At 40.7% G+C, this 287,062-nt stretch overlaps 17 protein-coding genes and 1 long non-coding RNA gene across 25 annotated transcripts in view; 13 read left to right on the top strand and 5 right to left on the bottom strand.

Moving 5' to 3' along the window:
* lsr (lipolysis stimulated lipoprotein receptor) overlaps positions 1–12,401 on the top strand; it is a 15,050-nt gene extending 2,649 nt beyond the window's left edge. The window contains exons 3-11 of one of the 2 annotated variants that reach the window (XM_069655430.1): positions 3,436–3,555; positions 3,822–3,878; positions 6,454–6,600; positions 6,855–7,058; positions 7,193–7,249; positions 7,749–7,865; positions 8,525–8,822; positions 9,101–9,563; positions 11,687–12,401. In XM_069655430.1, coding sequence (XP_069511531.1) covers positions 3,436–3,555; positions 3,822–3,878; positions 6,454–6,600; positions 6,855–7,058; positions 7,193–7,249; positions 7,749–7,865; positions 8,525–8,822; positions 9,101–9,563; positions 11,687–11,722 — 1,499 coding nt within the window. In that variant the 3' untranslated portion in view covers positions 11,723–12,401. The remainder of the gene's footprint in view (positions 1–3,435; positions 3,556–3,821; positions 3,879–6,453; positions 6,601–6,854; positions 7,059–7,192; positions 7,250–7,748; positions 7,866–8,524; positions 8,823–9,100; positions 9,564–11,686) is intronic. The other variant, XM_069655431.1, reaches the window with a different exon arrangement.
* A 24,712-nt stretch (positions 12,402–37,113) lies between these two features.
* mag (myelin associated glycoprotein) lies at positions 37,114–46,099 on the top strand. 2 transcript variants are annotated; one of them, XM_069656716.1, is made up of 10 exons: positions 37,114–37,167; positions 37,292–37,660; positions 37,844–38,140; positions 39,028–39,285; positions 39,971–40,231; positions 40,345–40,650; positions 40,773–40,872; positions 41,499–41,595; positions 41,868–41,921; positions 42,223–46,099. In XM_069656716.1, exons 1-10 carry the CDS (start codon positions 37,122–37,124, stop codon positions 42,379–42,381), a joined length of 1,947 nt encoding a protein of 648 aa, XP_069512817.1. In that variant the 5' UTR covers positions 37,114–37,121; the 3' UTR covers positions 42,382–46,099. The 2 variants fall into 2 exon arrangements, with proteins under 2 accessions (XP_069512817.1, XP_069512818.1); XM_069656717.1 differs by lacking the exon at positions 41,868–41,921.
* Positions 46,100–48,462: 2,363 nt separating this feature from the next.
* Positions 48,463–53,904, top strand: LOC138584222 (sialic acid-binding Ig-like lectin 10). The gene is made up of 6 exons (XM_069656399.1): positions 48,463–48,541; positions 49,052–49,225; positions 51,839–52,162; positions 52,329–52,610; positions 53,072–53,168; positions 53,260–53,904. The coding sequence occupies exons 1-6, from the start codon at positions 48,463–48,465 to the stop codon at positions 53,366–53,368; spliced, it is 1,065 nt and encodes a 354-aa protein (XP_069512500.1). The 3' UTR covers positions 53,369–53,904.
* Positions 53,905–57,914: 4,010 nt separating this feature from the next.
* LOC138583656 (vascular cell adhesion protein 1-like) lies at positions 57,915–68,430 on the top strand. Its single transcript, XM_069655602.1, has 12 exons — positions 57,915–57,981; positions 58,462–58,557; positions 58,927–59,313; positions 59,589–59,903; positions 60,029–60,355; positions 60,891–61,217; positions 61,753–62,079; positions 62,809–63,066; positions 63,179–63,463; positions 63,637–63,745; positions 63,840–63,909; positions 65,423–68,430. Exons 2-12 carry the CDS (start codon positions 58,497–58,499, stop codon positions 65,816–65,818), a joined length of 2,862 nt encoding a protein of 953 aa, XP_069511703.1. The 5' UTR covers positions 57,915–57,981; positions 58,462–58,496; the 3' UTR covers positions 65,819–68,430.
* A 1,341-nt stretch (positions 68,431–69,771) lies between these two features.
* On the top strand, positions 69,772–76,866 carry LOC138584221 (myelin-associated glycoprotein-like; the record flags this gene model as incomplete). The annotated part of the gene is made up of 9 exons (XM_069656397.1): positions 69,772–70,144; positions 70,319–70,636; positions 70,762–71,088; positions 71,623–71,949; positions 72,679–72,936; positions 73,049–73,333; positions 73,507–73,615; positions 73,718–73,787; positions 75,058–76,866. Coding segments are annotated over 9 exons (2,463 nt in total), but the record flags the coding sequence as incomplete, so codon positions are not given.
* Positions 76,867–77,196: 330 nt separating this feature from the next.
* LOC138584220 (uncharacterized) lies at positions 77,197–97,447 on the top strand. Its single transcript, XM_069656396.1, has 24 exons — positions 77,197–77,281; positions 77,667–77,782; positions 78,117–78,518; positions 78,672–78,971; positions 79,235–79,486; positions 79,563–79,847; positions 81,484–81,580; positions 81,672–81,778; positions 82,880–82,891; positions 83,613–83,693; positions 84,166–84,261; positions 84,631–85,029; positions 85,305–85,619; positions 85,741–85,872; positions 91,025–91,105; positions 91,586–91,681; positions 92,050–92,448; positions 92,724–93,038; positions 93,164–93,490; positions 94,231–94,488; positions 94,601–94,885; positions 95,065–95,167; positions 95,262–95,331; positions 96,853–97,447. Exons 2-24 carry the CDS (start codon positions 77,716–77,718, stop codon positions 97,246–97,248), a joined length of 4,875 nt encoding a protein of 1,624 aa, XP_069512497.1. The 5' UTR covers positions 77,197–77,281; positions 77,667–77,715; the 3' UTR covers positions 97,249–97,447.
* Positions 97,448–100,359: 2,912 nt separating this feature from the next.
* LOC138583556 (uncharacterized) lies at positions 100,360–101,594 on the top strand. The gene is made up of 3 exons (XR_011305424.1): positions 100,360–100,404; positions 100,723–100,835; positions 101,191–101,594. It is a non-coding gene; the product is annotated as an uncharacterized lncRNA (long non-coding RNA).
* A 42-nt stretch (positions 101,595–101,636) lies between these two features.
* Positions 101,637–107,342, top strand: LOC138584219 (sialic acid-binding Ig-like lectin 11). The gene is made up of 9 exons (XM_069656395.1): positions 101,637–101,655; positions 101,779–102,096; positions 102,222–102,548; positions 103,083–103,409; positions 104,150–104,407; positions 104,520–104,804; positions 104,984–105,086; positions 105,181–105,250; positions 106,760–107,342. The coding sequence occupies exons 1-9, from the start codon at positions 101,637–101,639 to the stop codon at positions 107,153–107,155; spliced, it is 2,103 nt and encodes a 700-aa protein (XP_069512496.1). The 3' UTR covers positions 107,156–107,342.
* A 4,738-nt stretch (positions 107,343–112,080) lies between these two features.
* On the top strand, positions 112,081–116,985 carry LOC138584218 (sialic acid-binding Ig-like lectin 11). The gene is made up of 8 exons (XM_069656394.1): positions 112,081–112,090; positions 112,531–112,845; positions 112,971–113,297; positions 114,038–114,295; positions 114,408–114,692; positions 114,872–114,974; positions 115,077–115,146; positions 116,417–116,985. Exons 1-8 carry the CDS (start codon positions 112,081–112,083, stop codon positions 116,807–116,809), a joined length of 1,761 nt encoding a protein of 586 aa, XP_069512495.1. The 3' UTR covers positions 116,810–116,985.
* Positions 116,986–118,551: 1,566 nt separating this feature from the next.
* On the top strand, positions 118,552–126,289 carry LOC138583554 (sialic acid-binding Ig-like lectin 5). 3 transcript variants are annotated; one of them, XM_069655414.1, is made up of 9 exons: positions 118,552–118,636; positions 119,022–119,137; positions 119,703–119,873; positions 120,027–120,326; positions 120,590–120,841; positions 120,918–121,202; positions 121,332–121,449; positions 123,924–123,972; positions 124,486–126,289. In XM_069655414.1, exons 2-9 carry the CDS (start codon positions 119,071–119,073, stop codon positions 124,837–124,839), a joined length of 1,596 nt encoding a protein of 531 aa, XP_069511515.1. In that variant the 5' UTR covers positions 118,552–118,636; positions 119,022–119,070; the 3' UTR covers positions 124,840–126,289. The 3 variants fall into 3 exon arrangements, with proteins under 3 accessions (XP_069511515.1, XP_069511514.1, XP_069511513.1); XM_069655413.1 differs by having other exon boundaries at positions 119,472–119,873; positions 121,338–121,449; XM_069655412.1 differs by having other exon boundaries at positions 119,472–119,873.
* Positions 126,290–129,274: 2,985 nt separating this feature from the next.
* On the top strand, positions 129,275–136,895 carry LOC138583555 (sialic acid-binding Ig-like lectin 5). Its single transcript, XM_069655415.1, has 9 exons — positions 129,275–129,330; positions 130,136–130,250; positions 130,828–131,175; positions 132,394–132,687; positions 133,509–133,763; positions 133,908–134,210; positions 134,831–134,942; positions 135,216–135,285; positions 135,487–136,895. The coding sequence occupies exons 2-9, from the start codon at positions 130,190–130,192 to the stop codon at positions 135,850–135,852; spliced, it is 1,809 nt and encodes a 602-aa protein (XP_069511516.1). The 5' UTR covers positions 129,275–129,330; positions 130,136–130,189; the 3' UTR covers positions 135,853–136,895.
* Positions 136,896–138,535: 1,640 nt separating this feature from the next.
* irgq2 (immunity-related GTPase family, q2) lies at positions 138,536–139,675 on the top strand. The gene has a single exon (XM_069656393.1). The coding sequence runs from the start codon at positions 138,536–138,538 to the stop codon at positions 139,673–139,675; it is 1,140 nt and encodes a 379-aa protein (XP_069512494.1).
* A 331-nt stretch (positions 139,676–140,006) lies between these two features.
* On the top strand, positions 140,007–151,992 carry LOC138583552 (B-cell receptor CD22). The gene is made up of 17 exons (XM_069655409.1): positions 140,007–140,136; positions 140,959–141,033; positions 142,029–142,418; positions 142,832–143,098; positions 144,818–145,075; positions 145,210–145,467; positions 145,569–145,859; positions 146,464–146,748; positions 147,655–147,924; positions 148,221–148,493; positions 148,571–148,646; positions 148,739–148,799; positions 148,906–149,054; positions 149,271–149,328; positions 150,768–150,862; positions 150,945–151,011; positions 151,308–151,992. The coding sequence occupies exons 2-17, from the start codon at positions 140,985–140,987 to the stop codon at positions 151,524–151,526; spliced, it is 3,066 nt and encodes a 1,021-aa protein (XP_069511510.1). The 5' UTR covers positions 140,007–140,136; positions 140,959–140,984; the 3' UTR covers positions 151,527–151,992.
* LOC138583553 (myelin-associated glycoprotein-like) lies at positions 151,805–158,528 on the bottom strand. Its single transcript, XM_069655411.1, has 10 exons — positions 158,483–158,528; positions 157,896–158,264; positions 157,514–157,810; positions 157,129–157,386; positions 156,784–157,044; positions 155,661–155,927; positions 155,274–155,568; positions 155,081–155,182; positions 154,767–154,836; positions 151,805–152,788 (listed from the first exon to the last, which is right to left on the bottom strand). The coding sequence occupies exons 1-10, from the start codon at positions 158,526–158,528 to the stop codon at positions 152,495–152,497; spliced, it is 2,259 nt and encodes a 752-aa protein (XP_069511512.1). The 3' UTR covers positions 151,805–152,494.
* A 2,673-nt stretch (positions 158,529–161,201) lies between these two features.
* On the bottom strand, positions 161,202–197,052 carry phldb3 (pleckstrin homology-like domain, family B, member 3). 4 transcript variants are annotated; one of them, XM_069655440.1, is made up of 15 exons: positions 196,754–197,052; positions 186,718–186,869; positions 186,423–186,533; positions 185,100–185,237; positions 184,614–184,745; positions 180,546–180,731; positions 175,884–175,994; positions 173,502–173,603; positions 172,397–172,484; positions 171,719–171,878; positions 169,677–169,758; positions 169,122–169,271; positions 167,154–167,364; positions 165,940–166,025; positions 161,202–164,281 (listed from the first exon to the last, which is right to left on the bottom strand). In XM_069655440.1, the coding sequence occupies exons 2-15, from the start codon at positions 186,865–186,867 to the stop codon at positions 164,147–164,149; spliced, it is 1,842 nt and encodes a 613-aa protein (XP_069511541.1). In that variant the 5' UTR covers positions 186,868–186,869; positions 196,754–197,052; the 3' UTR covers positions 161,202–164,146. The 4 variants fall into 4 exon arrangements, with proteins under 4 accessions (XP_069511541.1, XP_069511544.1, XP_069511542.1 ...); XM_069655443.1 differs by having other exon boundaries at positions 167,154–167,361; XM_069655441.1 differs by having other exon boundaries at positions 184,614–184,742.
* Positions 197,053–200,925: 3,873 nt separating this feature from the next.
* On the bottom strand, positions 200,926–206,150 carry ethe1 (ETHE1 persulfide dioxygenase). The gene is made up of 7 exons (XM_069656222.1): positions 205,530–206,150; positions 204,369–204,513; positions 203,756–203,904; positions 203,406–203,535; positions 203,160–203,249; positions 202,568–202,684; positions 200,926–202,455 (listed from the first exon to the last, which is right to left on the bottom strand). The coding sequence occupies exons 1-7, from the start codon at positions 205,743–205,745 to the stop codon at positions 202,409–202,411; spliced, it is 894 nt and encodes a 297-aa protein (XP_069512323.1). The 5' UTR covers positions 205,746–206,150; the 3' UTR covers positions 200,926–202,408.
* A 16,519-nt stretch (positions 206,151–222,669) lies between these two features.
* Positions 222,670–237,646, bottom strand: drd2l (dopamine receptor D2 like). The gene is made up of 7 exons (XM_069655993.1): positions 237,284–237,646; positions 234,008–234,117; positions 231,170–231,306; positions 226,039–226,256; positions 225,600–225,683; positions 225,010–225,367; positions 222,670–222,866 (listed from the first exon to the last, which is right to left on the bottom strand). The coding sequence occupies exons 1-7, from the start codon at positions 237,644–237,646 to the stop codon at positions 222,670–222,672; spliced, it is 1,467 nt and encodes a 488-aa protein (XP_069512094.1).
* Positions 237,647–258,126: 20,480 nt separating this feature from the next.
* The window catches only part of xrcc1 (X-ray repair complementing defective repair in Chinese hamster cells 1), a 29,086-nt gene continuing 150 nt past the window's right edge, over positions 258,127–287,062 (bottom strand). The window contains exons 1-17 of the mRNA XM_069656092.1: positions 286,754–287,062; positions 286,510–286,602; positions 284,481–284,588; positions 284,227–284,385; positions 283,863–283,937; positions 282,824–282,947; positions 282,526–282,632; positions 281,906–282,068; positions 281,582–281,825; positions 280,117–280,233; positions 266,468–266,549; positions 266,267–266,366; positions 263,848–263,896; positions 261,644–261,777; positions 261,266–261,356; positions 261,069–261,144; positions 258,127–259,121 (exon numbers count right to left, since the gene is read on the bottom strand). The exon at positions 286,754–287,062 is cut by the window's right edge and continues 150 nt beyond it. Of these exons, the coding sequence (XP_069512193.1) occupies positions 259,014–259,121; positions 261,069–261,144; positions 261,266–261,356; positions 261,644–261,777; positions 263,848–263,896; positions 266,267–266,366; positions 266,468–266,549; positions 280,117–280,233; positions 281,582–281,825; positions 281,906–282,068; positions 282,526–282,632; positions 282,824–282,947; positions 283,863–283,937; positions 284,227–284,385; positions 284,481–284,588; positions 286,510–286,602; positions 286,754–286,804 (1,881 nt within the window). The 5' untranslated portion in view covers positions 286,805–287,062 and the 3' untranslated portion in view covers positions 258,127–259,013. The remainder of the gene's footprint in view (positions 259,122–261,068; positions 261,145–261,265; positions 261,357–261,643; positions 261,778–263,847; positions 263,897–266,266; positions 266,367–266,467; positions 266,550–280,116; positions 280,234–281,581; positions 281,826–281,905; positions 282,069–282,525; positions 282,633–282,823; positions 282,948–283,862; positions 283,938–284,226; positions 284,386–284,480; positions 284,589–286,509; positions 286,603–286,753) is intronic.

Here is a 287,062-nt window from a genome sequence, read left to right as displayed (position 1 = left end):
TGGTTTCAGGTATAACCACAAAGCCACCCTAAAAGAGAAACTAGTTTCAGGTACATTTTTGTGTCCCAATAACAAAAACAGTGTGGTGCTAGCAGAGAGTGTAATGTTTGTCAAAGCTTAAAAAATCATCAGTGTTTTTCTACCAATATTATCTCTGTATTTCTATTTTTATATCATTTTCTTATCACACTAGTATAGGAGTGGTACTTGGTATCGGCAAGAAAAAATGTTATCAGAAAAACTCTAAGTTTTATTGAAAACATGTTATTGTGATCTGATACATTATATATTATCAGTTAAAGTGATAATCTCAAAAATCTCTGTTTCGTTCTATTTGGCGGCACCTGTGGTGATAAGCACAGCACACTTCCCAGATATCCAGACAGTGTCGCATGTGTGACGTCCACGGTTGGCTCCGGTTGTAACTCTTGATTTTCCTCGCTGACGGTCACTTTCCTTTTCAGACTGTTTGCTTCATCTGAGCGTCGGGTTTGTTTCTTTTTCTTTGGATTTTCCCTTTTTTTTGAAGTTGTATCTGTAGTCATCGATCTTTTCTTTGTTTGTTCAGCCATAGTAGATTACTGTTTACTCGCAACACTTGCAGAGACCGGAAAAGCAGCCGCTTAGCTCCGCCTACCCTCTCTGGCAGACCAACCACTGCTGGCTGATGGAAAACGCGTCACTAACTGGGCTCCGGTTGAGATTTTTTCCGCGAATGTCGCCACAGACACCCAGTCTGTAATACTGCAAATGCAAAGGCTTTCATCAGTGGGCCATAGGCTCAATCACTGTTGTGTTACCTCATTCGGCGATAGATAGTGACTCAACAGACATTTATTTCAATGACAATCTTTGAAGATAATCACTTTAAAGTAATTTCATGAAAAAGCTTCTTTTCCTTGTCATAAAGTTATATCATATTGAAAATCTTTGAGCTTTTGGGCTGCACGGTGGTGCAGTGGTTAGTGCTGTTGCCTCGCAGCTAGAAGGTTCCTAGTTTCCAGTGACATTTGAGGAAATGATCAAGATAATAGGCTACATAAAGTTTGTTAAAGCTCCTGTGAGGAGTTTCTAGCTGGTTATGAAACAGACTGAAACATACTGATGTCTCTGTACGACCTACAAACATGACCATCAGCAAGAAGATTAATCATTTCTATACAGTGATTTTAAATACCTGTTACTGCTGCCACCAGCACTAAGACTGGAAGTGTCTTTATTCACGTTTTCCATGAAAAGATTCACAGCTGGTGGTACTTTTGAGAGTTTAGAGCAAGCTGGGGAATACCACCCCAATGACACGAGTGGAAACAAAGTCATAAGCAACAAGTGAATCAGACTGAAAGTGTAATTAAGGTTCCAATTAGTTAAATGCTCACATTTTCGATTAAATGGGGGGCTGTATTCTAAGGACTACCAAGAAAAGAGCAAACATCCTGAAACGAATGGGTTCATGACGGGGCTTTTAGTCATAGTGAAAATGTTAACCCGTCTTCTTTTCCTGTAAGCTTCTCTGAAACTGACCCTGAAGGCAGAATACAGAGAAAAACTGCGCAGAAGGCTTTGTGGCATTTCTTTCTCAGAGTTTGTCACGTAGGTAGTGTTGAGAAAGAACAGTCTGCAAACTCTTTTACTGGAAGCATTGTTAAAACTATTTCAGTATTAGTGAAACATAATAAAAGTATATAATTAATACTGTCATAACATAGTTAAGGTCCAGGCAGAAGGAAAGCATCAATGTACTCTTTATTTATTGTTGATCAAACTGATCATTGCAGACACAAAGAACATCAGCGTTCAGTGATGCGAAACACAAACAGAAGACGAGTCAGAGGAGGTGAGCAGCAAAAAGGAAGAGCAGGGGATGAAACCAAAACAATCCAAAACATCTTTCTGCATCCTCATTTTTATTCACTGACTTACTGCAAAAAAAGAAATAGAAACCTATCTGTCTACTACCTGTTCAAAAAATACACACAAGCAGCCTTGTTAATCTAGTGTGCCATCGCCCTGTTATTTTCCCATCCAGAGCACATTAGACCAGGTCTTTTTTTCAGTTTCCACAAATAGAATAAAGGTTTCACAAATCTGAAACTGTGTTTTGATGAATCTTTGGAGTCTCCTTGTTAATCTAGTCCAGATTTGACAAGTCAAAGTATCGTGGTTTTTAATCTGGACCTGGTCTAATGTGGGAAAAAACAGCGAAATTGCCCTTTTTTCAGTTTTCACAAACAAAATAAAGGTTTTGATGTTAATATGAAATAAAATCACCAAAATTAAAGTGATCAAAATTAAGCATTGTATCAGATAATGACCATTTCTATTAGGGATAGACCGATTATCGACAGCGATATTTGGCATTTTGACGCATATCAGCATCGGCCTTTTTTTTTTTCTTTTATCCGACGGCCGATAAGAGTGCAGAGCGCTCACACACACGGCGGAGAGGAGAAAAAGTTCATTTCTCTGCTAATTTTATTTAACCATGTTTTATTTACTTAATAAAACTTCTGGAAGTTATTTATTTATTTATTTATTTAAATTTTCAGTTAACTTTATAAGACATGCTGCTGACCCTGGGAACTCCCTGCGCTTTTTGTTTGTTTGTTTAATAAACATATGCTTAAAGGCATTTAAACAAAGTTAAGTGTTGGAGTTTGTATTATTCAAAATTTTGACGCCAATATTTTCACTTTTACTGCAAATGAATATCGGCTCCAAATATCAGTTATCGGCCTCCTTGACTACTAATAATCGGTATCGGTATCGGCCCTGAAAAAACCATATCGGTCTATCTCTAATTTCTATTTACTCTCTTTCCTATATTTGTTATTATATATATTTATGAGTTTGAATGACTGAACCACGCCATCTACAGGTGTTATGTCGCTTTTAAGGTGGACTGGGAAATTCCAATCGAAAGCTGTGAATCGAAAGCGAACTTCAGCCTCATAAATATAGCAGCTGTGGATGAAAGTTGACTGCTGGAAGTTAAAGACTTGTTATTTTAGTTTACGTTCTGCTTGTCTAACAGTTGTTTGATAGAGCCTTTTGCAGAGACGATTTGATTAGATTTTTTCTTGTGACTTAGCCGCTGGCTTAAACCTCTCTGGGGGGTGCCTCAGTGCAGGAAAAACCCTGACATACAGTCGAATTATGGTGACACAGCAATGTGGTTGGCAGTTTCCACACGGAGGATATAGTGCTCAAAGCTTTTCATATTTTTATTTGTAAATCATTTTAAATACCATGTAATACCCCCTCCTTTAACCCCCCAAAAACATTTTAAATTGCAGTTGTAACACGACAGCATATAGAAAAGGGGGTGAATACTCGTGTACTTATGTTACACTCTTTGTCTGCTCCATGCAAACACCCATTCTTCTATCTGTTAATCATCGGCTGCTTTTGACCAGACTCTGTTGTCCTCCACAGATGCAGACCTGAACATCGCACAGACGGCATGGGGCGACAGCGGCGTCTACGTGTGTTCTGTGATCTCCTCCCAGGACCTTTCGGGAAACGGAGAAGACTACACAGAGCTAATTGTTCTCGGTAAGTAACCTGCGTAAGCACTGAAGAAGCACATTAACCTGCTTCTTCTTTCTCTCTCTATACTTCCCCCTTTGTCACTTTCATCCTTCCATTGACGCACATCCAAGTTACACATACAGTTTTGAAATTTTACTTGGCAGACTTAGGGAAGCTGGTGTGTGGGGCAGACGTACATTAAGCAAAGAAAATACTTGCCACCTTTGCCTTTACAAGCAAACTAATTAACACCACTTTAAAGTAATTGTGGCTTTATCTTTCTTTCACAGAGAGAAAGTCAAATACTACTGACCTCCTGCCTGGCATTGACTTACTGGTTATGGAAGGTAGTACAAGCCCCTTAATATAGTTCAGCTTTGTTTTAGATCCATGTTAGAGGTGTAAGACTTGCATAACAACCCCAGCTGCACTGCTTCAGGTCATTCATGTCTGATTTTATAAGATTCAGAAATGTACTTTTTGCTCTGTTAAACTGTTAGAATAGTTCAAGCATTCAAGATCTCCACCCAAGAAAATGTAACATGCAAACAAGACACAAAACCCCCCCCACTCATTTTCATACCGTGCCCCTGCAAACAAACTGTTTTTTCATTTTTAACCTTTTCTTCCCGCTGCTTTTCTAACAGTTTCTCTTTTGGTTCCATTTTTTGCAGCTGCAAATAAAAAAAACAGTGAGCCCCTTTTATGTGTCACACTGTGCTCTGCAGATCCAGCATCCATTTTAGCTCTCTGAATGAAGAGTGTCTCCCCTGTCTGTGCTGTTGTTGTTTCTTTGCTTTGTGGCATGTGCTGCCTGAGCTGACTTGCAGAGTGAAATAATGCCCCAGGCACAAGGACAAACTGGATGTACCGGTTTGACAAAAACCTTAGAAATACTCAAATCACCGCTGTAACACAACATGTTTCCTTGATGTTAACGCTCAAAAACATAAAGGAAATCTGAGAGTTACACACTGATTTGAGTGTTTGCATTGATAAAAGCAACAATCACTTGACTGTCTTGTGACAAGACTCTGAACCAAGTCTCAAGCCACAAACCGCTTATCAACCACTTCCTGTTTGGCTGCTCTTCAGTGTTTGCAAATTTCAACTCAGAGGTTTCCTGTTAAAAATATATCAAACCAAAACAGACGTTTTTATCGTCCTGGTACAGATATATCTTTTTAAAAGAATCCCCTATCTGCCTAATCTGTAGATCAGCTATTCCTAACCTGTGGGCTGCGAGGGTATTGTAAGGGCCCGATCAGACAGAACGCGCTTTGCAGGCTGTAAAACGCGAGGCGCACCGCACTGCCTTTTTTGTGGAAGTAAACACCCGATCAGACAGAGCGCGTATTAGCAGCTGGGGGCGGCTTTTTTTTCCTACTGTTGTTAAGGCAACCACCGTATCATTAGCTGTCATTAACCTTACCGTTACATTGTAAACTGACAGAAGGCTCGCCACTCCTTTCATCCGATTGGACAGTGAGAAAAAACGCCCATGACGTCGGGCGCTTTTCTGCTTTGAGTTGAAGTTTTTTCAACTCGAGGCGCTCGGAGCATTTCCTCAAAAACACGAGGCGCACAGAGCGGGAAAAAAGCGAGGCACTCCACAAAGCAAAAGCAGCGCGCAAAAAGCCTCTCATTGAAAACAATGACAAAAAAGCCGCCCCCAGCCGCGTCCTGTCTGATCGGGCCCTAAGCGGGCCACCAAGTCATTTGCAAAAAATGTAGTTATTTGAAAATAAATAAATATATTTTTTTTTAAAAACATGTTTTTTTTTTACATTTTCAATATTTATATTTAAAACATTTGAAAACTCCTTTCATTGTTTTTGAAATCATATTACGCCCATCGCTGTGATAAGCCGAGTTCTGAATACTTAGCACTGGGATTTTTTTGGACAGGCGATGAAGCCAAACAGTTACGGTTGTGTCTGTTGTGTTCTGCGACGTTGTCAAATGAAGCGTTGAAGCCATGTAAACTGCGCCACCACCTCGAGACAAAGCATGGACAGCACGTGACCACGCCAGTTGTATTTTTTGAGAACAAGCGCGGGTAATATCAGAGCAAGGAGGAAGTAATCAAATCGTCTGGTTAGGCTTACGTGCTGAATTTACAGAGGATTTCCTGTTTGCGTCACCAGCTGTCCCTGGCCTTACCCTGTCACCTAGCAACAGGTAGCTAGCCGGCTAACTAGCTAGCTAACTAACGTCACATAACATAACCCATTATTTTAAAGATCATTTAAAACGGCCCTTTCAGGTTATTTTTTATATGTGCAACACGAGTTGTCCAATTGAGTTGAAACCAAAAACTTTTATATGAAAGTATAATCCTCGGCTGGGTAAGTCCGGATGAGTCCGCCATCACGTTTGAATTGGCGTGCAATGAATCTTGGGATATATCGGGCTGCGAAGGATGCACCCGATGGATCCTTCGTGGCCCAGGAAAAGGAGGACGCATTTGTCGGGCACATCTAAAGGAGCCTTCGAAATGCGACAGCGTTCAACGCGCCGCTGTGACACGATCAGCCTTCAAATACGTCCTTTGAAGGATGCAGCCCTTGGATTGGGACACAGCTTATTCATGTATGCGGACTTAGAATTTGTGCCACAATATTTATAACTGTTAGATTTAAGAAAGTCTGACTTACAGACACACAAATTCCTTATGTGCATGTGTGAACCCTGAAGTTACACGCTACAAGTTTTGACCTTTATTTGCCTCCGTACCCTGGTAGCTTGAAGTAAGAGATTTGGAGACTTTTTCAAAACACATAGCAGCAAAAATACCTTCTGAGTTTGATGTTTAAATCTCTGTATTGTGTGTATAATAGAAAAAGAAGCTAAATGCTGTCGTGTCCATTAATAATGTTGGATATAAATGAGCTTAATAAGTCTCCTGTTGTCCACACACAGACTGGCTCCTGGTCGTCCTGGTGGTTTTTGGCTTCCTGCTGCTGCTGCTCCTGATCGGGATCTGCTGGTGTCAGTGCTGCCCGCACACCTGCTGCTGCTACATCAGCTGCCCCTGCTGCCCTGACCGCTGCTGCTGCCCGCGAGCATGTAAGTACTGCATAAAAAACAAATGATATTGCACTATTATTCTTCGTGTTACCTTGTAGTATTAAGCTGTATACTTTTTTTTACTTGCATGTTTCTATGGCACAGAGTGTTGAAAACTGTACCAACAGTTGGCGCTTAATGTCTGGTTAAAAAGTTTGCTCTTGGGCAGAGTCTTGGATGAGTACGAGGTGTTTCTACTGTTCATGTTTTTGTAATCTCTCCACTTTAACCAACTGTCTCTCATTATTTCTCAGTGTACGAGGCAGGAAAAGCAGTGAAGAAAGGGTTGCCCAGTCATTATGCTCCCACACTCTATGCTCCCAGTATGTATGCTCAGCCGGCATACGGCGGCCCGCTTTTGAACCAGCCGGGTATACCCCTTCTTCCTCTACCCAACGGAGCTGGCCCTCAACCTCCACAGAGCGGTTATGGGCGTGAATACGATGGCGCCAGCTCAGGTAAGCTACACCTTTTGTTTCAGTCCTGTTTGGAAAGTTTTCCAAGTCATTTCAATACTTAACAGTTTCGAACAGAAAATGTGAGTTTCATAATTTAATGCCATGGTAAAATGTGCTTTGTTGTGTCTGTGCAGTTGGGCAGGGCTCCCAGGTGCCTCTGCTGCATGACCCTGACAGTGGCGGAGACCACAGTGAGTAAATGAGGGGAAAAAACTGATCGAGTATTTGTATTTCTGTTTTCTAACAATTCACCGCAAGCAGCTCAGAGAGTTTCCCCACTTCGCACAAGAGATTAACTTGTGGTTTTATTTTAGCAACAGTCACACAACTGTAAGATCTGTGAAGTCTGTACATATATTTGAGGAGTAATGCTCTAATGACTCATGCTGCCTAGTGTCAGTATTGTTAGTATTGATTAAAAGAAATGAGTGTTAATAATAATTAATTGTATCCTTTGTGACCCACTGATAAAAAGGCAGATAAAGGTCTCTTATGTAATTTCAATAACAAACGCTAAAAAATTGTTGGATCAAGTCACTCATGACAGATGATGTGATCTGGTGGCGATTTCTAACTATATTTCTAAAGTATTAAAGGACTCTTATAAGTTGTGCTCAGAACACATGTATTCACTGTATTTGCATGAAGCTGAAGGAGCTGAAACCTGACTTCCTGTCTTCTTCTCGCAAGCTCGCAGTGGATACCGTATCCAGGTGGACCCTGACGGGAACGCCACGCGTGCCATTTACTACATGGAGAAGGAGCTGTCCAAACTGGACCCGTCCAGACCTGCCAATTACAACCGCTGTGAGTGACTGGATTCATCTCTTTAAGGGGAGGAGGAGGGGATTTTAACATAACCTACGCCCTCCGTGCAAAATACCCAGTGGCAATCTGGGGACCCCCCTACCTAGCGCTGCAGCGTTATGCTGAAGTCTTACACAGACTCAAAACGCAAGATTTCATGCCAAAACAGCAACTGTTATGAGAGCAGCAAGCTCTGTGGTTTCCTACACACTAAACACCTTAACTTTCCAGCCTTGATGTCGAGCCAAGTGTTGTGGTATCTCCATTCGCCCACCTGCTTAGTTGTCCAACCAGCCGGTAGGTCTCAGATGCTATCAGCCTCCACATCACCTCTGTTTCCCGGAGAAGAGCTCTAAACCTCAACCTGACCTGGTTCTGGGCAGGACAGGTGGAGCCCCCAACTCCCTTGTGCATGTAGTAGCTGCAGATGCACCAGTGTTAGCTACGGTCTCCACTACATTGTAATTCTGGTTTCCAGATTTTAAAACACTCTCCAAAATGACGAATTAAATCACACATTCGATCTTTCCTTTGCACCTCCCCCTTTAATTGTAAATCTCGCCCAAATGAGAATTCACTTTTCTTATTTTTCACACAGATACCATTTAATTTCCTCTGTTCTTATAACCAGCTCTTCTTCTCTGTTTTTCCTCCCTCAGTGGATAATATGAGTGAAGTCAGTTCTCTACATGATGGCCTGGACCCTCGAGGTCGCGGGGGCCGATCCCAGCCGCCCCCTCTGGCTACTGTATATGACCGGGATGAAGCCATGAGCACCATCAGCAGCGTTTCCCAGCAGGGAAACCGTCGTGACGACTACCCTCGCCGTGGGGGAGGGTATATGGGGGATCGCGTACGTGCCCGCTCCATGGACAACCTGGACGACGTCGGTCGGCGCAACGGCCGAGATGACTACCCACCACACCGACGCCCAGATGAGCCCAGAGGCAGGAGAGGGTGAGTCTTATTTCTACAGAGCAAAACTTCATTAAAACCATTTTCACCTCTGGTAGCAGTGACGGCTGTCGATTAGCTGGTTGGAGCTTAAGGCCTGAGCTTGTTATGTAGTTTGGTGCACTTAGCTATCACAGCATGTAGTGTAAACTTTGGATGTGGTCCTGTGAGGAAAATATATAAGAACTAGGTGTTTGCTAAACCTCAAATGAAGTTAAAATTTAGCTTGAACTTCTCTTAAACTCCTTTCAGCTGCTCATTTCATTTTCTGCTCTCTTCAGCTCGGATGATGGATGGAGCAGTAGTGCCCGCAGCGGCCACGACTTTGACGACCGCAGGCGGCGCGACTACTCCCCCGATGATCGCCGTCGTGAAGACAGAGGGGGCTACGGCGGCCTCCCGGGGAGACGCAGCCGCAGCCGTGATGATCTGATGGACCTGGAGAGGGATCGACGGCCCGGCGGCGGTGCAAGGGGCCGGCGAGATGATTATGACGACAGCTTCCTGCGAGAAGCGATGGAGAGGAAGAAGCTGGGCGAGCAGCAGAGGGCACGCAGCCGGGATCGACTCGACAGCGAGAGCGACCGCTCGGATCGGGGGAGGGCGCCCCGCGGGCCCCCACCGCTTCCCCATAACCCACCGGCTGGATTCCCCGGCCGTCGTGATGATTACCCGCCTCCTCCACCTCCACCATACAGTGATGATGAAAGTATGACATCTTCTAAGAAAAGCAACCTCCGCAAGGTGAGCTTCACGTACAACCTGTGGCTTTCTAGTATTTTTCAAGTCAAACAGAAACCGAACCAAACCAGTTTCAGTATGTGGTCATGAACTTTTGTTTTAAGACGGAACTCAATAATTGTGAAACTTTCCTTTTATAAGCAGGAGTTTTCTAGTCTTTGAGAAGCACATTCTTAAGAAAAAAGTTATTAGTTGCAAGGAATTACGAGGAAGACACTTTTTTTCTTGAGCTGTAATTTTAAAGGATAACTGGTGATATTCTGTACTTTCCTTTTATGGTCAACAATCCCATGAACAAGAATAAAACAAAGTGGACTCATGCTACAACGAACTAGTGCCTGTGCAGCTACAACTCTTCTTCCTTCATAAAAAATTGAATTCATCAACGTTAACTTCATTAACATCAACAAAGGCACTATAGTGTATTTAGAGTGAATACTTAACAGCTTTTTTTATAACTGCATTACTGTGAGGCTTAAAGGAGAAATTCAGCCCTGGAAAAAGCCACGGTCAGTCAAAGCTGGTGTTCTCTGTAATCAATAGAAGAAGAAAAAAAAACACGCCATAGCTGTGGAGAGAGTTGTACAAACAGCTTGTGGTTTCGCTCATTCTGAATTCCTACAACACCCAGTGTGCATTGCGCCCCTCCCTCTGAAAGGAACGGCCCAGCGAGGGCGTGGTAACATAGGGAAGTGTTAGGTCCGCGCAAAAAGTCTTCCTGTTTGTCATGCTGTTCTTTTGACCAGAACAGTTGGTAAACACAGGGGGTAATTCACTCGTCTCAAGTTCCGTTTCACAAAGCACATTGTCCTGATGATATTGAAGCGCAAACACGCCATAAAGTTTCCTATCCGTGCAGTTTGCTCTTGTTTTGTGTCTGATTGTGGAGAGCAGCTGTCTGCAGCTCCACTCTCTGCTGTGCGGTGCTGCGCTCTCAGCTGCACGCGCAGATCGATGAGGTGACGGGAAAGGAGGGGGCAGATCTTTGAACAGCTTACTGTAGAGTCCAGACTCGACAGGTGTTTGCTAGTATTACTCTCTGTGATGCAGCTTTATGTTTTTCAAACGAGCGCGCAGCAACAGCTCGTCCATATAATAATCCTCGTTCTGCGGACATGTGGACAAAGTGTGCCCGTGTGTCAGGGTTGAGCCTCGCACAGCCCCGGACTGACTGGTCTCCCGATTATTATAATAATAATGACAATATATTATCAACAGATTGTTTTTACAGATACATACATTTGTCAATCACACAAAAGGTGGAATTGTCATCATGATCACTGGAAACTCAGAGCCTGACAGCCCTTATAATACTGCACCGCAGCTCCCACCAACTGCCGGTGCTGTTAGCGCCAGCGTTAGTGAGTTAGGTGCTGTTTGCCACGAGGCTCATTTGCATAGAAAGTGGACAAACGACAACAACAAGTAACATGACTCACTGAAATACTCGCAAACACCTCCAGAGCACAGAGACGCTGTTTAGTGAATTCCCTCTTAAGAGTCCTATCAAATATATCTACAAAAAAAACAAAAACAGAGCATCATGGTGCTCACCTGTGTTGTACCGGAGTGTAAGGAGAGCACGAGGTAAAGAGACGTTCCAGTGAAGTACTCCCCGCTGCAGGTGATCAAAGGAGACGGGCGTCCGCCGAAGGCACAGAGCGAAATTGCATTTTTGTCCTACCATAATGGCATTAGCCCCTCGCATGATAACTGAGGTTGAAAATCGGCGAAGTTGCCCTGTAAAGGAGTCGTCAAAAAAGGCACTTAAGCATTTTTTAAAATTAAAATATATACTTTCTACCTGTTTAAGTTGACAATAGGAAAGCTATAGAAACACTTTATTAGTATATCATCTTCCGTTACTACTCTACAACTACAAATGAAATGAACATGTATAACCCAGTCTAAGTTTTAAAGTCGTGCACGGTGAAATTTGCTTAGTGTAAGACAGAATCACAATCCATCTCACTTGTCAAATCTAACGCCATTAACTTTTATGCTAAACCAGGTGTACCAGGTGCTTTCCTTTAATTTAACAGGTATACTTTAATTTTAAAGTAGGCAGGCGAATGTGATCACATTTTAACTTATGTAAAGTTGTCATGATGTTTGTTGTCTTGCAGAATGGAGCTGTGAGTCGGGAGAGCCTGGTGGTGTAAAACCGTCCTGTCCAACACTGCAGCTTTTTATTGATCCCAAAAAGAACCAGACTGTAAATATAACACACACTGCTAATTTGCTGAGCTGATTTGCATGTCGCATAATTTACACTGAACTCGTAATTGATGCTGAATGCGTGTGAATGCTTTTGAAACAGGGAGGAGGTGCACAGATGAAATGTTGCCTTCCTTTTCATGTAAAAAACATTGTGGCTGCCACAAGTGCCTTAAATCTGTACAGACTTTTAGATGTGAAAGTCAAGCTGTTAAATAATTGTCTGTAAAGTTTTTAAATCTTGACGAGTAAACGTAAATGTTCCGATTGGTTTCAATTTCATGTTTTTTATAACTTTTATGTAGTTTTTAGTCTGCTGATGTAGAATCGTCTGGGTCTTTAGATTTTCTGGCTTTTTATTTGTGAAAAACTTTGTTTTTATAAGAAAAGTGTACGTTTAAAGGTCTGATTTTATCTGTGCTTTTAGTTCTGTCTCAATGTGTTTAGAAACCTGGTGAACAAAATCTTCTTTGTGTTTGACTTCTTGCATTTTATTTTGTCTTTTTATTTTTTACACATTGTCAGTTTTAACCAGCATTATATTGTACAGCCAACCAGTAATACACTCAAATGTTTATGATGATGCGATGAAACGTAATTTTACAATAAAGGTCTCTATCGTCAGGCCATTTGTTTGACGGAGTGGAGTGTGGAGTTTTACCACTAGATGGCGCCACCATGTAATTTAATAGCGCAGGAGGTTGTAGCAGTGGTGCTGTTATGGATCAAAGTCTGCTTTTCTCTGGATATTTTAACTTTTATTAATCATAAAAGCTGATAATTGCTGGTGGTTCAGTATTCAAGAGAAAAACCAAACATTTTTCAGACACTGAAGAAGTTTTGATTCTTTATCGGGAGTTTTAGTTTCTGTTCCTCTGTTCTTGTTTGTGTTCAGACTTCGGGGTCAAAAAATCCTACTTTATTAAGAGTTAGCCAGAAAAAGTCGCCTTCACTCTGCTGTCAGTGTTGGCATTAAAGTTTCAGACACCAGAAAGAAGAACAGTGGTACCGTCCAACAGCTTCCGTCATGATAAATCTGCGAGAATACTTAGTTTGTGAAGCGTAAAATATAAAAGTGAAGTTCATTCAAAGCTGAGCTCTGTGCAGGACTATTAAATCCAAACAACAGGACAAATTAAAGTTTCAAAATGTTCTTTAATAGAAGGTAGCTCAGTCTGTAGAGACTTGAGTTGGGAGCCGGAGGGTGGCCGGTTTAAGTCCAGGTACGGACCAAGCGTGGAATTGGGGCTGGTAGCTGGAGAGGTGCCAGTTCATCTCCTGGACACTGTCGAGGTGAGCAAGGCACTGAATCCCCCGACTGCTCGGCAGGGATGTCCACGTGCAGCCCCCTCACTCTGACATCTCTCCAGTAATGCATGTCAATAAAGTCTTGTATGTGTGTTTATTTCGGGCCTATGTTTGTACCAGGCCTGGACGATATGGCCAAAATCCTATCACGATATAGGAACTATTATATCGCGATGACGATATATATCATGATTTTGCATGTTTTCTGGTAATTTAACAAATAATTAGTCTAACCTATGTTTGGATAATCCTGTGTGAATTAAATACTTGACAAATAATGGTGTACGGTTTGCTTCAGGTTCACTCCCACGTGCAAAGATTTGAACGTGAAGCTGTCAAAATGATGCAAAAATAGCCGTAAAGCAGTTCAGCCTCTGGTTCTGTCACGATAGAGAAGACATAAAATAATGCATACGATAGACATTTTCATTTTGTTTTAACAATATATATATATATTGTCATATTGCCCAGCCCTAGTTTGTACTAAGAGAGTGACAAAATTGAATTTCCACTTGGGAATTAATAAAGTTTGTCTTCTTCTCTTTCTGAACTCCTCCTAAACTTTGCAAAGTTCTGATTTATTTCTAAGGTTTTAAATAACTACAAACTCCTTCTTGTGCTTTATGTTTATGGTCTGTCCACGCAGATTGAATTACTGTATAACAGAATGCCTAATTTTAGTTTGTGTAAAATATTACAGCTGTAGTGTTTTAGATCGTAATATATAATTACTGCAGTGCTGCTGCGGCTGTGTAACAAAAAGCAGAGGGTCGGATTGAAGTGTTGGAAACTGCTGTCCTGTGTCGCGTCTCCGCCTGACAAAAGAATTCACTGTAAGTTAAGGTAAGAAAAAATGTACACATCTAACAGTGAAAGTGTAACTGTATGAAATAGGATTGTCTTGTTTCATCTTTCCTCTGCTTCACCTGATCTCAGTTTGTGTCCTCCACAGCGTCAGACCGTCCCCTCCTCACGCTCCTCCTCCTGTCAATCAACACCCTGAGGCTTCTAAATGTGACCGAGGTTTGTTCTCACCATCTCCACATTACCACACAGCGTCGGCGCTGATGGTGGTTACATGCTTGCGGCACAAGGCTGTTGCGTCAACATGGAAACTTTTGGCTCGCTCTGTAAGACGCTTTTGACTGTGTCAATAATGCGAGTGTCTGAAGACGTGATGAATGTCCATGAGAGAAAAGAGCTTCTGCTTTTTACGTGTGTAATTCTGCTTTTTTCTCTCTACAGGAAGTAGCTAACAATACCTAACTTTCTGAGATTGCATGACCACCAACGTTATGTAATAACTTCACAAGCCGACAAATGAAACAACAGCCGGCTTCACTAAATCACAACTGTAGCTTAATTAGGGAATCCTGTAATCAACAAACTACACGAGCATTGATTTAAAATCAAATATAATGTGGCTTTTCTTGTAACATATTAAAAGTGTAGCACACTGAATGCTTATGGAACCAAATCAAAGCGTACGTGTCTTTAAACAAGCAGAACAGAGGCTCATATCACTTAGAGGCTAACATCACCAAAACTGCCTTCTTCCACCTCACAAACATTGCCCGTCTTCACCCCTCCCTCACCTTCTCAGCTGCCGAAACACTCATTCACACCTTCATCACCTCACGACTGGACTATTGCAATAGCATTCTTTACGGCACATCCTCCACAATCCTTAATAAACTCCAGTACATCCAAAACTCTTCTGCCCGTCTGCTCACCCACTGTCGCTCCAGAGACCACATCACCCCTGTCCTACAAAACCTCCACTGGCTTCCCATCAAATTTCGTATTCAATTCAAAATCCTACTAATCACCTACAAGGCCCTTCACAATCTTGCCCCCTCCTACCTCACTGACCTCCTTCTCCAATACACCCCCACCCGCAACCTAAGATCGACTGATGCCAACCTCCTCACCCCTCTCACCCGAACCAAATACCGGACCTGGGGGGACAGTGCCTTTTCCATTGCTGCCCCCTCCCTCTGGAACTCTCTCCCCCAACACCTCAGGTCCTCTCCCTCTCTTCCATCCTTTAAAACTGCACTCAAAACCCACCTATTTAAATCTGCTTTTAACCAATGACCTGTTATTTGTGCATTGTATATGTTCTTAATGTTTTTAATGTATTTGCTATTGTTGCTTCTGTTCTTTCTTTTATGTAAAGTGCCTTTGAGTACCTTTTAAAGCGCTATATAAATAAAATGTATTATTATTATTATTATTATATCGTATCGTATAGTTTCATATCTTATGAACTGCTCCTACTGTTAGATCGATGCTGCTCGGGGTCGCTCGATCAGATAAATTCAAGGTGTGAATGTGTAAGAACAGATCATATTGTGCAATACTTCTTATCTTATTAGTTCTGTTCATATTTTTTTAGGATACACTTATTTACTTACTTATTTTTATATGCCCTTCATTGTAATGTTGCGCTATCCACTTTGGGGCGGCTGTGGCTCAGTGGTAGAGTCCACATGTTGAAGTGTCCTTGGGCAAGACACTGAACCCCAAATTGCTCCTAGTGGCATAGCCATCAGTGTGTGAATGTGACATGTAGTGTAAAAGCAGCTTTGAGTGGTCGCACGACTAGAATAGCACTACATAAGTGCAGTTTGTTTACCATTTGCTGCTGTAACACTGTCAATTTCCCCGTTGTGGGACGAAGAAAGGATCATCTTATCTTGGATTGGATTGGATTAGATTTGAACATGTACAAAAGAAGGTCATACAGAAAACAATAATTACACAAATAGAAAGCATAACGCAGTAACAGATTATGGAATATTTGATGACTCTGTATACACATCTGAAAGGGAGTGGGAAGAAGTACAAACTTATTTAATCCCACCCCCTCTCCATGAGTCATTTTTCAATTATTTTCCAGCTTCCTTATATATAAATCTCAATTATTATTTACCTAAACTTACCTATATATATAGTTTTAATACAAATATATTACTAATATGTTCATATATCAAATATATAACGTCATTATTTACATAATTATTTATTGTAACCAAAAATATGAATTCACTATCGATATAAATGTATATCAATAACAAACCAATGAATAAGACAAGATTGCTTTGTGAAGTGTTTCTTAATTGCAAGTCCAGTACTCCGGCTTCCTCCCACAGTGCAAACACATGCTCGTTAGGTTCATTGGTGACTCTACATTGCCCGTAGGTGTGGGTGTGAAAGGTTGTCTGTCTCTATGTGTCAGCTCTGTGATCGACTGGTGGTCAGTCCCGGGTGTACTTCGCCTCCTGCCCAATGACAGCTGGGATAGGCTCCAGCCCCCCTGCAACCCTGAACAGGATAAGCGGTATAGATAATGGACGGATGGATGGAACGAAAATAAGGAGCACAGTCACACAATATGCTGTTTAAAAATAAAGAGATTGCCTTAACTGTGACAAAGATGGCCTGAAAACACATTGTTTCCTAAACAGCACCTGTTACACCTAAAACAAGTTGGTTAGGGTCCCCTACAGGACAAAGTATGTAAAGAAGACATTGTTTCTACACAACCTCTGTACCAAAACTTATCATTACCATTTGGACAACGTTTAAGCAGCTACCAATGTATCTGTAAGAAGCTAATATGATGTGACAGCCTTTGCTAGCTGTGACTGGACAAGAGGCGGGGTACTGATCACCTGTCAGTCACATGGCTGACAAACGGAGACAGACAACCTTTCACGCTCACATCCACACCTACGGGCAATTTAGAGTCACCAATGAACCTATCAAGCATGTCTTAGACGGTGGGAGGAGGCCGGAGTACCTGGAAGGAACCCACACATGCACAGGGTCAACATGCAAACTCCACACAGAAAGTTCCCCTACGTCCGAACCAGGAACGTTTTAGCTGTGAGGCGACAGCACTAACCACTGCACTACCGTGAGGCCCTATAATTGCGACATTCTCGTGCAAAAATGGTTAAAAAGAAGTGCAAAAGAACAATGAGATTGTTTTTAATTTGCCTTGAAAAGAACAAAAGTAAACAACAAAATTATTGCTCAAAAATATCTGCACACAGACACAAACAAACACTTTGGGTGTTTTAATTTTCAGTTTTACCTCCAAATTCAGTGGTTCAGATAATCTAGGTAAACTGTTTGCTTGTTTACGGAAGCCCTAAGTGGACATGCATCCATACATTTTATTTACTCTTTAGTTATTTCTGGTCGTTTTCTGGAGATCTCAACTTATTTATGACATTATCACAAGATAACATCGCTGCACCTCCGTAACGTCAGATGATCATAACTCGCACAAAACAGCTCACCTCATTAGTGTGGGCAATGGCAGCAAGGTGCTCTGTAACGTCACAGTGACCAGACTGTTGTTTTGTTTTCTAGATCGCTGGAAATTATCCCATTATCACAAGAAAACCAGCTCTGTTATCTCGAGATAATGGGAGAGATAAGTCGAGATCTCCAGAAAACGACCAAAAACAACTCACGGGGTAACGGAGTAAATAAAACGTAGGGATGCATGTCCGCTGAGGGCTTCCGTACTTGTTTACAACATGTCTGACTTTATTTTCTTGATATTGTATTTATCTTTTGCTGAATTTTTTTAAACAGGACAGTGAAGATAGACGGGATATATGGGGAGGAGAGAGAACAGACATGTGTCGAGGTCTTTGCCTCTGAACACGGGGCGCCTGCTTTACCAACTGAGCTACATGACCGCTCATGTTTTTTGCCCTCTTGGCCTTTTTTGCAGCGATGCTGCTGCGTTCTCAGATCCCAGCAGTTACTTTGGTGAGCACAGTGTTATCAAAACTCTAGAAATGATGGCTGAAACTGTAAAAAACAAATTTATCCTTTAATGTCATAAAAAAATATGTGTGAATATAAAACCTGAAAGCTGCCCCCCCCCCCCCCCCCCCCTCCTCTCCCCATCACAGGTTCTGTTTGCCAAAGACCCGATCTGCTGACAGAGAGAGCGAGAGGAGGGAGGAGGGAGAGACAGCAAACGCCGGAGGAGAGAAGGCGACTCTGAGCTCCTCACTGGCTTCAGATCAGCTGATAAGGTAAGAGCTCCTCTTCTTCTCTCATATCTACAGTTATTATTTATTCCTGAATGTGCTGCTGCGATTGGATTCACTCTGAGTCATGACTCTCTGCCTCTTCTGCGCCGTGTTTGTTGCTTTATTTCCTTTGCAGGAAGCATTGACTTTAATGTCATGCTGTAAAGTTGTCTACAGTAAAGATGCAGATATCTCACAGTAGTGTGATGGGGTAAACTGCTCTTTTACATTTTAATTGTTATTCTAATATATCTATATTTAATGCTATGACATATGCTGTGAGATAACAGCTGAGAATGATGCACAGGAAAACAACACATTAGCTTTTACTTATGTTTGAATCAGGCGTTTGTATTTACCTGAGTGTTTGTTTGGAGACTCAACAAGCACTTGAATTTATTTTATTTATATTTAATTTAATTTATTTAAATTTGACCAAGTGAAAAAGAAAACAAACATTATTTTTCTCACTGATAGATGATCATAATTATTGTGTTTAATATTCCTCGTCTTCACAGCCGTTGTTTTGCTCATATTGTGCAAACTTGTGGCAGTCGCTGCTCTCATCGGTCGTTGGATAAATATGGCTGTAACGTTAAAAGTTATAACACAAATATAGAAAAAAGGTTTCAAGATTCAGTGTTCAATATCTACAAAAAGATCATCAGTAATCTGACAGTCTGTAGCAGAAAGAGCCGGACTAAATGACCTGCATATCAAACGCACTCCTAATCCGAGATGCACAGTGACAGTTGGAGCACAGTATGGGAGGCCAAGTAGGACAAATTAGAGATTAGTTGCACCTTTGGGAATAAAAATGCGACATAACACGTAGCATGTCGGGGCTGTCAAGTCCTGAATGAGGTCAATAATTCCTCACTGAGATATTTAATTGATTTTAAATGTTAACCAAATACTTTTAGGCAAATTATAACATGATTCCTCATGACTCGGTGGATGTCATTAGCGCCAAATTTGAAATCAATTAAGCACAATAATAAAGGACAACATCACCTTTAGTCTGATCTAATCCAGAGGGAAGTTAAAGGTTTCATTGAGTGATAAAAACTAGAAAAACCTTCAGATTTAAGAAACTTTGTCTTTTAAACCAACATAATAATAACCTGCTGGTGTCTGTTTAATCCCTCTATTTCTGCATGTCCAATAAAGAGCCGATTATATAAAATGATTTTTGGTAAATAACGTCCAGCTGGAGCAGTAAAAACACTAAAAGCATCCATCTCTTTCCGTTTTACAAATGGCAGCCGTGCACTGCCTCTGTCCAGTGAAGTGGATGGGGGGGGGGGGACAATGGATCCATTCTCAGTGCGCTGTTCTGTCAGCTGTCTCCGTCCAGCACAATCCCAACAACACCGTCACCCACCCACATGCAGCAGCCTCCATGTCTACAACATAACACTGTCAAAGCATGTCTGAGTCTGTGTGTTTATCATGTGTGTGTGTTTTAGTCTCAAGAAATGGGCCAACTGTTGCAAAAGTAAAGAGAGAGTATTTTTGTCTTTTTGAAAGTCCCGTAGGAACGCTGCCCTCCCAGTGTCCACAAAGAGTCGGTATCTTCTCAGTTGTTTGTATTTTGAGGTTTTTCTTCAGCAGCCTGGTGTTTGAAACAGTATTTGATTCAGATAAGAGAAGCAAACAAATGCGTCTCAAACTAAACAGCACTTTCTTTAGCTTGTAATTTTATAGTATTTTGTCGTTTAAAGGCCGCGCAACCACACATTTTTAAGCCGCTACATTCTGCTAAAGGTGGGCGGAGCTATGCTGGAAGTGTAATGATGCTCAGTTTCAACAATCCAGGGAGCTGTCAATCATGCACAAACCGTACCTGCCGAGCCCCGAGACGAGATCGGATCAGCAAAAGCAACGAAAATCAGCTGTGTTCGCGACCAGAGCCTTTAAAGGGATAATCTCAAAGATTTTCATGTCAATAAATGTCTGTTAAGTCACTATCGATCGCCAAATGAGGTAACACAACAGTGATTGAGCCTATGGCCCACTGATGAAAGCCTTTGCATTTGCAGTATTACAGACTGGGTGTCTGGTGCGACTTTCGTGGAAAAAATCACAAGCGGCGCCCAGTTAGTGACGCGTTTTCCATCAGCCAGCAGTGGTTGGTCTGCCAGAGAGGGTAGGCGGAGCTAAGCGGCTGCTTTTCCGGTCTCTGCAAGTGTACACGTCACGGAAGTGAGTAAACAGTAATCTACTATGGCTGAACAAATAAGGAAAGTTGGATGACAGATACAACTTCAACAATAAGTGAAAATCCAAAGAAAAAGAAACAAACTCGACGCTCAGATGAAGCAAACAGTCTGAAAAGGAAAGCGGCTGTCAGCCAGGAAAATCAAGAGTTACAACCGGAGCCAACCGTGGACGTCACACATGCAGCACTGTCTGGATATCTGGGAAGTGTGCTCCTGCAATTACTGTTTATCACCATAGGTGCCGCCAAAGAGAATGAAACTGAGATCTTCAAGATTAGCACTTTAAAATGTTGCATTAGCTTTAATAGTAGGATCATTGGTTAAAGGTATAATAAGTAGGATTTTAGGAACATATTCAAACTGGGCCCCTCCTCCTGGGCTCTTCGTCACCAGAAGCTCACTCTCACTCTCTCGTGCTAACCGCCAGTTAGCTTGTCCTACCCGGTTTGAGGCACCTACCTGTCCAACAGAAAGAAGGCCAACTCTGCATCGCTCTTTCGCCATGTTCGCCGGTCTGAATGGGGCCCAGCTGCTAATTTGAACCACTCCCACACTCACCTATACGCTGTGATTGGCTCAGGGAACCACAACAGCGCCCCTCCTGAAAACGTCCCGTGCAAAGCAAAACAACAGAATAGATGCAGAGGGAAGGGTCTCACAAGGGTTTGCACACACACTCACCAACACACATGTATAGAAGCCCATAAGTGAAGATTTATATTATATTATATTTGTAAAAGCCCATATTTTATTTTTCTAAGAAAATCCTACTTTATTGTACCTTTAAGACTAAAATGCCTGTTATGTCAGAGAGGATGATGATGAGGCTATGATTGAAATATATTACTTTACAACATGTTTTCTGGAGGTTGAAATGCCGGTGATCAGCATGACGGTACTCGCTTTCTGACAGTCCTTACTTAAAGGTGTTCAAAGTGTTGCACAAAAAAGGGATGAAAACATGAACGTAAAGAATACCTGGGGCAGCTGTGGCTCAGTGGTAGCACCGGTCATCTCTCCATCGTAAGGTTGGGGGTTCAATCCCTGACTGCTATAGTCACAAGTGTCCTTGGAGAAGACACTAAAGACACTAAACCCCAAATTGGGTGTTAAATTACACCCTCTTGGGATGCGAACAGACCATTAATTGGCCTGGTTTAAGTTGCTATCACTGTTATTAGAATGCTTTAGATGAGGCAACCTCGCGCAAGCTAGGATGTAGATGTGTGTCCTGCCAGCTCGTCATGATTACTATGGCCAATTCCGCCTCACCTATAGATCATGAACAGCCAACTCGGCACCTGAGGAGAGGCCTACAACCTAATGTCTATCGGGGCGGATACGCAGAGTAACTCGCGATACGATATGCAATACGTATCCCACGGTAACGATAATATCATGATGCAGGGATTCTGTGATAATTGATATTTTGCAATACAGTCATATAATGATGCATCACGATATCTGATTAACTGGTAAAGACAAAATGCCCCTAAAAAGGTGACGTGCAGGCACTGCAATTTAATGACTGAAAAACAATGTACATGTTTTCAGTCTGTAAATTAAATCTGTGGAAACAAATAAGGCGTTTGGGTTTGAAAGTGGCTGGTGCATTTCCAGCTCCAGTCATGTTCTAAGACATATAAAATGCTCTGCTTGAAATAATACATTGTGATATTTTTTTTCCTGCAAAATATGTTTAATTACCTTGTAAAAATCCTCCCAAGGCATCTCCTCCTTCTGCCTCATTAAACATTTCTAAATCTGCATAGTCCCCCCCCACTATGTGCTATATTTCTCATTTAGTAAAATTACAGCCAAAAACAAATCACGTCTCTGCCATCGTTTAGCGGCAACTTGTTGACACTTAGCTAGCTTGAAATGTAGTAATTAGTAGCAGTAACGTTAACGTGAGTTTGCAAAAATTATGATGACGGTTACAGTTGGCTCGCGCATCGCCAAAGTGGTTGCCATAGGTTACACATAATGATATGCATAGCGTCACCCCGTCCATTAACGGGACTGGCTCCTTAGGTTTGTGACGTCTCAAACCTGCCAATCTGAAAACGTGTTGTTCAGCCTGTCCTTGCAGTTTAAAAGCAGACAGGCCCAGCCATGGAGATGACTGCTTATCCCTGATATGTCTTGTAGCACATGAGAAACACCACATGGAGATGTTTACAAGGTTAAACACTTGATTTTCACTGGAGGGGGAATTTAACTCATTTTCGCCGCTGTCTTCTCCTTTTGTCCTGCTGTCAACTTCTTTGTCGGCCAATTAATTAATTAATAATTATAGTCTGTTCACGTTAACCTCATTCATGTCATAAGCACCACTGGGAGAAGTCATGAAGTACTGAAGCGGTGAGTCAAAATTGCAGGGAAATCTGTTTAGAGCGCCGGATATTAGTAAATTCATGTATAATTATCGATAATCGATAAACGAGTTGCGGCGACGGTATATTGCTGCATCAATATTTTGTCCCACCCCTAATATCGATGCTCCTGGTGACAGCTTAACAGCCATTTAATAGGCTGTTAACACCTGAATTGGTTGTTAAACATTATCAATAGGTACAATAACTGTCACAGCTGACCCCTAAAATAATGATATCAAAGAACTATAACGAAGAGGTTTCAAATACTGACTTATTATGAAAAGCACTTGGAGGCATTTCAAGTGCAAATGTTTCGTGTCTGAGAGCGATCATTTGCACAGTTATAAGATGTCACATGCTTGTTATCAAAAGTCAGATATAGAGTCATGTTTGAGTTGTATGCAAAGATTTGAGTTGTATGATCCATTATTCATAGTTTAACTCCTCCTTCAATTTCTAAAGCTTTAGCACACGAGCTCGATGTGTCTGCTTAAATTTGCTAAAAGCCCCAAGAGTTCCAACCCAGCGAGAAAGGTCGAACAGGAGCCAGAAACAATCGAGCGAGGGCAGAGAAAAGGGGATTGTTGTGATTAAAAGACAATTATCTGTGCACATCGACTTCCCAGTGTTGTGCGGTGTCAGGCTCGAGCTGAGCTGTTCTGCCCCAGAAGGCCTCGGGAGACAAAGGCCGCTGTGTGAGGAGGGAGGGAGGGGGTGCGTTCACAAGTGTTGGGGTTTCATGACACGGTCACAGCACCATGTAACTGTGTGAACGCTCTTAATGCCACATGTAAGCTTAACAATGTGCTGTGTTTTTATTAACGGTAGCAGCAGGAAGGACAAGATAGCAGGTTGATACGGGAATACTTCCAAGTTTGATGTGACCTTAAAACAACCAAAGAAACGTGGTGAAGTTAGCAGACCTTTAAAACAGACTTCACGCAAACCCCACTAGAAGAAAAATCCCACTTTCACAAGTGAAACTGAGCCTCCCAGATTACTTTCATATCACTGTAGCTTGGTGGTTTGTTTAAAAGCAGCTTCAGAGTGACCTCAGTTCACTGTGCGGATCGAGGACACCAAGGAGGAGTTCATTGTGTGTTTGATCAGAGGCAGCGGAGTCTTTTGTGCCAGCCCAAGATTTCTAGCAAGATGTCATGAAGCCCAGTTTTATGAGTTCAATATTCAGAAGTAACATTAAGATACGACTACTTTAGTCTGGTTTAGTAGATTTGTATCTGTCTATAGTAAATATGACTTTTGATCTAATTGGAACAAAGAGAATCAGAGTTTCGTTTCTCATCTTTACAGGACTGAAGTTCATCACTAGACTAAAGAATCAAAGATGTTTGCATCATCATACGTAAATTGTTACTGTGACACTTTTGATTGATTAAAAACAACATGTGTATTCAGTATTGAAACTGTCCTAACGCTGAAGGCCAGTTCAGATCAATGATTCGCAACGAGACTCGATGCAACTGCCATAAGAATCCTCTGACATCTGACGTTCTAAAACTGGGCCGTTCACATTAAAGCAATGCAACGCACACAGACGCAGCTGACCGTCTCCATAGCAACGACACACTAACATACCCCAGTACTGCTGCGTTCATACTATAACGTTAGTATTAGGCCTAGGTTGTATTAACTAGCTGGATTTTTGTTATCGTTATAAAAACGAATGGATGACAGTGACATGCTCACAATGTTAGCTGTAACTGTGCGTTCAATGCAATGACGCGAGTAGATGCGAATTTGCATCGGCTGACGTGATTGACGTGACGCTAATGACGCTAATTATCGTGACGCGAATTTGTGTGAGTCAAAAAATTTGAAGTTCCTCAGCAAATTCACGTCACGCGGTGTAGCGAAAGCCTATCAACATCGAGATTCTCCTGACGACGTTGGTAACCATGGAGATAAGCCCCGCTTCCTTTCCTCTATTCTGGAAGCGAAGGGCGGTCAAACTTGCGCGAGTAATGCGAGGCGAATATTCGCTCTGCGTTCGGTGTGAACACACAGTTACATTGATTAATAAACGTCAGACGGAGAGTTTGGAAAGAGAGGATCAGGAGCCGTCTTTGGCTACTGCAGCGCCAGAGACAGGGGTGCCTATGCCAATTTATGCTGTTTCCGGATTGGCTGAAGTGAAATAGCTACATCATTCAGTTCTAAAACTGCATTTGGAGATTTGACAAGTCAAATCTTCTGCAACTCCACGCAAAGGCTTCAGACGCTCTGCAACTAACCAGTTCACACCGCTGCAATTTTCTCTGCAACATCCTAAAACAGTTTTGTTGTGTTGCGAATCAGTGATCTGAACTGGGCTTTACATTATCACTGCTGCTGCCTGGACCTAATTTTACATGTATATAATTATGAGTTCACAGCTTGTAAACAACTTGCAAACTTTATTAATTTCTCAAACCAGCTTTATAACCAGTAATACAGATGTGTCAAACAAACATGGCTGCCTCTCATTAGCTTAAAGTCTGACCATCAGTGTTATTAAACCTAAACTCAATAGATAGTGTGGCATATTATCGATGCATTGTATTTCATAGTCTTACAACCAACTCTTTCCCATATCTATCATCTTTACCATGTGACACAACACAAGCGCTCTTTCAGCAGGCGATGTTATAGTTAACTTACTGTACGTGAGTAATGAGCAATGCTGTGCTGAGGTGTAAACAAAGACAGTGAAGCCATGTTGTAAGTGCTTTTATCCTGCTTTATTTCTTGTAGCCAGCAGGGGGCGACTCCACTGGTCACTTTGTATAGACATGTTACGATAACCCTACTTTTACGTTGATTTAATACCACACTAAATATTTTCTTGATGACTTTATGTTCACTTTGTATATGATGGTCCCATTTTATTGTAAAATCTAAAACGATAATGCAGGGCGTGCTTAAAGGTGTGGCAACCTCGTGAGTGTCATGTTGCAGCGACAATGACCTGCATCAGGATAGAGATCTTGTCTTAAAGGGGCGGCTGTGGCTCAGTGGTAGAGTTTATCAGCTCTCAATCGGAAGGTTGGTGGTTTGATCCCTGACTGCTACAGCCACATGTAGACGTGTCCTTGGGCAAGAAACTCCCGGTAGCACAGCCATCGGGTATGAATGTGCAGAGATTGGCACCTTTGCCATCAGTGTGTGAATGAGTGAATGTGACATGTAGTGTGAAAGCAGCTTTGTGTGGTCGCAAGACTAGAAAAGCGCTTTATACGTACAGGCCATTTAGCATTTTACTATCTTGTCCAAATATGCTCGACTGAAGAAGAGACACAAGACGGTGGTCGACAAAATAAATGCTTGACGTCATTGCGGCTACACCCACTGCTTTCATACTGACTGTGGGTGTGAATTCAATTGAATTCTGCAGCCACTTGTTGGGACTGACAAGTGTGACTTTGTGTGAAGAATCATGTAAAAGATTTAAAATATGTTGTCATTTACTGCAAATGAAGGACACATGACATAGCAGATTGTCGCAAGCTGATTCTACGTGCCTCCAGTCTTTCACTTGTTTCCGTTTGTTTCCATCAGTTCTACTTTTTATGTCACACTTACATTACTGCTTTGGAAAGTAGACCATATATACCAATGTACCATATGGAAACTATGTGACTTTTATACAGCAGTTAAAGCAGATAGGCCTCACCTTTCTCAAGACGCATAAAGCAAGTTGATTTTTGTTTGGTGTTGAAATGCAACACTTAGCTGCTAAACGTTAGCCACAATATCAGAGAAGCAGATTTGTTGTCAGCGGGGTGAAACATGCAAAAACTGTTTTCACTTGTTCCTGAAGCCTTGTCTCTTTAGATTGAATTTAAAGACATAATAAGTAGGATTTTCCTAGAAAAATAAAATTTACACTTTTACAAATATAATATAATATAAATCATCACTTATGGGCCTCTATCAGTGACTGTAGATGGACGACGCATCTCCATCTGCTCTCATTGTACAAAAGTGATGCTAAACTAGCCCCGTGATGGGCGCAGCCATCTTACGATGGTGACGTCATTTGGAGCCAGAGTCTGCGCAGTAGAGGTCAGCAGGTGGAACATCCGTAGCCACTTCCGCTAACAAAAACACACATTTAACTTACCGATGATCAATTGTGTTGGTCTGAAGCAGACGTTCACATATGTAAACTTCAATGACTGTAGTGATTGTTTTAGTTACGTCTCCTCTCACCAATCGTCCTCCACTCTGCTAATCCTGAACTGATCGGCTGCAGGAGCCGTATTGGTCAGAGCTGTCAATCATCCTTTTTACAGCATCAAATAACTAATTAAAAATAAACTCAGAAAAATGAACACTTGGACGTAAATCAGCATGATAAGAACTAACTATAATGACAGAAACCATGTTTGAGAAAAATGTATTTGATGTGTATTTTGATTTTATAGTTTGACTCATGTCCCATCTGATAACATGGAGGAGGCGGGCTTTATGACCTATACTGCAGTCAGTCAACAGGGGGCGATTTGGCTTCACTGTTACTGTTTATTCAGTCTATGGCCTCTGTACATGTGTGTTGGTGAGTGTGTGTGCAGACCCTTGTGAGACCCTTCCCTCTGCAACTATTCTGTTGTTTTGCTTTGCACGGGATGTTTTCAGGAGGGGCGCTGTTGTGGCTCCCTGAGCCAATCACAGCGTATAGGTGAGTGTGGGAGTGGTTCAAATTAGCAACTGGGCCCCATTCAGACCGGCGAACATGGCGAAAGAGCGATGCAGAGTTGGCCTTCTTTCTGTTGGACAGGTAGGCGCCTCAAACCGGGTAGGACAAGCAAACCGGCGGTTAGCATGCTAGTGCGAAGGTAACCGTGATGCTATCGGTGTTAGCTCGGCGGAGTGGGCGTGTTCTCGCGCGAGAGAGTGAGAGTGAGCTTCTGGTGATGAAGAGCCCAGGAGGAGGGGCCCAGTTTGAATGTGTTGTTGACGAAATGCAAGAAAAAATCCTACTTATTAAACCTTTAAAGACATATATCCAGTCGTGGCAGATGGCTGTTCACCATGAGTCTGGTTCTGCACGAGGCTCCTGCCTGTTAAAAGGACGTTTTTCCTGCCACTGTTACCAAGTGTTGCCGAGTACTTGCTCATGGTGGGTTCATGTTGGGGCTCTGTAAATAATATAACAAAGAGTACGGTCTAGACCTGCAGATGACCGGAACTGAAATTGATATACAAGACATTGGGTTTCCTTGCTACTGCCTCTCATAAACTGTAGGTCCGGCCCCTCCTCATCATCTGCTTCACCCCCGTCTGCTCTCATTTCCTGCCTTCTGTTACACTGACCTCAAAAACAAAAAAATGTGGATGTTCTCCAGCAATCCAAAATGATTGAATATGCTCCGCTCCTTCCAGCGTTACCATACAAGCCTGCTTGTACAGAAAGGCCTTGGAGCTCAAAGCCTTACCCGTATTTGTTGGCTCGAGGGGGAACAGTGTGGCCCTTTGTGGCGCCGTGTGTATTTATGAATGGCTGAGCCTTGGGGCGAAGCCTCAGAACAATGCTGCTACACTGAGGGACTCATTTTCATAAGGGAGGGGTGATGGTGGTGGTGGTGGTGATGATGGTGGCGGCAGTGGTGGAGGCGGTGGGGAGGGCGGTTTATTCTCCACCGTTGGGGCTTGGTACAGAGAGTGGCGAGAGGTCTTGCTGGCGACGGGCTGGAGTGACGCTTTGCATGTGAGTGTCAGAGGGAAAGCTGCTGGTTGGAGTCATACAGGAGCTGCTGAACGCTTGGAGGCCGGCCACGGTCACCTACACAGGTGAGCAGCAGCACCTATTATCTTTTACACCCTTGGGAGCTTTTGGAATTGGAGATTTTTTTTGCGAGAAAGAAGCAAGTGGATGTAGATTTGTGCAGATAGAGGAGTTTGAGATCTATCTATCTATCTATCTATCTATCTATCTTTCTATCTTATTTAGTTATTTTTGTTCTGTAAGGTCAAACACCTACAGTCTGGATGAGTGTGTGCATGTTTGCGTGAGCGTTCATAGATGAAGTGACGAGTGAGCGAGTGAAAAGATTGAGAGTTGGATGAGTCACAAGTTAGACTCAGTTAGGTAATGAATAAGTGTGTGTGTGTGTGTGTGTGTGTGCCATAATGAATGCATGCATGAGTGAAGGTGTTTGTGATAATGTGTAACCGTGCACACATGGGTGGTTTAGTGTGTTTTCTGTGTGTGTGTGTGTGTGCGTGTGTTGATGGGTGTTAGCGGGGGCCGCTAAAAGCTCAGCCAATTATTACTGGACTGATTTCTCTGCCTGAGCCATTAGCACTGAGCCGTTCCTGTAATTGCCAGAGCGTATTAGCACATCCAAACAGGCTTCAGGTAGAAGAGCCTCCGATTACACTGCCAACCAAAACCGTTTTACAAGTAATTTAACATCAGTCTGCTTTGCTCAAACGAGCGAGAGATATATTTTCTGTAATGAATTTGTCAGAAACGCCACAGAAACTCACCGTATCTACAAATAGAGCGTCAGCAGAGGAATAAAACCTTTGGTAATAGATTTTCCTTCAGTCCAATGTATGTTGTAAGAATCGGCCGACGTTTGTAGAAAGTTTCTGCATCCTTTGTGTAACATTAAGAGCATTTCTTAAAGCTTTTCATCGAGAGGTTTTGTAATGTACGAGAGGATAAATCTCAGCTTACATTCTTCCTTTAAGAAAAACAATGTCTCCCGTCGCGGCAACATTATTTCCTACAGTGCAAAGAAGTGCCATCGTTTCACCTAGATCAGACCAGTGGTGATGGAAGGACGCAGGCTGCTCGATTTATACTCACTCTTCCGAGTCAAGTGGCACTTTTAGGCTCTATTGGGACGGGGCCCTCCGTTATTTGTGGCTGAACAGGTGACCACTCTGTTTGTCGCCCCCTATTGTTCGGAGCGGAAGGGAGAGCTCTGTAATGAGAGAGGCGGCCTGCGGCTCACCATCTGCCCACCGGGCCGGGGATTGCCAGAGTCACTGGGTTTTGCCAGGTAGAAAAAAAAAATGGATCTGCCGACTGAAGCTTTCTCTAGAGTCATGCTTAGTGCATGTGATACTTGTAAGAGAAATGGTAAGATATGATCAATTTCTGATGTTTGAATCAAAAGGAAAAAGCAGATTGTTCAATGAAAAATGCATAAAAAGTATTTTTATTTTCCTTTGAATAAAAGTGGGGAAAAACAGATGCAAATCAAAGATAAAATGTTCCTTACAACACTAAAATATCACCCAGATGTTGGTTTAGAAAAGCAAAAATGTATGCACCTTCCGTTCTCTTTGTAGTATCTGATTTAAGAGGCATGCAGCAACGGTTTTATTTTCTTTGACTACCTCAAAGTCGGGTCTGAATCTGTCTCCGTGCCAGCACTCTCTGCAGAACCTTGGACAGACTGTGTGACTGGGTTCTGGCACATCTCCGTGTTTATGTTTGTATCTCGTGTGCATGAGTGTGTACGCTGTGCGCTGTGCTCATCGCAGCTCAGCGCTCCATGTGTGGGAGGGGGAGCAGTCATGTTTTAAGACCATCTGCTCCTCTGAGTATTTTTCGCTTGTGAAGGACCAAAACGCGCGTCACAGGCAAAGCAGCAAAGCGCAAGCTGTGAGCGGGCCTGTTCCGGAAAAATTCCTCCAGTTTCTCCCTCGCACAATGGGCAGTGTTCTGCATACAAGGTTCCCATTCTTTTTATGCAAGAGCCACGGTGAAGCTCTTGTACACGGGCGGCCGCAGACGATATTCACAATGAAAATGTTCTTCTTGGCACAGTCGCCTGTTTGTGTGAGCAATTTCAATAATGTAAAATGACTCATAAAAGGTGTCGTGGCCCGATTTAGCAGAGATGATTGTTCAGATAGGACGTGTTTCCCTGAAGCGTGATGGGGAATAAACGGTTATATTGAAGTTTGATTACCTCAGATATTAGAGGGGAAGGTTCGGCACACAGCAGCTAAAAGATCAGACGCTCTGATGTGCTTTTAGATTACATCTCTCCACACAAACAGAACAAGGCTCTGTCTATTTGTCTTCTTGCACATGCTATTTCTTGCCTGAGTGTTTGTGATAAACACAACAGAATCAAACCTGACGTTTGTCTCTTCCTCTGTCTGCGTTTGCACATTTAAAGCACGCATACAAACACCGGAGTCCCAGCAGGACAATGAAGCAGGCCGAGCTCACAAACGGCACAGAGGGGATGCAGAGGAGGGTCACATAGCTGCACACCCCACACTGAGGAGTGTGTTGGCATGACTTCTGCTGCATGTGTGTGTGTAGGGGGGGGGGTTTGGCATGCCACATTTGTACACGTCTCCAGCTCATCAATGCAGCTTTATCTTCCTCAGCTCTTCTCCGCACCGTCTACGGAGGGATTCCCTTGAGGTTATCCACGTCTGGGCGATGCCATCACTTGGCTGGTGGCCTAAAGGCTTTTGGACGCAGTGACTCACGCTACATGTAACAATGAGAGTGGGGGAAAAGTGCCACAGGGATAGACAAGTTGTCTTTGTTACTTTTTATATGCAGACTCGGTGGACCTTTGAGTGGATCCATGCTTGTGCTCCTCGCCTACAAACATTCCTCTGCAAGGAAATATAAGATCTGCATACGGCTGAGAGATCAGTGATCACGCCCTGAAGGCTGTTTTTATAGTCTAAAATTCAAATTCTTCCACAATTTTAAGAGTTTAATTGTGTGTTTGAAACCCTTTTAGGCAAACAAATGAACATTTCCAAGTTCAAAATCTGCATCAAACTAATGTAAATCTGTAATTTACATAACCATATTCATCTCACAACTTCTATATTCCTCCCACTCTCCGTATGTTGCTCTCACACAGACTTACTCAAAGTGTTATTGAGTCATCCTTGCTTCCCCGTCGACGTTAGTCCGTGTGTCTTCAGCATCACTAGCATGAAAGAGTTCAGCTCGTGTCAACATGTTTTGCTTTGACCTCAGCCGGTAGCTCGATCAAGGGCCCGCGTTCAAGGCGCAGAGACACACGGGACGGCTCAGGGAGACGGTGCACCAGTGGAAAGGAATTCTGAGTGGGCCAAAAGAACAGCTCCAGAAATGCCTGGACGCATATTCAGAGCTGCCCACGACGCATGTAAACCAGAGCTCACACAGACTCCCTCTTTTCCCCTTGTCTCCTCTCACATCTCTCTTTATCTGCCTTTTCTATAATTTCACATAGATTCTGACATCCAGGGTTCAGAGCGAGACGACCAACTCAGGGAGGACAGGAACAACAGGAAGAAGAAGAAGAAGAAGAAGTCAGGACTGAGAGGGAGCAGGAGCCTGGTGCTGAGGCTGGTATGAGGCAAGTGTTTTGTGTGCGTGCGTGGCGTGTAAGTGTGCACACGTATGCTGTGTGCTCGGTGCCAGCCGTTTGTCTGCTCCGTCAATGAGCACGTTGTTGTTGGGCTTGGTGGTGGTGTCAGTGCTCCCGCCTGGCTGCTCCGCTCTATTCTCTCCTGCCGGTGCTGATGTGCGGCCTCTCTCCGCGTGGACGCACTCGCTCAGCTCCTGGCCTTTTGTTGGCGTGCAGATGGTGGAGCTTGACGCAACGTTGGAGAAAAGTTAGGATTGTCAAAGCCAGGCACAGACAGTGAGGCATTATGGGCCACGAGGTCTTGAATTGGAACCGCTTTTTAATTTAAAATGTTTTGTTTTAGTTTTTTGTTTCAAACTAAAATACCAGCAAGTAGTAAATAAAAGTGCATGTGTGTGGCTGTGGTGTAAAAAACACACCTAAAAGACATTTAGAAGTTGTTAAAAACATACGAAATCACAAATGCACATCAAAATAGCAGCGTTCACAAACTCAACCTTTGAGAAGCACAACATTTTAGTTAAACAAATGGATAGAATCGAGACAAAACACCGCACCCTACTGTCAATTTTAAAGGTGGCTGAAAGACATCTCTCAGAGCTTTATAGCAGGTTGGATCTCACTGTTTAACTTTTGCTGCTTTGTCTCCTCTCTCACTGCGAGTAGTCGAAGTCCAAGCTAGCCGAGTCCTGTAAACTTCCTTTGGTGCTCAAAATTCTACAAATTCTTCCCCGTGTCCGTTTGCCAGCACGACGGGCAGCATGACAAATCCGCAGCCCCTTTGCAACACCGAACCAGCATTATTTCCCACATTTCTCTTTCATGCGCTAGGTTATTTTATTGGTCATGGATTCTCCGGGGGGACGTGAGGACGTGTTAATCACGAAGCTCTGCAACACAATCCACTCTTAGGCCTGCCATCTGCACACGCCGGCTGCTGCAGCATGAGGCTAAGCCCTCTGCTCGTACGTCTGCATGCGTTAAATGTACATGCAAGGACGTGTCAGCAGGAAAATGTTATATTTTTGTATTTAATTTGAACAAATTCCTTTAAAACGGGGACGGTTTTAGTACGTTGGAAATGTAAATAAAAACTGAACGCTCAAAAATAATGGATATTGCAGTGCTGTTATATTAAACTGAGTACATAAATAAATTACAATATTTTCAGGCGTTTATTTTTTTATTATGCCTTCCTCAGACTGCAAGCTTGTTAAAAGCCTGCACACTAAAACTTACTGCAAAAACTGTACAGTAAATGTTGCAGTTTGAGCAGCCGATGCTAAGTGCTTAACGCTCATCAGTTGGAGAGAGTGATGATGTTTTCTGTTCTGGTAGAATAAATTGTAATGCTGGCTGTTTTTAAGTTTGAATTCTCATATGTTTATGGATTGGTGGAGATTGATCTCATTGTTTTTATTACCTGCTTTAAATAATCTGAAAACTGATAAACGTCTCACCTGTAACGTATCTATAAAGAGACTTTATTCTGCATTTAAAGGGAGGCAAACACGGCACAAAGAGAGTTTTTCTTTTCTTTGTGACTGGATGAGCAGTGCTGTATGTTTTCTCTAGTTAGCTGACATTATGTAATGTTTGTATGTAACTGAGGATCATCATGTAGAGCCACTTGAGGCAGCATCATACACACAGCAACTATAACTACTGACCTTTTTATTATTATTATTATTACTTTCATCACAGACACATAAACAAGATTGACGTACTTGTAGGTAAAAGTTCACCACCAAGTTCTTTACGACATAACGATGAAGCGCGCCTTCATCCACTTTACATAAACAGGTTGGGTTTTCTAAGTTTGTTTTAATGATTCAAAGACCCAGTAAGAAAGAAAACAAGAGTAAATAAGTAAAAAAAAAAGTAATAGACATCCACACATATGAAATTTGAAAGTGAGTTAGAGAGAGATTATTGTGCCTCAATATAAAATGACTCATTCTGATTTACATACGTCATAAAAGTGTTGTTAAACTCTGGCCATTAGTGGTATCTACGCTAAAGTTTAACGGCAGCTGAAAGTAAGTTATACTCGCTTAATGGTAAAATAATCATCACTATATTTGTATTCAAAACTAAGAGCTAAGTTTTGTCTAACTTGATGAATAGATGACGTGAGCACAGTTAAAAGCAAATTAGCCTACTCTAGTCCCGTTCTTACTTCCCTGAATCAGTGCGGCGGCATGCTGTCATCACTGAGCATTGTTGCACTGATGTATTTCTTGCACAGTAAACACATAGTGTCAGTGCTGGTGACATGATGTGTGGTGACTAGAGTTTGGCGTTGTGTCACAGCTCAGCCAACAGTGAGTGTCATTCACTGGGCCGGCTTACGTACGGCCACCGTAATGAGCGACTCTACTGAGGGGGCAGCAGACAGGTGCTGACTGACGCTGGGCTTACTACGCCTCGTGTGTGAGCGAGGGGACTGTGAGTGATGTCATCGCCTGGTGATGCTGATGTCAGTTTTTTTTTGTTACAGAGAAGAAGGCTGCCGAGCTGTCCGGGTGTGAGTGAACACCCTCTAGTGGAGCTGCCGACGAGCTGTCCTGCAGAGCTTCGGTCTGTTTTCAACCATCAGCGATTTCAAGGTAAAACCAAAGTTCTGAGTCACAGCTTTTTATAATAAAACTTTTTTTTAAAGAAGCCTACTATACAACTGTTACTTAAAATACAAAACACATTTAGAGAACAGTTTTTAAAGTTTGATGGAGAATGAAGGCAGTGCGGTTTTAATCAGTAGACCCATTTTGAAAGTGGATATTAGCTGATGCAGAATAATACGACTAATTTAAGGAACACAGTTTTACACTGGCACACCTGGTCTACAATAAAAGTTAGATTGTGTCAAGTTTAGTAGAAGAGTAGTGCATGGACTGTATTTATATGGCACTTTTCTAGTCTTTCAATCACTCAAATCACTTTTACACTACGTGTCACATTCACCCATTCACATTCACACACTGTTGGCAAAGGCCTAAGTGCCAATCTCCAATCAGCATCTATGCACATTCATACCCAATGGCGTTACCACCGAGTACAGGGCACTTCGACGTGTGACTGTAGCAGTCAGGGATCGAACCGCCAACCTTCCGACCAACTCTACCACTAAGCCACAGGCTGTTATCCATTCAAATTCTGTTTTCAACTTAAGCTCAGTATAACATTCAAATAGCTGGACTAATAACAAAGAATATAAGTACGTTAGAGTTTAGAGTGCTTGGCCTGATTTGGGCCTGTCACAGATGTATCAGCATCGATATACGTTTTCTAATACGTGCTGATATAAAAGCATCTTTTTACAGAACCTACAGCTCCGAAAATATTTTAGAAACGAAGGCAAAGATATGTTTTTCTCTGGTTTTGTTGTAAACATGATTTCTCCCTTCTTCCAAATAAAACATTCTCATTCATGTCTTTTATTTGCAGAAAATGACGACTGGTTAAGAAAACCAAAAGATGTTTTTCACACCCTGAGTAAAGCAAAGAAAACAAGCTCATGTTCGTGTTTAAACAACAGAATACTAATGTTGTAACTTCAGAGTTCACAAATCAACATTTGGTGAATGACCTGTTTTTTTAATCACAGCGTTCATACATCTTGGCTGCTCTCCACCAGTCCGTCACAGTGCTCGGTGACTCTTTGTTCGATGGCTTGTGACCATCCATCTTCCTCTTGATCACATTCAGGAGGTTTTCAACGGTTCAGATCTGGATTGTGCTGGCCGTGACATGTAGAGAGAGATGCTGACTTAAGGAACATGTGGAGTGGTCTCTTAATTTTTCCAGAGCTGTTTAATGTAGAAAACAATGCTTGTGGCGATTCAGAAATGGCGCCATGATGTAGTTTGTCCAGAAAAGTTTTATGAGATATTTCAATACTTATGCAAAGGTTGTCTGGCACCTCAGGGATGCAATCCTAGTGTTTCTGTGTTTGGTTGATGTATTTGCTTCCTAAGATGGGGATCGGCCCGTTTAAACAATGATATCAACATTTAAAGATCTATCATGTAAAGAGCAACAAAGCTGAGTTGTTGGTGGTCCGCACTGGATTTGGTTATCAATGCATAATAATGTTAACTAGTGTTTAAAAATCCTCTTTATCGGTCTCAAATCCCATATTGGTCTGACTCTATTACACTGTACTGACGCAGCAAGCGGACATAGATTGAAACAGTAATACCAGCCGCCCGTTCAAATCTGATTCTGAATTTAATGCCAGGAGCTTATTCAAATATGCACTGGGATACTTTAATATCACTCAAATCCCTTCACATATTTCACAATTGGCATGGGTTCAAATTTCAGCTGTTAACAGGAAAATTATGTCATTCCCAATTCAGTGAAGAGCACCGGGATTTTAAAGGAATTTCAGCTTCTTCACCTTTCGTTGTATTTTATATTTTACAAACTGACAAATAACTAATTTAATTCAGTTCAGTTCTTATTGATTTTTTTTCAATCAGTTGTTTGGATTTTGATGAGAGAAAGTTAGTGCATCACTGTAGATAAATGTGTCTGTATGACTGGTATGTATGACTCATGTCTGCAGTGTTATATCAGCATTGTTTCATCTGGGGGAGGAAATGAGCACGATGAAAATATGAAATTGGAATAGCTTGTTGGTAGTTGGCAAAAAGAAACATAATGTTGTTGTCATGAACAACTCCGGTTTTAGTCACCAGTGAACCTGTAAAAACATTCGATTTTTGTCAGTAAGCTGCTATTTTTACAAAATTCTTCTCAAAAATTTCTCTCTGTAGTTTTGTTTTAACGTTTGGGTACCGTGCTTTATTTATACCCAGAAAGTAAACTATGAAATCTCAGAAACATCGGAGTGTATTTTTAGGATTCTTGGAGATAGACTCAGTGTGTGAGTCACACAACAGCATCAGTGCTGTCAACAAGACATTTAAAAGACATTTTATTTTTGCTCTTGATGATGCATGCGCTGTAACTGACAGGATGTCATGTGTTCCAGAGGTCTATGGTCCAGCGTTGAGCAGAGACCATGTGGTGTTTGGAGCTGCTCTTACCACTGCTGTTGATCATCAATGGTAATAAATTCATGTACCTCCACGTTGTTTGATATTAGCATCTTCTTCCAACAATGCATTCAGTGATGTTACACCTCTGGAGAGGATACCTGTAATTATTTTTCTGTCTCTGATCTTCTCTCAGATGCCAGCTGCCAGTGGAACGTTTGGGTACCTCGGGACATTTCCACCATGACAAACTCCTGCGTGGTCATCCCGTGCACCTTCATGTATCCGTCTGGCATCAGGCCGTACAGAGGCATCCACGGTATCTGGTACTTCGGCCAGCCGTACCCCCAACTCTTCCCTCCCGTTGTCTTCAAATCGCGCACGGACGTCGTGCACGAGAGCTACAAGGGCCGCACGAAGCTGCTGGGTGACCTGCACCAGAGGAACTGCACTCTGCTCATCAACAACATCGGCACAGAGCACTCAGGGAGATACTATTTTCGTGCTGACCTCGGCGGAGCAAACATGTACACGTTCCCAGACTTCGCTGAGCTCAAAGTTCTCGGTAAGTGGAGTGTGTCTCTTAGTCAGAGTGGAATATAAACAGGAAACAATTAAATCAGAGGTGTGATCAATTGTTGAATTATTCCATCAAAAAACAAACATCTTTGCATGAAGATTAATAAAGTTCCTGTTATTATTATTCCTTAAAGAAATCCAGCAATGTCTTTGTATTCCCGTCCACCAGATCAGCCCAACATTGACGTCCCAGAGGAAATCGTCAGCGATGAGAGTCTGGAGCTGACATGCTACGCTCCCGACAACTGCCCTGACATGACTCCTGAGATCCAGTGGATGTACACCGACTACTTGCCCGACCCGGAGTTCAGCTCTGACTACCTGGAGGAGAGCAACACAGCCGTACTCTCAAGCACCCTCACCTTCACACCCAGACCCATGCACAACGGGCAGCTCCTGGGCTGCAGGGTCTACTACCCCAACACCACGCTCGTCTATGAGAGGCTCGTCACTCTAGACATCAAGTGTGAGTGAAAAAGCACCTCACTCTGTAAGGCCAATAAAGAAGTGATGCTTCTCCAGCTGAGTCTGACATGTCATACCAGAGTCCCAACAGCAATTATGACTTCCTGTCAAACAAATCTTGTCCAGTCTATCTTGAGTGACCTCCAGGCAATGATTGTGAGGTGGCTCAAGATTAATAACGTCCTCCTTAGTGGCATGCTGCTTCATCAATTCAGTTCCAAAAAAGCCAAAAGGTTTCCCAAAATTAAGTAGCTTGAAGCTAACGCTAAACCTAGCTTTAAGTTAGTAAAAGGGCAGAAAGAACTGTGTCAGCTTTCAGAATAATTTTCATTTGCATCCAAATGAACATCTTCGGAAGAAACTTCTGGATTAAACAAAACTAAGAGTCTAAAGCTAGCAGCTCTGTGAGGCTAACTTAGGCATTGTGTTGCTTTGAGCTGCATGATGAGCTGGCTCCACTCAAGTCTACCGGCTTTCAACCGGCAATAACACATTATCTGCTTATAAGCATGAACACAACATACAAATCGGGCTTTTGAGGGTTTCACCAAATTATTTATAAGTATTTGGTCTTGTATTAGAACTTTGAACAAAAAATGTCGACCTGATGATTGCATGATCCACATCAACAATCTATCCAATCGTTGCTGAGATTCTTCAGAGTAGACCAAAGTGGTAGACCAACCAACGTGAATCGCCTCCTGCTCATTTTAATTCATACATTTTATAACCATGTTCCGTTTCCCTTTTCCAAACCCTTCCCCATACTGCTGTTCTTCATTTTATGGACGGAACTGTATGTTTCCAAATCCATTCATCATTCGGTGTTGTCTCTAGATATTTGAGTCCTGGGATATCAAATTTTCCATCTTACTTTTCCTCCTGTAGACGCTCCTCGCTCTGTGTGGGTGAATGTGTCCTCAGAGGTGATGGAGGGCAGCTCTGTGATGCTGCACTGCGAGGTGGACAGTAACCCTCCTTCCAGGATCTCTTGGATGTTTGGAGACCAGGAGCTCCTGTGGGACACGGCATCCAACATCTCCCTCTCCTTGGACGATTTGACGCCTGCACAGGAGGGAATCTACACCTGCATCGGGGACAACGGCTACGGCATCATGAACACTTCAATGTACCTGTCGATCAAGTGTAAGTCTCACAGATTGTAGGTGTGACCCAATTCCACAATGCATATTGTACTAACTGTATTCATTGAGTATGTGGTGGGGATAAGGGGCACGGCAAGTTACATGGGATTTCAAATGAGATTCGATTGTACAATTAGCTTAACCTCTCCTATCAGTAGGCTACAGAAAATGGTCTCGAAACATCCATCGAAACCTCAGCCTTTCTTACATACAAGCAGGGGGGGCTCCAAGGAAAAAAGGATAGGAACTACTGCTCTAGAGAATCTGCAGCTCCTTTGCAGAGCTTTACAGAGCTCAATAGCAAGTTTTAAGTGTTAAGTTTTTAAGCCTCTCTCAAGTGACTCTCGACGGTCCCATGGCGTTGCTTTTGGCTGCAATAGGGAGCTGTTTTCATAACAGCTCTAAAAATGTACTGCATACTTCCTGCTCTGCACTAAACAGCAGATTGACACCATTTGCAACCAGCTGGTAAACATAGTTGAGCATTTAGCAGAAGAGGAATATGTGCCTTAGGAGTTGGCAGGAAAGAAAAGAAAGGGAAGATAGGACTTACATCAGGTTGACAGAAACATGACGCCAACGAATGAGCGAATGATGAAGGTACTCTGTAACAGCTGAATGTGACAATAAGCTACGTGTTATTGTTAGACAAAGACAAATGTGAATGCCTCGATGTTTTGTTGCAGACCCTCCCCGCGAGCCCCAGGTGAATGACTCTTTCACGGTACAAGAGGGCACCACACTGGCCCTGCACTGTAGCACCCAGGGTAGCCCGGCTCCAACCCTCACCTGGCTGAAGGACGGGGAGCTAGTGGGCACCATCACTGCCGACGAGCTGTCTGTGCTGGATATCGTAGAGATCACACCCCAGGGAGACGGACAGTACCGCTGCCTGGCCGAGAACGAGCATGGAAGAGCCAGCAGCTCCCTCAACATCACTGTTGAGTGTAAGTGCTTCACTCCTGCATTACCAAATAGAAGTGTAAAAATGTAGGACATGGAATAATAATAAGTAATTTGGTTTAGATTCATATTCCCTCCATGTTGCCTCCTTCAATAGATGCACCGGTCCTTCTGGAGGAGTCAAAGTGCACGGTGGTCAGGGAGGGTGTCCAGTGTGTCTGCATGGCCACAGGAAACCCTGAACCCACCATTGAGTTCTACCTGCCCGACCTAAACATCACAATCAATGAAACAGACGGCCGGTACAACTTCTACACGCACACAGACGGACACACCTCCACGGGCATGATCAAGCTGCGTGAGAAAGGCGAGCGGGTGGACAACGGCCCTGCCGTCAATGTCCACTGCAGCATCTACAACATGTACGGAAGAGAGAGCGTACACCTGGAGCTACAGCAGGAGAGTAAGTAGAGACGGTGAACAAAACTTCTGATGCCTGTAAGGATGTTTGATAGAATCATATAATAATTTACCACCTCTGTCTCTTGTATGTATTCGTTCTAACAGCACTCTCGTGTGTTTCAGAAAAGTACATGATGGCCGTTATAGTTGGCACCATTGGAGGAGTGGCGGTTATAGCCTTCATCATTGCGGCAGTCAGATATGTTGGCCACAACAACAAGAAGTGAGTATAAATGACTAATGGAGAGGCCGATGCGAGGCAGAAGTAGTAATTTTTCCTCACTAAGCATTTTCTGATATCCAAGGAAACACTTAAGCCTTGTCATCCATTCTAAAACACTTTGATGCACATTGTATATGAGTGAATGTGGGATCGATGTGGACGTGAGAATCACTTCTCAAAAGCAATTTCAGTTTATTTGCCAGGACAAGTCCCTGTTGAGATCCTTGGAGATCCACATTGGCTTCATGTGGAGTGGGTTAGCAAGCTGGACTAACCTTATATTTTGCAGGCTCAATTCCCTGCTCTGACACTGCTTCTGTATCCTGTATCCTTGACCTGCTACGCTAAATAAAACCTGAGTAGCCTTCTTAACCAAGGTGCTTTATTTTAGCATTGAGGCATATTTGGACCCCCAAATTTGCAAGCTTACTCTGACAAATCACCCCTGAAGTGGGTGTGAGCTCAGCGACTAAACCCATTGAATAACCACGTCACTCACAGCCATAGTTGGCCACCAGCATAACCTTACAGAGCTTGTTGTTTTAAAATGGATGCCCAGGCTTGGCGTGTCACCCTGCGTTAGTGGCAGTCGCGACCGAGTCTGATTATGTGACTCCGTCCCCCAGAGAGAATGGCAACCCTAGGCAGGACGTGGTCCTGGAGAACCCAGCTTTGTACTACAGCGCAGTCAAGAAGGACAAACAAAATCTGAGGAAGAAAGTGGTGAGACATGCTGATGTCAATAATTATGATTATAATGGAGATTGGGTTGGACGACCATTCTCAGATTGTTTGGGGTTATAGTTCTGGGTAATGCAATAACTTGTAAAATTTCAGACCCCATTTTGACCTCTGAAAATGAGGTTATAGAAGGAACCTCTCCCACTAGCATTCCAGTAGCTCCAACCATGACCTTTCAAAACACTGTTTTCTCTTGCTTTCATCGCTTCTCTGCGTTTTTCTGTCTGTTTTTCTCTCCCCTAACTCTTGCACAGCTTAAGACAGAGCTGTTGGGCTCAAAGTTTAACTCCATTCTAGAGGAGACTACGGTAAGGTTCAAAATCAAATCCCCATAAAAAACACAAGCTCAATGACGGATGCATCTCCTCGCATATCAGCTTCTATGTTCCGTACATTGCTGTTTGTTTCCGAACCTGCCCTCTGCATGGCTGCCTCATTACTAACACAAAAGGCCAGACTAACAGGAAACATCTCAATCTCCTTGTCACTTGTCGACCAGTAACCACTAACGTCTTTTCTTTATGGTGTCTGTCGCACTCTACCGTCATATGAGGTGTTACCGGCACCTGGCCAGTGATTTGTGCCACTGATGGGTCCTTCTGTCTGCAGGGAGAAGACGGGGATTATCAACCTGTGGGCTCTATGGCAGGACTGGAGAGGCAAGAGCTGAATTATGCTGCTCTGGAGTTTATCGGGGCCAGGCCCAGGGAGGGGGCCTCAGGGAGGGGGGATGACGGCAGCAACTACACGGAAATCAAAGCCAAATGAATCGCGATCCTTCCCTGATCCCTCGGCTATGCGAGACGCAGTGGCAGCCCCAACACATTCTCTGCCCCATAACCCACCATCCTCTACTGAATTTCCCCTGCATAAGATGACTCCTTGTTTCTCATTTCTTCAGATTTATCACATATTACGCACCACGCCAGTACTCCCCCCTCATGCTGCCCCTCCTCCACGGGACGCCCCTTCAAACGCCATCATTTGGACAAACTGGTACTTTTTTGGGTCGGAGCATGACCCACTGGACAATGTTACAGAAATGGTTAAAATTTCTAGCCTCAGTTGTAGTTCATGAGCTCTAAAACATGAAGTGTTAACCAGCGGCCATGTTGTTTTTCCTGTGTCCATGTTCTTCATAATGATTGTTGATGTCAAACAATAGAGTGCTCTCGTCCATATTACCATTTGCTCTACATCTGTCTCTGATAACTGTCACTGTGTCTGCTGCCAGTCGAAGCGTCAGGGCAAGGAGTAACTGCGCTTTTTGTTCTCTTATATTTCGTGCGTCTATCAGCTGAGAGCAAACCTCTCGACTCTTTCTTTTGGTTTGTCACATCCAGAGAAAATAACCGGCTGAGGTGAGAGATGGAAACACGTCTCAGCATCTTGTTTCCGCATAATTGTGTTAAATGTGTGCTGTGACTCGGTAGCCTCTCAAAATAAATGAAAAAAAGAATGTCACCATCACTTTTTGATAGTAATTGAAGAGGTTTTGTAAGTTCAGTTCTGAAAGAACGTTGAAGCTTCTTTCCAGCTTTTTCCTTTTAACTTCAGAATGAGTTGAGATTTGTTTTTCGGGGGGGATTTTTCTGCACTGTGGCCAAAAGCAAAAAAGTCGGTCTCATCTTCGTCTCCCTAAAGTGTGGGTTCTAGCTCTGTGAATGATCTAGAAAGTACAGACCTAAAGCACAACATATTTGCGAGCGAGCGAGCGGCCAAAGTGTTATCTCTTTTAGACAATGCGTGTGTGTGTATGCGTGTGTGTTGAAATCGTGCTGAAAGGTTCAAAGGCCTCGATCACTGGGGTCTTTGGGAAGCTCGAGCAGCACTTCACTTGAGACTGCATCAGATGTTTGAATGACAAAAAGTGATGCTGACTAGCCAAGTTGGTTGGGCTACTCAATGACATTTGATGAACCTGAGATGTTATATCTAAGAGCGCTAATAGTCTAACTTGATTATAATGGTGTTAATAATATATATTAATAAGATGTATACTGATAGGGAAGGGGTTGCCATTATGTACAGTGAATACCCTGCATGACTGTTTTGCCAGCAGGCATCAATGTAAGTATTAAATTAAGGATGAAAGCCGACGTCTTTTTACACGTTATTCAAATACTTTGACAGAACTCTGTCTTTAAATGAGCAAAGTAAAATAGTACCAACCTCAAAATGGTGTGCACAACAGTCAAAGCCAGTTCAGAGGCTTTGTTTACATGCAGGGAGTATAATAACTGCTGTGCTCGTCTAGTTTTTATTTGTACCATTGAAAGGGAACTCCAGCAATAGTGTTACTGTTGCACTTCCATTAAATTTGATGACTCGGGAGAGACAGAATTTACAAAGAGAGGTCAAAATCAAAGAGACAGTAGGCGAACTATGGTTCAAGTTCCAAACCAACTGGAGCCTACGTTACCCACAATGCAACCATCAGCATCCTTTACAAACTCCATGCACTGTTCTCTTATTAGTCTCCGATCTCTGGCTGAGATACGCCCGATGACTTCACCAGGATTTTTTTACTCAGCCTTTACGAAGTTCCTCCAAAATAAACAATTAGACGAAAATACTGCAACTGTTTTCACTGACTGTAATCCATCTGCACATGGACAATACCTAAAATGTATATCGCTACGTCAGTGCAGTTTCCCTTTAACCATCACCCTGCCAACATCTCTAACATGCACGGATACTGATTAGATGCCCTGAGAATAAACTACTGTAAGAAACAACCATAACAACAAACTTATTTCTTCTCAAAACATTGATGTAATAAAAAATAACAGAACAAAGAACAGATTATTTTCTAAAAAGTATTAGTTAATTTGCATATTGTGAACAACTCAACCCTTGGATGCATTTAGAATTCTATTTCTGCAACATCTGAGACTGTTTTCTTCTCACTGACCCTAAAAAAACAGAAACAGTACAATAAAATGAAGCCATTGGGAACCAATTGATTGACAAAGCCTTGAAAGATTGAAATGATTAAATAAAGAATCTTTGAGATTTGACAACAAGTTAACCTCTAGGGTCTGCAAGTATCCTGGTGTGTAGGATCAAGATAAATGTATGAAGCCACTGCTGTCTCTGTTTCTCTTTGCCTTAACTGACTAACATGGTGTCATATTTTAAATAGGAGGTAATGACTGATTATTTGAATGGGTCCATCTTTGCTTTTATTAAATTACATGACAGCAAAAGCCTCCGACTGCAGTAACTCCATGAGGCTACACTGTTCGTAGGCAGAATTGGCATTTAAGTGTTTTACATGAACCCAAATAAATTCTGATCCATGATGATGATCGTCTCATACGGCCTCTGACGCAGACGTGAGAAAGATAATAAGGTGTAAAAGATCGTTTTCTGACACCAAAAGGTACCCATAAGGCTTTGCTGTGCAGGTGTAAGACTGTAAATTATACCTGAGACACGAGGGGCTCACCTGTGATGGTGGTGATGTATTACAAAGTCATGCACTGTTATAATTTGTCTTACCTGCAGCTGAGTGAAACATTACTGTCACTGTTTTAGTCACATAACAGTTACTGTAACAAATCATTTGCTGCATGTCTTTCATTCTTAAACTTCTTTCACCTCTTTTATAACATCTTTATCCTTAAGTCAGGTTTGAAGTATTTAGTGAGCCAAGTCCGAAATGAATACTGTGGGTTTTTGTTGGCAAAACCTACGCAGGTCTTCAAAGTGTTCTGGAAGTAATACAAAGAACAAGGTACCAGGGTTTCTGAGCATTATAATGAAGTTCTCTGTGCATGTAAACAAAGCCGGTGTCAGCCAGTCATTCTGACTCACATTATCCTTTTTGTTGAGACATTGTTCTGTTGACGTAAAGATGGATATACTTGTTAGCATTCCCACATTTTCTGTATGCATAAAGTCAATAACCAGTTCCTGTCTTTGAACGCCTCACGGTGGGGTTTGTTTTCTATTTAATTTATTTTTAAGTAGAAATATCAATTATGTCTTACCTAATATTTTGTCACAGTGTGTGTAAAGCAAATCTGTATGTCCTATACTTTGTGGTGATCATAATTATCATTATAGACATGTTTTTTTTTTCTACATAAATGATTGACACAATAATTCAGATCAGGGTTTTGCAATCTCTCTGCGAATAAGCACTGTTACTTAATGAGATTAGGATTTCTGCGATGATGTCGTTTGCTCGCTTTTTTATTTTAAACAAGTCTTTCACGCCTCAAGCAAATTCATCTGTCTTCAGTTCCATGCAAACATAAATAAAACAAAAACAACATGTTAAGGAAACAGTTGATTATTGATAGAAAACAAACTGGTCTGTCTCCATGCTTTCTCTTTTGTTTTGGTGGTTACAGTAGTGTGTGTCCTGCTCATTTTGCTTCCTGGTTTCACTTAGTATAGTAAAAAACACATGAAAACATAAATTCCCACAATGAAGACTTTGTTTTTTTGGAATAAAATACCAAATTGTGTATGTAAATTTATTTGTAATCGATGTCTTTTAGGTGAAAAGAGGAAGAGGAGATTATAGAAAAGAGGAAATGATATCAAAAACACACTCACAAACAGTGCACGACTTCTGTTTAAAGTGTCACACGTACTCTGGTCGTATTCACGTCACGTCCACCTTTACTATATATATTGTGTATCATCATCTGACATACAGCAGGATCAGGGACTGTTGCTATTAAACCTACAACCTCAATTAGCTTTTAAGTAACGCAATGTCAGTCGGTCCGTCGTAGGTCCACCACTAAAACATGTCAACAGCCGTATAGATTTAAAGCTCCTGTGAGGAACTTTCAGTTTGTGTTGAGTTTGGCGCCCCCTGTGGACAAAGCCGTTCCTCTAATCTCTGCTGATTTTGTCCTGTACATGCTTAAGTGGTGGTTTTTAACAAAAAGCTCATCTTGCTTTCTTTAACAGACATATGTATCACTCACTTCTGCCATGGAAAATGTAAACAAAGGCAGCGTGCAGTTAATTGCTTCATCTGACACCTACCCCCCCGCCAGCAGTTTCAGGCATTAAAAATAACTGTATAGAAATCAATCTTGTTGTGGATGATCTGGTTTGCTTTGGTAGCTCATATAGAGTAATCATAATTAATTTCAGTCTGTTTCATAACCAGTGAAAAACTCCTCACAGGAGCTTTAAGTCTGAAGCATGTATTTATGGTACCAAGAGAATGAACCCTACTGGCGTTAATCGTGAACATGCTCGACACGGTTTTCTAATAGCTAAAATATTACCAAATTAGTGTTGTTAGCCTCACAGAGCTGCTTAATTATGTGGAGCATGACTTAAAGAAATGTTACACTGTGGTTTGGAGGGGAAAATATCGATATGGCAATATATCGTCGTCCCGTCTCGTGCAGTACAATTATTGATGGTCTGTTGGTAAATATTTCAAATATAAGGTGCTCTAAACATATTTTCCTGCAAGTTTGACTCACCGCCTCGCTACTTCATGACTGCTGGCAGTGGCTCTTGTGACATGAATGATTGCGACATGAAGGGAAACCAAGTAAGATATCGTGATGTATCATTATATCATTTTCTTGCAATATATAAATTATCCCTTTATTGTGATATTATCGTTACCATGGGCCACATATCGCGTCTCGTATCGTGAGTACCCTGATTTAAAGATCCCCACCCCTAATGGTGGTGCTTGTTACCTTTAACCAGATGCAGCCTGATTGAGGATAACCTGCAGCTTAAAACGTGAACAGGAAGTCACCCAATGAGAACACACCAGATGCTATATAACGTCAACCGAATAGTCATTAAAGTAACTTTAAAGGAAAAGTTAAACTACACGGCACTACAGACACATCAACTGCAAATTATAATTTTGTTTTTTTGTCTTATTTCTTTAACGCGCGTTCGGCACATCTGCTGTTTCAGGGAAGCAAGAATTCTGGTTTTAAATACACACTAGCCTTTCCTGATGATTTACCATCACAGGTGTTCAGGGTTATTTATGGAGACAACTTTAAATAGAAAGAGCTTCCTTTTCATTTATTGTTCAGTAGTGAAAGTTCTAGTCGTGTGTAAGTCTAGATAAACTCTTACTAATGTAAGCCTTATAAATGCACGCAGAGCTTCTTGTTAACACCAACTGAATCTCTCTTTTCTTGAATGTGCAGATATTTACTTCACTTCATCTCTGACAGAAATCTCTCTTTGACCACCACCGCCTGTCTGAATATTAGCAAATAATGCAGTATTTATAATATAGGCTGGAGTGTGTATTAGAGACACTAACATAACCTAGGTTATTTAATTTCTACAAACAAACTAAAGTGATTAAAACTTTTTAATACCTCACCTGGTTAGGTTGTTGATATACAATGATTAAAAACATATTTACAGTACTTTCTGTTTCCTGCTGATGATGTCTAGAAACCTCGAAACATTCTTTGTTATTCATTGAAACAAAATGCAAACAGAGGAGAAGCAGAAAAGGAGAAGGAAGAGAGGAGAAGTCCGTTAAGAACAGTCTTACTCAGCGGAGATCACAGCGGAGATAGGAGAGCGAGGCACAGAGAGGTAAAACTTTTTTATGATCATTCTCCCCTAACAGTTTCATAACTACATATCAGTGCTGGTGTAAAGTCTTTGTTCAGGTCATTATGGTAACGTTTACTCATAAATCCACTTTCTAGAACAGATGTCAACAAGTGTTTTGCATTAAAAGTATGTCAGGGTAAACACATGTCCGGTTATGTGGAAGCAACGTTTCACCACAGCTTCGGAGCCGTTCCTCAAACAGCTTCTTTTGTGTCCTTTGTCGTTTTTGTACAATGTGTTTGTAAATGTGAAAAGCAGATTTTTGTCATGTGGACGGAGAGACATCAAATTCAGATGTTTGTTCTCATCTGGCTGTTCTCTGTGAGAGGCGGCAATGCTGACAAAGGTATGCTTCCCTGTTGTTACCCTGTTATTGCGCCGACGTATTCTTATTTTTCAAATCACATTCAGAACAATAAGTCGTCTGAAATTATTTGTTGTAAAGAATGCCCCTTTAAGTTTCCTGAAATGCTGCAGTATTAGGAGAGATATGTTCTTATTTAAATAATCATTTTCTGCTTATATAATGGATAAAATATATGTGAAATAACATTAAGTAACTTTCTCAACTGCTGTCATCTGTTTGCAGCATTTGTTAAATATGTTGCCATATTTTAAAGATCCTGTTTTTTGTGTCTCACAGTCTGTCAAAGTGAATACTGTATCACTCTCAGTGAAGGAGTAATAACAGCAGAGGCTGGACTCTGTGCTGTGATACCGTGTTCTTTCACTATTCACTCCTTCTTCAAACCCCAGAGTTTAGTTTGGTTCAAATGTGAACCATCTAAACAAGCATGCGATGCTTCAGACAGTATATTCAGTAAAAACAGCAAATCAGTTCAATCTGGGTTCAAAGGTAGAGTGTCACAGTTGGAGCCTGATGTGAGTCGGAGGAACTGCGGCATCATCATCAATGACATCACCGCGTCAGACTCTGGAGAGTATCGGCTCAGAGTTGAAAGCACAAGCCCGTTTGGAGGGAAAGAACATGGATATACATTTCCCTCAAGAGCAACCGTCTCTGTTAAAGGTACGACGAGCTACAGCAAGTCTGTAAAGTGAAGCTGTTCATTGATTCGCCTGAAGGTGGCTGCACACTGCCCAGACAACGCCCAACTCACCCCAGCTCTTACTTAAGTTTTTGTTTTATTTTACACGGACAAGGTTTTGTCCGTACTGATGGGCCAGTTGTCAAGGGAACGCACTCTTTAGAGTGTTGCGGTTTGTTGGGAAAAGGCGCACATCGGTCCGACTTTCCACGACTCCGCCAAACCCGACTGGACATGTCAAACTCGAACAGCTCAATCCAACCAACTCCGACCAACACCAGCTGTCGGCGCACACTGACCCAGCAGCTGGTGTTGGTTGGAGTTGGTTGGGGTTTGTCTGGGCAGTGTGCAGCCACCTTTAGAATTGAACAGCATATTGAGTGTATTTATAGTCTTAATAGAGCATGAGGTAATGTGTGGCAGAAGTCAACCTCTTTTGGAATTAGCCAAAAACATGCAGCTGCTCCTGATATAACTCCTCCTTTTGACCCCATTACATTTTTTTAATTACTGGAAACCAAAATCCGTAATAAGTCTCTTATTGTGAAATATACAAATCGAAATATTGACATTTAAGTGTCTGTAAACATTCCTGACATTGGGTTTAAATTCGACGTGGTTTTGCGTAATCAATTATTAAGTAAATAATTACATCATCAAATCAGGAAGTGTCACACTGCAGCTATTAGGCTGTTTTCACCCAACGTTAGCATCGTTCAGGCAAGGCCGGTTTAGGGCAAAGGCGATATAGGTAGTTGTCTAACCTTCCTCTCTGCTTTGCTCACATTAACCGTCGCTCTGCGGTCGCCCTCTTTCACTCATTCAACCATACAATTGCAGCACACTGCCCGGCACAAAGTTACAGCAGGAAATTGGACAAATGTCAGGTGTTAATGTCCAGATGAAATAACCACAACTAAGTCTGTTCTGATTCTACCAGAAGAGACGGAAGGGTAAGGAGTTGGGCTAACTTCTCAGTAGTTGATAGTAGGTACTGTATATTACAGACAGACAGACAGCATATGATGAAGAGAAAGCAGCAGAGGATGAGAGGTGAACAGTGCAGCACCACACTACATGAGCTGCATCTGAAAATGTGCTTCTTAGAAGAGAAAAACACTTTTATTATTACATTGAACTAACGGTAATATAAATGCATTTATCTTCTGAAGTAAAGTTGAGGTACACTATTCAAATGTTCAATGATTAAGATCTACTTTGAATGTAAATAAGGTGCTCAAAGTGCAAAAAATAGCATCAATATACAGCTTGTTTATCAAAAACATCCTGGGGGAGTTTGAGCTTCCTAAATCCTAAATTGTAAGCTGGTTCGCTGTTGAATTATCAAATAAAACTGGACAACAAATATGGTTATCGCAGTTAATGTCTCATGTGTATGCTAACTGCTGACCATGATATGGATAGACTTAGACTTAGACTTAGACTCAACTTTATTGATCCCTTTGGGATGACTCCCTCTGGGAAATTCAGTCTCCAGCAGCTTATACAGTACAATACAATAGGAAAGAATCAGCACACAGAGGGTAAAAAATAAAGATCAAAATATATATATCTATCAATATATATATATATATATATATAAAAAAGTACAAAATTAGATAACAAAATATATAAAATATGCACTCTTAGAAAATGTACAAGTAAACAGTGGGTAATAGTTCAATTAAACTAAATTAGGTTATTGCACTGTGGTTGAGAGATTATTGCACATTGACAGATTTTTATTGCACATATGACCCTTTGAGAAATAAATAAATATTACTATTGAATAAAAGAAGTTAACTACTATTAACAACTATTAATAGCTAAACATTTTGTGATCCCTCATTCAGTGACCAATTGAAATAAATAATTTTCAGATGGCTTCTGCTTCTGACTGAGACGATTTAAACATCCTTTTTAAGGCGGCACTACGCTGATTGTCACATGCGTTATTGCTGTGTGCCGGTCTGTGCAGATTAGGGGTGGGACAAAATATCGATATCGCAATATATCGTCGTCCCGACTGGTGTGACACCAAATATTAATGTTTTAATTTTAAAAAATCCAGCACTCTAAACAGATCTCCCTGCCAATTTGAGTCAACACATCATTGTTTATCTCAATTTATGTAAAAATCTGTGAAACTGACACCCAATTGCAGTGAATAATAGGTAGATGAGATATCATGATGTACCATTATATGATTGTCTTGCAATATATAAATTATTGCAGAATCGCTGTATCGTGATATTAGCGTTATCGTGGGCCACATATCGCGTCTCGTATCGTGAGTTACCCTGCGATTCCCACCCTTACTGCAGATGTCAATCAACACATGATCTGCCATGCCAACACTGTCCTGAAAAATGGTCCAAATATCTGCTGTTATTGTTTAACGAGGCTTTACAATCATCCTGGATGTTAATTATGTTTAATGAGACTCTTAACTTTAATATTACATTTTCATCTTTTACTATTTCGAGCCAAAATTCCAGAGACTTAAAGAAATACTCTGATTATTTGATCACAAATTTAAGTGAATTTGATCATCAGGCTGCTCACCTGGTTCTAATGAACTGCTCTCCCTTTAGATCTGACCCAGAAGCCCACAGTGACGATTCCTCCTCTGATAGAGGGACAGCAGACCTCACTGAGCTGCACTGCTCCTGGTCTCTGCTCTGGATCTGCTCCTGAGATCACCTGGACTTTTAGAGGACCGGGAGAGAATGACTCGAACATCACAGGAAACATCATAGATTACAAGACCGAAATTTTGAATGCTGTATCACAAAGACAGAGCTCAACTTTGACCTTTAACCCTTCATACATCCAACACCACAACACTGAGGTCACCTGTAAGGTCAGCTTCCTTAACAACATCACTACAGAGGAGACAGTGATCCTCAGCGTGACCTGTGAGTATACAACATACTAAACATGGAGGCATTCATTACTTGCATCACCTACAGACAAAGTAACACAGTGTTCTGTTTACTTACTCAACCGGTCACTGAAAGTAAACATATTAATGAAGTACCTATCCTGTGAACCAGTCTTACAGTTCTGCTTGTGTTTCCACAGTGTATCCAAAGATCCTAAATAGCTCTAAATGCGAGGTTCAGTCAGAGGTCCTCACCTGTGTGTGTATCAGTGAGGGGTTTCCTCTACCCACCATTGAATGGTTGCAATTGGAAAACCACACTGAGTACTCTGTCATGACCACCATCTCAAAGCACAGAGTCAACAGCACCCTCGTCCTAACTGTAAGGGACCACAGCAACACTGTGGTTAATTGTGTCAGCAGCAATGACGTTGGAAAGGTGAAACACAGCTTCACCATCACAACTGCTGAGAGGAGAGAAGGTGAGCAACACTGTCATTATAAATACCACATCACATCACTGAACTGAATAAGAATGTATTAATACATCTACGTTTGCTAATGACGTCAGTAAGAACATAACGTCATGCAAAAGCAGTCTCCTGAGGACTTGAAGAAGTACTCAGTGCCTGGGATGAGAAGGGATTGCAAGTTGTCATTGTGTGTCCATCAACAGCTGGTTAAGTAGGCGTCTACTTAAAGCATGAAAAGAAAAATATCTGACTGAAGGAACTATTAGGTTTATTTAACTGTAGCTCAATAAAAATAACCACAAAGAAGAAGTAAAGAAGTGTTGTAAAGTTTTCCTTGTTCCACCTAAGCCTAGAAAGGTGTTATATCTAGCATTTACAGGAAACACTTTGCAGACAACAAAGTAGCCACTGAGTGATAATCATAAATAAAACACATTGTACAGTCTTTATTGTCTCATTTCTAATAACAGATCAAAATGGACCGAGTGCAGTGATTCCCTTGGCCATCGTTGCTGCTGTATCTCTCATTGGGAACGTCGTCTGTATAATCTGCCTGATGTTCCTTTGGTATGTAACTACACCATCATTTCATGCTATGAACGCTCGGTCAATGCAGCGGAGACTTTTCATCAAGTCTCACTTTTTCTTCTCTCCGCAGGAACAAAAGAAAAACGGTGAAACCAAACCAGGAGGACAGAACTTACGCGTCGCTGCACAAAACAGGCCCGTCAGCAGAGTATGATGTTATTGGCCAACCTCTGAACTAACTGGTGCCCGCTTTAACTGAGTGTAGAGGGAGAGGGTATTTATAAAGTATGATCTGTTCAAACATGTCACTGAATTTACTGAAGATTTTATGAATACATTTTTACGTACATTTAAATGTAAGTGCAATATATTTTACATTATACAGTATTATCCTCTTTACGGTTAGCACCTTTAATGAAACTATATAGAAGCAGGAGAAGTCCACTGTGCAGGCTGTATTTCCAGGTGACTTGTTGACATTCCCACACCTTCAGTCCTGAGATATTTAAGCATAATCACAGTCATCTGTTGTAGCTGGCATTGAAGTGCTTTGTGGGTATCTGAACGAGATTTTAGACATTAGAAATTTTAAATTATAAAGTCAAATTAATTTATATATTTGAAAATTGATTGCATTAGATGTAGTTGTGGTTACCAATTTATTTAACAATGTCTGTATTCAATTGTTTTCCACAATAAAGGTAACTTTTTTATTTGCAGATTTGTTGTAGTTTCCTCATGAATTGATTTCCTTTGCTGAAAATCTCAAACAATGACCATTATTGCTCCTCAAAACTAAGAATACTTTACAAGATATTTAACATAACCTGATAATAACACTTAGTGGGACATTTGTTGTCACTCCAGATAAATTGTATAGGGAAACCGTTTTTTGTTGTAAATGTATCCATAGTAAATAAATGTTAGACATTACTTTCAAAGTGTGTGATAAATATGTACTCTTTGGTGTGAATTAAGGCTTAATGAATGGTGTCAATTATAAGGCATCATCATTACATTTTTACAAATGTCCAACTCTCACTGCAGATATCCAATTAAAGTGTCTATAAACTTCTTTCAGATTAGGAGCGCACACATTGGGCAAAGTGGCCAAATGTAAAAACTTTGGAATAACCAAACAGGCAACATCCTGTTTTAACATCAGTGATGCAACTGTGGAGTTTCCATTGTTTCATCAACTGAACTTCAACTGCGCAGTATGTTGTTATTGCAAACATTAAAGATGCAAAAACCAAAACACCCAACACAAATGTGCACTGCCTCCTCACTACTGGTGCATAAAAAGTCAACAAGACAGCTTTTAAGGACACAAGCACAGCACATATTTGTCAATGCTAACCGTATCAAACAATCCTTTAATTGACATTTTTCTAGAGACCAGCTAGCTAGCTTTAGCTTGTTGAAGACTCTGGTCATTAGTAATGAAAACAAGGGTAGAGTGCATCCAGGTAGACTGGCAGGTAGGTCATCCAATCAAATAAATTAGTCCAAGTGAAACAATTGGATGGACCTAATAACGGCCAAAACAGCAACTGATAATTGATTATTTTGTCTTTTTTTTTAAAGGGCATTTGATTATTTTTTAAATTTCTCTCAGAATAATAAGCAAATTTGTGTGCCCACCCTGGTTTTAATTTAACACTCACATCCAAACATTGTCTGGTGAAATATAAACGCTGCTTCTTCTTTCTACGTGCTGTTAATTGCCTTTTTTTCTGATTGCCCAGGGAATCAGACCTGATAACAGACATCAAAACTATAGAGATGTAGCCAATCTTCTTCCTGATGGTCTTGTTGGCTTATGTAGGCCAAATAGGCATCAGATTAGAATTGAGACATGTTTCATAAACAGGTAGTAGGTTTAATAAAATACTCACATTAAGAAGGTTGATTCGTAGCGGCTGTAGAATTGTTGCTCACGGGCTGACGATCACCACTTAAACCAGGAATTAAGATCTGCAGGTTTATTCTATAAAAGTAGCACAGAGCAAAAGTTAATTCAATATCCAACAGTTTTTGTGTCTCAAAATATGTGTACAGACAAAATACAGCTATATGGAAAAGAAACATGCACTTACAGTCGTTACACATCAGTATTTGTTGTTACCTTAAAGTACACTAAAAAATAATGGAGAAAGATACATTATATTTTGAGAAACAAAATGTAGTATTTCACCGTATGTCTCAAGAATTTACATGTGATTAGCATCTCTCCAGAAAAAAAAAATCTAGTACAAATTAGGATCTCATTTTCATGTTGCTAGTCCACTTATTCAATTAAGTTCATCTTTAAAATTACGAACAAACATACCCAATAACAATTGAACACCACAATGCAGTCATAAAAGTAGCTCTAGGCACAGTCATTACACACACAATGGCAACAGGCTCGCTTTCAGTTCCGTAATGGGTCCGAAAAATAAGTAAATGAGAGATGATCTCTGAGGGATCTAACGGCAGTAACAGCTAAATTTGCCGACCAAATGCATTGGTAAAACTCAGCAACATGTTAATAATAATGTTCCTTTACACTTAAATGCAGTTTATTACAGAATAAATTACTTTTAAACGTGCTCGCATTTAAACATCTATTGCATTTGCTATCCGACTTTTGCCGGGAATTTACAACTTTGTCGCTGGTGTGCCATTAATATAATCCCCCACGGCTGCAACAGTCAACCCGGAACTATATGTTAAAAATAAATTATTTATTTATTCAATAGTTGAAGATGCAAAGAAACATCCCATCACACTGATGTTGTAGCAGATAATATTAAAGGTTTTGAGAATGTTCACTAAAATAAAAAAACATCAAAACATAATATTGATTTAGCTACACATTGTGAGAACGTCTGTTGAAGACTTCATGTTTTCTTTTCATCGTTTCTTCAAATTAGTGAAACAGCGCCCCCCTGGATTGCATTGAAAGTGTCATATTGTGTGGTGAAAAAGGGTATTGCGCTATCATAGAAGCAATCTTGACTTGACGCAGCAGGTGGAGTTGGTGACAGTGATTGATTAGCTCATGCGACAGTTGGGGATGTCCAGGTAAACTTTGGACTGACGCCATTATAAAATCTTTGAAACCATTAATGACAGAAACATCCCGCGAATTTTTAATTTTGGAGAGTTACTAAAATTGTACAATTTACTAATTTTATCAGCATTTTTGTGGTACGAACGTAGCTACTCTTGCTAGGTTAGCAAACAGCGATAGCGTTTGATGCTAACGTGGAGTGAGAGGAGATAGACACTGGGAAAACTTTGCCAAAATATCAATGGACCTTCTGATTTGAAGACAACAATTCAACTGGAACTAACTTTCACAATATTGATGCTTATTTTGCCCAAATGACAGATAGGTTTGAGTTCTTCAATCCCAGGTAAGTAACATTAGGTTTAACCAGAGATCCCTCAATGGATCCACTCTTTTCTTTGCCTGGCTTGAGGCTTTCTTGATTGGTAAAAAAACGAGCACCTTATCTTTGTAACATAACATTGTTGCTGATGCTGTTTTGTAAGAGGTATTTTAACAATTTTCTTAACTTAAAGTAGCAATAAACCACTGTAAAAAAAATAAAAAAAAATACTGAAAGTCTGCATTCAAGAGTTACTTAGTGTCTATTGAAACATTGCATTGCTGTAGTATTTATAATAGGAGCTAATGTGACAGTGATGTGAGATAGATTGATAGATACTTTATTTGTATATTAGATTGAATAAATGGATGGATAGATAGATAATACTATATTTATATATTAGAATGTAGTTGAGCTGACATAATGGAATTATAGAGCTGTATTGCAGTACTTCACTATAGGCTCCATTACTTCTCAGTTTTAGAGTCACATCTTAAGTCAAGTGAGATTTCTGTAGCCAGTTGGGGTTACACTTTATTGAATGTATTTAACACTATTGGCCAAAATCAGGAAAATTCACAACCCTGCCAGGGTCATGTAGTAATTGATATGTGCTGGACTGTTCCGGGTCAAACTCCAGTGAGCTTTGATGGTTCCAGGTCATCTCTGTTCACACCTGAGTGACTTACCGTAGAAATGCAGCCATTTCTGTTGGGCAGTGAACAGCTGGACCGGCAATAAGACTGGAGATGTGATTTTTATGAAGATTTTTTAAAATTTGTTATGTCTTAGGAACTTATAAGAGATATTGAAAACACAGCTGTACTGCATAAGGCAGTTTTTAAATGAAGAAACTGCTAAAACTGTGAACTTTGCTGTGAACCGTATTCAGCTATTGCACAATATGAGCCATCAAAACACACAATATGCAGAAGTGCTGTTTAAGATGCTGCATGCATTTAGAATGAGGAAACACTGCCAGCAAATACTTTCAATTTTAACCTTTTGGCTCTTAATACACTTAATCTGTTACATGATATGTTTCTTATTAATCATTGATCATTTAATGAGATGAATTTTCAATGCAACTGTCATTTTACACATTTGCAAGTTACAGCAAGCACAAATGTGTGTTAAAAAATGTGATTTAAGATGATTGGTTAATCCATCATTTACAATTTATCCTTTCTTTATTAAGAAGATAAAACAGTGAACAGAAACAATGTTCTCTTAATTCTTTAATGTTAAAAGTGCATATTTGTAACTAAATATATGATACACATATAGGGCTTTTCTAAGATTATAAGTGTGTAAAAGCCTGTCAGTCTCAGGAAGGAAGAAATATTGCACAGTGGTGTCTTAGGAAACTTCCTGAAATCTGGCACAAAAAGGAAGAAATAGAAAAGTGAAGAACGGTCGGTTCAGAGTCAAAACTTGTGGAGAAGCGAGAGGAAGGAAGGAGGCTGAAAGAGGTAAGAGACATCATTTAAATGTTTATAAAAAATATGGGATTGTAAATGATCTCTTAAAGTGATTTATTCTTACTCAAACCTATTTTTTAAAATATGCTTTTTTGATATTCTGTGAATTTCTAGTAAAGTGAGAGTCGCCTGTGCTGGAGAAGGTTTGCTTAGGGACGGGAGGATTAAAGATAGACTGTACCTTTAACAGTCTGTCAATTCAGTAGATGTTTCAACAGCCCAAATCTAATGTTGTAAAAATGATTGTAGTATGTAAGTTATAACCAATATAAAGGACCAAAGGGGAACAGTGCGTGATCATAAAAATCTCAGGGTAGTCACACCCCTGGGTAGAGGGTGTTAAACTTGCAACTACGAAATAACTAAACATTCAACATCCTGTATTTAGGACTCTGATGTCATCTGGGGAGCTACCCTTTTGTTCAGTTCCTGCATGTTTAATGAGCTTCCACTGTAAAATCTGTCCTGCAGAGGGAGAGACTGACGGTCACCAGAAACAAATCAGGATGTTTGTTCTCATGTGGGTGACTCTGCTTTTCTCTGTGAGCAGCAGCAATGCAGACACGGGTACGTATCTTTATGATGCCAACAACAGAAACATGAAGAAACAGCAATAATTTTACAAATTACATTTTTTTTTTTTAAACCTTAAATTTACCAGCTCATTAACAGTATTCCTAAAAGCACTTTATTGATTTTGGCTGCGATATGTTATTTAAATAATTCTTCTGTTTACCAAAGAAATTAGGGCTTAAGGCTAAAATGTCTGTTCTGATGTTTCCCAATGTTCTGGCAACAGCAGTTATATAAAACAAAAACTTGCTGCACTATTTGTCAGTAAACGCAGCCTTTTTTTCATCATTTATTGAATATGATATATGACAGTCTCTTGCCATAAGTTAAATATCCTGTTTTTATGTCTCAATGTTTTACCAGGTGCATCATTGGAAACATTCTGTCAAGGTGACTTCTGTATCACTCTAAGTAAAGGAGTAATAACAGCAGAGGCTGGACTCTGTGTTGTGATACCGTGTTCTTTCACTACTAATTATTGGTTTAGGCCCACAAGTATAGTTTGGTTCAAATGTGACCAATCTATACAAAAATGTGGTGATTCAGACAGGATATTCAGTAGAAACAGCCGAAGAGTTCAGTCTGGGTTCTCAGGTAGAGTGTCACTGTTGGAGCCTGATGTGAGTCGGAGGAACTGCAGCATCTTCATCAACGACCTCACTGTGTCAGACTCTGGAGCGTATCAGCTCAGAGTTAATGGATATTCAGATGGCTTTTCATATTCTTCAAGATCAATTGTCCATGTTAAAGGTATGTAGAGCTACACAAACATTCAGTGAACATGTGTATTGTTGTGCCCATAAATGACAACAACGCATTTTTGCTATTTTCTATTCTCAATTGAGCATCAATTAATGTTTGGCATTTGTCGACCTCTGTTGGCCACTTGCAGAAACTGTAGCAGTTCCTGATATTACTGCTACTTTATGAAAATAATTTGAAAGCATCCTTCAGTAAACTTGAGCCCAAATTTGATTCACATTGGAATTCACTCACCTGGTTCTAATGAACTGCTCTCCCTTTAGATCTGACCCAGAAGCCCACAGTGACGATTCCTCCTCTGACAGAGGGACAGCAGACCACACTGAGCTGCACTGCTCCTGGTCTCTGCTCTGGATCTGCTCCTGAGATCACCTGGACTTTCAGAAGACCTGGAGAGAATGACTCGAACATCATAGAAAACATCCCAAACACGAAGACTGAGAATTTGAATGCCGCACAGAGACACAGCTCAACTTTGACATTTACGCCCTCTGCCAAGCACCATGGCAACAGTGTCACTTGTAAGGTCAGCTTTGGCGAAATGAGCACTGAGAAGATGGTGACTCTGAATGTGACCTGTGAGTAGAACATTTTGAACATTATACTCAACTTTTTCAGTCTAAAACAATTTTAATGAGGGAAGTTGTGAATGAAGTACCACTTTAACATTGTACATGACACTGTGTTTAACTGTGTCTTACAGATGTGAAGGAAGTTAAAATCACCGGAAATACAAATGTGACGGAGGGTGAGACTCTGAATCTGACCTGCAGTGTTGAAAGCTTCCCTCCATCTCTCATCACATGGACAAAAGTTTCAGACAAAAACCTGCAGAATGGAAAAGAAATGAATCCGCAGAACAACTCTTTTACTAACCTGGAGAAGAAAACTGAAACCTACCTGCAGAAAGGAAGTGGAGAGGCCACTTTTTCCATCTCTAATGTGACAGCAAAAGATTCTGGACAGTACATCTGCACAGCAAAACATCTGAACATCACGCTGATGGGAAAAGTTGATGTTGACGTGATATGTGAGTGTATTGTAACAAATGTGTTATTTTTCTCTTTCCTGTCATTAGATAACTGACAGCATGGGTTTATAGCAACTTTTAAAAAGCCTGAATAATTTCCACAGCACCTTTAAACATATGTGAAGCCATGTCGATGTGAATTTTCAATTTACATTATAACTACAGGTCTGCAGCATAGCTGCAGTGTCAGGTCTGCAGAATAAGAAAAAGTCCCTGTGGAGGATTTGTGAAGACTTTTTTTGAGCCTCACTGGAGCCACATGTTTAAAAGAGTAACGTGTGGTCTGTTGTCAATGTTTACACTTTGGTTCCATCAAGTGGTCGTATTTAGGCAATGCATGCAAAAACGTTTAGACATAGTCTGGTTTATATTATATTGTGTGAATATTAAGTACATTCACACATTGATTGAAAATACAGATATTACAGTGTTTTTGGGGGTTTTTTATATACATATTTTTCACTATATCATATATGTTATTTAGAAGCTACCTTCTGTATGCATACATGACACTGTGTTTAACTGTGTCTTACAGATGTGAAGGAAGTTAAAATCACTGGAAATACAAATGTGACCGAGGGTGAGACTCTGAATCTGACCTGCAATGTTGAAAGCTTCCCTCCATCTCTCATCACATGGACAAAAGTTTCCGACAAAAACCTGCAGAATGGAAAAGAAATGAATCCGCAGAACGACACTTTTACTAACCTGGAGAAGAAAACTGAAACCTACCTGCAGAAAGGAAGTGGAGAGGCCACTTTTTCCATCTCTAACGTGACAGCAAAAGATTCTGGACAGTACATCTGCACAGCAAAACATCTGAACATCACGCTGATGGGAAAAATTGATGTTGACGTGATATGTGAGTGTATTGTAACAAATGTGTTATTTTTCTCTTTCCTGTCATTAGATAACTGACAGCATGAGTTTATAGCAACTTTTAAAAAGCCTGAATAATTTCCACAGCACCTTTAAACATATGTGAAGCCATGTCGATGTGAATTCTCAATTTACATTATAACTACAGGTCTGCAGCATAGCTGCAGTGTCAGGTCTGCAGAATAAGAAAAAGTCCCTGTGGAGGATTTGTGAAGACTTTTTTTGAGCCTCACTGGAGCCACATGTTTAAAAGAGTAACGTGTGGTCTGTTGTCAATGTTTACACTTTGGTTCCATCAAGTGGTCGTATTTAGGCAATGCATGCAAAAACGTTTAGACATAGTCTGGTTTATATTATATTGTGTGAATATTAAGTACATTCACACATTGATTGAAAATACAGATATTACAGTGTTTTTGGGGTTTTTTTATATACATATTTTTCACTATATCATATATGTTATTTAGAAGCTACCTTCTGTATGCATACATGACACTGTGTTTAACTGTGTCTTACAGATGTGAAGGAAGTTAAAATCACCGGAAATACAAATGTGACCGAGGGTGAGACTCTGAATCTGACCTGCAGTGTTGAAAGCTTCCCTCCATCTCTCATCACATGGACAAAAGTTTCCGACAAAAACCTGCAGAATGGAAAAGAAATGAATCCGCAGAACGACACTTTTACTAACCTGGAGAAGAAAACTGAAACCTACCTGCAGAAAGGAAGTGGAGAGGCCACTTTTTCCATCTCTAATGTGACAGCAAAAGATTCTGGACAGTACATCTGCACAGCAAAACATCTGAACATCACGCTGATGGGAAAAGTTGATGTTGACGTGATATGTGAGTGTATTGTAACAAATGTGTTATTTTTCTCTTTCCTGTCATTAGATAACTGACAGCATGAGTTTATAGCAACTTTTAAAAAGCCTGAATAATTTCCACAGCACCTTTAAACATATGTGAAGCCATGTCGATGTGAATTCTCAATTTACATTATAACTACAGGTCTGCAGCATAGCTGCAGTGTCAGGTCTGCAGAATAAGAAAAAGTCCCTGTGGAGGATTTGTGAAGACTTTTTTTGAGCCTCACTGGAGCCACATGTTTAAAAGAGTAACGTGTGGTCTGTTGTCAATGTTTACACTTTGGTTCCATCAAGTGGTCGTATTTAGGCAATGCATGCAAAAACGTTTAGACATAGTCTGGTTTATATTATATTGTGTGAATATTAAGAACATCACACATTGATTGAAAATACAGATATTACAGTGTTTTATTTTTCTTTATATACATATTTTTCACTATATCATATTTGTTATTTAGAAGCTACCTTCTGTATGCAACTGTACTTTTAGTTTTACAGATACCAAATACAATATAGTTTCCATTTCTTATATCAGTCAACTCTTAAAAGTCACAATTACTCAAGAAGTCCTTTTATACAACTTTATTTGTATGTTTAATATTTGCTTTTATAAACTACATATATAATAACTTTTGTCTTTTAACTGGTATTTCTTATGTCATTATATAAACATATATATTATTATTCTTTAAAACTTGCTTCACAGATATGAAGAAACCCGTCATCACTGGGAACACAACTCTTGGGAAAGCTGACACTCTGAATCTGACCTGCAGTGTTGAAAGTTTTCCTCCGTCTTATATTACATGGACTTTACATGGTTCAAACACTGACCTGCAGAACGACACTGGATCAGCCACACTCGTCATCAGTAACGTGAAGGCAGATCACTCTGGAAGGTACATCTGTACAGCAAAACACCTGGACAGGACTGTGACTGTATTCGCTGACGTTGCTGTGACTTGTAAGTAGACGGTACTAATCTTCTAAGAAGAAGTTCATGTTCACATTTTACACTTGAATCAGTGAATCAGAATTTGTTTTGTGATGTTGTGATTCTGCTTGTGTGTTTACAGGGTTCCCAAGCATCTTTAATAACTCTGGATGTGAGATTCAGTCGGAGGTCCTGACATGTGGGTGTATCAGTGAGGGTTTCCCTTTACCCACCATCAAATGGCCGCTGTTAAAGAACCAGAAGAAATACTCTGTCATTACCACTGTCACAAACCACACTGTCAACAGCACCATCACTGTAACTGTGAAAGACCACAGCAACATTTCTGCTGAGTGTCTCAGCAGCAACCAAAATGGGGAAGCAAAAGAAAACCTCTCCATCCGATTAAACGTGTCCGGAGAAGAGGGTACATGCTCTCAACTAAACCTCTTCTGCTTTGCAGTCTACTGCTTTTATGACATCTCCTTTCTAGTGTGACCTTTAAAGAACAGTTATGCATGCTGTTAAAATGCAGTTGCATGTGTTCTGTTGTGCAGAACAACATGGACATTAACATATATTTGTTCATCTTGACTGCAGATAAAGACGGCAAAGGGAAAATATTTTCATGGCTGGAGGTCATCATTGCCTTTTTCATTGGCGTTCTTCTTACAGCCGTCCTTTGCCTTTTGCCTAGAGAGTGCCACAGGTACACTATTAATTCCAATAAACAATTCCTGGTTTTGTATGTGGAATATTGTCATACATACATTAAGATGTGTTGATGTTTGTTTTTTTTCTAGAAAAAGACAGAAGAGTTCTGGAAATCTGAATGAGACTGTGGAGATGGTTACCAGTCAAGAGGATCCCCTGGTATTTATATTCATTTAGCTCTTATATTTGTAGTTAAATGAAAATCTTTGAGATTATTACTTAAAATAAATGTTTGTTAAGTCACTATCGCTGAATGAGTTAACACAGTGGTGATTGAGCCTATGGCCCACTGATGAAAGCCTCTGCATTTGCAGGATATAGTATTAGAATAAATAATAGTATTATGGTCTGTGGCGACACAGAAAAAATTCACATGCAGCGCCCAAACAGGGATGCGTTTTCCACCCAGCAGTGGAGTGGCTAAGCGGCTGCTTTTCTGGCCTCTGCAAGTGTTGCGAGTAAACAGTAATCTACTATGGCTGAACAAACAAAGAAAAGATGGATGACTACAGATACAACTTCAAAAATAAGTGAAAATCCAAAGAAAAAGAAACAAATTAGACGCTCAGATGAAGCAAACAGTCTAAAAAGGAAAGCGACCGTCAGAGAGGAAAAGCAAGAGCTACAACCGGAGCCGACCGTGGACGTCCGGGACGTACGTGCCCGCAATTGCCTTTCATCGCCATAAGGTGCAGCCAAATAGAAAGAAACTGAGAACTTTGAGGTTAACAGTTTAAGATTGAATGTGGCTTTAATTGTTCAACATATCAATTATATGCACCTTTCTCAAAAAATGGACCATTAATAATAAGAGCTTAAACGGCTAGGTGTGAAAGAAAAGAACCACCTTGTTAACAAATGAATATTTGAAAATGGGTTTGGGCAAATCAGCAATGATAAAAAAAGGAAATTAGGAAGGGTTGGGTTGGCTGAAGGAGAATCACTGTTGGCTGACAGTCCTCAAAAACAGAGCCCTCTACTGTCTAAACATGTTGGTTTAGAAGCCCACCCTCCACCCCCTGCCGGGCCCTGCTATTGTTTCTTTTCTAAGTCAGTTTAGCGCCAGCCCCTAATATAGGTCTACATGAGCATGTTTTACATGTGACTCACTTTCCTCCTCATCTGTGTTGTGAAACATTAGATTTCCAAACACTCAGAGAAAATACAATTTCTGGTCCCACTACAGTTTTAAAATCCAGGTGCCCCACAGCATCTCTGTTGTTATGTAACAGTCACCACCTGAGCAGAGAGCATTGGAGCAGCCAAAAGACTGTAGTAGTGCTGTCCTCCATCTAATCTCCCTGCCCTGCCTTAATCAGCCTGAATGAACTCTCTGCCACATTCATTACTGAAATCATCTTGTGGAAAGTTGACAGTGCCTCACTTTCAAACTTGAGTTACTGTTTTGCTGAATTGAATGAAACACCATGACTGCTTTATTATCCAGCTCTTTAAGGTTACTTTGCAGTCCAGCTCTATCCATCGACTGATCGAAAAGGCTTCCACATGCATGTTACAGTAATCTTTGTAAAACAAAAGCAGAAACACATTGTGATGGTTAATAGTGTCTCAAAAAAAGGGGCTTCCTTTACACACACACACACACACTCACACAATATTTGTGCTTGTAGCATCTGCTAATAAGTTGTGTAATTTACGTTGTACCTAACAGATAGATGCTGATCATGTAGTGGAAGACGATCAGACCTACGACCAGGAGGTGGCAGAAGGAGGAGAAGCTGTGGCAGCAGAGAAAGCAGCCCTCAATCTCAATGGTGGACCTAAAGACTTGGAGTACGCCAGCATCGATTTCTCTAAGTTGAAAAGGAAGAGTACCGGGGGGGCAGCAAAGAAGCGAGATACAGAGACAGAGTACGCTGAAATCAAGAAAAAAGTAACAGAGCAAAGAGAAGGTAACGGTGAAGAAGAAGATGAAGTGTCGGAGGACAAAGAGGAGGAGGTGATGATCGGGGAGGATGAGGAGACAAAAGATTGTGTCCCAGAAGAGGAAGAAGGGGAGGACATGGCAGTGTACTCCAATGTAAAGGAAATAATGAATGAGATTTGAAGACTGTGATGCTTTGTTGAGTTGCTTCAGGTAAGTTTTCTTGGATGTGATTGGAAGTGATGGATCGATGTAATGGACGGATAATGGATTGTTACTCTGTTGAGTGAGTGATGGTCCTCTGAGCTTGAATACAACTAAGCTGTTATCTTCTAATGCCAGGTTCAGCCCGTGAAGAACTAAAGTAACTGAGAAACTTTACACCTCCACATTTAAGGGACTGTGAAAATCCATTTACCCAACTCAGGGTGGACTACAAGAATGTTCTTGTTCAAGTGTTTTAAGCCTCTGTGTGTTCACTTTTATATAAACCTTTAGGTTAAGTTTAACATCACCCATGAAAGAGCTGACACTGCCATTGTTGAGTGCAACAGGACAGTGACTGAGAGCTGTAGTGTAGTTTTGCTTAGCACTTGTTTATTTAACTAGGATAATAATGTGACCCAAGAGTCCCATTAGTTAGCCAAAAGCTTTTCTCAAAGGCCCATATTCCGTTTCCTGTAGAGAAAGGACCCTCCTTTTCACCCTGTGAAGCCAAGAGGTGTCAGTGTTTCAGCGTGTCTTCAGGCATGGCAACATTGATCTGTTTGTTGATTGGTTTGTTCGACCAATTAGACCAATAGACCCAGACTGATACACTTTTACACACAAGCATGACTTTGTTCATTCTGGGGACTTTTCTTGTCGCTTCATGGTGAGGTTGGCGTGTGGTTCTGTCTGAAATGCCTGAAGCGATTGCAATGAATTTAGAATGTGGCTAACATAACACCTGCTAAATATCACCATGTTAGCACTGTCACTGTGAATGTTAACATGCTGATTTTAGCATTAAGCAGTAGTCTTGTTACATTTTTTAAGGGTGTCTGCAGCAAAGAAACTCAAAGGACAGTTTCACATTTTTTACATTCTTTCCCCGATACAAAACTAAGGTTGCAAAATACACACTGAAAGAGTTGGAGGCCTTCCTAAAGCAATGCCGAAGGATGGGGGACATAATTTACAGTCAGAAACACGTATCAAAGGTCAACCAAAACTTAAGTAAGGCTTTAGCAGATCTGAGAACTGAAATGTACATTTTGTCTCCCATCTCTTTACATTTGAATAGCGTTGTTAGTTCTGTCTGAAGTTGGAACAAACACACAAAAATCGATTCATGTAAAAATCGGGATTCTTATCTTCTAAGATTCTAAATCCATTCATAACTTCCAAAAATCGATTTTTCCAAACTTTTTCCCGTCTCACCGTGCACACCTCGCGACTTCCGTGGATCATAAGGTACAGGTCTCGACATAAGCACTTGCCTGGTTGCCTGAAGGTATGTTTGTATGCTGAGTCTTTGTGTCACCTGCCTGTAAACTGTTAACATGCTCGCAGTGCTGCTTCTGTCACAAATGTGTCTGCGGCATGATCGAGTTAAACAGGCAGTTACACGAGGTCGCTATAAGTGTGAGTATTCCTGTTATCAGCGGCACCTCGTCCAGGTGCACGTAAACGCTGTGGCCACATAAACGGACTGTTCAGGTAGCGGATGTGCCGAAGACTGTTTACTTTCGACTTTTACACCTTATAGCGCACACACATCGTAAGGTTGTGTGTGTACCGACAAAAAGGAGAAGACCATAAGCTATTAATAAACCTATTTATTTATACCCATATGTTTGTTTTGGTCTACTTTAGTTTATAATTGTTCCACAATTGAACACATATTCAGTAAGAAGAACCCCTACAAAAGGAGAAACAAAGTTTGACATTAAAATAATACCAAAAACAAATTATTTCAGGGCCAGTGGTTTTAATGGCAGGGCCAGTGAATTTGGAAAGTTACTGGCCCAGAGTGCCAGTGGAAAATTGTGCTCATTGTCAACCCCTGAGGTAAATGTTAGCTTTGGTCTTAGATTTGCATTTGTGTGTATTTTTCTAATCAGTTGATAACTTTTTCAAAAAATGAAAATGATATCTAACGCTTTCATGCCATTATTTGCGCACAGCCTTTATTGGCTCACAGAGGACTGGAGTCGATCCTGAAGCAGGGACTAATTCAAAAATCGATTTTTAATCGAAATGTGACCCCAAGAATCGGAATCAAATCAAATCGTGAGACACCCAAAGATTCCCACCCCTAACACACATATACATTAATTATTATTCTAGCTTCTAACATTATTGTTTTACAAACTGGTGAAGTGTTTGGCCTTATTTTTCTGAACCTGTGTCAGAGTGCATTTTGTATAACAAGTCATAGATTACTTCCCTTTTTAATGTGTTGCAGCAATCAACCTAACTTACAGTACATAGAGCAGTATTTGGCACTTCTTTTTCTTAAACAGAAATCACACTGTTTATTCATTTAACCATGGAGTCGTCAGTCACAACGTAGCCCTTATTACTTCTGGCCCTGCAGTGTTGGTAATTTCAAAGGACAAAACTGAGGCATGTTTGTTGCTAAAAAACAATCTTGCAGCTCAAAGGCTGACCAGGAAGTTATGAGAGAGAAAACAGTGATGCCATTTAAGGCGATGTTTATTTCTGATCACCTCAAGGTCTTTGCTCAGATATAACTGAAAGATTTTGCATGTTTGAATTTAAGCAGTAGAATGAATACAATTACTTTCTTGCAGTCGTCTCTTTTTCATACATGAATAAACTTTTTAAACTAAAGACCGTCTTTGAAAAGTGACGTTATTATACTCTGAACTTTTAACTAGCACTGCAAATATTAACCTGTGAAACGGACCGTTCATATTCAGGCACATTCCATAATGCACATGAGAGACAGTTGACAGAAAAAATAGTTAGACTGAGGATTTTTTTTAAATGCATCATCACGTACAGCACTTCCCCTTTCTCAAACTTCTCAGTCATGAATGTGACCTCACAATAGAAATTTGGCTTGTTTCATTTGATTTTTCAATGTTAAAGTCGCACATTACATGTACTGATACACATACGATATTAGAAGATTTTAGCTCAATATGTGGTGTTTTAAAAAGAGTCAATTGTGTGAAGCGACACTTCCTGCAAACTTCTTGCGGTGCAAAGAGGGAAGAAGTACGAGACAAGGAAAGAGGAAGAATCATTTTGAAGCAGAGATTACTGAGGACAGACGAGAGCAGGAGAACGAGAAAAAAGAAAGGTAACGCCAAACATTTACTGTTATTTTAAAATGTATTTTTAATTCTTTCCTGACTAATGGCATTTGTTTTACGCATTGTAAATTATGTTTGAGCATTTAGATCATCAACTTTAGTAGAACAGATATCACAGAGTGCTTTTAAATGAAACATTTCAAGGGACTCAGCTCTGAAGAAGCCAGAATTTAACAATATAAGCACATGGGTTGATCATGCAACAGCCATGTATTTAAATGTGTCATGTCAAACATGGAGCACTTTCTGGTCTAGTTTCACTAACTGAAATATTTTAATGTTTCAAATGCTTTTGCCTCTAAAAGAGTGGTTCCTCTTGTGAATGGAGAGATTGTCTCAGTCGTTGAATAAGGATGTTCCCTTTCCTCTTGGCTTGTGTGCTTTTCTCTGTGAGAGACGGCAGTGCAGATGGAGGTATGTTTTTTTAATTGAAAGTCCTTTTTATTACACCATTTTTTAAGATATGAACACAATTATTTGCCATAATAAATATGCCAAACAAGAGTATAGTTTTCATTTATCACTGCATCTATTGGCTTATTTGAAATCTCTGGGATTTTTAGTCATCTAAATAACCCTTTGGTTTACCAATAGTTTTAAGGATGAAGAAATATAATTATTGAGATGTGGTGTCTGCTGAGAGCTGCCGACAACAACTGTTTAAAAGAAAGTAAAGATGATGTACTACCTTTATAAATATTACATAAACCTGTGTTGTCAAACTCAATATCTTCTGTCCCTGCATTTCTATCACTTTTTTCATTAACAGGGGCATCATTGGGAGAAGAAGCATGCCCTGTAGCTGGCTACTGTATCAGTCTGGGTAATCAACAAATAACAGGGCGGGCTGGACTCTGTGTTGTGATTCCGTGTTCTTTCACGACTAGTTCCAGCTTTACACCCAAAAATGTTGTTTGGTACAAATGTAAAAAAGAAAAAGAAAAATGTGATAACTCAGAAGTGATATTCAACACTACCAAACCCAGCAACAAAGTTCAGTCTGGGTTCTCAGGTAGAGTGTCACTGTTGGAGCCTGATGTGAGTCAGAGGAATTGCAGCATCATCATCAAAGACCTCATTAAGTCAGACACTGGATCGTATCAGCTCAGAGTTACTGGTCTAAAGTCTGATGGGAGCCCAGATGGATTAACATTTACTCAAAAAGCAAAGGTCTCTGTCAAAGGTATGAAAACAAACACAGTACATGCATAGAAGATGTTTCACACCAACAAATGTGTATTTAAAGTCTGAATGACGCATGAAATAATGTTTGACATTTATTGACCTCTGTTGGCAACAAGTAGCGATTCCAGCAGTATCTGATATAACCTCCACTTGTGAACTGCTGTCCCTTTAGATCTGAACCAGAAGCCCACAGTGACGATTCCTCCTCTGACAGAGGGACAGCAGACCACACTGAGATGCACTGCTCCTGGTCTCTGCTCTGGATCTGCTCCTGAGATCACCTGGACTTTCAGAAGACCTGGAGAGAATGACTCGAACATCATAGAAAACATCCCCAACACGAAGACTGAGAATTTGAATGCCGCACAGAGACACAGCTCAACTTTGACCTTTACGCCCTCTGCCAAGCACCATGGTAACAGTGTCACTTGTAAGGTCAACTTCACAGGCGGGACGACTACTGAGGAGATGGTGACTCTGAATGTGACCTGTGAGTAGAACATTTTGAACATTATACTCAACTTTTTCAGTCTAAAACAATTTTAATGAGGGAAGTTGTGAATGAAGTACCACTTTAACATTGTACATGACACTGTGTTTAACTGTGTCTTACAGATGTGAAGGAAGTTAAAATCACCGGAAATACAAATGTGACCGAGGGTGAGACTCTGAATCTGACCTGCAGTGTTGAAAGCTTCCCTCCATCTCTCATCACATGGACAAAAGTTTCAGACAAAAACCTGCAGAATGGAAAAGAAATGAATCCGCAGAACAACTCTTTTACTAACCTGGAGAAGAAAACTGAAACCTACCTGCAGAAAGGAAGTGGAGAGGCCACTTTTTCCATCTCTAACGTGACAGCAAAAGATTCTGGACAGTACATCTGCACAGCAAAACATCTGAACATCACGCTGATGGGAAAAGTTGATGTTGACGTGATATGTGAGTGTATTGTTACAAACGTGTTATTTTTCTCTTTCCTGTCATTAGATAACTGACAGCATGGGTTTATAGCAACTTTTAAAAAGCCTGAATAATTTCCACAGCACCTTTAAACATATGTGAAGCCATGTCGATGTGAATTCTCAATTTACATTATAACTACAGGTCTGCAGCATAGCTGCAGTGTCAGGTCTGCAGAATAAGAAAAAGTCCCTGTGGAGGATTTGTGAAGACTTTTTTTGAGCCTCACTGGAGCCACATGTTTAAAAGAGTAACGTGTGGTCTGTTGTCAATGTTTACACTTTGGTTCCATCAAGTGGTCGTATTTAGGCAATGCATGCAAAAACATTTAGACATAGTCTGATTTATATTATATTGTGTGAATATTAAGTACATCACACATTGATTGAAAATACAGATATTACAGTGTTTTTGGGGTTTTTTTATATACATATTTTTCACTATATCATATATGTTATTTAGAAGCTACCTTCTGTATGCATACATGACACTGTGTTTAACTGTGTCTTACAGATGTGAAGGAAGTTAAAATCACTGGAAATACAAATGTGACCGAGGGTGAGACTCTGAATCTGACCTGCAGTGTTGAAAGCTTCCCTCCATCTCTCATCACATGGACAAAAGTTTCAGACAAAAACCTGCAGAATGGAAAAGAAATGAATCCGCAGAACAACTCTTTTACTAACCTGGAGAAGAAAACTGAAACCTACCTGCAGAAAGGAAGTGGAGAGGCCACTTTTTCCATCTCTAACGTGACAGCAAAAGATTCTGGACAGTACATCTGCACAGCAAAACATCTGAACATCACACTGATGGGAAAAATTGATGTTGACGTGATATGTGAGTGTATTGTAACAAACGTGTTATTTTTCTCTTTCCTGTCATTAGATAACTGACAGCATGAGTTTATAGCAACTTTTAAAAAGCCTGAATAATTTCCACAGCACCTTTAAACATATGTGAAGCCATGTCGATGTGAATTCTCAATTTACATTATAACTACAGGTCTGCAGCATAGCTGCAGTGTCAGGTCTGCAGAATAAGAAAAAGTCCCTGTGGAGGATTTGTGAAGACTTTTTTTGAGCCTCACTGGAGCCACATGTTTAAAAGAGTAACGTGTGGTCTGTTGTCAATGTTTACACTTTGGTTCCATCAAGTGGTCGTATTTAGGCAATGCATGCAAAAACATTTAGACATAGTCTGATTTATATTATATTGTGTGAATATTAAGAACATCACACATTGATTGAAAATACAGATATTACAGTGTTTTATTTTTCTTTATATACATATTTTTCACTATATCATATATGTTATTTAGAAGCTACCTTCTGTATGCAACTGTACTTTTAGTTTTACAGATACCAAATACAATATAGTTTCCATTTCTTATTTCAGTCAACTCTTAAAAGTCACAATTACTCAAGAAGTCCTTTTATACAACTTTATTTGTATGTTTAATATTTGCTTTTATAAACTACATATATAATAACTTTTGTCTTTTAACTGGTATTTCTTATGTCATTATATAAACATATATATTATTATTCTTTAAAACTTGCTTCACAGATATGAAGAAACCCGTCATCACTGGGAACACAACTCTTGGGAAAGCTGACACTCTGAATCTGACCTGCAGTGTTGAAAGTTTTCCTCCGTCTTATATTACGTGGACTTCACATGGTTCAAACACTGACCTGCAGAACAACACTGGATCAGCCACACTCGTCATCAGTAACGTGAAGGCAGATCACTCTGGAAGGTACATCTGTACAGCAAAACACCTGGACAGGACTGTGACTGCATTCGCTGACGTTGCTGTGACTTGTAAGTAGACGGTACTAATCTTCTAAGAAGAAGTTCATGTTCACATTTTACACTTGAATCAGTGAATCAGAATTTGTTTTGTGATGTTGTGATTCTGCTTGTGTGTTTACAGGGTTCCCAAGCATCTTTAATAACTCTGGATGTGAGATTCAGTCGGAGGTCCTGACATGTGGGTGTATCAGTGAGGGTTTCCCTTTACCCACCATCAAATGGCCGCTGTTAAAGAACCAGAAGAAATACTCTGTCATTACCACTGTCACAAACCACACTGTCAACAGCACCATCACTATAACTGTGAAAGACCACAGCAACATTTCTGCTGAGTGTCTCAGCAGCAACCAAAATGGGGAAGCAAAAGAAAACCTCTCCATCAGAATAAACATGTCCGGAGAAGAGGGTACATGCTCTCAACTAAACCTCTTCTGCTTTGCAGTCTACTGCTTTTATGACATCTCCTTTCTACTGTGACCTTTAAAGAACAGTTATGCATGCTGTTAAAATGCAGTTGCAAGTGTTCTGTTGTGCAGAACAACATGGACATTAACATATTTTTGTTCCTCTTGACTGCAGATAAAGACGGCAAAGGGAAAATATTTTCATGGCTAGAGGTCATCATTGCCTTTTTCATTGGCGTTCTTCTTACAGCTGTCCTTTTCCTTTTGCCTAGAGAGTGCCACAGGTACACTATTAATTCCAATAAACAATTCCTGGTTTTGTATGTGGAATATTGTCATACATACATTGAAATATGTTGCGTTTTGATGTTTGTTTTTTTTTCTAGACAAAGACAGAAGAGTTCTGGAAATCCGAATGAGACTGTGGAGATGGTTACCGGTCAAGAGGATCCCCTGGTATTTATATTCATTTAGCTCTTATATTTACAAGTTAAAACTGAATGCGGCTTTCCATTTTAAACATATACACCTTACTCAAAGAATAGACCATAAATTCATGCACAGACATTTTTGGGGGTAGGGGCTCAAGCAAAAAGAAGGGCACTTATCCCACCAACATGTGCTTTCTGACCCTGATGTTGTCACCCCGCCGCTGTATCTCTCTTCACCACACACAGACACAAGTCGGTTCTTTGAAACAGGCGTTTATTTCTTGGGCATTTTTACTTTGATGAATCCACTTTTGTAATATCATCACGCCTTCCTCACGCCGTGAGAACTACAACTGAATAAACATGATACAAACGCATCACCAACTTATACAGCGCATGAGCTAGCATGAAACAAATCATGGACACAATGACATTTGGCATAAAAATGAAAATAAAACAAAGACAAAAATAGTGAAACAAAAATACCTCATTGGCTGCTTGTAGTTAAGAGGTTGCAGAATCCTTAATAATCCTTAAAAAAGGTCCTTTTGACCACCTGCTTTGGCTTCAGACGCAGATAAATGTGACCTCGATTTCAGTTGATTGTTATTTTTTAAAGACAGTTCAGCGCCAACCTCCAATATCGGCCTACATGAGCATAATGCGACTATGAAGGATGGCTATGCCACCAGGAGCGATTTGGGGTTCATTGTCTCGCCCAAGGACGCTTCGACATGTGACTGTCGCAGTCAGGGAACGAACCCCCAACCTTCCGATTGAGACAACCGACTCTACCACTGAGCCACAGCCACCACCAGGGGCCTCAAGCAAGCGAAACTTCTTAACCGGCCTGAATGAACTCTTTGCCCCATGCATTAATGAAACCATCTTGTGGAAAGTTGACACTTCCTCGCTTTCAAACTTGAGATTCTGTTTATTGAATTAAATGCAACTCCATGACTGCTTTATTATCCAGCTCTTTAAGGTTACTTGGCAGTCCAGCTCTATCCATCGACTGATCGAAAAGGCTTCCCCATGCACGTTACAGTAATTGTAAAACAAAAGCTGAAACACATTGTGATGGATAATAGTGTTCAAAAAAAGGGGCTGTCTTTAAGGGGATTCTTAACAAAGTAGAAATAAATTCATTAAAAAATGAAAATGATTATAGTTTAACCTTAAAAATGGTTGCGAGTAATCTAAATACACCAGATAGAGATTTCCTGCTTATGCACAAAATATTTGTGCTTCTAGCAGCTGCTAATAAGTTGTGTAATTTACGTTGTACCTAACAGATAGATGCTGATCATGTAGTGGAAGACGATCAGACCTACGACCAAGAGGTGGCAGAAGGAGGAGAAGCTGTGGCAGCAGAGAAAGCAGCCCTCAATCTCAATGGTGGACCTAAAGACGTGGAGTACGCCAGCATCGATTTCTCTAAGTTGAAAAGGAAGAGTACCGGGGGGGCAGCAAAGAAGCGAGATACAGAGACAGAGTACGCTGAAATCAAGAAAAAAGTAAAAGAGCAAAGAGAAGGTAACGGTGAAGAAGAAGATGAAGTGTTGGAGGACAAAGAGGAGGAGGTGATGATCGGGGAGGATGGGGAGGCAAAACATTGTGTCCCAGAAGAGGAAGAAGGGGAGGACATGGCAGTGTACTCCAATGTAAAGGAAATAATGAATGAGATTTGAAGACTGTGATGCTTTGTTGAGTTGCTTCAGGTAAGTTTTCTTGTGAATTGATGGACCGATGACAGATTGTTACTCTGTTGAGTGAATGATGGTCCATGGTGAAGTTGGCGTGTGGCTCTGTCTGAAATGCCTGAAGCGATTGCAATGAAATGAAAATATGGCTAACGTAACACCTGCTAAACATCAGCATGTTAGCATTGTCACTGTCAACATGCTGATGATGGGCTTAAGCAGTAGTCTTGTTTCATTTTTAAGGGTGTCTGCAGCAAAGAAACTCAAAGGATAGTTTCACATTTCGCCCCAATTCTTTCCTGATACAAAACTTACGTGGACAAATGTACACTGAAAGAGATGGAGGCCTTCCTAAAGCAATGCCGATGTGAAGGATAGAGGACATAATTTACAGCCAGAAACACAGATCAACCAAAACTTATGTGAGGCTTTAGCAGAACTCCATCCAAGTCTTCCATCTCTTTACATTTGAATAGTGTTGTAAGTTCTGTCTAAAGTTGGAACAAACACATAAGCTACTTCAAACAGGTGTGAAGTAATGCAATCCCCAAGAGATAATGTACAGTGATCATTTGGTGCATGTCATCCCCCACTCTCTACTCCCCACATTTCCTGTCTCTCTTCAGCTGTCCTATCTAATGAAGGCAAAAAGCCAAAAAATAATCTCTAAAAAAAGAATATACACATCATAATTATTCTAGCTTCTAACATTATTGTTTCACAAGCTGATTAAGTGTGTGGCCTTTTTTTCTGAAGCCCTGTTAGTGTGCATCTTGTATAACAAGTCATAGATTACTTCCCTTTTTTAATGTGTAGTGGGAACCAACTTGACTTGCAGTACATAGAGCAGTATTTGGCACTTCTTTTTTTAAACACTAAACAAACTGTTCTTTTAGATAACCATGGCTTCGTCAGTCACAACAAAGCCGTTGTTACTTCTGGTACACCCTGCAGCGTTAACATGTTGGGAAGTATTGAATTTGCATTAACTTAGGAACTTATATGGACAAACCGTGGCATGTTCGTTGCTAAAAACAATCTTGCACCTCAGTCTGAAGAGGAAGTTATTAGAGAGGACAACATGATGCCATTTGAGGCCATGTTTATTTTTAGTTTGAATTTAAGCTATAGAATGCAGAATGCATACTTGCTTGCAGTCGTCTTGCAGTCATCTTTTTGTACACATTAATAATTAAAGAAATTGTTTAACTTTGTTATGCATGAGTATTATGTATGTATGGGTGTATATACTTATGTGTGTATGTATGTATTTGTATATGTATATTGTTGCGTGTTATATTCATAATCTGTTATGTCTTGTACACTGTTTTATCTGCCACTGTCTGTAAAGCACTGTGGTCAGCTTACGTTGTTTCAAATGTGCTATACAAATAAAGTTGACTTGACTCGAACTTATATTGTACCTGTGTTGTGGATTTCAAAGCAGTTGACAGTTGACAGATAAAATAGTTACACTGACATGATTATTTTAAACAAATAATCATGTTTAGCACTTCCCCTTTCTCAGATGTCTCAGTAATGAATGTGACCTCACAATAGAAATTGTCTCATTTTATTTTTCAGTGTTAAAGTTGCACATTATATGTATTGGTATACATACAATATTAGGAGATTTTTAGCTCAATGTGTGGTGTGTGTAAAGAGAGTCAGTTGTGTGAAGAGACACTTCCTGGAAACTTCTTGTTGTGCAAAGAGCGGTGAATAACAACAAGAGGAGGAAAGAGGAAGAATCATTTTGAAGCAGAGATCACTGGGGACAGACGAGAGCAGGAGAACGAGAAAAAGAAAAAGAAAGGTAACGGCAAACATTTACTGGAATTTAAAGAAAAGATTTTAATGGGAAACTTACATGTTTTTTTCCGAACTAATGGCATACGTCTAAGAAAGTTCACTCCACCTTGATGCATTTAATACAGAAAGTCTGAGGTTTCAGAAATTGTAAAGATTATTTGTGAGCAGTTTCGCTGTTACATCAACTTCTATCACAAAGTGCATTAAAGCAAAACTTTTCAAGGGACTCGCAACCCACAGGAGAATTTAACCACATTTTTGAATTTGACTTTAAGGTTGAACATGCACCATCCTGTATTTAAATCTGTGATGCCAAACGTGGAGCGCTTTCTGGTCCAGTTTCATTAGCTGAATCTTATTCACGTTTCACATGTTTGTGCCTCTCAAAGGAGAATATCTTTCTGAGGATGGGTGGAGACTGATCGTCTCAATCATCGAATGAGGATGTTTGCTCTCATTTGGGCTACTCTGCTTTTCTCTGTAAGAGGCAGTGATGCAAACACAGGTATGCATTTTATCTTCTTTTGAAGCCGTACTTAAAGATGTAAACCAAATAGATATTAATAATTTGCCATGATGAATGTCCTTATAATGTACTTTTCCCAACATGCTTCCATATTAGATGTATAGTTATCTTACCCTGAATTAACCCGCTCATTATTTGCATAGTAATAAGTAGCATTATTCAGCCATATATTGACGTATTTGGAAACTCTGGGATGAATAGTTATCTTAATTACTCTTGTTTACTGATAGTATTACAGATAAAGAAATGTGGTGATTGCATCACTGTCTTTGTGTTCTCTGCTCATTTTTTCTGTCCCTATTTGCATCACCAGGTGCACCTGTGGAAAATTGTCAAACAAAGGACTTTTGTATCACTCTGAGGGAAGGAGAAATAACAGCAGAGGCTGGACTCTGTGTTGTGATACCGTGTTCCTTCAGAACTGCTTCCAGCTTTACAGCCCAAAATATTGTTTGGTTCAAATGTGAAAATTCCAACATGTGTGAAGTTTCAGAAGCGATATTCAACACTACCAAACCCAACAAAGTTCTGTCTGGGTTCAAAGGTAGAGTGTCACTGTTGGAGCCTGATGTGAGTCAGAAGAACTGCAGCATCATCATCAACGACCTCACTGTGTCAGACTCTGGATCGTATCAGTTCAGAGTTGAGGAGTTCAAGTCTGATGGGAAGACAAGTGGATTTACGTTCATTCAAAAAGCAAAGGTCTCTGTTAAAGGTATGAAAACAAACACAGTACATACATACAAGATGCTTTGCACCAACATATTTGTATTTAAAGTCATGAATGACTTATATTGACTTCTGTTGGAAACAAGTAACTCCAGCGGTATCTGATATAACTTCCACTCATGAACTGCTCTCCCTTTAGATCTGACCCAGAAGCCCACAGTGACGATTCCTCCTCTGACAGAGGGACAGCGGACCACACTGAGCTGCACTGCTCCTGGTCTCTGCTCTGGATCTGCTCCTGAGATCACCTGGACTTTTAGAGGACCGGGAGAGAACATCACCAATGTCAAGACTGATACTCTGACTGCTGTAGCAAAGAGAGACAGCTTAACTTTGACCTTTACACCCTCTGCCAAGCACCATGGCACCAAATTCACCTGTAAGGTCAGCTTCCTGAACACAATCACTACAGAGGAGACAGTGACTCTGAATGTGACCTGTGAGTATAGAGCATACTGTTCATTATTCTCTAACGTTATTTTTACTTAAGAATCTGCTACAGAATGCTTTATTAACTCAACTAATATTGTAAAACAGAGACGATAGTATAGCTCGTCCTTAAATATTTAACCTAAAGGGAACAGCTTATCTCGAGTGTTTTTCATGCTTCCTGTTAAATATCTTGTCTCGATGGAGGTCCAAAGCCCCAACTGGTTTTACACTGTCAAATTCTAATTTGATTCTTAAACTTTTGTCTCAAAGATGTGCGGAAACCTGTCATCACTGGAAAGACTATCGTTAAAGAGGGTGATGCTCTAAATCTGAACTGCAGTGTTGACAGTTTCCCTCCCTCTGTTATCACATGGACTAAACTTGGCTCAAACAAGACTCTGGAAAGTAACACTGGAACGGCTACACTCCTCGTCCGTAACATGACAGCAGAAAACTCTGGAAAATACATCTGCACAGCAACACGCCCGAAATATACTACACATGCTGAAGTAAAGCTGGGACGTAAGTCGTCTCCTTTGTACAAAACATATGTTCATATCAGCTTCCTGTTTGTTAAGACTCTTCTTTTGTATTGCAGTTCCTCTGAGGATCTTAAACAGCTCTGCATGCAAGGTTCAGTCAGAGGTCCTGACCTGTGTGTGTATCAGTGAGGGGCTTCCTTTACCCACCATTGAATGGCTGCTGTTGAAGAACCACACTGAGTACTCTGTCACTAACAGCGTGTCAAAGAACACTGTCAACACCAGCATTACTGTACCTGTAAAAGATCGCAACTACACAACCGTTGTGTGTGTCAGCAGAAATGACTTTGGAGACGTAAAGAACCTCATTATAACCATCGCTCATGAGTCTAAACAGGAGGGTAAGTGCTAACAACTATATAACTCACTGTAAATCAATACTTAATGACATTTTCAATACTTATTTAAAGTTTGTTTTTATTAGTAGCACCAGTGATTACAGTTTGATATCTTTTTAAAATGTGTTTCAGTCACAGATCCCTTCAAGAAGATGTCAATAAGTATTGAACTGCCTCAGGTCATCATTGCATTTTTGATTGGCACGCTTCTTTCGGCAACATCTACGTTTGCTAATGACGTCAGTAAGAACATAACGTCATGCAAAAGCAGTCTCCTGAGGACTTGAAGAAGTACTCAGTGCCTGGGATGAGAAGGGATTGCAAGTTGTCATTGTGTGTCCATCAACAGCTGGTTAAGTAGGCGTCTACTTAAAGCATGAAAAGAAAAATATCTGAAACATCTTTGTTCGAATGGCTTGTGTCTTATTTAATCTCTCTTTCACCGGGCCCAACCACAACCAACTTTCCCTCAGCACTCCCATCAGTTGATCCCATTAAGTGCCATGCCAAAGCTCTGCATGGAGTTAGAGTGGTTAAGAAAACATCCCGCACGTCAGCGTGTTTAACAACAGAACAGCTCCTCGTGTTGGTCTGAAGCAGACGTTCACAGATATGGAAACTTCAATGGCTGAAGTGATTGTTTTAGTTTCCTCTCGCCGTTCCTCCTCTCCTCTGCTCATCCGGAACTGATCGGCTGCAGGAGCCGTATTTGTCAACAGAGCTGTCAATCATCATTTTGACAGCATCAAATAATAAAAACTAAACTTGTCAGATGACACTATAATGACAGAAACCATGTTTGAGAAACATTTATTTGATGTGTATTATGATTTTATAGTTTGACTCATGTCCAATCTGTTAACATGGAGGAGGAGGGCTTTATGATCGATACTGCAGCCAGTCAGCAGGGGGCGCTCGTCCCTCTTCTTATACAGTCTATGACACATACAGACCACAAGTGGAGCTTCAGTTGGGCTGATTTATTCAGCTGAAGGAGACGTACAGACCTCTTTGCTCTTCAAACACAATAGCGTTTAAATAGTCTGTCGACAAACATCTAGAAGATGACCTTTGAACCTTTCAGCTTTTGATGCTCCTTTTACTGTACTTTTATGAACCTAATCAAAGAGATTCCTACGTCACTCATAAATCTCTTGACCATCTCAAATCTTACAACCAGGTGTAGCTCCTCTTCAGATAGAGAGGTAAGGTCAAACATAGCTTTACCTAAGGTCAGAAACATGCAGAAGTTCAGGATCGACCGGCGATATAATTTCTCACCCTCACAGCAGCTTACCATTACAAATACCACATTGGTAAAAGGAAAAAAAACGTCTTTATTAAAATACTGAAAACCTCACTGTTCCTTATGTAGCCTATTGTTAGTGGTATGATATGAAACCATGGTGACAAAAGTTCCTGTTTCCAGTACAGGGAAGTTGGTATATCCATGTTTATATGCTGTTGCTTGATGTTTATATACACTGGATTATTGTGAACCTGCTGTAAGAACTTTCTGTAGTTTTGGTGCAAAACTAACTTCCCCGCTCTGACAGGCTTTTATATTGAAACTCTGCAGGAACTATTAGGTTTATAAAAACACATTGTACAGTCTTTATTGTCTCATTTCTAATAACAGATCAAAATGGACCGAGTGCAGTGATTCTCTTGGCCATCGTTGCTGCTGTATCTCTCATTGGGAACGTCGTCTGTATAATCTGCCTGATGTTCCTTTGGTATGTAACTACACCATCATTTCATGCTATGAACGCTCGGTCAATGCAGCGGAGACTTTTCAACAAGTCTCACTCTTTCTTCTCTCCGCAGGAACAAAAGAAAAACGGTGAAACCAAACCAGGAGGACAGAACTTACGCGTCGCTGCACAAAACAGGCCCGTCAGCAGAGTATGATGTTATCGGCCAACCTCTGAACTAACTGGTGCCCGCTTTAACTGAGTGTAGAGGGAGAGGGTATTTATAAAGTATGATCTGTTCAAACATGTCACTGAATTTACTGAAGATTTTATGAATACATTTTTAAGTACATTTAAATGTAAGTGCAATATATTTTACATTATACAGTATTATCCTCTTTACGGTTAGCACCTTTAATGAAACTATATAGAAGCAGGAGAAGTCCACTGTGCAGGCTTTATTTCCAGGTGACTTGTTGACATTCCCACACCTTCAGTCCTGAGATATTTAAGCATAATCACAGTCATCTGTTGTAGCTGGCATTGAAGTGCTTTGTGGGTATCTGAACGAGATTTTAGACATTAGAAATTTTAAATTATAAAGTCAAATTAATTTATATATTTGAAAATTGATTGCATTAGATGTAGTTGTGGTTACCAATTTATTTAACAATGTCTGTATTCAATTGTTTTCCACAATAAAGGTAATTTTTTATTTGCAGATTTGTTGTAGTTTCCTCATGAATTGTTTTCCTTTGCTGAAAATCTCAAACAATGACCATTATTGCTCCTCAAAACTGAGAATACTTAGAATGTAGTTGAGCTGACATAATGGAATTATAGAGCTGTATTGCAGTACTTCACTATAGGCTCCATTACTTCTCAGTTTTAGAGTCACATCTTAAGTCAAGTGAGATTTCTGTGGCCAGTTGATATTTGTTGGGAATTTTTCCCTCTTTTTTTATGCGAATGACCTAGCCAATACTATGTATTAAGTGTTGGCTATTTTGATTAACAATAGATGTGAAGGTTTTGTAAGTTATGAATTTGCTATACTGTGCATTTGGAGGCACACAGAAATCTTGTTTACATTTTATCTTTAGTTTAACGATGGTCTAATTTTGAATATATGCCTTTTACCCCTTTTATTGTTTTCATTTGGTGTGTTTGCTCATCTTTTTAATGTGCCTTAAAGTTGGAACCCAGTTTGCATGTGTTTTTGTTGGGGTTACACTTTATTGAATGTATTTAACACTATTGGCCAAAATCAGGAAAATTCACAACCTTGCCAGGGTCATGTAGTAATTGATATGTGTTGGACTGTTCTGGGTCCCACTCCAGTGAGCTTTGATGGTTCCAGGTCATCTCTGTTCACACCTGAGTGACTTACCGTAGAAATGCAGCCATTTCTGTTGGGCAGTGAACAGCTGGACCGGCAATAAGACTGGAGATGTGATTTTTATGAAGATTTTTTAAAATTTGTTATGTCTTAGGAACTTATAAGAGATATTGAAAACACAGCTGTACTGCATAAGGCAGTTTTTAAATGAAGAAACTGCTAAAACTGTGAACTTTGCTGTGAACCGTATTCAGCTATTGCACAATATGAGCCATCAAAACACACAATATGCAGAAGTGCTGCTTAAGATGCTGCATGCATTTAGAATGAGGAAACACTGCCAGCAAATACTTTCAATTTTAACCTTTTGGCTCTTAATACACTTAATCTGTTACATGATATGTTTCTTATTAATCATTGATCATTTAATGAGATGAATTTTATACATTTGCAAGTTACAGCAAGCACAAATGTGTGTTAAAAAATGTGATTTAAGATGATTGGTTAATCCATCATTTACAATTTATCCTTTCTTTATTAAGAAGATAAAACAGTGAACAGAAACAATGTTCTCTTAATTCTTTAATGTTAAAAGTGCATATTTGTAACTAAATATATGATACACATATAGGGCTTTTCTAAGATTATAAGTGTGTAAAAGCCTGTCAGTCTCAGGAAGGGGGAAGTATTGCACAGTGGTGTCTTAGGAAACTTCCTGAAATCTGGCACAAAAAGGAAGAAATAGAAAAGTGAAGAACGGTCGGTTCAGAGTCAAAACTTGTGGAGAAGCGAGAGGAAGGAAGGAGGCTGAAAGAGGTAAGAGACATCATTTAAATGTTTATAAAAAATATGGGATTGTAAATGATCTCTTAAAGTGATTTATTCTTACTCAAACCTTTTTTTTTTAAAGATGCTTTTTTGATATTCTGTGAAGAGTGAGAGTCGCCTGTGCTGGAGAAGGTTTGCTTAGGGACGGGAGGATTAAAGATAGACTGTACCTTTAACAGTCTGTCAATTCAGTAGATGTTTCAACAGCCCAAATCTAATGTTGTAAAAATGATTGTAGTATGTAAGTTATAACCAATATAAAGGACCTAAGGGGAACAGTGCTTGATCATAAAAATCTCAGGGTAGTCACACCCCTGGGTAGAGGGTGTTAAACTTGCAACTACGGAATAACTGAACGTTCAACATCCCGTATTTAGGACTCTGATGTCATCTGGGGAGCTACCCTTTTGTTCAGTTCCTGCATGTTTAATGAGCTTCCACTGTAAAATCTGTCCTGCAGAGGGAGAGACTGACGGTCACCAGAAACAAATCAGGATGTTTGTTCTCATGTGGGTGACTCTGCTTTTCTCTGTGAGCAGCAGCAATGCAGACACGGGTACGTATCTTTATGATGCCAACAACAGAAACATGAAGAAACAGCAATAATTTTACAAATTACATTTTTTTTTTTTTAAACCTTAAATTTACCAGCTCATTAACAGTATTCCTAAAAGCACTTTATTGATTTTGGCTGCGATATGTTATTTAAATAATTCTTCTGTTTACCAAAGAAATTAGGGCTTAAGGCTAAAATGTCTGTTCTGATGTTTCCCAATGTTCTGGCAACAGCAGTTATATAAAACAAAAACTTGCTGCACTATTTGTCAGTAAACGCAGCCTTTTTTCATCATCTATTGAATATGATATATGACAGTCTCTTGCCATAAGTTAAATATCCTGTTTTTATGTCTCACTGTTTTACCAGGTGCATCATTGGAAACATTCTGTCAAGGTGACTTCTGTATCACTCTAAGTAAAGGAGTAATAACAGCAGAGGCTGGACTCTGTGTTGTGATACCGTGTTCTTTCACTACTAATTATTGGTTTAGGCCCACAAGTATAGTTTGGTTCAAATGTGACCAATCTATACAAAAATGTGGCGATTCAGACAGGATATTCAGTAGAAACAGAAGAGTTCAGTCTGGGTTCTCTGGTAGAGTGTCACTGTTGGAGCCTGATGTGAGTCGGAGGAACTGCAGCATCTTCATCAACGACCTCACTGTGTCAGACTCTGGAGCGTATCGGCTCAGAGTTAATGGCATCAACTATAACGGATATTCAGATGGCTTTTTATATTCTTCAAGATCAGTTGTCCATGTTAAAGGTATGTAGAGCTACACAAACATTCAGTGAACATGTGTATTGTTGTGCCCATAAACTACAACAACGCATTTTTGCTATTTTCTATTCTCAATCGAGCATCAATTAATGTTTGGCATTTGTCGACCTCTGTTGGCCACTTGCAGAAACTGTAGCAGTTCCTGATATTACTGCTACTTTATGAAAATAATTTGAAAGCATCCTTCAGTAAACTTGAGCCCAAATTTGATTCACATTGGAATTCACTCACCTGGTTCTAATGAACTGCTCTCCCTTTAGATCTGACCCAGAAGCCCACAGTGACGATTCCTCCTCTGACAGAGGGACAGCAGACCACACTGAGCTGCACTGCTCCTGGTCTCTGCTCTGGATCTGCTCCTGAGATCACCTGGACTTTTAGAGGACCAGGAGAGAATGACTCGAACATCACCGAAAATATCACCAACACGAAGACTGAGAATTTGAATGCCGCACAGAGACACAGCTCAACTTTGACCTTTACGCCCTCTGCCAAACACCATGGCAACAGTGTCACTTGTAAGGTCAGCTTTGGCGAAATGAGCACTGAGAAGATGGTGACTCTGAATGTGACCTGTGAGTAGAACATTTTGAACATTATACTCAACTTTTTCTAAAATGCTTTTAATGAGGGAAGTTGTGAATGAAGTACCACTTTAACATTGTACATGACACTGTGTTTAACTGTGTCTTACAGATGTGAAGGAAGTTAAAATCACCGGAAATACAAATGTGACCGAGGGTGAGACTCTGAATCTGACCTGCAGTGTTGAAAGCTTCCCTCCATCTCTCATCACATGGACAAAAGTTTCAACCTGCAGAATGGAAATGAAATGAATCCGCAGAACGACACTTTTTTTTTGGTGCAAAACTAACTTCCCCGCTCTGACAGGCTTTTATATTGAAACTCTGCAGGAACTATTAGGTTTATTTAACTGTAGCTCAATAAAAGTAACCACAAAGAAGAAGTAAAGAAGTGTTGTAAAGTTTTCCTTTTTCCACCTTAGCCTTCAAATCTTTTATAAACATTTTAGTAAGGTGTAATATCTAGCATTTACAGGAAACACTTTGCAGACAACAAAGTAGCCACTGAGTGATAATCATAAATAAAACACATTGTACAGTCTTTATTGTCTCATTTCTAATAACAGATCAAAATGGACCGAGTGCAGTGATTCCCTTGGCCATCGTTGCTGCTGTATCTCTCATTGGGAACGTCGTCTGTATAATCTGCCTGATGTTCCTTTGGTATGTAACCACACCATCATTTCATGCTATGAAGGCTCGGTCAATGCAGCGGAGACTTTTCATCAAGTCTCACTTTTTCTTCTCTCCGCAGGAACAAAAGAAAAATGGTGAAACCAAACCAGGAGGACAGAACTTACGCGTCGCTGCACAAAACAGGCCCGTCAGCAGAGTATGATGTTATCGGCCAACCTCTGAACTAACTGGTGCCCGCTTTAACTGAGTGTAGAGGGAGAGGGTATTTATAAAGTATGATCTGTTCAAACATGTCACTGAATTTACTGAAGATTTTATGAATACATTTTTACGTACATTTAAATGTAAGTGCAATATATTTTACATTATACGGTATTATCCTCTTTACGGTTAGCACCTTTAATGAAACTATATAGAAGCAGGAGAAGTCCACTGTGCAGGCTTTATTTCCAGGTGACTTGTTGACATTCCCACACCTTCAGTCCTGAGATATTTAAGCATAATCACAGTCATCTGTTGTAGCTGGCATTGAAGTGCTTTGTGGGTATCTGAATGAGATTTTAGACAATTAGAAATTTTAAATTATAAAGTCAAATTAATTTATATATTTGAAAATTGATTGCATTAGATGTAGTTGTGGTTACCAATTTATTTAACAATGTCTGTATTCAATTGTTTTCCACAATAAAGGTAACTTTTTTATTTGCAGATTTGTTGTAGTTTCCTCATGAATTGATTTCCTTTGCTGAAAATCTCAAACAATGACCATTATTGCTCCTCAAAACTAAGAATACTTTACAAGATATTTAACATAACCTGATAATAACACTTAGTGGGACATTTGTTGTCACTCCAGATAAATTGTATAGGGAAACCGTTTTTTGTTGTAAATGTATCCATAGTAAATAAATGTTAGACATTACTTTCAAAGTGTGTGATAAATATGTACTCTTTGGTGTGAATTAAGGCTTAATGAATGGTGTCAATTATAAGGCATCATCATTACATTTTTACAAATGTCCAACTCTCACTGCAGATATCCAATTAAAGTGTCTATAAACTTCTTTCAGATTAGGAGCGCACACATTGGGCAAAGTGGCCAAATGTAAAAACTTTGGAATAACCAAACAGGCAACATCCTGTTTTAACATCAGTGATGCAACTGTGGAGTTTCCATTGTTTCATCAACTGAACTTCAACTGCGCAGTATGTTGTTATTGCAAACATTAAAGATGCAAAAACCAAAACACCCAACACAAATGTGCACTGCCTCCTCACTACTGGTGCATAAAAAGTCAACAAGACAGCTTTTAAGGACACAAGCACAGCACATATTTGTCAATGCTAACCGTATCAAACAATCCTTTAATTGACATTTTTCTAGAGACCAGCTAGCTAGCTTTAGCTTGTTGAAGACTCTGGTCATTAGTAATGAAAACAAGGGTAGAGTGCATCCAGGTAGACTGGCAGGTAGGTCATCCAATCAAATAAATTAGTCCAAGTGAAACAATTGGATGGACCTAATAACGGCCAAAACAGCAACTGATAATTGATTATTTTGTCTTTTTTTTTAAAGGGCATTTGATTATTTTTTAAATTTCTCTCAGAATAATAAGCAAATTTGTGTGCCCACCCTGGTTTTAATTTAACACTCACATCCAAACATTGTCTGGTGAAATATAAACGCTGCTTCTTCTTTCTACGTGCTGTTAATTGCCTTTTTTTCTGATTGCCCAGGGAATCAGACCTGATAACAGACATCAAAACTATAGAGATGTAGCCAATCTTCTTCCTGATGGTCTTGTTGGCTTATGTAGGCCAAATAGGCATCAGATTAGAATTGAGACATGTTTCATAAACAGGTAGTAGGTTTAATAAAATACTCACATTAAGAAGGTTGATTCGTAGCGGCTGTAGAATTGTTGCTCACGGGCTGACGATCACCACTTAAACCAGGAATTAAGATCTGCAGGTTTATTCTATAAAAGTAGCACAGAGCAAAAGTTAATTCAATATCCAACAGTTTTTGTGTCTCAAAATATGTGTACAGACAAAATACAGCTATATGGAAAAGAAACATGCACTTACAGTCGTTACACATCAGTATTTGTTGTTACCTTAAAGTACACTAAAAAATAATGGAGAAAGATACATTATATTTTGAGAAACAAAATGTAGTATTTCACCGTATGTCTCAAGAATTTACATGTGATTAGCATCTCTCCAGAAAAAAAAAATCTAGTACAAATTAGGATCTCATTTTCATGTTGCTAGTCCACTTATTCAATTAAGTTCATCTTTAAAATTACGAACAAACATACCCAATAACAATTGAACACCACAATGCAGTCATAAAAGTAGCTCTAGGCACAGTCATTACACACACAATGGCAACAGGCTCGCTTTCAGTTCCGTAATGGGTCCGAAAAATAAGTAAATGAGAGATGATCTCTGAGGGATCTAACGGCAGTAACAGCTAAATTTGCCGACCAAATGCATTGGTAAAACTCAGCAACATGTTAATAATAATGTTCCTTTACACTTAAATGCAGTTTATTACAGAATAAATTACTTTTAAACGTGCTCGCATTTAAACATCTATTGCATTTGCTATCCGACTTTTGCCGGGAATTTACAACTTTGTCGCTGGTGTGCCATTAATATAATCCCCCACGGCTGCAACAGTCAACCCGGAACTATATGTTAAAAATAAATTATTTATTTATTCAATAGTTGAAGATGCAAAGAAACATCCCATCACACTGATGTTGTAGCAGATAATATTAAAGGTTTTGAGAATGTTCACTAAAATAAAAAAACATCAAAACATAATATTGATTTAGCTACACATTGTGAGAACGTCTGTTGAAGACTTCATGTTTTCTTTTCATCGTTTCTTCAAATTAGTGAAACAGCGCCCCCCTGGATTGCATTGAAAGTGTCATATTGTGTGGTGAAAAAGGGTATTGCGCTATCATAGAAGCAATCTTGACTTGACGCAGCAGGTGGAGTTGGTGACAGTGATTGATTAGCTCATGCGACAGTTGGGGATGTCCAGGTAAACTTTGGACTGACGCCATTATAAAATCTTTGAAACCATTAATGACAGAAACATCCCGCGAATTTTTAATTTTGGAGAGTTACTAAAATTGTACAATTTACTAATTTTATCAGCATTTTTGTGGTACGAACGTAGCTACTCTTGCTAGGTTAGCAAACAGCGATAGCGTTTGATGCTAACGTGGAGTGAGAGGAGATAGACACTGGGAAAACTTTGCCAAAATATCAATGGACCTTCTGATTTGAAGACAACAATTCAACTGGAACTAACTTTCACAATATTGATGCTTATTTTGCCCAAATGACAGATAGGTTTGAGTTCTTCAATCCCAGGTAAGTAACATTAGGTTTAACCAGAGATCCCTCAATGGATCCACTCTTTTCTTTGCCTGGCTTGAGGCTTTCTTGATTGGTAAAAAAACGAGCACCTTATCTTTGTAACATAACATTGTTGCTGATGCTGTTTTGTAAGAGGTATTTTAACAATTTTCTTAACTTAAAGTAGCAATAAACCACTGTAAAAAAAATAAAAAAAAATACTGAAAGTCTGCATTCAAGAGTTACTTAGTGTCTATTGAAACATTGCATTGCTGTAGTATTTATAATAGGAGCTAATGTGACAGTGATGTGAGATAGATTGATAGATACTTTATTTGTATATTAGATTGAATAAATGGATGGATAGATAGATAATACTATATTTATATATTAGAATGTAGTTGAGCTGACATAATGGAATTATAGAGCTGTATTGCAGTACTTCACTATAGGCTCCATTACTTCTCAGTTTTAGAGTCACATCTTAAGTCAAGTGAGATTTCTGTAGCCAGTTGGGGTTACACTTTATTGAATGTATTTAACACTATTGGCCAAAATCAGGAAAATTCACAACCCTGCCAGGGTCATGTAGTAATTGATATGTGCTGGACTGTTCCGGGTCAAACTCCAGTGAGCTTTGATGGTTCCAGGTCATCTCTGTTCACACCTGAGTGACTTACCGTAGAAATGCAGCCATTTCTGTTGGGCAGTGAACAGCTGGACCGGCAATAAGACTGGAGATGTGATTTTTATGAAGATTTTTTAAAATTTGTTATGTCTTAGGAACTTATAAGAGATATTGAAAACACAGCTGTACTGCATAAGGCAGTTTTTAAATGAAGAAACTGCTAAAACTGTGAACTTTGCTGTGAACCGTATTCAGCTATTGCACAATATGAGCCATCAAAACACACAATATGCAGAAGTGCTGTTTAAGATGCTGCATGCATTTAGAATGAGGAAACACTGCCAGCAAATACTTTCAATTTTAACCTTTTGGCTCTTAATACACTTAATCTGTTACATGATATGTTTCTTATTAATCATTGATCATTTAATGAGATGAATTTTCAATGCAACTGTCATTTTACACATTTGCAAGTTACAGCAAGCACAAATGTGTGTTAAAAAATGTGATTTAAGATGATTGGTTAATCCATCATTTACAATTTATCCTTTCTTTATTAAGAAGATAAAACAGTGAACAGAAACAATGTTCTCTTAATTCTTTAATGTTAAAAGTGCATATTTGTAACTAAATATATGATACACATATAGGGCTTTTCTAAGATTATAAGTGTGTAAAAGCCTGTCAGTCTCAGGAAGGAAGAAATATTGCACAGTGGTGTCTTAGGAAACTTCCTGAAATCTGGCACAAAAAGGAAGAAATAGAAAAGTGAAGAACGGTCGGTTCAGAGTCAAAACTTGTGGAGAAGCGAGAGGAAGGAAGGAGGCTGAAAGAGGTAAGAGACATCATTTAAATGTTTATAAAAAATATGGGATTGTAAATGATCTCTTAAAGTGATTTATTCTTACTCAAACCTATTTTTTAAAATATGCTTTTTTGATATTCTGTGAATTTCTAGTAAAGTGAGAGTCGCCTGTGCTGGAGAAGGTTTGCTTAGGGACGGGAGGATTAAAGATAGACTGTACCTTTAACAGTCTGTCAATTCAGTAGATGTTTCAACAGCCCAAATCTAATGTTGTAAAAATGATTGTAGTATGTAAGTTATAACCAATATAAAGGACCAAAGGGGAACAGTGCGTGATCATAAAAATCTCAGGGTAGTCACACCCCTGGGTAGAGGGTGTTAAACTTGCAACTACGAAATAACTAAACATTCAACATCCTGTATTTAGGACTCTGATGTCATCTGGGGAGCTACCCTTTTGTTCAGTTCCTGCATGTTTAATGAGCTTCCACTGTAAAATCTGTCCTGCAGAGGGAGAGACTGACGGTCACCAGAAACAAATCAGGATGTTTGTTCTCATGTGGGTGACTCTGCTTTTCTCTGTGAGCAGCAGCAATGCAGACACGGGTACGTATCTTTATGATGCCAACAACAGAAACATGAAGAAACAGCAATAATTTTACAAATTACATTTTTTTTTTTTAAACCTTAAATTTACCAGCTCATTAACAGTATTCCTAAAAGCACTTTATTGATTTTGGCTGCGATATGTTATTTAAATAATTCTTCTGTTTACCAAAGAAATTAGGGCTTAAGGCTAAAATGTCTGTTCTGATGTTTCCCAATGTTCTGGCAACAGCAGTTATATAAAACAAAAACTTGCTGCACTATTTGTCAGTAAACGCAGCCTTTTTTCATCATTTATTGAATATGATATATAACAGTCTCTTGCCATAAGTTAAATATCCTGTTTTTATGTCTCACTGTTTTACCAGGTGCATCATTGGAAAAATTCTGTCAAGGTGACTTCTGTATCACTCTAAGTAAAGGAGTAATAACAGCAGAGGCTGGACTCTGTGTTGTGATACCGTGTTCTTTCACTACTAATTATTGGTTTAGGCCCACAAGTATAGTTTGGTTCAAATGTGACCAATCTATACAAAAATGTGGTGATTCAGACAGGATATTCAGTAGAAACAGAAGAGTTCAGTCTGGGTTCTCTGGTAGAGTGTCACTGTTGGAGCCTGATGTGAGTCGGAGGAACTGCAGCATCTTCATCAACGACCTCACTGTGTCAGACTCTGGAGCGTATCGGCTCAGAGTTAATGGCATCAACTATAACGGATATTCAGATGGCTTTTTATATTCTTCAAGATCAATTGTCCATGTTAAAGGTATGTAGAGCTACACAAACATTCAGTGAACATGTGTATTGTTGTGCCCATAAATGACAACAACGCATTTTTGCTATTTTCTATTCTCAATTGAGCATCAATTAATGTTTGGCATTTGTCGACCTCTGTTGGCCACTTGCAGAAACTGTAGCAGTTCCTGATATTACTGCTACTTTATGAAAATAATTTGAAAGCATCCTTCAGTAAACTTGAGCCCAAATTTGATTCACATTGGAATTCACTCACCTGGTTCTAATGAACTGCTCTCCCTTTAGATCTGACCCAGAAGCCCACAGTGACGATTCCTCCTCTGACAGAGAGACAGCAGACCACACTGAGCTGCACTGCTCCTGGTCTCTGCTCTGGATCTGCTCCTGAGATCACCTGGACTTTCAGAAGACCTGGAGAGAATGACTCGAACATCATAGAAAACATCCCAAACACGAAGACTGAGAATTTGAATGCCGCACAGAGACACAGCTCAACTTTGACATTTACGCCCTCTGCCAAGCACCATGGCAACAGTGTCACTTGTAAGGTCAGCTTTGGCGAAATGAGCACTGAGAAGATGGTGACTCTGAATGTGACCTGTGAGTAGAACATTTTGAACATTATACTCAACTTTTTCAGTCTAAAACAATTTTAATGAGGGAAGTTGTGAATGAAGTACCACTTTAACATTGTACATGACTCTGTGTTTAACTGTGTCTTACAGATGTGAAGGAAGTTAAAATCACTGGAAATACAAATGTGACCGAGGGTGAGACTCTGAATCTGACCTGCAATGTTGAAAGCTTCCCTCCATCTCTCATCACATGGACAAAAGTTTCCGACAAAAACCTGCAGAATGGAAAAGAAATGAATCCGCAGAACAACTCTTTTACTAACCTGGAGAAGAAAACTGAAACCTACCTGCAGAAAGGAAGTGGAGAGGCCACTTTTTCCATCTCTAACGTGACAGCAAAAGATTCTGGACAGTACATCTGCACAGCAAAACATCTGAACATCACGCTGATGGGAAAAATTGATGTTGACGTGATATGTGAGTGTATTGTAACAAATGTGTTATTTTTCTCTTTCCTGTCATTAGATAACTGACAGCATGGGTTTATAGCAACTTTTAAAAAGCCTGAATAATTTCCACAGCACCTTTAAACATATGTGAAGCCATGTCGATGTGAATTCTCAATTTACATTATAACTACAGGTCTGCAGCATAGCTGCAGTGTCAGGTCTGCAGAATAAGAAAAAGTCCCTGTGGAGGATTTGTGAAGACTTTTTTTGAGCCTCACTGGAGCCACATGTTTAAAAGAGTAACGTGTGGTCTGTTGTCAATGTTTACACTTTGGTTCCATCAAGTGGTCGTATTTAGGCAATGCATGCAAAAACATTTAGACATAGTCTGGTTTATATTATATTGTGTGAATATTAAGAACATCACACATTGATTGAAAATACAGATATTACAGTGTTTTATTTTTTTTTATATACATATTTTTCACTATATCATATATGTTATTTAGAAGCTACCTTCTGTATGCAACTGTACTTTTAGTTTTACAGATACCAAATACAATATAGTTTCCATTTCTTATATCAGTCAACTCTTAAAAGTCACAATTACTCAAGAAGTCCTTTTATACAACTTTATTTGTATGTTTAACATTTGCTTTTATAAACTACATATATAATAACTTTTGTCTTTTAACTGGTATTTCTTATGGACTTATTTAGTTAAGTCATTATATAAACATCTGATATTCTTTAAAACTTGCTTCACAGATATGAAGAAACCCGTCATCACTGGGAACACAACTCTTGGGAAAGCTGACACTCTGAATCTGACCTGCAGTGTTGAAAGTTTTCCTCCGTCTTATATTACATGGACTTTACATGGTTCAAACACTGACCTGCAGAACGACACTGGATCAGCCACACTCGTCATCAGTAACGTGAAGGCAGATCACTCTGGAAGGTACATCTGTACAGCAAAACACCTGGACAGGACTGTGACTGCATTCGCTGACGTTGCTGTGACTTGTAAGTAGACGGTACTAATCTTCTAAGAAGAAGTTCATGTTCACATTTTACACTTGAATCAGTGAATCCGAATTTGTTTTGTGATGTTGTGATTCTGCTTGTGTGTTTACAGGGTTCCCAAGCATCTTTAATAACTCTGGATGTGAGATTCAGTCGGAGGTCCTGACATGTGGGTGTATCAGTGAGGGTTTCCCTTTACCCACCATCAAATGGCCGCTGTTAAAGAACCAGAAGAAATACTCTGTCATTACCACTGTCACAAACCACACTGTCAACAGCACCATCACTGTAACTGTGAAAGACCACAGCAACATTTCTGCTGAGTGTCTCAGCAGCAACCAAAATGGGGAAGCAAAAGAAAACCTCACCATCCGATTAAACGTGTCCGGAGAAGAGGGTACATGTTCTCAACTAAACCTCTTCTGCTTTGCAGTCTACTGCTTTTATGACATCTCCTTTCTACTGTGACCTTTAAAGAACAGTTATGCATGCTGTTAAAATGCAGTTGCATGTGTTCTGTTGTGCAGAACAACATGGACATTAACATATATTTGTTCCTCTTGACTGCAGATAAAGACGGCAAAGGGAAAATATTTTCATGGCTAGAGGTCATCATTGCCTTTTTCATTGGCGTTCTTCTTACAGCCGTCCTTTGCCTTTTGCCTAGAGAGTGCCACAGGTACACTATTAATTCCAATAAACAATTCCTGGTTTTGTCTGTGGAATATTGTCATACATACATTAAGATGTGTTGATGTTTGTTTTTTTTCTAGAAAAAGACAGAAGAGTTCTGGAAATCTGAATGAGACTGTGGAGATGGTTACCAGTCAAGAGGATCCCCTGGTATTTATATTCATTTAGCTCTTATATTTGTAGTTAAATGAAAATCTTTGAGATTATTACTTAAAATAAATGTTTGTTAAGTCACTATCGCTGAATGAGTTAACACAGTGGTGATTGAGCCTATGGCCCACTGATGGAAGCCTCTGCATTTGCAGGATATAGTATCATAATAAATAATAGTATTATGGTCCGTGGCGACACAGAAAAAATTCACATGCAGCGCCCAAACAGGGATGCGTTTTCCACCCAGCAGTGGAGTGGCTAAGCGGCTGCTTTTCCGCTCTCTGCAAGTGTTGCGAGTAAACAGTAATCTACTATGGCTGAACAAACAAAGAAAAGATGGATGACTACAGATACAACTTCAAAAATAAGTGAAAATCCAAAGAAAAAGAAACAAATTTGACGCTCAGATGAAGCAAACAGTCTAAAAAGGAAAGCGACCGTCAGAGAGGAAAAGCAAGAGTTACAACCGGAGCCGACCGTGGACGTCCGGGACGTACGTGCCCGCAATTGCCTTTCATCGCCATAAGGTGCAGCCAAATAGAAAGAAACTGAGAACTTTGAGATTATCAGTTTAAGATTGAATGTGGCTTTAATTGTTCAACATATCAATTATATGCACCTTTCTCAAAAAATGGACCATTAATAATAAGAGCTTAAACGGCTAGGTGTGAAAGAAAAGAACCACCTTGTTAACAAATGAATATTTGAAAATGGGTTTGGGCAAATCAGCAATGATAAAAAAAAAGGAAATTAGGAAGGGTTGGGTTGGCTGAAGGAGAATCACTGTTGGCTGACAGTCCTCAAAAACAGAGCCCTCTACTGTCTTAACATGTTGGTTTAGAAGCCCACCCTCCACCCCCTGCCGGGCCCTGCTATTGTTTCTTTTCTAAGTCAGTTTAGCGCCAGCCCCTAATATAGGTCTACATGAGCATGTTTTACATGTGACTCACTTTCCTCCTCATCTGTGTTGTGAAACATTAGATTTCCAAACACTCAGAGAAAAAACAATTTCTGGTCCCACTACAGTTTTAAAATCCAGGTGCCCCACAGCATCTCTGTTGTTATGTAACAGTCACCACCTGAGCAGAGAGCATTGGAGCAGCCAAAAGACTTTAGTAGTGCTGTCCTCCATCTAATCTCCCTGCCCTGCCTTAATCAGCCTGAATGAACTCTCTGCCACATTCATTACTGAAATCATCTTGTGGAAAGTTGACAATGCCTCACTTTCAAACTTGAGTTACTGTTTTGCTGAATTGAATGAAACACCATGACTGCTTTATTATCCAGCTCTTTAAGGTTACTTTGCAGTCCAGCTCTATCCATCGACTGATCGAAAAGGCTTCCACATGCATGTTACAGTAATCTTTGTAAAACAAAAGCAGAAACACATTGTGATGGTTAATAGTGTCTCAAAAAAAGGGGCTTCCTTTACACACACACACACACACACACACACACACAATATTTGTGCTTGTAGCATCTGCTAATAAGTTGTGTAATTTACGTTGTACCTAACAGATAGATGCTGATCATGTAGTGGAAGACGATCAGACCTACGACCAGGAGGTGGCAGAAGGAGGAGAAGCTGTGGCAGCAGAGAAAGCAGCCCTCAATCTCAATGGTGGACCTAAAGACTTGGAGTACGCCAGCATCGATTTCTCTAAGTTGAAAAGGAAGAGTACCGGGGGGGCAGCAAAGAAGCGAGATACAGAGACAGAGTACGCTGAAATCAAGAAAAAAGTAAAAGAGCAAAGAGAAGGTAACGGTGAAGAAGAAGATGAAGTGTTGGAGGACAAAGAGGAGGAGGTGATGATCGGGGAGGATGAGGAGGCAAAAGATTGTGTCCCAGAAGAGGAAGAAGGGGAGGACATGGCAGTGTACTCCAATGTAAAGGAAATAATGAATGAGATTTGAAGACTGTGATGCTTTGTTGAGTTGCTTCAGGTAAGTTTTCTTGGATGTGATTGGAAGTGATGGATCGATGTAATGGACGGATAATGGATTGTTACTCTGTTGAGTGAGTGATGGTCCTCTGAGCTTGAATACAACTAAGCTGTTATCTTCTAATGCCAGGTTCAGCCCGTGAAGAACTAAAGTAACTGAGAAACTTTACACCTCCACATTTAAGGGACTGTGAAAATCCATTTACTCAACTCAGGGTGGACTACAAGAATGTTCTTGTTCAAGTGTTTTAAGCCTCTGTGTGTTCACTTTTATATAAACCTTTAGGTTAAGTTTAACATCACCCATGAAAGAGCTGACACTGCCATTGTTGAGTGCAACAGGACAGTCACTGAGAGCTGTAGTGTAGTTTTGCTTAGCACTTGTTTATTTAACTAGGATAATAATGTGACCCAAGAGTCCCATTAGTTAGCCAAAAGCTTTTCTCAAAGGCCCATATTCCGTTTCCTGTAGAGAAAGAACCCTCCTTTTCACCCTGTGAAGCCAAGAGGTGTCAGTGTTTCAGCGTGTCTTCAGGCATGGCAACATTGATCTGTTTGTTGATTGGTTTGTTCGACCATTTAGACCAATAGACCCAGACTGATACACTTTTACACACAAGCATGACTTTGTTCATTCTGGGGACTTTTCTTGTCGCTTCATGGTGAGGTTGGCGTGTGGTTCTGTCTGAAATGCCTGAAGCGATTGCAATGAATTTAGAATGTGGCTAACATAACACCTGCTAAATATCACCATGTTAGCACTGTCACTGTGAATGTTAACATGCTGATTTTAGCATTAAGCAGTCGTCTTGTTACATTTTTTAAGGGTGTCTGCAGTAAAGAAACTCAAAGGACAGTTTCACATTTTTTACATTCTTTCCCCGATACAAAACTAAGGTTGCAAAATACACACTGAAAGAGTTGGAGGCCTTCCTAAAGCAATGCCGAAGGATGGGGGACATAATTTACAGTCAGAAACACGTATCAAAGGTCAACCAAAACTTAAGTAAGGCTTTAGCAGATCTGAGAACTGAAATGTACATTTTGTCTCCCATCTCTTTACATTTGAATAGCGTTGTTAGTTCTGTCTGAAGTTGGAACAAACACACAAAAATCGATTCATGTAAAAATCGGGATTCTTATCTTCTAAGATTCTAAATCCATTCATAACTTCCAAAAATCGATTTTTTCCAAACTTTTTCCCGTCTCACCGTGCACACCTCGCGACTTCCGTGGATCATAAGGTACAGGTCTCGACATAAGCACTTGCCTGGTTGCCTGAAGGTATGTTTGTATGCTGAGTCTTTGTGTCACCTGCCTGTAAACTGTTAACATGCTCGCAGTGCTGCTTCTGTCACAAATGTGTCTGCGGCATGATCGAGTTAAACAGGCAGTTACACGAGGTCGCTATAAGTGTGAGTATTCCTGTTATCAGCGGCACCTCGTCCAGGTGCACGTAAACGCTGTGGCCACATAAACGGACTGTTCAGGTAGCGGATGTGCCGAAGACTGTTTACTTTCGACTTTTACACCTTATAGCGCACACACATCGTAAGGTTGTGTGTGTACCGACAAAAAGGAGAAGACCATAAGCTATTAATAAACCTATTTATTTATACCCATATGATTATTTTGGTCTACTTTATTTTATAATTGTTCCACAATTGAACACATATTCAGTAAGAAGAACCCCTACAAAAGGAGAAACAAAGTTTGACATTAAAATAATACCAAAAACAAATTATTTCAGGGCCAGTGGTTTTAATGGCAGGGCCAGTGAATTTGGAAAGTTACTGGCCCAGAGTGCCAGTGGAAAATTGTGCTCATTGTCAACCCCTGAGGTAAATGTTAGCTTTGGTCTAAGATTTGCATTTGTGTGTATTTTTCTAATCAGTTGATAACTTTTTCAAAAAATGAAAATGACATAATCTTACGCTTTCATGCCATTATTTGCGCACAGCCTTTATTGGCTGACAGAGGACTGGAGTCGATCCTGAAGCAGGGACTAATTCAAAAATCGATTTTTAATCGAAATGTGACCCCAAGAATCGGAATCAAATCAAATCGTGAGACACCCAAAGATTCCCACCCCTAACACACATATACATTAATTATTATTCTAGCTTCTAACATTATTGTTTTACAAACTGGTGAAGTGTTTGGCCTTATTTTTCTGAACCTGTGTCAGAGTGCATTTTGTATAACAAGTCATAGATTACTTCCCTTTTTAATGTGTTGCAGCAATCAACCTAACTTACAGTACATAGAGCAGTATTTGGCACTTCTTTTTTTTAAACAGAAATCACACTGTTTATTTATATAACCATGGAGTCGTCAGTCACAACGTAGCCCTTATTACTTCTGGCCCTGCAGTGTTGGTAATTTCAAAGGACAAAACTGTGGCATGTTTGTTGCTAAAAACAATCTTGCAGCTCAAAGGCTGACCAGGAAGTTATGAGAGAGAAAACAGTGATGCCATTTAAGGCGATGTTTATTTCTGATCACCTCAAGGTCTTTGCTCAGATATAACTGAAAGATTTTGCATGTTTGAATTTAAGCAGTAGAATGAATACAAATACTTTCTTGCAGTCGTCTCTTTTTCATACATGAATAAACTTTTTAAACTAAAGACCGTCTTTGAAAAGTGACGTTATTATACTCTGAACTTTTAACTAGCACTGCAAATATTAACCTGTGAAACGGATCGTTCATATTCAGGCACATTCCATAATGCACATGATGTACTATGGATTACAAATCAGAGAGACAGTTGACAGAAAAAATAGTTAGACTGATGATTTTTTTTAAATGCATCATCACGTACAGCACTTCCCCTTTCTCAAACTTCTCAGTCATGAATGTGACCTCACAATAGAAATTTGGCTTGTTTCATTTGATTTTTCAATGTTAAAGTCGCACATTACATGTACTGATACACATACGATATTAGAAGATTTTAGCTCAATACGTGGTGTTTTAAAAAGAGTCAATTGTGTGAAGCGACACTTCCTGCAAACTTCTTGCGGTGCAAAGAGGGAAGAAGTACGAGACAAGGAAAGAGGAAGAATCATTTTGAAGCAGAGATTACTGAGGACAGACGAGAGCAGGAGAACGAGAAAAAAGAAAGGTAACGCCAAACATTTACTGTTATTTTAAAATGTATTTTTAATTCTTTCCTGACTAATGGCATTTGTTTTACGCATTGTAAATTATGTTTGAGCATTTAGATCATCAACTTTAGTAGAACAGATATCACAGAGTGCTTTTAAATGAAACATTTCAAGGGACTCAGCTCTGAAGAAGCCAGAATTTAACAATATGAGCACATGGGTTGATCATGCAACAGCCATGTATTTAAATGTGTCATGTCAAACATGGAGCACTTTCTGGTCTAGTTTCACTAACTGAAATATTTTAATGTTTCAAATGCTTTTGCCTCTAAAAGAGTGGTTCCTCTTGTGAATGGAGAGATTGATTGTCTCAGTCGTTGAATAAGGATGTTCCCTTTCCTCTTGGCTTGTGTGCTTTTCTCTGTGAGAGACGGCAGTGCAGATGGAGGTATGTTTTTTTAATTGAAAGTCCTTTTTATTACACCATTTTTTAAGATATGAACACAATTATTTGCCATAATAAATATGCCAAACAAGAGTATAGTTTTCATTTATCACTGCATCTATTGGCTTATTTGAAATCTCTGGGATTTTTAGTCATCTAAATAACCCTTTGGTTTACCAATAGTTTTAAGGATGAAGAAATATAATTATTGAGATGTGGTGTCTGCTGAGAGCTGCCGACAACAACTGTTTAAAAGAAAGTAAAGATGATGTACTGCCTTTATAAATATTACATAAACCTGTGTTGTCAAACTCAATACTTTCTGTCCCTGCATTTCTATCACTTTTTTCATTAACAGGGGCATCATTGGGAGAAGAAGCATGCCCTGTAGCTGACTACTGTATCAGTCTGGGTAATGGACAAATAACAGGGCGGGCTGGACTCTGTGTTGTGATTCCGTGTTCTTTCACGACTAGTTCCAGCTTTATACCCAAAAATGTTGTTTGGTACAAATGTAAAAAAACAAAACAAAAATGTGATAACTCAGAAGTGATATTCAACAATACCAAACCCAGCAACAAAGTTCAGTCTGGGTTCTCAGGTAGAGTGTCACTGTTGGAGCCTGATGTGAGTCAGAGGAATTGCAGCATCATCATCAAAGACCTCATTAAGTCAGACACTGGATCGTATCAGCTCAGAGTAACTGGTCTAAAGTCTGATGGGAGCCCAGATGGATTAACATTTACTCAAAAAGCAAAGGTCTCTGTCAAAGGTATGAAAACAAACACAGTACATGCATAGAAGATGTTTCACACCAACAAATGTGTATTTAAAGTCTGAATGACGCATGAAATAATGTTTGACATTTATTGACCTCTGTTGGCAACAAGTAGCGATTCCAGCAGTATCTGATATAACCTCCACTTGTGAACTGCTGTCCCTTTAGATCTGACCCAGAAGCCCACAGTGACGATTCCTCCTCTGACAGAGGGACAGCAGACCACACTGAGCTGCACTGCTCCTGGTCTCTGCTCTGGATCTGCTCCTGAGATCACCTGGACTTTCAGAAGACCTGGAGAGAATGACTCGAACATCATAGAAAACATCCCCAACACGAAGACTGAGAATTTGAATGCCGCACAGAGACACAGCTCAACTTTGACCTTTACGCCCTCTGCCAAGCACCATGGTAACAGTGTCACTTGTAAGGTCAACTTCACAGGCGGGACGACTACTGAGGAGATGGTGACTCTGAATGTGACCTGTGAGTAGAACATTTTGAACATTATACTCAACTTTTTCAGTCTAAAACAATTTTAATGAGGGAAGTTGTGAATGAAGTACCACTTTAACATTGTACATGACACTGTGTTTAACTGTGTCTTACAGATGTGAAGGAAGTTAAAATCACTGGAAATACAAATGTGACCGAGGGTGAGACTCTGAATCTGACCTGCAATGTTGAAAGCTTCCCTCCATCTCTCATCACATGGACAAAAGTTTCAGACAAAAACCTGCAGAATGGAAAAGAAATGAATCCGCAGAACAACTCTTTTACTAACCTGGAGAAGAAAACTGAAACCTACCTGCAGAAAGGAAGTGGAGAGGCCACTTTTTCCATCTCTAATGTGACAGCAAAAGATTCTGGACAGTACATCTGCACAGCAAAACATCTGAACATCACGCTGATGGGAAAAGTTGATGTTGACGTGATATGTGAGTGTATTGTAACAAATGTGTTATTTTTCTCTTTCCTGTCATTAGATAACTGACAGCATGGGTTTATAGCAACTTTTAAAAAGCCTGAATAATTTCCACGGCACCTTTAAACATATGTGAAGCCATGTCGATGTGAATTTTCAATTTACATTATAACTACAGGTCTGCAGCATAGCTGCAGTGTCAGGTCTGCAGAATAAGAAAAAGTCCCTGTGGAGGATTTGTGAAGACTTTTTTTGAGCCTCACTGGAGCCACATGTTTAAAAGAGTAACGTGTGGTCTGTTGTCAATGTTTACACTTTGGTTCCATCAAGTGGTCGTATTTAGGCAATGCATGCAAAAACATTTAGACATAGTCTGATTTATATTATATTGTGTGAATATTAAGTACATCACACATTGATTGAAAATACAGATATTACAGTGTTTTTGGGTTTTTTTTATATACATATTTTTCACTATATCATATATGTTATTTAGAAGCTACCTTCTGTATGCATACATGACACTGTGTTTAACTGTGTCTTACAGATCTGAAGGAAGTTAAAATCACTGGAAATACAAATGTGACCGAGGGTGAGACTCTGAATCTGACCTGCAGTGTTGAAAGCTTCCCTCCATCTCTCATCACATGGACAAAAGTTTCCGACAAAAACCTGCAGAATGGAAAAGAAATGAATCCGCAGAACAACTCTTTTACTAACCTGGAGAAGAAAACTGAAACCTACCTGCAGAAAGGAAGTGGAGAGGCCACTTTTTCCATCTCTAACGTGACAGCAAAAGATTCTGGACAGTACATCTGCACAGCAAAACATCTGAACATCACGCTGATGGGAAAAGTTGATGTTGACGTGATATGTGAGTGTATTGTAACAAACGTGTTATTTTTCTCTTTCCTGTCATTAGATAACTGACAGCATGAGTTTATAGCAACTTTTAAAAAGCCTGAATAATTTCCACACCACCTTTAAACATATGTGAAGCCATGTCGATGTGAATTTTCAATTTACATTATAACTACAGGTCTGCAGCATAGCTGCAGTGTCAGGTCTGCAGAATAAGAAAAAGTCCCTGTGGAGGATTTGTGAAGACTTTTTTTGAGCCTCACTGGAGCCACATGTTTAAAAGAGTAACGTGTGGTCTGTTGTCAATGTTTACACTTTGGTTCCATCAAGTGGTCGTATTTAGGCAATACATGCAAAAACGTTTAGACATAGTCTGATTTATATTATATTGTGTGAATATTAAGTACATCACACATTGATTGAAAATACAGATATTACAGTGTTTTATTTTTCTTTATATACATATTTTTCACTATATCATATATGTTATTTAGAAGCTACCTTCTGTATGCAACTGTACTTTTAGTTTTACAGATACCAAATACAATATAGTTTCCATTTCTTATTTCAGTCAACTCTTAAAAGTCACAATTACTCAAGAAGTCCTTTTATACAACTTTATTTGTATGTTTAACATTTGCTTTTATAAACTACATATATAATAACTTTTGTCTTTTAACTGGTATTTCTTATGGACTTATTTAGTTAAGTCATTATATAAACATCTGATATTCTTTAAAACTTCCTTCACAGATATGAAGAAACCCGTCATCACTGGGAACACAACTCTTGGGAAAGCTGACACTCTGAATCTGACCTGCAGTGTTGAAAGTTTTCCTCCGTCTTATATTACGTGGACTTCACATGGTTCAAACACTGACCTGCAGAACAACACTGGATCAGCCACACTCGTCATCAGTAACGTGAAGGCAGATCACTCTGGAAGGTACATCTGTACAGCAAAACACCTGGACAGGACTGTGACTGCATTCGCTGACGTTGCTGTGACTTGTAAGTAGACGGTACTAATCTTCTAAGAAGAAGTTCATGTTCACATTTTACTCTTGAATCAGTGAATCAGAATTTGTTTTGTGATGTTGTGATTCTGCTTGTGTGTTTACAGGGTTCCCAAGCATCTTTAATAACTCTGGATGTGAGATTCAGTCGGAGGTCCTGACATGTGGGTGTATCAGTGAGGGTTTCCCTTTACCCACCATCAAATGGCCGCTGTTAAAGAACCAGAAGAAATACTCTGTCATTACCACTGTCACAAACCACACTGTCAACAGCACCATCACTGTAACTGTGAAAGACCACAGCAACATTTCTGCTGAGTGTCTCAGCAGCAACCAAAATGGGGAAGCAAAAGAAAACCTCTCCATCAGAATAAACATGTCCGGAGAAGAGGGTACATGCTCTCAACTAAACCTCTTCTGCTTTGCAGTCTACTGCTTTTATGACATCTCCTTTCTAGTGTGACCTTTAAAGAACAGTTATGCATGCTGTTAAAATGCAGTTGCATGTGTTCTGTTGTGCAGAACAACATGGACATTAACATATATTTGTTCCTCTTGACTGCAGATAAAGACGGCAAAGGGAAAATATTTTCATGGCTAGAGGTCATCATTGCCTTTTTCATTGGCGTTCTTCTTACAGCCGTCCTTTGCCTTTTGCCTAGAGAGTGCCACAGGTACACTATTAATTCCAATAAACAATTCCTGGTTTTGTCTGTGGAATATTGTCATACATACATTGAAATATGTTGATGTTTGTTTTTTTTCTAGACAAAGACAGAAGAGTTCTGGAAATCTGAATGAGACTGTGGAGATGGTTACCAGTCAAGAGGATCCCCTGGTATTTATATTCATTTAGCTCTTATATTTGTAGTTAAATGAAAATCTTTGAGATTATTACTTAAAATAAATGTTTGTTAAGTCACTATCGCTGAATGAGTTAACACAGTGGTGATTGAGCCTATGGCCCACTGATGAAAGCCTCTGCATTTACAGGATATAGTATTATAATAAATAATAGTATTATGGTCTGTGGCGACACAGAAAAAATTCACATGCAGCGCCCAAACAGGGATGCGTTTTCCACCCAGCAGTGGAGTGGCTAAGCGGCTGCTTTTCTGGCCTCTGCAAGTGTTGCGAGTAAACAGTAATCTACTATGGCTGAACAAACAAAGAAAAGATGGATGACTACAGATACAACTTCAAAAATAAGTGAAAATCCAAAGAAAAAGAAACAAATTAGACGCTCAGATGAAGCAAACAGTCTAAAAAGGAAAGCGACCGTCAGAGAGGAAAAGCAAGAGCTACAACCGGAGCCGACCGTGGACGTCCGGGACGTACGTGCCCGCAATTGCCTTTCATCGCCATAAGGTGCAGCCAAATAGAAAGAAACTGAGAACTTTGAGGTTAACAGTTTAAGATTGAATGTGGCTTTAATTGTTCAACATATCAATTATATGCACCTTTCTCAAAAAATGGACCATTAATAATAAGAGCTTAAACGGCTAGGTGTGAAAGAAAAGAACCACCTTGTTAACAAATGAATATTTGAAAATGGGTTTGGGCAAATCAGCAATGATAAAAAAAGGAAATTAGGAAGGGTTGGGTTGGCTGAAGGAGAATCACTGTTGGCTGACAGTCCTCAAAAACAGAGCCCTCTACTGTCTAAACATGTTGGTTTAGAAGCCCACCCTCCACCCCCTGCCGGGCCCTGCTATTGTTTCTTTTCTAAGTCAGTTTAGCGCCAGCCCCTAATATAGGTCTACATGAGCATGTTTTACATGTGACTCACTTTCCTCCTCATCTGTGTTGTGAAACATTAGATTTCCAAACACTCAGAGAAAATACAATTTCTGGTCCCACTACAGTTTTAAAATCCAGGTGCCCCACAGCATCTCTGTTGTTATGTAACAGTCACCACCTGAGCAGAGAGCATTGGAGCAGCCAAAAGACTGTAGTAGTGCTGTCCTCCATCTAATCTCCCTGCCCTGCCTTAATCAGCCTGAATGAACTCTCTGCCACATTCATTACTGAAATCATCTTGTGGAAAGTTGACAGTGCCTCACTTTCAAACTTGAGTTACTGTTTTGCTGAATTGAATGAAACACCATGACTGCTTTATTATCCAGCTCTTTAAGGTTACTTTGCAGTCCAGCTCTATCCATCGACTGATCGAAAAGGCTTCCACATGCATGTTACAGTAATCTTTGTAAAACAAAAGCAGAAACACATTGTGATGGTTAATAGTGTCTCAAAAAAAGGGGCTTCCTTTACACACACACACACACACACAATATTTGTGCTTGTAGCATCTGCTAATAAGTTGTGTAATTTACGTTGTACCTAACAGATAGATGCTGATCATGTAGTGGAAGACGATCAGACCTACGACCAGGAGGTGGCAGAAGGAGGAGAAGCTGTGGCAGCAGAGAAAGCAGCCCTCAATCTCAATGGTGGACCTAAAGACTTGGAGTACGCCAGCATCGATTTCTCTAAGTTGAAAAGGAAGAGTACCGGGGGGGCAGCAAAGAAGCGAGATACAGAGACAGAGTACGCTGAAATCAAGAAAAAAGTAAAAGAGCAAAGAGAAGGTAACGGTGAAGAAGAAGATGAAGTGTCGGAGGACAAAGAGGAGGAGGTGATGATCGAGGAGGATGAGGAGGCAAAAGATTGTGTCCCAGAAGAGGAAGAAGGGGAGGACATGGCAGTGTACTCCAATGTAAAGGAAATAATGAATGAGATTTGAAGACTGTGATGCTTTGTTGAGTTGCTTCAGGTAAGTTTTCTTGGATGTGATTGGAAGTGATGGATCGATGTAATGGACGGATAATGGATTGTTACTCTGTTGAGTGAGTGATGGTCCTCTGAGCTTGAATACAACTAAGCTGTTATCTTCTAATGCCAGGTTCAGCCCGTGAAGAACTAAAGTAACTGAGAAACTTTACACCTCCACATTTAAGGGACTGTGAAAATCCATTTACTCAACTCAGGGTGGACTACAAGAATGTTCTTGTTCAAGTGTTTTAAGCCTCTGTGTGTTCACTTTTATATAAACCTTTAGGTTAAGTTTAACATCACCCATGAAAGAGCTGACACTGCCATTGTTGAGTGCAACAGGACAGTGACTGAGAGCTGTAGTGTAGTTTTGCTTAGCACTTGTTTATTTAACTAGGATAATAATGTGACCCAAGAGTCCCATTAGTTAGCCAAAAGCTTTTCTCAAAGGCCCATATTCCGTTTCCTGTAGAGAAAGGACCCTCCTTTTCACCCTGTGAAGCCAAGAGGTGTCAGTGTTTCAGCGTGTCTTCAGGCATGGCAACATTGATCTGTTTGTTGATTGGTTTGTTCGACCAATTAGACCAATAGACCCAGACTGATACACTTTTACACACAAGCATGACTTTGTTCATTCTGGGGACTTTTCTTGTCGCTTCATGGTGAGGTTGGCGTGTGGTTCTGTCTGAAATGCCTGAAGCGATTGCAATGAATTTAGAATGTGGCTAACATAACACCTGCTAAATATCACCATGTTAGCACTGTCACTGTGAATGTTAACATGCTGATTTTAGCATTAAGCAGTAGTCTTGTTACATTTTTTAAGGGTGTCTGCAGCAAAGAAACTCAAAGGACAGTTTCACATTTTTTACATTCTTTCCCCGATACAAAACTAAGGTTGCAAAATACACACTGAAAGAGTTGGAGGCCTTCCTAAAGCAATGCCGAAGGATGGGGGACATAATTTACAGTCAGAAACACGTATCAAAGGTCAACCAAAACTTAAGTAAGGCTTTAGCAGATCTGAGAACTGAAATGTACATTTTGTCTCCCATCTCTTTACATTTGAATAGCGTTGTTAGTTCTGTCTGAAGTTGGAACAAACACACAAAAATCGATTCATGTAAAAATCGGGATTCTTATCTTCTAAGATTCTAAATCCATTCATAACTTCCAAAAATCGATTTTTCCAAACTTTTTCCCGTCTCACCGTGCACACCTCGCGACTTCCGTGGATCATAAGGTACAGGTCTCGACATAAGCACTTGCCTGGTTGCCTGAAGGTATGTTTGTATGCTGAGTCTTTGTGTCACCTGCCTGTAAACTGTTAACATGCTCGCAGTGCTGCTTCTGTCACAAATGTGTCTGCGGCATGATCGAGGCAAACAGGCAGTTACACGAGGTCGCTATAAGTGTGAGTATTCCTGTTATCAGCGGCACCTTGTCCAGGTGCACGTAAACGCAGTGGCCACATAAACGGGCTGTTCAGGTAGCGGATGTGCCGAAGACTGTTTACTTTCGACTTTTACACCTTATAGCGCACACACATCGTAAGGTTGTGTGTGTACCGACAAAAAGGAGAAGACCATAAGCTATTAATAAACCTATTTATTTAGACTTAGACTTAGACTTAGACTCAACTTTATTGATCCCTTTGGGATGACTCCCTCTGGGAAATTCAGTCTCCAGCGGCTTATACAGTACAATACAATAGGAAAGAATCAGCACACAGAGGGTAAAAAATAAAGATCAAAATATATATATCTATCGATATATATATATATATATAAAAAAGTACAAAATTAGATAACAAAATATATAAAATATACACTCTTAGAAAATGTACAAGTAAACAGTGGGTAATAGTTCAATTAAACTAAATTAGGTTATTGCACTGTGGTATTAGGTTATTGCACTGTGGTGAGAGATTATTGCACATTGACAGATTTTTATTGCACATATGACCCTTTGAGAAATAAATAAATATTACTATTGAATAAAAGAAGTTAACTACTATTAACTTTGTGAGCTGAATTAGTGGCTACCGCTTGTGAGAGAGTCTGTCCCTGTTACCTCCTCCCCCTAAGTGAGGAGTTGTACAGCCTGATGGCATGAGGGACAAAGGAGTTCTTCAGTCGGTTAGTCCTGCACTTTGGAAGGAGCAGTCTCTCACTGAACAGGCTCCTCTGGTTGCTGATGACGGTGTGCAGAGGGTGGCTGGCATTGTCCATAATGTCCAACAGTTTGTTTAGTGTCCTTGTCTCTGCCACCGTCACCAGAGGGTCCAGCTTCATGCCGATCACAGAGCCGGCTCGCCTGATCAGTTTATCCAGTCTGGATGTGTCCTTCTTGGATGTGCTGCCTCCCCAGCACACTACAGTGTAAAAGAGGACACTGGCAACCACAGACTGGTAAAACATCCGCAGCAGTTTGCTGCAGATGTTAAAAAAATTTATACCCATAAATTTATACCCATATGATTATTTTGGTCTACTTTAGTTTATAATTGTTCCACAATTGAACACATATTCAGTAAGAAGAACCCCTACAAAAGGAGAAACAAAGTTTGACATTAAAATAATACCAAAAACAAATTATTTCAGGGCCAGTGGTTTTAATGGCAGGGCCAGTGAATTTGGAAAGTTACTGGCCCAGAGTGCCAGTGGAAAATTGTGCTCATTGTCAACCCCTGAGGTAAATGTTAGCTTTGGTCTTAGATTTGCCTTTGTGTGTATTTTTCTAATCAGTTGATAACTTTTTCAAAAAATGAAAATGATATCTTACGCTTTCATGCCATTATTTGCGCACAGCCTTTATTGGCTGACAGAGGACTGGAGTCGATCCTGAAGCAGGGACTAATTCAAAAATTGATTTTTAATCGAAATGTGACCCCAAGAATCGGAATCAAATCAAATCGTGAGACACCCAAAGATTCCCACCCCTAACACACATATACATTAATTATTATTCTAGCTTCTAACATTATTGTTTTACAAACTGATGAAGTGTTTGGCCTTATTTTTCTGAACCTGTGTCAGTGTGCATTTTGTATAACAAGTCATAGATTACTTCCCTTTTTAATGTGTTGCAGCAATCAACCTAACTTACAGTACATAGAGCAGTATTTGGCACTTCTTTTTCTTAAACAGAAATCACACTGTTTATTCATTTAACCATGGAGTCGTCAGTCACAACGTAGCCCTTATTACTTCTGGCCCTGCAGTGTTGGTAATTTCAAAGGACAAAACTGAGGCATGTTTGTTGCTAAAAAACAATCTTGCAGCTCAAAGTCTGACCAGGAAGTTATGAGAGAGAAAACAGTGATGCCATTTAAGGCGATGTTTATTTCTGATCACCTCAAGGTCTTTGCTCAGATATAACTGAAAGATTTTGCATGTTTGAATTTAAGCAGTAGAATGAATACAATTACTTTCTTGCAGTCGTCTCTTTTTCATACATGAATAAACTTTTTAAACTAAAGACCGTCTTTGAAAAGTGACGTTATTATACTCTGAACTTTTAACTAGCACTGCAAATATTAACCTGTGAAACGGACCGTTCATATTCAGGCACATTCCATAATGCACATGATGTACTATGGATTACAAATCAGAGAGACAGTTGACAAATAAAATAGTTACACTGATGATTTTTTTTAAATGCATCATCACGTACAGCACTTCCCCTTTCTCAAACTTCTCAGTCATGAATGTGACCTCACAATAGAAATTTGGCTTGTTTCATTTGATTTTTCAATGTTAAAGTCGCACATTACATGTATTGATACACATACGATATTAGAAGATTTTAGCTCAATACGTGGTGTTTTAAAAAGTCAATTGTGTGAAGCGACACTTCCTGCAAACTTCTTGCGGTGCAAAGAGGGAAGAAGTACGAGACAAGGAAAGAGGAAGAATCATTTTGAAGCAGAGATCACTGAGGACAGACGAGAGCAGGAGAACGAGAAAAAAGAAAGGTAACGCCAAACATTTACTGTTATTTTAAAATGTATTTTTAATTCTTTCCTGACTAATGGCATTTGTTTTACGCATTGTAAATTATGTTTGAGCATTTAGATCATCAACTTTAGTAGAACAGATATCACAGAGTGCTTTTAAATGAAACATTTCAAGGGACTCAGCTCTGAAGAAGCCAGAATTTAACAATATAAGCACATGGGTTGATCATGCAACAGCCATGTATTTAAATGTGTCATGTCAAACATGGAGCACTTTCTGGTCTAGTTTCACTAACTGAAATATTTTAATGTTTCAAATGCTTTTGCCTCTAAAAGAGTGGTTCCTCTTGTGAATGGAGAGATTGTCTCAGTCGTTGAATAAGGATGTTCCCTTTCCTCTTGGCTTGTGTGCTTTTCTCTTTGAGAGATGGCAGTGCAGATGGAGGTATGTTTTTTTAATTGAAAGTCCTTTTTATTACACCATTTTTTAAGATATGAACACAATTATTTGCCATAATAAATATGCCAAACAAGAGTATAGTTTTCATTTATCACTGCATCTATTGGCTTATTTGAAATCTCTGGGATTTTTAGTCATCTAAATAACCCTTTGGTTTACCAATAGTTTTAAGGATGAAGAAATATAATTATTGAGATGTGGTGTCTGCTGAGAGCTGCCGACAACAACTGTTTAAAAGAAAGTAAAGATGATGTACTACCTTTATAAATATTACATAAACCTGTGTTGTCAAACTCAATATCTTCTGTCCCTGCATTTCTATCACTTTTTTCATTAACAGGGGCATCATTGGGAGAAGAAGCATGCCCTGTAGCTGACTACTGTATCAGTCTGGGTAATCAACAAATAACAGGGCGGGCTGGACTCTGTGTTGTGATTCCGTGTTCTTTCACGACTAGTTCCAGCTTTACACCCAAAAATGTTGTTTGGTACAAATGTAAAAAAGAAAAAGAAAAATGTGATAACTCAGAAGTGATATTCAACACTACCAAACCCAGCAACAAAGTTCAGTCTGGGTTCTCAGGTAGAGTGTCACTGTTGGAGCCTGATGTGAGTCAGAGGAATTGCAGCATCATCATCAAAGACCTCATTAAGTCAGACACTGGATCGTATCAGCTCAGAGTTACTGGTCTAAAGTCTGATGGGAGCCCAGATGGATTAACATTTACTCAAAAAGCAAAGGTCTCTGTCAAAGGTATGAAAACAAACACAGTACATGCATAGAAGATGTTTCACACCAACAAATGTGTATTTAAAGTCTGAATGAAGCATGAAATAATGTTTGACATTTATTGACCTCTGTTGGCAACAAGTAGCGATTCCAGCAGTATCTGATATAACCTCCACTTGTGAACTGCTGTCCCTTTAGATCTGACCCAGAAGCCCACAGTGACGATTCCTCCTCTGACAGAGGGACAGCAGACCACACTGAGATGCACTGCTCCTGGTCTCTGCTCTGGATCTGCTCCTGAGATCACCTGGACTTTCAGAAGACCTGGAGAGAATGACTCGAACATCATAGAAAACATCCCCAACACGAAGACTGAGAATTTGAATGCCGCACAGAGACACAGCTCAACTTTGACCTTTACGCCCTCTGCCAAGCACCATGGTAACAGTGTCACTTGTAAGGTCAGCTTTGGCGAAATGAGCACTGAGAAGATGGTGACTCTGAATGTGACCTGTGAGTAGAACATTTTGAACATTATACTCAACTTTTTCAGTCTAAAACAATTTTAATGAGGGAAGTTGTGAATGAAGTACCACTTTAACATTGTACATGACACTGTGTTTAACTGTGTCTTACAGATGTGAAGGAAGTTAAAATCACCGGAAATACAAATGTGACCGAGGGTGAGACTCTGAATCTGACCTGCAGTGTTGAAAGCTTCCCTCCATCTCTCATCACATGGACAAAAGTTTCCGACAAAAACCTGCAGAATGGAAAAGAATTGAATCCGCAGAACAACTCTTTTACTAACCTGGAGAAGAAAACTGAAACCTACCTGCAGAAAGGAAGTGGAGAGGCCACTTTTTCCATCTCTAACGTGACAGCAAAAGATTCTGGACAGTACATCTGCACAGCAAAACATCTGAACATCACGCTGATGGGAAAAGTTGATGTTGACGTGATATGTGAGTGTATTGTAACAAATGTGTTATTTTTCTCTTTCCTGTCATTAGATAACTGACAGCATGAGTTTATAGCAACTTTTAAAAAGCCTGAATAATTTCCACAGCACCTTTAAACATATGTGAAGCCATGTCGATGTGAATTTTCAATTTACATTATAACTACAGGTCTGCAGCATAGCTGCAGTGTCAGGTCTGCAGAATAAGAAAAAGTCCCTGTGGAGGATTTGTGAAGACTTTTTTTGAGCCTCACTGGAGCCACATGTTTAAAAGAGTAACGTGTGGTCTGTTGTCAATGTTTACACTTTGGTTCCATCAAGTGGTCGTATTTAGGCAATGCATGCAAAAATGTTTAGACATAGTCTGGTTTATATTATATTGTGTGAATATTAAGAACATCACACATTGATTGAAAATACAGATATTACAGTGTTTTATTTTTCTTTATATACATATTTTTCACTATATCATATTTGTTATTTAGAAGCTACCTTCTGTATGCAACTGTACTTTTAGTTTTACAGATACCAAATACAATATAGTTTCCATTTCTTATATCAGTCAACTCTTAAAAGTCACAATTACTCAAGAAGTCCTTTTATACAACTTTATTTGTATGTTTAACATTTGCTTTTATAAACTACATATATAATAACTTTTGTCTTTTAACTGGTATTTCTTATGGACTTATTTAGTTAAGTCATTATATAAACATCTGATATTCTTTAAAACTTCCTTCACAGATATGAAGAAACCCGTCATCACTGGGAACACAACTCTTGGGAAAGCTGACACTCTGAATCTGACCTGCAGTGTTGAAAGTTTTCCTCCGTCTTATATTACATGGACTTTACATGGTTCAAACACTGACCTGCAGAACGACACTGGATCAGCCACACTCGTCATCAGTAACGTGAAGGCAGATCACTCTGGAAGGTACATCTGTACAGCAAAACACCTGGACAGGACTGTGACTGCATTCGCTGACGTTGCTGTGACTTGTAAGTAGACGGTACTAATCTTCTAAGAAGAAGTTCATGTTCACATTTTACACTTGAATCAGTGAATCCGAATTTGTTTTGTGATGTTGTGATTCTGCTTGTGTGTTTACAGGGTTCTCAAGCATCTTTAATAACTCTGGATGTGAGATTCAGTCGGAGGTCCTGACATGTGGGTGTATCAGTGAGGGTTTCCCTTTACCCACCATCAAATGGCCGCTGTTAAAGAACCAGAAGAAATACTCTGTCATTACCACTGTCACAAACCACACTGTCAACAGCACCATCACTGTAACTGTGAAAGACCACAGCAACATTTCTGCTGAGTGTCTCAGCAGCAACCAAAATGGGGAAGCAAAAGAAAACCTCACCATCAGAATAAACATGTCCGGAGAAGAGGGTACATGTTCTCAACTAAACCTCTTCTGCTTTGCAGTCTACTGCTTTTATGACATCTCCTTTCTACTGTGACCTTTAAAGAACAGTTATGCATGCTGTTAAAATGCAGTTGCATGTGTTCTGTTGTGCAGAACAACATGGACATTAACATATTTTTGTTCCTCTTGACTGCAGATAAAGACGGCAAAGGGAAAATATTTTCATGGCTAGAGGTCATCATTGCCTTTTTCATTGGCGTTCTTCTTACAGCTGTCCTTTGCCTTTTGCCTAGAGAGTGCCACAGGTACACTATTAATTCCAATAAACAATTCCTGGTTTTGTATGTGGAATATTGTCATACATACATTGAAATATGTTGCGTTTTGATGTTTGTTTTTTTTTCTAGACAAAGACAGAAGAGTTCTGGAAATCCGAATGAGACTGTGGAGATGGTTACCGGTCAAGAGGATCCCCTGGTATTTATATTCATTTAGCTCTTATATTTACAAGTTAAAACTGAATGCGGCTTTCCATTTTAAACATATACACCTTACTCAAAGAATAGACCATAAATTCATGCACAGACATTTTTGGGGGTAGGGGCTCAAGCAAAAAGAAGGGCACTTATCCCACCAACATGTGCTTTCTGACCCTGATGTTGTCACCCCGCCGCTGTATCTCTCTTCACCACACACAGACACAAGTCGGTTCTTTGAAACAGGCGTTTATTTCTTGGGCATTTTTACTTTGATGAATCCACTTTTGTAATATCATCACGCCTTCCTCACGCCGTGAGAACTACAACTGAATAAACATGATACAAACGCATCACCAACTTATACAGCGCATGAGCTAGCATGAAACAAATCATGGACACAATGACATTTGGCATAAAAATGAAAATAAAACAAAGACAAAAATAGTGAAACAAAAATACCTCATTGGCTGCTTGTAGTTAAGAGGTTGCAGAATCCTTAATAATCCTTAAAAAAGGTCCTTTTGACCACCTGCTTTGGCTTCAGACGCAGATAAATGTGACCTCGATTTCAGTTGATTGTTATTTTTTAAAGACAGTTCAGCGCCAACCTCCAATATCGGCCTACATGAGCATAATGCGACTATGAAGGATGGCTATGCCACCAGGAGCGATTTGGGGTTCATTGTCTCGCCCAAGGACGCTTCGACATGTGACTGTCGCAGTCAGGGAACGAACCCCCAACCTTCCGATTGAGACAACCGACTCTACCACTGAGCCACAGCCACCACCAGGGGCCTCAAGCAAGCGAAACTTCTTAACCGGCCTGAATGAACTCTTTGCCCCATGCATTAATGAAACCATCTTGTGGAAAGTTGACACTTCCTCGCTTTCAAACTTGAGATTCTGTTTATTGAATTAAATGCAACTCCATGACTGCTTTATTATCCAGCTCTTTAAGGTTACTTGGCAGTCCAGCTCTATCCATCGACTGATCGAAAAGGCTTCCCCATGCACGTTACAGTAATTGTAAAACAAAAGCTGAAACACATTGTGATGGATAATAGTGTTCAAAAAAAGGGGCTGTCTTTAAGGGGATTCTTAACAAAGTAGAAATTAATTCATTAAAAAATGAAAATGATTATAGTTTAACCTTAAAAATGGTTGCGAGTAATCTAAATACACCAGATAGAGATTTCCTGCTTATGCACAAAATATTTGTGCTTCTAGCAGCTGCTAATAAGTTGTGTCATTTACGTTGTACCTAACAGATAGATGCTGATCATGTAGTGGAAGACGATCAGACCTACGACCAAGAGGTGGCAGAAGGAGGAGAAGCTGTGGCAGCAGAGAAAGCAGCCCTCAATCTCAATGGTGGACCTAAAGACGTGGAGTACGCCAGCATCGATTTCTCTAAGTTGAAAAGGAAGAGTACCGGGGGGGCAGCAAAGAAGCGAGATACAGAGACAGAGTACGCTGAAATCAAGAAAAAAGTAAAAGAGCAAAGAGAAGGTAACGGTGAAGAAGAAGATGAAGTGTTGGAGGACAAAGAGGAGGTGATGATCGGGGAGGATGAGGAGGCAAAACATTGTGTCCCAGAAGAGGAAGAAGGGGAGGACATGGCAGTGTACTCCAATGTAAAGGAAATAATGAATGAGATTTGAAGACTGTGATGCTTTGTTGAGTTGCTTCAGGTAAGTTTTCTTGTGAATTGATGGACCGATGACAGATTGTTACTCTGTTGAATGAATGATGGTCCATGGTGAAGTTGGCGTGTGGCTCTGTCTGAAATGCCTGAAGCGATTGCAATGAAATTAAAATATGGCTAACGTAACACCTGCTAAACATCAGCATGTTAGCATTGTCACTGTCAACATGCTGATGATGGGCTTAAGCAGTAGTCTTGTTTCATTTTTAAGGGTGTCTGCAGCAAAGAAACTCAAAGGATAGTTTCACATTTTGCCCCAATTCTTTCCTGATACAAAACTTACGTGGACAAATGTACACTGAAAGAGATGGAGGCCTTCCTAAAGCAATGCCGATGTGAAGGATAGAGGACATAATTTACAGCCAGAAACACAGATCAACCAAAACTTATGTGAGGCTTTAGCAGAACTTCATCCAAGTCTTCCATCTCTTTACATTTGAATAGTGTTGTAAGTTCTGTCTAAAGTTGGAACAAACACATAAGCTACTTCAAACAGGTGTGAAGTAATGCAATCCCCAAGAGATAATGTACAGTGATCATTTGGTGCATGTCATCCCCCACTCTCTACTCCCCACATTTCCTGTCTCTCTTCAGCTGTCCTATCTAATGAAGGCAAAAAGCCAAAAAATAATCTCTAAAAAAAGAATATACACATCATAATTATTCTAGCTTCTAACATTATTGTTTCACAAGCTGATTAAGTGTGTGGCCTTTTTTTCTGAAGCCCTGTTAGTGTGCATCTTGTATAACAAGTCATAGATTACTTCCCTTTTTTAATGTGTAGTGGGAACCAACTCGACTTGCAGTACATAGAGCAGTATTTGGCACTTCTTTTTTTAAACACTAAACAAACTGTTCTTTTAGATAACCATGGCTTTGTCAGTCACAACAAAGCCGTTGTTACTTCTGGTACACCCTGCAGCGTTAACATGTTGGGAAGTATTGAATTTGCATTAACTTAGGAACTTATATGGACAAACCGTGGCATGTTCGTTGCTAAAAACAATCTTGCACCTCAGTCTGAAGAGGAAGTTATTAGAGAGGACAACATGATGCCATTTGAGGCCATGTTTATTTTTAGTTTGAATTTAAGCTATAGAATGCAGAATGCATACTTGCTTGCAGTCGTCTTGCAGTCGTCTTTTTGTACACATTAATAATTAAAGAAATTGTTTAACTTTGTTATGCATGAGTATTATGTATGTATGGGTGTATATACTTATGTGTGTATGTATGTATTTGTATATGTATATTGTTGCGTGTTATATTCATAATCTGTTATGTCTTGTACACTGTTTTATCTGCCACTGTCTGTAAAGCACTGTGGTCAGCTTACGTTGTTTCAAATGTGCTATACAAATAAAGTTGACTTGACTCGAACTTATATTGTACCTGTGTTGTGGATTTCAAAGCAGTTGACAGTTGACAGATAAAATAGTTACACTGACATGATTACTTTAAACAAATAATCATGTTTAGCACTTCCCCTTTCTCAGATGTCTCAGTAATGAATGTGACCTCACAATAGAAATTGTCTCATTTTATTTTTCAGTGTTAAAGTTGCACATTATATGTATTGGTATACATACAATATTAGGAGATTTTTAGCTCAATGTGTGGTGTTTTAAAGAGAGTCAGTTGTGTGAAGAGACACTTCCTGGAAACTTCTTGTTGCGCAAAGAGCGGTGAATAACAACAAGAGGAGGAAAGAGGAAGAATCATTTTGAAGCAGAGATCACTGGGGACAGACGAGAGCAGGAGAACGAGAAAAAGAAAAAGAAAGGTAACGGCAAACATTTACTGGAATTTAAAGAAAAGATTTTAATGGGAAACTTACATGTTTTTTTCCGAACTAATGGCGTACGTCTAAGAAAGTTCACTCCACCTTGATGCATTTAATACAGAAAGTCTGAGGTTTCAGAAATTGTAAAGATTATTTGTGAGCAGTTTCGCTGTTACATCAACTTCTATCACAAAGTGCATTAAAGCAAAACTTTTCAAGGGACTCGCAACCCACAGGAGAATTTAACCACATTTTTGAATTTGACTTTAAGGTTGAACATGCACCATCCTGTATTTAAATCTGTGATGCCAAACGTGGAGCGCTTTCTGGTCCAGTTTCATTAGCTGAATCTTATTCACGTTTCACATGTTTGTGCCTCTCAAAGGAGAATATCTTTCTGAGGATGGGTGGAGACTGATCGTCTCAATCATCGAATGAGGATGTTTGCTCTCATTTGGGCTACTCTGCTTTTCTCTGTAAGAGGCAGTGATGCAAACACAGGTATGCATTTTATCTTCTTTTGAAGCCGTACTTAAAGATGTAAACCAAATAGATATTAATAATTTGCCATGATGAATGTCCTTATAATGTACTTTTCCCAACATGCTTCCATATTAGATGTATAGTTATCTTACCCTGAATTAACCCGCTCATTATTTGCATAGTAATAAGTAGCATTATTCAGCCATATATTGACGTATTTGGAAACTCTGGGATGAATAGTTATCTTAATTACTCTTGTTTACTGATAGTATTACAGATAAAGAAATGTGGTGATTGCATCACTGTCTTTGTGTTCTCTGCTCATTTTTTCTGTCCCTATTTGCATCACCAGGTGCACCTGTGGAAAATTGTCAAACAAAGGACTTTTGTATCACTCTGAGGGAAGGAGAAATAACAGCAGAGGCTGGACTCTGTGTTGTGATACCGTGTTCCTTCAGAACTGCTTCCAGCTTTACAGCCCAAAATATTGTTTGGTTCAAATGTGAAAATTCCAACATGTGTGAAGTTTCAGAAGCGATATTCAACACTACCAAACCCAACAAAGTTCTGTCTGGGTTCAAAGGTAGAGTGTCACTGTTGGAGCCTGATGTGAGTCAGAAGAACTGCAGCATCATCATCAACGACCTCACTGTGTCAGACTCTGGATCGTATCAGTTCAGAGTTGAGGAGTTCAAGTCTGATGGGAAGACAAGTGGATTTACGTTCATTCAAAAAGCAAAGGTCTCTGTTAAAGGTATGAAAACAAACACAGTACATACATACAAGATGCTTTGCACCAACATATTTGTATTTAAAGTCATGAATGACTTATATTGACTTCTGTTGGAAACAAGTAACTCCAGCGGTATCTGATATAACTTCCACTCATGAACTGCTCTCCCTTTAGATCTGACCCAGAAGCCCACAGTGACGATTCCTCCTCTGACAGAGGGACAGCGGACCACACTGAGCTGCACTGCTCCTGGTCTCTGCTCTGGATCTGCTCCTGAGATCACCTGGACTTTTAGAGGACCGGGAGAGAACATCACCAATGTCAAGACTGATACTCTGACTGCTGTAGCAAAGAGAGACAGCTTAACTTTGACCTTTACACCCTCTGCCAAGCACCATGGCACCAAATTCACCTGTAAGGTCAGCTTCCTGAACACAATCACTACAGAGGAGACAGTGACTCTGAATGTGACCTGTGAGTATAGAGCATACTGTTCATTATTCTCTAACGTTATTTTTACTTAAGAATCTGCTACAGAATGCTTTATTAACTCAACTAATATTGTAAAACAGAGACGATAGTATAGCTCGTCCTTAAATATTTAACCTAAAGGGAACAGCTTATCTCGAGTGTTTTTCATGCTTCCTGTTAAATATCTTGTCTCGATGGAGGTCCAAAGCCCCAACTGGTTTTACACTGTCAAATTCTAATTTGATTCTTAAACTTTTGTCTCAAAGATGTGCGGAAACCTGTCATCACTGGAAAGACTATCGTTAAAGAGGGTGATGCTCTAAATCTGAACTGCAGTGTTGACAGTTTCCCTCCCTCTGTTATCACATGGACTAAACTTGGCTCAAACAAGACTCTGGAAAGTAACACTGGAACGGCTACACTCCTCGTCCGTAACATGACAGCAGAAAACTCTGGAAAATACATCTGCACAGCAACACGCCCGAAATATACTACACATGCTGAAGTAAAGCTGGGACGTAAGTCGTCTCCTTTGTACAAAACATATGTTCATATCAGCTTCCTGTTTGTTAAGACTCTTCTTTTGCATTGCAGTTCCTCTGAGGATCTTAAACAGCTCTGCATGCAAGGTTCAGTCAGAGGTCCTGACCTGTGTGTGTATCAGTGAGGGGCTTCCTTTACCCACCATTGAATGGCTGCTGTTGAAGAACCACACTGAGTACTCTGTCACTAACAGCGTGTCAAAGAACACAGTCAACACCAGCATAACTGTACCTGTAAAAGATCGCAACTACACCACCGTTGTGTGTGTCAGCAGAAATGACTTTGGAGACGTAAAGAACCTCATTATAACCATCGCTCATGAGTCTAAACAGGAGGGTAAGTGCTAACAACTATATAACCCACTGTAAATCAATACTTAATGACATTTTCAATACTTATTTAAAGTTTGTTTTTATTAGTAGCACCAGTGATTACAGTTTGATATCTTTTTAAAATGCGTTTCAGTTACAGATCCCTTCAAGAAGATGTCAATAAGTATTGAACTGCCTCAGGTCATCATTGCATTTTTGATTGGCACGCTTCTTTCGGCAACCGTCTGCTGTCTGACCAGAACATGCCACAGGTACACCTCCAAGTTGGTAGAATTTCCCTCTTTTGAACATCCATGCATTGCTTTTTTTTTTTCTTCCTTGTTTTGCTATTTGCACATTGTTGTTTTTTCATTTGGATGAGTCATAAAAGATTTTACAGCAACCCATGAATACTTAACGTTAATGTCAGATTCCAAGATATAACGTTATCATATTTAATGTGTTCTTCCATGATCATTAGGTTGTTGTAAGACATCGGGCCTCATGCAAGAAGCGATATAAGAACACATTTTCTCTCATTTTTGATCTTATCTAGTATTTTGTTCGAACCCATTGGTTTCTGGGATTCACAACTGTTTTCTTATTTTTGCTCTCATCTTAGCTAAGAGAAAATTTAACACTTGGTGGAGAACACTCTTACCAAGATAAGGAAAAAAATCTCTGGTTTTCACAGTCCACAAATGTTCGTCCAATGCACGGAAATATAAGTTTTAAAACTAAGAAACATATAAAATGCGTCATATAATCAAATTTAGATCATTCTTTATTTTTAGGGGAATTATAATGATTGGATTATTTAATTTTTGGGCTAAAGAGATACTATTAGTCAATTGATCCCAATTAAGACTATAAAAACTCTTGGATGCTTGTGTGCTTTCTGCTTCTGAATGGCTAACATAGCCTACTGATGTTAAATGCTTTGGCCATCCAGGCCTTACGCAGAGGGCGCACTTGTAGAGATCACACAGATCTAACATGAGACGGATGAGCGGCTGCTGAGCCGTTTCAGATTCCAACTTCATATCAAACCACTTTTTTTTGGCATTCACAGCATCACAGATCTTTTGCCATTGCTGCATGTTTGATGTACCTGTAACGCAGTTCTCAGTTTCTTTCTATGTGGCGGCACCTAATGGTGACACAAGGGAACTGCAGTGCACGCGTCCCAATTTTGCCAGACGTTCACGGTTGGCTCCCTTTGTCATGGTGCTAACTCTTGAGTTGCCATAGGTTCAATCACTATTGTGTTACCTAATGAAGCAATAGATGGTGACCTAACAGACATTCATTTAATGAAAATCTTCATGAATTTATCTTTAAGTTGATTTAAAAGTACTTTGATTTCGCAGCTGCTGTAGTTCTTCTTCTTACTATCTTTTTTCGATGGCATTTCTTCTTCCCCTTGTGCCCGATTTGCACACGGCACAACATGCACCTGCCCTTATATGGTGTTTAAAGGGCGTTACCTATGCTAATAACAAAAGGTGCCCCTCCAGTTTGAGATCAAGTAAGATTCATCATTCAGCTCTCCTGGGTGAGAGCAGATTGGGATGGTTGTGAATGTTTGGTGCATCCGGCGTTGACTTTGAAAATTAACAGAAAATTTAAGAGGCTGTTGCTGCATGAGGCCCATTGTTTGACTTTGCCCATCAGACTGGACATTATTTTTCTTGTTGTAATGTCTTTATTGGGTAACACAATGCAGATTTAACAAATCAATCTGAAATTGCAAATGCATTATAACACAGACCCTTGACCAAACCAAATATCGACAGAGCAATATCTCGTCGTCATATATGGCACTCTAAACAGAGTTCCCCACGATTTTACTCGCCACATCACTGCTTCACGACTCCTCGCGGTGGCATAAATTAAGGTAACGTGAATGGAAATTAATTGGCCATATAAGAAGTCTGTTTTGTTGGTGTAAGTTCACAGGATATCGGCAAGGCATGTTTATTTCTAAAGCAACATTCGTACATAAAGCATGTGCTTTACACAGTTAAAAACAGAGCATTAAAAACATCAAAAGAAAAGCAAAATATATTTAACTTATAATTTTCTCATGGCTCCCAGACTCTTTATTTCTCAACACTTATAACGCTGTTAAGTATTACCCAGTGCTCGCACAACAGTGTTAGAAATTTCAAAGTGAGTTCCCTGAACTTAAATTATTCATTCTAATAACTCGTCAGTTATACTTTTCCTTACTTTTTAGTCTTACGAGAATTCTTCTTCTCTTGGGTCCCAGAGCCTGGAGTCCCAGACTCCCACTGCTGCAATATTCAATCTTCTATTGTATTCTAAAGATAGGAAATAGATAACAATGTAAGATCAATTCAAATAATTATAAAGGTAATAGATTAAAATATAAGATCAGTTAAAATAAGTCATTAATATCATTAAAATAGCAGATTGCTGCTGTAAAGTGACACTACTTAGCCACTCTGCCATCTGAGTGATATGTCTAATATTGAATAATTAAATATAGATAAATCGCAGACTTGTCAGCAGTGACGAAATATTTAAAAATGACAAGAAAATGGTTATAACTCATAATAATATGAATAAATATAATGATGTAAAGTTAATAAATTGTGGGCTTTAAAATTACACGTGGTCTTTGTTAAAAACCTGTTTTAATGGTTTCCTTACTTTAGAAGTTATTGCTTGTTAATTGTCATGAGTAAGCAGTTGTTTTCTTGTATTTAATTTTCTTCCCCAGGAAAAAGCACCAGAGGTCTGGGAATACGGTGATCGAGAGTCTGGACATGGTGAGTACTCAAACCCTTTCACTGGGATTTATATCAACATAGATTATTTTTTTGTTAGTTACATTTTAAAAAACAGTTCTGCTAAAATGAGTCTGATGGTGAGACATAAACTACTCCACACACCATAGACATGAACACAGTTTGTCTAACATTTCACTACAGCATGGAAATCAACCTGCGTCAACACTGTCAGAGTTCTCTTATCGTTGCACTGTAACGCAGCTGAAAGTAAAGAGTCATTTGTAATTTGACGAGGCTGTGCTAATGACCACGCTGCTCCAAGTCTTTTGTAAGCTAATTTTCAGAACTCAAGGAATTTTGTAGAAATCATTTGCAGCTGGAACATCGAAAAATATCTTTGGAAGGACTTTGCATTTTGTAACCACTGAATGTTAATAATAGATGATATAACAGTTAAGTCATTGATACAGAGATTTCATGCATAGTGTCCAAACTGTTTATAGGTTTGTGTCGGCTTATAAATGACACACAGTTCTGCATTGTGTCTGACAGATGGATGCCGGTAAGGCATTGGAAAAGGCTGAACCCCATGACCAAGAGGGAGCTGAAGGAGGAGCTGAAGCTACTGGTGAATCAGCCCCTAACGGTGATGTGGAATACTCTGACATCCACTTCGACTTGTTGAAAAGAAACAATCCAAGGGAGGACATTCGGGAGACCACAGAGACAGAGTATTCTGAAATTAAGAAAAATAAAACTGAGGATAGTCAAGACAACGACGGAAAGGACGGTGGAATGTTGGAGGGGATGGTGGAAGAGGAGAGAAAAGGGTGTGTCCCTGATCAGGAGGAGGGGGAGGATATGGCGTTGTATTCAAATTTGAAGGATTTAATGGGGAAGATTTGAGTGTGTAGCTTCCTGAAGTCACTTAAGATACATTGATTTCTTTTTTTTATTGGTCAGAGACGATTAGACGTAGACAGATGTGACTGTACGGTTTGTTTTAAGAAGATGTGTGCGTTTTTGTCCATGCAAAAAAACGTATGTAGATTTTCTTATACAGTAAGAAAGACAGTGAGAAAAGCATGTAAGTACTTGGGATGCACCGATCAATCAGACGCGGATCAAAATCGGCCAATATGGGCTCTAATTAGGTGATCACCTTTCAAAGTCCCGATCACTCTAACTGATTGCATAACGTAAAACGTATGTGGCACATTCATGCACCACACCAAGCAGATGAACGTTATTTTCCGCATTGACAGTGAAGGCAAATAAAACACTCAGTTAATCTCCCTCATGGAATCAGGGGAGATGATTGTCATTTGGTTTTGCGTCTTTGCCTCGGACAGAGAACGTCCCATGTTCTGAGGCTGAACCCGCCCTCTGCTGGAGTTACCAACACCACTTCAGCCAAAGTTTAGAAGTCAGGTAACATTGATCCCAGGGAAGTGATCAGAAGTTAGCAAGATTCACTCGACGGATGCAAGCAGCATGCGCTTCTCCTGCTCCACTGGTGCAGCGTCACCGCTCTGTGCAGAGAATGGGTTCATTTGTTCTTAAAACTCGAAAACTTCTCCGCTCTCACATTTTTATGTGTTTGGGTTTTATTATCAATTTATATTTTTTTGCAATAGTTATCCTTAGCATTGTTAGGCTAAGTGTTTCAGAGCTGTCTCTTGTGGACACGGTTGATACAGAGAGCCCCATTAACTTGTTGTTTAATATGATTGCAGAGCCTGCAGGTTTCAGCTTAAATATTTGTTCATTTGCAAAATAGGTCTACATATGTGCAGCACACTTAATTGTTCTGAACAGTGCAGTTATCAATTGCAATGGCTGATAGACACTTAGGTCATAATGTTTTCATTTCTCTCTCTGTGTTGTGATTTTTATCATCTTAGAAAGGTTGGAAAAATGCGTTTAAGTCGGTGATCGTCAGATCTCACTATTAAACAATCTGTAATCGTTATCGACCCTAAAAATCCTGATCGGTGCATCACTTAAAGTACGACTTAAAGCGTTTAGCAGTATTTGACATAATGTCTGCCATATAGGTACTTTGGTGTGAACGAGCTTTGGTGTCTAATTTATTTACATGATATCAGGTAGAATTAACATTTTTATGTCGCAGTTAAGCTTTGCATATTCACCTTAACACAATAGATTTAACCCTAACCCTGAAGATGTAGTTTTTATGGAGAGCTCTTGACACTGATTGGTTTATTTGTTTGATTTGTTGTCCTTTGTAAATCGTTTTTATAATGGCTTTTTGTAGAGTTGTGTATAGCGCTTTCGGTGTATAAAATTGCTCTATGAATAAAATATTGTGTCACATCTTTGAAAGCATTGAAGTGGGCCTTATAAATGTTTCATAAAGAATGTCCTCGCTCAAATGTTTGTCTTCTTTTACATCTTATTTTCCAACAAGGTGCACTTCTGCTTAAAGGCTTTATCTGAAGCCACTGTGTGGGTCTGAGGCTTCAACATCCAGCCTTGCCTGTATATGTTGAGTCAAGTGCTGACATCAGGCCTGTACGCTCGTGGTTACAACATAGGAAGTTGTGTACACGATATTCTTTCCGTTGTAGCACTTAAGTCGTGACAACAACACTGCTAGGCAACAGAGATATGGCTACCAAAAGACTCACATACATCATGTAATATCATGCAGGAGTGCAAAGGCAGAAGGAAACATGAAAAAGATGTGGCCATTGGAAAATATCATCATATTCAAAAAGTACGACCAAAAACACAAAACAAAAAAGAAAAAATATTTACATCCATCAAAAACGTCGGGGAATCGGAGTTAATTGCCAAGTAGGTTTACACATACAAGGAATTTGCTTTGGTGTTTGGTGCAGAACAATTATCACAGAACAGGAATAAAAATAAATAAAAGGCTTGAATAGAATAAGATAAAAAAATAAGCAATAAGAATAAAAATATAAAAAGCAATAAAAAATATTACAAGCGTGCATAACATTCATAAAAAAACAATTATAACTGAGCTTTCAAAAGGTTTACACTTATGGGTGATTGGGTATATATGTACCTCATTGCTGGCAACATTATGAAAGGGTTAATGATAGGCAGCGTGCAATATAAATGCACTCCATGAAGTGGAGCACCTCTACCCTAAGTGCCACAGTGCCCCCATGTGACAAGTTCGACTCTGCCTTCTCACTGCTGTTCAGCTTTGCACAGAAACCTTAACGCCTCGTGCACATGTTGTACTCTTGTTTTATCAGATCTTTTCTTACATTCTCTTCGCAGCTTTTACGGGTCACTTCATTTAAAATGTATCACAAAAATATATGTAGATCCGCACACCAGGAAGCTCCCATAAAGGGTTTTATTCAGCACAAAGTCACGGTTCGAGCCAACATGCTCTTCCTCAGACTTGTCCCTTTACGGCAGCGTCCTGGTGTGCGGATCTGTATATATTTTTGTGATACGTGAGCTGTACGTGTTCCCTGCTATCTCCGTCCCTTTTCCCTTTCTGTTGTGTTGTCCCAGCTGTGCCTTCCTAGGTGATTGCACAACGAGGTTCACCTGGTCTTCGGTGCTTAAAAACCCCAGACATGGCATCTGAAGACAGAGCGGCTTCTGGAGTAGGGACTGCTGTGACTCTGCTGCTGTCCCGACTGCCGTAAGCCTTTTGAATAGCTCAAGATGATATTTATAACATTTATTTATTGGTTTCTATTGCCCTATTAACAAATGTAGTTTTGTAGTTTTCCGATCCATGTGTTTTTCTTAGTTATTTCTGCTGTATGTGGGATGGTTTGTGGTACCGCTGGCAGTAAAACAAATGGCCCATTGAGGATATTAAAGATATCTTTGAACCTTGAACACCACTTTGGTCTGGAAATGTGCGTTATCTTTCTGTGAGAAAATACAGAGAATGAGACAAAACCACAAATAAAAAAAAAAACCTCCCGGCCCGTACTTGTTGTGGTTTGTACTAGGGACAGACCTATTATCGGCGCCGACGGCCGATAAGAGATCAATTTAAAACTGGGTTATTTTGGCTCTGATGTAGCCGCGCCTCTCTGTCTGCAGTCACTACTCTGTCTCCAGCATTGTCCCACCCACAGCACTGATTGGTTACACGCAGAGTCATGGCACGGGTAACAGCCAATCAGCAGTGAAAGCTGTGCGTGCAGAGTGCTCACACACACGGCGGAGAGGAGAAAAAGTTCATTTCTTTACAAATTGTATTGAACTTTGTTGTATTTACTTTATAAAACTTCAGGAAGTTATTTATTTATTTATTTAAATTTTCAGTGAACTTTATAAGACATGCTGCTGACCCTGGGAACTCCCTGCACTTTTTGTTTGTTTGTTTAATAAACATATGCTTAAAGGCATTTAAACAAAGTTAAGTGTTGGAGTTTGTATTATTCAAAATTTTGACGCCAATATTTTCACTTTTACTGCAAATGAATATCGGCTCCAAATATCAGTTATCGGCCTCCTTGACTACTAATAATCGGTGTCGGTATAGGCCCTGAAAAAACCATATCGGTCTATCTCTAGTTTGCACGTGCACCAAATGATCGGCAGAACGGGAGTCGAACCTGCGACCGGTGCGTTTCGTTGCAATCTTGTTATGACACCAAAGTGTCACGCTGTTATTTATTTTTTGATTTGCTGAATGTATCTTTTAACATTTAATTATGCAAAGATAATGGACATGCTTAAAAGTGTTTTCCTTTCCTGCTCTGAAAGTGCATGTATACAACTGGTAATAGATTACTTCCCTCTTTAAAAGTGAAACAAGTACTGACCTGCCTCTCAGCACTTTGAGTGAGCAGGGAGTTTCTTGTGCATAAAAGACTTTGTGATTTTGTATAAACTATTAGCTTTCATTGACAAAGCCTTCTCAACCTCTATGACCCGGCATCGTGTGTCCAACATGTTGACATATAGGCGGTGACTTTGATATAATTGCACTTAATAAGCTGAAGATGCCAAAATACTAATCCAGGAGTGTAACAGGAAGGTATCTGACACTAAGGGTGAATTGATACCAAGGAACAAAGAACGGGGAACATTGGTTGAATGATGTGTTCCTCAAGATGTTTTGTAACTGCCAAACTTCCCCTTTCTAAATGATTTGTATCCGTTCACTGTCATGGTGAAAGTTCAAACATCAATATCAAACATTGTCAATAATTAGTTCATTATGAAGGTATAATTTTAAAAGATATATGATTCATAACACAAAGCTTATTAGAGATTATAAATGTCGGAATTGTGGTAGTTTTACAAGAGGAAGAAAACTTGGGTGTTGTTGGTTAGAGAAGGAAGAAGTAGAGAAGTGATGAGAGGAAGAGACGCTTTAGAGCCGCGTCACACTGCTGAGAGGCGAGAGCGGAGGAAAACGGACAGGCAAGTGATATACAACATTTGTCTTATTTTGAAAAAACATCTTTTTGAATTTTAAATTTTAAATGGTTGACGTGATTGATTCCTACTTCACTAATGCAGAAAGTTTCCTGGTATTGCTTGTGCTGACACGGACAGGTGGACTGTGCTACGGCAATGGTGCCTGTCGGGGAGGGTGTTGGTCAGAGTCAAGAATCAATGATGATTTATGGGACCCGTGTAGAGCTGGAGATGTGCCCTGGAGATAAATGGTTCTCAGTAGCATTGTTAAGCTGCACACTACGTGAAGTGGTGGAACAATTTAAATGTTGCAGCTTTGGAATAACCAAAAGTGCAACATCCTGTTTTAAGGTCTGTGATGTGAACAGAGAAACTGCCCTTGGTGAACTCAGTGTCATGCATTATTATTGTGCTTGTAGTGTGAAGGTTGTCCTGTGGAGCACAATCATCAAATAAGGATTGTTGTTTGTTTAATTTCTTTTTCAAGTGTTTCATTTTTCCACCTTTAATTTACCAGCTAACTTGCACCAATACTCAGAGCGTGCATTACAACCTTTCTAAATGTAAACCCTTAAAGTGACCCGATCATTTTATGAAAGAAAAGTCTTGAAATGGTCCCTGAATAATGGCAAAAAACAGATCATTACTGAGACCTCTTTTGAGTTGGGCCTCTGGGGGAAGTTGTAGTCAAATGATTTGACATGGAAAATAAGTGAACATGCAACATCCTGTATAAATGTCTCTACTGTTAGCTGTGGGGCTGTTTCTCGTCCAGTTTAATCAACCAAACTTCCTGTCTGTTCTAAAGTGCTTCTGAAGGACAACGTTTTTGGTGACTGCCTTCCTCAATCATCGAAATACCATGTTTGTTCTCTTCTGGATGACTCTGCTCTTTGCTGTAAGAAGAAACCATGCCACCACAGGTAAAGTGTGCAATTTCTTTGCGATCTTAATCTTATACAGTAGGACAGCTGAAGATAGACAGGAAGTGTGGGGAGGAGAGAGTGGGGGATGACATGCACCGAATGATCGGCAGAACGGGAGTCGAACCTGTGATCAGTGCATTTCGTTGCAATCTTGTTATGACACCAAAGAGTCACGCTGTTATTTATTTCTTAATTTACTGAATGTATGTAATGAAAAGATAATGGACACGCTTTAAAATGTTTTCCTTTTGCTCAGAAAGTGCACGACTTAAAACACTTAAATGTAAAATTTAATTGATTTTGCATGAATAAATAATGTTCATCTGAAATAGTGTAATGAAATGTTATTTTTCATGAATCAGACAGGAACCTGACAGCATGACTGGTTAAAACCAGCCTCATGCATCAGGAAATAGCTGCAAATAGCACAAATTTGTACAACAATATTTCAGTTATGTTTCTACCTTTGAGTACAACTAGTCATTCTTTGTCAGTATTAAATGTCTTGATGTTTTACCAATATCAATACATCTTCTAGTTTTGATTTTCCCCTTTCCTCTGTTTTTATTAACAGCTGAATTTCCAATTGAAGTCAAAGCAGTAACAGCAGAAGCTGGACTCTGTGCCGTGATACCCTGTTATTTTAATTCTACTCATGGCTTCACTTTGAAAAGTGCAGCTTGGTCCAAATGTAAGCAGACCTGTGCTGATTCTCACATCATCCTCCGCTGGAACAACACCAGCCCAAAGAATCAATCTGGGTTAAGGGGACGAGTGTCTCTGTTGGAGCCAGATCTGGGTCTAAATAACTGCAGCATCATCATTAATAACCTCACCAAGTCAGACTCTGGATGGTATCAGTTCAAAGTCTTGGATTCAAAGAAAGAGTTCATATCTCACACAGCAACTGTCACTGTTCAAGGTATGAAGAACTGCTGGTAAATATTAATATTAATCAATAATGTTTGGCTTCTATTGGCCTCAGTTTGCAACAAGTGGAAACTGTAACAAGACCTACAGGTAGTACAGCAAAGCTTTAATGTCCCAGAGGGGTACTAAGTCCAACCCAAATACATAAAATGCATCGTACACCAACACGGCACAAAATCCATATCTTCTAAACTATCATGAATAAAAGAGGCAACAAAAAGGGGCAATCAAGGTCATATTTTGTCTTAAGAGTAGATGGAACAAAAGACAATCTATAAGTATTGGTGCTACATTTTGGACATTTCCGTGCACACTGTGTAAATCTACGTTTACACGTGCCGGCGTGACATGAGGAATAAATAAAAAATAAGACTTTTAAGAGACACAGCAGAGAAATGTTAAATCAGACAGGAAAGAGGGGCGAGTGATCTCCCGTATCCACGTGATCGTTGTCGTGGATACAGAGAGAGTCGGTGGTGCTTAATGTGGCCCAGGACACATGTGCGTACTCACTGCCAGACGTATGTGGATAAATGCGTCCCAGACCACCTCCATATGTAGCCTGAGTGATCGGATGTGAGTGCGTCCTCAATCCGTCCTGGGAGCGTTCACGCCTGTTGTTGAGGCTGTCCACTTGTGATCTGATCACGAAAACCTCAATACAAGGCGGCTGTGGCTCAGTGGTAGATTCGGTCGTCTTTCAAACGGAAGGTCAGAAGTTCGATCCCCAGCTCCCTCAGGCTACATGTCGAGGTGTCCTTTGACACTGAACCCCAAATTGCTCCTGGTGGCACAGCCATAGTGGTCGCAAAGACTAGAAAAGCACTTAACATAACTTAACAAAAGCACACATAAGTACAACTCATTTACCATTTACAATACCAGGTGTGTTAAGGGCCACAGAGACTAGACTCTGGCCCAGGTAGAAGCATCTGGAGCTGAACAAGCAAAGGATGTTAAGGGTCCCAAAGAATAGTCCATGCTTTGGAGGTAACTGTTTAATTCAGGTGCTTAAGAACATTATGGAAAACAGGCCCCATTTTACCACCGTCATGCCTTCTACATGTTGCCCTTTAGATTTGTTGAACAGAGTAGATTAATACATACTTGAAGTCATTAATAACCTACATGTTAACGCAACTAATTTTACTTAAAGTTATCTTAAAACTGATTTTCTATCTTCTGTGTATCTGCTCCCACGTCACTGTAGATCTGACTCAGAGGCCCACAGTGAAGGTTCCTCCTCTGACAGAGGGACAGCAGACCACACTGAGCTGCACTGCTCCTGGTCTCTGCCCTGGATCCGCTCCTGAGATCACCTGGACTTTTAGAGGACCGGGAGAGAAAGACTCAAACATCGCACAAAACGTCACCGCCCAGAAGGGACAAAGCTCAACTTTGACCTTTAAACCTTTGGGCAATCACCACGGCACGAAGGTCACCTGTAAGGTCAGCTTCGCAAACGGCGTGACAACGGCGGAAACTGTGATTCTGAATGTGACCTGTGAGTAAACTATATTGTAATCTCTCACACTTTTTGGGGCAGTATTTCCTCTTGGACTTGGCGTACGTTATAACTTTCCACAATTAGATCAGTTTTTCTTACATTATCTGAGGCGTTTTATACTTCCTGTTTTATATCCTGTATCTGTTTGGAAGCATAAAGCCCAAATACAAGTCATGGATTGTCACAACTTGCATTCACTGACAGTCCATATCCATGTGCTCTGACATATGGTCTTTATTATATTATCTCAGATGATTATCTTATTATGTTGACTTAAGAATCCACAACAAAATCTTGCACAATGAAACTAGAACGAACAGAATGACGAGGAAAAGGCTCCTCTTGTCATCCTCGATAAGAACATTCTGGAAAATACTTATGTCTCAGTTATTTTGGTGTTATTTTAAATGCTTCGGCCTCGACCAAATTTATATAGCTTAAAAGAAAAAAGGGTGTCGGACTTCATCCTAGACCCTTTTCGAACAGAGCTCACTTACAAATAACTCTACAGAAAGTACGCTGTTATTTGCTTGGTTTGCCTATATATATTTAATGTTATTTTTAAACATGTTGGAAATAAATAAATGAAGTTAAATGATAACATGTTTAAAGCTGTGAATTACAGACACTCTGTCACACCACTTTGGTATCTCCAGATGCACAAGATGTCCTTTTAAGTCTCATACTGATGCACAGCCTCAGACTGTGAGTGTCATGTAGACTATGCCTTATTCAGAGATAATGTTGGACTGTCTCATTACATTACAAAAAGCATTGTGTGATCTATTCTAATATCCATCCAAATTGTTGTCTCAAAGATGTCAAGGAGCCTAAAATCACTGGGAGGAGGACCGTAAAGACGGGTGATGCTCTGAATCTGACCTGCAGTGTCGACAGTTTCCCTCCGTCTGTTGTCACATGGACAAAATTCGGCTCTAACAAAAACCTGAACAATGGAGCTTCGGACAAACTTGTCATCTCCAACATGAAATCAGAAGATTCTGGATGGTACATCTGTACAGCAACACATCGCAGCAACACCCTGGAGAAAGAAGTGAACATAACAGTGAAATGTAAGTATGACTAATTACTGGTTCAAAATGTTTGTCTAAATGGTGTAAATCTGTCTCAAATAGCTAGAATGAGATCTGTGAAGCAGGCTGATACTCTGAATCTGACCTGCAAGGTTGAAATTAATTTTCATATCCCGCTATCAGCCGTGTCTGCAGTGTCTCCAAAGATCCTCAACAGCTCTGGGTGCACAAATCAGGTGGATGTTCTGACCTGTACGTGTATCAGTCAAGGGTCTCCCTTCCCCACCATCAAATGGCCGCTGTTGGAGGACCACTCAGACTTCTCCATCTTCTCCAGCTCCACCAAGTCCAACGCCACAGTCAACAGCACCTTCGTCCTACCTGTGAAAGACCAGAATTACGCAGTTGTCGAGTGTGTCAGTAGCAATAACAATGGAACTGTAAAAAAACCTCTCTCTATTACCAAAGTAGAACAACAAAAAGAAGGTAAGTGTTCGTCTTTTAAATGTTCTTTTCTCTGATATACTTTATATTCAGAGAGATCGTAAAGGTATAATAAGGAGGATTTTTCCTTCCATTTTGTCAACAACACATTCAAACTGGGCCCCTCCTCCTGGGCTCACTCTCTCGAGAACACAGCCACCCCGCCGAGCTAACACCGACATCATCACGGTTACCTTTGAGCTAGCATGCTAACCACTGGTTAGCTATTCTTACCCGATTTGAGGCACCTACCTGTCCAACAGAAAGAAGGCCAACTCTGCATCGCTCTTTCGCCATGCTCGCCGGTCTAAATGGGGCCCAGCTGCTAATTTGAACCACTCCCACACTCAGGGAACCACAACAGCGCCCCTCCTGAAAACGTCCTGTGCAAAGCAAAACAACAGAATAGATGCAGAGGGAAGGGTCTCACAAGGGTCTGCACACACACTCACCAACACACATGTATAGAGGCCCATAAGTGATGATTTGTATTATATTTGTAAAAGTTTTATTTTTCTAGGAAAGTCCTACTTATTATACCTTTTACTCAAAGTGCACAGGAGACCCATGAAAGTAAATGTGATGTCAGACAGTTTTTAACAAATGTTTGCTCTTGATTTCAGATCTAAAGATGAAATTGTTTAGAATGGTTGCACGGCTGGAAATCATCATTGCGTTTTTGATTGGCGCTCTGCTTTCTGCAATCATCTGCTGTTTGGCGAGAACATGTCACAGGTACACGATGGAGTTCTTTTTTCAGTTTTTATTTTACTATTTTGCAGAGATTTAGTTTATCTGAAGCCCAGGCTTTGTTCATGTGTGATGTTTCATCATTTATCAAAGTTGCAAAGAGGAAAAGATTTGTGTATAATTCTTTGGAAAAAATGTGTTTGAATTGCAGCTAATGGGCTTAAGTATGCTAAACGTCTGGATTTGTCCTTGAAAGTCTATTCAAATGTGACTTTGAATGTTAGGATGTTAATATTTGTACATTTTGAAACACCTCAGGAAAAAACGGAGGACCAGTGGAGATCTGGCTGAGACTCTGGAGCTGGTGACAAGTCCAGGGGATATCTGGGTAATCATATTTACACAGCTGATCATATTAAACACAAGTTACAACACTACTGTAGGATTTTCACTTTTGTGACACCTAGTGGTAAACAGCAGGGGAGTTTTGAGTTCAATCAATGCCTCTATTCTTTTGATTGCTGACAATTGTTGTTGTAGCAGCTGATGAAAGAATGAATCTCAGCCTTTATGTGTTTTTACCTTACAGATGGATGCTGGTCAGGACAACAAACAGGAGGCAGCTGAAGGAGAAGATGTTTTGGCAGCAGGGAAATCAGACGGGGATTATTCCAACCTTGATTTCTCCCGGATTAAAAGAAAGAGTCCTGCAGAAGCAGGCACCGCTCAAGAGACCACCGAGACCGAGTACGCTGAAATTAAAAAGAACAACCTAGAGGCGGGACAAGACGTAGAAGGCCAAGATGAAGAGGAGATGATAGGGGAGATGATAGGGGAGATGATAGGGGAGGATGAGGAGGCGAAGGAGTGTGGGACAGATGACAAGGAAGGTGAGGATGTGGCGCTGTATTCAAACGTGGAGGATATTATGGGTCAGGAAGAAGAACCTCTGTAAATTGTTCTGATGTGATGGATTCTTGCTTTCATCTGTAACAATCCTGTGATTTTCTAAAAGGAGACTCATGTAAGCCTCAAATGACAGAGCCGTCATAATTTAGTCAGAGACGAGGGGAATCAGCTCGGTAGTGGCACTTAACACTTCACAGTAGTTAAGCAAAGGTTTTATAAGTACAGGAAATATTTTTGTAATGTGAGAGAACTTCTGAAGCTCACTTTTTAAACTCTGTACTTTGTACTTCACATTTCTAACATGACTTTGTGCAGCTGGCTCACCACACCCAGGTGTTATAGTTGTAATTTTAGGTATACTCTCAATAATCTGAATTTTGAATTCAAGTCAGATAACTCTGTTCTTAGACGGAGCTCACACACAGTATAACGCTGTGAAGTGAATTTTCAACTCTTTTTCCTGCAGTGAGACAGGAAATCGTCGAGCCCAAAATAACATCTGAGACAACAACCAAGTTTCACATGTTTTGCATACTGACTTCCTTTAAAAGATGAAAATAAGACCCTGCAGCTTGTCTCTGAGGGTTCTCACGTACAGTATGCATCCCCCCTCAGCTACATGAATATGACTTTGTTCCTCTTTATTGGTAATTACCCGGGAAACTGAGAATTCTTATAAAAACTTTCATAGTAAATGAAAAGAAAATGAAAGTCATACTGGAGATTGGACTTTTTTGTATGACAACACAAACAAGTTTTTATCTTTATAGTCTTTCTACACTTCAGTCGGGGTTTGAGTTTAATTGATGTATTTGTTTTGGGTGTTACAGGAAGGCGTCGAACGTGTAGCACAAAAGGGTTTGAGGTTAACACAGCATTGTATAGGTACCATTCAGCAGACCCTGAGTTAAACAATGTGGACACTTAGGAGAAAGAGTTTATATTGTTGAAAGTTGTATATTTTGTAAGTGGCTTCATGGCTATGCTGCCGGGCTTTGGCCATCCTTTCTTGTATTAATTATGCTTGTGTTGTATTGTTGTGATTAGCACTGTAATAATGAAAATATTGTACACTGTTTTAAAAATAAACATGCATGTAACTTTTTTTTTTGTATGGATGTTTATTTAGTCTTGTAAATATTTGTGCCTCCTCGTGGGCTCGTGCATGAACACAACCAGTACACGATATGCATGTATGTGCTGAAAGTGAATCTGGATTAAGGCTAAGCTAACAGGATTAGGATGTTCCACTGGTGGGACGGACACTGTAAATAGATCAGGCTGACGCCGGCGGTGCTTCGGAGCTGTGGAAGGAATCGACATTTGAAAACTGAGAAGAAACATTTCAGCCAAACTGCTGCTTTTTCTCCACATCTGTAGGTGAGTGTGCGCGCTGTTGTGTTCATTTATATTATTATTCGGTTGTTTGATTGATTCGATTGTTAATCGATTAAAATATTTAATCGTGATTAATTGCATGGTTGTCCATTGTTAGGGGCGGCTGTGGCTCAGTGGTAGAGTCGGTTGTCTTTCGATCGGAAGGTCGGAGGTTCGATCCCCAGCTCCCTCAGGCTACATGTCGAAGTGTCCTTGGGCAAGACACTGAACCCCAAATTGCTCCCGGTGGCATAGCCAACGGGTATGAATGTGATAACTGATTGACAGTTGGGCACTTTACGTAGCAGCCTCTGCCATCAGTGTGTGAATGGGTGAATGTGACATGTAGTATAAAAGCAGCTTTGAGTGAGTAAGTACAGCCCATTTACCATGTACCATTGTTTACTCACGATTAATCGCACATTTTTTACCTGTTGTAAACGCCTTAAAGAGATATTTTTAAGTTTTTAACACTCTTATCAACATGTTAATGGACAAATATGCTTCCTTTATGCAAATGTATGTTTATTATTATTGCAATATTCCTAAAACAATGACAAACACTGTCCAGAATATTCTACAGAGTAACCTCAAAGGTACTGCATGCTCAAAAAATATGCTGAAAGCATCACATGGCAAACTGAAGCCCAACAAGCAACAACAGACGAGCATATTGACCTGAATGTAACATAGTAAGTAATAAGTCATTGAGTCTGCAGCAGGAGATAAAATAACATCATTTTAAGTTTAATCACTTAAAGACATGTTTCACAACCCGGGGCTCTCTGCATCAGCTGTGTGCTTGGCCAGCAAGTGGTATTAAAGACTCAACGTACTCCGGTGGTAACTCCGTTCACTTTGACAGTACATACAGATAACTTTAGTCTTGTCCAGAGAACCATCTAGCCGGGCTTTGTGCCTGAACCTGCCATTTAAAAGACCCTTTTCTTTATCCATTTCTTCTCACGGAGGTTTGTTTAGTTTGCTACACTACCGCTGCATCGCTTCCTGATTTCACAAACTACAGGGCGTTGTTAACGCGTTAACTTTGACAGCCCCAATAGGATTACATTTGAGGATTTTTGTTAGGGACTTATGGGATTTATTTCTACTAAGTGACCATGTAAACCTTTATTTCAGATGTAAACATGACGTGCGTTAGTGCTGAATGAGCAGGTTGCCTCTGACATGAGAAATATGCCAACACTTTTTTCATGTTTTTTCTAGGAGGGTGTTAACTGGTCACTAACGCACATCTTTCCTTTCGTATGTTATTTGTCGCACTTACTGGTGTTCAATGATACTCTATATTTAAGGGGCTTACATGATGATGTTTTTATCTCTTAACAGAAATGGCTGATGTTTTCAGAGGCCTGAACCTCCTTGAGACCCTCAAAGAGTCCATCGAGAACAATAAGTTATCAGATGTCAAGGACGCGGTGGAGGATCTCCTTATCAGCAGGATCAACTTAGCTGTGTTGGGGGACCGAGAGGATGGAAAAACCACCTTCATAAACTCTCTCAGTGGCCTCTCTCCTGGGGACGATGGAGCAGCTCTGTCTCCATCAACTGTTTCCCCTGAGGAAGTGGCAGGCTACCCTAACCCTAAACACCCTGATTTTCGCCTCTGGGATCTGCCACCTGTCCCTTCTACCTCTCCATTTGAGCCGGAGGGATACATGGAAAGAGTTAAGTTCCTCCGCTACAATGCCGTCTTCATGACATTCACAAAGACGCCCCAACCCAACACTGTGAAGGTGTTCCTGGAGGCGCGCTCACAGCAGCGTCAGACTGTGTATTTTGTTCTCTTAGCTTCAGAGAAAGACACAGAAAAAAGCCTAGAGGAAAAGAGAAAAGCCAGTGTGGAAGTGCTGACATCAAAGGGTGTGGCTCAGCCTAAAGTCTACCTGGTGAAACCCTCCACCCTGGAGAAGTTTGACTTCCCTGGACTGTTGGAGGAGATGGGAAGAGACCTCCCAGAGATCCGAGCCCACGCCCTTCTCTTGGCTCTCCCGACGCTTACCTCCACCCTGGTCACTCAAAAGAAGGAGGCGTTCAAAGCACTTGTATGGGCAGCTGCCTCACTATCTGGTGGGGTGTCCGCTATTCCTGTTCCCTTTGTGGCCTCCATGGTGGACTCAAGTGTAGCAATGCGGATTCTAACAAAAGCACAATTATCCCTGTGCTTGGACAGTGAATCAGTTGAAAGGCTGGCACGACAGCGAGGTATCGAACCCATGCGACTTAAGGGGCTGAGGACTTGTGAACTGTCAGTGGAGGTGACCAAAGGCGAAGTGAAAAGGCGCCTGGCAGCAGCAGAAAAGGACTTGGCCACAGTTTCTTCCAAGTTCGTGGAGATGGCAATGCCTCGACACGCCCGTTCGGCCAGCCGCTCCTTCACCGCCATGCTGCAAGCTTTGAACGGCGCTGTTGATGAAATGGCGGCTGATGCTGAAAAGATAGTGGCTGCTGCTGTTGGGGAGGGTGTTTAGTGAACTGGTTTCCTGTTTAGGTGGGGTTCACCTTTACTTTTATGTTTTGGGAGAAGAGAAGTGTACTATTCATACAATGCTTAATAAATCTTTTCATACATTTTCACTCTTTAAATGAGTCTAGCTGTCAATTCAGTGTGAGCATACATTCTACAAATAGATGTCAAGTACTGTAAGCTGCTCTGTGCCTTTTTAAAAAGACTCTAACCAACCCTGAACTGTAGCTTTCACTATTAGAAAATACCTCCAATAGAGGAAGTGAGAGGAAGTTAAACCGCATACACACATGCACAAAGCTGCAGACAAAAAAAAAAACACATCAGCACAGCAATAAAAGATTGTGTTCTCTGGTTCGCACGATTAGACACATGCAAATTACAAGATTTTGAATCAACTGTGAAAACGTGCTTTTCTTAAAAATCTTGGTCTGTATACAAACTGCAATAAGAGGATCCTCGGAGGTAAGAATGAGCTTATGTTTGTGTCTGTCAGTTTAAGATATTTAATGTGTTAAATCTAACTTAAGTTATCTGTATAACTTCATCTTCGTCATCACGGGGGCATGTCCCCTGTGTTTGGAAAAAGAAAAGATTTGATTGTTAAAAAAATCACTTGACCAGTGATGTGGCTTCAACTTACAAAGTGCAAAGTGACATTTGTTAGGGACGATCTATATTCATATGGAGCCTTTCAAACATGGTATTCATTTTTGACAATATTGTCTTTATTAATTTTGAATAAATTATAAAATCAGTACAATTAATGCAATGTTGCACTTCAAATAATAATAATAATAATTTTTTTGCGGTGCATTATGGCCCCACTTGTATGGCTGGTGAAGCAGACAAAAGGGATTTAAACAAACAACCGTTATAAAATGTAAATTTAAGTTATATTTGTGGTGTTAAAAGGAAAAAACTGAATCTATAACCCGAAGCCTTAAAATGTAATTCTGAATTTTCTGTATCAACAAAAAATAAACACCCCAGTTTGCAGTACATGATTTAGCTTTAACATTTTCACATGTTTTTGTGAATTGAAAACTAACTCATAAATTCTGCTTGACTTTTATTTAACTTTAATTTTGGACTGCTTAAGAATCCGCATCATGAAGTGAGAAAGAAAATGCAGAGTTCTTTGGCAGGAGAAGAAAAAAGGGGAAGATGAACATCTTGATTTGAATAAATCGTCTTCCTGCTAACAACCCCTGCTAAAAGGAGCGACTATGATGTTGTGAAGCACACAAATATGCAAACACTTAATGTGAAATGTTTTTGTTACAGATATCAAGCTTTAGTGCTACAAGAAGATGAATGCACGCACAGTCGGGTTGCTGGTTTTTCTGACCCTGATAAAAAGTAGGAATTTCATTACTCCTCTCTCTTAATCCTCTATAATCATTCCTTTTTACGTCCCTCTCTGGCCTCCAGCTAGTCCAGAACGCAGCAGCTAGGCGTCTTACTGGTTCTAACAGACGACATCACATCTCCCCCGTCCTGGCTTCTCTACATTGGTTACTTTTAGAATTGATTTTAAGATTTTACTGATCACTTTTAAAGCACGTTTGGGTCTGGCTCCAAGCTACATCACAGAGCTTTTAACGCCACATGAGCCAGCCCGCAGCCTTAGATCCTCAGGTGGGGGCCTTCTGGTCGTTCCGAAGTCGAGGCTTAAAACCAAAGGTGATCGCGCCGTTGCCGTCAGGGCCCCTCGGCTTCGGAACGACCTGCCTGAGGAGATACGGCTCGCAAAATCAGTGACATCTTTTAAATCTCTTCTTAAAACTCACTTTTATAGACTTGCTTTTGTGTGATGTCGTCTTCTTCCTCTTCTTTTAATTGTCTTTCTAAAAAATGTTTATTCCACTTTAATCTTACATCTTTTATTTTATTGCTTCTATTACTTTAATCTCCTTTAGTGCTTCAGTGCCTTCACTTCCTTATACTGCTTCTATTGCTTTCTTGTATTGCTTGCGTTGCCTTTACTAGGAACAGGTTTTTATTTCTGGTACTGCTTTATTTCCTCTTTTATCTCTCTTAGTTGTTTTCACTTCTATTTACTGTCTTTACTTCTCCCAGCTTTGTCCCCTTGGTCTTGTGTCCGGCCATGTTGTGTGGGTTCTCCTGTTGCCTATTGGGTCTTGTGCTTTGCCTGTTTTTGGGCCTAGCTTGTTTTGTGATTTGTTGGTTTTGTGCTTGCTTCTTTTTGTGATTAATTGCTGGTTTTGTTTGGTTGTCAAAGCACTTTGTAAAGTTTTGTTTTTAAAGGTGCTATATAAATAAAGGAGTTATTATTATTGCATTAAGATCACACACATTACCTGACTTTCCCACTTGTGTTTTCACCACCGCAGATTCTTGTGAAACTATCCCCTTCGAACTAAAAACTCCTCTGACAGCTGTAGAGGGGACCTGCATTGAGATCAAGTGCAAAGTCACCAGGAGTTTCAATGTTCTTGCTGATTCAAACTGGTTTTGGTTAAAGAATGCAAAATACGAGGGGAAGGATTTTACTGGCACTGTCGTTTACAGCAAGGACAGAAAGAAACGGCCTGTCAGCTCTGACTATGCAGGCAGAGTGAACTTTACTGGTCCTGAACTGACACTTGAGGTTTCTAAATCGTGCGGTATTTTGATCTGCAACCTGAACAAATCTGACAGCGGAAACTACTCCTTCAGATTTGTAGGACATGATGCGAAGAACATATGGATAACCGATCCAGGTGCTAATCTAACAGTTATTGGTAAGTAAAAGAAAACTGTTGGGTAATGTGAGCACTCTTGTACAAAAATGTCACACTTACAGGAACAAACAGGTCATACGTAGAATGATTCTTAGAAGATAACATGTAATAATATATATTCGTCATGACTAAATATATAAACTGTGTCGTAATAGAGTCCTATCTCCGTGTGAGCTCACAGGATCGGCGTGGGCTCATGGTTCTTATCTCTGAATCTTTCTTTTTAGTGATGCACAAGAAACAGACACTAACATCTGGTGTTTTTTCAGCTTTGACTTGATTTCTGAAACTGTGGTTCAGAAAAGACTGAATTTTTCTTTTTTTTTTTAAATATGTATTTGTAGTGCTACTGTATAAATTAGAATTTGCTCACATATGTTTTCAGTTTTTCTCCGTCTCTTTCATTTTTTCAGACAACCCGTGCCCGATCACCTTTGAGAAACCGCCCGTTGTAAATGAATCCAGCAAGATAACACTGAAATGTTCCACTCAAAGTTCATGTCAGTCAAAACTCAAACTTAAAGGATATCCAGGAGAGTCCTCAGAGTCTGAACAAATTGCTGAAAGCATTGAGAAGAGGTTAGAAGTCACCTGGCAGGATGACGGCAGGGAGATTTCGTGTCAAACTGTTGATAACGAAGATGAGCATTTGATTCGGAAAATCAGTCTGACCGTCACATGTAAGTAAAAGTTAATTTAATGTCTGCTATTACAGAGCTCACGCTTACTACAGATATATCTATAATCCCATTGTAAACCAAAGCTTGCACCAGCACCAAAAATCAATGCACAAGTTTGGAACCCCTCACACTGAATCAGAGGTCTTTATAAAACAGGAGCTAATACTCATTTTAAGTGATGCTGAAAAACAGTTGTAACAGCAGGAGCAGAAGGAGGACTACATTTTAAGATGCACATTGTCATTTTTTTATATATTGTCTAACTACCGCTTATATGCGTATTATCAACAATGTCACAGGCTCGCAAAATCATGACATCCTTTAAATCTCTTCTTAAAACTCACTTTTATAGACTTGCTTTTATGTGATGTCGTCTTCTTATTGGCTTTTATCTATCTTTTCAAAATGTTTATTTCACTTTATTCTTTCTTTTTCATCTTTTTAGTGCTTTTACTTATTTTATGTCCTTTTATTGTTTGTTTTTTTGCTCTAATCTCCTTTATTGCTTTCATTGCTTTTAGCCCTTTTATTGCTTTTTTCTCTGACATTGCTTCTGTTGCTTTTAAAGTCTTTTATTGTTTTATAGCCCTTGATGGTTTTATTTATTTTTTTGTTGCTTTTACAGCTTTTATTTCTCTTTCTGCTTCATTTCCTCATTTTTATCTTGTTTAGCTATTTTATTTCTATTTATTGTTTCTACTTCTTCCTGCTTTGTCCCCTCGGTCTCGTCCCTGGCCATGTTGTGTGGGCTCTCCTGTTGTTGGGGTCTGTGCTTTGCTTGTTCTATGATTTGCTTGTTCTGTGCTTTGCTTGTTCTGTGCTTTGCTTGTTCTATGATTTGCTTGTTCTTGTGATTTGCTTGTTTTCCTGTTTTGCTTTGCTTCATTGTCAAAGCACTTTGTAAACTATTGTTTTTGAAGGTGCTATATAAATAAAGTTATTATTACAGATTGAATGTTTCTCGCTTATTGGGATGTCCTCATTCCTCTTTCAAAATGCGGAGTTGACCTAGGCCGACCCTAACTCTAAACCAGATGTTCTATTGATAAGAAGACTTTAGCTTACACTTCTAACAGATGGTGCTGCAAAGGCACTACTGATTTTGAATGCTTCTTGTTGTCAGAATTAGAAAGCAGAACTGCCATGTGCTTATTAGTAGATGTTAATATCATGGGGAAATGTATTTACTCTGACCTAATGTGTTAGGTCTAGTATTACTTAACAATATAAATTTCAAGGCACAGTTTCGGTGTTTAAGACTTTTAGTAAACATCCTCAAACAACAACGTTATTACAAGGAGCAACACTTGCAACCCATGTCACCTCAAACCAAAGTGCAACCGTTTCTTTATGCGATAAGTAACCACATGCTCAAAGTGTTTGACGTTTTGCCTGGCATTGGTGGGGGCACTTATTTAGGAAACCCATCTGTGGGTTGTGTATGAGTGTAGGAACAAACCCTCTTAGTGCTCATAAACTCAGTGACTTGGTCTCGTAGTTAAATGGCAGAAGACAGAATTTTTTAGGTCACGTTTTTAGAGGTCACGTTTTTAGATCATGTGTGCTTAACTCATACAAAAGTTAGACCACTTCAGATGACAGTTGGCGCTAAAATAAAACCCAGCATGATTTAGTTTTTATGCATTTTCATTTCCTCAAACAGTCCACCTGTGCTTGCTGTATGCAGACTGGTTTGTCCTTACTGATTTGTTGACACAGATGCTCCAAAAAACACAAAGGCTACGCTAACTTCTGTGGACAGTCAAAGAATCACGGAAGGACAGTCTGTTACCCTCACCTGCTCTGCCAAAGGACGCCCTGACCCCACCTTTACCTGGTTTAAAAATAAAGAAAAAATTGAAGAGGCGGAGTTGAAGTTCACATCAATAACAGCAGCAGAAAATGGAACATACTATTGTGTAGCTGTAAACATGCATGGGACATCAGAATCAGATCCAGTCTTCATTAATGTTACATGTGAGTACTTCCTATGTTCTTACCTGAAAATCTTTTTTTTGCTGTAGTATTAGTAAAGAAACATTGCACTAAAGTATTTTATTGGACTGTCATTGTGGATTAGTCAAAGTCAATGTTGAAATCCTCTGTTTCAGATGCACCTGAAGTTGAGGTGAAGACTTCATCTGCTCTCAAAGTTCCAGAAGGAGAATCAATGACTTTAACATGCAGCGTCAAAAGAAGCAACCCACCACCTCACACCTTTGTTTGGTTCAAAAATAACACCAGAATTCGGCTGAATCAGACATATGTTGTTCAAAGTGTTGGGCCCAAGGACAGTGGCTTCTACACATGTGAAGCCACTAACTCAGTGCGTAGTGGAAAATCAGCGGCACACATAATTATAGTGGAATGTAAGTTTCACTGATCTTTGTACGACATGTCTGCTAGTCAGTGTTGCATTCATCGTTCTTTCACCATAGAAAGCGTACTAAAAATGATTTCTTCCCTCCAGTCAGCCCAAGGAGTACGCGCATTTCCATGTCTGTGAATGAAGTTAAGGTCGGTGAATCTCTTACATTCACCTGTGACACGGAAGCCTATCCTTCCCCATCGAGTTACATCTGGGACTGTTACAAAAAAAACAAACAGATTGGCTCCCCACAGTGTAGATCCTTTGAAAATATAGGAAAAAGTCTACATTTGGAGAACGTACAAAGAAGTGATGAAGCATGTTACATGTGTAACGCAACCAACAGCAGGGGTCCAGGGGACAATAGTGATCCTAAGTGCATACAAGTTCTCTGTAAGTAATTGTGTTGTGCTCTAAATGTTCTGTGATTCTCCTAATGTTTGTATCTTTTCTTGTCTCTTAATTCATGTGTGTTAAGGTGTATTTACCTTAAAACATTTGGGAAAGATCAGTGTTGTAAAAGACACTGGAGCTAACTGCTGGTTAGCTTAGCCTAGCATGAGACTGGAAACAGCTAACATGCCATGTATCCATGGTCACTACTTCCACCTCCCATCGCCTCTAAAGATCACAGGTTAACATGTCGTAGCTCGTTTGTTTATTCCATACAAAATCCACCTTTTTACAGTGAGCTCTCGCCCGGCAGGTTTCTGCTCCCTGCAACAAAATAGCCAACGTATATAATTATAGTATAGTCTTTAAGCTAAGCTAAGCTAAGCTAACCTTCTGCTGGTTGTAGCCTATTAACTAATTGGCAGTTATGTATAAGTTCTTCATATTTCTTTTGTCCAGTAAGTGAAAAGGCGCATGTTTAAAAATGTCAACCTCCTCTTAAGCTTTCTTATTAAAGGTAGACTTCTTATTAAAGGTGTGCTCCTGTAATATCACACATTTTATTTACACATAAATGAATCATCAATCTGCTTCCTCTCAACAGATCCTCCGACCATCCCCACACTGTCCATGGATACATTGGTCAGTGAAGGACAGACCACCACCATCAACTGCACTGTCGAAAGCTCCCCACTGTCAGACCTCATCTTGACAAGGACCAACGACACAAATCCTCAGTCTGCACAAAACGATTTCATTAATTACAATCACCTGAACAATCTCCAACACAAGTTTGATGCAACTTCAACCGACTCAGGCTTTTACACCTGCAAAGCCAAGAACAGAATTGGTGAAAACAAAAGTGTGAGAAAAGAATTGGTGGTAAAATGTAAGTGAGTCAGCGTTTCATCATCTTTTAGCGTATCAGTCAAGTAGAGAATGAAACTTTCCATAAAGTTATTGTCTTTAAACCTCAGTACAAAAAGAGAAACAACTTCCTTTCAAGGGACAAAGGTGGATCTGCATCTTCTGTTCTTTCCATGTGGAAGTCACTGGATTTGATTGGGTCCAGTTTTTCAGTTGACTAGTGGTTCTGATTAACTCATTCTGTACAAGAGAGGAACACGATAGCTTACTCTTGTGAAAGTAGTGACATAAAGTACACATATTTTGAAGTACTTCACTGCATATTTAGATACTAATTCACTTGAGTATTTAAATATTCTGCAACCTCATATTTCTATTCCACTACATTTGACATTAGTAAACTAACTGGTTACTTTGAAATCCATGTTTTCCATGCCAACACATAATCAACCAAGAAAAAGATTCATTGTTACAGATGAACTACCAAACAGTATACCGAGCAGTTAAAGCTCCACACAGTTAGAATGTTTAGTAAGAACACTGACAGTAGCCTGTCTTCTAACCATTTCAAAAGTTTTAGTAGGACAGTGAACTTCAATAAAAAATTTGAATACAGGATTTTCACTTTTTATTTAGTAATTTTAAAGTTCAGCATTGCCAATTTTACCGACAACAACTGAGTAAAATATTATTCAATTTAGTGGCCATTATTTTCCTTTTCTTGAGACACTTTAATCACCTTTGCTCCAATGCATTTGCATTGGAATGTCCTGAATATTACAGGTTACAAAAATGTTTATTATGCAATATAATCCATTTTATAAAAAACTGTTTTTTTTTAATGTTTCATAAAAGTGATTGCGTTTATAACGGACGTAACAAGACAATGTGAAGATCTCACTCTTCTCTGTGTTCTTGTTAAATGCAGACTGTCCCAAAGACGTGACAGTACAAGCTACACCTGATGTTGTGGTAAGGGAAAACAAATCGTTGACACTGCAGTGCAGCGCCCGCTCCTACCCAGCAGTGACCTCTTACACCTGGAAGAAGATAATAGAGGGCAAGAGTGAAAGCATTGGAACGACTCAGACCTTCACTGTGAAGTCAGTCAGTCCCTCTGACAGCGGGCTGTACACCTGTACAGCCAGTAATGAAATGGGAACTGGAAAATCCCAGGAAGCTGAAATCAAAGTCAAGTGTGAGTAAACTTAAGCACTCAGAAGATCAAAACAATCTCAGATGTACAGGAGATTATTGTGGATTATATATAACCCCAAACCAGAGAAGACAAACAAAACCATAATACAGTTTATTACAGGGCTCTTTTTTCATTGCTTTGCTACAGTGTCTTTTTCTGACAGAACCACTGGGGGGTGCAAAAAGGAACTTGGACGGGCTCCCTGATATATTTTTATTTGTGCTCTCATTTCTTATATCGCATACGGAATAAATAATTGTGCCCTGCTTTTCTCTCTCCTTGATTTCCCTGCTCAGATGCTCCAAAACACACAAATATCAAAAGAGGAACGGAGCAGCAGCAGCCTGATGGGACAAAGTCTGTGATGCTGAGCTGCAGCAGTCACTGCTATCCCCCTGTCACACATTTCACATGGTTTAAGAAGACAGAAGTCGGGGACGAGAAAGATAAGAAAGTGTCTGACCTTCAGAGCTTCACAGTGCATTCAGACAATCCAGGAGTCTACTACTGCGTTGCAAAAAATGAAATAAATTGGAAGTCATCTGACCCGGTCGAAGTGTTTGTTGACCGTGAGTGAATTATAGACAAATATTGCTTTCATTGGTTGCTTTCTTTGTTACTGAAGCTCTGTGTTCTCTTACCACAGGAGGCTTGGTGAAGACCTTGATTATCATCTGCGTTTTGATCATGCTCATTTTTATAGTGTGTTTCTTTGTCTACAGGTAAAGTATGAAAATGAAGTTTTAAATCAAAAATTACATTTCGCAGATGATTTGGCATGTGCAAACACCTTTGTGTCTCTTTATGTTTCCAGACACAAAAGGAACAAGACAATTCAACAAAGAACTACAAGCACACCCTATAGTGGTTCTCTGGTGATGACTCATTTGTGCAACCTTTTCTGCGTCTTTATCTGACAAATCTGGACAAAAATGACATATCTTTGCGTGTGTGTCTGTGTGTCTGTGTAAACCAATTCAGATTTGGGGGAATGTCGCCAGAAGAAGGAATGTGGTGAACGCGCCCGGCATGGCAGAGCCTTCCAGGAGCAGAGATGACCTCTTGCCAGACCAGCCGTTTCGTCCAGAAGGCCAACGGCGACAGCAGCAGCAGCTTCGTCCAGACAGCACGTAATAGACAGCAGCCACACACAAAGTCCCCACCCAGTACAAGGCACACTCTGTGTCAGTGGGACATTGAGCTGGAAGCTGCTGCTCATACTGCAGTGAAAGCATCCATTTAAGATCTTTCAGACAAGACTGACAAATTGAAAGCCTGCCCAGTCATTAATTACAGTCAGTCACGGAGGACGCCATTTTTTTATTCTTCTCATTGTTGTTCCACAGGCCGGCGTCCAACATCAACAGTGTTTACTGCACTGTGAATCTGCCCACCAGAGAACAGGTGAGACAGCAACAACTTCATCAAGTCAACAACAAATGAGAGCAGTTATAAATCGTGGACTTAAGTAAAGTATCACAATATGTAACTGTAAGAACCCATACTGTTACATTTTGACCTTTATTACAGGGGCAATTCACCAATTTTAGTTACAGGTATTGAGGACAACTTCAGAGTAGTAACATATCTTTACCGGCTCTTTGTTTTTTTTTCTCAGACTTGAATAAGACTCAAAGATATGGGTGTTTGCCAGCCAGAGCGGGTCTAATAAATATGATCATCTAGGCACAAACGTCAGCCACTGCTGCATTACTGCACTGCAACATTTTTTACCAAAAACCCAAATTTTGTCCATCTTTAATAGGGATGCACGATATTGGATTTTTTGCCGAGATCCGATATGCCAATATTTTACAACTCATTTAGCCGATTACCGATACCGATACCGATATTTTTTCCCGCACACCTAATTGCAGAGATCATCAACTCTCTTCTGTATTGGAATTAGCGTACAGTATAATGGTGATACTCTTATCACATTTGTTACAACGGTCGGGGTGACAGGTCTTGAGATGGTTAATGAAGTTTGTAGTGTTGAAAGACTTTGCCTTGGCTCCTCCTCGCATCACCGAAGCTGAGCAGTCATTGCAAACAGCAGTTTTGCTATCTATTTCGGACACTTTGGAAAACTTCCACACCACAGACATTTCGGCTTCTAACTCTCGAATTCTGCAGGTAGACACAAGTGACGTCATCACGCTGCACCGCGCAGGTCTTCTTCATCTGGGACATTGCCCCGAGGTCGGGCATTTAATCAAGTATGCAGCAGCCCATTATTTTCAATCTTTAATATTATTCTCATAAAAACACCGCAAGCGTAAGACTGCAAACAAAATCCTAAACATATTTGAGATAATGTTTCTTTTTAGTTACGTTTAGTCAGCAAAGTCTGGGTTTAAAATATGTTCTAATCTGATCTAAAGCAGAAAGATTAAAGCCTTGTGATTACACTACTCTAAATTCTAACAAGTCTTTAATTGCTGATTTAAAAGCCCTAAAAGTCCCAAAGACGTTATCTTAAACAAGTCAAACTCAAACAAGACAGTAACTGGTGAAAAATTATCCTTCAGGACTAATTTCTGTTTAACACATACAAAAATGAGTCAACACTACAGTGCAGACATCTGCAACGACCTCCTAAAATGAGTATTTGTCTTGCTCTACTTTAGGCAGGCGGATGTGTCGTTCAATGATCAAGCTGTTGCTTTGCTTGCTGTGCTGCAGCCCTGTCCTCACTGTCTGTCAGAACACTAATCATTCAGTATTCAGTACTGTGGAGCAATGAATCACCGGACGGCCACTCAGCTTTCATTTAAGGCATGAATGAGGTGATTCAGTTTCTACTTTACACTCACCGGTGTCTTCTGTCTGATTCTGTGTAGGGTCCTTCTGGAGAGAGGACAAACAAACAGCAAGCTGGACACACGCAGAATGAATCTCTGAACTACGCTTCTTTACACTTTGAAGAAAAGGAAAAGTGAGAATCTTTTTTTCATAAAACACCGGAACAAGAAAGATATTATTAAAATGCATATTAAAGTGTATAATGTTTGTTTTAGGAGAAAACAGGCAAAACCAGTAGAGGATGTGTATTCTATGGTGTCCAAGCAAAAGCTGCCTAAAAAGGTCAGAAGCCTTTCCTTTCATGTTTCGTTTTTTTACATTACAGCACAATATACAAGCTTTTTTTGTTTTATGTTATTGATTATCAATATTTTTCTGCTTGTGTCCACAGTAAAGCTTTGCAGAGTAATAAATCCTGTATATCTGTTTGTCTAAAATACTGTCGCAAAGGTTGACCAACAAAACCGTCTTCTTCACGTCTGCAGGCATCATATATGTGTTAATTTGAATTTTGCTGTGCATCCAATGTAGACATGTTGACACAATTGATCTGATGACTTTCTCTTTTATGCTCCAAGGATGAACCAGAGAACCTGCGGGACTACGAGAACTTAAGTTTATTCATTGCAGGCAAATGTCCAGATTCACTGAGCTCTGACACAGAAACCAGTGAGGATGAAGTAGAACTCCAGTATTCCAAAGTGAGCTTCAAGGCAAATCCCGGACATCAGCAAGCCGAAAGTGACTCCAGCACCTCTGATGAAGACGAGACCCAGTACTCTCAGGTTAAAACCTGAGTTTTAATATTTTTATTCTACCCTCCCAGTAAGCATTGTGTCTTGGTTTTGTTTTATAAATAAGGCTTTATGCTGTGCTATATATATTTTTTTACCTCTAAAATATCAAATGCATTTTATGCTGTGTGCCGTAACAGGAGCTAAACCGAAAGAAGGAAACTGATCAGTGGCCATAATCCAAATAATTTATAACTGTTCATATATTTTGGTTGAAACTCTTAATAAAGAAAGTGTGTGTGTGTGTGTGTGTAGACAGATGTTCATATTCATAGGATTTATTGACATGATCTATCACATTTGTGCACATGCTTCAGCACAAGATAACATGGCTGTAATGTTGTAACGCTGTGCAGCAGCTGCTTTGCTGAGGCTGGTTTCAGTAATTTCCATTTCATAACACGCTTCACCTTCAGGCACACATTTCCGTGTTTTTGCAAAAAAAAATAAAACCAAATGATCAATGCAATAGTTTTTGACAAGTTTCGCTGTATTTCCCCGTCTCACTCTGCAAGGGTTGGAATAATAAATTACCAAGAAGAACTGTGAGACAAGGTTAGTTAGTGTATATAAACAGGGTGATAAATGTGGGAGCATTACTCCCATGCGTAGAAGAACAAAGGTCATTAGTTTAGAGGTAACAAGTTAAAGGTTTATCCATAGCATGCAGATACGCTCTGATATCTGAGTCATGAGCTTACTATATCTACGGTATGTATTTTCAATCATTTTTAGGAGGGTTAGTAGAAATCAGTTACAGGAACAAAAGTTGAGAGCCAAACTAGAAGCCACGTGTGTCTGGCACCAGTCACTTTAAATAAAGTTGTCTGCAGTGCAGTTGCCACCTTCATTGCTGCAGACTCCAAAACGTCGTTGTGCTCAGTTGTGCTACCTGCTGAAAATCGACGCAAGACATGGTTAAGTCCTGTAGCTTTTTGAAGCCCAGGATCCTGTGTTCTCAGTTATCATTTTCACTGACCTATGAGACCCTCAGTGTCTTTCTCTTGACCCAAATTACCATCAGTAACTGTCTGTTCTTCCTTTGCGTCTCCTCCATTGTTTTCTTCGGAGTGCAGACGAATCTCTGAATACTCAGTCGTCTTGGAGCCCAGGCCTATGATCTCACCTTCAGTCTGGTCCTCTGAGTTGGCATGGAGTTTATCAAAGTCAATTTTAGCGTAGAGAAGTGGGTTCTCCTTTACTACTCCTTCCTCTTCCATGATGGCATTATTGACATAAATCACATCCACTTGTAAAGAGTTGGTCTGCAGAAAAAAACCAAACAAACTTGACTTTAGTAATGGAGAAGAGATTATACTTCCATCCGTCCATTTTTGGGATGGGTCACAGTGCAAGCAGCCTAAGCCCAGATTTCCCCTTTTCTGACATCCCTCTATCAAGCAACATTTTCCAGCTCCTCCTGGGAATCCCTGGGGCATCCCGAGTTGTTCCCAGGCCAGATGGGATGTACAATCCCTCCAGCCAGCTCTGGGTCTATGCCCAGGATCTCCTCCAAGTTGATCTACCCCAGGAGGCACACTAATCAAAAGCCTTAACCACCTTAACTGACTCCTTCTGATGCAAAGGAGTAGTAGCTCCACTTAAAGCTCCTCCTTCTTACCTGAAAGGCATGAGGAATCTGAAAGGCGGAGCACAGCCACCCTGCAGAGGAAACTCATATCGGCTGCTTGATCAGCGATCTGTCTGTCACTACCAAAAGCATGTAGGACATACAGTAGATCGCCAGTAAAATGAAAGCCTCCTGGTTTAGCTCTCTTTTCACCTAAGCCTGCTCTACTGCTGATGCTACAGCAACCCATCTGTAAATCTCAAGATCAATTGTACCCTCACTTGTAAACAAGACATAGAGATACTTGAACGTCTTCACTTGAGGCAGCGAGTCCCTCCCTACCTAGAGGGAGCGATCCACTATTTTCTGGCAGAGAACCCATGTGTCAGACTTGGAGGTGCTGACCCAGTCCAAACCACTGCTAACTACCCAGTGCCAGTGACAGTTTGATGAAGCCAACAGAACCACATCATCTGCGAGAAGCAGATATGCAATTCTGACGTTCCTTTAACAGTTGTTGGTTATACAGGGACAGAAAGGCTCATAGCAGCAGCCCTGGTACCCCATATTCCCTCAGTAACCTGTACAAGACACCCCGGGGTACTAGATCTTCTTCTCCAAGTCCATGAAATGCATCTAGACTGGATTAGCTAACTCCTATGACCGCCACCTCTACCAACCCCTTTACGGGTTAAGAGCTAGCCCACTGTTAGAATCCCTCTTGTATCCAAGGTTCAACAATTCGCCAGAGCCTCCTTTCTAGCACCATGTAATAAACTTTTTCCAGGAGGCTAAGTAGTGTGTTACCATGATAGTTGGAGTGCACCCCCTGGTCCACCTTTTTAGAAATGGAGACCACTGCCCTTGTCTGCCATTCCACAGGTGCTGTCTAGACCTCCATGTGACACTCAAGAGGCGTGTCAGCCAAAATAGCCCAATGTACTGAGCCTTCAGCATCTCAAGTGGGAATCTCATCTGAACCTGGTGCCCTGCCACTGAGGAGCTTCTTGACTACCTCACTGTCACTGAGGAGCTTCTTGACTACTTCACTGCCACTGAGGAGCTTCTTGACTACCTCACTGCCACTGAGGAGCTTCTTGACTACCTCACTGCCACTGAGGAGCTTCTTGACTACCTCACTGCCACTGAGGAGCTTCTTGGCTACCTCACTGTCTCTGAATAGCTTCTTGACTACTTCACTGCTACTGAGGAGCTTCTTGACTACCTCACTGCCACTGAGGAGCTTCTTGACTACCTCATTTCCACTGAATAGCTTCTTGACTACTTCACTGCCACTGAGGAGCTTCTTGACTACCTCATTGCCACTGAGGAGCTTCTTGACTACCTCACTGCTACTGAGGAGCTTCTTAGCAACCTCTGCAAAGGAAAATTCTTAATACAAATTCTTCCCCAATAGATGACATTAAAATAAAAACATGGGAAATGTGCTTGATTAACATCTGATCTCTTTATCTTGCAAGCACAAGAGTTACCTAGATTTTGGAAAACAGCTTTACCATGGAGTTACAACGATATATAGCAACTGATATGAATGAAGTCACACAGCTGTGTTTTTCTATGAAAAAATATTGATGTTTGAAGGTTCCTGTTTTCATGCATTCATAAGTTTTCATTACATACACATGTAGGATTGTGCAAGGACATAAACTCACCTCATTATTAACCATTAAGTCTGAAGTTTCCCCCAATCTCTTGTTCTGTGGGAGGCTGAAGCTTCTTTTCCTACAACCAACAAGGAAGTCATTTTTAGTAAGGTCTCTAATTTCATGGCTGTGTCTTGCAATGTTATTTGGTAACCATAGTTACCCACTGAAATTAATCTTTAGCTTGTCACCATAACAAGTCACACCGGTCAGAAACCTAAAAATGTGTTTGTCTCTCATGAAACTTGTTTGGAAATGTCCTTAACGTGACTGTATTTAGAGCAGTAGCTCCTTTCATTTCAGCTGTGTTTCATATTCCTCACCTGACAAAGCATAGCAGCAGCGGGACGCATATCAGAAGCATTCCCAGTGCTCCCGCTGCAGAGCCAATCAAAAGCGACAAAGTATGGAGGCCTGTAAAGTCCCAACAAACCATAGCAGTTAGAATCACCAGAAAACAGGATAATCATTCGACTGAAAAGCTATAAGCAAACACTGCATCCTGCACATTTACCTAGCTGTATTTCGCTGGAGGACACGTTGAATACAAAGCTATCAGAGCCCAGTAAGTTGCTGCTGAAGCAGATAAGAGACGGCAAATCTTCGCTCAGATGGTACAGGGTAATGTGGCTCGTCTTCCCCGCGCTCCCCAGGGAAATTTCCCTGATCGGGATGTCGGCTGAGTGATTGACAGGCATTCCAGCTAATTCCCAAACGAGGGAGGGAATGGGGTTCCCCTGGCTTTGACAGGAACACCTGATCTGGGATAAAATCTTTATACAGCGAGAAGAGGGCAGGATCTCTGGAGCAACTGAGACAGAGGAGGAAATTGGCAATTTGTACATACTTGGTTTAAAGGAAATATAAATGCTCATAATAAATAAAAAGGTAAATAAATCTCACATGTGACATCAATACTGGCATGCTCTGAGTTTTCAGCTCCGTGGACATTTTGAGCCTCACAGTAATACCGATCTTCTGAGAGTTTGGTCACATTAAAGATATAGTCTTGCTCTGAGCCCACCATCGCTATCGTTCTTCCAGACCATCGGAACCAGGTGAAGTTAACCGCTGCTGGATTGGCAGTGCTTACGCAGGTCAGAGTTACAGGGTTGCCATCCACCACTGGACCAGAGGGGTCGATTGAAACGGAGGTGTTCTTAGGGGGATCTGAAAAAACAAACGGTTTCTGTTAGTCCTGCAGGTTTCTTATGTGATGGGATAACAGAATGAATTTTGCTCGCAGATGTTTTCAGGTTGATTCATGGCTTCAGCGTTTTTTTTGTGTAAATATGCCTCACAGTTTCATCCTGAGAGGCGTGGTAGCACTACGACAGATTTACTGTTTAACAAAGCAGGCAGTTATGGTGACAGAAATCTCAGCTTTTTCTTGACAGCAGCAGCACTGAAGGGAGTGGATTTTAAAAGACTATGGGATGAGCATGACCTTTGCATCAAGGGTCAAAGCCAACATGACAAGAACAACCTTACAACCGCTCCGTTTGATTGGTTAATTCGCCACATTATAAATTAACATAATTAAATTCAGGGCAATATTCTGTTATATATCCAGTTAAGTGACATATTACAATTGTATGCCTTTTTCAATGAGGCAAACAGTTCTAACTAGACATGAATTAGTGATGGATCTACAGTTTAAGTATGCAAAGAACTTCCACTAATGTACGACAATCTACGACAACAAATCATGTCTCAATGAGTAGAAACAAACAAAACATCTTCACATAGATTAACACAGTGGTACACATGTGGACACACAACACGGCTCAGTCATGATGGACCTCTGACATAGAAAGGGTTTAGAGGTTGTCACGCTATGTGACAATGTGTTACTGTCCTCAGTCCAGACACCGTAGTGTTGCCTGTGACTGAGTCTTGGCATCTTATCATGTAAGGGGCACCACAGCTGTATATACAGTGGAGACATATTCAGCTTATTGAACATACAGTTTTGTTGTTTGTTATCAGTGTAAAACAATGTATTTACTGTGTAAAATGAACTTACACTGAACGTCCAGCTGAAGCTGTGCTGAAGTTCCCTCTCCCAGCTCATTTTTGGCTGCACAGTGGTAGCTGCCACTATGGCTCGCGTCCACACCTTTTAAAACTAATATCGATCCAGGCTCCTGATCCTCCTCGTCATCTTTGTACCAGGTGTAGTTGGTCACAGGTGGGTTGGCACGGCTGCTGCAGGACAAAGTAACAGAGCTACCCTCCAGTATGGGCCCTTCAGGGTCGACGGTTACTGTGGTTTCCTTTGGAGCAACTGGAAAAACAAACATAAGCGTGGGTTGAGTCAATTTTGCTGCCCAATACGCGTCAGATTCATTTCTGTTTTACTCTGACTTACATTGTACGTCAATCTGAACAACTGAAGAGTTCTGGGTCCCCACTCTGTTGCTGACTGTGCAGTAAAATTGGCTGTCAACTTCTGAGACCACAGTTGAAAGTGTCTTCTTAGAACCAACGGCTGTCACTTGATCTCCATCCACCTTGTACCAGGTGTAGCTGTCTGCAGCCGGATTTGCACTGGTGCTGCAGGTCAGAGTCGCCGAGCTTCCCTCTTTAACAGGATCAGAGTAACTGACGGACGTGTTGTCAGGAGAATCTGGAAGAGAATTTTGAAATTGTAAGTGTGACATACCTGGAAACCAGATTTTGACCACTTAAGGGCAAGTTGTAATCAAACAGCTAGAAACAGCTAGACCACAACAAGATGCCAGAAACACACTTACAAAGAACCTGAAGGGTCAAAATTTGCTCATACTGAAGGTCAGTGTTGCCTCCTTTTCGGTCGTAGAGAACGGTGCAGGAGAACTTTTGTCCGTTGTGGTGGTAGGAAGCGGTGAAGTGCAGGACAGAGGTCACAATATTAGCTCCAATGTGCTCCTCAATGTCTCCTATACGGGGGGTCCAAGTTAGCACGGGAGGAGGAGCGAGACATGGAGCTAAAGCCGAGCAGTTGAGCCTCACGGGAGCCCCTTCTTCTACCTCCAGCCTGGATGGAGTTATGGTAGGCTTGGGCATGAAATCTGAGGAATAAAACGATGAGGAAACTGAAAGAGAGATACCAAAAGATGCCGGACAGGCGAAAGAATAACAGGATATAAAACAAACCCTGAGCAGTGATAAGGACACTTTTTTGAAAGTTGAACTTCAGATCGTTGTCACACTGCAGCCTGAAGTAATAGTTGTCATAATGGTTGGGTGGCAGGTTGGTGAAGATGGTGGTGCAGTCCTTCTCACGCAGGATCCCCGTCAGGTTTCCCTGCAGGAGGTTTAAGCCCGCGCTCGCTCCACTCAGGCCAGAATCAAACACCTGCGTTCGACTCCAGCTGCCTCTCTTCCAGATGGCTTTACATGAATCATCCAGGTATTGATCCCAACCGGAGGGCAAGCTGAAAGTGCAGGGGACGGTCACACAGGAACCACTCAGTCCATCCACTGCCTGAGGCATGAAGGCATCCCACTTCTGGCATAAGCTACCTGAACGGAAAGATCGGCGACAAATTAAATATATAACACAAAATATCCAAAATGGTCATAAAAAGCAACAAAACACCTTCATAAGAAGAAACGGTGATTATTAAGGGGGAACTAAGCCTTTTGAGATGACAGCACACACCCACAAAAATGTCATTCTTAGTCAAAAGGCTAAATTTTACAAACAGGTGCAAGACAGGAGAAACATTTAAATGGCCTACCTTGAAGTAGACAGCATAGGAGGAAAACCTTAACAGCACCTGTCATTCTTCACTGTCAGGTTGATGATCCTACAGAGAGGTTAGGTATTGTGAAAGTGAAGTGTAAATATGCTTAAAATACATTTAATTGTGCGGACACTCAAAGTAAAACATTGAAACTTGCAACTTTCTTTAAGCAACTTTCTGTTGCTTAAGAATTGACAGTGTTGTTTGTGTAGTAGCAGCACAGAAACACAAGCTTGCTTATAGTTGAAACAACATCATTGTAATACTGCACTATTTAATAAGCATAAAGCATTTACGTTAATGCCTAATTATTTGCAATATAAATTTAATTATCAATCTAAATTTAAAGTATCGGTATGTTCTTTTAACATCATTGAACTAACTTGTATTGCACTGTAATAATAGAACAGTTGGTCTCAATACTAAAACGGGTTTAAAATGTACTTATATGCACTGATATGTATGGAAGAGGATTAGGGCCACTGGAAAAAAATTAAGGTCCAATAATTTTTTTTTCTGGAGAAAAAGAGTCAGAATTCTGAGAAAAAAGTATTTTTTCTGACTTTTTTTCTCTGAATAAAAATTAAAAAAAATTTTTTATTGGACCTTAATTTTTTTTTTTTTCAGTGGCTCTAATCCTCTTCCATAGATATGCATTGAATCAGAAAATTTGAGTCTATTTTGCTGAGTTAAACTGTGCACAGATCAAGAGTTAAAGAACAAACATGAAGGTGTATACTACAAACCATTAAACTGCAGCTGTCCCAGTTTCCCAGTTAAAGGGAAATCGTCTTTGCTAATGGAGCCAACATAAACTGATCACACAACTTCATCGGAAGTCTAAGCATACTGAATTTTGCACGTTAATCAGAGTAAAAGTATATAATGTCTAGTAAACCAAATACCAGAAATGAAGAAATATATACAGCTTGCAACCATTTGAGTTTCTGAAAATGAAGCCTTACCTTACAGCCAACAATAAAGCTCAGCACTCAGTGTCCTTATTTTCTGCAGAAACAAAGAGCATGTTCCTGTCTTTATTTTTAAGTCTCAGTTCACTGATACCTGGTCAAAGCAATTGACAAAGAAGCCAATAAATGTTTTTTACCAGCATTGACGGGTCAGTGGTGGTAATCCAATTACTGAGTCATGTCAGACTGGGGGTGTGTTCGGAGGCCACGCTCTTGAAGGATCAGTCTGGGGAGTGGCACTACGCACAAGAACAGGGTTTTCATTCTCTCGGTACTACAGTGATGCAAGTCACATTTTTGTAGGGAACATGAGATAAGCATTTTTAATGAGCCAGAAAATTAACCAACATCTTCTTGTTTTATGTTGTCTATGAGCTGGATTATTTGCACATACAACAATATAATATTAATACTAAAATGCCTAAATTTGGCCTTGTTTCAGCTCACAAGAATTCTCCTCTTCATGTAAATAAAGAGGAAGTGAGTGGTATCGGTGTCAAGCTGGAGTAAAACAATGCCAGCGTGACTACTTTCACATGTAAGTAATCTGATTAAAAAGATCTGATTACTTAAATGGACAGTGAGAGCAGTGCAGTGACAAGGTGAGGGTGCGCTTATTCAACTAGCTCTATTATCTTTAGGTCAAAACAGATGCTGTAATTCCTTGAACACGATAATTACCAGGGGGCACTGAGTGGCATTTTTAGGGGGCTTGAGAACATTCATGGGCTGTGTTGATGGGCTAAAGAGGGAAAAGAAAATGAATGTGGAAATGATCATATTAATCTGGATGCTAAAAAAAGATTTTAGTGCGACAGCCGTGAAGTTTTCTGTGTTTTTGATTATTTTTTAAAAGCAATTAAACGCACCAAGATGGAGAAGTTATACTGTTTGCATTACAAAGTAGGAGAGTGCCTGTGATTTGAAGAAAAAAAGCAAAAAAAATGAACTGTGGCACAGAGGGAACATGAGCAATGTGAACTGCTGTTGTCATTTGAAGGTGAACCAGAAAGTTCAAAGCGTTGAAAGTCTTTGAGGCCTGAGGTTAAAGCCTCGTGTTGTACGGGAACATTATAAACTGTGTCAGTTAGCACCTTACAGAGCAGGAAATCACACCACAGGCTCCACGAGTGGTGCAGACTAATACATAAGGCACATTACGAGAGGTGTGTTTATGTGGTTTATCTCTGTTATTCATTTTAAGAAGTGTAAGAAGAAACGCTGTAAAAACACAATGAGGCCCTAATTGGAGAGTAATTGTGGAAACATGGACATTGTACATTACATTATTTTGCGAAGGAGCTAAATATGAATACAACAAGATGGTATAAATTATGAAAAAATATAACTGCAATTCCCAACCTTTAGTTGCTCCCAATAAAGATTAGGTCAAAACCTCGGTCAATGTGCGCTTTTGTGGGCAATGTGTTACAAGGACTGTCCTCATGAGGCCGATGACAGCGTGTTTGAAGCAGGTGCGCGCTGCCAACATAGGTGAGGACAGCGGAGGAGCAGCCCCGCCTACTCCCCGAACAAAGTATCCAGAGCCGTATAGACAGAGAGTCGTGTCAGTGGAGGTCCAATATGCTCCGTGATCCGCCATTGCGATGTCGCAACTCTCTCTGTCTCTCTACGGCTGTGAAAGTACCGTCACTCACTCACTCACTCCGTCAGTCACATACAGACCCGTGTGTGGGGCTGACCCTGGCTGTCAGCCAAAAAAGAGAACAAACTAAAACAAGCCTTTTATGAATACAAATTTAATAGTGCATCCAATACAGTATATGCCTTCATTTATTTGTATATCAAACCCATATAAATTTTCAAATAACTTAATTCATGAAAATTAAATTTGTAATAACAAAAATACAGGGTATGGACATATTAATGGAAACAAGTTACAATATAAAGCAATCAAACAAAAAACTCTGACTGTCTGATACAGAATATTTATTGCTTATTGTTTTGTTTGATCGCATTATATTGTACCCATGTTATTATTACTGCGTCCATCCCCTGTTGCAGTGTGCAGGGATTAAAGCAAAAAAGAATATTTTCACAGATGAGCTTATTTCTCGTTCAGGGGAAAAAGAGAAGACCTTACATGTGGCTGCTTTCAACATATCGGTGGTGGAAAGGCCAACGGGAGCAAAATATTGTTATTGTTTTAGAACTATTAGAGCATTCTGAGATTAGAGGAAGACAAAAGAAGGCCTTGTTTGATAAATAACTCCCTGATAAGTACTCAGATCTTACAGTGGCATAAAAGTAGCAATAGTTTAGAGATAATCTGTTTAAGTCCTGAATTGAAAATATTTTTAGCATCGAACAATACTTTTAAAGCAAAAAGTAGACGATGTGCGAGAGGCCCATTTCAGATATATTATTTTATTGTAATTACTGATGCATAAATCCTCACTTTAATTTCACAGCTGGTAAAAATGGAGCTCATTTTAATATGTTTATATTTATTAATAACTTTACATTGTGCTGAGAAGCTTGTGAATTTCCCCTCGCAGCCAGTAAGCCTCCTTGATATTTAGGCAATATCGTACATTAGGGAGCGCTGTTGTACTGAATATCAGCACGGCTGTGATTTGGTTATAGGCACAAGAACTGTGCTGAATGCTTAAAATAATTACAGCTGTGCAGATGCTCGGTACAACAGTACCTTCTCGTGTGATATTGCTTTTATACAACAGTTCTACGTGCAGCATTTAGAAGTTAAACTTAATAAGTAAGAATTAAATATTTTGCTCCACTGACACTGTGTTACTGCAGATCAGCTACACTGTATAATGTACGTTTATCTGTGCGTACATTTATCGTTCAACCAGTGAAATAAGAGTCTGCTGACAGCTGCTGTGATGGCCTGTGTGATTCTGAGGCAACAGTTTGATCAATGTAGACAAAGACTGTTTGCTATAACCTCTTTAACATTATACAAGAGTTAGTTCTGACCAAGTAATCTGATTGGACAAGAGGCCCACTATAAGTGCAGATATAGAGTATAACATCACTTGAACTTTTAATTAAGTGTATGACTCGCCTCAGGTGTTCTGAATACTGTTAATTAACATTATATCAGTAGGTCTTTGTAGATTGTTCAAGCTATCACACAGGCCAACAAAGCAACTGTCAGCAGACTCTGAATTCACACATGCACGATAAATGGAAACATAGAGATAAATACAGAGTAACTGGTCTGCAGTAAAACCTTGACACAAAGTAACCACATAAAAGATTAAGTAAACAAAACATAAAAAATCTGTTATTACTTTTAAAACTATATGCTGTTGTAGAACTATTGTATAAAAGCAATATCGCACGAGTATATTATGTATATTAGCATGGTGTTATCTTCAGAACTCGACCTGCAACCTCGTGCCCTGACTGAATAACATCTGTGCTGATATTCAGAATGACAGCACTCACTCTCCTGTAATAAGTGTTCAGAACACCTGAAGCGGAGTGAAACATGGAGTTAAAAGTCAAAGTGATGTTATTCTCGACACCATATGGTGTATTTATTTATCAATTTATTTATGAACTATATTTAGTGTTGTTAATCTGAAAACTATCTAGTAACTACAGCTCTCATACAGGCCAAAACCGGGTATTTTTGAGTGTAGTTAAGTAAGCTCCAAGTAAAAGTACCCGTTATTTGTACTTAAGTACAGTACTTGAGTTAATGTGCTTAGTTACCTTCCACCACAGATTTGAAAACAAGCCAAAAAGTAAGCTATTGCTAATTTAGCTAATATTTACTGTCAGTAAGGTTTCTTTTAAACGGTCCAGTTTAAATGTCATTTTTATCGCGGTGTTTTATTGTTTCTATGTTGCATCTCCTGCTGTGTCGAAGTGTAAATAGCCGCCGTACAGAGTTTCCAGTCGCGGTTATTTGCTCAGACTATACACACTCAAACGTCACTACCGGCAAACTCTTTCATGTCTCCGACAATGACAGCCTACACCTGTAATTCACTTTGATCGGAGCATATTAAGTGCTGCTGTATAGCCTCCAAACATTAAGCAAGCGATGCACGATAATGTAAAGTAAAGCTTACTATTTACCGGGGGCAGACGGTATCTTCCAGCGGACGTCACGGTGAGATGAAAGACGTGATTGGCACATCGACATGCAACAGAGATGAAATACTACACTACACGTTGAATGACAAGACTGACAGTAAAACAGCGAGTGAAAGGCAGCCCTCTGTTCCTCTTGATTTTTTTGTCCCGCCGGATAGACACTGATCAAAACATCAATCCAATTATCAAATTGACGAACTTTAATCCCTGCACAGTGATCTGTAGTGAAGTCTACAACAGTCCGGATTTAACCTCATGTAATGGCATTACAAGCTGTAATGGCGGGCTGTGGCCAGCAGGGGGAGGTCAGGCTCAATGAGTGAAACCTCCCAGTAACAGGCTCCCAGCGCTCAGGCTGCTTTAGGTCTCGACCTGCTTCACCTCTGTCCCCACTGAAGCATCACTCCTTCAGTAACAGTGTCCTCCACTGTGTTCGAACCCCTTTAACCCCTTCACCTCTGTGTCTCTCGTACATTATCCAGGTACAGAATCAATCCCTGAGGCGTTTCTCAGCCAAACCAGCCCCTCACTCAGGGCAAAACGTGACTAAATGTCTCAGTAGCTTTCCTCAGGGAAATAACAGTCACATTTCAGGTCAATAGCGGCTGTGCTCGTCTGTTGCTGTGACGATGACATCCATCCAGATCCGCATGGATACTGCATTGGAAGCCACCAAGAAGAAAAGGCGGTCGTATGTCTTCACGCAGAACGTCAGACTGGGCCGTGGAGACTGAAGGGAAGAGACGGAGGGTAGTGTGTTAATTCAGGATGACAGGTTTTTCCTATAATGTGGATTGACATTTTTTTGTTACAGCAATTAATTTGAAGCTTTGTATTTCTGCTCTCCCAGTATCGTCTTTACTTTTCTGATAAGTAGAAGAAAAGTTGTTGTGTGCTAGTTTGAAAGTGCAACACCCTAAAATCAACTTATAAACAAACTGCTGCAGATATTTCTCATATTGCATACATACAGGTGATTGCATTACCAAAGACTGATAATTAGATGTTTAATATCATTTTGACAAACACTAGAGTGAATAATGTGTCATTTTGTGAACAAAAGTGTTATAAAAGTTTACTCAAGTCCTTCAATTAAGTACAAATACAAATACAACAATGTAAAAATACTCCATTACAAGTTAGATCCCCAATAAGGAAATATCAGTAAAAGTATAAGAACTCATGCTGAAGGATATTGTGACTGATAAGTACGTAATGTTATTAGATTGATGTTGTTAGTGCTGATGCAAATGTAAGCAGCATTTTACTGCAGTAGCTAGTGCAGGTGAAGCTAGTTTTAACTACTTTATAGTAGTCAGGTAGTTTAGTCCAGTGGTTCCCAACACAAGGGTCAAGTCCCTCAAAAGGGTCACATGACATATATGAGGGGTTATGAGATGATTAATGGAGAAGAATCACTGAACTACACCCATATTTATTTATGTTTTTTCTAATTCTTTAATTAAACAGTCTCACTGAGTTCTCTTTCAAGCATGAAATGTGCTCTTTTTTTATATAGAATATTGTATAATTTGACCTCTTTGAGCCTAGAACTGTAATTTAAATGAAGCTAAAATAAAGCTGATTTAAAAGAAACCACTAACGATAGCTCTCTACAAAATGTGGTGGAATAAAAAACACAATATTCCCCTCTCAAAAGAGGACATGTCCTTTGTTATTTTCCACACGGAAAATAGGAATGACAGGGTTTCTCAGGGTTATTGTAAAGTAATTGTAAACCTATAGTGTCATGTGATACGTTATTTAACATCTGAGACCAATTAACCTCTACTCAGAAGATCCTGAGTAACCGGACACCTGCCTTTGATTTCTAATTCAATAATTACAGAGATTGTCTGTGCCTTTAATCCCACACAAATCTGCCAAGGCTATAATCTGTCCACTGACCCATTTGTTGAAGGAACAACATGAAATCATTAAAACATCTTAATAAAACACAAAAACACAGACATAAGGAGTAATTTCCTAAATTACAGAAGATCCAAAAGTAAAACTAGCTCAGTTGAAACAGTGCTCTGACTTCCAAGGAGACATTAAACACAACATTAGAAAGATTAAAGATATGACCTCTTAAATGTGCTCTCAGTAAAAACAATATGTGTTTAATGATATACTGTTTATGTTTTCTGTTCAAATTAATTGTAAGAGAGCAAGATGTTTTGTATGAAACACTGGGCTACACTTACCTGTTCATCATATATAATACTACAATGCTTCAGGCGTTTTACATCATGACAAAGAGACTGTTAATCCAGTTTAAACAGCATTCATCAAATTGTCCCCAAGCAGATTTGAAGTCTGGAGATTTAACAGAAACATTCAGCATTCATTTTTAGAATTTATTTGGTGTACTTTATGAGAACTCACAGAAGTGGCTGTTCGTAGATGGTCGTAGTAAACTTCTTCTATGGCCTGGAAATAAATGACTCCCTTTAGCTTCCTCTCATCACACTCTGCAGAGAAGGGAGAGGAAAGTTAGAAAATAATGTGAAAACAACATATTTATTAGGACTTTAAGGATCTATTCCAGCAATAAAAGTTAACAATACTCATCAACTCTATGATGAATCTCAAAATGATTATCCTAATCCTATTGTTCTTTCAGAATCAGAGGAAAGATGGAAGGCCTGCACGACACAAAAATCTGCCTGCGTGATGAAATTGTTTAACACTGCGATGATGATGTGTGTTCATATTAGCTTTCAGTTTCTATGTCTGTCTGATGTTCTGCATGTTTTGCAATGTGTCCCTCCTGAATCCCCAATAAATCCAAACAGCAAACACCGAATAACTTCCTGTTTTAATTCATCCTATTATTTTGCTCTTTAGTTGGTTTGGCAGTGCCTTATGTTGGTCCGCTTGGTGGTAGGTTGTCTCGCACGGGGTGTCTGTCAAGTGTGGCATCACATCTGCTCTACTGTCTCAAGGGTTGGCGAGCTCACAAGCTTTGCATTTTCCACTCTTAGCCCACTCTGTTTGGTGATACTGGTGTGGTACAACATGGGTCAGACACCAATTCATGGGGGCAAGGGTAGCTTAAAGGTAGCTAAGGCAACTGGGGCTTTACCTGATTGGCAAATAGTGTGAAAGCATGGCCAATAAACACAGTGCTCTATTTGACAGGCGAAATATAGGCTGCCCATGCTCAGTGAGAAAGCATGGCGTGTTTGCACAAAGTATTTATTCTTGTTCATCGCGGTAAAGGCAGTTTGTTGCAATGTGTTTATTGTGCACGATCATCTCACAATAAAGATGAAAATGTGATTTATTGTGCAGCCCAACTAGAAACATATTTTACTGATGTCTGCGAAGGTTCTCAGTCATCCAGGTCGTGGTAATTCTAAGCTTAATCCAAAAGCCAACCAGAACTGAAGAAGCCTTTCGGATGAGAGGTCTTCAAGAACTTCAGCCAAGTCCAGCTGCCTTCTGGATTAAGCTTACAAGTATTTTACTGATGCAACATTATCTAAAAACATGCTCGACTTCCTTTTAGTGAGCTAAATGTGACACACAAAAGGCTTTCATTTATGCAAACACACAGTCAGTCTGTGCACACACACCGCTCTACCAGCCAGTCTAACCTGTATAGTAAGCTAGTCGCCTGTGGTCCATGTCAAACAGGAACCATCGCTTCTTCCAGGTCTTCACCCTCCCCCCTCGTTTGGTCAGGAAGCCTGCGCAGCGTCGAGGCGTCAGCCGCAGGTCCGCGCAGCCAGCGACTCCGTGACCCAGAGACTCCAGGTGGGCCCGGAGGTCAAAGTTTGGGGAGAGGAAGAGCGGCAGGCTGCGCTGCTGGAGACACAAACCGAGTTCAGATTAAGTCTAAAAGAAACTGGAAATTGAGGAAAAACTAAAAACATTCAGGTCCTGTTATTAATGGATATTTGTTTTTGAGAGTACGAGTCGAGGCCTTCTGTCATCAGATGAAACAGATTGAACTTTACGGGCTCGTGATACTGAGAAGAGTTGTTGTGCTTCTCCTGCACATGTACTTCAAAGTGTGTCTGATTTACTTTTCTTGGTCCCACAGTGTATACAGTACACTGCTTGTCCATCATTTATAAATAGACTGTGTAAAAACCTGATGGAATTAATTTAGTATTTCTGAGACTGACCTCTACGGAAGCCCTGAGGGAAAAGTCTGGAAAAACTAATTCTGATTAAACATTTTCTGGGTCCCATCTAAACTATTTTGTCTTCTGTGTTGATGACCTTAAACCTTGTAATAGAAAGTTTTTGCCAGGATTAAAAAAGTCCCTTACCTTTTTCTCACAGTCTCTCTGTGAACTCCCCCAACTAATGAATTTGATATGTAAAATGAATTGAGGACAACATGTTCCTTTATATCTGCATTTGAACCTTCAAACCTTATACGTCACAGCTACGGAGGACCTTGGATGCAAGTGAAGAAAAAAATGTAAATTTGAAATGTAACAGGTATAACTGATCTTTTCTTAGCTGCAAAACTTTTTTTCATCCGTGAAACAAGTGAAGAAAAAAAGATTTGTCAGGTGTTTTTCCCCCTGAGAATCATTTTTTTAAGTTGCTTTTTTTGTAAAATCTGTTTTTAAAAAGGTTTTATTTCTTATCGCTTGCATCTCAGACCTCGCCGAGATGCAAGCTCGCTGGAGGGATTATATATATTCCATCTGGCTTTGGAATCCCCCAGGAGGAGCTGGAAAAACGTGCCTGGGTAAGAGGGATGTTTGTGTCAACTTGCTTAGCCTGCTGCCATCGCGACCCGGCCCCCATTAGCAGAAGAAAATGAATGTTTGGATCTCAGACCTTCCAAAGTCTGAAAAGATGACTAACCCTCGATAAGAGTTAAAGGTTCAAACGTGTAAAAAAGGAATAGATTGTACTTAATACATTTTACATATCACATCCATTAGTTGAGGGGAATTCACAGAAATCTTGTTACATAAAGGAAGACTGAAGTTTAAAAGATGTGAAGTTTACCAGGAGAGTCCAACAACAAGGACTACAGATGCATTATGGGAAATCTGGACCTACATCTGAGACTAAAAGTCAGGATAACTCAGGCTTTGGTGCATCTATTGTGTAAATTCTTTACAGATCCATCTCCTGCAACTACTGCACTAAACCAAAAGCCTTTTGACTATTGCTAATATAATGTACACCTACTCAATGACATTATTATTACTATTCTTAGATATAACTGTTTAACGCTGTTGATATTAAGAACTTAGTTCCAATCTTTACCTTTAGCATGACATTTGAAAATAGTTGTTCCAAGTTGTTTGAAGACGAAGCAGTGAGCTTATCTAACTCTTTAGCTTACTACTTGAAGCTAGCAACTTGAGGCTATATTAGCTGTTACTTGCATAACCCATTCAAACCTCTAACCAAGATATTCCAGATGCATTTTGGGTAATGTAGGTGTACATTTTTCTGTTTAAAAAAAGAGGAGGAATGTTTGGAAGCAGCAAAACAGGATCCCTGGTTTGCTGAGTTTGTGTCCGTCTCTTAGTGAGAAGGTTACAGAGTAAATGTGTGTTCATGGTCTTTAACGCAGATTTCAAACATACCTCTGGGGACTTGAGGGGAGAACTGGCCTTCGGTGGCTCCTTTGGTTCTGGCTCTGGACTCCGTGGGGTCTCAGGTTCTGGTGGTTCTTTTCTGGGAGAGTTCAGCTCTCTCTGCTTTCTCTCCTCCAACAACACCCGCCGTCGCTCTTCCTGCGTGAACACATGAATCATTGAAAATTACTAAAATATTCCCGAGAAACACATTTCAAAAGTACTGATGATACTTCTGTTAAAGAGGTTTATCGACAAAGGATTCCTTGATATTTCCTTCCCCGAAAAAGAAACCTCATTTATCAAAAGTCCAGCTGAAAGTTTCACTCTTTAGTTTAACACTTCCTACAAACTCACAATCACATAGCTTTGGCACATTTTTCAGCCTTGGCATTCACAAGTGCTGCAAACATGCGTTACAAACATCCACACATCTGGTGGCTGTTTTCCTGGACCATCATGTGCGAGCTGGGTGGGTGTCAGAGATCGGACAGCCGTGTCTAATGCAGTGTGTCGCGGGTGATTAGAGGTGTCAGCGAGTGTTTCCCACAGCAGGTGACTCACCCGCTCTCTCAGCAGCCTCTCCCTCTCGGCTTTGGCTTCTCTAAGTTTCTTCTCGATCTCCACCAGATCCAGCAGAGACGGGCTGTGAGAGGAAGAGGAGTTATTTTCATCAATTAATCTGAACAACTGCAAAAGTTAGGATACAAACTGTGTAAAATAGGTGTTTAAAACTACACATTTAGCACATTAACTTAAGGACAGTAAAGACACAGCATCAGGGATCAGTTACAAAAGGTTACATTAAGTTTATTAAGATGTTTTTTTATCTGCTGTAACGGAAGTTTGTTAATATGTGACTCTTCAATACAACATGAGGCAAGGCAACTTTATTTATAGAGCACCATTCATACATAAAGCACTTCAAAGCGCTTTACACAGTTAAAAACAGGCAAACGACACTTCTCCAAAGATCCCAAATCAAGCGTCCAAATCATTTTGTAGCTCCTTGTATGATTGTTTTGTTTTAGCTTGCGTGTTGCTTTAATGGGCTGCACGGTGGTGCAGTGGTTAGCGGTGTTGCCTCAAAGCTAGAAGGTTCCTAGTTTGAATGCCAGCTCGAAAAAATACGGTCTTTCTATTTGGAGCTTGCATGTTCTCCCTGTGGGTTCCCTCTGGGTACTCCGGCTTCCTCCCACAGTCCAAACACATGCTCGTTAGGTTCTTTGGTGACTCTAAATTGCCCGTAGGTGTGAATTTAAGCGTGAAAGGTTGTCTGCTTCTGTGTGTCAGCCCTGTGATTGACTGGTGAACAGTCCAGGGTGTACCCCGCCTCTCGCCCCAATGACAGCTGGGATAGGTGTTTGTATTTGTTTGTTTACACCAATTTTGCTTCCGCAACGCCAGAACGCCATGTAAAAACCCACATCGGGGCGGCTTTACGCCGGCGTTGTTTGGTCCAATGTAAAATGGCAAAGGCAGCATGACAGCGGAGCTTAGTCATGGCGCTGTGGCAGAACTGCAGTGTAAAAACAGCTAATAACTAACTAGCTATATCGCTACTTTCTAGCACTCCGCTTACCATATACCACATGATAGACTACACCTAACTGCTGCTGCTGATGTCAGTTGTTGAGTTATTATTCTGTCATTTTTCTAGGTTTTTATTCTATTTCTATTTGATTCTATTTTTGTACATATCTTATTTTATTTCTTACATATATTTTATTTTGTATTATGCTGTTACTGTGAAGTTGAGCTGAGTTGGCACTGAGTACCAAGACTTTCATTACTGGTATTGTTACGGTGAACATGACAATAAATAATCTTGTATCTTGAATCTTGATATGGAAAGTCACACTTGTCTAGAATCAAAGTCCCTGTTGAGTTAATGATATCATTTATTATGGAGTTAAAATTGTAATATTTCCTTCATTTTTTAAAATCTGACCTATCACGATAACGTATGGAGCATGCTCACCTGATGAAGAGCTGAGTGGTATCAAGATGATTAAAACATTTTTGTGGTATGGAGTTAGTGTGCAGGCTCTTTCGGTTAAAGGCAATGAGCAAGACCAGTCACACGATCATACAGGTTTTTTTAAAAACTCCAAACTTATTTTAAAAGGAAAATGAAAGTAAATTTGAGTGAATTATTACCTGTTCAATGTTTGACCTACTTTTACCAACAGAAGCTTTCACCTTTCATACTTCTTGCTTTCAGTTTTACCTGCTTTCGATAATAACTGCTGTTAATTATTTCTCATGTTTGTTGCCCTTCACACTTGGTTCTACAGGTGCAGCAGCTTTCTTAGAGTAAAATGTTATCATAGCTGATAAGATTTCTGGCTAAAAATATTAAAACTCAATGAACTGGAGTGATCTTTTACGGGAGCTGAACCTTACATAAAAAGCGATCCTCCTCACAGTGAAATATAACCCTTCACATTCTCTCCATCCTGTGGGCAAAGGTATGCCCAAGAAAAACATACATTACTGTCTATACTGCTGCATGTACAGACTAAAAGAAGCACCTGAACTTCTCAACGCTTCTTTATTTTGCTCCTAGACAAAGTGTTCATCAAACCGGCAGTGAAGTCACCGACCTGGCAGCTCGAGAGCTCGTCGTACTGTTGCACGGCGTGATGAGCCCGCCGCTGTTGCTGGTCCCAGGTCTGTGCACGCTGCTGTGCCCGTTGCTGAGCCTGTGGGAGGCGAGGGGGGAGGTGAAAGCCCCGGGGCTGTCTGGAAGCGTCCGCACCAACCCTGAGAGAGGAAGGTGATGGGGAAAGACACACGAGAACATCAGGGCCGAGAGCTTTGTATGAAATGTGGCGTGAGAGAATTTAAGAGTGGTCGTGTATCAAAAGACAAGATGAATTTTTAGTTACAGGTTTCAGGAACAAAATAAGAAAGGAGGGCACACATGACAAGACATGACATGACACAGTAGATCAGGCATCTCATAGATTTGGAGACATATAGGTGTGTGTGTGTGTGAAAAACAGATATTAGTGCAGAGACTTCAGGCTTTAGTTAATGTGTGCTCCTCCGGCTCGTCCGGTCTGTACAGGTAAATCCTGCTTCCCACCAACGCAATAACAACCTCCTCCCTCTACTGACACACCTTTGATTTGACTAAAAGGGAGGGAACTGTGCAAACAGCCAGACAAAATGAGGGCATGCGAGCAGAGAGAGTGGGTTTATTGTTCTATATCATGGAGCCTCAGCCTGAACAATAAAAGCACAATAAGAAATAGAAAAAGGAGGCTTTCAAAGCTCACCCTGTGCTGAGAGCGGCCGGTCGTTGGTTCTGTTGCTGCGATGCGAACTCCGTCTTCTGGGCAAACTGGCAGAATCTTTGCATGGTTCCTACAAAATAAAAGAAACAGTGCTCGTATGAGCTGCTGGACAAACATGTTAACTTCATCTTAAACCTTTAATGTGTGATTTAACAAACTCTTGACATCATGGAAAATGAAGACATGCTCTCTGTGATTCCTCGAGGTTTGAATAAATGTTGAATGAATGAATTAAATCTTGTTAACTGGAGCTTGAATGAGGTAACACAATGGTGATTGAGCCTATGGCACACTGATGATGTAATGCTGCATTTGCAGCATTACAGACTGGGTGTCTGTGGTGGAAAAAAATCACAAGTAGCGCCCAGTTAGTGACGCGTTCTCCATCAGCCAGCAGTGGTTGGTCTGCCAGAGAGGGTAGGCGGAGCTAAGCGGCTGCTTTTCCGCTCTCTGCAAGTGTTGTGAGTAAACAGTAATCTACTATGGCTGAACAAACAAAGAAAAGATCGATGACTACAGATACAACTTCAACAATAAGTGAAAATCCACAGAAAAAGAAACAAACTCGACGCTCAGATGAAGCAAACAGTCTAAAAAGGAAAGCGACCGTCAGCCAGGAAAATCAAGAGTTACAACCGGAGCCAACCGTGGACGTCACACATGCAGCACTGTCTGGATAAATCGGAAGTGTGCTCCTGCGATTACCGTTTATTGCCATAGGTGCCGCCAAAGAGAACACAAGTGAGCGCTTTAAGCTATATCAATAAGTCGAGGCAGAAGCAACAAGCTGAAGGGATAAGATGATGAAACTATTTACCACCAGATATTTAATCAGCAACTATTTCAATAATCATTGGAGTCTTTTTTTAAGCCCTAACACAAAATATTCAGGCCACTCAACTCAAGCTGAGCATCTTTGAACTTTGGAGTGGTGTGTGAATGTCATTAACAAAAGACTTCACAGCTTTGTCGAGAAAATAAACTTGACTTGACTTGACTTGACGTAAACTCAAAGATAATACAAATATTTGTAAGTTTCTGGGAAGTTAGTAAACACATGCTGCATCCACTGCAACACGCTGCATACCTGAGGCGGCTTGTGAACGGTCAGAGGGGAAAGTGACATCATGCAGGGGGCTGAGCCGGTGACGTTCGACCAATCAGTGAGCGGCTTCTTCTCTTTGAGAACCTGTAGAACCAGATAAAGTTTGCATTTGAAATTCAGTAACGTATCTGTGATGACACCTGGCTGCAAGACACAGTTTTAAATAAGAGATTAAAAGTGTCAGTTAACAGGGGCTTCTGGGAAGATGACACACACGGTGACTGACGAAAGCCGCTGCGCTCAAAATACCACATCTGGCTGAGAATGAAAACTGCCGCTGCCAAGAGGGATGGTAATGAGTTAAAAAATTATCATTCCCTCACTATCTCTCCCTCTCACCCTCCCTCCGTGCTTGACTCACAAACACATGAGCAATTCAGACAGCGCATGCTGTCCAAGATTTAACCCTTATCTGTCTCCTCGCACAGCTCCGGTACGAGCACATGCTGACGGGGAATGTGTGAACAGGGAGGATTTAAACCACAGTAGCTGACTCGTGGGTACTGTTTATTCTCCATTCAGTAAAAAGCCAGGTGTATAATCTGTTACAAATACAATGGGACTGATTTGTTTCTATATCAGTCAACTATCAACTATCTCCCACCACTAAAGTTCACTTAAAATCCGCCAGAAGTAGTGCACATCCTGCATGCAGTCACATTGCAGTCATACACACTCTGTCATGCCGTCTGAACTGTCTTGTCCGTCTCTCCTCCTCTGCGCTGCCACTCCCTTCTGCCCTCCCTCCAGCTGTTCCTGTTCCCTCATTCAGAGGAGCCCATGATCTAAACATGAAGGCAGCTCCCCGACAAACACAACTTTAACGCCTGTCAGCCGTGTGGATCGATTTAAGTTCGTTTCTCTCAGCTTACCGCTCGTTGTAATGATGTGGAACTTCTCCCAGCGTTCCTTCCCTGCCTCTCACACATCCACACACACTCACATGTACACACACATTCACAAACGCAGCACCCTCCCTCGCGTTGATTACTCCTCCCTCTGTCCTTCCCTTCCCTCCCTCCAGCATGAGTGGAGCTCTCTCACTTACCCTCCCTCCCTAACATCTCTCTCCCTCTCCACGTCTGATTTGCTTTTTCCTCGTCCACATCTCGTCTCCTCCTCAGTTTAACTTGTGCTGCCTTAAGTCTGATCAAAGGCAGACGACTGGCTGTCTGATAATATCACAGCACAGATTAATTAGTCACTGAGTAAATCACATTCTTTGAAAGACAAGTATTCATATTTAACACTGAAGACACATGGCAGTGTGGGCGGTCCTCAAAATGTTAACTAATTGTCACTGCCATCTACATTTACCTGAGTCGCACACAATGCATCATCGTAACTTAAAGTAATAACCTCGAAGATTTTCATTTAAATAAATGTCTGTTGAGTCACTATCTATCGCTGAATGAGACACAATGGTGATTGAGCCTATGGCCCACTGATGAAAGCCTTTGCATTTGCAGTATTACAGACTGAGTGTCTGTGGCGACTTTAGTGGAAAAAAATCACAAGCGGCGCCCAGTTAGTGACGCGTTTTCCATCCTCCAGCAGTGGTTGGTCTGCCAGAGAGGGTAGGCGGAGCTAAGCGGCTGCTTTTCCGCTCTCTGCAAGTGTTGCGAGTAAACAGTAATCTACTATGGCTGAACAAACAAAGAAAAGATCGATGACTACAGATACAACTTCAACAAGAAGTGAAAATCCAAAGAAAAAGAAACAAACTCGACGCTCAGATGAAGGCAAACAGTCTAAAAAGGAAAGTGACCGTCAGCGAGGAAAATCAAGAGTTGCGGTAGAGTCTGTCGTCTCCACATGTTGTTGTGTCCTTGGGCAAGACACTGAACCCCAAATTGCTCCCAATGTAAAAACATGTTGTAAAATGAATAATGCAAATGTGGAAAAATGAACATTCATTTAGGGATGTGATTCTGGCCACTTGAGGACTGTAAGTCTGATGTTTAGCTCTGTTTTTAAGGTCTCCTCTAACTAAAGAATTTAAAGGCTGTGCCCCAACTTTCACTATCTTTATAACAGTTTTTTACTTGAGAGTGAGCAATCGTACATCATTATTGTTTTGCACAGTTACTGACAGGTGAAGTGTAGAAATATATATGGCAAACTCACCCACATTTTTGGCCAGAATATGTGCGGAAATTTAATATATTTAGTAAAATACAATAAATCAAAAAGTAAAAGAGAACCAGGAAGTAAAGAGGAGTTGATTTCTGACCAAGAAACCCTATTTGGTCATATGTACTGGTTCCCTTCAGTTACCGCACTTCTCAGGTTTCAAAAAGACAGACAAACCACTTGTTGATAGGTAGCAGAAGTAGTCATATCGAAAGTATAAATCCTTCTTACCGTCTGATTTGTGTGGACGAGCTCTCTCTTCTCCTTCCTCAGGGCGCTCAGCTCCCTCTCCTTCTGCCTCTCCATCTCCTTCAGCTGCCTCTCTAAGTGCTGCACTCGCTCCTGAAAGTTAAAAACATAATGCCCTTCAGCGTGGACGGCCTTATGGTTCCTTCTCCTGGAAACTGTCTGCTGCTGTCTGTGATTCATGTTGCTGGGCTGAGTTTACTGAATCTTTTCATAATGCTGTGATGTAATGTTGAGTAAGTAGCCCTGATGTGACGAGCTGTGAGTGTGTGGTGAGTGAATACAAAGCTCCGAGCACAGCCGATCTCTGCGGCAGAGACACAATGCAAATCAAACGTCCATTTTGCAAGTTAATGAGAGGGACGAGAGACACGTGACGGCAGGGCTGAGAGTGTGACTCAAAGAAATGATGGATTGATGTGAAATCAGCAGCTTGGGAACAAAATGTGACATATTGACAGACAGACGGGCAGACAGAGGGTATAGAGACGAGCTGTCATCTGCAGCTGAGTCAACCACAATCCCTCTCACACAATCACTCTCTCTATCTCCCTTAAGCTCCTCCTCCTACATGCTACATCTAATTGAGGAACAATTCCATATTATTTTCACCATCTATCCATCGTCTATCTTTAAATATTCTTGTGGAAACTTAGATGGGAACGGAAAACCAGCGGATTGAAACTTCTGTCAGAATGTAAACAAGGATCACAGAAACCTTTGCTTATAGAAAAAAGAACCAGTCGAGGCTTCAGAAAAAAATTAGAGTTTCAAGAGATGTTTAACGGAAACTTTGGAGTCATCACAAGAGAGAAGACCATCGCCTTTAAGCAGCAGAAAGTGTGCTAGCTGAGCTACTGTTAGCATTCATTACCCACTAGTTTTTAGCTAGCTAGCAGCACATTGCTCTATGGACAGGCCAAACTAATGACCGCAAATCTGTTCCTTACGTCATGATTATTTAACACCCTTCATGAAGATGAGATCTTCAACTAACTTTAGGCATTAGGTAAATAATCTATAAATCAATATATTTAAATCTATACAGCGTGTATAACAACAAAGTTAGCTCATGACAACTTTATCCGCCTAAAACGTCCTTTAACAGGCAGAAACCTCGAGCAGAACCGGACTACATGGTGAACAGCCATCTGGGCACTGGGAAAAAGATGTGTAATAAAATGTAGCTGTTCTCCAAGTGCATAAGCTTTGCTTTGTGGGTGTACCTGTATGTCATGTGTAATTAAAGCATAAAGGTTATGTTGAGATGTGTATGTTGGCTGCTTTCTGTGCACGAATTGTTAGCTCAAGATGCTATCGTGTCGCTATAGGAGTGTGAATTGTAAATTCTAGATATACAAACATGATTTTATTATAATATATATTTAGACTCTTTGTGGGGGTATTATGCTAATTTCAAGCTTCATGTTTCACTCTGTGATACCTGTGGAGTAGCTTAGCATAATTTACAGTAAAAAAAACCTCATGTTTCTCACACTGGTGCTCTGTGCGGGCCCTCATACAGCCTCTGCCTGAAACGACTCAGTCAGCTCTATCCCTTTAAGAAACCCCGCCCCTACAAGCCCACTTTCTTCTGATTGGCCAGCTTGCCAAAGCCTGCTGAGGGCCTGTAGAAAAAACAGTTTGAAACCTGTCGTTCACAGCAGCCTGCAGTCTGAGCTGAGAAGCCTGGGGATTACTCCCACATACTTTTACCTACAGATTTGAAACTTCACCCACGTTTCATCACATCACATCCAAACATTGTAACAATAACATTATATATAAATATGTCTTAAAATACCCCCTCTTTAAAGCTTTGAGTGCTTTGCTGTAACATTTCTAACTTATATCAGGTGTAACCTGTTGCCGTCAGGTTAACTCGGGCATCCAGCATATGTTTGCCTTCTGGACTGCTCTTACTCATTAATCAAACAGGAAGATGCTCAAATGAGTCTATTTGGATTCCTGGTCGAGTCTGGTAATTTAGCAAGATGTTAGTATGCTGACATTAACATGTAGCTCAAAGACTAAGTGTGTTTAATTACAGGCTCACAGAGCTTCTACAACGGCTGGAGCCTTTTCGCCTTTTATACTGAAGATGATTTAAATAGCTGTCAACGAAATGTTCTGCAAGACAAACAAACATTGAAAACATGTGTTCAACTCACAATATGAACAAAGAACACGGGGGTGCTAACGTCTCAACAGTCTCACTGCAGTTATAAATGTGGGATTCATCACACAAGTGCCAACATGCTCCAGGCCTCTTCAGATCACCGTGTGAATCCTTTTCTGAGGTGTTTAACTGACTCTCTTTGTCACAAAGCTGCAGAATTAACCGTTTAAAGGTCATGAATTCTATAGCGAGTAAGACTTTATTTGGAGCTATATTGTCTGTCTGCATTTAGAGTGACTGTTCGGATTTGTCAAATAAAGCCCGCTCTTTTCAAAAGTAAACCGTCTGGCCAATCACAGTCCTCATTCCTACACACTGCCGCCTCAAACAGGTTCGGAGCTTAAGGTGACGCCTTGGATAAATCCTTATTATGTGGTTAAATGACATGTGTTCATTGCTGTTGTTTTAGTCTTTTGTTTTGGATTGTCACACCAATTTCATGTCAACAATATATCTCTTAATTTCTTTTTTTGTACATTAAAACCTGTGAATAAAAATCAGGTTATCTGTCTGCCAATTTAAAACTCTTAAGTGCAATAGAGCTCTTGTATTAAGCCAACAAACAAAGATAATCCAGATTATTTTGTTCATTATTGTGATCTTAATAATCATTTTAGGAATAATCCAAAGTCTTCCAGATCCCCTCATGTGTTTTATCTTTCCATCTTCCCTCCTGTTGTTGCTGCTCTGCTGTCCCTCTGCGTCTGGCTCTTTTAATTCCCTCTCATGGTGGCCTCTGATGTCATTAAGCCCTACGCAGTCATGTGACAGTGTCAGGGGCGATGCTGGTGCGAGTGAGGTAAAGAGTTCATGCTCGTGTCAAGTCTTAACCTGAAATGACAACCATGGACTGTGACGGGATATGAGAGCGTGTATCACATGCTCGCTGTTATTCCAAGTACGACACCTAATATGGTGGTGAGGTGATGATAATGATGACTTTAACTGTGGTGCAGCGCAAAATACTCCATTTATAGTGTGCTGACTGCACAAAAAATACGTAGTGTCTGAGAAGGGTTTATGGCTTTGCAGATCAATGCTGACAACTCTGTGATTATTGTAGGAAGAGGTCAGATTTGTAGCTTTTTGTAGCTCTGCTTTCTCCTTATTTAACTCTGAAAGAAAACCTACTTCAGAGGCTCATAACTGGAGAACTGGGAAAAACATTTCAGCTAGAAAAACGAGAAAGAAAAAAATGCTTCGGGAAAAGTTTCTTCAGAACCTTTACTTCAGTTGTTTCACTCTTTATACATTTCAATATATGCTTATGTGTCAATTGCTGCTCACAAATAATAGAGAATGGAGGATGACATTGATAAAGGTTGGTGTTGTCATTATTGGGTTATTTAGACTAGACTAGGGCATCGCTTCCTGACACACCTCCAACAGTGCCTTTGCCTACAGGTGTACTCCTGAGAGGCCTCTGCATGGGGAAGCCACACCGAACGCCTCTTTGGGCCTAGTCTGGTCATCAGCTGGGGACCACCAGTCATGGATGTTTCGCTCCTTTAAAGGGCCAGTTCGCCGATTTTCAGCCTCAGTGCTATAATGCTACTATGGGAAGCTAATGCCTTTACGGTAGAGAAAAAATGCAGTGTCGCTCTGTGCCTTTGGAGGACGCTATCCGCTTCTCCAATGATGTCATGTTTCATTCAAAATCGTCAGGTGTGAAAAGTAGACTGCAGACCTGAAGATTTTTTAGACGCTCCACCGGTATATTCTCGTCCTTTTTCTGATTCTGTACCGCTCTGAGCCATTACCTGCAGCGAAACTGTAGTACTTCACTCCAGCGTCTCTCGCTGGGCCGTTCCTTTCAGAGGGAGGGGTGCAATGCACGCTGGGTATTGTAGTAATGTAGAATGGGCGAAACCACGAGCTGTTTGTACAACTTTCTCCACCGCTATGGCGCCAATTTCAAATATTATTGCTTCTATTGATTACAGAGAACACCAGCTTTGACCGACAGTGGCTTTTTACAGGGGCGAACTGCTCCTTTAAAAGGAAGTCTTTCTGCCACTGTTGCCAAATGTTGCTAAGTCCTGCTGGTGGATTCATGTTGGGTCTGAACCTGCTCTTTTTGTCTAGTGTCTTGAGATAACTTTCGTTATGTTTGGCACTTTATAAATAAAAATCAATTGATTGACATGTCTCTGACACTTTACTTCATTAAATTAGAGATGCATGTTAAGTCTTGTAAATTCGATCTTGCTTGCATCCAATGAAGACGTCTTTGCAGGGCTAATGTGTTGGATATAATTAAACTATGGGGCATTCCTGTTATTCTGACAAACATCTTTCTGCATAAGTCTGAGGTCATAAGTCTGTATTGACTGTTTGTGTGAAGTCTGATCCCCCCTCAGCCTACACGTGTAAACACTAACATGAAGCACATGACAGGCAGATAAGCTGTAAACCTGTAAAACACGTCAGGAGCAGGTGGAAATTCTCGGACAAGTCATGTTGTTTACCTGTGCATTTTTAACCGCATGCTGCTGACATGAGATCTCCTTCTCCATGCCCCCATCGCTCTCTCCCTCCTTCTCCTCTTTGTCCGTCGAGCTCTCGTCCTCCTCTTCGATGCCGCTCTCCTGCTCCAGAACACGAAACTCCCAGTCCTCGAAGGCCCGGACTGCAGCTTCCATCGCCTCTTTCTCCTGGATTAAAGACGGAGCAGTTAGTCTGACATGACAGCCGTGATTTACATTTAATACTGCAGGTTCAGATTATTTAAAATGCTGGATAACAAATTAAAAACACTTTATACCTGCTTTGGAATTGCCTATGATATTTGCTCTCATTTTCAGCATTATAACATATGCATTACATTGAATAAAGCACACATAAAGCACCAAAGATATAAATAAACGTAGAGCTTATCCACACTGCATGTGCTAATGCTAATAATGGAAATATGCACTAAGATGGATAAGGAACACATTTTACTTCCTACTAAAAGTTTGTTATTAAACTTCTCTCTTAACTGATCTGTGAATTCTTCTTTACAACAAGACTATAAAAATAAAGGTTTGATTAAAAAAAAAATTTCTTTTTTATAATTTTTCCATATCAAAAAAAACATTGACATCATTAGTTAAGCATTTCTTACTAAAGTTGTGAGCCAGCCCCCCACCCCATCCAGGTGGCATCCCCACAAACACCAAACACATCTTCATAAACAGTCACGTATCAAATGGGCAAACAGAACACCAAAAAAACAAACAAAAAAAAACAAACAAAAAAAACAAACAAAAAAAAACAAACAAATGTACACAACCAATCTGTGTTGATCATTATGGTCATAACACCAACATTCTGGACCTCTGGCATAAGGCAAAAAAGAAACAGTCAGAATATGGGCTTTGAGAAGACTAGGGTTTGATAAAATTTTAAAAAATGGTGGGGATTCTTTTTATTAATCGAAAAAGTGCTAATCACAACATGCAAACCTCCGTGTGAGAAGCTGTTTTCTTTACAGGGTTCTTGCACCATTTTTAAAATCAAATTCAAAGCTTTTAAAGACCTCAACAAATATAACTCAAGACCCCCAAAACATCGAAACAATTTCTTTGACAGAAATAAGAATTTAGACCTACTTTTAAAAACAAAACTTATCAAAATGTAACTTTTTCTTTCTTAGATCAGAGCTGACACTAGTGCCTACTCATTCTTTATTTAAACCAATGAAGCATTTTAATGAGCCTTTTTTATAACGAGGCTGCTTTCAGTAGGCTAATTGTAAACGTTTCCATGTGCACAGTAACGTCACTGCAGCAAATACTGTGGGACAGCAAGTCAAACAACTTAGACTGCTTCTACACTCTTGGTTGCTGTAATGTTAGGGCACTGTGTGACAATTTTCCCATCACCCTTAAACGCACCATCTGCAAATTTCATACCTACAGCAAATTTAGGACAATTTATGACCTTCATTTCCTTTTAAGGAGCCGCAGTAAGCCTGCTTTATTTAATCAACCAATATTATAAAAACAAACCTAAGCCCCTTTACAAAATGATATCATGTTTGTACAAAGGTAGATAATACTTTAAGACATCTTTTTACTTTTATTCTACTTTAACGCCTGATTAGTTACTAACATGCAGATGTCTCAAAGTAGCAGCGACCTCCGAACTATCAATCAGCAAAAGCTTCAGTTCATTTAACATCGATAGAAAACAGCAAATTTGGCTTCATAATTTTCATTAATCAGAAAAAAAATGTATTTCTTGGTACTTTGTTAGTATAAGCACTGGTTTAATGTTTCTATGCCCAAGTTAACCTGTAGAACATTTTAAGTACAAAAAGTCCAGGTGAAACTGACTTCCGTCTGTGTGATCTCTGTGGCGCAATTCTGACAAACCAGTTTCTACAAGATCTTTCCCAATAAATCTGACGTGTCAAAACACAAAGTATCAACCTGCTTCTGGAGGTTGTAAAACAAAGCAGTCTATTATCTTGTTCCGTCACATTCATAAGAAAGAGCAGACACTGTGCACTGTGTGTGTTTAAACCTTAACACCTACACGTCAGGTTGAACAGGTACTGAACAATCACACATTGTGAAAACAAGAGACGACGTCGTTATGTTTAAGACTCGGCACCAAAGCAAACTGCAGGAGACGCACTGTTATGATCCAAAACAACACATCAAGTGTCGGTTACATCTGCGTTTGTCTTTTGGACAGCAGCCAATAACATCACATATTACTTTTTAAGATATTTTACTTAACTGTGACTCTCATACTTTCTTTCAGAAAGCAGTGGTGGTCAGTAGGTTTTATTTTGAAATAGATGGACCTGAACAGAAGCCGGCTGTTTTTGCTCTTTTTTGCTCTGCTAACTGAATCACCTCTAATCTAATAGATGTTGTGTTTAGATAAGATCACCTTGTTAGTGTGATTACCAAGACTTCTTGGAAGCTTCTCTGTCAGACTACAGCTGAGCTGGTCAGTTATGTTGTGGGAGCAGAGAAGCGATTTCTTGCTACAACTTTATGTACTTGAAAAAGGTGCAGTAAGAAAAGTTTGAGGTCAAAGCACAGCAGCACTTCTGGTATAAAGAAGAAACCTACGACACATTACAAAGAACATTTTTTGGCTGACTGCCGGGGTCAGCCCTACACACAGGTCTGTATGTGGCTGACTGAGTGAGTGAGTGACGGTACTTTCACAGCCATAGAGAGAGAGAGTTGCGACACCGCAATGGCAGATCACGGAGCATATTGGACCTCCACTGACGCGACTCTCTGTCTATACGGCTCTGGATACTTTGTTCAAGGAGTTGCTTTCAAACACGTCGTCATCGGCCTCATGAGGACAGTCCTTGTGACACATTGCCAACAAAAGCGCACATTGACCTGATGCCGTCAGCCACATACGAGGTTTTGACCTCATCTTGTTAAAAGTTTAGTTTATAGGATCAGTTAACAGGATATGTTAGGGATGGAATATTTAATATTGCTGGCTAAGCTACAGTAGGTTTCTTTTATGTCACCTAGCCAGTTGCTTCATTCAGGTATGACAGCACATTTTGAAAGAAGCTGTGTAGGTGAGGGATATTTGGCAGAGGATTTTGTTAAATTCATATTTAAATTCATTAATATTGTAAAGAAAAGATGAATATGGGACTGTAGGAAGTTAATACCATGTGACTTTTTAAGTCAATCACTTGCCATATAAAAGATGTGTCTTTTTCCTCCATGCTCTGATTAAGGCAACTAGGCTAAAATGTTAGCATGTTTGTTTGACATGTCCAGACTAAACTGGTGAAATTTAGATAAGTGCGCTTACACCTGAAGACCTGTTATGACCTGTATACCTGTATATGCTTCCTTTCTTCCTCCCCAGTCCAACTTGAAGGAGGGAAACAATTTGCAGACTAATCTGATATGAGAAGAATCTTCTCGACAACTTCTGTCACAGTGTGTAAGTTGATACAACAACTTTTATTTGGTTTTTGCAAAAAAGGTTTTCTTTTTATGGTGATGTTATAAGACGGGACAAGACGCACATTTCCATCTCTCACTGCATGTTTCAGCGGGTGCTGCAGAAACCTTTACGATAATCTGAGAGCATTCAGGAGAAATGTGTGACACGTTTAAAGGGATAGTGAGAAGTTACAACTCAAGAAGATTTCCATCGTAACTCTGACACAAAAGTAACCGGTGTGCTGTCTCAGACACGAGACCATCATGTTAAATTGCAGTCACATTTAAATAAGCTAGTGTAAGGCGCCGGTTTAGCTCGCGTCTCGTATATACAGAGGCTACAGTCCTTCATGTGGCGACCCCAGATTCGACTCCCACCCTCGGCCCTTTGCCGAGTGTCATCCCCACTCTCTCTTCCTCTGTTTCTAACACTATCCACTGTCCTCTCTCTTTCAGTAAAGTCATAAAAGGCCAAAAAATAAATGTAAACAAGCTAATGCAAGTCTGAAATGTGCCTAGTCAGCAGTCTAAGAATAGATGGAGCTACTCTTTTTGTAACGTATCGTTTCTTTGCCTTATTCTGAAGAGGCCGTGTGCAGCTCAGCGTCTCACCTGCTGCAGCTGCACTGTCAGCTGTTCTCTCTGGCTCTCTGGCTGACTGGGGATCAGTTTCTCCTTCTCCTCGCACCTCCTCCTCAGCTCCTCCACCCGGCTTCTTTCCTCCTCCAGCCTCTCTCGATCCTGCTGTATCAGACATGGAAAGAAAGGAGAAAGAGTTAATGCCAAACTTTTTAAAACCAAAACAAACAGACATTTTTAACCAGAACAAAAAGATCACAATAACAACTAAATTTCACAACCATGTTTCCAGAGTTTGTTCCGAAAGGCCGCAGACATTTCGCTTCAAACCAGAGCTTTTCCAGCAGTCATTGCAGGGGAAATGATTTATCACTTAAAGATCTCTGTGGAACATTACAAAGCCCACACATTTCCACATGTGAAACTTGGTTTTCAGCGTTACATCAACACTTTAAGTCTTTATTGTCTCCAGGACAAGGAATAAAAACCCAAAGTTAGATTCATTTTCTGACATGATACCTGTTGTCTGTCGCTCTCTCTCTGCTCCTCTCTCTCTCTGGCCTCCTGCTGTAGAGTCTGCAGCTTCTGTGTGTGTCTGTGCAGTTGGTTCTTCTCCGTCTGCAGCTCGCCCTGCAGCAGAGCGATCTCCAGCTGCAGCTGAAAGGACAGGAGACCGCCGAGGTGAATCATATTGACCAGCGGTTGAGCAAGTCACAGATATGCATTCCTTCACTGTGACTCTTTGTGTGCTTGGAAACGGCTCGGAGATTTAAAAGTGCAGACTTCAGCAGAGACAGAAGCGAAATCATTTTAGTGTTTTCTTGAACACTGTCATGGTTGATTCATTGTTGCCTCAGTGATAGTGTATTAAAAGTAACTTTAATGTAATCTTAGCCACGTTTTGTGCAACAGATGGTGAAGATTATTCTTCTTATCTATCTCTTACTTTATTTTACAGATTTTTCTTTAAAGTCATAATCTCAAAGATTTTCATTTAAATAAATGTCAAGTCTCTATCTATCGCTGAATGAGTTAACACAATGGTGACTGAGCCTATGTCCCACTGATGAAAGCCTTTGCATTTGCAGTATTACAGACTGGGTGTCTGGTGCAACTGTCGCAGAAAAAATCACAAGCTGCGCCCAGTTAGTGACGCGTTTCCATCACCCAGCAGTGGTTGGTCTGCCAGAGAGGGTAGGCGGTGTGTAGTGTTGCGAGTAAACAGTAATCTACTATGGCTGAACAAAGAAAGAAAAGATCGATGACTACAGATACAACTTCAAAAATAAGTGAAAATCCAAAGAAAAAGAAACAAACTCGACGCTCAGATGAAGGCAAACAGTCTGAAAAGAAAAGTGACCGTCAGCGAGGAAAATCAAGAGTTACAGCCGGAGCCGACCGTGGACGTCACACATGCGACACTGTCTGGATATCTGGGAAGTGTGCTCCCGCAATTACCATTTATCGCCATAGGTGGCGCCAAAGAGAACGAAACTGAGCTCTTTGAGATTACCACTTTAATGTAATGGAAATTCAAAAAAACTGTAGAAAAAGGAAAATATGCCAGAGCCCAAAAAATCCAGACAAATAAAATCACCATCTGGGCTAAAATAACCACAAATAGTACATAACAACTCACCCTCCTTAGCTAAGTCCTCCAAATGCTGCCCCTGTATCCCCTGACCGCCCCTAACCTGCCATCACTCCATTTACTTTATAAGACATTTAATTGTTTTAGCTTTAAGTCAAAATTTTTTCCCCCTTTGATGTCAGACACCTTGATTTTGATGAGATGTTTTGGTCCCTGTCTGTGATTGGCCCACAATCGTCTCACATGCTCACCTCGATCTTGAGTTCCTCCTTGTGCTGGTCGATCTCTGCGATTCGTCTTTGGAGCATCGAGGGTGACGGCAGAATCCTCAGGGAGCCCCCCTCCAGCTTTTTAACACAGGACTGACAGAAAGAGAAAAAAAGTAAAGACTCCAAACTTCAACAAGTTTAGTGGAAACATGTGGGATGATTCATTGATTAAACTGCAAGGAGCAGGATGGTGCTCCTGTCTACAGAGGATGAGTGCCATTGATTGACACGAACAAGCCAGGTGAATTGCTGCATCACCATCATCATCATATCTCACCCTCTCACTCTCCGTGCTGCTACTCTCTGTATCTGACTCCGCCCCCGAGGAGGCGGGACTCTGACCACCAGCCAATCTGGTGATCCACGGCGGCCGCAGCCCCTGCTGCTGCCACTGGCTCCTGGTGCTCTCCATGTTGTGTTGGGGCATTTCTGTGGAGAGAGAGAGAGGGGGGGAGGCGGTTAATGAGAGCTACAGAGCAGGAGGGGGAGGCTCTGACTTTGTTGAATATTGTGGTAATCTAATCTGCTGCACCGTCAAAGGCGTGTATGGGATCAGCTGACAGTTCACAAAGGGGATATCACAGCTGAGTAGTACATAAGCACTTTGAAACACAGAAATCCCCCTCGGCTTACAAGAAGGAGTGCGTGATGGAGAAAACACCTCGTAGTGAAGAGGAAGCAGGAGTGAAAGAGAGCGGAGAATTGAGGATGTGGGCGATGGTTTGTGGTTGTGTTGCAGGGTCTCTCCTCTAGTGGACGACTAGAGAGAGACGAAAGTCTTTTCTGCTGGAGGCCTTTGATGTGAACGAGCAGCGAGCGTATGAATGGATGTAAATCAATCAATGAAAAACTACAAGGAGAGATCGCCCACAAAAAAGTTGGAGCACATCTGAACGGTCTTTGAAGTCCTTTAAAGTTCTACTCTTTGTCCTGTGTGTCACTTTTACTTCAGCAAACATGATTCTAAAGTGTTTACATTGTGCTACATCAAAGTGCTTCCCAGCGTTTGAGAACCTAAAGGCCTTTGTTATCTCGCTCTTTTTATTCTACTCTGCCCTTCATTCCTTTGCTGTGTGGTTTCTCTTTACACAAAAACATGCAGAAACACACACGAGAGCACCGAGCAAAACTCATTTGTGGGAAAATACTCCTGATTCATATTGTCCAACCTTTTCCCACCGGCCCCTCTCGCCCTCCTGTGCCCTCTCCCCCTCTCCTTGTGTTCTGACCTTATTAGGCTGCAGAGAATGAAGACAGAGAGCAGAGAGAGCAGAGATAAATATGCGGCCGAGATATGAGTGAGGGCTTCCAAACTACGACTGGCACACTGACATCGAGAGGAGAGAGGGGGAGAGACGGGGGAGGCGAGGACAGAGAGAGGGGAGAGAAAACGGCAGGAAAAAAGAGTGTAAAAGGTCAAAGGTCAGCGTCTTGTTTGGAGTCGCGAACTGAATGTGGAACATGTTGTTTTGCAGAAATTCCCCTGGTTATACAAAACAAATATTTTAATTATGAGGATATTTTGGTGGATGTTATTTCCGACCCTCACACTACACAGTAAATCTTAAGTTCGGAGTTTCTGATCAGATTGTGTGCAGAAAGAGGGAAGAATTAACTAGTTTCTAGTTAGCTAACTAATATTAGCTGACTGATCCTAAATAGAAAGTTGGCTGTGGTAGCTTTGGCTTTACATTCCATTACCAGTAGATCAGACTCTGACTATAATGGATCTCACCTGATCCTATCTAGGGCTATCAATAAAGCCTTTTAACACAACAGAGACTGAAGAGACAGAAACTGCTCAGGCAAACACTAAAACAGAAACTGCTTTCACTTTGAGGGCAAACGTCTCTACAGCTCCTTTTACACTGCCAGTTCAAGGCGGGATTATCACGTCTCTGTTACGTTCCGTCTTCTGTGTAAAACGCACGGAGGCGGAATCGTAGAGCGGAGTCGTTTCTTCTGAGCCAGCATTGAAGGTAGTAACAGAAGCGTAACGGCGTCTGTGTAAACAGTGGAGCCAGCAGGGCCGAACAGCGCTGTTTGGTTCATCTTGTGCACATTTTGGTTCCGCAAACACTATCTGGGGCGGCTTTACGCCGGCGTTGCTTTCTTCAATGTAAAAAGGCTCCATCACGGCAGAGCTTCGTTATATCGCTGAGGCGGAACCGCAGTGTAAAAAGGGCTTATCACTAAGATAGAGGATAAATGTCACTGATGGGACATGAAAGGAGAAAAATTCCCAGATTATGTTTTGGGCCTTTTACGCTCTATGTTTATTAAAGGCCCATCTAGGTACGGGCATTGCAAATAAGCCAAGGCTATAAATGCTGTAGTGTGTGGCTTCGGTTTACTTGCTTCATACTTGCCCCTATACAAATAAACATTAAATAAATAGAGAGGACAGTGGATAGTGTTGGAAACAGGGGAAAGGAGAATAGGGGATGGCAGAACCCAGAGCCGATGCACCGAGGACTCTTGGGCCGCTGAGCTCAACTGATGCCCAGTAAAAGTTTAGTTGAAATTGGATTTCAAAAAGGAGTTTATGTTCTCACACATCCAAAAGGTGCATTTCATAAAGCAAGAGCCCACTGACCAGTTTACAGTAGAGCAGGTCGATACGCTCAGAAAATGCTTCTAGTAAGAGAAAAAATACAAGCGAGCAGCATTTCATGTGTCAGCGTCTGTGAGTAAAAATGACCCACTAACTGAGCAGGTTTAACAAGTTCTAAGGCATATAGCATTAGCCTTCATCTGGTGCATCACTAAATACAGAGTTTCAAACTGCCTCTGAAAGAAACATCAACTCATGAACTGTGCGTCAGGAGCTTCATGAAGCGGATTTCCTCAGCGAAGCAGCTGCAAGAAAGACTCACATCACCGTGCACTGTTGTGAACGTCATCAGGAGGTGTGTAAAGCAGATCATAACTGGGCTGTGGACGAATCACGCTGCACTAACTGGCAGTCTGAGGGACTAACCTTAGTTTGGCAGGTGCCAGGAGAACGATGGCTACACTGGTGGAGGAGGGTCTAACGGTCTGAGATGTTTTCTCAGGGTTAGTTCCAGTGAAGGGTCGTCTTAATTGCTACAGGATACAAAGGCACATTAGCCAATTGTGGCAACAGTTTGGGGAAGGCCCCTTTCAAGCATGACTGAGTCCCTGTGAACAAAGTGAGGTCCATAGAGACATGGTTAGACAATTTGGGTGTGAAGGAACTCAACTGGCCTGCACACAGCCCCGGACCTCAACCCAACCCCAACTGTTAATGCCAAAGGTTTTAGAATGGGATGTCCAACAAGTTCAAAAGCAGTAGGTGTGATGGTCGGCTGTCCACTGACTTTTGGCCACATTGTGTATTTCTACTGTGCTCTTTGACCCTGTGCTTTCCAGTAAAAGCTGTCAACTTGTAGGGAAAACACGCAGATAGAGCTTCACACTGAGTCACATTACTGTCCAAACAAACCTCTGCTGTCTAACCTCGAGCTAAAGTCCACTCAGATACACTATCAACGCCACAGAGCCCAGAGAGAGAGAGAGAGAGAGAGAGAGAGAAAGAGAGAGAGAGAGAGCGGGGGGCATTCAGGAGTAAAGTCCATGCTTTCATGTTAACACAATGGTTTGACAAATGCAACAAACAATAGGCCGAACAAGCGCAAAACAAGAGAGAGTGCGACAGTAAGAGGGGCGCAAAACATGGAGAGCAAAATAAGCAGATAGAGGAAAAAGACAGAAAGAGGGTCAAAGTTCAGCCCGAGAGCCAGATCAAAGAACAAAACACACTTTTGTGCCCAAAAAAATTAGGCTTGATTGCGCGGAGGGGAGCGCCTCTGGGGAATAAGATAGCAGAATAGAGAGACTGTTCAAATTGAGTGTGCATGTGTTTGTGTGTGTGTGTTTATGTGTGGTAGTTATGTAATGTAGAAGTAACACAAGACATAACTCTGACTCCTGAAGTGATCCCAGGAGACTTCACGACTCTGCAGCGCTAATGATCCACCACAGATAAGCAATAACCGGCAACAGCTGATTCACACACACACACACACACACACACACAGTCACACCAGTGTGAGGGAGTTACGTTCAACAAGACAACAGAGTCATATTATCCCACCATGTGCTCAAATCAGCAAAGTCTTGTCTCACTGAGGCTCCACTGGAGTTTCAGTCGTCTTCATTCATATCTCGTGTGCGTTATCTCAAATAGTCCACATACGGGCCGGGAAATATAAACTGTTAATGTGCTCCCGTATGAGTAAAAACAAACTATCAGTTGAATTTATGAAACGCTGCTGCTTCACCTTTGTTCATTTCCTTGTAGTTAATAGAACGGATAGAAATCACACTCTCTGTAGAGACAGTTTGCTGACTCATCGGTCACATACAGATTAACTGATGGACTTCAGCCACAACATTTCATTAGCTAGCATGAAAACATTTGGTATAATGAAGGTAACACATCTTAGCAACTTTATATACAGTATTTATCAATAAAATTAGTTGGTATGTCATAAGAATGTGTCTTTTTGGTCTTTGTCCTTAAAATCTTGTGTGCTAAAGAGAGCCCCTTGAAACTGAACAGGTTCTTCTCTTCTATGTGACGACAATACATTTTAGTAAATCATCTGTTAGTGGTGAAAAATGTTTAATTTAAAAGTTGGCTTTTTAGAAATGAGGAAAAACAAGACGAGGTCAAAACCTAGTATGTGGCTGACCGCATCAGGTCAATGTGCACTTTTGTGGGCAATGTGTTACAAGGACTGTCCTCATGAGGCCGATGACAACGTGCAGGTGAGGACGGTGGATGAGCAGCGGAGGAGCCCCGATAAAGTATCCAGAGCCGTATAGACAGAGAGTCGCGTCAGTGGAGGTCCAATATGCTCCATGATCCGCCATTTTGATGTCGCAACTCTCTCTCTCTCTAGGGCTGTGAAAGAACCATCACTCACTCACTCAGTCAGTCAGTCACACGCAGACCCGTGCGTAGGGGTGCATTCTTCTTCCCTGTCTAAACCGGGTGACAACAATACCCACAATGCAACATGATCACCAATAGTTAGTCGCAGATTCAGGTGTGCTATGCTTGCATTAGTTAATGTAGCTGTAGGCCACTAGCCTCAAGCAATGATGAGCTACATGGGTCTTTACGCAAACATCGCTCTGACTTTTGTTTGTTTAGATTTTCGTTGCTGTTGCTGACTCGAGTGACATCACTTGAGGCAATCCATCATGCTTTGCAAACCTCTCTCAGAAACTTTGTGGTGTCCCTCTGCACGACTGAAAACATACTAAGACCTGAATCTAAACATATTTATCTGTTCCTGAAACTTAAAAAAATGTATGTACTGTAGTTTCCACACAATGAATTTAACACACAGTAGCTCTGTAAATTGACCTCGTCCCTGTTTGTACCCCTCGGTGGTGACTGCCTATATAAATGAATAAGTGGGTTTAAGCATTGTGTACACAAACCATAAAGTCAACACTGACAACAGCTATATTCCAGCGGCAACACAGCACAAAAGAGCTTTGATGGTGGCATGCACAGCGTGGGTGTGAATGCTGATTAAAGCCTGTCACTATGCTTTCATTGCAGGAGGACTATATGGAAAACATGTCACACGTGGAGCATGTGAGCTAAGCTGCCCTGTAAAAGAGGGGGGCGACGTACAATGTCCAATTAATCCACAGAGGTCGGACTTAGAGGTCAAGTTACACTGTGCGTTCAAATCCGTGGGTTAACTTATAAATTATTACATATTCCAAGTTTTTATAGAGTTCAATAACACGGTAACTTGTCAACAGGTGGGTCTCAGTGACATGAATGCAATAAAAACTTTTTTTAACACTTAACTGAAAAAAAACTTTTTAATCTCTTCAATGAGTGAATGAAGAAAGTAGAAATAAGGTTTATTTTGTCAGTAGAAGGTGAGGTGACCCAGCTCTGACGGGGTCTAATCTCTGGGTCACTGTGCACCGCAGTGTAAACAGTTGACAGGTGATGTGTGTTAGCTCAGTGACACAATATGAGGTAGTCTGCTCTCAACACAAACCATGGTTTGCCGTTAAAATTATGCACACTGTTGATCACTTGCAGTCCTGATATTAATACGGGCAATCCTATTTGAATTTCAACTGATGATCTTAAAGGGCCAGTTCACCAATTTTCTACCTTAGCCCTATCATGCTATCATGGGGAGCTAATGCCATTATGGTAGGAAAAAAAATGCAATATTTCGGATTCTGTACCGCTCTGAGTCGTTGCCTGCAGCGATCAATCTCCTTGACTGGAAAATGATAGTATTTCACTCCAGCATCTCTCGCGCAATGCATGCTGGGTGTTGAAGGAATGTAGAATGGGCAAAACCACGAGCTGTTTGTACAATTTTCTCCACAGCTATGGCGCCAATTTCTAATATTATTGCTTCTATCGACTACAGAGAACACCAGCTTTAACTAACAGTGGCTTTTTCCAGGGGTACATTGCTCCTTTCGTTGACGATTGTCAACATTGTGCAGAATGTTTTGGTTCCTTTACAGTCAGACGTTATGATCTGACACATCTGTCTTTAAGGTTTACTGGATTGCAAGTTAAGTTACACTGACCAGAAACAGCTTTTCCCTGGTTCACGACCTTTTAAAGACCGAAAAATAAAAGATTGAACTGAAACTGTTCCTCATACTCTATAGTATAGTTTTATATATGAGGTGTGTTCAGAAGGGGCTGCTGCAAAGCTGCTGCTAACATTAGCTCAGCTCGTTTCAAGGAATTTTGGGATCAAGGTTTTTTTTTTTATCAGAGCCACTGTGGTCCCTTCATATTGAAACCACTCTGCTAAATGATACGTTGCTAGACTCATTTGAATAAAAATGTCCAAAGTTTATCCTCATCGATGTTAATCCCCTATTGAAATCATCCAAACGATCATGTTGCCCTATTCACTGTGACATTGAACTGCATTGTCCCCTTTAACAGTGGGATGTGGGATGACACAGACCAGAGGGGCTTCTACAATCCACATGACAGAATGCTTCTGTAGCTACTGTAAGTGGTGTCCTCTCGTCTGGTGAAGGCATAAGACCAAAACCAGCTATTAAGCCTTGTGAACGAGCAGGACAAGTCACATGCTCGTTTTATTTGCCACAATTACAGGCTGTGGCTCCAATCAAACAGACCAAAACTCCACTGTTTGAAACTCTGTCTTCACCAGCAGGCCTGACATCATCACATTGCTGTCTTATGCACACAATGTTTCCAGAGAGCACAAGTTATTTTCCTGTTGTCAAGATAGAGACGCTGAATTCGACTTTCTTGCACTGACCCTGCTACACTTTGGCTTTAACCTTAAAAAACACACGTCATGTCTCATTTCAGAAGAATGAAGTTTAGCTGTGTCACAGTTCACTAATTGGTTTGTGCTAGATTCCATGTAAGCGGAAAGAGCAGCTACACCCTCTTCATGTGTGCACGTGTGAAAGTTAGGTCATTTGTTTAAAGTGCAATCATTTTGTTCCCCTTAATGATAAAAACGGACATGTTTGTAGACCTGGCTTTACGTTCAGGCAAAGATCATGCTGTCATCTGACAGATTAATAAGCGCTGTGGACTCCGCAGCAGCGACCTCTGGACCTGCTGCGTGTGGCTCCTGCTGGCTCGGTGCCAAAGACCAGGAAGCTGTCATCACAGAACAAGGTTGTGAGCCGGAAAAGCAGGTGAGAGAAGGGTGTTTTGGCTTCCACCCAGCTGTCACTGTGAGGCTGCGAGTCAAGAGTGGCAAGTCCTGCCTGACACCTCGGTGGAAATGCACGCAACAAAAACCACTGATGCAGCATGTAAAGTGTTGCAAACAACGTCTACACATTCTGCATCAACCAAATAACACACTAGGAATAAAGCTGAATATTAAAGCGAAATAAATAACCTCAAAGACATCAGAACTGTTTCAAAAATAAAAAAGGGGTGGGGGGGATGGGCTCCTTCTGTTCTTATTCTGTTGGAAAATTGGCCGAGGAGCTGAGGTCAGTTTAAAATGTTGTGCTGCAGCCTTTTTTCAACCGTCAGTTTAACAAGTCAGGTTCTGAGGATCAAGCATCAGACCAGACTATTCTCCAGATGTAAGCCTGAAGATTAGGAGAAGTCTAGTGTAAAGAAAGCGGATTCACCGGTTCTAACTTAACTAGTAGAGAGGCCAGGGCTTTGTTGGAAAAGGGTCAAACTGATGCCGTAGGTTGAAGGTAATGTAACAAAGGAAATCAACTGTTTCAAGTGATAACTGTTGTGAAAACACAAGCAGGCGCAAGGGAAATCGGCTTTAATAAAATCTAAACTTGTCAGAATTCAGGATAACCAGTCAGACTTTTCCTTTGACGCAAGTTTTCAGTGCAGATTTCATTTTTTGTGTTGATTTTGGTGACCCCTATGCACAAAGTGGTACCTTTTATCGCTGCTGATTTTGTCTTGTTCATGCTTAAGTAGTGTTTTCTAACTAAGCTTGCAGTTAATCACCTCGTCTGACACCTACCCCCAGCAGCGGTTTCAGGCATTAAAAATAACTATATAGAAAAAATCTCTTGTCGCTGATGGTTTCACTTGCTTGTGTTGGTCAGATAGAGGCATGAGTAGTCATTTCAGTCTGTTTCACTACCAGCTAAAAAACCCTTACAGTAGCTTTAAATAAAAAAGGGATTCAGATACAAGGTCCAGGACTACAAGTATCCTCAACAGACCACAATGCAATGCTGTAACACATGTTGCACTATAAGGTACAAAAACTCTTGTTCAACTTTGGCCGTATACGTTGTTTCTCACTCAGAACTGTAACTTAAAACTACATGCAAAAGTTCAGCATATTACCCCATGCACCATGGGAAATGTAGGAGCTCAAACTCGGCAAACATCAATGGTTTATCACAAAATAACTGCATCACAGAGCTAAACTTGCACATTGTAATTGATAAGACCCAAGCAATAGCAAAAACTAACATTTATTGGCTACTTCTTCAAATGTTGGAGGATTTGCTGATGTTTTCTGTTTAATACCAGTGTGTTGTAATTCTTTTTTGTTTTGAAATGCTGGTCGGACTAAACGAGCCATTTAAAGATTTGACCACAGGCTCTGGGAAACTGTGATAGACATTTTTAGGAATATTCTAAGACATTTTACAAATTAAAGAAATAATCAACCGAATAAATGAGACACTAATCAGTAAAAATAAGTAAATGTGTAAATAAAAAACTGAATTCCATAAAGCTCTTTCACCTACAGGGTATCGTGCATACTTGTTTACTGTCACACTCTCATGGCAACAGGGACACTTAACCAGAACTGAGCCATCGTTAATGTTATTAGTAACACTTATGGATTTCTGACTATGTAAGTTGCGGCTGTGAGAAAGTTGCAGACACCTGCAGGCTTTAACAGGGCCTACACATTAGAAGCACCTGAGCGAATGAAGACATGAAGGTATGCTGTTATAAAGGGCAGCTATCAGTTCCCATCTGACTGCTGTCTGCCGGTCCAACTGACACAGATTCCTTCAGCGTGAGTAAATCCCTGGGAATCATGATGCAAGCAAAGAGTGATCCATTAATGACGGCCCAGGACGCAGGGCTCAGACACAGATTTGGGCGGTCAAAATGAGGCGTGTGTATGACACAGAACTCCCCAGACAGCAAACTCTCCCGACACAACCCAATCTCTCTTCACAATCCTGCCTCCACCTACACTCCCACCCACTCTGTTTACCCTGCGCGAGCTGATGGAGGGATAAAAGGCAAGATATCCCAGGGTCACTGTAAACAAAAGGGGAATTTATGTAAACTGAGGTTATTGTCATGGGACAAGGTTTGGCTGAGAAACAGCAGTTTAGCTCAGAGAAAGTTACAGATAAGGTATGATTAATCTTAATATCTGCATGTAGCCCAAAGGGTGATTATGAAATATGAATCAATGAAGCAGGACCTTTTTACAATCACAGGCAAAGATTATATAGTTTTAAACAAGAAGGTACTTTGTATCAGGAAGCTAAATAAATTCCTCTTTTATTATGGGTTAGATGGGTTATAAAGTAGATGTTATGTAGTCTACAACAAAGGGGGAACTTCTTTACCACATCAGGAAGCTCCAGCTACGCTCACACATTAATGTCAAGGCGAAAACTTAAGCATACTTTGAGTATTTTGTGTCGCTTTGGGAAGTTGTTGTTGTCTAACATTTAAAACAGGAACTGCACGAGCTTTGTGTGAGTTCTTGTTAGGTGGAAACTCTTTCTGCGGACTGAAAAATAAATTAGAAAACAGCTTCTCTTACCTGGAAAACGTGCTCCAACCAGAACGACAGCAGTTTGTGCTCCTCCAAGTCATAACATAATTAAGCCGCTTGAATTAATAAGGAGGGAAACGCGAAGAAAAAATAGCAAAACGTCACTTCAGCGAACTTTTATCGCGCTTTCACTTTCTGGAAACACTAGCCAGGAGCGCGTGAAGTTACCTCGCTCGCTAAATGTTTTCTGTGACGCTGACAGACACGTTATCTCCTCTTTCTGCCTCTTCTTTTTCTCCACCTGGTTTGATTCAATCCCTCCCAGGAGACATGACAGCTCTGTCAGAGTGAGCTGCTGCTGCTGTCGGCGTCAACAGGTGAGATTGAACTGAAAGCACGCGGAGGAGGGCGACGACGGAGGCGGGTGTAGACCAATAATAAAGCTGTTTTGTGTTGTAGGCATAAATTAAAAGGCACATGTCCTCTTAGTAGGCTACGAGCAAACGTCACCGGTGGTTTCGGCTCTGTGCTGAACTCACAAACACAGAGAGTCCCGTTCAGGTTCAGCACCGAAATGGGATTTCTATTCTGGGAACTGACGGGGCTTTCTCATTGTGGAGTGGTGAACCAAAGAGTCATCCAGGCAAACTGCCAGTACACTGTGAAGTTAAAGGCCTCCTAAATGCTTTTCATGTCAGCCTCCCATGGGAACATTTTAATATTATAGTGATAGAAGGGGAGACTGGACATATAAGGTCAAAATGGAGTAGGGGAGACTGGGGTCAGTTGCAACATTTTTAATATGTTCATATTTTTATGAGAACAAACGTTACTGGGTCCACTCCTGAGGTGAAAGATTGATCACAGAGAAGGTTTTGATTTGTTATACATTGTTTTAATACAGGAGTATATCTATAAAAAGTCCCCTTGGAGGTGTCATGGTTGTTTCTTTCTTTCATTTCATTCACATCAAAGTGAATGATTAAAATATCCTAAACTTAATCCAAAAGGCAACTGGACTTGCCTTTTGGATTAAGCTTAGAATTACCATGACCTGGATGATATCCTTCATTTTAGCGCTGTCGTCTCACAGCTCAAATGTTCCTAGTTCGATTTCCGGTTCCGATGTAGGGGGCCTTTCTGTGTGGAGTTTGCATGTTCTCCTCATGCATGTGTGGGTTCCCTACTAGCACTCCTCCCACAGTCCAAAGACTCGCAGGCTCGCCAGGTTAATTGGATAATAATAAGTTAATTGACCCTAAAAACTGCCAGTAGGTGTGAGTGAAAGGTTGTCTGTCTGTATGTGTCAGCCATGTAACTGACTGGCGATCAGTCCAGGGTGTATCCCGCCTCTCACCCAATGACAGCTGGGATAGGCTGCAGCTCCCCTGTGACCCAGCTAGCTGGCTAGGTAATTGAGTTATTTGGACATTTTAGCATTTCAAAATGTCAGTAACCCACTTGTGACTGATCTCATAAGCGTAATTTTAAATCACAGGACTCCATGTTGTTCAGATATTAATACACAATATTTGTACACAGTGCTGCACTCTGAAACTCACCTTGGGCCTGTCTCTCAAAGTATTACAGCTGCCAATTGAGTATACTATATCTGCTCCCACTGGGAGAGGGCGCCCTTCAGCCAATAAATCCAAATAAATAACATGGCTATTACATTATGGTGAGTAGAATAATATGCCACATAAAGTGTGTTACAGATACATTCCTGAAAAGAGGGCTTTGTCCAAAATCAGTAGCCTATACGAGGCCCTGTTTACACCTGGTATTAACATGCGCCTGATCCGTGTAATCTGAGTCAATGATAGTGCTACATTGTTTGAGAGTTTGAGTTAAACATTGAGTGTAAGTCCCTTTACAACACTCTTACATTGATCCCAGTAGTGATTAAAATACCATAAAGTATTACACAGTCACAGTAAACATACCAGTGAGTACCACAGCAGTGTGAATTCCTGTGCTTCATGTTTGAAATACTTCAAGAGATTAAAGTATACCAACAAATCTACACATATTATTAAGAGACTTTTTCAGCATGTATAGCTTGCACTCTGATTCAGTACTTACTACCACAGAAACACTTTCAGTCCCCATAGGAGCTTTTTCTTTAGGATCTGTTGGGGGGAAATCTGCTCTTCACTCTGAGTGCTTTATCGCCCTCACTGGCCTCTTTACAGCTCGTCCTGAATGAGCTGATAGTGTAATAGATTCTTTCCACTGACATGTGGCCGGTGAGGGAGAGAATGGGCAGCAGGTTCATGGTGGCACAGCGAAAGTGGGCTGAGGGGGAGACTGAAAGAGGGCTGGCAGATGGGTGACACAGAGTCAGTTAAAGGACAGCTGGCACCTTCGCTTCCAGGATGAAGAGAATGGGACCATTTTACGTGGAAGTAACATATCTTCAGTTGGATATTGACGACACACACACCTCCTGTCTAGAATTAAAAAAAACAATGCAGGTGTCTGTCGCTGAGGACGAAGCTGCCTGATAATGTTGTTTGTCTCAAGTGCTGAAATGGACATCTGGTGGACGGCGTGCTGTAATAGTATTAACGTATATGTGACCATGTACCCCCCACCTACACATAACATACACTCTTACCTACATGTTATTCTTAAACAACACTTCTCCATTACAATATTATGTGCTTCTTTTGCAGAGAATAAAACCTTGCAGGCAAAAACATCAAAGATATTCATACAGTGACCCACCCATGTAACAATGACAAGTGCATCTGAAAGGAGCAGGATCAGATTAAATGCAGGATGATATACGGCTTTCTATTGAAGGGGATGTAAAGATACAGCCCCTTTCGCATGATAACAATACTTCACCTCAGGCTCTTGTTACAAATATAATAACTCCTTCCCCAAATTTAAAATCCGTATGCCACATTGTGCAAAAGTAATTACAATCATTTTTGTGTAAGGTAACATGAGGGCTGTGATTTCCTCTCTAATTTAATGTATCTAAGTGATACAGGAAGCAGTGTTTGAAGTGAAGTGGCTGTGTTTACTGAGCATGGATCACATCATGGCCAAAAAACCCAGCCGGCCTCATAGGTCAGCGTTGGTGTGATATTGCATATCAAATCAGTGCATCCCTGTTTAGTAGGAAATAAGCCAAGTCCATTGCTATGATGCTATGTTTCTTGACTAATGCTACTTGCTACAGAAACTTAACTGAAAAACATTTTTAGACAATCCAGTTTGATAAATGTCTACATTAAAAAATGTTTTTCTGCTTTTTTGCATGGTAGATTAGGATAAAGTAAGGAGCAATATCATTTCCAGGAATGGTCTTATACTGTAATTAAAGGGGCACTGTGGCAATTTAACTTAATGCTCGGACATAACGGTGGGTAACTAATTTCAGACTGAAAAAAAAGAGCTAAATCGACACAGCGGCGCTGGTTTAGCTCAGCAGATAAATGACGCGTCCCGTATACAGAGGCTACAGACAGGGTTTGACTCTCACCCTCGGCCCTTTGCCACGTGTCAGCCCCACTCTCTCTTCCCCTGCTTCTATCCACTGTCCTCTCTCAATAAAGACATAAAAGGCCAAAACAATCAATTAAAAAAAATCAACACAGCAGGGGCAAAAACATCCTGACTTTTAGTCTCTCATATGGGTCAAGGTACCTATATTTAAGAACCTCTGACTCAAAATAATCTTTAATTAGACCCTCCATGGCGGGTCTACAGTGACATTCTCAAACTTCACACCCTGCGTTTGTCATACAGTCTGTGTGTCATAAATATGTAGCCTCCAAAACCAAGTTATGTTAACCCTGACTTTATAAAGTCCCACCTCAAAAGCACCTTTATATGTTGGCATTTGAGAACTCTTTGAGTCCTGAATAGGTGGCTTGTTTTCTGTATTATTCTGTATTTTCACTGTTGTTTGTTTCTGTCTCCTCATTCCTTATGATAGCTTTGGTTGTTATTGTTTCCTCTGTGCGTGGTACAGCACTTTGGTCATGATGATGTCATAAGGGTTACTCTTTGTACTTTGGAAAGTTACAACAGAAAACCTTTTTTAGCTTCACATGCTGAGCACTATTCCCCAAGATAAACTGAACGGTTAACTACGGTGGACTTCTGAAGAGCTAAAGTACTTAAAAACTGCTCTACATAAACATTTAGAGATCGGTTCTTGATCGGTACAACAATGTAATAAAGCATAGTTTATTTGTGCCCGTTTCCTCGGAAGACACATCTAGCCGAGTCTGACGCCGACACTCCCAAACAAACCTGTCTGACTGACTGATGAGCCTTTCAGTCAGGCTGACAGCAGCACATAGAGAACATCTGGAAATCTTGAAGCAGCTTTCAATTTGCTGACTCTTGCATAGATGCACTTCTTTATAACTTACAGGGACAGTGACCCACATTTCAATAGACAGCCTTGGATAATAAACATCTAGGAGGAACAGTCGAGAGAACAAACATACAGCAATAAACTGTTGTTAATGGACATGTGACTGTCACAGATTCAGAATACAAATGACATAGTTTCATTTTCTTGCTATGCAAAAAGGCAGTGGTTGGCAGGAGTGTGAATGAAGTGTGTGAGTGTGTTTATGTGTGAGTCCTTGGCTAAAAGCAGTCCGGAATCACTGGGAAGCCCATGTGGAAGAATTCAATTGTCCCAGTTAAGCATTCATGAATACTAAACCAAACCTTGAATGGAGCATTCCTTTCTTTGCTCTCTTTCTTCTACATTTCCTCCCCATTCATAATAACACAGCTGAGGAGAGACAAATACTCACATTTATATTTAATTAAAAATAAAAAAAATAGAGATAGTGTTTTTTCCTCATGTACAGAACTTTAGCTCTCATTTATAAGAGTTAAAATAAAACAGATAGCATTTATTTTTAGAGCAGCTATAAGCAAGAAATTGTATTTTATGCGCCCATACAGTCTCGGATTGCAATTCACACTCGTTACCGTCCTTTTCTGTTTCTAGTATACCTAGCTATGACCGTAATAGGAGTTACGTGAAGCGAATATTCGCCTCACGTTACTCGCTCGAGTTTGATCGCCGGATCAGAATTCGCGTTTAAATAAGAGCAAATACTAATAGCAAATACTCGCCCTTCACTTCCAGAATGAAGGAGCGGAAGCGGGGCATATCTCCATGGTTACCAATGGCGTCAGGAGAATCTTGATATTGATAGGCTTTCGCTTCACCACATGACACTAATTTGCAGAGGAAGTAACATTTTTTCAACTCGGGCAAATTTGCGTCTACTCGCGTCATTGCATTGACTTTGTACGGAATCTCGCCGCAGACTCGCGTCTATTCGCGTTCGGTGTGAACGCACAGTTGGCCTGCAAAAAAAGCTGCACCTAAAAGAGTAACTCAAACATGATAGATTGTACCCACTCAACCCAAGTTACATGTGCAAGAACATACATTTGGGTCACACAGAGTGGGATTTAATAAGGTGCAATTCTCCTTTTTACAAGTCATCTTTCCAATGATTTTGAGCGCTGCTGTTATAGCATGATCAAAAGGAAGTCAGTAGCTGCACTCCAAATGCAGATCAAACAGCTATTCATAAAAATAATTTCATTTACAACACAGAATAAAGCACTTTATGGTTAGTCTGGCTCAGAGTGAACAAGTGAACATGAAAATGATGTAGTTTGATTAAAATCCTCCCTTTTGCAGGACGTTCAGACTTGATGCACTCCACAAACCAGATTAGCAGGCACTGCAATATCTGCAAAGGAAGAAGAAAACCGAACTGTTTTCAGAAATCAAAGTGCAGTTACATGTAAGATATTCTAATTATCTTAGAGAGTGCTACAATATTTAAAATGTTTTTAATTTACCTATTTTATTAGGCTTGGGGAGATTCAGGTTGTCCATGATTTTTACAAACTCCTCCAGGCTCTTGGTCAAGCGAGGGTTAAACCTGCGCTCCTCACCGACCGTCGACATCGTCTGACCTGAAATATTAAACGGACAAAGCCCAAAATGTTTTCTATGGTTACTGCGGTCATAACGAGATACTGAACCTCACTGATCCTTCAAAGGCAACATCATTTTCCGTAAGTGCAGCCGTGGATCTGGCAGAAGTTGTTAAAACAAATATGCACATTTATCAGATCACAAGAGCTAAAGGATCTTTAAGAATCTATTTTTAATTTTGGCACTGATATTTGGCAGAGAATAAAATACACTGTTTCTGAAATAAAAAGGCAACAAAATAAAACAATTAAATGCAATTTTTATCACCAGAGGCATGTCTGAATAGCTTGACCTGTTTGCACTGTTTTACACACTCTTGTAACAACATGTGTATTATATCAGTAGTGGTTTCTACAGCATGATAATACTATGCTGATGCTTAAAGTCTGTCCATGTGCATAACCACTTTTCACAACAGTGACTCCATGAGATTAGGAAGATGTATCAGCTAACCTAAGTAGTCATGTGCTGGGTAGATGAGGCACTGATCAGGCAGAGTGAAGATCTTCTGATGGACTGACTGAAAGAGCTTCTTGGGGCAGCCTGAAATAGAGACACAACATTTAGAAGATTAGTGCAAAGGAAAACAGATGCAACACTGCCCTCTTGTGGTTCTCTAGCGTCATTACAAAAATAAAGGCTTTGATGCAGCCTTTGAGAGATGAAAATTTCTAGGACAAAGGAAAAATGTATGTCTACCCTGCTGGAAATCTGTCCTGCCACAGCCTCTGATGAGCAGAGCGTCCCCAGTGAAAGCCATGCTCTGATCATCTGTTACCAGCGACACACAACCATCAGTGTGACCGGGGGTCTCTCGTACTGTTAGATGCTTGAGGGGGGAAGAAGCAAAGTCATGGTACGTTAAATAAGTCTTATTGTAAACTTCAACTTAAACATTTCAGATCCTTACAAAGCAACAAATTACTTTATCCAAAGGACTGACATAGATCAAAACCTAAACATATGCTTGAAAAAGACTATGTACTTTTTTTACAGTTTACATTTTGACACACTGCAACATCTACACAGTCTATCTGTGTTTTTCTTACACGTTTTCCAAAGCTGATCTTGTCTCCCTCTGACAGAAAGATATCTGCAGAGGCACCGCTGAATTTAGAGATTGCACTCTTCAGCCCCACCAGCCTTTTCTTCATCAGCCCGGTGCTTGTGATGTGGTCCGCATGGCAATGAGTGTTTACTGTGTCAGAGAAAGAAAATAGTTTCACAATGATCAAATGGTGTTCCAGCTGAATGACTCTAAGCCCTAAGAAAAAACTAGCCTACATTTTAACTAAGGATTTTGTTTTGCATTTATTTTAGCCTTGTTCTAATGGATATGAGTAGAATGCAGGTCATTGTATTTGCATCAGCGTCATTGTTTCATGTGGACGATTGCAGAGTCCATAGTCTTGGGGGAAAAGTTAGGTTTCATATAAAGGCACAGAATATAGATGTAACTTTATTCTAGATTTATAATAATCCTGCAAGATTTCCCTTAAGCAGATTGTTTAAGTATGGGGGCCAAATTATCCTCAAGAAACATTAGAGTTTATAGGACAACGTGCATGTGATATGTGCATAAATAACCAAAAGAGAAGTTTCATTGGACGATGAATAGACAACAACGTATGTCTAAGATCAAGCCACAGAAAGTAAAGATACCTGCCACTTTAAGATCGAGCCCCAGTTCATGTATGAGCTTCAGGTCCCTGTCAATGGTCTCCAGTACAGGATCGATGAGGATCGCCTGCTTGGTGTCTGTGTCTGCCAGCAAGTACGTGTAGGTGCTGCTCTCCTTCTCAAACAGCTGAACAGAAAGAAAGAAGGAGTGAGTCTGCAGAACTTTACAAAACTTTACAAAAGGTGGTAACGAAGAACCATCCTCCCTGTCCTCCTCTAAGTGTGTGTTTGCAAACGTGTGTGTGATCGACGTAGAGACAGGAAGTAGGAGACAATGATGTGGAAAAACCTGTTGTCAAACCATTTATGATTTTGAAGTATTTGGAAAGTTTGTAGTTTTAGTGATTAACATATATTAAGTGTTTATAAATAAAGGATTTTAAATACGGTATCTATATTTCACCTTACAGGCCTATTTCCCCTATTATGTATATATCCTGTATATTATATTTTTTACTGTTGTTGCATAATGTAATACTTTATATCCCATATCAAAGACAATTGTATTACACATTCATATTAGAGGTAATGTCCTTGTATAGTTTTAATTCATTTAGGGTTTTTTTTATTATACTGATAGTTGATCTATTTTATGTTTATTTTTGTATAATCTGTCTTTTTAGTGTGCAACACTGGAATTTCCCATTTGGTAATGATTAATGGGTTCCTGTATTTTATGTTTTATAATCTTTTCTAAGAATGTGAAGTCATTACCTACTTAAGAGGTCACCTTTACTTAAACTTTATAGTTGACAGAACAATCTCAAGAACCAAGATATACGTTTATGTCCTAAGAAATGTCACCGAGTTTCAGGCATAGGCTAATATTACAGTACACAGTCATCAGGACTGCAACAGAATTGCCAAAATAATGAGCACATATAGCAGAAAAACTACCCTAATATTCATCAGGATAAGTCCTGTGATTTTATTTTACTCATTTTAATTCAAATATAACTTTAATACACAAACATAATTAAGCTAACGGCTAACTCAGCCAATATCACTTCCTACTATGCTAACGCTAACGTTAGCTAAAGTTAGCTAGAAGCATAATATGTACTAACTCTTCCTCTTTTTTCTCACGCGCTGAACATGTAAACAGAAACTATAAGGCAGAAACTTAAATAAACATGTACCTACTTGTCTGAAAAGCAGTCCTTCCTTCAGCGTCATCCTGGAGCAGTACGATCTCCTTGGACCTTGGAGCGAGTCAATCCCATAATTTACGCCGGGACAGAAGCGCCTGCTCTCGGCCGCTGCGTAACTCCAGCCCTCGGTGTTCGCTCTGTGGCGGAGCGTGAGAGCCAGAGCACGGTGAACTGCTGTCACCCTGCTAAATGTTATTACCGAGCACATTGTCCTTCGTCGGCAGTCTTGATTGTACTACCGCAGCTGAAATGGGTCAAATGTGTTCACAATGAATAACAGACACCTCAGATGCTGTTATCTGGAGTCTGTACAAGGACGTAAGCTCGCTTCCTGGAGCCACGGAGGATAATGTCAAACTCCTAGAAGAGTCACAGCTCAGAGTCGTCTGACAGCTAAACTCTCACCTTGAGTGAACCCGGAGATAGTAGTTACAGTATCACTCACTTTTACAGCTGCTGTATATTGTGCCATGGCCAGTGTTTGTTATTGCGCAACAAAACGTGGATTGGTCCCATAATCGAGGCAAGCAGGTCAACTTCCTCCACACGCATGTAAGCGGGTCAAAAATTCACAACACAATCGTGCAAGTGGTGCACGTGCACGAGCGTCACCTCGCGCGCGTGGAAGTGAACACTGAAGTGTGTGGCTGCAGTAATTTGCCTACGTGGCTTTTGACATCTATTGCAATTTATAAGGAAGTGTCGTACCACCAAATACAAGACTGATCACGTTGCAACATAAAGGCTCAGAACATCAGTTTTTTTGTGACTACTGAGGTTCACCTGGCATTGGATCAGTAGCCTATTTAAGACACCAGCACTGACATCAAGAGAGGCTTCTGGAGTGGTGTCTGCTGTGGTTCTGCCTCTCAGACTGGGATTTTGTGTTGTGTTCTAGTTGCTTTTGTTAGTCTTCAGTTAACGATTTGGTTGTAGTATTGTCTTCAATAAATCCCTTGACTGACTTTTTTTAAAGGTGCTTCCCAGGATTTTTGTTGGGTCAATTGTGTATAGTTGTTAGCAAAAAACAACAAATGGGGCCTCGTCCGGGATAGAACATGTCCATGAAGTGAGGTAAATGTGTGATTTGTGTATTGGGTGGCCTTAGTTTTAGTTTGGTTGCCATCTCTTGTGTTAACTCCTAAGTTGTTGCTGCTTCCTTGGCTTTGTTTGACTTGACTACTTCAGTACCATCCATTTTTAATTTTGAGCACCCTGATTAGTTAGTCACTGGGCAGATGAGAACTTGCCACTTTGTTATTTTGCCTTTCTTATTTTTGGTGGTAATCCTGAGTGGGGGCACTCTTCAGAATGTTGTAGTTGGCTGTATCTAAGGTCTCCTGTAATGCACTAAGTAAAGGAATATCCTCTACTCAGGTTTTACCCAACCTATACCATGTCGATAACTTTTCTGACCAGGGGTCAAGGGTAAACACCAAAAATGTAAACACCACTAAAGCACCATAACCAAAGAATATCACTTGCATATAATTTGTTAACTCTGTAGCCTTATTTCCCATCAGGAAAAAATCAGACACAAATGAATATGATGCTCAAATGTGGCTTGGAGTGCTATAAAAACAGATAAAGAGGAGCTTCAAACAAGTATAAGAGGACCAGTGTTTTTGATTTCTCGATTGACAATAAGATGGACCAATTTGCTCTTGTGCAAGTCTCACTTAGAAGGTAACCAACTAATGGAGTTTAATTTACATTTCCTGAGACTTGAAACAAAGACAGGTGGGGAGGGAGACGGACAATTTTACACTGTTTCCATAATATAATGATACAGACATAGATGTGATTACTTCTTAATTGTTTATTAAATGTCAGGTTTTAGTGAGGTGTCGGTCATGGCTGTGGATGTCTCCTCTGGTTTGTCCTGTGGGCAAAAAAACACAAAAGGGAAATTGCCAATATCAACATGATATTTATTGTTACTCAGAGGGTCTCCTGCTAAAAAAGAATCAAGCAGGGTATTAAAAGCTACAGCAGGCCATCTGGCTGGTCATACTGTACTTCCTGTTAGGACTATTAATTACTTTATTTATTTATTTATTTTTTTGTTTGTTACTTGGTAAACTTGAATATAGTGTGTCAACCTTTTTGGCTCATATAACTGGGGTGGAAAACTTTTGAACTGTTTATATGACAATCCTAAAAGTTATGAGGCGATCCAGTTTTATCCCCTTGATGTGCTTTATGACAGAAAGTGAAAATGCTCTCACTGGTGCAAAATAAACACAAAGCATTTTGGGCACAACTTATAAACTCCTCCTTTCCCAGGGCTGATATCAGTCCCTTTTTATCTTATCTGTTGACACAGCTATAACTAAACTATAAAATCACGTAGCATCACTTGACTAACTCAGACAATGGAACATTCATACAACAGGCCGATAGGGACAGAGATGGACATATGTTAATATAGTACCTCTATATATCTTTGGACCCAGTGGATCAGTTTAGTTACTCGGCTGTAGACGCCTGGTTTATTACGTCGGCCGCAGCCCTCTCCCCAGCTCACCACCCCTGCCAGCCTCCAGTCCCCACCGGCTGTCTCACACACCAGGGGTCCACCGCTGTCGCCCTTGCAACAAAAAGACAACCCTTTACGCACATTTTAGGCCACGACTTAAGAGATGGTTTTTGCACATTTAATGGTTCCTGAATTGAAGGAGATGCAAGTTTGACCTCTTTCAATTATTAAATGGAGATGATGACAGGCGTGTACCTGGCAGGAGTCCACTCCTCCCTCCATGGATCCAGCACAAATCATTCGAGGAGTTAGGAACGAGCCGTACACGCTCGAGTGGGAGCAGACAGATTGAGCAATTAACTTGACCTGAGCCTGCCTCAGCTCGTCTGTGACAAAGCCTGAAAGGGGAACAGAAAGAAAGGAGTAAGGGAAAACTAGACAGTAACAGAAATAAAAGAAAAGACAGTAATGCTTCTTTATTTGTCTAAATTAACTATAACAGACTGAAGCCTTTAAGCCTAACAGTGTAGCTGCAGGCTCCCCTTCCTTTACTTCAAGTTGTAAAGTTATTGTTTATAGTTTCTTAGGAAAAAGAAAAGGACTTGAAGGTCAATTAGAAGTGATTCAGAGTTCCAGCTTTAACTTTAAAGGGGGCGGGTGGGGTATAATTATATCTAGATTCCTTAAGGGTTTGGTTAAGCCGTTGGGACAGCAGGATGTAGAATCAGCTAAGAACTTTGTGAAAGGACAAAAGGGGGAACTAAGAGGATGTAAGAGCTGGGACCAAATATAGTACAATCAGAAGGTTTGTGTCAGAGCATCACACCTCCTTCATGGATGTACCCCCAGCCTGTGATCCAGCAGGCCGATCCAGGAGGAAAGGACTCACTCGGACTGGGTAAGCAGACCGGTCGCACCCCTCCTACAGACAGACGGCAGTAATCAGGCTGACACAGATTCTTACATTTTATAAGATATGCAATAAAGACATAAAGGTCATGAGACGTATGATGGTTACGAGACATATCCGTTGCCAAGTTCCTCTATATACTTATAAAACATTTACTTATTTTCCTTCAAGCATGTAACGTTCTGAAAGCGGATTTTGTCTTCTTGTTTTCACCTTAGTGCAGAGTCTTTAAATGTTTATATTTAAGTGTGCATGCTGGACTGTGTATAATGTAGTTACACATGTCGTAATACTCCTAATGCCGTGTTAATTAAATTCACCATAAACACAGATAGGCTGTATTTAAACTGTTGAAATTAATTTTATATATGAGTGAAGTTAAATGTGATACCTAATTTGCATCAAGGTACTTATAAATGAATTGGTATTTAAAATAATCCATGAATGATGCAACATTTCTGTAAAATGATATGAAACTACACTAATGGCAAATACAGTGAAGTAAGAACAGACGAAAGCTAACCTTTCGGCTAACTCGGGCATTGTCTCTTTTCTTCTTCAAATAAACGAAGACATGTTGCAACTTTCTCCTGCAGCCCACAGACGGATCAGATCAGGATGGTCAAAGTTTAATTCCTTAACCAAACATGTTGGAAAATACCGGGAAAAACCACCATGACTAACCATTGGTTGACCCACTTTCAGATTTGGCAGTAAAAGTGTGTGCCATGAGTAGTCAATGTTTTTCCAAGAACCATATTGTTCTAACATTAACTTTTCCAGAAAAAAAACAATCAGACTGGACAGATTGATGAGTAACTAGTTTAGGTTTAAGAGTTTGGTGTTGCTTTATTACTCAGAACACAGCTAATGAAAGGCCTTAAAATTTAACTTGGAATCTGTTTCTCAACATGTTTAAGTCTCTTGTACTTATGAGCTGTAACATATAATAATAATAACTTTTTTTATATAGCACCTTTAAAAACAGAATGTTTACAAAGTGCTTTGACAGACAAAGCAAAGGCAGGAGCTCATGGCTCAAGGTGTGTTGTGTCCCATCCCCGCCGATAGATGGAGCCCCCTCCTCCTACCTGTCATGTCCATGTCGGTGATGGTGCGCAGCAGGCCCACGTCATAGTCGTTGTTGTACTTGTTAAAGCGAGGGTGGTGGAGGATCTGCAGCGCTCGGTAACGTTTCCCCAGAGAGCTGTCTGCGATGTTGACGGTGTCCACCACCACCAGCCAGTCAGACACTTCCAGCATGTTGTTCCTGTACAAACAGCAGTGACACAGAGTTCAGGTTAGGCGGCCCTGGTGTGTACTGATCAATGCCTGTCTTTATACTGCATGAGACCACAGGCCATGATGCTCTGTGGTCTGCATACTGACTGTTGAAAGTCAGATGAGGGTCACCGTAATTAAGTAGAATCAATTATTGTATATTGTGTGTTATTGGCATGTAACACTATACATTAATGTGCAAAACGCACACAAGAATCACTAAATACGGTGTAATTTTTGCCTACTTATGTTCTATTTTATTACATTGTTATTTCCAGAGAGTTCAAACAGTGCCACAAGATCTTAGCAGGAAAAAAACTGACACTAATAATCCTTGAATGTGGTACTTAAGAATAATACTCCAACATATAATAACAATAATATAAGGTACTTGCAATTACTTTAACTGCTTAACAAATGCAAGTACTTTAGCTGTCCAAACAATTTAATGAGGTGCTTACAGTTTAAAGTGGTGCTGAAAATATCTGATTGCTCTAAACCCAGACTAAATGTTCAAGTGGAGCAGCGAGCCCCTGCAGACAGAAACTCTGCTGTTTGAGATGCAAACTGTGCAAAATGCCCTGTTGGGGGGGAACTGATTGCCTCCAATTACTCCAGAACCTGCTCTTGACTTGAACCTGATTAGATCACAACATTAAATTGACTTGGACGTGAGTAATTTAGTTTTGATTACGGCTCTCCCTACTGAGGACTGTGGGGTTGAAGTCAGGCTGTGCATGGCATGATTCAGGTGAAGACATATGTGATAGGATACAGGGGGTACAATGTAATACATGAGGGAATATTGAGATGTTTGATTCCAAATTTGCACAAAATCTGAGTGAGGAAAAGTTTTTTATATGCAATTAGAAGAGTGTCTTTATGACAGTCCCTGCAACACCCAACATAATGGAACTACTTTTTGTGCAATCTGCATTAGACGAAGTTTGTAATCTGTGCATTCAAACTATTAAAACTATAAAGTGTTTTTAAGATTCAAGACGGTTTCCACAAAATATAATCTTACAATACTCAATGCGATGTGAATAAATATTTCCTTACACCCCTAATATGCAGACCGGCTTTCGCACTACTACGTTGCATCTAACTTCGAGCTTCATAAATAGGATAATAATGTCAGTAACATTATTCTGCCTTATTACACGGCTTAGTTATATACTTGATTCCGATTGTTTAATTACGGCATTCCGAGGTCCGTTATTTCACGATAACAGACCGTTGCTAGGGATGCGGCTCTGATCACACAATCTGGAGGTCTAAATGTAATCATATCAATCCGCCGAAAGAAGTCTGGTAAATTTACGTAAGTCTGTCTACAGAGGGAGAAAAAAGAAAACCCCTTCAGAGTGACCCCTCTGCTTCATGTCGGGGTCCCATTCAGTGATAACAACCTGCTCACTATGCATTATCCCTTACTGAACTGATAACACATCTTTCTCAGTTTTACTCCCATGTCCATCTCTTACTCAACAAAGCAGTGAGCTGCAGTGATGATCCAGTGCAGGGAGACGATGGCCCCTCCACAGACGTGTTTCCCCCTCCAGTGCATGCTGACCTGCCAGCCCCACTTGTCCTCGGCTGCCACCGTCCCCCCGACAATACGGCGGCCATCGCTGATGGGAACTGGGCAGCCTGGGAGTGAGAAGATGAATAAGAAGGGATGTTTAAAGAGCCAAAGAGAATAAAGAAATGGACACATGCAATAACAATAGCTGTAATAATTACCTTTATAACAGCCTGCAAAGATTAGATTTGGTAAAAGTATATTATCAGTTTAGTCTGGGGAGTGATTATTGTTAAGCTCCTTCCATGATAAGGCTTTTAACTTCTGGCCATGACAGCCAGTCTGATGGATATCTAATAATTATCTTTAAGATAAGAAGAATGATTTTAATATGATAACCAAAAAAGCTGTCAATCATCATTATATTTTTATTTCTTACCTGCAGTGATGTTCCCCGTCTGGTTCATCGGATTCTTAGGCAGAAAAGGCAGCAGAGTTGGGACGCTGCAGTTCCCCTTCAAACCACAAGGAGGAGGTGATTCACTTAACTGAGCGGGAAATACCAGGAACTTCACTGTAGGGACGGAAAGCAGGGATATTAGAGTGAATAGCAAATATAGTAAAAGTAAATAAGGAAATCACATATTCCCTTTCCACTTTTGAATAAATAACTTTTCACTCAATAAATAAGGACAGCAAAGATCAAATTTAAACCCAAGCAGACTATTACAACCCTACATGTGTAAAAGACTGTGCTATTTGCTTATTTGATATTTTGATAAATCATTTAAATTCCTTCAAAATTCATAACATAAATTAACATAGAACATTAACAGGCAAATTGAATGTGTCGTACCCATTAAGTTTGATGTTATCCTCATTTTATAATTACAGAAAACACCCACATGATTAAGCCTTGGCATCGTGCCACCGTCTGCGACTGCCAAGACCCTCCTGCTGTAACATGCACGCTCACTGAGGTCTTATTTAAAATCCATTCAGAATCAAATCAAATTAATATGAACTGAAAGAATTAAGGTTAGATTATTCAGATAATTATACGGACGTGCTATAATCTAAAGATAACAGTAGCCTATAAATGAGGGGGAAAAAGCATGACCTTTGTGACCTTTGTGCAAGTGCTGTGCATCATGCACTGTTCAAGAAAAATGAAAGGAACACATTTTTACAATGGCTCACCTGAAAAAGTGTTTTTTGTGAAGTGAATGTTTTTTCACAATGGTACTTTGCCGTACCATTTTGTTAATAAAAAGGTTTAAATTGTATCTTTTCCTTTAAGTTTTTATGTTATGTTCTTTCCAAAAAGACATTTTGAAAACAACCTCAAATGTTGCAGTGAGACATTCAGTATGGCAGTCCTAAAAAGACATTTAAACCGTCCTTTTATAATTTAAACTCTAACCATTAGATGTCGAGAATAACTGTTATTTAACAGCTTAATTCAACGTACGACTAACAAAGCAGCCAGCATATTGTTATTGGGCTAATGCATCTGAACATCTGTACAAGTTAAATGGGTTACCTAAGAGAGCAGAGATGATGACCAGTGTGATGGCGATAGGGATGCTCACCATCAGTAACAGCTCACGAGACGAATACGCTTGAGGCTCCGAAACTATAATTAAAAAATAAGCATATTATTTTGGTCAAACCAAATGAAAGGCATTCAGCTTCAAGAAAACAACTTCAACACCATTATTCATGGTTCAGAAAACAATCGCTATACCTAATCATTCAAGCAAGATTAGCATTGTCTTATCTATCTTCCATGGAAAATAGAAGTAGGCTATAATATGAACTCTCTTTTAACTCTGTATTTATCTCTACCGACTGCTGAGGGAAACATCTGCCACTGTAAGTTTTTGTTAATTGCCATTTTGTAGGCCACATTTTTAATAGAAACAGTTAATAGGCTACTTATAGAGGACTATGATCTTGAATCTATGAAAGCAAGTAAACATTTTGTAGTATATAAATACAGAGCACAAAATGTATGCAAATCACACAACACAGAGGAAAAGAACAGCTGACAAAAAAAGGTGAATTTTAACTGAATTTCTGAACAAACTGAGCGAGTCAGTCTGACATTAAGAGACAAGCTGCCTGAGGGTCTTTGGGCCGACACCGTTACAACCTGAAATTGAAAGGTTTCCCTTCAAAGGCCCTGAATTGAGGACACAACACGTACATAATATAAGGTGAGCTGCATGCGAAAGCCCAGAAGGTGAAAAAATGTTGAAATCAATTTTATGCTTGACTGACAGCGACCTGAGGCGGACGACCTGAGACGAACATTGAACCTCCTTTGTGATCAAAAGCATCATGGCTGCACTTTGCAGCAGAGCGGGGACTGATGGTGATGATGTGGTGAATGAGTCAATCAGATTGATTCTACAAGCTGTGACATACTGTTAATGTTGGCTATGGATATGAAGGACTGACAAACACTATTCCTGGATTTAAGCTGGATTTAATCTCTACTTATACATGCCTGCAGCTAAGATACAGAGGGTTGCCTCAAACAAATGAGAGTTAACAAATAAAAGCAAAAAAAATCAACCCAAATAAGAGATAAACACTTTGGATTAGTGCAGATTTAGAGGCTAACAACTGCTTCACATGCTGGTTTGGTTTACTAAGTGGTTGTTGATAATGATGCTCTCTATCCACAGCCTAATCTCCTGAGATGATTAATTATAACTACATGGATAAACCTGTCCACATTGTTGACCTAGTATTGGTAAAAAGCAGACTTTAAATGACAAATGATCCTCCAGAGGGAGATCATTAATATTATTGGTCTGAGAATAGACCCCTGTGAAATGATTAACACCTTCACCCTTAATTATCAGTTTCTACATGTGCTGCAATCCAATCTGTTGTGATGTGAAGGAAAGATTGCCCAGAGGCCTTTAAAAGATCTTGTGACCAATAGTACCAAAGGACACTTTGAGGGTATAGCAATAAAAGAGATTGCTTCCTTTCACTGTCCCATCTTATGATTTTCTTACTGAGGCTGTAAACTGCTGCTTCAGCACTGCATTTTTTTTTTAAGACTCTGAGAAATGTTATTGTATCTATCTCCTCAGAGAGCTGATAAGAAACGGCTCCGTCTGGGACTCTGGATAACAGTGGGAGCTGGTGTCAGGAACATATGGATGGCTCTGTTAGTTTGGGGATAGAACAGAAGTCACACCAGGAGTGAAACGCACGTGATGTATGCGATGAGGAGTGAGAACAATGCACAATAGAAACAATCCAATGGGGGACACGGTAGAAATCATTTCTCTTGAGGGGAAAATGCTAGTGTGCAAATAAATCTCGTCAGTAAGCACTTCAATAGGCTCTCAAAGGAGATGGATTTGAATTGTCAAGCAAAGCAGATAATCACTGTGTCATACAGCTCTGGAAAAAGAGACCACTGCAAAAGTATGTTATTCTCTGGTTCTACTATTTATAGGTCTGTGTTTGTGTAAAATGAACGTGTGTGAACAGTCCACTTCCAAATAAAATATTCTCTTTAAGGTCTTATCTGCAGAAAATGACGACTGGTCTAGATAACCAAAAGATGCAAAAAAAATATGTTTTTCAGACCTCAAAAAATGCAAAGAAAACAAGCTCATGTCCATTTTTAAAGAACAGGATACTTTGTTTTAACTTAGGAAGAGTTCACAAATCAATACTTGGTGGAATAATCCAGATTTTTGGATTGATTCAGTTTAATTACTCTGCAATTCGCTGGTGTTCGACTCACCAACACATGAAAAAATGCATTTTGTGAGAGAGCAAATCAGCCTCACAGCCAGTGCTCCCTCTGACATTTAACAGCTAGTCAGCTTGCCCCCTGTAATCTACAAAGAGCAAAAATGTTGATATCAAACGTAACATGAAAGGATGTACTTTGACCTTGCTGAAAGGGGCAGCGGACGTTTTGGCCAGCAGTCAAAGACACTCTTGAGTAAAACGTAGCATTTTTTCATTCTTAAAAAGAAAGTTCAGTACAGAATCTGGCAAAAGTAAACGGACACATTTCTTCATGTAAACTTGTGTATTTGTGGTTTGGGGCCTTTTGTCATTTTTAAACGAGGCCTTTTAGTTCTAGTAAATCTTAAAAGAATCATTTTACAATTTATGATTCAGGCTTATTCCATTTGAGCTGGAGCCAGTAGCTTGTTAGCATAGCTTAGCATTAAGTCAGGAAGCATGGGGAAAAGCAGCTGGATTTAGCAACCACCCACAGACTGTATAAAAAGATGGACGACATGACGGCTCCCTAAAAGTGAAGCCAGAACATGTGGAGCGCCCCCTTCTGTCATTTTTAAACGAGGCCTATTATTTCTAGTAAAGCTTTAATAAATCATTTTACAACTTATGATTCAGGCTTATTCCATTAGAGCTGGAGCCAGTACCGCCCCCTGCTGACTGGCTGAGGTATAGGTCATAAAGCCCGCCTTCTCCATGTTAACAGATGGGACATGAGTCAAATAAAATCAAAATACACGTCAAATACATTTTTGTAAAACATGGTCTCTGTCGTTATAGTTAGTTCTTATCGTGCTGATGTACGTCCAAGTGTTTTTTTCTGACAAGTTTATTTTTAATAAGTTATTTGATGCTGTTAAAAGGATGATTGATAGCTCTGTGGACAAATACGGCTCCTGCAGCCGATCTGTTCCTAATGCACACAAAGGCAGCGCTCGCTCTGGGGGATATTTTGGCTTCACTTCTGTACAATGAGAGGAGATGGAGACGCATTATCCATCATTGTATACAGCAGGGGTCTCCAACACGTAGCTCGCGAGCCTGGATTTTAGTAGCTCGCCAAGAGGTTCACAGACTTTTCAATCAAACACACAGATGTCCCACCTCCTCTAATACAAAATGATAGGATAGGCCTAAAGCAAGTTTTTATTCACGAATGTGAAGGACTAATGTGTGTGCCTCATCTGTAGTACCAACATTTCAGTCGACAAAAGAATCAACATGGGGGGTCGCCAGCAGTTACAGTGATGTAATGCAAGTAGCTTTTGGCCACTTTAAAGTAGTTCTCAGGTGAAAAAAGGTTGGAGACCCCTGGTATAGTCATCGGTTTCACTTTGTTTTCAGTCTTTATGCTAAGCTAGGCTAACCGGCTGCTGGAGCCAGCTTCAAAATAAACGGACAGATGCAAAAAGTATCGATGTCAAACAATCTCTCTATGCTGTGCAGTGATGTTTCAACAACAGTGTGTTTCTAACTTTGAGGCAGGAGCTTGTTTGGTGCCCCTGTACACAAAATTATTAATCCAGAAAGAAAGCGTCAAAATATTCATTAAAGATTTCCCTTTGTTTTTAACTAAAGGGCAAAACCAAACGTGCACCAAAGTATGTTGGAAGCTGTGTCCACCTCAGGCCCAGACTTTTTGGATTGAATCAAAACTCCACATTGAGCCAACACCTGTAATTATCACCATACCTGGCTCTTCATCAGGGAAATCTTTAGGTAACATGAGACCTACTGATCCCTCCTCCAGCGGGCCTCCATCTGACGGTTTCCTCTGCTGAACTTCAGGAGGATCATCACTGGGAGGAATTGGTAAAGTCTGGGTGTTTTGATCTTGGGCCTCTGAAGACGCAGAGGGAGATGATGAAGTTCCTGGAAGTTGTGGCTCTGGCGTTGCTTCAGAGAAGGCAGGGAGCTCTGGATATAAGTTTGCACTTGCTGCTGGTTTATAATGAGGCATGAGCGAGAGGACTGTAGAGGGGACCAGAGACGATACGCTCAATACTTCATGACTGGTTGGACTCTGAAAAGAGGTTGATGACCAGTGATCGAGGGACGGATAGATTGATGCAACGACTGGCTGCTGTGCATCAGAGGGGCTGGCGTTTCCTGTTTGGGGCTGCAAATCCATACTTGTAAAGTCAGTGGTAGCTGCCCCGAACAGCGTATGTTTAAAGTTGGGGTCCATGTTCTCTGGGGGGATAGGTTACAGCTTGTTTGGGGTGCTGATTATCTGCATTGGCTTGACCGCTTGATTTCATACATGGCTGTGCTGAGAGGAGGGACGCAGAAATGGACACAAAGCCTGAAACTTCAGCTGAGTCCTGCAAAAAAACAACAAAACTTTAGTTTAGAAATTTGGACAGTTTCATTACTCTTAGGTCAGTTGAATTTTGGTAATTAAGCGCAGTAAAATAATGAGGTGGAATTAACCAGACTGTTCAAAAAGACATTCAAAGGATGAATTGAATATCATCCAAATCTGAAACAGCTTGCTCCAAGGCAAACACTAATAAATCTTAAATAAAACTTGATTAATGATAAAATGCAAAATAAGGCCACAAAAAAGGTTTGATGCATGATTTATGAGTTATATTCAAGAGTTAAATTAACTTCTATTGATTGCACATATCTGTGATTGACGATGGTGTTTATTCAATAAACTTCGACCTCCATGACCGGCTCATATCTAATCCCCGCTCTTATCATTTGCACTCACCTGAATGTCAGCTTCATTTGTATGCGTGAGACATTTCATCAAAGTGTGTCTCCTCTACTTATTAGACAAGCTGCAAATGCATCACTGCTGCACCGTCAGTGACAGGATGATGTCCGCTCGCTCTGGTGCATCTTTAATCCAAAAATATCTGCTCTGTTACTGCGAATCCATCATCTTCAGCTCAGCACAGTTTGTCACCTCTTCCCCTTTCTCAGTTAACACATAATCCTTTCATTTTGTCAGCCCCTTCATCACCTTCCTCCTCCTTCTTCCTCCCTCTTCTCCGGCTGAATCTTTCTCCTCTGGTCAGAACAGGTGAGGCTGCAGCAGTCAGGTCAGTAACGGATACGTGCACTCTTGTCATCGGGCGTCTATGAAATATGCATGGGGATAATTGTGAGCTCGGGTCAGAGTTTAACAACAGAGGGTAATGTACACCACACCACTAAATTGCTCCACTCACAGGTACTGAGGAGCATAATGGCAGAACGGACTGACACACATACACAGAGTCCAAGTGTTGAATTTCTCATAGTTGAAAGATGTGTATCCAATAATCATTCTCCTTTTATGAACCAGAAAAGGCATACTTGTGTGTGTTGGCATGTGGTTGTTACTGTCCAGTCTTCGCAGGGGTGTTTTGTTCGTCCTATCACATTACTGCATCAGACAGTGCGAGGTGCTGGCAACAACAAGGAAGCATAGTCGTGGTGTTACTCAGAATCTTCTAGGTTACACCGCTGACTTCACTTCACAGATCACACACGGTGAAGGAGGCATGACTGCATCACCTGTGGATAGGTTTGTCACTGGACTTGACAATCATTTCCAAATAAACAGAAAGAAAAAAAGCTTTTCATAACAAAACTCATCTATGTGAAATGTCACAAAACAACTAAATAAAACTAGAAAATAGCAAAAATATAACAAAAAATTTAAAGATGCATGTAGTTCTATAAATACTTCAAAAAACAAAGATGGAAATCTGTTAAATGTTGCATGCAAGACGGAAAATAAGGCCTGACTGGATAGACTTTTGCTAAATGCTAACATGCTTATAATTACCATGCTAACATGATGATTAGCGGGTATAATATTTACTGTGTTCCCCATTTTAGCTAACTGTGTTAGCATGCTAACATTTAACATAAAACCCAAAACTGCTGAGGTGATGTAATTAGCTATTAAGTGCAAGTATTTCCTCATAAACCAAATGGACCAATTACATTTTGACCAGATGTTTGCACTAAGATGACCACAGTTTATCTTAAGGGAGACGTACATGTTTGCACCAAATTTCATGGCAATCCATCCAATGATTGTGGAAACATATCACCCAAGAGCACTGATTTCATCGGGAACAAACCGGGAAAAAATCAGGGGATCATCAAATTAATAGGACTCATCCTGTGGAGACCATGAATAATTGTACCAAATATCATTGCCATCCCTCCAAAGGTTGTTAAAATATTTCTGTCTGGATCAGGGTGGTTGATCAATTAACCTTACAGACCGGCAAATACCTTCTGTGGAGCTGCTAGCATAAAATTTAAACAATGAACAGAAAATAAACATTTTACAAACTGAGAAAAGTATGTGCAAACTAATATTCTCTTGTAAAATGTTGTTTTCTGTTTGGTGGGATGTTCTGGTTTTATTTAGTCGTGTTAAATGTTTTCTTTCTTACAGTCAGTGTGTTTTCTCTCTCGCTAAACCTTCACTGAGCTGCTGCTGTTATTTCATGCCACGCAGGGCTGCCTCAGACAAGTGATCTATATAACAATTAGTCAAACATTCCTATGGTGAAGTTTGAAAGAGTAGTGCCTGCTTGTTGTTTATAACATGAGTGTAGAGCTGCTCCCTCCCCACCTTCACATGACACTGTCTGAATGAATGAATAAATAAAGCGTTCAGGCTTCATTTGCTGCCGTATTGGTGTCAGAGTCCTTGTTTACTCCAATCAGGCTGACTGGCAACTCACGCTCGTCTGAACTCCTTAGATACATACATCTCTGCCAGCTCAGCGTCTCTGTGGTATCAATCAGGGGAGGAGAGAAGGACCTCCAGTTCAGCTTCTCCTCAGACGCCCTGCAGGTGCTGCTGCATTTAAAAGGATTTGTTTTATCTTGTGCAGTAGGAGTTTACTGACAGGACAACAAAGTTACAGTCAGGAAGCTGCCAGTCACAGAAAGCAAAGCAAACCTGTATCATTTGACAGTCAAACTTTCTGACAGTTGTGTGCTTGAAACTAAAGCTACTATAACGTTTGGCTGTACGCTAAAGCTAAGCAACATGAGGAAATGCAATAGTACATGTTACAGGTTTTCCGCTAAACTGTTATCTTTAGCTCTGTTTTTTAAAGCTCAGTTAAATATAATTATTCTGTTATAATATATCACTGCAAAGATTGGATGAGAAGTTGAAACCCCTATCATATCTGTTCATTAGATGAAAAGCTTGAGCCAGAAGTATGTTAGCTGAGTTTAGCATAAAGACTAGCGTGAAGGGGAAACTAGCTCGGTTCCGGCAAATATTCAAAGAAACAGTCTAATAGCATCACTTATACTTATATCCAGACTACGATGTGTAACGTGGTTGTGATTCTGAGGTGCTGGTTGGTGGATATTTCCTTTATAGAGAGCCAGGCTAGCTAGTTGTTTCGCCTTTTTCAAGTCTTGATGCTAATCTAAGCGAACCATCTCCTGGCTCACGTTTTATATTTTTTGTAAAGATCATTTAACTCTCTGCAAACAGGGAGCACAGCTTGCTAGCATGGCCAAGCTAATTAGCCACTTCCCCTGTTTCAAGTGCAAAGCTAAGCTAACAATCTCCTGGCTCCAGTTTAATATTTTCTGTGAAGATCATTTAACTTTAAGCAAACAGGGAACACAGCTTGCTAGCCTGGCCAAGCTAGTTAGCTGTTTTTACCTGTTACAAGTATATGCAAAGCTAAGCTAACCGACCAGGTCCTGACCAATGACTGTATATGGTCCTGACTGCTATGTTTGTACAGATCATTTAAATTTCGCCAAGAAAGCAAATAAAGAGTATTTCATCAAATCAAAAACTATCCTTTAAAAGAAGGTGCTTGATTATTGACTGTTATTGAAACAGTATTTGCTGATATGACAGTACAAACATAATTGTAAGACAGTCAAAGCAATTAAACCAACTTTCTACAGATGTTCAGTGGTAGTCAAAAAGTAGTCAAATATTTTTTAAGACATGCCACATAATCTTTTAAATATAAAACCCTATTTGCCTAACTCTTTCTGGAGAGACTCACCACCCTCTAATCTTGGTATTAAAAAACAGGGAAAAAGCCCACGGTGAGATTTTGAACCATACTGATGGGAAGGCTTTTTAAATTAAACAGGGCTTATCCAAAATCCTCAGTGTGCACATGGAGTCCTCTCTGAATATCAATCAATATCAAAACATGCATAGCTTTATTCACAGGGGCTCTTAGTGCCCTTTATGACCTCTGTGCAATTATTTGTATGTATGTAAACAGGGTCAGATTTAATTCATACATTGCACTTTCATTTGTAGTTTGCAGAAAAGTTTATTTATGCTATTCTACTGATTTTATTTGAATACAATGTACACTGAGCATCTTTGTGGTCGGGGGGATTTAATTGATTACTATCAGTTATCAATAGTCAGTACATCACCAGTCAAGTGTATGCACACTTATTTAAAGCAAAACAAAAGTACACGTTAGACCAGATAAAACCTCTCTTCACTGTCTGCTGATTTTGTATGTGGACTCACAAAATCAATAATTCTACCTTGATGTAACTTCAGTTGGTTTCAAAATATGATCAAGCCCTGCAAATGAAAGTTAAAAAAAAACAACTTGTGCTTGTCTCAAACATCAGTTTCTTGTTAGCTTTTCTTCGCCTTGACTTGTTCCAGTCCTCAGAGGGAGACAAGCACATTCGAACAGATAACAAGATGCTGTTTGTCAAGATGATAAGGAAATACAAGGAAAGTCTGACACAAATCAAGCATTGGAAAAACAGTCACGTTTCAGTGAGTCCAAAGTGTGTGGAGTCTTTTAGTCAGTCCTTAAATATTCTCTTTTCAGACTGTATTTAAACAACACAGTGTGTCTCTTTTTCCATAAACATCTCCAGCTTGTTTGGGTTTCCTGTAGCTGTCTTTTACTTGTCAAACACTCTTTTAATGGTCCTCAAGTAGTTTTTATTCCATCTGGTTGCCATGTATCTGTGTCCTTCAGTCTTGCCTGAGCTGCTCGTTACATTTCTCTCCTCTTAAATGTTTTGTCATTTATCTCAATCAGCCGTCCAATCTACTGTCTCATCCCCTTCCTGTGTATCAAAGCCGACCCCACCTTCACCTTTACTCTCTGATCTCAAATATCAGGCCTTTCTTATTTGTCGACAGTTGACACTTCTCATGTCTCCAGCTCTCAGCAGTGCAGGATCTTGATGAAGGCTTTGCGAAACTCGATGTTGAAAGTGGTGTAGATGACAGGGTTGACGGCGCTGTTGAGGTATCCCAGCCAGGTGACGGCGCTGTACAGTGAGGGCGAGATACAGCAGCTCCTGCAGTGGGCCTTCAGCACGTGGGTCAGGAAGAAAGGCAGCCAGCAGATGATGAACACACCTTGGGAACAAGGACAGGGAGAGGATTAGTGCAGTCATTCCCAACAAGAGGAACTTCAGTTGCCAGAGGGTACTCACAAAGATTGTGGAGAAGCTAAACACATTTTAAGAAAGTTTTAGTTTCATGATTTCATTAAAAGAATGTTTCCATATTTTAAGTAACCGCTTACCTGCTACACCTGAACACTATATTTTGCTATTATATAAGAAAAAACAGTTAACGTGTGCACTGAGGTCTAAACAGGTTGCTAAAAGCTGTTAGCTCAAAATTGTAAAGACAGTACAAATAACTGGCTAAAAGAAACAAGTACATGATTGAAATAGTGAAGTAGTATAAGATAAACACTGAAATTAATTAGGGAAAGGTTAGAGGTAAAATAGTTGAAAAAGTTAGCCAAAAGTGATGAATAGATGGTTGAAATAATTAGCTAAAAGTAGCCTGTTAGTTTAATGGTTGAAATAGTTTGCTTAAAGTAGCCTGTAAGTTAAAGGGTTGAAATGTTTAGCTTACAGTAGCCTGTAAGTTTAATGGTTGAAATAGTTAGCTTAAAGTAGCCTGTAAGTTATAGGGTTGAAATAGTTAGCTTAAAGTAGCCTGTTAGTTGAATGGTTGAAATAGTTAGCTTGAAGTAGCCTGTTAGTTTAATGGTTGAAATAGTTAGCTTAAAGTAGCCTGTTAGTTGAATGGTTGAAATAGTTAGCTTGAAGTAGCCTGTTAGTTTAATGGTTGAAATAGTTAGCTTAAAGTAGCCTGTTAGTTGAATGGTTGAAATAGTTAGCTTGAAGTAGCCTGTTAGTTTAATGGTTGAAATAGTTAGCTTGAAGTAGCCTGTTAGTTTAATGGTTGAAATAGTTAGCTTGAAGTCGCCTGTTAGTTTAATGGTTGAAATAGTTAGCTTAAAGTACTAGATATAAATTTGTTAACCAAAAGCAATAGATAAAATGGTTGAAATAGTGAATCAATGGTTGAAATACTGAGCTAAAGGCAGCCTTTTCAGATATAAGGCTGAAATAGCAAGCATAAAGTAAGAGTTATATGTTGAATCTATTAGCTAAAATTAACAGACAAAATGTTTGACATAGTAGCCTAAGCTTAAAGTAATGGATAAATTGTTGAAATAATTAGCTAAAAGTACTGGTTGAAAAATTAATTATACACTGCCTGTTGGCACCAGTGTCTGATCGTACTTGAAGCTGGTTTTTTTGGCACTCACTGACTTCGTTCCCTCCTGTCTTGATCGTTGCTTGTGTTGTATTAACTCGCAGATGTACACAGACGTAGTTTGGATAAAAGTGTCTGCTAAATGAAATTATAACATTGTAACATTGTAACTAAAGGTAATGATCAAACGGTAGAAATAGTATGCTAAATCAATGTAATGAATTAACGGGGCAAATGGTAAGCTAAAAGTAGGCTTATAGATAAATTGTTGAAATAAATAACTAGAAAAAACAGTTGAAATACCTAGTTAAAATAAGAGGTTAATATAGTTAACTTAAGGTAATAAACAAGGGTTGAATTAATAAGTTAAAGACCTGGGTAATGGGTAGAAATAGTATGCTAAAAGTAATGGATAACGGTTGAAATAACTAGCTAAAAGTAATGTATTAATGCTAAGTAGGCTAATAAATGATTGAAACATTCAGCTGTTTTAGCTCTACCAGTATGTGTCATGAAATAGTGCTGAGATATTATTTAATCCCCTGTTTTGTAAGTCAAGCAGAATCATGAAACTGAAATGGATAGAGGGCTTCATCAATATAAATGTCAGCGTCACAGCAGCTGTGTCCCATAAATCACAGAACAGATGATATGTCCAGATTCTTTGTCCAGTTGTCTCCACATGCGCTTTCAAAGCCTTCCATCGAGGTTAGACTCAATTTATTCAGTACTTACTCATTAACACAGAAAAGTTTTCATTTGACAGATTTTCACCTACATGTTCTGTGCATATCCAGTCAAAGGTCAGAACGGAAAACTGCAGTTTACATAAACAAGATTTAATGAGCACTGCCGTCACATTCATGCAGACTAATTTGTTTGATATAAACACTTTGATAAAAAGTGCTCAAAGTGTTCTGAGTATGTGTACATGGTCAAAGATGACCAGCTCATCACTTAGTCTGCATATCTCCCCGCTCACCCAGAACAATGGCGAGCATCTGCGTCGCCTTCCTCTCCTTCTGCTGCGACAGCCTCCCTCTCACCCTGTCCTTGGTCATCCCCCATCTCTCTCTGCCCCCGCTGCGCTCCCTCCATCCCTCCCGACCCCTCATGCCGTCCTCCAGGGTGGGAGGTCGAGGCATGAGGGCCGACCGTGTGACTGTTGAGGGGAGAACCGGGGCAGGTCCGACTGAGATGGCCAAAGAGATCCTGGCCCGTCCCGGGTGGGAGGAGGTCTGGGGAACAGGAGGAGGTGGAGCCAGGCTCTGCTCGGTCTGCGGCAGGAACTGACCCGGCTCCACTTCGAGGGGATGAACCACAGCCTCCTTTACCAGCGTCTAGCACAGAGAGAAGGAGGAAGAAGGACGGTAAGTATTGTGGGACAAACACAGGCGTTGACACTTGGTTATGAAGGTGAAATGAAGGCGATGCATTTATGGATGACAGAAGGTAATATATAACAAGAAGTGAGCGGAGCATCACCATAAAGGTATCAGAGAGACAGGGAAGTGACAGTGAAGAGAAAAAGGCCATTTGAGCTGTATCCACACACTGAGTCCAATAACTCACCACTTTCTTGCGCTGTGGGCCGGCAGTGGCAGGTCTCAGGATGAGGGTGCACAACTTCACATCCTCTGGTTGTGTACATTTATTCTGAAAGGGAAAGACACAGCTGATTAAGAGCAGAAAATATATTCCAGTACTTCTGGATCTTTGAAGTTGTTGCTGATATCAACAAAATAACATGAAAGAATAATTGAATTTGAATCTCTCACTCAGCGTAAACATCATGTAACTTTAATGAAGAGCTGGAACAAGCTGAAACAGAATATATGACGGTCTTATTTGGAAACTTTTGAACAGCACATAGAAGTTGTGGACTTCCCTTTTTGATGGTACAATCAATGTTAATGCAGACCAGTGGGCCTACATCTATCAAACTGCAAAGCTCAGCAAAAACAGTGGATTAAGAATCAATTTCATTTGACCTCCAAACTTGTTACTTTACCTTCCTGTGTCGATGACCCTCGCCCGCCTCAGCCGCGCTCTGCGTGTGCAGGCCCTGTCTGCGCGGCGGGGCGGTGCGTCTGCCTCGCTTGCGCAGCACCACGCAGATCTGCGCGTACACCAGCAGAGTAACGATGAAGGGAACGTAGAAGGAGGCCACGGATGAGTACACCACGAAGGCCGGATCGGCAAAGCTGCATGTGGTGCCTTCCCGGCTGGCTAATGCAGCGAAAAGGAGAGGATGGTACAAAGAACAGGGATTTATGTCGAGTTTGAATCAAACGTATTTTGAAGGAATTGTTTTGGAAGTATGCTCATTCCCTCTGTGGTTGAGAGCTAGATGAGGAGATAATTATTACTCTCATGTTTGTACGTTACAAATGGAGCCAAAAGATGGTTAGCTTAGCTTAGCATTAAGGCTGGAAGCTGAGAAAAAAGGGCTAAACTGGTTCTGTTCAAAGAAATCTGCCTGTTACAACTCCCAGCCAAGAAAAAGTCCAGCAGCTAACTCCTCTTAAAAACCTTCACTTCATGTTTTTACAAGGTAAACTGACGTCATAGACGGGCACGATACCAAATGTGACAATGCAGTGTTTACGTATTTACAAACACACAGGTTTTTTTCCATTTCCGGAAAGGCAGTGGTTTTGGAGATACGAGGTTTCTGCCCAACAGCAGCTATGTATATTGAGAGCTGTAGAGATGCTAATGAGGTTGATTTGGGTATCATGCTGTTTCACATTTTAACCCTTGTTTCCTCCTCAAATTTACTTCCCTCTGGACACCTTCGTGGTAAAAATGTACACGCACAAAAAACTGCTATAAAATCATCATACATCAATATTTGTTTCTGATTTTTTTTTCATAAAGCACTTAAACAACTTCAAACTTGCTCAAAACTACCAAACACTCAATCATTTTCGGGATTTTAACCCTTTAAATGCCAGTTTAATTATTTGAATTATTTAATTATTTATTACAAAAAAACACAAAAAGTGAATTATTTTCTTTGGTGGTGATTAAAGTCTTGGATATGTCAAAGATTAGCAACAAAATTGATTTGATTGCATTAGTATTTTTTATGTAGTATCAGATACTCCCTCTGGACACCTTTGTGACAAAAATGCCTCATTGACTTCCAATAAAACCAAATTTTTTAATCTCACTGTCATTACAGTATAAAACCGTGCATTCTGTAATGTCAGCATTTCATTTTGAAGGGATTTATGAAAAAAAAATATTGATTTATGATGATTTTATAGCAGTTTTTTTGTGCATGTACATTTTTGCAAAGAAGGTGTCCAGAGGGTGCAAAATGCATCACGAGAGTATAAAAGACATGTAAGATTAAAAGACATTGGATTTCAAAAATATTACTTAAAAGAAGAGTTCCTGCAAAAATTCATGCCGAAAGCTGTAACACAGCCAAAATGATCGCCAAATCAAAAAAAAAAAGTTGAAATGTACGAAAATGCCCGAGAAGGGCACAAGTGTTAAGACATATATATAATGTTACAATGTTGGATGTCCAGACTAAACGTGCCGACAACCAACGAATCCACGTTAAACGATGTGATCGCTTCATTTTGGCCACCTTCGATTTCAGTTTCCTTTTAAAGTTATTGATCGGCTCGATGAGCAGGCAAGAGTAATTTGAAAGAGCAATGAATATGAACATTTCCTCAACAACCAGGGTGTGACTTAACTTCTACATCCTATATAAATACAGGATTTATGCACAATGAAGAAATTAGTCTACAAGACGGTTGCAAAGTTATCTTCTTCGACTGTTTCCGGCAGACTTCACACATTTTGGCGACACTTCCCCCCCCATTTAGTTGCCAGGAATTGATACTACCTTCGGCTAACTGAGACTCATGAGACTCATCTATTTGCCGAAGTCGCAGCCAGTGTTTGATTCTACTTGTGTAATTTTTGAGCCTGTCTTCAGTTCAGTTGATGAATTGTGGAGGAGCGCAGCAGCTGTCATGTTCTTTCAGGGGAGGCTCACTTTGCCACACTTTGCAAACCCCTGCTCTAAAGTAAATCACTGTCAGACTTCCAATTTTTTCGGAGCCCTTTTTGTTCAAGCGGCATTAAAAGCAGACCTTGGGGAAAGATTGTGTTTTAAACTGCGTGAACTTTGAAGGCGACAGGATGAGAGCTCCTTTCATTGCATGAAAAAATGGAAAGGGGGACGTACAATTACACAAAGTTTGCGAGTTTAGCTAACAACATTTGCATGCCAGAACATGTTGATCACCTCAGAAAAACACTCTCAGGGACAGAGTGGAAATCTACATTACAAGTACATTTTCATCATTATCTTGTAATTTATGAGCAACCTGTTACTCTTCTCAGTTTGATCTCACATCATCAGCATGTTGCTTTGTTTGGACACGACTGCTGAATGTCAACCCTCACATTACTTTTTGTTCCCTTCTTCTCCTCAAGTGGTTTCCTTTCAGTCCAATCTGAGCACATTCAGAGCTTAAGTCCCTCCTCACAGCAGCCTTCATTAAGTCAGAGGCTGGCCGCCGAGCATCTTCACTCCTGCTCCTTTTGTGAGACAACAGCCGAATGGAGGATTATGTGTGCCCACTTGTTGGCTGTGCAGACGTCACCTGTCGTTCCCTCCATGAGAACAACATATGGAAATGTTACTGAACTGTCTGTCTGTGTGCGCAAATGGATATTTGAGTATGACGTGTGCTGGTTTGCAGAATGCTAAGGTTTGTCGGCGGAGCAGATGTCGGGGATTTGTTTAGGATCTCATCTTGACAATTACAATTCGGGACAGATGGAGCAGGAGATTGCAGCGGCTGCGTGTGCATAAGAATGCCTGTGTCCCGCTCTATTAGCAAGTCGAGTATATCCTCTTTTAATTACACCTCAGAGAAGATGAAGTTTAACGACCGGATATGTAAAATCAAGAACAAAAACAATAACAGCTGTGAAGGAAACTAGAAAAGTTTTCAAAAAAGAATAAATTTAAAGAATTTTGTGTCTTAACCTGCATCTGTTTAAAACAGGCAAAGATTTATGACCCAGCAGCAGGAACATTAAATAAGATGCTGGAGCCAAAGAAACTTTTCATTCAGTGGCTTCTGCAATTCACGAACCTGCAACAAGGCTCTACAATCAGAGTGAAATGGAGGATGCCAAAACTCTGAAGTATCCAAAGTCCATCGATCCATCCATTATCTATACCGTTTATCCTGTTCAGGGTTGCGGGGGGCTGGAGCCTATCACAGCTGTCATTGGGCAAAGGGCAGGGTACACCCTGGACTGGTCGCCAGTAAATCACTGGGCCGACACATAGAGACAGACAACCTTTCGCACTCACACCCACACCTATGGGCAATTTAGAGTTGCCAATTAACCTTACGAGCATGTGTTTGGACTGTGGGAGGGAGCCGGAGACCCCGGAGGGAACCCACGCATGCACGAGGAGAACATGCAAACTCCGCACAGAAAGATCCACAGAAAGGCCCACCAACCGGTGACCTTCTAGCTGTGAGGCGACAGCGCTAATCACTGCACCACCTTGCAGCCCCGTATCTAAAGTCGTTAAGTAAAAAAATATAAAGGCTGAAAAGATCTCTTTGGCTGACCGCCGGGGTCAGCCCTGCACATGGGTCTGTATGTGACTGACTGAGTAACTGACTGAGTGAGTGACTGTACTTTCACAGCTGTAGAGAGAGAGAGTTGCGACATCGCAATGGCGGCTCATGGAGCATATTGGACCTCCACTGATGCGACTCTCTGTCTATACGGCTCTAGATACTTTGTTCGGGGAGTGGGGGGGCTGCTCCTCCGCTGCTTGTCCACTGTCCTCATCTATGTCCGCAGCGCGTACCTGCTTCAAACACGTCGTCATCGGCCTCATGAGGAACACATTGCCCACAAAATCGCACATTGACCTGATGCGGTCAGCCACATACAAGGTTTTGACCTCGCCTTGTTAGAGTTAAACTGGACTCTTCTCTGAGTATTTGAAGGGGCGTATAAAAAACAAAATAACATTAAATAACAGTTACAAGCAGCGGCCGTGGCTCAGTGCTCAGAGTCTGTCGCCTCTCAGTCGGATGGTTGGTGGATTTATCCCCATCTCCCCAAGACACTGAACCCCAAATTGCTCCCCCATAGCCATCGGTGTGAGTGTTATTAGTACTGACTGACAGTTGGCACTTTACATAGCAGCCTGTGCCCACAGTGTATGAATGTGTGTGTGAATGGGTGAATGTGCCATGTAGTGTAAAAGTGCTTTGAGTGGTCACAAGACTAGAAAAGCGCAATATAAGTGTAGTCCATTTACATGCTACATGATACAGGCTGAGTGTAGATATGAGCAAGTGAGCTGTTGCAGTTAAACCAAGATTGATTTTCTTTCCTGATTTTTTATTTTAAGGATTTTTAAAAGGTCGGCAGAGAGAAAAGTATTGAAGTATTATAAAGGGAAAAAGTCAAAACTTGGGAAAAGTCTGCAAAAATCAAGAGAACCTTCTTCTCTGGGGGCAAAAACCACTGGTGGGAAACATTTCTCTAGCTGCTGGCTCCAAGAAAGACCAGCATTGACAAAGTTAGCTAATTTCAGTATGTACAGTATTTCTATATAAAGTTCTTATTTTGTTGTTGTTGTTGTTGTTTTTTCTCTCTTTGCCTGTCTCTATCCTGCATCTATCCTATCTGGTTCTGCTCGAGGTTTCGGCCTGTTAAAAGGAGTTTTTTCTGCAGCTGTTTCCAAATGTTGCTATGCACTGCTCATGGTGGATCCATGTTGGGTCTCTCTCTTAATAACATAAATACGAGTACGGGCTGGACCTGCTCTTTTTGTAGAGTGTCTACAGATAACTTTGGTTATGATTTGGCTCTATATAAATATTGATTGATTGAATTTATACGAACAATAAACGGTGACCAGTTGCAGGTCTTTAACCAGTTTGGCAACTGCAAGACGTGCAAGAACCTAGTTACTACTTCACCAAATTTCCTGCCCCTCCTCTTTCATGAAGACATATGAATGATTTTCAGTTAAGCCACCCTATAAAGTGACCCAGCACCAGAGCTTACAACACCTTAGCGAGTAAGAGGGAAGTAAGTCAAGAGAAAGGGTCCGCTGTAGCTGTTACCGGTGTTGTTGAGTCCAAACAGTAGAGGGCAGGAGATGGCGAAAGAGAGGAACCACACCACAGCGATCATCACCGCCACCCTCCTCCTGGAGCTGTATCTGGTGTTGTAGAGCATCGGCATGGCCACTGCGGTGTACCTGCAACAAGAAGCACACAGAGCAATCATTAGCATGCCTCTCACGCGCTCACTCCCTGTGTTTGAACACGAATGCAAATGCAGAGTAAACACATGTTAATGCATCCTCAGACTTCATTATCCCGTTGTCATGTTTGCACATATTTTAAAGTAAACTACAGAGCAGAGACGAAGGATGACAGTTTCCGCTCAAACAGACAGAAGCTGTCACTGCCTGTTTCACAGCTGAAAGGACACAAAACACACTGCAAACACCGTCAGTTGTGTGCTTCTTTAATATCTGACTGCATGGCAGAGGGTGACAGACACAACAGGTGAAACTCTCAGTGTTATGAATCCTGAGGGTTGGATGAGGTGTGAAAGTGCGAACATTTTAAAGTGTGTAAATCCTGGAAAGATGTCTTTTTTTTTGCAGATATATTGTCATGAACAAGAGTAAAGCTAAATGATCTATGACAAACAAAGGAACAGGAACAGGGATCACTCGGCTCATTAGGTACGCACATTGACAGCCAATTCGTGGTTCTGTCTGGCTGATGATTGGTCGACTGAACATGCTCCAGAGAGCCACAGCCACATTGTGAACACACCCAATGAGAAATGAAGAAACTGGTTGTGCATCTGAAATCAAGTCTGATCCAGAACTTTAAAAAGTGAAGCCACAGCTGAAATGCCTTAAAGCCGCATTCTTTCTAATGGCCAGCAGGGGGCGACTCCACTGGCTGCAAATGTTGTTTAGAGTGACAAATGAGTCGACTTCAGCATTGACCTCTGACCTCAGCAAACATTTTACTGATGAGTTTATGGCCTGAAGTCTGCTTCAATACAGCGTTACGTTTAATTAGTAAATTATGGTCCAAGTAAAATCGACGACAAAGCAGGGTCTGCTTTAGGGTGTGGCTTCCTGTGACTGACAAGTCGCAACCAAAATAACCTGTTAACTATGACAGAGGCTTTATACTTCATATACACCCCTTTGCCTGGTACCAAAAAAACAAGATGTTGGATATAATAGCTGTCATTAAATATTCAGACAGACCTTCAAAATGTCTAACTTAAAGGAGCAGTTCGCCCCTGGAAAAATCCACTGTCAGTCAAAGCTGGTGTTCTCTCTAATCAATAGAAGCAATAATATTTGAAATTGGTGCCATAGCTGTGGAGAAAGTTGTACAAACAGCTCGTGGTTTCACCCATTCTACATTCCTACAACACCCAGCATGCATTGCGCCCCTCACTTTGAAAGGAACAGCCCAGCGAGAGACGCTGGAGTGAAATATTACTATTTTTCGCTGCAGGCAACGGCTCAGAGCGGGACAGAATCTGAAATACAAAAAATCTTCAGGTCTGCAGTCTACATTTCAAAGCTGATGATTTTGAACGAGACATGAATCAGTTATAAATGTGGAATGTCTGGGAGGGAAAACAGATGATCACATTTTACAGTGTGTGGTTTTTTCAACTAAACACTGCACACATTGGAGGAGGGCGTCCCAGATTGAGGAAGTGTAGTTTAGTAAGCTCCCTGGCCTCCGCTAGATGTTGAGCTTTATGTAGTCTGGCGGAGGTTTTCCAAAGAAGTGGACAGCGCCCTCCAAATGCACAGAGTGAAAAAGCATTTTTGTTCCTACCATAATGGCATTAGCTCCCCATAATAGCACGATAGGACTGAGGTTGAAAATCGGGGAACTGGCCCTTTAAGAAGTCATGGCCTATAAAATTAGAAATGGGTGTTTTAGGACGGTCCTACTCTCTTTGCTGGAGAGGAGTTAACGTTTGGCAAAGGTTGGTCGATTTTGTGCAGGGTTAATTTGGGGATCAAGTCATTAAAAGGGTCTTAAAACACACATTAATTACAATTACTTTATTTGGATTTATGCTAATGTGACCATCATTTAAAATTGTGGGACAGTATTTGAAAAGTCCTAAGACTTTACCCTGTTCTTGTGATGAGGATTAAACACCCCAAATTAAAGATGGCAGCACTTTAACCTTGCAGTCACCACTTTATTTTAAACCTCCTGGGCACGAGGCCAACACAGCTTCCCAACTGCTGGAATTTATCATCGTCTGCAGCTCCGACAAAGCAATAAGACTTTATCCTCAATAGTTATCGCGCCAAATTAAACAAGTCTGAACCGCTGCGGCCTCAAAGTGTCACTTTGTCGGAGTTATTAGGTCGCAGCTGCAGACGACCTGCCCGCCGGGTGTCTCCTCACCTCCCTCTGGAGCCATGAGGAGAGCGACAGGTAAAAACGCCAAATCATGGTCACCTTCATCCACAGAGAAGAAGCATTAATGACAGCAAAGGAGAGTGTGAAAGACGCAGAGGAGGCCTGCTGAAACATAACTGATGACTGGGGCTCAAATCGTGCTGCTTTAACGGCCGGATGATGGATGAATCTTTTAAGTTTTCAGTGGACGTGTGCAAGCTTTTTAATGCTGGAAAGTGTTGCCAGGTCTTTGTTTAACTGCATCAATCAAGATCAATTTAAGATGAAATGCAGAAAGTAAAGACGGGATGTATTGATTCACTGTCAGATTTGTTATTTTGGATTAAAATCACATCAAAAGTATTTATAATCGACTGACTTTTTCTCTTGCTGAAAGGGAAAAGTGGAGAGAGCAACGAGGGAATGAAAAAAAGGAATCCAATGAAAAGAAGAATGAAGAAAAGACAAATACAGAGTTAAAGGGATCATCACCTGTCGATGCTGATGGCGCAGAGGTTGAGGATGCTGGCGGTGCACATCATGACGTCCAGGGTGAGCAGGATGTCACAGTGGATGAGACTGAAGCGCCACTCTCCCACCACCTTCAACAAAACAGGCTCACATTAAGATCCCTTTGTCAAACATCTGGGCTGGGAGAGCAGGACTTTTACAGGTGTTTGCAGCTCTGTCACGATTTATGTAAAAAGGTAACAGGTCAATGGACACGTTGAGACTTCTGTTGGAAAAACTTGATACCCTTTTTTATCACTCCCCAACAGAAATCTAATGTGGCCCTCAACTCTGCTGCCGGAGGGAGTGTGGAGAAGTAATGGTTGATCATGCTCATATTTTTTGGACCTGCCACCTGGAAGGAAGTAAATAGTCTATCTCGGACATGTCCCCGCTGGACTGAGGCAAGATGATGCCTAACTCCTTAAGATTTCACTGGCGTCAAGCAAAAAAAACATTCCAAAATATTGGCCTCTTTATCAATGTTGTCGCGTTGCGGGGTAGCTAGACTTATAGAGGAAGAATGAGGAAGACGTGCTGTGCTTTGCTAGCTCAAGAGAGCACAGATTTATTTCCTTGTCGCAGCAACAGCTAGCCCGAGGTTGTCGCTCATGGGTCTTCATCTCCCCAGAATGCCAAACTTCCACTTAACGACCCCCTCCAGTGAAAATCAAGTGTTTAACCTTGTAAACATCTCCATGTGGTGTTCTTCATGTGCTACAAGACGTATCAGGGACAACATCAGCAGTCATCTCCATGGCTGGGCCTGTCTGCTTTTAAACTGCAGTGTACCAAGGACAGGCTGAACAACACGTTTTCAGATTGGCAGGGTTTGTGACATCACCAACCTATGGAGCCAATCCCGTTAATGGAACGGGGTGACGCTATGCATATCATTATGTGTAACCTATGGCAACCACAAGGCGATGTGCGAGCCAGCTGTAACCGTTATATTTGCAAACTCACGTTAACGTTACTACTTCTAATTACTACATCTCAAGCTAGCTAAGTTTAAACAAGTTGCCACTAAACGATGGCAGAGACGTGTTTTGTTTTCACAACGGAGGGGGTGGTTGTAAATTTGCACAGTGGGCAGGGCCTACGCAGATTCAGGAGTTTTTAATGAGGAGATGCCTTGGGAGGATTTTTACAAGGTAATTAAACGTATTTTGCAGAAAAAAACAAATCAGACACAATTTATTATTACCCACAATGGTGGTAGTAACCAACTGCAAAACAACAGCAGACATAAACAGGAACTTACACCCAGCGTAACAATATTGTTAAACAATAGCCTACATTTTTGAGAACACTCCCAAAGAACTGGGGGGGAAACGGTGGGAAAAAATGATTTCTTACGCCGTTAAACAGATCTTTCATGATGAATGCAAACATCACGTGCAATGACTCACTTGAGGCACATTCATGCGCTGTCCTCCACTTGTCCTTCTTTTGCGTACTTTAACACTTGATGTCATTGTACTGTGTTCAGTGTTCATAAATGTTCATAAAAATGTCTTTTTCTTTCCAGTTTTAACTTCTTTACTTTTCAAGGACTGTTCCTGCTTCACTCACTCTGAGGATTTTGATCTGTGTAATGTGTTGCAGAACCGGTGGAGCAGCATTAATATTAACCAGCTTTAACATTTTATTCCATTTGCATGATTTTCTGAGTGACCCAATTTACCCACAGTACAATTTTATCTCCGTTATCACAATTATAAAAGATAAGGCATTAATCTGATCAGTCTTGTGCAAAGAAGCCAAACTTCTTCTGATTTTATCTTGTAAGTTAATTTGCTGCTTTCCTTTATCGCCTGTGATAATAAAGTCATAATAAAGTCATTCTTTCTGGGTTTTAGACAAAAAGAAAGATCTGAACTCCTCCCCTTAGACTCTGTGACATCATGAGTTGTGGCGGATTTATTAGCTTATATGTAGATAACAAGACAACAATAACAGGAAACAGCACTGATGTTTGCAGTCACAGGAGAGATTTCATGCAGCACAAATCAGGCTGAAAGCATCGTTATTATTGCAGGATTTAACTTAATAATGATCTGTGATACCTGTGGAGTAGCTTAGCATAATTTACAGTTAAAAAAAACTCTGTGCAGGCCCTCATGCAGCCTCTGCCTGAAACAACTCAGTCAGCTCTGTCCCTTTAAGAAACCCCGCCCCTACAAGCCCACTTTCATCTGATTGGCCAGCTGAGGCTGCACTTTGTGACGTCACAAAGTTCGGCGTGTAGAAAAAACTGTGTGAAACCTGGTGCTTAGCAACCTGCAGACTGAGCTGAGAAGCCTGTCGAAAACTCCAACATACTTTTACCTACAGATTTGAAACTTCACCCACGTTAAGTCTGAACATCCGACATTGTAACATTATATGTATGTCTTAAAATGTGAAACAGCACAATACCTCCTCTTTAACTTATTAATCGACTAGTTGATTGACTAGAAAATTACTGTGTAACTTTTGAAATGTTTTTCAAGCTCAAAAAACAAACATTCGCTTGGTCCAGTTTCTCAGTTGTAAATTGCTGCTTTTCACTGTCCAATAAGACACTAAACTGGACACACTGATCGCAGGGAAAGACGCAATTTGATGACAATGCCTTCAACTTTTTCATTATTTTCTTACATTAACAAATGAATCAGTTTAGGGCTACAACTTGTAATCTGTCAGAAAAGAATAAAAAGTCTGTTTTTATAGCTATATTACATATAACAGCCCGAGAAGATGTCTTTAAATAACTTGTTTTGATCAGTCAGCAGTCTTACACCCAAATATACTTAAGTTGAATTTGATTTCAGAGAAGAAAAGTAGCAGATCTGCACATCTGAGGAAGCGTAACCAGAGAGTGTCTTAAAAAATGACTTAAATGAGCCATCAATTATTAAAATAGGTGGCTTTTTGTGTGGATTGGCACTGATTTCTTTGCATAATATCATTAATGATTTATCAGTTAAAGACTTATAAAGAATAATGACTTACAAAGTTGCAGCATTTGTCGGTTAGATACATTTTTAGATGAAACATCAAAGGCGTAAAGCTGGCATACATAATGCAGAGCTGTCATCTGTAACTGCTGATCTCAAATCTGATGTTGTTGCATCTATCTTGCATGAGCAGCACATCGAGCTGAGGGTGTATTTTTGTGTTTTTTGCTCACAAAACAGAAAGAAATGAAGATGCCAAACAGAAACGCACTCAATGAACACAGAGAAATGCAGACACACACACGTTCGCACACACCTCGAGGTAGACGCCCCAGGGCATGACCAGCGTGGCCAGCAGCAGGTCGGACACGGCCAGCGACACGATGAGGTAGTTGGTGGTGGTCTGCAGAGCGCGCTCCCGCGACACCGCCACGCACACCAGCACGTTCCCGAACACCACGCAGAAGATCAGGAGCACCAGCAGCACCGCGTAGAAGTTATACGGAGGGGAGGGAGAGGAGGGAGGGCTGGTGCAGTTAGACGGGGAGGGGGAGGAGGTGGGGAAGGAAAGGGGGGAGTATGAAGGGTCGTGGGTGACGAAGACGGAGAAATTGTGCTGGAGGGAGGAGAGGGGGAAGGAGGGAGGGGAGCTGTCGTCTGACTTGTTGAGGACAGTCATGATCTCGCTCCGGTGGACATGGTCGGCCTGGAAATGACGACATGAAGAGAAGAAGAGAGAAATAATGAGCCAGAGAAGCTTAAAGTCCGCTGTGCACTCGATTCAAGACAGTTTAGAGGAATAAAAAGGATTAAAAAAAGGACCACACCACATATACACACACACACTGAAGTACACAGTGAATCTCACAAACAGATCAATTGTCCATTAGTTCTCTGTCTGTTCTTTTTGGCCTCTGGTGCTCTTAAAGGAAGTAACTCAAAGTCATGGAGGGGAAACTGCCGTCACTGTCTCTGTTCACACAAGTTCAGCTGTCTGCAGCGTGTTTTTGTAAACAAACGGAAGTTTAACAAAGTTAACTCTTGTCCATTTAATACCATTTAACAAAAAACATTTGCAGACTAATTCTGCAGTAGATTAATCTGTATAAAAACATATCTGTGTTTGTAACAATCTAGACAAGAGGGACAAGATTCTGGCATCAGAGGCGTCCTGGTTTGATTCGTGTTCCTGGTCTCTTAGTTTGGCTGTATACAGGAAAACAGGCCGAGTAGAGAGCAGACACCAATCGTGTAAGGATTGACCTTTTTTATCAGCTTTTTAAAGATGTATCTTTGTTCATTTATCTGTTTAAAGAGACGAGCTGAGGTTGTCTCCCATCTCAAGCTGCTAATCAGTCTGTATACAACGATGAGCACGCCGCATACGCAGTCATGGCCCAGAGGCGAAATAATCATCGGATCATAGCTGATGGTTTCAGAGGTTGGTCAATACATAAAATAAGAGATAAATAAAGAGAGCTGGATACCACCAGTCAGCTTTGTTACCACCTGCCCCAGAGGTCAGTCACAGTACTGCAACTAAAAATGACTTGTGGATTGCCACAATAATAATAGACATTTTTATAACTTTAAAACTATGAGCCTCGAACTGCAATTATGAATCTTTGCATTATGATTTTTTAACCCATGGAGGTTTGTAAAACTTAACTGTTTAACGCGATAATCTTAAAAATTTAATTGAAAAAAATGTCTGTTAAGTCACTATGTATCACTGAATGAGCTAACACAATGGTGATTGAGCCTATGGCCCTCTGATGAAAGCCTTTGCATTTGCAGTATTACAGACTGGGTGTCTGTGGCGACTTTCACGGAAAAAATCACGTGACACGTTTTCCATCAGCCAGCAGTGGTCGGTCTGCCAGAGAGGGTAGGCGGAGCTAAGCGGCTGCTTTTCCGGTCTCTGCAAGTGTTGTGAGTAAACAGTAATCTACTATGGCTGAACAAACAAAGAAAAGATGGATGACTACAGATACAACTTCAACAAGAAGTGAAAATCCAAAGATAAAGAAACAAATTTGACGCTCAGATGAAGCAAACAGTCTGAAAAGGAAAGCGACCGTCAGCGAGGAAAATCAAGAATACAACCGGAGCCAACCGTGGACGTCTGGGATGTTGGCGCCTGTATTTGCCTTTTATCACCATTAGGTGGCGCCATTTAGAACGAAACTGAGAACTTTGCGATTCTCACTTGAAATATAACTTTTTTATTCATTGCTGTACATTTTTGTATTCATTATTTAACAGCTGCTGCGGTCCAATTGACCCTCTGGAAAATAGAGTTCAACTCTATTTAACCTCTAATCTGCAGCTCATGTGTGGCCGTTGCTGCTGAGTAATTGGTTTAATTTAATATGTAGAGTGAGCTGAGGACAGAATGCGTCTCTGGAATATTAGAAAAGCAGAAGGCAGCAGCTCCAACATGTGCAAACGGTCACCAACACCTGTTCGTGGCTCTGACAGCTCCATGCATGAGAGTTAAGACAGAAACTGTGTATTTATCCGCATGATGGGGAAACGACGGGATGACTCTGAACACACAGATGGGCCAAAATAAAATCCTGCAGCTATTTTTTTTTTTATTGGATACCTTGATAATGTAGTTTTTCTGCCATAAAAGCTGTTTGATTCCATTGAAAACATCAGATCCAGGCTGACGACACGTCTGTGCTGCATGAAGGAGCCAAGCACAAACATTTTACAGCAACGTTTGAAGTCTGAAGCGGGTTCAGAGCTGCACTCAGGAGACTGAGTTCAAGTGAAGTATCATTTTAAATGTATTCAACACATTTCTGTGGTTATATAGGAGGAATATGTAATTTCAGAAATGTCCACCAAGATGTTTTTTAAGGTTTAAAAATCGAAAGCTACAACCTGATCCAAAACAAATACTTTATACCAGCCTAAAATTGAAGCTTGAACTCCTCACGAGTAACCTGCTGCTGAATGTGTTTCTGCAGAGGAGTCATGATGAGGATGTTTTCACTCCAACAGCCAGGCTGGTGTGGTATCATGCATTAAACATTCATCAGTAACAGGAAGTTGAAACAGACTACTGACAAGCAGAATCTCTCTGAATACACTTTCCCGTCAGTCCCAAAGTCTCGTATAAATTCAGAGCGAGTGTGACACCATCAGGTGTCTCACATACGTACAGTGTCTTCCTCCGACCCTGACCTGAGATCTGTCTTATAATCAACACATCCCAGGATTCCACTGATCCATCCTACGTATCGGCATCACACCGCTTTCCAAAGCATCCTCTGTGGCACGTTCATGGATTACGCTCAGCGGTGGCAGCAGGCTGGGCAAGGTGACCCAGGTGTCCCTCTCCTTAGCAACGTTTTCCACTTCCTCCTTGGGGTCACGAGGCGTCCCCAGGCCAGACGGGATATATAATCCCTCCAGCGAGCTCTGGGTCTGCCCCAGGGTCTCCTCCCAGTTGGACCAGATGCCCAAACCACCTCAACCGGCTCCTTTCGATGCGTAGGAGAAGCAGATCTACTCCGAGCTCCCTCAGGATGTCCGAGCTCCTTACCTTATCTCTAAGGCTGAGCCCACACACCCTCCGGAGGAAACTCATTTTGGCCGCTAGTATCCGCTAGTATCTCATTCTTTTTCGGTCACTACCCAAAGCTCATGACAGGTGAGGTTGGAACGTAGTTCGACTGATAAATCGAAAGCTTTGCATCTCCCTCTTCACCACGACCCTCCGGTACAACGGCCGCATTACTCCTGACGCTGCACCAATCCGCCTGTCAATCTCACGATCCATTTTACCCTGAATCTGAGCATATTCCTAAAACATTACTTTACTTAGGAAGAGTAAAATATCTGCAGACAGCTGCAGGATACGCAGCAAGAGTTTTCATATTCTCTGAAAGAATCACATGTGGCACATTTTGCAGGGTCAGTGAATTGCATGAAATAAATCTGCAACAGACTGAATGAGAGCTGACATGTTCGTAGATAAATCAATCAGCTGATTGGCAGAAAAATAATCAGCATCTTTTCATAATGGATTAAATGTCGAGCAGATTTTCTTTTTTTAAACTTAGATCTTTGGTCGGACCAAACAGGACTTCTGAGATGGGTCATTTTTTGTATTTTTTAGACGTTTTATAGACAAAACCATTATGAAGAAAAATGGTTATAAACAGAACAATCAATAATAGAAAGAATACCTGCAACCCTGACATGAATCACCTTTAGCAGAACTTTCTGGATATTCGCTCAATAACATATGGCAGACAAACAAACACCAGACACTTGAAATAAATTCTTCTTGGCCAAAGAAAATGAAAAATAAAACCTTCCCAAAATCTGAACAGCTTTTTTCCAGCCTTGTTTTTAAAGTAGAACTTCACTCGGACGATCTCACCTCACTTTCTGTCTAAAATGAGTTCAGAGATGTCGGAGAAAGAGCGAGACGGCTCAGAGACAAAGCTGCAGAGTTCAGCACTGTGCTTCAATCGAGCCGCTGCGGTCAGACTCTTCACACTGCAATGGGGCATGTCTCTGCTCTGAGCTTCCTCTTGTGTTAAATGAAACAAAATGGGACATAAAGCTTCAAATCTGGAGCTAATATTTGACACTGAAATATTCTTGTCACAAGTCAATTCAGGGAAATAAATCTTCAGTCAAAGGCAGCTGAGGCAGAGACTGAGTAGTGAGAAAATGATTCATCTGAAGAGAACAAAGACTGAAGAAGCAGAACAATGTTCAGTTTGGTTTGTGATGAAAATCGTGATAACTGGACCAGATTTTATAACCGGAAGTGTTCTGGTTTCCATTTGTAGTCCGAGTTGTATTGACCAATCGGGTATCAGCAGGCTTCGGTTGCATGCAGGAAAAAAACAGTCCGTGTGGAGAGCAAAAGAAAGACAGAGCGAGAGAGAGAGAGAGCGAGAGAGAGAGAGATCGCAGCAGAAGAAATAATGTCAGTAACCTGCTGTTATTTCTGTTATTAACATAATGTACCTCAGGCCTACTGCCCTGGAGAAACATCAGAAAAAAAGCAGTCGATCGACAGGCACTGCTCCAGCGGGCCGTCACAGCAGACGTCATATCTCAACTCCAACTCGATCCTCGCTTCTGACGTTTGTAGATGGACGGAAGCAATGCAGGAAGTCGTTTATGGCTAACCGCTGGCTCCACCGGGAAGCCAGAAAAGTTTCTACTGTTGTTAAGGCAACCACCGAATCATGAGCTGTCAGTTAGCTGTTAGTGCCTAAGCGTTATATTGTTAGCTGACATAAGGCCCGCCTCTACATTCACCAGATTGGACAATGAGAAAAAACGGCCCTCATCGGGCACTTTTCTGCTTTGAGTTGAAGTCTTTTCAACTCGAGGCCATCGGAGGGTTTACTCAAAAATGCGAGGTGCTCTGCAACGCAAAAGCAGCGCGCAAAAGCATCCCTCTTATTGAAAACAATGACAAAAAAGCCGCCCCGAGCTGCTAAAACGCGCTCTGTCTGATCGGGCCCTAAGGTGGCCCTGAACTTCAGGGTGTGGGGCTGATGCACACACTTGCATTGTGTCCTTGCAACAAAACTCATAAAATGCAGCCATTTAACAGCTTTAAGGTGGCTGCACTCTGCCCAGACGATGCCCAACTCACCTCAACATTCTCCATCGTTGGTTGGTGTTGGTTGGCGTTAGTCTGGGCAGTGTGCAGCCACCATTAGGAAAACGTATGTGTTGGACAAAGGAAATAGTGTATTTGACAGTTCCTCCCTGGTTGTCCTCATTTCTTCTCCCTTCTTCTCTTTCATCATGAATCACAGCAGTCAAGCCAACCACACTCTGAAAAGCTGCCACTGTTTGTCAAAGCTATTCAGATGAGCATAGAACATCCTGTAAAGAACATCACATTTGATGAAGGACAGAATAAAAACAAGCTGCAGGGGATGCCAAGGCTCATATTCAGCGGTATTGAGCTTTGATTAACCGATCACTGAATGTATCACCTTTGAACTGTAACTGACAAAAGAGAACAGCAGATATCATCCTGTCTACCACACAGTCAAGTTACACTGCTTAACCATGAGTGTGAGATCCCTCTCATCTTAACGTTCCTCTGCACTGGAGAATGTTATTATTACTTGTACACTTTGATGTTTGACATTAACTGTGCAGAATGATGCATGTGCAGAGACACTCAGACTCGTCTGCTGAAGTTTCCCTGTGCTCACGTTAAACTTTTAAGTCTGTCATCATAACAAGTTTGGAAGCCGATCATGGACCAGTATGTAACTTCACACTAAAGTGATGTGGAACCTTCAGTGCACATACACAAAGAAGTGACTCTTAAGGTAGCCTAGAGTCCGTCGTATAGACTGTATAAAAAGATGGACGACATGACAGCTCCCTAAAAGTGAAGCCAAACTCTTTCTATCGCCCCCTGCTGACTGGCTGCAGTATAGGTCATAAAGCCTGCCTCCTCCATGTTAACAGATGGGACATGAGTCAAACTATAAAATCAAAATACATGCCAAAAATTTTTTTCTCAAACATGGTTTCTGTCAGTATAGTTAGTTCTTATCATGCTGATTTACATCCAAGTGTTCAAGTTTATTTTTAATTAGTTATTTGATGCTGTAAAAAGGATGATTGACAGCTCTGTTGACAAATACGGCTCCTGCAGCCGATCTGTTCTGGATTAGCAGAGCAGAGGAGGAACGGTGAGAGGAGACGTAACTAAAACAATCACTACAGTCAGTGAAGTTTACATATGTGAACGTCTGCTTCAGACCAACACAAGACTCTGGCTCCAACGAACGTCAGCATCGCAAGATGGCAGCGCCTATCACAGGGGCTATTTTGGCTTCAATTTTCTACAATGACAGCAGGTGGAGACGCGTCGTCCATCTTTATATTCAGTCATTGGTCCATCCATCTATTATCTAGACCAGGTTGTGGGGATCTGGAACCTATCCCAGCTGTCATGCAGCGAGAGGCGGGGTACACCCTGGACTGATCACCAGTCAATCTCAGGGCTGACACAGACAACCTTTCACGCTCACATGCACACCTACGGGTAATTAACCTTCCTCCAATGCCAGCCCACGCACGCACGGGGAGAACATGCAACGTGCATCAGGACTCGAGCCAGGAACCTTATAGCTGTGAGGAGACAGCGCTCACCACTGCCCTGGCAGCGCCTAGAATCCAGTAGTGCAGATTTGACATAAAATGTATTTGCATGTCGATAAATTTTGTCTTTCAAGGGGGGGAAGGAATAAACATGCTTATTGTCACAGTCTTAACAAGGTAATTGAACGTTATTGTGTAAAAGAATTATCCATAAATCAATCAGCTAAACAGCTAACCTTAGAGGGTCACGTGGGGGGATGGAGCAGATCCAGGATGACATTGGGCGAGAGGTGGAAACACCCTGCACGGGTCATCAGTCAATCAAAGGGCTGACACACAGTTCACGCCCAGATTCATACGTGAGGGCAATTTAGACTCGCTGATTAACCTTATTTTTTATGTCGTGTCTTTGATCTTTTGGAGGAAAACGGAGCACTTGTAGAAAACTCTAATTTCAGGACACAAAGCTGAATGTTTCCATGCCATAAAAGCTGTCTGAGGAGATCTTTAAGTGCCAAACAAATGACCCATTTTGTTGTTTAAGCATGAGGACGTACTGGTCCGTTTAACAGGATCTGAATCATGTTGTACTCTATAAAACACTGAGCAACAAACCTGCTTTACATTTTATGAAGGTCACTGTGATTCAGCATTACTTATGAAACTGAATATTATGAGCGATTTCTCAGCCATGCTGTCACCTATAAAATCACAGGACAAACATTTAACAGCAGCTGTGATCTAAAATGTATCTACAGGAGATTATTTTTAATGTTTACACACAGATTTATTAAAAGCAGAATCAAGCGGTGAAATTATTAAGAAGGTAACCCCGTTCGGCTCCCCTCCTGCGACCCCATGGTCACTTTGTATTCACTGTTTAGTGGAAGGCCAGCAGTGACATCAGTCTATTGCTTTCTTTTCAAAGCAGGGGGCAGTGATCCTTGCTCTGCGGAGGCCATTTAATTTCACACATGGCCACCGAAGTCAAGCAGCAGAACTGTGTACATATGTACACACACGGGCAGCGGCTGGTCTCTGAGGTCAGGGCTACAAATGTCATTTGATCATCTAAGATATATTTCATTAAATCACATCCGTGTAGGGACACACTTGGCAGTTATAAGGCGGTTAAAGTGCTGTTATTGGGGGAGCAGACCAACCACTGCTGGGTACGGTGGCCCTGAAGTGCAAAACACAACAGCAAAACAGACAACACGACGGCAAAAGAGAAAACACAACGGCATTAACCAAACCAGAAAAGGTAGGTACCCTTGTTTGGTTAATGTTGTTGTGTTTTCTGTTTTGCCGTTACAGTGACAGTTAAGGAAGAGCTGAGAATAAAGTATCCACTTTGTGCTACAAAAGAAGTGATTTTGGCTCCGAGCTCATAAGAAAATCAGTTTACTACGTCCAGACTCACATTCATTACGGGTCACGCAAAGTCTGATTCGATTTACAGCCACAACATCCGTCAGGAACTGATGGAGGGAGAGATAAAATGTAACGAGGAAACAAGGTCGTGTGCAAAAAGCAAGGTTGTATTTTTGTACTTTCAGAAGAGAATACAAACTAATCAGTGATACGTATACTCTTCCAGTAACTTTAAAAGTAGTGACACATTTGTTCGTCAAAATACATGTATTTATGTAACTACATTTTCACCTTTGCCTTCAAACAAAGAACTGATACGAAGGTCTCAGGTTAGGTTAATGATCTTTACTTCATAGGGCTGTCACTTTTCCCAAAAATCAAGTTGAATTTGTTCGATTATATCGAACAGTACGTAGTGGTGCACACAGCGCTTCCGGTGTGCCTTGGTGTTGAGATGGTCAGTCCTGTAGCACCAGAAGCGTAGCTGTGCTTTGGGAAGAGCTAAGTAAGTGAGAGCGGGGTGGTAGAGCGAGTGAGAGAGAACGAAAGGGTGTGTGCACGAGTTACGTGAAGTGTCGGGGACCGGAGCAGCAGAGGACAGAGTGATCGGTAGCTGTGTACACAACAGAACTAATGTACAGTTTAGGAATGCTGCTGGCGTATTAAAGTGACGGGAGTTAGCCCTGAAGCTAGCTACCGCTCCAGCCCTGAAGCAGAACAACAAGAAGTCTCCCCTGTGCTTTCTGACTACGGTCAGGACGCTGAAGCAGGAAAGGTTAAAGCGGTTAAAGCGGCTCGGCTCGTTAGTGTCCTCCATTGGTTTGTAGCAGGCGGCGTGTTATCGCCATCTGTTGGAATACAAGGCGACACTCCTTTAAACGTGATGCATTCTGGGACTCTGGAAAGCAGATTGCTAATTTGTTCGTGGGTTATCTGCTGTGCTTAGATTTTGATTACATCGTCACAGTTCAAACTATTAATATTTCACCAGGTTCGAACGATATATCGAATTTCGATTGAAAAGTGACAGCCCTATTATTTCATCTGCCCCCTGCAGCCTTACAGTGTGCCTCTGCTCCATCACTAGGTTTCCTCTGGGCCTGATATTTAAAAATGCATTGGGGTAAAATGCAGAATGAAAGAAGGGATGTCTTTGTAGGAATATCTTTATTTTTGACGGATTGTGCACTAAACAATAAGTTTGTATATCGTGTGCACCCGAGAAAACATCAAAATAAGACCCCTGGATTTGAAATGAAAACACTTTTTACATTTTTTTTTGTGTACAAGAAGTAACAAGAGCTGCAACTATTAGTCGATAAGTTATCAACTGTTAAATTCATCGCACACTGCTTTAAAAATTGATTGTTATTTTCTCAAGAAAGAAAAGGACGAACTCTCGTTCCAGCTTCTAAAATGTGAAACGTTGATCCTGTCTTTGTCCTCTGTGACATTTAATTTAATATCTTCGGGTTGAGCACAAAATACGAAATCTGATGACGTCTTCAGGAAACACTGATTTACATTTCTCACCTTATTGTGACATTTCATGGACAACGCAACCAATAGAATGAGATAATCAGTGGCTCAGTCGACACGGGGAATCATCAGTTGCTGCCCTTAAATTTATCGTCTGTTATTTCCCCTGCGGCAGACAAGCTTGTCATTTCCCTCTGTGTTTCCTAATTACATTACAGCTTCCTTCCTTATTTCATTTTATGATGAGCTGACCTCTTGCTCCGTCATTCCTGTGTTGTCTGATGCCCTCTCCGTCTTCAATAACACCCACCAGCCTTCCTCCCTCCCGTCTTTCCCTCTTATCTCCTTCTCCCGCCTGTCTCATCTCCTGTTCCTCCCGCTCTTCTCTGGAGACACTTGACAGGTCTATTACATCCTTGGCCTCGTCTGCCCCCAGCCAACACGGCTGAAAAAACAACAACGACCAAAAAAAAAAAAAAAAAAGAAACCCAGAAGACTTGTTCAGATTCGGCTCGGGTAAGGCAAAGACCCGGCCGGCAATAAATCTTTCATTTCATTCACTGGGAGGCAGGAACGAGACGCGGCCGCTGGGAATGATGTGGATTTTTCAGCTGCAGTATAATCAGCTCTCTGCTGAGTTCAGGGCATAAAATTCACTCTTGTCTCAAACTTCTCAACCCACATTTTTAGCCCCAATCAATCCCACAACTACTCCACTCCTGTTACTATTGTATCACAAGTTTTAACAAGGAGACTTCTGCAAATCCGTAGCAGAAACACGGCCACATAGAACAACACAAACTGAGCCTTGCATAAAGCCTTCAGTTATATTGTAACATAAACATATAAAGACATCAACTTGGCTTACGTACTGTATATTTCTTAATTAAAATAGAACCATTATCATGTTTTTCATTCAAGTAACTCGTATGTTACAGTAGCCCTTTCCCCCATTCATCGTGTCCTGCAAACGGCTGATTCGCTGCTCATGGCGGGGTATCTAGCGACGCACGCCAGGCTGCCGGCTTCACTTTATAACAGCTTTTCTTCCTCATCATGTTATAATCATCCTTCTTAAGAAAACAGAGTTATACTGCTAAGTATAAAACCTTGTGGGGAGCTGTTTGGATTGAAAAGACTCCTCAATTCATGTCAACAAGTGACCGGCAAGGCTGTGCGGACGCTTGTACAGGCGAATTGGTTGCGTCCTCACGGTAATAATCCCGAAATTGTGCGTTATGAGTTAAAGCTTGTCACCTGATTATGGCCCGCTTTACTTTCCTAGTGCTAAGAACGAGGAAAAGAGGCTGACGTCAGTGCTAATTCCTGCAATGAAAATGCTAATTGCTAACGTGGTTGAGACATGGTGTTGCCTAAGATTGAGGAAAATGAGGGTAATGGGGAGGAAAAAAAAGACGAGGACTTCCTCAACGAGCTGCGTTAATACTGTAAATTAATGTTGTCCACTGACAGTTAGCTACTCCTGTCGTATGCTTTGTGCCCTGGTCTTAAGTAAGCTGGACCTGACAGGTAGCTGCTAGCTAACAGGAGTTGTGCAGTGCTGTTTGCAAACTTTATGTATGCATTTGATTCATTCTTACTGTTATTAGATGTGCATGCTGTCCACACTTATTAACATAGAACTATAGTTCTGTAGCCGGGATAGTTGAGTCTAGTTTAAGTGTAGTGATATTATTTTTTGTTGCATGAAAAATCTATACTTCCTGCTATAAACAATCCGCCCCCATAGCTCCTCCAATCACAACTCCGCGATGCGGCAGTTGCTCTCAAATAAAGGCGACAATGCAGCTGATTTGTAGAGCAATCAATCAAGCAACGTTTCCTCATCATGGCTGACGTCTTTCAGAGGAAAACCTGAAAGAGATTCTCTCACCTACAGCTGCTTCATAATGTTCTTTTATCCCTGCTGCTCTAACTCTGCACACCCCCATACAGTAATACACACTCCACCAGCAGCCCGCGCAGACCCATGGCACCAATTATGCTGAAATGACTCGCGCTGTGATTCGTCACAGCTCATTCTACACCTACAGGACACGACTTCCGAGTGTTAGTGAGCGATGAGGAGAGATGGAGATGGAGGTCACACCTTTACGTCGTTAGACGCTGCATGTTGAATCTCAAAAAGGGTAAAGTTGAGCTAAGGGGAGGTGAAACTTCACCGTGCTTCACTCAAGTGCAGGACAGATATCAAAAGAGAGAATATCAATAAAAGATTATCTGCCAAAGAAATGGTCAAAGAGGTGAAGTTAGACACAGAGGAGCACAGAGAGGCAGCGAGGATCCTCTCTGTGACACGATAAACGCCGGTTTCACTTTCTGATCGATTGATTGACAGACAAGAGAGTGAGAGGGGATCATCGAGTCACACGAGGAGACCTCCACCCGGGGCGATGATTCATCCAGACCAATCTAAGCATCTTTTATTCAAGAAGCAGTTTCTGCATCGTCTCCATTTTTTTTATATAAAGTGAGAGACTGCAGATTTTGGAAGTCAGCTCTGTGTGATGTGTGCAGACTCAAAATGACACTCCAAACACACAAATAAAACAAACACACAATCACTCAAGCTGGCTGCTGGAGGAAAAAGTGTTTACCTTCAGTGTGTGAGAACATAAAGATAAGAGCAAAGCCAGGGTACTTCTCCTGCTGTCCAAGAGTTTTATGCAGATTCAAAGCCTCCAAACCAAACGTAATGCCTTTTTCCAGCCGTTTAGCCACCAGAGGCTATCACGAATAAAAACTTCATTAAAGGTTTTATATCGTCTGTTTTCTGCAACCCAAATGGAGCTGTGGTGATTTTATCTTATTGCATTATTATGTTGGCGCCTCAGTGGACAACAATAGAAATATTTTATGGATTCTCCATAAAAGAGTAATGTGGACGTTACTGGAGAGAGGAGAATTTAAGAAACAAAGGTCTATACAGGTACAAGTAAATTTCTCTACGGGGATACATTAAAATTCAGACTTAGAGGGACTTTATGGATCAATAACCCTAAAGTTTTGTTTCATGGGTGTTAATATGCAAATGATTTGTAACTTTTAAAATCATATCTAAAAAAAAAAAAAAAGTTTAACCCATATTATATATTATTTAACTTTTTATTTCAATGTCCATATTCTTTGTCAGTGAAATATTTTTAAAAAGCTATGAATTGCGTATTATTACTTTTGAATTTAGTGTTTATAATCAGAGTGGCTGATATACTATAAATATTGCACTCTAACCAGTTCTTTATTGCTCTGTAAAAATCTTAAAAATCGTCTTACCAAAGAAAAAAGTCAAACATGTCGCTAACATTTGTTTTGTTTAACGGAAACGTGTAAATCCTTTCAGAATAACACCAGGTAAAGAAAAAACTAGCCTACAAATTCCACAGTATAACGTTTAAAAGTCACAACAAGTTCCCAACAGAGGATATGCTTTGATAATTATCCATATATAAACAGATACGTGTTTCACATAGCAACAAAACTCGGTTATTCAGCCTCTTTTTAAAGCGTTAAAGTCACTTACCCTCTCCCGGCAGAGCTGCTCACATTCAGGTCCGCTCTCCTCTCAGCAACATCGGGCGACAAATTGGCTGTCAGCCTGCAGCATCCAATGTAACAATTTACGACTGAACCTCCCACCTTGACCTCAGTCAGTCGCTGTATGGTCGTCCCGCACACACATGCACACAAACAAACACTCAATGAGTCCCCGCTGCGCAGTAATAGTTCCCCTCCTCTCTCGTGTCGGTCGGCGGTAGAGCCAGGGTCAGCAGCGGGAGTCTGACAGCCGCGGAGGAGGAGTATGGAAATAGTTGTGGGAGACAGGGAGGGAAAAGAGGGATACACGCAGGTTCCACGCAGAGTTTCTGCTGTTTATACCTGTAGAAAAAGGGCAGAGCTGCTCTTGTGGCAGAAGAGCTGTAGCCTACAGCTATTGGTTGAGATAAATATTAAGAATCAGGAAGCCAACAACACACTTAAATCATGTTTATATTAAGGGAATATAGTCTGACAAGTATGCGTAATTGATTTCTTGTGGACAATTAAATGAGAAGACTCCCACAAGTGTTATCTGAAGACAAATGGCGACTGCTGGTTAGCTTAGCTTAGCATAAAGACTAAAAACTGGTTGGAAAAGCTAGCTGGGGAGCAGTGGCTTCTTTTGGACTCTTCTGGTTACCTGGCAACTTCTCAGAAGCACAAAATATTACTGCACCTTACTTATGGCGCTAAGTAGCCTACTGAAAGACTAATAAAATAACGTAATATTAGTATTATTTAGTTTTGTGGAAATACTGTATTGTAGTATTGCATCTAACCTAACTCCATAAAATTGCGATTTTTTTTTTTCTACAATAAGCTTGTTGTAGTGATTTACACGACGGACAAAAACATGATAAATTCATTAAACTGCCTCCAGTTTCACCAGTAACTGAAAGGACAATGGAAAGACAATATCCTTGAGGGATATGAGCCACTTTTCAAAATGAAACATAATATTTTATACCCCTTAATTACGAACAACTAAGCTATAACAGCTAATGTTAGCTTATAACCAATTCCAAGCTAACATTACACCGTTAGCTAGGAAAACACGCCTTTCTTATCGTATTGTGTAACGCTATCAAACAGTAATATTAGTGGAAGTGGTTAAATGTAAAGGTTAGCTGCCATCCCTCTGGATTTTTACTATCCAATGTCTTTTCAGTACCTGCAACATATCTGTGCTTGGAGCAGGCTATCTACTGACCAATTTCCAGTCTTTGTGCTAGCCACTTGATAGCTGTAGCTTTGTCTTTACAGACAGATACAGGAAAGGTAACTGCATAAGCTTCTCATGGAAATACTTGTAGGCCTATATCCTAAATAGTCTGACTATTTCTTCACTGTCCATCAATTTACTGGGTCTTTGAAATTCTTCTGACACTTCAAAAAAAACAACAACCTTGAATTAGCCATCATGCCCTCCTGCTAATAAATTGTGCTCTCTCATAAATGTTTTGCTCCTCTCGTCTTTATTAGAGGGCAGCAATAAACCTTTGTCAAGAGTGTTTAACAGCCAGGGTCCTCAATCACATTAAACTGTGCCATATCAAAGTGATCAATAGTTGTGGAATACAGTATAACCTGTGTACGTTTAGTAAAGTAGCGCATGAACCAGTAAGCATAGTTTTGAGGCACTAAAAAGCATTTTGTGGGATTTATACCCAAGATAACAGTTTATACAGTACTTTAAAATGCCAATAATGTATTTAGTAATAGTCCAATAATATAATACTGAAAAGGACAATTCTAAAGCATAATGTATCATTGTTTTCTTTCATATTTAAAGTACATTTCGATTAGATATTAAGTGCAGGACTCTTACTCTAAACTCGTCTTCCAATACTGGTGATCAACTACAAAAAAATAAACGTGAAAAGGACAAAGAGAATGATTGAGCGGGATGAGGAGTGAAGGCCAGAATGAATGGCTTTTACTTTGAGGAAGTGACAGGTGATTTAGCGAGGCTGAATCAAAAATTAGGGAAACAAAATTATAGCTGCAGCACAGCATTGACTTGGGGCAGGACGCTTTGAGGAGGAGGGAGGAGGAGAGAGACAAACGATGATGATCAATGATGATATTATTGGCATTTGCTGTTATGAGAAAGAACAGTGGAAGATAAACAGGAAGTAGAGGGAAGGGAGAGTGGGCATGACATGCACCAAAGAGCTGAGGGCAAGAGTGGGACCTGGGGCCGATGCAGCGAGGACTCAGCCTCACATGGGGCGTGCGCTCTACTAACTGAGCTACCTGGTGCCCCATTTTTTTATAACAAATATATTAATAATGTGTCCCTTATGTAGTCTCTATGCCTAATTACAGTGAACAAAAATATAAACGCAACACTTTTGTTTTTGCTCCCATTTTTCATGAGCTGAACTCAAAGATCTAAGACTTTTTCTATGTACACAAAAGGCCTATTTCTCTCAAATTGTTCACAAATTTGTCTAAATCTGTGTTAGTGAGCACTTCTCCTTTGCCGAGATAATCCATCCACCTCACAGGTGTGGCATATCAAGATGCTGATTAGACAGCATGATTATTAAACATGAATGGCACAACAATGGGCCTCAGGATCACAGTATCTCTGTGCATTCAAAATGCCATCAATAAAATGCACCTGTGTTCGTTGTCCATAACATATACCTGCCCATACCATAACCCCACCGCCACCATGGGCCACTCGATTCACAACGCTGGCATAAACAAACCGCTCACCCACACGACGCCATACACGCTGTCTGCCATCTGCCGTGTACAGTGAAAACCGGGATTCCTCCGTGAAGAGAACACCTCTCCAAAGTGCCAGACGTCATCGAATGTGAGCATTTCCCCACTCAAGTCGGTTACGACGACGAACTGCAGTCAGGTCGAGACCCCGATGAGGATGATGAGCATGCTCATGAGTTTCCCTGAGACAGTTTCTGACAGTTTGTGCAGAAATTCTTTGGTTATGCAAACCGATTGTTGCAGCAGCTGTCTGGGTGGCTGGTCTCAGACGATCTTGGAGGTGAAGATGCTGGATGTGGAGGTCCCGGGTTGGTGTGGTTACACGTGGTCTGTGGTTGCGAGGCCGGTTGGATGTACTGCAAAATTCTCTGAAACGCCTTTGGAGACGGCTTATGGTAGAGAAATGAACATTCAATTCACGGGCAACAGCTCTGGTGGACATTTCTGCAGTCAGCATGCCAATTGCACGCTGCCTCAAAACGTGCGACATCTGTGGCATCGTGCTGTGTGATAAAACGGCACATTTTAGAGTGGCCTTTTATTGTGGCCAGCCTAAGGCACACCTGTGCAATAATCATGCTGTCTAATCAGCATCTTGATATGCCACACCTGTGAGGTGGATGGATTATCTCGGCAAAGGAGAAGTGCTCACTAACACAGATTTAGACAAATTTGTGAACAATATTTGAGAGAAATAGGCCTTTTGTATACATAGAAAAAGTCTTAGATCTTTGAGTTCAGCTCATGAAAAATGGGAGCAAAAACAAAAGTGTTGCGTTTATATTTTTGTTCAGCGTAGGTACTGTGGATCACACCTTTAAAACTGATGCTGAAGTCATGATCTTGTTGTGCTACATGCCACTATAGAAATCATAATAAACGGCTTTCCACCAGTTTAGTATAAAAAATTCAGTCACCTAATTTATATACCTTATGTGTTATTATCTAGTAAACAATGCTAGATTTATCTTGTCTTTATGACAAATTGATGATTAAAAATGATCTCTTCCTGCACCGTCTCCCCAGTCAGTGCTGAATCCAGTACAAGATCGTCTTGTTTGTGTTTAAAGCCCTTCATGGCCTCGCTCCGAGCGTTATCACAGAACTCATATCCCCTTTATTTGAGGCTTTAAAAATGCCTCGACTCACTTTTACTCCCTAGCCTTCCCTTGCAGTTGATTATGAACATGATTTGCATTTTACTTTGTTTAACAAAAGCTTAAAGTTGTGTGTGTGTGTGTGTGTGTGTGTGTGTGTGTGTGTGTGTGTGTGTGTGTGTGTGTGCGTGTGTGTGTGTGTGTGTGTGTGTGTGTGCATGTCTGTACGCGTGCATACATATGGATGTGCTCTCTATGTATTTGTCCATGTACTACAAATATTCATGTCGTGAAACAATCTTTAAATTGCTCTTTTCATTTGTTCTAAATCTAAAGTTTGTTTTATGCTTGCTGTAAAGCACTTTGGTACAAAACCTGTGTGTTTGAAAGCGCTCTATAAATAATTGTGACCTTGATCTATTCTTTTGATATTTCACATGAAGATCAAAGTTTAAACACTGTTCTCAACCTCTTGTTATGCAAACATGAACATCTCAGGTTTAGTTGGGAAAATGATGATGAAGATAAAGTCGAGCAAGTGTTGCGTCAATTGAACAAAAAAGGTTGAAGAACATTAAGTCAAATCAAAACTCCTGCAAGGTCGAAGCATCGGAACATTTCTGCTCACTTGGGCTAAAAGTTGCAGTTATCTATGGCAACAGGCTGAACCTGTGTGCAAAGTTTGGTTTATTTACATCCATTGGAAGGCAGATTTATTTGTAGGTATCATGATAATAAGAGTTAAATACAAGAGGGACCAGAGGCAGCGCTGTCCATCACTTAATAAGTGTACCGAGTGTCCTTATCTGAGGGCATGATTAACAGTATTAAATCTCCTCACATATACTTTGTACTGGAGCCAGCATCACTGTCAAGAATTTATTTCTTATGATATTAATGCTCTGACGCAATTTTCCGATATGTGCTGTCAGGTTGTCATTAACTGTGATGGATTACATTTAATGGCGGGCTAAAAGAAAAAAGAGAGATAGATGTTACACCGTTGGAGCTGAACAGGAGTAAATGAGTCCCAGTGGCAAAATTGATTTAGAGACTTTGTGTCACAGCCGTCATAATTAAGAATAAATGATAAAAAAGAAATCTCAGTGGAACCGCCCTTCAAGCTTGTGAGGCGAAGTGTCTCTGATAGCCGGGCCGACGTGAAGAGAAGGAACCCTGATTCTAATATAAATGATCTCAGAGCTCAGCAGCTGCCTGGAAAACTACTGGAGAGAGTGAACATGTCAGCAACTCACCGATGACTACCACTGATAGGTTGGAGGTTGTGCGCTGCATGTGCGTCAGTAACTGTAGTTGTTGGACTCTTGCTTGCTCTGAGGTTCATCTGAGATTATATGGGCTCTATTACTACACAAACACTGATTGAACCAACTGAGACCAAACAGATTTAGTAAATAACAGTGGTGGAACGCAACAAAGTATATTTACATACACTCTTTACCTAAGCACAATCCTGAGGTATTTAAGCGTGTCCACTTTATTTTGCTTTAGGGCCTGTGTCCACTAACAGCGTTTTTTGTGCTGGCAGCGCCTATTTTCTATACAAACCCAATGCAGTTCAGTGTTTTCAGCGCTCGGAATCCTCAACACAAAAACAACCTCGGTGTCAGCTGTTTTTTGTCGCCGTGCTCACCGCGCTCTCCGTTGAAAATAGTTCAACTTCTGGAACACCAACGCACTCGTCAATGTCACTTCTCCCTCACCGACCAATCAAAATCAAGAAGGGGCGGGACTTTTGATATCAACTTTGTCAACAACAATGGCAGAGGATTGAGCGGATTGTTTCGTTTTTTCGAGGGTACGATTTCAGGTGTAGAGCTGCTGCTAATGCCGGCACACGATTCCTTTACATTGTTTTTATGTTTTCTTTGTAAAATTTAATTGAATTAAAGCAAATATTAAAGCTCCTGTGAGGAGTTTTTTGCTGGTTATGACAAAACAAAATCAGCAAAGAGATCAGAGGTACGGCTTTGTCCACAGGGGGCGCCAAAATCAACACAAACAGAAAGTTCCTCACAGCAGCTTTAAGCATACAGAGCCATTTAGAAACAGACTAAACGATCACCATCGACTGAAGCTGAAGGGCCGCCAAGCGACTTCCATGACCTAGTAAGAGAAACGCTCTGAAATGGAGGTTGTGGGTATTTTGTATTAATACAGCACATAATCAACAGATAATTGATTAATTACTTTAAGGTACACAGCAGCATATAAAGAAGGTTAGTTACGCTCCACCTTTACCAGCTGCAAAGTAACATTTATATCTTAACACATCAGTTATAACAGACTACATGATGTATAGTTCTAAAATGATTCTGCATTAAGAATCCTGCATCTCTGGTACTTAAAACATATTTTGATGCTCATGCTGTTTCTCTTATAAAGTAAAGCTTTGTATGACTCATACGTGTAACACAGCATTCTAGGAGGTCTGAGTACATCTCACACTAAGTAAAGAAAGGACGTACTTAAGACCCCACGCTTCTGATCATCATAAACATTTTGTCTACTTTGCATCAGAGCACACCAGAGAACGCACTGTTGAAGCTTTAAGATGTTTAAATAAAAGAAGCATGCATAAAGGTCGGCCTATTGATCAACACTACATTGAATTAAAAATGTAGTGTGATGTACATTTGATCCCAGTATACTGAAGACATCAGCCAAACCTCTGTGGGTTTGATAAGAGACGCCTGTGTGAGGACATGAGTTACATTGAATGCTTTCCTTTATTTACAGATCCTATAAAAACTATTTCACACCTTTTTAAATGTTCCTGCTTTGTTGAATCAAAGTAATTATTACATTGACCTTCAGAAACAGTCTTTAAGTCAGAGGGAAATCAAGTGATCTTAATTAAACAAAAACGTTTTCATTAGTATTCTCCCCCACAAGTCAGCGTTGTACGAAAACAAAAAGATAAGAAGAAGAGGGAACAAAGAACTGGAACCTCATAGTTATTAAAGAAAAGCATCTTTCAGCTGAGGACACCCACGGCTGTGTGTGCCGGCGAGTAATGAGGATTAAAACTACTTGGTCAAACATTGTTTGGCTATATTTGCAATCACACAAGGTCATTTCTGGGATTCATGGGAGACATAAAAATGCTAAGAGCAACAAATAAATCAGACTAGAGGACATTAAGGTGACAAGAATAAGGTGGAAACTGCTGTTTGAACAAAGTCCACCTGTCAAATGAGACGATCTGAACGCAGCCCGTCCTCCCCGCCGTCTGACGACAGAGCTGCATTTAGATGAAATACGACATCGTTTCAGGATGACGCCGTGAGCTGCTGTAAATTCTCCTGCTTCCAAACCTGAAATGGTTCTGACCTTGCACTCTACCTTTCATGAAAGCAAATAAGATAGCAGCACACCTCACACTTGCAGGTATGTGTGACCACACAGGAGAAGTACAATAAAACAATCTGAACCTTGGCCTCTCTTTAAAAATGCATCCAAACCTTGCCATCTTTCTTTCTCTCCCCTCTAACCACCCCTCCTTCCCTGCCTCACATCCACATTTCATCTTTCTAATCCCCCTTGACTGAAGAGCAAGAGACCCAGTGGCTCCGGGGCGCAAAGCAGGCCGAGAAGTAAATTAGTGTGAGGAGAGCGGGCGCGTCACGAGAGAAGGAATGAAATGGAAAGAGAGTGCCTCTCGAGCTGCAAACACAGCGAGGAGAGCAGAGGACGGGATGAGAGCAGTTAAGTGCAAAGACAGCTCGATGAATAAATATGAGGACAATAATTGTAATTAAAAACCTATTTTTTTATTTAGACAAAATAATTACGTAGTATCAGAACAAAAAAAAATGAGATAAAGACGTAAACAAGCTGCTTTTGTCAAGCAAGCAGCCAGAGAAAGACGCAGTCTTTCGCGAGTGACGCAGAACACCGACGTCTGTTTTTACGCCATCACACATCAGGCCGGCCCATCTCATGAAGTTCCAAAAACATGTATAAAATCAAATAACAAATTCAATTTATCAAACTTTTAACACAGAAATCCCCTTAACACACATCATTTAATAGAATGAAAGGAGAAACAGACAAACAATCCCCCAGAGTTCATTTTCATCCCTAAATTGTCCCAATTTTTTGCATTTAGTCGCTGCATACTGAAACAAATAGCACTTTGTTTTTTACCTGACTTTGGGTTGGTCTTAAAAAAGTCTGCCTGCTAACACCAGTTGGAGTCTTATCAGTGCTGCTGGCAGTCAGGACAGGCTGATAACTCATTTCCAGACAGAGCCTGAGGTAGCCGAGGTGAGCAACAGCGACCTGCAGCACAGAGAGTGTGCTTCGTCCTTAAAATGTCTGAGCAGCACTCTGACTGAGGTGATGTTGACTTCCGGCCAAGCGAGAACTAATAACCTTCAAATAGGAGCTAATAACAAATCTAAACCTATTCCTAACATTAACCCTCAAAAGACGACATTCAAACAGACTTTTTCCCAGCTCGGCCAAAAGGGTGGAACATGTGTGTTGAGGATATTTCATGAATAGCAAAGCCAGTGTAAAAATATTAAAGACCAGAAAAGAGTTTATTGCTTTTTTGTAAGTGAAGAGAATCAGAGAGAAAACAAAGTGTCTATGGCTTTCCCCGTCGCTTCACTGTCAGGATATGAAGTGTGTGAACCTCTGTGTGAACATCCAGCGTTTCGCTCAGGGGACGACAGTGTAGGGTTGATAGGGCAGCATCTTTTGTCGCTCGTTGATGGCGTAAATCCACGCAGGCTTCACAAAGTTCAGATTGCTGTTGTCCATCAGCGCCTGTAATTGAAGCGAGAGTGAAAGGGAGAGGCACGAAGGTCATCGAGTGTTTTTGCTGCATGACAAAAGATTGAAAGCCTTTGAAACACTGAAGGTTCAGAACTTAAACTCAGACACTAATAGGGCCCTTAAACAGCTGGAAACCAATTCTGACCGACAATTTGAACAGATTCAAAAAGCACTTGGTCCAAACACTAGTGTATGTAGACTGCGAAGGCCAAATCACTCAGGTTCCCACTTGGCTTCTTTGCTTGTATTTACTAACTAACAATGACAAGTGCTTACTGCTCAAAAGAAAATGGCCCAGCATCTCTTTGCAGTCAAATTAGGTTTTTTTTTCTTTTTGAGAAGAGTTTTTTTGGCGGTGCACTTCGTAAAATTGAGTACAGTTTCTTGATGAAATTACATCCACTCTTCTGTGGGACTGAAGATCAGAAATGGTGCAGGCACACAGGCTCAAATCCACTTACACACAAATATGTTTTTAAGCTTGTGATAGCCGGTGGGTGACCGAACTCTGTACTTTTAAGGTCATCAACCAAATGACTACAGAGTACAGAAAGAAGTTAAATCAACCTGCCCTAAATAAAGGTCACTGAAAGGGCATCAAGCATTTAAAAATCCATTATTGTTTGTTTTTAAATGGGTTAGCACCTTGGCACATCTCTGACCGCTTGCATGTTTATACCAATGACTGTATATATAGATAGACGCCGCGTCTCCGTCTGCTCTCATTGTATGAAAATGATGCCCAAATAGCCCCCCGTTATGGGCGCTGCCATCTTGCGACGGTGACGTCATTTGGACCCAGAGCGGCGCAGTAGAGATCGGCAGGTGGAGCCATCGTAGCCACTTCTGCTAATCAAAGCACACGCTTAACTTACCGGGAAAAAAAGAAAAATGCAAGGTCCCGCATGTCAGTGTATTTATCAGCAGAACAGCTTCTTTGTGTTGGTCTGAAGCAGACGTTCACAGGTATGTAAACTTCAATGACTGTAGTGATTGTTTTAGTTACATCTCTTCTCGCCGTTCCTCCTCCACTCTGCTAATCAGGAACAGATCGGCTGCAGGAGCCGTATTTGTCAACAGAGCTGTCAATCATCCTTTTTACAGCATCAAATAACTCATTAAAAATAAACATGTCAGAAAAATGAACACTTGGACGTAAATCAGCATGACAAGAACTAACTATAATGACAGAAACCATGTTTGAGAAAAATGTATTCGGCGTGTATTTTGATTTTACAGTTTGACTCATGTCCAATCTTTTAACATGGAGGAGGCGGGCTTTATGACCTATACTGCAGCTAGTCAGCAGGGGGCGATAGAGAGGGTTTGGCTTCACTTTTAGGGAGCCGTCATGTCGTCCATCTTTTTATACAGTCTATGGTTTATACCCCCTCGATGTCTTTGAGGTCCGCTGCTTCTTGTCATCCCCCACACTAGGCCCCCAAATTATGGAACAAGCTACCCCACCCCCCACGTTAGCATGGCCCCTACCTTACCAACTTTTAAATCACGTCTTAAAAGTTGCTTTTATTCCTTGGCTTTTAAACCAGCATGAGAGTTGTATGGTTGGCATCTTTCTGTGTCGTTTTATTGTCTTATTACTTTATTCTTTGTGTTTTTATGTATTTACAGTCTTCTTGTGCTTTTTATGTTTCATGTATTTGACTGTGTTTATATTTCTGCTTTTTAATGTCACTTTGCAGCACTTTGGTAAACTTTGTTGTTGTTGTTGAGTTGCAGCAGATGCAGAGGTTATTGTGCTGCTCTCATGAGGGCCACCAGGCCGAAACTTTAACAGACTTTCAGAATAAATTAAGGAAATTTCTCGGAGTGTTCAGTGGATGTTTTGGTGCCTAAGTTTACGTTAGCTAGCTGGAGACTGGAAAAACGAATTTAAATCACAGTGCAAAGGATCAAAGAAGGAAAGACTCAACTCACATCTTCAAAGGAGTCGTGCCACCCCTCACTGGTCACCACAAACTGCACCTTCTCTGTCATGTAGTCCTCGATCGCTCTGCAGCAAAGTAAATGTGTGTTTACGTACAAACATTAAACAGCAGAGCTTCGCTTTTCATGCTTCATCTTCTCAGCTCTGTGAGTTTCCATAACAAGTTGATGGTTTACTTCTGTCTCACCCGTTAAAGGCAACGATGTATCTCAGGAGTAGACGCCTCTCGTTGTTCGGGAATTTACCATAGAGGAGAAAGTGTTTCCCTTTCAGGAAGTCTGGGGAAATGAGTGTGAAAAGAAAGAAGCAGTTAATGACAGTACGTGGGAGGAGTAATTACAGGTGCTCTTTGATAGAGGTGAAAGGAGCAGAGCACTAAAGAAAACAGAGAACAGAAAGTACACTTTTGTGTCTGGCGTTCCTGAAAGGCAGAAAGCCATCCAATTACTTTCTATCAGTGTTTGTGATGTCTGATGAGGACGGGAGGACACCTGTTCTTGTGAAAGGAGCAGGTAGAGATAAAAGAAACAGGAGGACACAGAGACAAGAACAAAAAGGGACAGACCTGGGAGCTCTGGGATGGGATGATCCTGCTCAGCCTCAGCGTCTGTGTTTTCATCAGTCGACCCCCCGTACGGATCCTCCTCTTTCACCGTCTTTCTCACTGCTGCTTTCTTCTGTCTGCTCTCCTTCTCCACCCTGTTGGAAGGACAGGAAAAAAAGGGCTGGGGTCATCTTTAATGCTTCATGGCTTCATGTCTGCCTCTCAAACAGATTAAACACTCTGCTTGTCGCCTTCGTTTCTGTGTTCTGCCGAGCACCTCGTCTAAGGCCGGTCGCAGTTACATCATTTTTATGGATACGAAACTGTTATAGAAGGAATTAAAGCTAACTCTATTAAACTGTTGTAAGCTGCTGTTACTGTGAGGTCATGGCTAAATTTGACTATAAAGCAGGTTTGGATCATGTTAAGTATATCCTTATAAAACAGTTACATTGACAGCTACTCAAGTAGTTCTTACACACTATATTTTTGTATAAATGCAACCTCAACTTCCTTTTCAACTGCACCTAAGTGATCTTCAAAGTGGTGTTTGTCTTTTTTGTATCAGTCGGCTTCTTCAGAGATCATCTTGAAAAGGAAAACCAGTTCAAAACAGGCTTACAGCTGTACTGGGCAAGTTGGCTAGCTTGCAGTTAGCATATTATTAGCTAAGGTTTCAAAGCAACCAACATCAGATCCATGCGGCGCAGCTAATTCAGTGCTAACTAGCTAACTTTAGCTTGCTTGCTTATTGCTAGAAAAATACCATGTGTTGAAACACATGCACGTCACATCACGGCGTTGGCTGATGCAGAGGATGCTTGCTTGACCCTTTGGAGGGAAAGCATGTGCAACGGGATGTTTTTTAAATGGGAGTTCGGGCCAAGAAAGCAGCATAAGAAAGTTGTAGTTAAAAGAACAAACAACAGATTTTCACGAACAGAAAATAAATTAAACAATACATTTGCTGGACATTTGCAGTCACTGCTCAAATAACCCTGGAGGCGACTTGAGGAGCAAAAACTTTAAAGTGCTTTCACCAAAGGAAGTGCAGGTTGGAGGAATGAGCTACATGATTTTTCCAAGTGACTGAAGTTGAAAGTTTATGGAGTCAGTAGAGAATATAAATAAGAAGGCGGTTCATGGAGAAACTTTATAAAGAGAAATGTAGCAATGTTCCAATCCTTAGCTGTGCACAGAAGCAAACTATCGCTCATATACGAGCTGCAGTGATGTGTGCAGAAACCCGAACCAGAGACAAATTGCAACGCAGCATGGTGCACTGAGTGCAACAGTTTCAGTGAAGATGAGGTTGCATGCATTCACAGAATATCACCACAGTCAATAACTGATGAAAACGATGCTATAATTACTTCCACCAAAAGGTTAAAAAAACGTTCCTATTTCCTTAGTGTGTCTGTACATAGAGAGCCCTGTAGACCGGAGTCAAAATCCTTGTTTGTGTACATGTGTTGGCCAATACAGCGGATTCTGAAAACAACAGACGATGCCTGCAGCTCACTTTACAGCAACATCTGTCATAAATAACGTAGGTTTCCTGAAAATTACACATAACACCTTAAAGTCAAAGCACAAAAGGAGCTTTTTGACAGACCTTTGTGTGTACAAAGTTCCTTAGAGCCACATTTTAGACCAATACTCAAACTACCGATCCGTTCCCGTTCCCCCTCCGGAACAGATCGGCTGCAGGAGCCGTATTTGTCAACAGAGCTGTCAATCATCCTTCTTACAGCATCAAATAACTAATTAAAAATAAACTTGTCAGAAAACTGAACACTTGGACGTAAATCAGCATGATAAGGACTAACTGTAATGACAGAAACCATGTTTGAGAAAAATGTATTCTGCGTGTATTTTGATTTTATAGTTTGACCCATGTCCCATCTGTTAACATGGAGGAGGCGGGCTTTATGACCTATACTGCAGCCAGTCAGCAGGGGGCGATAGAGAGGGTTTGGCTTCATTTTAAGGGCGCTTTTTATACAGCCATGGTTAAAACAGGTACAAACATACATTGCTAAACTGTATCTACTTAAGTGGTGGTATGGTTACTGTTTAAGTAATATTATTACAAAAACCCAAAGTGTAATTACTGGTTATAGACTAACGGAGCAACAAGAGTGACGGAGTGAAAAACCACAAAGGACACAGGAAACAAACTCCTCCACATCGAACAGCATCATCGACATTTTCTGTTTGTTTACCTCTGAAGCTCGTCCTCCGTGTCCACGGCTGATCCATCATCACCCCCTCCTGTGAAAGGGAGAGTGTACTTGTCAGTGTGGACAAAGTGACCGAAAAACTGATTTCTTTAAATGCCAGAAAAGGTCTTTCAAAAGTCAAAGTTTAAGTTTCTAAGCGTGAAAAGTGTTGTTGAAAGTGTGGAACATGTTTTTATAGTTCACCACAGAAGTTCATAAGGTTGATATCCTTGTACCTTAGATTACCATCACTGCACTCCTGTTCTAATCACCATGATAATCAAACGTCAAAGAATAAATCTGCTTAAATTTCTGGTTTAATCTTCCTGTTTGTTGTTGTTTCTTATATTCTGATTATGCACAGCAGGCAGGTAACAGCAGGTGAATTTCTATAAATCTTCATCAGCTTGAAGGATATAACCTTGTTGGTATCACTTTCCATTACCATACAATAATGTGCTGCAGGGGGAGAATAGAGAAGAAGCCCTTATTGAAACGCTGCCTCCCTGTATGTGTTTGTTGGGTCTTTGTTTGTTGCGTCTCCTCCCTGATACACCCCGCCACTTTACTTCTGGCCTCGCATTAACATAGAAATGAGAATCATGCACAAGTCCCTTCACAATGATTACGTCTCGCTCTCGCTCCCCCTCAGACAGCGTGTACAGTCTTGTCCTTTTCACGGTGCTGCCGTCAACTCATCCATTTCCAAATGTTTCATAAAGGTGATCCCTGTTGTCTAATCCCCGGACACTCGCGTCGCCCTCCTGCCCCTCTCAATTCATCCTCCGTCCTCTTCAGCTACAGCGCTGCCCTCCCCGCCTCTTCGTTATTTGAGCTAATGGAGTGAATCACGTCCTGGGAGCTACAGCCAATCACAGTTCAGCTCCGGGAGTCTTTACAACACAAATAAACGAGAATATATATATGTAGAATTTCATACTTATGTTTATTTACTTCTACTATTCTTCAATTTGTAAATTAACTAAATAGAGAGGAAGTTTAAAAATGATTTAAGCAATAACACATGAGAGGGAGTCACGTACTGTGATCATCACACTGTGATTCGGTCGTAGGCACGAGAGCTTTTATACAACAGTTATACAAGCGGCAAATAGTAGTAAACAGTAACAATCAACAACAATTATGATTTCTTCCACAGCTTAACTGAAACTGAACTTTTGTTGCCAAGCAACCCAAATATTCTCCTGCACTCTGTGTCTACAGGTTACCACAGATCAGCTGTTGTTTATCATGAAAATTTATCTGCTTGTTTTAACTGATCATCAACCAGTGAAATAAGAGTTTTCTGTGTGATTCAGAGGTACCAGACTGATCAATGTAGACACACACGGCCTGCTGTAATGTTCATTAACAGTATTCAGAACACCTGGCTGAGGCGGAGTGATACACAGAGTGAAAAGTCCCAGTGATGTTGTTCTCTGTATCGCCACTATGGAATGCCTCTCGTCTAATCAGATTACTTGGTCAGAACTAACTGTTGTATAATATGAATTATTTCCCTCCTTTAAGTTCAACGTCACTTTTAAGTGAGTTAAAAATGCATGTTAATCGACCGTTAAGAATTTTAACCGGTTAATACTACCAGTTAAACGGTTAAATAACATTTCTAAATATACATATATGTTTAGGAAACACACTTGTTGACTGAGCTGAGCCTGAGAGGAGAGCGAAGTGAAACGAGAAGTGAAACAGTTGAAATTTAAGAAACAAAACAAAGCTTTGTTGCATATCTCTGCTCCTGGGACATCACGGTACCGTCTGAGCGGGTATACTCCGCTGCAGGTCTCACAGTCAACAAAGTGCACACGAGACTAACACAGCAGCATGCCCACATGTTGCTATTTCTTCACCAAAAGAAGACAAACTGTCTCCTACATAATAAGGACTGGTGTAGGCCTGGCCTTTTTATTTTAAGTTTCCACAGCCTGTTGTTAACGTATTGACTGTTTCTGAGCTGAAACCAAACTTTCTGCGAGTATTGGAGAGAACGTGCATGAGAATGAGAGCGCATGATGGAGAGCTTGTTGTCGGCCTCCGGCTGTTCTTTCTAAAGAAGACTTTTATCCAATCCAAAAAGTACATTCCAATCTTGTGAAGACAAAGCTTGTTTTTCCCTCCTACTCAAACTGTATCCAAACAAGTGCCTCTTAGATCTCAGCTGTCGTTCTTCTGTTTCCTCTTTTTCACCTTTTCAGCGGCTGACCTCCCTCCTCATCCCCTCTCATTTCAACCTGTCCGTCGGCCTGTCTCAGGTGAACTGAGGATCTAAGTCTCTTGAAAGCAGCTTAAGACTTTGAAAGGCTGTCATCTTGTGGCCACCTTTCAGAAGAATAACATGCTTTCTCTTTCATCCAGTGAACAAAACAGCTGGAGCTTAATATTAAAGTAGTTTGGTGCAAACCTGGTTCATCCACATCAGTGGAGCCAGCATACTCATCATCTTCACTCCTCTTTTCCGGGGTCTTTTTGGGGGTCACTTGTCTCCCCTGCTTCGGTGGAGTCTGCAAGAACAGCACAAACGGAGAAGTAAATCTTACTGACTGTTAAAAAACGTTAATTGAATTCATTGAAAGATATCTTGTTGGCTCGTTTACAAACAGACCTTTGTGTTCATTTCCTCTTCACTCTCTTCGTCCACTTCCATTTCGCTCTCCGAGCTGGACTCGGCTCCATCCATCAAATACCTGGAGGAAGACAGAAAACAGGTCAACAAAATTTGTCAAGATGATTAAAGGTCGGGGAGAAAAGGACGCCTGCACAATAGATCTTGCTCCAGATCAGCTTAACTGGAACAATGATTCAAACGGCAGTGGTCCTCTGTCAGGTAATAGTGGAGAGAAAGCGAGGTTCAGTGAAGGTAACATTTTTCAGCTTGACATTTAATGTTTAATACATGATTTTTACCCATATATACTTTACATTTACACTGGGGCACATTTTTAATCTCCAGCAGGGGGAGGAAAAACACTAAAACCTGTCAGTCAGCCAGGAGTCAGAACAACCGAGTCATAAATTAGGCTTTGTCCCTTTAAACCCCCAAGGATGCCTCTTCTGCCGGGGTCAGCCCTACACATGGGTCGGTATGTGACTGAGTGAGTGACTGACTGACTGAAGGTACTTTCACAGCCCTAGAGAGAGAGTTGCGACATCGCAATGGTGGATCATGGAGAATATTGGACCTCCACTGACGCGACTCTCTGTCTATACGGCTCTGGATACTTTGCTCGGGGAGTAGGCGGGGCTGCTCGTCCGCTGTCCTCACCTACGTCCGCAGCTCGCTCCTGCTTCCAAACACGTTGTCATCGGCCTCATAAGGACAGTCCTTGTAACACATTGCCCACAAAAGAGCACATTGACCTGATGCGGTCAGCCACATACTAGGTCTTGACATCGTCTTGTTTACAGTCACTCTCCATTAAAAACGGCTCAACAGAGGCGATCAGCAAATTGCAGATTCACTCAATACTGCATTACAGGCAGTGGTGAGGAACAATAGCCTTTGGGTGCAAAGTACAATGACAGTGTTACTGATGGATGATCACCAGAAGGAGAAAAAACATCCATCTTGTTTTGTAAAACACCACAATGTGATCTGTGGGACAAAAACCGACAGCAGTGAACCTCTCTGTAGGACGTCTAGAGTGAAAATGCCTAGATTTAGGATAACCTGTCATATTCCTCCTTTTTTGTAGACGCCCCAGTAAAATGGCACTACTATGCTTAAAATAGAGTGCTTGTCAGGTGATCGCGCAGCACCTCTAACCTCCTCCTACTGTTGGAAGAAGGGGGAGGGGCCTTACAATCTGAAAGGTAAGACCAGAACTTGATGCAGCAAAAGGCCAGGTGTGAAGAGGCAAATAGACAGCAGGCATTTTACCTCTATCTTTGTCTCAATCCCCCCATCACAGTTCTTGACTAAACTACTTCAATACATTTTTGTAGGAACAAATGAAAAAAAAAACAAGCGGTATAAAGACTTCAACATGACCTGTTCCTCCTTTTTTTTAAAGGTACTGATTCCTACAGGCTGGGCTAAAAACCTGCCCCCTTCACAAGTCATGGCTGTTTAGTTACCTTAATGCTAACCATCTAAAAATTGGCAAAGCTTATGAGTGTAAACATCGAAGCTTCGGAAGACGAAAGGACACTAAAAACGAGGACACTGGTTTGGCCTTCACAAGACCAAGCACGCTGGAGATGGGCGCAGAAGTTTTGACTGGCGCTTAATTAGCTTGCGGTCGGCTGGACTTCAGTGCAGGTGTCAATAAAATCCAGGGTCGTATTGACCCCTTTTTGAGGCAAGGTTGGTCCCTGATTGAGAAATCTAGCAGGTCTATACTTTAACTGATGATATTTTAAAGCTCCATGTGACCTCAAGTTCTTTTTGATGTAAATATTTGCACAAGCTGTATCTATGAAAAAGGAAGCACTCAGATATAAGACAAGGCTATGCAACCCTTCAGAGTCTCTATTTTAGTAATGAAGCAATAAAAAGACAAAAAAATGATAGACAATTGTGGAATAACAAGACAGTCTTCTTACATTTGAGTTATTTAAACATTTTACCTCGCAACAGTAAGAATTATTTAATCCACATCAAAACCTAAACATTTGTTCCTTGGCCGATGGTTGAACTTTCCATAAAAATAACATATTCTCTTCTCAAATTGTTGCAAAAAGAAAACCAGGACTGCACAATCTTTTTTTTTTTAAAACATCCTTGGGATATAAACTTTTGGCTGCACGACACATCAATTTTCTTTATCGTAAAAGATGCCTGTAACACATTGAATAAGAAGAAACATTTTATGTGCACACATCGCACGAGGCCCAAACTTAGAACAGAGACTCCATCTTTGATGTTCTCTGCAAAGGTTAGAAGAGAAATAAAAGGCCAAATTATGTGATCATAACACAGGAAATGGATGTGCGATGCAAAGAAACACGCTATGATAAAATACAAAACCCTCCTTCTGCCCACACAAACGCACACATACACAGAAGGTACAATGAGGATGTGACATTTGTTCCTCTCCATATATTCCCTCCAGCCAACATAAAGTCACCTGGACATTATCAGATTAGAAGCGTGAAGTGCAGAGAGTTGAAATATCAGAGTTATGGCTTTATCATTTCTGCGCACACACTGTAGGGAGACATTTTACTGACCTTAGCCTGCTTGTTTCATAAAACTGAGGAAATTGGAATATGAAGGAGGAGACTGCAGGCGAGGGGAGTGATTCAGTATCTTATGAAAATAAGGGTCGTTACCTCAAAAGACCAACAAGCTTGATCAGCTTCACCTGGAATGAACTCAGGACGTGGTTTGTTTGAGGTGGTACGTTAAACTCCTTTTAAAAACTGATTAATCATTCAAGACGTTTACACTTTTAAGACATAGACTAAAGGTTAATCATTAATTAGAGTAAAGAATCGATAACAGAAACAATTGTTAGGTTGGAGCCATAAATTGTCCATACTATCCAATGAGATTACATTTACAGGGTTCATGAACTGTTCTAAGTCATAACAATCCATGGTTATAGGTCATCACAGTGTGTTGCTTACTGTTACTTTTTGGCTAGGCTATAGATCACGTATACTTAAAAAGGCTGCTAATATTTTTAGTTTTTCAAAACCTTCTCTTGCTGCACGGTGGTGCAGCGGTCGGCGCTGTCGCCTCAAAGCTAGAAGGTTCCCGGTTCAGACGTGGGAGGCCTTTCTGTGAGGAGTTTGCATTTCTCCCTGTGCATGTGTGGGTTCCCTGCGGCTACTCCGGCCTTCCTCCCACAGTCTAAAGACATGCTCGTTAGGTTCACTGGTGACTCTAAAATTGCCCGTAGGTGTGAGTGTGAAAGGTTGTCTATCTCTGGAAAGGTGTCAGCTCTGTGATTTATAGTCCAGGATGGCCTCTCGCCCAATGACAGCTGGGACAGGCCCAAGCCCCCCGCGACCCTGAACAGGATGAGCGGTATAGATAATGGATGGATGGATGGATGGATGACCTTTTCTTCCTCCCAGACAATAATTGGGCTTCCTTTTTTTTGGATTAATTACCAGTGTTTGATTATTGCTGTGTGGTGAGACAGAATATAACAGATCATTCGTTTCATTATTGATGTATCCATCTATTCGTCAATTATGGGCTGCTTTATCCACAAGAAGTCTGCATGAAAAACGTCTAAAATATGCAACACGCGCTACTAGAGACTGAAATTAAATCCCTAAAACTTGCTTTGTCACATTATTGTAGAACATCATTATGAAAGTCTTGACTCAATAACTCTGAAAATTGACAATTTCGAAACTAAGTCCATTTTCAGTTTCAGTTGTGCTCATCTCAGCACCAGTTAATCAGGTCTATTCGTCTTTTATTTATCTCAAGTTATAATTTAAACTCGATTGAGGGTCACTGTATGAAAATGTAATTTAAATTAGTCGAAGAAATAGCAAAAAGCAGACATAAAAAAAGTCATAATTAATAGGGTACAACCTTCAAAGTGTTCTTCTTTAAGAATCTATCACGATTTTATCATCAAATATAAGAACGTGGCTCGTGGAAACTGAAACAGACTCTTAGTTTATCAGGAAAATTAATTTGACATTCCTGGCAGAGACAAACGGCCAAAGAAAATGTGTCCAGATTACAGAAGGGGCTCTCGCTTTTGTTATAGAAGGACCAGATGGCTCGTAGCAACAGTGCCTTTACCCCATACTCCTGCAGTACACCCCCCACAGGACCACAAGACCCCCCCAAGGGACAAGGTCATAATCCTCCAAGTCAACAAAACAGTGGTTGAGTAAACTCTGGGTAGCCATGATGATATTACTGGACACGATGCAGAGCCAAGGTGGAGGAGAGCGTCCTGTTTGGGGACCTTAGGCTGCTTTCACACCTTAAGTCTGCTTGTTTGGTCCAAATCAAAGACCAAAGTTGCATTTTGCCTTGAGTTTTGTTTGTGTTCACACGGCAGCATTTACCAGCGGACCAAAAAACTGCTCTCTGATTGGTCAGAATTTCCACGTGGGTAAACTCCCTGAAGTAAACAAAGAGGGAGAGCACACTCCTCCATCACACTGAACACGATCGCGGACTTTTACTTTTAACTTCATTCACTCAATTCTCTTTTCACTGAACAGTCTGAACACCTCTGTAATTTTGTGCATTTCCACAAGCATTTGTGAAATTGTTTGGTCAGCCCATATTTCCATTTCCTCGTCGCTCCTCCACATCTGTCCTCTACTCATCCTGCTGCCTGGCTGCACGTCTGTCTCTGCCAGCGTCAGCACCCATTAACAACCCACAATGCACAGTATTCTGGTTTGCTTCCTGTATTTGGTCCAACTTTAAGTCATGTTGTGTTCACACCTGAATCGAACCGATCCATGGTTGGTTTGGAAACAGACCGAGATCCATCTTTTCGAGCGGACCACGGTTTGGTTGTTTGGTCCGCACCAGAGTTTGAATGCATGTTCACACCTGTCCAAACAAACCAGACTCCAAACGAACGACCAAAGCCGTCTGGTGTGAAGGCACCCTTAGAACCGCCTCTCTACTTTTTGTAGATGATGTGGTTCTGTTGGCTTCATCAAACTGTGACATCCAGCAAACACTGGGACAGTTTAAAGCAGATTGTGCAGCAGTCAGGTAAGCGCCAGCACCTCCAAGTCCTAAGCCATGGTGCTCAGACGTGGGGGAGGATTACTCCCTCCAGGTGGGGAGTGAGTTGCTGTCTCAAGGAGTTCAAGGATCTTTGGTTCTTGTCTTGATCCAACAAGCCATTTGACCCTCTCCTGAAACAAGTCGATCGAGGTTCAACCCTTCACTATGGTCATGATCTCTGGGTAGTCCCAGATCGGATCAAAACATGACGAGCTGCAGAAAGGAGTTTCCTCCAGGGTGTCTCTGGGAGTTAGAAATAAGGCGTAGAGTTCAGAGATCTGGAGGGTTTTCAGAGTACAGCTGCTGCTTTTTCGCATCAAGAGGAGCCAGCTGAGTCAGGTTAGGATGCTCCTGGACGCTTTTCCTTGGAGGTTTATTTAGGCATGTCCAACTGGTAGGAGACCCTGGGGTAGACCCAAAACATGGTGTACGGATTTCATATCTCATCTGGCTTGGGTACACCTTGGTATTCTATATGAGTGGCTAGGAAATGTTGCTGGAAAGAGGTATGTTTTTACTTTCTTCCTGAGCTTGCTGCCACCACGACGACTTGGCCCCGGATAAGCAAAGATTAATTGATAGAGAAATAATCATAAACAGCAGCTGGAAACTTAATGCATTTTTTGTTGTTTTTTTGCTCTGTACACTTCAGGATAAATTGATTATAGTGACAAGAACTTCGAGAAGGTGTTGTCAAGTGAACATGGAGTGATTGTGCGGATATTTTTGCCTAGTCCTCTCGGGATGTCGCAGAGCTTTTGTTTTAATGAGAAACTTGATTATTTATACAGTTTTATTGTGATGGGAGGTGGTACAGCTGCTTGAGTGTTTTCCGCTCTCTTCCTCTACGTAATGCTGGATCCTCGCTGATTGGATAATGAGTATGGAGAACGCATTTCTGGGGTGCTTTGTGCATGTCGCAATCTCTTTAATAAACAGTACACGACGCAAGTACGTGTGCATGTCATGAGCTGAACGAAGCTGTGCGTTTGCCTTCAGACGCTCAGCGGCAAAGTGTCCATGCGCATGATGGAGCAACAGTTTGAGAGTGTTGGTGTGCGTATTTGTTTGGGTACTTGTCATCATCAAAGTAAGTGGTCCCTTTAATTACCCATAGCAGATGCAGCTTTTAAATAAAGGATACATCATCAAAGCTGCACACTCCACACGCTGCACAATAGCGGAGCAGGGCAGGGGAATGGATTATGTGACAAAAACAGAAGGGGGAGGATGTGTGCGAGGGATCTTCAACTCAGTCAGATATTGACTGAGGTAAGCAAGCATGAGGGAGGAATGACGACACAGGCTGCGTTGAACCGCTCGTTTCCTTTTCTTTTTTCGAGAATCTTAAATCAGACTTCATAAAACCGCAGCGCCGTGTGCCATCGATCTTCAGCCCTGTGCACATTACACTCCCTCTCAGTTTCTTTGCATGGCTCATAAGCTCTCTGTGGCTGTCCTGAATAATCCCGTCAACATGAAACTTTGCCCGCATGTATTCTGTCTTTGAACGCTAATATGAGCTTAAATTGATTTCAGTGCACCCTCTTCTTATCACAAGGTATCCTGCTGTGAATCTCTGTGAATGACAGTCACATCAAAACACCTAATTATACCCAAGAACGGCTCAATAATACGTTTGAGACTGTTCCCATTGTGCACTAATTCTGACAGCTGACAGTTCTTTTATATAGCAGATTAATTTGCCAATTATTTTATAATTCGGTTCATTTGACTACAAATTGAAAAATATAATTCTGTGATGATAAAGTTGTCGTCCATGGTGACGACTTTAAATTGTTTGTTTTGGCCAGCTAACAGTCTAAAGCCCAATCAGATTCTATTAACCGTCACATGAGAAGCAAAAAAGCATCAAATCCTCACGTTTGCCTTTGTGCATAAAACTAATGATACTTTTGAGTGACACCTTTAACATGATTTTAAAAATTAACACTTAAAAGATACAGACAGTTAGAAATTACAAGGTTGTACAAAATGTTCAACCATACTTTGGGGTCACAATCCGGCCTCTCTGCTTAAAGCTCCTATGAGGAACTTTCTGTTGATTTTAGCGCCCCCTGTGGACAAAGTGGTACCCCTCATCTCTTTGCTGATCTTCAATCAATCAATCAAATTTTATTTGTATAGCGCCAAATCATAACCAGAGTTATCTCAAGACACTTTACAGAAAGAGCAGGTCTAGACCGACTCTTTGTTATGTTATTTAAAGAGAGGCCCAACATGAATCACCATGAGTAGCACTTAGCAATATTCGGCACATTGGCGAGGAAAAACTTCCTTTTAACAGGCAGAAACCTCGAGCAGAACCAGACTCATGTTGAACATCTGCCTCGACTGGATGGGCCGAAAATGGGATAGAAGGAGATGCAGGATAGAGACAGGCAAAGAGAGCAACAACAACATATGTTCTTGTTAAATCTTGTGCTGTACATGTGTAAGTTGTGTTTTTTAACACAAAATCTCCCGCTTTCTTTTAACATTCAAACTCGCTGTGAATCTTTACTGTGGAAAATATAGAAAATAGGCTGATTTGGCAGCACAAAGTTAATCGCCTCGTCTGACACCTACCCCCCCCCCGGCAGTGGTTACAGGCCTTAAAAATAACCATAAAGATAATAATCAATCTTGTCACTGGCGGTCTTGTTTGCCTTTTTAGCTCTAAAGACATCAGTATTCATTTCAGTCTGTTTCAAAAGCACTAAAAAGTCCTCACAGGAGCTTTAAACAGAGCATGAGGAGTTTTTACCTGGGTGTGAAACAGTCTCACTTTACACTGATCCTGTATATAATCTACAAAAGCATAAAAGGACTATCAGCTACAAGGTTTTACTTTTTCTGTATAGCTATTTTGAAGGCCTGGCACTACTTTCATCAGGTGGGATTCTGAGTAATAGATTAAAGGCACGCAGCACGATAAAGTCAGTGTTGACCAGCAAAGTTTCACACTGAGCAGTACGTTTGAAAGTAGCAGGGAAGCAGGAGGAGGTTTTTCTTTAGAGGATTCTATGAATATGTAATGGGATGCAGCAGCAGAGAAGAGAGAATTGCATTGAGAAAAAATGGTAAAGGGAAAAAACACTTTTCTAGTTTCAGATTTTCAGTCTGAACATCTGGCTCGTGGTTTTGATTAAACGAACTGGGGTTCAACCTGTGCGAGATTTGGCCTCGAGATCTCGTAGCGCGAAGAACAAAACCACACGAGACTAAGAGTTATGGGGAGAGGCATACTGTACAACAACATGCTGAAAATATACCCGCGGCCAAAGCCGACGCTAACAGAGAGTAACATGAACATCAGTGCAAAACTAACTTACATATTTGTGGACGCACACACGATAAAAGATTCCATCAGCAATCACGGATGTCTCCGTAGTAGGTGCAGTAAACGAGTCCGGGCATGTCTCCCTCACAGCCGTGTTTCGGCTGAGTCGTGCAGCGTTCAGGAGCACTCAGAAACGTGAGTGATCAGACACGTTTTTACATATATTTTAAAAAATCGATCTCGGGTTTTATTAATCGATATTAGGTCATTCAAATGGGAATCGATTGGAATCAGAAAAATCGTTTTTTTTAAAACCCAGCCCTACTAAATTGAGATTAAAAAAAAAAAAAGTTTTCCAGCTCACTGGTGTTGGTCTGGCTGGTCAAAAATTTAAATGTCAGACTTTTTTCTTTCTTGTATGACTTTAATCCATTCCAAGACACTGATGCAACCTGCTTCTGAGCAGGTGTTTCCAGCTGCAGCTGTCTTGTGCAACTGTCAGTGCCTCACTCTTCTCCCCCTCTGATGCCTGCATCTGTTTGAGACGCAGGAATAAATTAGACGTTCCGCTGCTGCGTTGGCACAGACTTAAGACAAACTCTACAGTGGACAGTTGGTTGAGGTCAGATGCTGTAAAAGCAAACCACTTTCTGGTGACTGAGGATACTTTCTTATGCACGCAGCCAAAGGACACTTGAACATTGAAACTTCCTCGATCAGACAAAAATGTTTACAGAGAGGCTTTGTTATTTTATACTTTTATACTAAAAAAGAAATGTCTTCGATGAAGGCATTTGTTCTTAAGGCACATAGAGCTATGAAACTCCAATAAAGACAGGATAGATTTTAATTAGGGTATCTTAAATGTAGTTAAAATGTTCACTATGCAGCTGTATGGTCAAGGAAAACAGAGGTAGTGGATCTGGACTCACTTGAATTCAATGCAGTCGTATTTCTAAATTTACTTTGACTGCTTACGAACAAAAAGTTACGAAGAGACAAAGAGAAAACGAAAGGTTTGAAAATCACATTAATGATCGGACTATCAATTCCAATCATCCCTTTGCATACAGCATGTGAGTTAATGTAGGAAAAGTATAGTGACAGGCCGTTTTTAAGGCGTCGACACTTTGGGGCTTTATAAAAATGGGCAGTGGAGGTGTCATATCTAATGAACGCTAAAGTTGATGAAAACTTTGATTTACGGTTTCTGCGGGGTTCGACTCATCCATTGCTGGTGATCATCGTCAATCATTCATGCACACACACACATTTAAGTAGAAGATAAATCTATCCCAGATGCAGCCCGCAAAAGAACTGTGAACACTCTTCTTCCTGAACGTCATTACTCTCAAAATAAGAAGAGAAACTTTAATGCTCCCTCTCGCGTGCATGATTCTGAAGTTTTGAAGCTGTGGCAGCCCAGTCCTGCTTTAATACAGATAATATGGAACATTTCTGCCATTGAGACTTGAATCTAAAAAGAAACAATTGTTGTAGAAGTGTACAAGGTCATTGTACCTTTTTACAATATCCATCAAACTTTCCTGAAATACTTAATTACTCATCCATCTCTAACAAATATATAAAAACACACAATGGCTGCCTTGGATTCTATCAAACCTGAGACAGAATGATGAGCGTCTTTTGTGGCTCTGTAGAGCTCCAACACCGAATAAGAAATCAAGAACATCTGAAACAAGACAACAAATGCAAACTAACTACCAAAAACTGAAAAAGGTTGACTGGAAATTATTCAAAAGCAGCACATTGCTTTTGTGTCTTCGTTAATTGTTTTCTACATTTTCTGAATGATTTTATGGTATATAATTATTCTAAAGTGGCTCGGGATGGGAACCGAGGACGGCCATCAGTTGGTACCGGTTCCTGACTGGTCAGAAAATACTGATACTCCCATTAGTATTTATGTAACACTGAATGAACCAATCAAATAAAACATAAATGACTAAAAGTGATAATCATGAGGATTTTCATTTTAATAAATGTCTGTTAAGTCACTATCGATGAATGAGGTAACACAATGGTGATTGAGCCTGTGGCCCACTGATGAAAGCCTTTGCATTTGCAGTATAACAGACTGGCTGTCTGTTGCAACTTTCGCGGGAAAAATCACAAGTGGGTACCGAAACCCGGTATAAAACGGGTCCCGGGGCCGAATTATGAAATACCGGAGTATTGATAATCTTGCGACGTTAACGGCTGCCGCTTTCGGTAACAGAGAAATTAAGGAAATACATTTCCTGTTTATTATTGCTACAAAAACTTCATATTGCACATTCAGTGTCACCAACCGTTTCTAATTTGCAATAGGAATCAGACACTGGTGCATATTCCCAATCAAAAAGAGACTCGCGGAGCCTGAGTGCAGGAGGGTGGTGCAGCTCTCTCTCTCACGCACACTCTCTCTCTCTGTTGTGTGCACGCACATCCTGCTCGTTGGAGAACTAAACCATCAAAAGAGTGGTTAAACTTCACCAGAGTCGATCCCGACAATGCTCGGTGCTACAAGTGCAACAACCCTTTTGCTTTTAAGGGCAGAAACATGAGCAATCTGTCCAAACAGCTGTCTAAAGTGCGTCATACACAGGCAGAGAAATGCACTGTACGACTCCCGAGCGCATAGTTCATCTCTCATTGGCCCATATACGTCAGGTATATATTCAAGCAGCCTACCTGCATGCCCCACTCGTGTTGCTCTATACCACTGTGTTTTCTTTTGCAGGAATAATTGTTTATCTTGTCTTGTAATTTGTTTAAATTTCTGTCATCACAAAATTGGAGTCTATAATAATGATTTGTTCTAAACATTGTTGTTTCTTTTGCTGTGATAATTATTTTATATATTTCAGAAAATAAATCAATCTTTATTCTGTTCTGTGCTGCGAGTAAACAGTAATCTACTATGGCTGAACAAACAAAGAAAAGATGGATGACTACAGATACAACTTCAACAAGAAGTGAAAATCTAAAGAAAAAGAAACAAATTGGACGCTCAGATGAAGCAAACAGTCTAAGAAGGATTATAAAAGAGTTACAAGCGGAGCCAACCGTGGACGTCACACACGAGACACTCTCTGGATATCTGGGAAGTGTGCTCCTGCAATTACAGTTTATCACCATAGGTGCCGCCAAAGAGAACGAAACTGAGATCTTCATGATGACCACTTCTTGAAATGTGTTGCTTTTCTTTGGCTGTCATAGTAATTTAATATTTCCTTCTCGAGCTCTGGACTGTTCATTGGACAAAACAAGACATTAAATAACATCACCTTGCGTTCTTTGACAAGCATTCTGCAATGCTTCCAGATGTTTCACGGAGGAAATAATAAATAAAAAATTGGCAGATCAATCAATAAGGGCAGTTATTGTTTTTTTCTGTCCTAATGTAATCACCAAAACAAAACACTGAGCTGTGTTCCTAGAGCTGCAGTTTTTCTAGTGCTATGTTTCAGTGTGGCTTAAAAAGGCGGACTCATAATTAGAACCGAAACTTTCACCGCTAATAAGATTTCTAAGACTAGAACACTCGTTTTGATGCCACTGACCCCATATATAAACCATCTGAATAAAAAAGTCAAGTAACCTCAGATAACCCTGCAGAGAGCGAGCCTGGTGGGAAATGGTTTCATCTTCAAGTCAGACACAATCATTACAGGCGCGACAAGCTCGAAGAAATTCCCTAAGTGATCAAACAAAGCTTCATACAGTCTAAAACCAGTACTGTACTGTTCTAATTAATTTAGACTTTCCATTGCCCAGGGTGAGAGCTCTTCCCTACATTATTCAGCGGACAGATTTTTGTGGAGCGGTGACAGAAGACCTTGATGTTGCAAAAGCTCACCCTGTAATGAGGCATATAATTAGAGCGCTGCTGGAGCTGGCTGGGCTGAATTTGTGATCACAGCAGGCATCAGCTGCTCAAGGTTACAATGTTCTCTGTAGAAAGTGGGCATCACTGCTGTGAGGGGTGTATTTTTGGACGCTTCAATCAGTGTGAGTGCCGTGCGCAGATTGTACTGTGTGGGGGTACAGACGCGGCTTAACAGGACGTATTAATCAGATGTGGACTCATACGTCGGACACATGCTCCACAGGCTGTCGCCCTGTGGAAATGACCCTTTAACACCTAATACCATCCAGCTGTTCAACATGACACAGGCCTGAATGTTCCTCACAAGCATAATTTAATCTTTACTGGCATGACTACAAAATCATGTCTTCTATGGCTGCACGATGCATCATTTGACAGCTGCAATTGCGATGTGCGCATGTGCAATATTCACATCGCAGGACGTGCGATACTGAAGCAAATTAATACGTCGAGCTGCTCCTTTTTGTCGGTGCAAAACAAAAACTCGCCAGCTTTCAATGACTAATCTACAGCTCCGTCTGATATCACATAAGTGCAGCTCTTCAACAGAGCACACAGAGTGAACTGACCTCTGTGCAGCAGAGACTGTGTGTCACCTGCCTGTAAACTGTAAACAAGCACGAAAACTCACACAAACTCACGGCGTGTGTGTGCTGCAGGTGTAGCCGCTAAAAAGGAAACACTCGCGGCATGTTCGCTCCATGAACCGTCCGTTTGTGTAACCGTGGCGTAACCAGCACCGGAACGAGGTGCCACTGTTAACAGGAATACACTCACTTAGAAGCCACCCTGCGTAACGGAGCCTCGATCATTCCACCAACATTATCTGTGACGGCAGCAGCTCCGTTACGCGAGGTGGCTTATAAGTGAGAGTATTCCCAATAACAGCGTCGCCTCCTCCCGGTGCTGGTTAACGCTGCGGCTACATAAAGGGACAGTTCACGGAGCGGACGTGCTGTTTACTTTTAGTGGCACACACCGCCTGAGGTTGTGTGTGCCCACAGGAACAACAGGCGTCACTGTCACGGGGCTGATCACGCTGATTAAACATACATTTGATCATTAGCAATGGTTGATGACATACCGTATTAATCCCACAACTGCAGCCCACACGTCTGTTTGTATTTGTCTGATAAAGAACGTGTCGCTCCACCCGTACTCTATACTTTTGCATGTGGGATTAAAGTAGGAGGGGGGTTTGTTTTATTATAAGCAAATAGACTTAAAAGTATGATTGTTAATTGTTTATATATAAACATGAAGACACACTGCGTTTATCTTGTATAATTCCCTGTATTTTTTAAAATCGCGATAAATATCACATTATTATTGCAGAAAAGATATCGCAATGTATGTTTTTTTCCGATATCACGCGGCCCTAATGTCTTCTCTCCAGCTTGTTTTGTCTCTTACCGTTTAAAGGAGATATTCTGCTTCCTCTTGTGGCAGTCCATCACCCATTCCTTCCGTACGATGATGCCCCCTGCTGATTTCACCTGGCTGTACTTGGGGGTGTTTGCGAAGGCACAGCTGGAGATTAATGGGTGGAAAGAGACGTGCACACACACGCACACACACACACACACACACATGCGGTTACATCACTAAATAGAGGCTGACAAGGCAATAGCCTGCTCTGACAGCACAGATCAAGAAGCAATCAGACTGAATTACTGAGAGTGCTAACAGGGCTGTTACATAATCCTGCAATCTGTTTCAATAACAAAAACATCAACCACAGATCAAAGCCTCTCATGGAGGAGCATCTCTAAAACAATAAAGATTAATTAGACTTTATTTATTTAGATGTCCCACATATTCATTACTTCATTTTCTCAGAAGAAACCTGTCAAAACTCATTTTTATCTACTCTAAACTTTTCAAACTCTTCCTTTAATCTTATCGCCAACCTTCTGCAATTTCAACATGTATCGATCTGTTGGCTTATCTACAGCTGTTTTGCATTTGCTCCCCACTTATCTCTTCACTTTCTTTTTAAGAGGCACATATCTGAGCTGTCCTTGCCAGCAGAGGACTTTATTGTTTATTGTAGGCTGCAGTGAACAGCAGCGGTCAACAACAACTTTCTGGTGTGTTTTATTGAAGTGCTTTTTCTTTTTCTTCTTTCGTCTCAAAATAGGGAAGAAGTACAGCGCCTGAACAATAGTCAATAAAAGAGCACAAAGACATTCATCAGACTGTTCAGTGTGAACAGCTAAACTAACGCAGGTATTTTAGACAAGCTGCACTCTTCATCTAACATGTATGTAACATTGAAGAATATTCTTTTTGGCTTCTTTGTATGGAGACTGTTGAGATTACAGCAAAAACATGAATAAATGGTGAATTAAGGGCAGCTTAAAGTGATAATCTCGAATGTCTGTTAAGTCACTATTTATCAACGAATGATTTAGAATTACGGACTTGGTGTTGGTGGCGACAAGCGGCGCCCAGTTAGTGACGCGTTTTCCATCGCCCAGCAGTGGTTGGTCTGCCAGAGAGGGTAGGCGGAGCTAAGCGGCCGCTTTTCTGGTCTCTGCAAGTGTTGCGAGTAAACAGTAATCTACTATGGCTGAACAAACAAAGAAAAGATGGATGACTACAGATACAACTTCAACAAGAAGTGAAAATCCAAAGAAAAAGAAACAAACTCGACGCTCAGATGAAGCAAACAGTCTGAAAAGGAAAGCGACCGTCAGCCAGGAAAATCAAGAGTTACAACCGGAGCCAACCGTGGACGTCACACATGCAACACTGTCTGGATATCTGGGAAGTGTGCTCCCACAATTACAGTTTATCACCATAGGTGCCGCCAAAGAGAACGAAACTGAGATCTTCGAGATTACCACTTTAAGCATACAGTTTTCTTGATTCTTACATGAGGTGTGTTGAGTCTGGGGTCCAGTCTGGCCTGTATTTGGCTCCCATTTCCAGAGCCTTTTCCCTGAGCTCGCCTCTGAAGGGGTTTTGGAAGCCGCTGAGGACAAACACCACACCCTCCATGAGCCGCTTGAACGGGACCTGCTGTGCACTCTGGGGTTTAGCTTTCTGTTGTTTGGGTGTAGCTTCGGGTTTGGGCTGGCTCTCCCGCTTCTTCTCTGTAGACTTCTGTGCTGGGGAAGCTGGAGAGACAGTGGGGAAAGTCAAAGATGTTTTCCAGATGAAGAAATAATGCATTTGCTAGTATTCAGACATGTGTTACCTTTTGGGGTGCTGGGGTTCGGCGTGCCAGACGGGCTCGGCTTGAGTTTGGGGGTCGCAGCTTTGCCCTCAGGTGAGCCGGCTGGGCTTAATTTCTTTGCAGGTGGAGGAGCAGACGAAGACTGGCGCTCTTTGCTGAACTCAAATTTTCTTTTTGCTGGTGGCTAAAAGGGAACAATAAAAGTGCAGAATTTAATACACAAAACCTTTTTTAAATTGATGGAAGAGGAGTTTCAGGTCCTCTCAGAATGCAAAATGATTGACTGATTCTGGTTGAAGACGGGAAACCAACCAACATGAATTGTTTTTTTAGGCTGATACGATGCAGGCCCCTTTTCAGAGTCAACGCAGAGAGGTACTTCAGCTATTAGTTCAAGTCAAGCTTGATCCTTTAGACATTGTGTGACTTCTAGTCACATTAATTTAGTTTAAATAGATATGATTAGTTCCAAACTCCCAATAACTATCCATCACAAACTTTTCTGCCTCTGCGTTTCCTCTCTAGGTAACTTTCAGTTTTCCTTTTGTCTAAATAAAGCAACAAAAAAAAGACTGCTCATTAAGGGAGCAGCTGCTTGATGGCTGTCCTTCAGTGATAAAGGTGACGGCGATGTTTAGTACCTGTGGTGAGGCAGAGCTGGAGGAGGAAGCTTGTCCTGATGAGTGGGAGCTGCCACCAGCCTGCAGGGCAGCAGCAGCGTAACTTAGCTTCTGACTCTGAGGAGACACTGAGGAGAGAAAAGTGCAGGTGAGGGAACAAAGTAGCTCCATAATAAAGAATGCCTTTGAAATCATTGTCTCCTGGCTCACTTTAATGAAGCCTAATTAGTGGCGATGTGATCAACACTTTATTGTTAGCAGGAGCACAAAGTATTTTATTTGGCTTCAGCAGCTGGTAAATGAGAATGAATGGACTAACCTTTAGGGGGAGTGCTGGACTTTGCTGCATTATCCCGACTGAAGAACAGGCTGCCAGGCTGAAGGCTGGGCCCCGATGAGGGAGACTCATCCTTCACCCTGAACTGTCCCAGCTTTGTCAGTTTCTGAAGGAGAGGAGAAAGAGATGTTACGTGACAAAAGAAAAGATAAAGACGGCACAAAAGTTTTAGTTTGATGAATGATTTCATAAGTTATGAAGCATTGGAGTTCACAGGATGGATAAAGGGACAACACACTCTGAGTGAGATAATCTGCTGAAAATAGAAATACCTCATATGTTCACGTCAAAGTAAAGTACTGCTGATCACAGTGAAGCAGCACAATAAATCACATGCGCAGAAAGACCATCTTCTTATTATAAACTTAAATTGATGCCAACTCGGTGTCATGGGGCTGTTTGCCTTCATCTGAGCGTCCAATTTGTTTCTTTTGCTTTGGATTTCCACTTATTGTTGAAGTTGTATCTGTAGTCATCGATCTTTTCTTTGTTTGTTCAGCCATAGTAGATTACGGTTTACTCGCAACACTTGCAGAGAGCGGAAAAGCAGCCGCTTAGCTCCTCCTACCCTCTCTGGCAGACCAACCACTGCTGGCTGATGGAAAACACATCACTAACTGGGCGCTGCTTGTGATTCTTTCCTTGAATGTCGCCACCCAGTCCATAATAATACTATATACTGCGAATGCAAAGTCTTTCATCAGTGGGCCATAGGCTCACTCACCATTGTGTTACCTCATTTGGCGATAGATAGAGACTTAACAGACATTTCTTACATGAAAATCTTCTAAAATTATATCTTTCAGTCCATGTTTGGTTTACTCGAGAAAAAATGTTTTATAGAGAACTTTTATTTCTCTGGATGTCGGGTCTTAAAGTGTTATTTCCAGGTACTAGGTACTAAAACTTAGGAACAACATGGGCATGGCGATCAATACCAAGCTCTCAAGGATTCATATTAAAGGTTAAGCAAGCAAAACCACACCTGTTGGCATTCTTGAGTGTTGAGAACAAAACTTACCGGTGAGGATGTTGGAGGATCATTTTTGTCAGGCGGTGAATGAAACTTAACAAAGGCCAGTCCGTAAGCTATGTTCTACAAAGCACAAACGAAATGTCATCTTAGATTTGTACAAATGCATTCTTTTTTTATGTTGTTATATGTACTGAACTACCACACACAACATAAACAAATACAGGTGCAGCCAGGGAACTTCTTTATCGGTGGATCCTTATTGTGCGTAAAGCAATAATTTGTACTCGATGTCAAGATCTGCTGTACCACTGGATGAGTGTGTTATTGTTTGATTCTGTTGATAATTAGGTAGATGTATTATTATAATCTCACTTGAACATTTAGTATTTTATTATTAATATGCTCTTACCTTGCTGTACGGTTGGCTACACACAATTTTCACTCTGTCCCACTTCTCCTGTGCCGAGCTCTTCTGCAGCTGGGCGGGCCCAAAGAAACGCACCCGGTTCATGTTGGTGCCATTACGGCTCTCCGTGGGGGACATGAAGGAAGACGTCACCAAAAGAACCTAAAACAGAACAACAACAAATAAGGGCAAGTAGAATGAGGCGTTTCTTATCATGAGGTGATACAGTGTGTGCATGTTTTGGTGTGCCTGAATACCTCATAGTCCTGGTCTCTGACAGCTGAAGAATTCCCCACCAACACCTCAATGAAAGCTGAACCTTCATTTCCGATGTCAATGCTGTGCACCTGCTCCTCCTTCTCGAACTGAGAGAAAAGAGCTGAAGTTAATGAAGTTTACGTAAAACACATTTAAAGTAAAGAAAAAAGTGAAAGTCTTTAAGCAGCACCTACATTTTGACAAGTTAATAAACAAAGACACATATATTATACGCCTTAAAGACATACTTTTCCTTACTGATACGATGATTGGTTTTAGTGTATACATTCTGCAAATCCAAAAAGTTTAAAGTGTGCTACTTTTTTCACAGAACAGTATAAAAAAGGAAACATGATTTATTTTTATTTTTCTTAAATATATACGGTTAAAAGTTAGAGGTCGAAGGGTTGATAGTAGGGATAGACCGATTATTGGCCGGGCCGATTATCGATGCCGATAAGAGATCAATTTAAAACTGGGTTATTTTGGCTCTGATGCAGCCGCGCCTCTCTGTCTGCAGTCACTACTCTGTCTCCAGCATTGTCCCACCCACAGCACTGATTGGTTACACGCAGAGCCATGGCAAGGGTAACAGCCAATCAGCAGTGAAAGCTGTGCATGCAGAGTGCTCACACACACGGCGGAGAGCAGAAAAAGTTAATTTCTTTGCAAATTTTATTTAACTTTGTTTTATTTACTTTATAAAACTTCAGGAAGTTATTTATTTATTTATTTAAATTTTCAGTGAACTTTATAAGAGATGCTGCTGACCCTGGGAACTCCCTGCGCTTTTTGTTTGTTTGTTTAATAAACATATGCTTAAAGGCATTTAAACAAAGTTAAGTGTTGGAGTTTGTATTATTCAAAATTTTGACACCAATATTTTTTACTTTTACTGCAAATGAATATCGGCTCCAAATATCGGTTGTCGGCCTCCTTGACTGCTAATAATCGGTGTCGGTATAGGCCCTGAAAAAAACATATCGGTCTATCTCTAGTTGATAGTGTTTTTTTGTTGTTTAAAACCAGGGTAGGTCTGGGGTGACAATCGTTCCCCCTGTCACATGACATTCAGCATTTAAGTACCAAAAGAATCGATCAGTCTGCTTGATGATCTTAGATTTGCTTTGACAAGGTGTTCATTCAAAACCAAGCTAAAGACCTTTCTTTTCACTCAAGTGAAACTGTTTTATTAATTCAACACACAGTATTCGTACTGCTTTCGGATGATACAGCACTGGACAAATAAACCGGATTTGAATTTAAACTAAAAAGCTGCAGAGCAGGGTCAAGTTTTTCTCTAAACAAGAGAGTACGCCCACAGTGTCTTAAACGTATTCTGTAAAACCTCACAATATATTCTCTAAAGCTCCTGCAGGAGGAAGAGACAAAAATGCGGAGGATAAGTTTTTGCCTCCCAGACTTTTTGGATAAAAGTCTTGCAGTAGCAGCATTTTATATAACCTGGAGACAGGGGACTGACTCCTGACTGCAACTGTTTTCAAAATATTCTGCAATAAAAAAAATAAAAAAAATCAGGAATCAAAATCATAGCCAAAAGTTAAAGTTTAAGTCTAAGTTTAGAAACCAGTGTAAGGCAATGCACACCAGGGGATTTCCAAATGTACAAAACTGTATTCAGAAAGGAGAAGTGGAACTGTAAACAATAACTGGGAATTGTTATTGGTAATATATGCCACAAAAATTGCTCCACACATCAGAAGTAAAGGAAAACATGACAACAAAGTTTTCCTTTCCTTTAGTTTATAAACGACCAAGAGAGGGCTGACAGGCCAACTGGGATCACAAGAAAGGTTTCCGGTTTACTGGAACTGAGTTGTAATAAGACCTGTCATATTCAGCTATGTAGATCTAAAGTTAGTGTTTGATTTTAAACAGGTTACCAGTATCAGCAGGTTTTAGAAGTGTCTACAACCAAAGTAAACTTCACACCGATAAGGACAAAACAAACAAGTTATGTAAGCACTGCTGGCCACCACTTGTGGGAGTAGGAGGGCAGAAACATACCTGCAGAATGACTGAGGTCTGCTTCTCTCCGGGTCTTGCTGCTTTCCACTTTCTGTAGGTGTCAGAGCTCAGCAGGTTGTCTGCCTTGTGAGTCTGTTTTGCATTATGAGAATTATTGAGATAAAAGAAATGCTCATATTTGGTGAAATGCTTGAAAAATGAATCTGTAAGGGATAACACCAGACAAAGGGCAAAATAAATTTTATATTTTGCAAATTCATTCAAAAGTTACAAATGGACTTACAGTGTCCTCGGTGCTGCAAGACACGACGTGCTTGAGTTTGATTTCTGGCATGTTGTTGTTGAATCTTGACAGAGGTAATTAGCCAGTGTGAAACTAAATAAACCAACCGAACGCTTGTCTTTCCACTAAACGTATACGGTTAACAACGCATAAAACACAGGCAATGTTTTGCAGTGGCTGTAATTCAACCCTCGACAAGTCCAGTACATTTACTTTGTTGCTATTGTGTGTTAGATTTACCGTTGGCTATAGCGTTAGCATGCTAGCAAACAATAGGCAGAGTGAACTTTTCCTGATTAGCCGGATGAT

This window comes from Semicossyphus pulcher, unplaced genomic scaffold (genome assembly GCF_022749685.1).
Source record: "Semicossyphus pulcher isolate SPU_LCO1_2020_fin unplaced genomic scaffold, fSemPul1.0.p SCAF_9, whole genome shotgun sequence".
NCBI classification, from domain to species: domain Eukaryota; kingdom Metazoa; phylum Chordata; class Actinopteri; order Labriformes; family Labridae; genus Semicossyphus; species Semicossyphus pulcher.
This window is presented reverse-complemented; position numbering and strand designations above follow the sequence as displayed.

Coding starts and splice junctions, on each gene's coding strand:
- mag (XM_069656716.1), top strand. CDS start 37,122: ATGTGGTGTTTGGAGCTGCTCTTACCACTGCTGTTGATCATCAATG. Junction 40,873..41,498: donor GTTGGCCACAACAACAAGAA/GTGAGTATAAAT, acceptor TCCGTCCCCCAG/AGAGAATGGCAACCCTAGGC. Junction 41,596..41,867: donor AAAATCTGAGGAAGAAAGTG/GTGAGACATGCT, acceptor ACTCTTGCACAG/CTTAAGACAGAGCTGTTGGG.
- LOC138584222 (XM_069656399.1), top strand. CDS start 48,463: ATGTGGACGGAGAGACATCAAATTCAGATGTTTGTTCTCATCTGGCTG. Junction 49,226..51,838: donor AGCAACCGTCTCTGTTAAAG/GTACGACGAGCT, acceptor CTCTCCCTTTAG/ATCTGACCCAGAAGCCCACA. Junction 52,163..52,328: donor AGTGATCCTCAGCGTGACCT/GTGAGTATACAA, acceptor GTGTTTCCACAG/TGTATCCAAAGATCCTAAAT.
- LOC138583656 (XM_069655602.1), top strand. CDS start 58,497: ATGTTTGTTCTCATGTGGGTGACTCTGCTTTTCTCTGTGAGCAGCAGC. Junction 58,558..58,926: donor CAGCAGCAATGCAGACACGG/GTACGTATCTTT, acceptor ATGTTTTACCAG/GTGCATCATTGGAAACATTC. Junction 62,080..62,808: donor AGTTGATGTTGACGTGATAT/GTGAGTGTATTG, acceptor CTTGCTTCACAG/ATATGAAGAAACCCGTCATC.
- LOC138584220 (XM_069656396.1), top strand. CDS start 77,716: ATGAGGATGTTTGCTCTCATTTGGGCTACTCTGCTTTTCTCTGTAAGA. Junction 83,694..84,165: donor AAGGAAGGAGGCTGAAAGAG/GTAAGAGACATC, acceptor TCTGTCCTGCAG/AGGGAGAGACTGACGGTCAC. Junction 94,489..94,600: donor CGCTGACGTTGCTGTGACTT/GTAAGTAGACGG, acceptor GTGTGTTTACAG/GGTTCCCAAGCATCTTTAAT.
- LOC138584219 (XM_069656395.1), top strand. Junction 104,805..104,983: donor AAACATGTCCGGAGAAGAGG/GTACATGCTCTC, acceptor CTGCAGATAAAG/ACGGCAAAGGGAAAATATTT. Junction 105,087..105,180: donor TTGCCTAGAGAGTGCCACAG/GTACACTATTAA, acceptor TTTTTTTTCTAG/ACAAAGACAGAAGAGTTCTG.
- LOC138584218 (XM_069656394.1), top strand. Junction 113,298..114,037: donor AGTTGATGTTGACGTGATAT/GTGAGTGTATTG, acceptor CTTCCTTCACAG/ATATGAAGAAACCCGTCATC. Junction 114,693..114,871: donor AAACATGTCCGGAGAAGAGG/GTACATGTTCTC, acceptor CTGCAGATAAAG/ACGGCAAAGGGAAAATATTT.
- LOC138583554 (XM_069655412.1), top strand. CDS start 119,071: ATGAGGATGTTTGCTCTCATTTGGGCTACTCTGCTTTTCTCTGTAAGA. Junction 119,138..119,471: donor AGGCAGTGATGCAAACACAG/GTATGCATTTTA, acceptor TTGCATCACCAG/GTGCACCTGTGGAAAATTGT. Junction 120,842..120,917: donor TGCTGAAGTAAAGCTGGGAC/GTAAGTCGTCTC, acceptor TTTGCATTGCAG/TTCCTCTGAGGATCTTAAAC.
- LOC138583555 (XM_069655415.1), top strand. CDS start 130,190: ATGTTTGTTCTCTTCTGGATGACTCTGCTCTTTGCTGTAAGAAGAAAC. Junction 134,211..134,830: donor AGTAGAACAACAAAAAGAAG/GTAAGTGTTCGT, acceptor TCTTGATTTCAG/ATCTAAAGATGAAATTGTTT. Junction 135,286..135,486: donor CAAGTCCAGGGGATATCTGG/GTAATCATATTT, acceptor TTTACCTTACAG/ATGGATGCTGGTCAGGACAA.
- irgq2 (XM_069656393.1), top strand. CDS start 138,536: ATGGCTGATGTTTTCAGAGGCCTGAACCTCCTTGAGACCCTCAAAGAG.
- LOC138583552 (XM_069655409.1), top strand. CDS start 140,985: ATGAATGCACGCACAGTCGGGTTGCTGGTTTTTCTGACCCTGATAAAA. Junction 143,099..144,817: donor AATCAGTCTGACCGTCACAT/GTAAGTAAAAGT, acceptor TTGTTGACACAG/ATGCTCCAAAAAACACAAAG. Junction 146,749..147,654: donor AAAAGAATTGGTGGTAAAAT/GTAAGTGAGTCA, acceptor TGTTAAATGCAG/ACTGTCCCAAAGACGTGACA.
- LOC138583553 (XM_069655411.1), bottom strand. CDS start 158,528: ATGACAGGTGCTGTTAAGGTTTTCCTCCTATGCTGTCTACTTCAAG. Junction 155,928..156,783: donor GCTTCAGCTGGACGTTCAGT/GTAAGTTCATTT, acceptor TTGTTTTTTCAG/ATCCCCCTAAGAACACCTCC. Junction 155,183..155,273: donor TCCTCCAGCGAAATACAGCT/AGGTAAATGTGC, acceptor TATGGTTTGTTG/GGACTTTACAGGCCTCCATA.
- phldb3 (XM_069655440.1), bottom strand. CDS start 186,867: ATGCCCCAACACAACATGGAGAGCACCAGGAGCCAGTGGCAGCAGCAG. Junction 184,746..185,099: donor GAGAGAGCGACAGACAACAG/GTATCATGTCAG, acceptor TGTCTGATACAG/CAGGATCGAGAGAGGCTGGA. Junction 169,272..169,676: donor AGAGGCTGCTGAGAGAGCGG/GTGAGTCACCTG, acceptor GTGTTCACGCAG/GAAGAGCGACGGCGGGTGTT.
- ethe1 (XM_069656222.1), bottom strand. CDS start 205,745: ATGTGCTCGGTAATAACATTTAGCAGGGTGACAGCAGTTCACCGTGCT. Junction 204,514..205,529: donor AAGGACTGCTTTTCAGACAA/GTAGGTACATGT, acceptor CTTTCTGTTCAG/CTGTTTGAGAAGGAGAGCAG. Junction 203,250..203,405: donor CAGGACAGATTTCCAGCAGG/GTAGACATACAT, acceptor TCTCTATTTCAG/GCTGCCCCAAGAAGCTCTTT.
- drd2l (XM_069655993.1), bottom strand. CDS start 237,646: ATGACTGTCCTCAACAAGTCAGACGACAGCTCCCCTCCCTCCTTCCCC. Junction 234,118..237,283: donor CCTGGGGCGTCTACCTCGAG/GTGTGTGCGAAC, acceptor GTTTTGTTGAAG/GTGGTGGGAGAGTGGCGCTT. Junction 225,368..225,599: donor GCCCACAGCGCAAGAAAGTG/GTGAGTTATTGG, acceptor TCTCTGTGCTAG/ACGCTGGTAAAGGAGGCTGT.